The 201,874-nt window shown below is 40.3% G+C and overlaps 1 protein-coding gene across 9 annotated transcripts; it reads right to left on the bottom strand.

Moving 5' to 3' along the window:
* Positions 1 to 7,133: 7,133 nt before the first annotated feature.
* tlk2 (tousled-like kinase 2) lies at positions 7,134 to 167,243 on the bottom strand. Of its 9 annotated transcripts, XM_059955733.1 has the most exons (22): positions 166,833 to 167,112; positions 165,629 to 165,664; positions 126,036 to 126,121; positions 112,101 to 112,169; positions 107,798 to 107,870; positions 104,802 to 104,845; positions 99,261 to 99,359; positions 98,370 to 98,465; positions 89,263 to 89,355; positions 60,576 to 60,686; positions 55,116 to 55,252; positions 52,727 to 52,879; positions 49,675 to 49,741; positions 48,544 to 48,641; positions 47,218 to 47,299; positions 43,172 to 43,263; positions 32,212 to 32,301; positions 27,838 to 28,007; positions 25,746 to 25,884; positions 23,305 to 23,416; positions 21,788 to 21,895; positions 7,134 to 13,694 (listed from the first exon to the last, which is right to left on the bottom strand). In XM_059955733.1, the coding sequence occupies exons 3-22, from the start codon at positions 126,114 to 126,116 to the stop codon at positions 13,527 to 13,529; spliced, it is 2,082 nt and encodes a 693-aa protein (XP_059811716.1). In that variant the 5' UTR covers positions 126,117 to 126,121; positions 165,629 to 165,664; positions 166,833 to 167,112; the 3' UTR covers positions 7,134 to 13,526. The 9 variants fall into 9 exon arrangements, with proteins under 9 accessions (XP_059811716.1, XP_059811712.1, XP_059811713.1 ...); XM_059955729.1 differs by lacking the exons at positions 165,629 to 165,664; positions 166,833 to 167,112 and adding an exon at positions 167,202 to 167,243; XM_059955730.1 differs by lacking the exons at positions 165,629 to 165,664; positions 166,833 to 167,112 and adding an exon at positions 167,202 to 167,226 and having other exon boundaries at positions 126,036 to 126,118.
* Between the last annotated feature and the right edge of the window lie 34,631 nt (positions 167,244 to 201,874).

The raw sequence follows: 201,874 nt of genomic DNA, 5'->3' as shown, positions 1-201,874 counted from the left end.
GAAGGTAGAATCACTTGGTATTCAAGATGAGGTCGTAAATTGGATTAGATATTGGAATCATGGGAGAAGCCAGAGAGTGGTGATAGATGGTTGCTTCTTTGACTGGAGGCCTGTGGCTTGTGGAGTGCCACAGTGATCAGTGCTGGATCCATTGTCATCCCTATTAATGACCTGGTGAACTGGATCAACAAACTTGCAGATGATACCAAGATCAGGAGTGTAGTGGACATTGAGGAAGGCCAAAGCTTGAAGTGGAATCTGAACCAGCTGGAAAAATGGGCTGAAAAATGGCAGATGGAATTTAATTCAGACAAGTGTGAGGTGTTGCACTTTGGGAGGAGCAAATTATGAATTGCAATAAGTACGTGCAAAAAATGAATAGTCCAAAATCATAAAGTTGTAGAACACAACAGCACAAGAACTTGACATACCATTAATTTTCCTGCTCCCATTGACCTGCATCAGGACCATAGACCTCCATACCACTATCATTCATGTATCTATCTAAATTTCTCTTAAACATTGAAATTGAGCTCACATGCACCACTTGCACTGGCATGGCAAACCTGTTCTACACTCTCATGACCCTCTGAGTGAAAAGGGTTCCCTTTGAACATTTCACCTTTCACCCTTAACCCATGACCTCTAGTTGTAGTCCTACCCAACCTCAATGGAAAAAGGCTGCTTGCATTTACCTCCTCTACACCCCTTATAATTTCGTACACCTCTATCAAATTTTCCCTCAATCTTCTACGTTCCAGGGAATAAAGTCCTGACTTATTCAATCTTTCCCTATCTTTTCTCATTTCATTTTTTCCATCAATTACTCTGATGTAGGACATCAGGAGCTTTGCACTGGGGATGTTTTAATTCTTTTTCTTCTTAAAGATCAAAGGTCAGAAATATTATTGCACTCTTCTAACTTGACCCACAGGTGTCCTTTGGTCAGTTTTGATACAGGCAGATGACAACAGTTGTGCATAGAGTGGTTACACAGCTTTTCCACTATAGGTACAATCTATAGGAATGTGGAGAAAGGTTTCAAGCATGCAACAGGGATCTTCTGTCTCAGATACAACTGGAGATTCCTAGGGAGGCAAATTATTGTAAGAATGTGAATCAAATTTCAGAAGTTTAAAGTAAAATTTGTTATCGGAGTACATACATATCACCACATACAACCCTGAGATTCTTTATCCTGTGGGTATACTCAGCAAATCCATAGACCAGTAACTGTAAACAGGATCGATGAACAACCAACTCTGCAAATGCAAGTAAATAGCAATAAATAACGAGAGCATAAAATAACTAGATAAAGAGTCCTTAAAGTGAGAGCACTGGTTGTGGGAACATCAGAAATAGAAGGCAGAATAAAAACAGGACACAGCAGGGTGGCAAGATAAACAACTTCATTGTTATGAAGGAGATCATCTTTCTCTTAAGGAGATCATCAGTTGGGCTGGGTTACCAGTAAGAACACATCTAGCCAGGACTCGATGACTCATAAATGCAAAGCTAATGGTTGTTCAATTCATGGAAAGGAAATAGAGAATGAGCCGGAAGACATAATGTAAGACAGATTTCAGCTGTGACCGATGTGTGAACTACGACTTTCACTGGAGGTCTTCTGAGGTCTCGGCATTACAAAAGGCCAGAAAGTTGGCTCCAGTGTATATATTGGAATAGAGAAGGATACAAAAAGAAGCAAACATAAACTAGGGGATAGAAGTCAGTCAGGATGTGTGAGACAGCACGAGATTGCATTTGCTTCACGTGCAGTGGGATACTAACTTGTTGTAACCTGGTATTTATTAATAGACAATGAAAACACACACACCAAGTTAGTTTCGTAATGTTTATAGCATCTGCAAACAATGCTGGAGTTAATTAAGTTATTACCAAAACATAAATGTTCAACTCGATAGTTCCGATTCAAGAAGTCACTGCATGTAAAGCTGAAAAAAATTAAGATAGAAAAGTTTAGTTGAGGAAATCAATTTTTTAAAAAATCTGATAATAATGTTTCTTTATTACACATCAGAAAATAAACACCAAAGTTCATGTCATCTTTGCCTTTGTATGGATCCTCTGGTTTCTTGCCAATTAAGCCATTACACATCTTAAATCTAAACAATTGAATGGACTTGCAGATCCAATTTAAAGAAAAAGATTAGGGACAGAAGTTGTAGATACTTGATATTACTCAAATAGATAACTAAATCTTTTGTCTTTCAAAAGCCCATTGAGGCTTACCACTTAGCCTTGGGACAAATGTACAAAATTCAAATCCATCCCATCACTTCTCAGAATAGTGACATCAACAGAATCTGATGTCATTGCTTTGGAACTTCAGCCTGAAATTTTTTATTGTTAGCTATTATTAAATATTACGATTTTATTAAACCACATTCCAGGCTTCGAAGGCCAAACCATCAAGCCAAGTAAGGTGCCGACTACAAAGTTTACAGCAGGGGTAACTACACCTATCAAAAGCAAACTTTAAAAAAAAATCACTTTTAAGTTGGAAACATGGGTTGAAGTTGAAACATGATAACCTGTCCAAATGACTACCACCCAGTGGCACTTACATCCACAACGATGAAGTATTTTGAAAGGCTGGTGTTGAAACATATCAGCTCTTGGCTGAGTGGCAGTGGCACATCTAAGGTATGGCAGGTATGGCACGTGCCCTGGGCGCCTCTTGAAGGGGGGTGCCACTGAGCAGTTTCGATGAAAGTCAGACAAGCCATCCTCAGATAGTGAAAAAAGAATTTTCTTCAGATGTATGATCTGTCTTTGATTATCATGGGTGAGAAGCACTAGGATGGCCTTATTTTAGAGCATTGCGTAAGAAGACCGTGAAATGTTCCTTCATGAAGGAGGAAAGTGAAGCTGAAGGACAGAAGAGACAGAAGTTGGAGGCAGAGGAAGCCAAGAAGTCAAGTAAGTTCTTCATGCCCTTCTTTGAAAAGCCCGGAACAAGTAGTTTGACACGTTCCATGGAGTTGCCTGCACCTGCTACAAGCTTGTTAGAATCTGAACGTGGCTCAAGTACAAATGCGTCACAAGTCAAGGAGGAAGTCAATTCAGATAAATCCGAGTATGACGAGATTAAGAGTGAGGCTGCCACAGAGAACGTGGACATGACAGGAGGGGAAGACAATGGTGGCAGTGATGTTGAGTTTATTGACGAGATTGAATCTGACGACACTGAACCTAATGAACTGGATGGTGTCAAAGAGCCTCGAACTGTCTTGCACAAGTGATTGAACAGGATGACATTAGACTTCTTAAGTTTGACAAGGATACTGGAAAAGCAACTCTGCCTGACGCATTGAGAACAGAAATAATAAAGCTGGGTTTGAAGTATTTCCAGAACAGTGAGAGGCCTTTCCTACCAACAAATAACTGCTCAATGAACAAAATCTGGTTCAAGAGAAAATTGGGAAAAGGTCATGGTGAGGAAGTGACTCGCTCATGGCTGGTCTATTCCCCTTCTAAAAAGTCTGCATTTTGTATCTGTTGTCTTCTCTATTCCCAGTCAGATCATCAATCCTCATTGGAGCAGGAAAGTGGACTCAATCAGTGGAAAGCACCTGAAAGGATTAGTGCTCATGAAAATGCCAAGAATCTTCGGGAAAGCTTTACACAGTGGAAAGAAATTTAGCTGGAAACATAGGAATTATTAACACAGTATTTCAGTCACAGATTGAGAAGGAAAAGCAGAAGTAGTGTGATAACTTGACGAGAATCCTTCACTGCATAAAATTCCTTGCGACTCAGAACCCGGCTTTGCTAGGGCACAGGGAGTCACTTCGGCTCTAGACAATGACTCCAATGTGGGAAATTTCCTTGGCTTACTGAAACTACTGGCCATCTTTGACCCCGTCATAAAAGAACACCTTTTGACGAATGACTCATTTGGGAAGTCATTTGGAACACCTCACCCATTTGACAAATTGTACAGCTCTGATGTTGATGGACAGCAGCTATATGAAGAAATTTTGGATTGCAGAATGTTGCTATCAAGGTGGGTCAACATGAAAATATCAAGACTTGAAGAGTTTCTTGAATTTATTGTTCAGTATGGAGATGAGAGCGTCTTCGCCAATCTTCGCATTGCTATTCAGATAATGCTAACCATCGCAGTTTCCATCGCCAGCTGTGAGAGCTCATTCAGCAAGTTAAAACTAATACTTTCATATTTGAGAGCCTCCATGGGTCAAGGCAGACTCTGTGATCTTGCTCTGCTGAGTGTAGAAAGAGAAGAAACTGAAAAAACTGACTTTGATCACATCATAGACCAATTTGCATCAGTAAAAGCAAGGAAGGTGCAGTTATAATTTTCATGTAATGCAATAATTTGTTAATTGAAAGATTAATGAGCTTGACTTGTATTTTTGAGCTGATATTATGGTAAAGTCATCTAAAAGATGGGTGTCAGATGTTTGGACAGGGGCACAATTTCAGTGCTTGCCAGAGGCGCTATTTTCTGTAGATACAGCCCTGCTGTGTGGTGACTTGGGTCTGCTCCAATTCGCCTATCGAAGCAACGGATCTACAGTAAATGCCATCTCGTTGGCTCTTCACACAATCCTGGAATTTTTGGACAGCAAAGATACACGTCAGGATGCTCTTCATCAAATACAGCTCAGCATTTAAGGCCATCATACCCGCAAAGTGAATCAGTAGACGTCAAGACCTGGACCTCAATAACCCCTTGTGCAAATGGATCCTGGATTTCCTCACTTGTAGATCCCAATTAGCTTGGATTGGCAAAAACATCTTCACAACTGCCATCAGCACAGGAACACAGCAGGGATGTGTACTTTGCTCCCTGCTCTACTTACTTTACACCCATGACTGTGTGGCTAAGTACAGCTCCAACACTATATACAAGTTTGCTGAAAACACCACTATTATGGGCTATCAAAGGTGGTGATGAATCAACATACAGGAGGGAAATTGAAAATTTGGCTGAGTGGTGTCATAACAATAACCTTTCACTCAATGTCAGCAAGACCAAGGAATTGATTGTAAACTTTAGGACAGGGAAACAGAGGTCCAGTAATCATTGGAGGACCAGTAACCTTAAATTATTGGGTGTCACCATCTCAGAGGACCTGTCCTGGACCCATCATATAAATATTATTGTGAAGAAAGCACAACAGTGCCTCTACTTCCTCAGGAGTGTGTGGAGGTTTGGCATGTCATCAAAAACCTTGCCAAACCGCTATAGATGTGGAAAGTGTGCTGACTGGCTGCATCACTGCCTGATATGGGAACACCAATGCCTTTGTGTAGAAAATCCTACAAAAGGTAAGTGTATTCGGCCCAGTACATCACAGGTAAAAAAAACCCTCCCAACCTTTGAGCACATCTAAATGAAACATTGCCGTAGAAAAGCAGCATCCATCAAAGATCCTCACCATCCAAGCTATGCTCTTTTCTCACTGCTGCCATCAGGTAGAAGGTACAGAAGCCTCGGGACTCGCACCACCAGGTTCAAGAACCATTACTACCACATGAACAGTTATTCATTTAAGGACTCTTATCTTGTTATTTTATGCTCATTATTTATTTACATCTGCATTTACACATTTTGTTGTTTATTGATCCTGTTTACCAAGTATGCCCGTAGAAAAAGAATCTTAGGTTTGTACATGGTGACATGTATGTACTCTGATAAAAAATTTTACTTTGAGCTTTGAATGCAGTTGTTACTGATGGATGGAAGGAAGCTGTCTTTGTTGCAATTGGATTGTGATTGTCTCAGTCCAATTCTAACTGGCATGGGTTCAGCAAAGATATCCCTAGTTCCGCACTCATTGCGAAACACTGAAGAGGCCACAGGATGGCAAGTATAGGACATTTCAAATCCACATTGATAGACTTCTGGATATTAAGGGAACCAATGGATATGTGTGGTGTTAGCACAAAAATTGCTTTGAGGCAAAAGACCAGCCATAATCATTACTTCTGAAAACATTCATTCAAGAAACGTGGGCTTTGCAGGCTGAATCAGAATTTAGCTGCCCATTCCTAGTTGTCCTTGTGAAGGTGGTAAGCTGTATTCTTGAACTATAGCAGTCCTCTAGGTCTGGATATATCCTTGATACTGTTAGGGAGAGTGTTTCAGGAAATTGACCTAGCAATGGAATCTTTCCCAAGTCAGGATTGTGTGCAGCTTGGAATACAACCTCCAGGTGGTGACATTCCCTATGCTTTTGCTGCCCTTGTCCTTCTAACTGATGAAGATTATGTTTTTGGAAGGAGCCAAGACTCTTAGGTAAGTTATTGCAGTGTATCCTGTAGATGACACAAACTGTTGCTACTGTACATGTGGTAGAGCAAGTAAATGGTTGTGAAGTGAATATTGAATAGTCAAGCAGGAGCAGACGGCCAAATGGCCACCTCTTGATCCTTTCTCTTTTGCTCTTGGTGGAGTTAAACATGAAACAAATTGCAGGGACAGGGGAGCTCTAATATTCCAGTAGGCCATACCCAGCCCTGATGTTCCCACTGGAACGTGAAATGGAATCAGACTCATGTTAGTTGAAAACAAATCCATGTCAAGTAACTTCTTGGCTTCATTTTTACAAGTCTCAGTCATAAGATTGGTTGTGCGCACCTTGGCTGATATTCATTGCTCCAGCATGATAAACAGATTATTTGGCTATTGTTGTTGATCAGACTCTGCTGTACACAGACTCTCCTTCAATAGACTAAGCAAGAGAAAGCACCACAGGCCATAAAGTCTTTTGGGATTTCAAGGTCAAGAAAGATGTGAGGTGTTGTGGGGCGATCTAAATTCACAATCCTTAAAAAAAAAATGGTTTTCTTCACAACCACCTGCCTGCGACATTTTTGAACCAGTTTTTTTGTTGTATTGTACTTAACTAGCAAGTGAGCCTCAAGTTACTTACTTGCGTAGATGACACACGATGCAAGGAGCACATGGCAAGTCCATCCATAAACAGCTTGGTTTACATTCCCCAATAACTACATTGGAATATTTAGGCTTTGCTTGGACGAGTACCCAGAACTGTCACATTTCAACAGCGGTGTTACCCAAAGGACACAAAACAAATTGTACACCAGACAAGAGAAAATAATGTTTTCAAGGACTTAAACATTTTTATGAGATTCAATTTATTAGCAGATGAATAAAAGGAACAATTTCTACATTTCAGCAGCTATCAATGGACATCTAGCAGTTTGGTATCTGCACAAAGCAATACAATTTATTGAAATATACACAGCAACCCTCGTCAACAGACTGGGTTATTAGCCAAGCATGTATTTCACAGTGACACATACTCACAGGGGCTCCACGGTACCTTCCTTTTGATTCAAAAGAAAATATCTGTACCGGTTTAACTTCACCCCTTCATTTTTTTTTATTTCTTTTGTACATTAAAGTAAAGCTGTTGTCTAGGAGAGGCTCGCACAGTTGAAATCAGATGTCAAACCACTACAGTATACAGTTAAATAGAGGCATTTGTACACATTTCTTAAAAACAAAAGGAACTGTTAGAAAGAGGAACCACAGGGAGAAATAAGCTGGTCTGAATGTTTACAAACCAGGAGTTATTCACAGTGTTTTAATTAGCTGCAATAAAAGAAAATGAAAGGAACACTAAAAACTGAAATTCCTGCACGTCTAATTGCAGAGTGACACTCAGCCACAGAGCAATACTGCTGATATTTTTTGCTGTCAGATGTAGTGGCTGGGGGGGTGGGGGGGGGGGAGAGGAGCAACATGAAAAGGAGAAATTGTCCAAAGATTGCTTGTATACAATGTACAACTGGGATAAACAAAATTTCAATTGGAAAAACAAACTCACACAAGTAAAGGAATTAACCAAACAGGTTTTCCCATTAATTGACATAGGAAAACTATGGGACTCTAAAACTAATTTATCAGAATGCACACTGGGTCACCTCTTCTTTTTATAAAATACTTCAAGGGGAAAAAAAATTTGAAACCCACCAAAAACTCAATGTATTTAGGTTTTTTTTTGCAATGAGCTGTTGCAGAGCACAGCTAATCCAAATACCACAGTTGATATATGAAATGGATCAACTTTTCCAACCTGCCAAGAAGTTCTCATGCTGCAATGGAATTCACTACAAAAGTCAGGAATTGAAAGAACATTTAACATTTTTAATATTTATTAGCATATGAACAGAGAACTGTTGTTACTATGGAGATCTCCTCCCTTTGAAAATAAACTCCATTATGCACATTCAAAAAGGAACAAGATCACTTTTTTTTACCCTGAAGATTTGTTTAACTGAATGACAGCAAATGGATTTTAAGGATTCATCTGAAAAATACTAAATAGCAACTTTCTACAATGTTCAGGTGAGCCGCGATTTCAAGGCTAGGAATGGATTACATACCTGTATACTTTGGGGCGGGTTTGGAAAGGAAAATCCAACTCAAGGTAAAATATGAAACCTGGGCTGGCAAGGTGGTTGCTGCGCTGTTGATCACTCCCAGAGCAAGATTTATCTGATTAAACTGCAAAGCTGACAAAGATCACTGAACAAACTATGAACATTTCTATACAGTTAACTAACCTGCATTTATTATGTATGCAGATTTCTCAGTGACTGCACATGACACCCAACTCTTTAATGCTATTGCACAACATCAACTGTTCCCTCCTTTCCCCAGGTCAACTTCAGAACTTGGGCCATTTTCCCCATTTCTGATGCTCGTATTAACTGCCATCTATATTGATGATCAAAGCTATTACTTGCTTGGTTAAAATGTTGACACAAATGTTCAAAGCGGGAAAAAAACGGCAAGTGTGTAATATAGACATTACTTCCAGTCAGACCTCTGCAGAGGCAACTCTCTCCTTTAGAGCAGGTGATAGGTGAGACCACATTAATGGAAAGTTGGACAACTGCCAGTGCTCATACTGCCAAAACCTGCATTGTCTATTGTAGCAGCCATCAGGCAAACTTATCCAAGCAGGTCATCAACAGGCTAAAGTAACCACCTCTTCCAGTTTGCACTGCACTCTCTTCATCTTCAGACAAGCAGTCAAGGGCAGTGGTCCCCAACCTCCGGGCCGTGAAGCATGCAGGGGATGCAGCAGTAGGTGGAACGCACACAGCACATCGTTCAGAAAAAAGCTGAAATAAACAAGCTAATTAATTAGGTGCCGCCCGGCACATAAATGTTGTCCCAATCAGAGGCAATTGCTGATTGCGTAGAGAAAGTGAAATCAGCAATCGCCTCTGATCTGGGCCACTGGAGGTTGAGGACCACTGGTCAAGGGAACACACCTTCACTCAGTCTTTTGACAAAAGATCAGTATATATCAATCTTCAAAAATGCCCCTTTCTTAATAGGCAGAACTACTTCTAAACTTGAGAAAGTAAAATGCAGCCCTATTAGAATCAGATTGATGATTTATGAATTACTCCTGGAAGAGGTTGCTGTTTCATCAAGACACTACTGTCAAGTGCAAACTCTGTTTTCTGTGTAAAAGTAGTTCCTCTGGCTGCATAGTACCAAACTTACTATGGTTTTTCACAGCCTCTTCTTTAGGGTAATAATATTCCTGACCATAACATACCCCACATGTGCATTGATACTAGAAATAAAAGCAGAAAATACTGGAGTCAATTGACAAAACACTGCATTTTCTGCAATTCTGAGTTTCATTATTCATTATTTCATTCTACTGTATTAAGTAAACTCATACAACCATTTAGAAAAGGAAACCTGACTAATTTAATCAGTTATTTAAAATAATTAAAGTAGCTCACTAAATTGCATACTACTGGCACTGAAATACAAGACTTGCAACAACACTTCAACAAAACAGTAGAAAAGACAAATTTAAGAAAGCACACACAAGGTGCTATTAATTCATGATATTTTGAAGTTTGTTGCAAACTTTGGGCAGGTTTCTGCACAACAACTGATTGCATGTTCCATTCCATTCACAGACCTAAAAAATGCTTGTGCACAAGAATGCTGCCTTTAATCTGAGGCACGCTTTAGACTTACTGATACTGTTTGCTATTTTGTTTTACTTGGCCAATCTGTAGGTAACACTTTAATCCCAATTGCTTTCCTTATCCTTAATGTTATGGGATTATTGATTTTGAACCAACAAAATATCCTAATTTCTAGAGAGATTAAAAAAAAAAGTTCTGTGCTATTAAAACTTTTGGGGAGAGGAGGCACAGAAATAGCAGCATATTTCATTAATTGATCCAAATTAATCTAATTCCACAGGCTACATAAAGACTTTTCAATAATTCAACAACTGTTAGGGTTACTATTCTAAGAATTGCCTTGAAGTCAAGAGGATGCCCTTATATCTCAACTTTATTTTCCAGGGAAGATGAACCCTCGATATTCAAGCAACTACTTCCTATTTTTGAAGAAAAGTGCCTATGAGATGAATCCATAAATGGCATTGATCAGTTCCAATTTCTGATCATTTGCAACAATTAATGTTCTGTTTTCTTTTCAGGGTTTTTCCAATGGGAGAAAGTATCACTTGCTGCGAAATGCTTTCACACAACTACTGGGCTACTCTGCAAAGTTCTTGAAAATTTGCACTTCCCCTGCTCCTATAAACACAAAACAGGTCTTAATCCTTTATCATTTTGGTCAAATCTACCATAAGCTTGGTTGGAAATGGGAGGGGAAAGAGCAAAATAATACCAGGCAATGGAGACATCTTGTGCTTGATGCCACTTGATGTCCATAAGCACCACAAATTTGTTCAAAGCTTTAGTGGGAGTACGGGATAAACATTACTTAAGAGGGGCAAATAGCACATTGCAAGCAAATTGCAAATTATAGAAAGGACAGGCACAACAAAAGAGCTAGAGATAAGGTTAGAGAATGATGAAGCAAAGGAGTGTGAGAGTGAGCAAGGAAACGAACAAGAGGAAGTGGTGAGGGAGGGGAGGGAGGGAGTGGAATAGCTCTCCCCACAACCAGAGTCACAACTTTTCAATATAAATGCACAATTTGCTCACTGCTGTACAACGTTTACTTATGATTAGTGTATTTTGCAAACATATGCACTCTACCCAGATAGGGGCAGAAATACTTAGATGCAAAGATCAACACTTAGATCAGACATTCTGAGCAGCACTGGATTAATAAGATCGGTGTAGGCACAAAATTTTATGAAGGAAAAAAATCAAAGTCTATTCAAAAACTAGATACTTGCACAATGCTTGCAATCCCTCACTTTTAATGCAGCCTCCCAAAACACCTTCAAGATGGATGAAATCAAAACAGTGTGAGTTGATTTTTAAACATTCTTTGTGCTGTGTTAATAACAGGAATTTTTATGCAAGGGTGCTGGATGGAGGTCATGGAGGACCCAAGTTGGAAATTTAGATCCCCTTCTCCATGATTAAGTTGAAGGAGACTTTAAAAGGATCAGTGACAAGCTAGTCACCTTAGCTTTTGGTTATACCGGACTCAGGTCTAGGAGGTTTAATTTTATTTTTAAAGAAATACAGCACAAAAGCAGGCCCTTCTAGCCCAATGACACCCATGTAACCAATTAACCTACTAACCCATATACTTTTGGAATGTGGGAGGAAACCAGAGCACCCGTAGGAAACCCACAAGATCATGGGGAGAACGTACAAATTCCTTACAGACAGCAAAAGAATTGAACCCAGGTCGCTGGCACTGTAATAACATTATGCTAAGCTGTTACGCCTCCATGCCACCTCCAATTTTTTTTTTTGGTTGTTAAATAGAGGAAAATGAAATGTCTTCAAGCCAAGCTCAATGGTGAAAAGGATTGTGAGTATAGGTAATCGGTGGGGCACTAAGTTTGTACCCTGGGCTCCTTTGCCCTATCAGTATTTTGTTGTATATTTTACATGGACATCTTGATTGTGATTATAGTTCAATGAAGTATACTTCAATAAAAGCAATTTTTTTAAAATTTAGAAACTATTCAAATAAAAGATCGGGTATCACAAAACAATAAGACAAACACATGCTCTCTAAGCTGTAACATTGAGAGTAGCTTTTGTCACATTATACTTTTAAGTTGCAAGTTAAAATTTTTCATGATCAGAGATTCATGTTTGGTTCTAACTTCTCAAGTTCAGAGTATAAAAAAAGAAAAACAGCTATTGTGGAATACTCGGAAATGTATTGCCAGACTTATCATGGCTAGGAGGCAGGGATTTTCAATACATCTGACCAACTGCTTTTAACCATTGCCCCAGGATGGGGTTTGGTAGCATTTCACTCAGCTCTGACCTAGAACTCAGAGCTGTGTAATTATCAGCTTAACTGGTTCTTTGGCTGCTAAGAATTGGTCACTGCATTAATGGGAAGGGGTATGATGCTGCCAATTAATAAACTAGCATTTGTTGTCCAGAGTTAGACCACTCGGCATTTTATTGAAAAAATCCACTCATCTTGAACCATTAACAAACAAACCCTGAAAGGCTTACTATTTAAAAAGATAATAGAAGTCAACTTATCAAAAGTCAGATATCTGCTTTTTCCTCAGTTGAATATTTTCAGTTATATTTCGACCTCTCCCCCCATAAAAATATTCCGGTGTAAACCGATGCTTGATTGCAAAGTGTTCCTCTCATGTACTCAATACACCAAATTGATAACTAACGTTTACATGCATCTTCCGAGAGAAAGGTAACCAAAAGCTGGAGAAGGGCATGGGTGAACAAGACTGATATTAAAAAAAAATTTGCCAAGGTGAATAAAACTGAAAAAACATATCTATGTGGCAAAGTAGCTTTTGTACTGCAGATTGTTCGAAGTTTTAGTGTTGTCTCTGTCTAATCCACATTCACCCAAGCAAAATAAAGTACTGCAGGAACAGTGAAAGAAAACACAACATTGAAAAAGCATCAGAAACCACAGCTGAGAAGTGAAGTGAGTTGAGACGCGTGAGGCAGTAGGCATGGGAGAAAGAGAAAAAGGTCTAATTTTCTTTAAAAGACAATTAGAGTTGCATTCATAACAAACTCAAAGAACACCACTGCCACCAACAGGCAGTTTTAAAAACTTGAACAATTCAATCCCCGGTGTGTCATTTATTCTCAACCTGAAGTTCCCATTCCCAATTTGTAATACTTGAAATGGGGAATTGGACAGCTGATGAGTGGATGTGGGGAATGGGATGGGAGTGGGTAGAGGAAGGCAATTTAAAAAGTGAACTCCCATCTTGTTCACTCTCTACCGGCACAAAACCCTTTCAGTTCAAGGCTGAGCTGCTGCCAAGGTACATGGGAGCAGGATGCAGATTCTCATCATTGTCCTTTTCGTTAGCAGCCATCAGTCATGGTCAATAATTCATAGCCTCTGACATCATGTCCTTACTTTCTGCCTGGAGCAACACAGTCTCTGTCCATCTCTCTTAGGAGAATCCGTGAGGACGTTCCTCCCCACATTCATATGGAGAAAACACCTGGTACAAATCATAACCAGCACGGATTCTGTACTCCTTTTCTTTAACATACCATCATGTGGATATTCTGCATGCTCAGTTTGAGGTGCTGTTACTTGATGATCCAGACGTTGATGCGACCACACCTGGACCGGTACTAGACACTGACTTCCTAATATGAGGCATCAAGTACGGGTCACTGGCAAGTTGTTGAACATCTATCCGGTCCTCTTTACGATATGCCAGACACCGGCGGATAAATGCCTACAGCAGAATAAGGGAAAGATTAATTTATGCATATACAATAAAAGTACTGAATTCTCTCTAAATACCTGATGTATGCAATACTGGCAGGAATGAAAGCTAAATATATGTAACAATATGGGATTACAAAATCACTTTATAAACAGGTGATATTAAATCTGATTCTGAAATCTGTCCTAAATTGCAGTTCCTTCAATGTGTTGTGTTTTTTTTTTAAAATAAAAGTAGATCTCCCATATTGCTCACAGCAATTAGGCAATGAAATGTATTACAGAAATCTGGAACTTTTTAAAATCGAATTTTGAAATTGGCAAAACCTGAAATGCAGGGCTGAAAGATAAAGACAGTGGGATTATGAGAAGAGGAAGAACAAAGGTAATTATAAGATACAAGAATATTGTCTGCAAATAAGAAGGCATATGGAGCCCAGAAGCCAATAGGAACATTTATAAAATTATATAGTTCTTTTACTTGTACCTCCACATTATACATTTCTAAAAAATTCTATATTGTGATTTTCCGTGATAAACCCTTGACAACAAACTGTGGTGATGTGAGGTATACTGTACTAAAGATAGAGCAAGTATGTATGCAGAGCTCAAGGGAAGAGTAGGGGGAAAGGAGTGGGCAAACACAGTTGGAGAGGGAGTTTTCATGTGCAGGGCTTGAACAGAGAAAGAATGCAGATATATGAGCTACAATCAAGGCCAAGGAGAGTGCAATTGAGCATCAAATAGAGGCTGCAAAGGAGAATTTGGAGGCAAGGAACTGTGGCAGGTAACAAGAGGTAGGGGTGAAATGGTTACACAGAAATGAATGTAGATTTAACACTAGTTCTTGGATGGCTGTAACTGTTTTTTGCCTCATGTCTCCTCACACCATGAAAGACTGCCTGCTGAGTGACTATTCTATTGCAGGTCAAAATATGCAAAATTATTGTTCAAGGGTCTGGAAAATGAAATAGCTTTACAGAAGCTAGGTCTGGACATCAAGGACAGACAGTTATACTAGTCACTAAAGGTACTCTACAGCAAAGGGACTGTGTGAGAAGACAGGTTTAAACTTTTGAAAATAGTGAATGTCCTATTTTGTCACTGTAAAAACTGCCAAATTCTTTACTAGCAGCAGATTACATTGACAGGAAACATTCAAGATATTTAATAAATAATATTAAAAACAATTTTAATGGCTAATTTATTTTACAAAAAAGTTGATTGTCCATTGTTTATAATTACAATTTGAAAATCATGCATTTAACAAAACAGCATAGAACAGGCCCTTTGACCCACAATGTTGCACTGAACTAATTATTCATTAAAAGCCTACTGAACTAGTCCCTTCTAACTACATAAAGTCGACATCCCTCCATTCTCTGCATACTCATGTGCCAGTGTAAGAACCTCTTAAACACCTTTATTGTACTTGCCTCTACTACCACACCGGTAGTACATTCCAGGGTACCCAAAAGTATGTTTTAAAAAATTGCTCCAGATACCTTTCAACTTTCCCCCCTCTCACTTTAAATGCATGGCCTCTGGTATTAGACATTTTAATCCTGATATGAATACCTTGGTCAAGGCCCTTGCAATTTTATTGCTTACCTCTCTCAATAATCTGGGGTATATTTCATTAGGTCTTGGGGACTTGTCTGCTTTAAGGTTCTTCAAGTGACCACACCCCAACTCTTCCTTAATCTCAAATTGCCCTAGGATATTCGCGTGCTCCACTCTGATCTCACTATCCCCTTTCTTTTCCTTTGTAAATACTACAGCAGTATTTAGAGGATACTCATTTAAGACCATGCCACATCCTCCACCTCCAGTCATATGTTCCCTCCTTTATCTTGAATGATCCTATCCCTACCTGACAAAGATGAAAATAAACAATTTTATCTTGCAACTATTCATTTATGGGTATTGTATTTCCTTAATTACTTTTCAATTTTCTTTACTGTCTAATTATCAATTAGTTCATTACAATTCGAGTACGTTTTAGAAAATTATTAATTTACATATTTAGAAAAAATACAAAGCTCACTTTCCAGCAGTTATGTCAACCACTCTCCCTTCAGTACTGATACATTCCTTTAAAACAATTTCATTCACAAGACCTATTTTGAAAGTGCCAGGTAGCCAATGCTTGCACTATCACACATGAACTTGACTTTATGGCCAGTAAAGATTTTGCTGGGCAGCCTGTGAATGGAAACTGGACAACCAGCTGATCTAAAGAGAACAAGTGAGGTTAGATCCACTATTAGCAATGATGTTTCTGCTATAGATACCTCCAAGATTCAGCTTAATCAGTTGCTTTCTGGAAGTTGGCGTAGCCATTTGTTTCAGAAATAATACTGACTCCTACTGCCGTGTACTCCACCCTGCCAGTGCAAAACTGCCTCATGACTTTCAGTTCTACAGTACATGTACTCATTTAATTTTGCCCAAAACATGTCAGGTCTTGGCAAGACATCCTTTCGTTCAGTTCTTTAAACTATTTATTCCACAAGAGATAAAATTTTACTATTCCACTGAAGTTGAACTACTACCATGGTCCTTTATTTATACAAAACAACAGGACATGCATCCCAACCAATTTATGCTATTGTGATAATGTGGAGATAAGAATAGCCATTCTACATGCAGCACATATGCCAATGATCTGTAGGTTTTGTGGGTCAAAGCAATGCTAACCTCACCAAGTTCAAGTAAGGCACCAAGCTACCATTGCTCAGATCTAAAGGACATAATTTATTGCATCTGATATGCCATAACAATAATTGCTGGTGCCAGCACCAATTTTGAAAATGCCCTTCTCTGGAAACCTTTGTCAATATCAAGGAGCAAAGTTCCAAATAAATTTATTATCAAAGTATATATATGTCACCATATACTACCCTGAAATTCATTTTCTTATGGGCATTCACAGTAAATGCAAAGAAACACAATAGAGCACAACCCTGTTATTACTGCACCGTTCCAGAATCTGCCTCCCTATCTGCTCCTCGGTCCCTGTTACGATTGGGTGGCCTATAAAAAACATCCAGTAGAGCTAGTGACCCCTTCCTGTTTCTAACTTCCACCCATAGACACTCAGTGGACAACCCTTCCATGACTTCCTCCTTTTCTGCAGCCATGACACTATCTCTGATCAGCAGTGCCATGCCTCCACCTCTTTTGCCTCCCTCCCTGTCCTTTCTGAAACATCTAGAGCCTGGCACTCTAAGTACCTAATCCTGCCCCCGAACCATCCAAGTCTCTGTAACTGCCACAACATCATAGGTCCAATTGCTGATCCACGCTCTAAGCTCATCCGCTTTGTTTGTGATGCTTCTTGTGTTAAAATAGACACATCTCAAACCATTGGTCTTGAGCCATCCAAGATTTAATTCCCAAAGAATTAAAGTGCCTGGATTAAATACATCTGGGTTCCAAAGAATAATGCATCAAAATGGTAAAGAGTTAACTTCACTCTGCAGAAATGTTGGCAATCATGTATGCAGTAAAATTGTGCAGAAATCTATATAATTTCAGATGTGGCTATTTAAACTACCTGACCAGGGTGTATATTTAGAATAAAGCAGTTGTGCAGATGATATAACACCATGTGACAAACTAACCCAGAATTAATCTTCAAGCAGACAATCTTTAAAAAGTGCCTATTTAGAAAATAATGAAATGGCAGTAGGCCTTGTGACCTTGCAGTCTGCTCTGCCAATGTCAGGACTGATCCTGCATCTCAAATTCATCTGCCGCAAAATAACACATCATTTCGTCTTTATTTACAAAACTCTTTTGATCATTGAATATACTTAACAACTGAGATCCAGAAAATTCCAAAAACCTAATGAGTGGAAAAAAATCTTTTCATCTCATCCTAAATCTGAATACTTATCCTGAGATACAGCTCCCTCATTCAAGACTGAGAAAAGAGTCTGCCAAAACTTTATTCATCTTAAATGAGATCTCCCACATGTTGTAACTCCAATGAGTAAAAGGCAATATTACTTAATTGCTCCTCAGAGTAACAAATTCATTTTAGGATCCAATGCTGTATTTAATTAATACTGTACCAGATCCAAGTATCCTCCAAGAGGACCGCAACCTAGTCGTGGTTTGGAGGCTTGCGTGCCTCAGTAACCCAGGAGAGCTACATTGGCTGGAGACAGTGCTTTATGCTTTGGCTCTTGGTAGGGTCACTCATCGCAAACAGGTCAAAGGGTAGACAACAAACTAAAAGTGGCCCACTGATCCTCTAGATTTGAGGGTTCAGAATTGTTACAGATGCAGCAATGAAGAATCCTTCTACATCTGAGTGCAATGGTTTTTCTGAGTCTCCACCCAGGACTTGCACTACTGACAGTAGTGAAAACAGAGGAAGCTACGGAGACGAGGAAGGAAGCCATGAACAACACTAGAGATGAAGGACCTTTATTGTTGCCCTAAACTCTAGTGGCGTAACGGATAAAAGAGGGACATCCAAGTATAACCTTCCTTTGCCTACAAGACTCCAGATATGGTTATAAAGTCCTATGCAAATGTGCAAGACTTGAAGAGTACTTCAACCCATTTATAATCAAGGCCAACAGAACATTTACCTTCTAAAATGGCAAGTACAGCTTTACTCTAATTATATACATATTAAACCACTGAAAAGTGATCATTTTTATTTTTAATACTTGTGTCACACTAATTTGTATCCGCCCTTTTAACTTAATGTTTGGTCATTCATCGTTTCTTCCCAAAACTGTTCTCAATTGTTGGGTTTACTATACATTATTGGCATTTAGGTCAGAGCTGCACGGCAGAGAGGGAGGCTCTTTTATTCAACTCACTCATGCCAATCTTGATGCCTGTTTACACCAATCCCATACGTTCACATTAGGCCAGGGGTGGGCAAACTTTTTGACTTGAGGGCCACAAAGGGTTCTAAAATTTGACAGGGGGGCTGGACCAGGAGCAGATGGACGGAGTGTTTTGGTAATACACCTCATAAGAGAAAATAAAATATCATGGGATATGTAGAAAACATGTGCTTTAATTTCAATTGAAAATGAACAAATGCATTACAACAAAATATCTGTCTTTGAAGTCCCATGGTATTTAGCTATTTAATGAAATGTCTTTTAAAACACTGAAAATTAAATGAATAAAATACAGCTTTTTTTTAATAGTAACAGTTATTATTTTAAAGCACTGAAAATTCTGTTATCCTTCAAGATATTATCATCATCACTCTCCTCCTGACTGTCTTTATTTCAAAAACGGTAGGAGATGCAGGTCTACTTGTCCTGCTCCTTCTTATTCAATTGTCCCCTGTGCCAAAACTCAACAACGACCCGCACAATGACAAAGCAGTGAGAGCGCGCCAATATGCGGAGCTCTGTGCTCACAAATCCCCGCAGGCTATCTCCCTTAGCCGGAACGCTGGCTAATTGTGAGCCGGTTCGGATGTGCCAGGAAATGGGTCGCCACAAGGTCACAAAGTAAAGCGCAAATGTGGAGTAATACGCTGCACCTCAACAAAGGTCAATGTATATAGAGTGCGTCATCTATTGGGAAGACGCTAGAATTGTGGGGAAAAAAACGTTAACAAGGTTTATTAATATAATTTCATCAAGTTCTGCGGGCCGGATTAAAAAGCTTAACGGGCCGCATATGGCCCGCGGGCCGTAGTTTGCCCATGCCTGCATTAGGCCCATATCGCTCTACTTTTTTCCCTTCCAAGTACCTGTTCAAATGCCTTTTAAATCTTGAAGTCAGTGTAAAGGGGGTTTCTTCTTTTTTCTTTGTTACTGTGTATGTAATCAAAAGGGCTTCTTTTGTTTTGTTAAAAGCAGGAATGTTTCTTTGTTGCGAGAGAGTGCTGGGAGAATTGTATTCCTTTGTAAACCAAATGGTGATTAATGTTCTTTCTTCTGAGTATGTAATCTTTTGTTGACGGGCTTTTGGAGAGATCGGCGCGAGGGGGTCGAGAGAGAGGACACAATGCTGTAAGCGGGGCGAGGATTGGACCCCAAGCGGGGGTCCAAGGCCGGGAGGTACTCCGAGGAGGGGGGCATGAAGCTAGATATGCTTGGTTGACCACTCGGAGGGTCCTGAGCTGCGAGTCGAGGAGTTCGGAGGGTCCTGAGCTGCGAGTCGAGGAGTTCAGAGGGGATCGAATTGAGCTGCAATGGTTGTGCACGAAGTGGTTTGGACTTTGATAAGTTTGGCGCCTTTTCTTTATTTTTTCTCTTCATATATACTGTATCGTTATTAATCACTTAGTTATAGTAACCTTTATAAATTGTACTCATTTAATCGCATATGGTGTACTGTCTGTTTTTGGGTGAGGCGGGGACATCACACAGCATCCACACCAGCTGATTACCCAGTTTGGCGGGGCCGAAGGCTGCTCCCCCTAGAAGAGAATAAGCTGAGCGAGCCTGAGGCGACCCAGGGGGTTACATCAGTTACATTGATCCCAAATAATCTTGGATTCATTCCTCACTATTCCACCAGAGGAGGAATTTGAACCATGCCTAAATGACATCTTTGCCCCTTGCTAACTGATGTCTCCAGCAGAAGGATAAGATTGTCTGGACTAAGTGCATATAAGTGGCTACCTACAGGATTTTCCCTCCTCCCCTTTCAACTGAAATGAAATCAGATTGTTCAGTAACATTTATCAGTTAAGGTAAAATTGGAAATAGCAAGCAAAAATATATAAACACTTCATTAGTGATTACACCTTTGAAGCTGACAAAATGGGGGAAAACATTATAGATATTTCACTCACGCCATAGATTCCTCAATGACCTAGCAGACATACTCAACAAAAAACTACAAAGTGTCACCTCTTCAAGTCTCTTTACCTACTACTCCATCCCGATTGAATTATTATTCAGTGCTCCATTCTGGAAATGAATATGCTCGGGTGTCAATAAAAAAAGCTCTACATGAAAGATGATGCCTCTAACTGAATAATCACAACTTGCACTAAAATATTTAAGAAAATTACAATTGACATTTCTTAAATTTATCTCGGAGAAAAATTACAAGTTTATCCTGGCATGGCTGCCTTTTATTGGCCATTTCCAACTGCCATTGTGTTGCTGCTGGGCCCATTTGAATTGCTTGCAGTCCATAAGGCAAATTAATGATTTCAATATGGACTTTAAGGAATATGAACCCAGAAATGAAGCAGTTACTGAATTCAAGATAGATTTGCAGTTTCAATTATTCAAAAGTTGAATGGCGCATTAACTACTTGGCCTTGCACAAGAGCTAGGAACAGAGCATTTTTCCTCAGGCAAATTCAAAGCCATTACAGTGAAACTTTCTCTTTGTTCTGCAGCAGTTATTTCCCTCTCTCCCCTCATTAGGGAAGAAACAGTACTTAAAAAAGTTATTTCTGCATCCAGCTATTGAGGTGTGCGCAGGAGATGCACTCAATGGATTCTCTTTTGCAGGACAAAAAAAGGCCATCATCTAGAAGGTCACAAGCACACACATCCCATTACATCAAGGCTAAAGATACTTCGACCATAAGACATAGCATCAGAATTGGTCCATTTGCCCCATCAACTCTGCTCCGCCATTCCATCATGACTGATTTATTATCTCCCTCAACCCTATTCTCCTACCTTCTCACCATAGCTTTTGACTTCCTTGCTAATAAAGAACCTATTAACCTCCACTTCAAATATACCCAATGACTTGGCCTCCACTGCCATCTATGACAATGAATTCCACAGATTCACCACCCTCTGGCTAAAGAAATTCCTCCTCTTCTGTTTTAAAGGGACGTGCTCGTCTTCTGAGGTTGTCCTTCTGGTGCTCCCCCACAATCAGAAACAGCCTCTCCACTCCATCTACTGTATGTTTTTCAATAAGACCCCACTCATTCTTCTAAACTACAGCAAGTACAGGCCCAGAGCCATTAAATGCTCCTCATGTTAACCTTTTCATTCCCAGGATCATTCTTGCAATTGCAACAAAACTGCTGGCTAAATTTTAAATTGGTTATTCAGTAAATAATAAAATGCAAGAAACAAGGGACCTGAAACCAATGTTGTTAATGGTTGTTGCACGCCTTTGGCTGTATAATCTCACCTTCGCTTCTGCACTGTTCACTGGCTTCTGAGGGAACTGCACCTCTGTGGCTTTCAAAATCGTGTTTTCCTGTAGAATGTCCTGTTGGGACTGGTTGTGACCAAATGGCTGTGGAACAGAGAGGGAGAGGTGAACATCAGAGATTAAAACTGCAAGTCTGAATATTAAATTATCATTCTGAGGGCTGTGTTTTTGGGACTCAGTACATCTCAATACAACGCACCTTGCAGTCTTGTAGTACGTTAACAATCAGAGATAAATGAAGGGTCCACAATGAAATTTGTCACTGATATTAAAATTGCCAGTATGACTAAGGAAGAAAATTCTGGCTTCCAGGCAGATCAATGGACTGGTTCAGCAGGTACCAAAGTGTCAACAAGAATTTAATTGGGAAAAGTAAGCTAGCACCAAAGGAGTGTGATACGTAGTAGGACAAAGGGAACCTAGGACCTACTGAGAGTTGGGTGCCACAGCAGCATAGCAGTCATCACAACATTATTACAACTCAGTGTAATAGTGTTCATTTCCGGTGTCATCTGTAAGGGGTCTGCACGTCCTCCCCATGAATCACACGGGTTTTCTCCGGGTGCTCTGGTTTCCACCCAAAGTCCAAAACTGTATGAGTTAGTAGATTAACTGGTCATTGTAAATTGTCCTGTGATTAGGTTAGGGTTAAATTGGGTGTTGCAGGGTGGCATGAAGGGCTGGAAGGGCCTATTCCACTCTGCATCTCAATAAATAAATTTAAAGCCAACAACAATTCTGAATAGCATGGGACTTCCTTCATTTAAGTAGAAAAAAAAATCAACTGGACAAACAAACTTTAACACAAAGTAGCAAACTTCCTGCAAAATGAATCCCCAGGAAGGCAGTGACACCCTAAGGAATGGCTGATAACATCGCTAGGCAGATTCCAGGGAATGGAAGTGCAAGTGACCAGAAGCACCAAGGCAGTTAAAGCGTGATCTGACCTTCACCCTAAATCCTCTTACCATAACCCTGGCATCCACCACTGCCCAAAGTCCAACAAATTTTGACCTGGCACCAAGTCCTCTGGGATCAAGGACCAATTCCAGGGCCACATCAACACTAGGCAATAGAAACTCTACTGGCAGTCACAATGCCATTGTATTGTTAAGATCAGGCACACTACTTGTAGATACTGGCTTTGCTGTGTATTACACTGATACAATATTCTTGGGCACAGGTGTGCGTTTAACAAAGGGCACATGCTGGCACATGTCCATCATATGGTAAGGTACTGGGGAGGCAAAGGCAGGGAAGGAATGAAGGAAAGGAAAAGGAGGAAAAGAATAAAGATTGTATTTATGTAATGCGTCTTCAGGTTTTAGCCATGTTACATTTCACATATGCAAAGAATCCTTTTCATTATTAATGTATAAAGAACTAGTTTGTGATAACAGTCCCAGAACTCAAAGTCAGTTTTTATCTTGACTCATAAGATACCAAGTACTTTCTGTGTAACATTTAACATTTTAAAAAAAACTAGACGTTACCTTGCGCCCATATAGACATTGATAGAATATAACTCCCACAGACCAAACATCGACCTTATTGGATATCTTAGGAGGCTCTTTCCCAACCACGAAGCATTCAGGAGGCAAGTACCTAACAGAAGAAATGTTAGTGCACAATAAGCTACAATTTCTGTTTCAATTATATCAACATTAGACAGGCTCAATGTACTAAATGACTACTATGGAAGAACACAAAGAATACAGGAGAATAGACTTTAAATACCAAGAGACAATAGTTTTTCATCTAAAGAGCAAATGGGATCAAAACATGACTTTGGTGTGTTAGGGGAAGCAGCCAAAAGCTAAGTTCATTGTGTCCCAACTTTTAGCCAGCTTCATACTATTCCATCCTCAAAAAATCATTAAAGCTCAGTAATTGCTGGTGACAAATGTCTAACTGTCCCAGACTCATTACTATTCATACAAAGACAAAATTAAAAATAAAAGCACCTTTATTGAACATTTTACATAAATTGCTCATTGTACGTACAATGTAGGTACAAAGTGGTCAATGCACTAACACACATACCAACCCTCATTTCCAAATACACTCCTACACTTACAAACTATATACACATTGCCTGTTACACACCTATTTGAAAGCCACCTATTAACTGCACTTCTGCTTATATTGCACATACAGTACAAAGTATATATCCTATGCAAAGTAATGTACAACTGCATTGTCCTAAATTGTGTACACACACTTACACAATGTCCACTTTACCTAGACACGTACACATCTATTTAAATCCTACACATTGCTCAAAATTTGATAACTATCATGAGCATCCAGTGCTGAATGTTTGCTCAACTAAGTCTGATAGGGTAGAGACTGAGACTGGCCATATGTCGATTGTTTTTGGCACAGTCTAGCAGAGGGAAATGATGCTCATTAAACCACAGCTGATCTGTCAAAGGAGTGTAAAGAGAGGAAGATGAATGAGAGCAGGTGGGAGAAAAATGCTGGAACCGTGGGAGCAGGATACAGTCACAGCTACAAATACCAAATTTAAGAGAATGCTGAAACAAAACTCAGCTGAGAGACATGATGAGTGAGAGAGTAAAACTGAGGAAACTGGATGCAACATGGCTCTTTCAACCATGAGGTGCTAGTATTCAGGAGGTGAGACGCTCACCGCAGGATACTAAGGCACTAACCTCTGAAGCCTACTTGCTTGACAACCTATTCACTATTCTCACAATTCAACCCTACCACTGAAACAAAAGAAGTTTTCTGCTAAATGTTTAACAAAGTTTATTGCTCATAAACACAAGAGATTCTGCAGATGCTGGAAATCCAGAGCAACACACAAATGCTGAAGGAACTCAGCATTTCAACATACTTCCTCTGGGTAGCCTCCAACCTTATGACATGAACATCGAATTCATTAACCTCTGGTAATCGCTCCTCCACATTTCTTTTTTGATTTCCTATTCTGGCTCCCCTCTTATCCCTTATTCTCACCTGCCATCACCTCCCTCCATTTCTCCCATGGTTCACTGCCCTCTCCAATCAGATTCCTCCTTCTTCAGCCCTTTTTAAACTTTCCATCCATCACCTCCAAGCTTCTCACTAAATGCTCCTCTATCCCCCATCCACCTTACCCGATTTCAGCTATGACCTGCCAGCTTGTACACCCTGCACTCCCCCATCTTTTTATTGTGGCTTGTTCCCCCTTTCATTCCTGTCCTGATGAAGAGTCTCAGCCCAAAACATTGACTGTTTATTCCCCTCCTCGGATGCTGCCTGACCTGCTGAATTTCTCCAGCATTTGTGTGTTGCCCAAGGTTTACTGATGAAGCCCAGGATTTAAGATTCAAAACACTCCTCCTTTGAGTTTGCCCAAGAGTTACTTCTCTGAAGTACACTTTATACAATGAGGGCCCAAGCTCAAAAATTTGACTTAGTTTTCAGCTATTCCTTTGCGTGCCTTCAGTAGCCCATGTTCAGCTCTTCTGAAGTACCTGGCACCAAATGAACACAGAAGTCAAATGTGAGAAGTGTCCAGTCTAAGATGGAGTCACATGTATCTTGTGTTTAAAATCACAGTCCAGATAGGTACTGAGCACCTCATCTCAAATCAAGTCAAATCAAATGCTTACAACATTTTTCAAGTTTTTTTTAAAGACGACAAAAAGAGAAGGCCAACATGAAGTCAATTAATCCTCAACAACAATTTAGTTTGATTTATTTGGGCTTTAACTTGGCATAGCACAAGCTTTGATGTCTAATGCCAATGGTTCTTGTTGGAACAGACTGTCACGTGAAGGGTGATTGCAACATGCAAGTGATATTTCATGCTCAACAAAAAACAAAAATCACAACTATTTACATTATATTTCAACCTCATAGGCCTCTGCCAGAAACACTTGAGTTTATGTGAAAAAAGCCAGTTAGTACACCCGTGGAATCTCACCAATATGTGCCTGCTCCCTGTGACGTGAGTTCCATTCCATCCACTGAATTGTAGCTATCATCATCCATAATTTTAGATAATCCAAAATCTGTGATTTTTATTTCTCCACATGCTGTTCCATTCACCAGCAGAATGTTACCTGTGAAAGCATGAAATCCCACACATGATCACAAATTGTTTCTCCAAGTCCTAACAAAGCTGCAGCATCATGCTAAGACAGTATACATTTAAAATTCAAAAACACCCTATTTATTGTGCATTGAGTACAGCCATTGAAAACTGGCTCGCAATACTTTACAAGAGACATAATGTATAACCACAATGACATTCTCCATTCACACATTCCACAAACCCATTCCTTCTGAAATTAATTTTAAACCTTTTTAAATATAATACCTGCAACATAATCTGAAAAATGACAAATACGCTTCAGAAGCCAAAGATTAAATTTAAATTTCAAACTCTGTAAAATCAGTCATAGGTGTTCAAATTCATAAGATGACTCACAACTTTTCTCTACACATTAAATACAAATGTGTCCGTGTTATGAAATTCTAATTTGTAAAGGTTCAATGATCCTTCCCACAGAGTTTGTTTCTGTTCATATTTTATAGGGTAAAGGCCCTCGAACTGTGAAGTGGCAAGGAAAATCTTTAGTCACATATGCACGTTACATTTGGACCATTGTTTTGGTGTGGGTACAAATTCATGGTTAAGGCAGGTGATTGGGGATTGGATTCTGTAGTACATTTCAAATTATTTATTCATCTGAATTTCAACACAGCACATGAATCATAGATAGCCACAATGTAGGTACATCAAATAACTAGAAAGATGTCATTAATTAAGTTGACAGGAATGAAATATACAGGATAAATGGCACATTTTTGTCATAAGTTTATAGGGTACTTGGTGAGACCATACTGCAGTTGATTTTGGAAGGACAGATTTATATTGGACACAATTTAGAAAAGATTCATTAAGTAGATTCCAATAATGAAAGCTTAATGAACAAGAGACAACCTCAGGACTTTATGAACATACAAATGAGCAGGAGGTGGTCCCTTGGCTCAAACCTATCCCCAATTTAATAAAACCTTTTACAACTTTAACTCTGCATTCCTGTCTGTTCACTTCTCATCCATAACCTTAAACCTAACCTTAAGAATCTACCTCTGCCTTATAAATATTCAATATCTTTCTTCCACCTTAAAGATTTACAACTGTGTGGAAAATAAAATTGCCTCAAATGGGCCACCTCTTATATGCAAACAAAAGATCCCAGTTTCACAGCCTTTTATAAGAGAAAGCATCTTTTCTATATGTATCGAGACTCCCCAGGATCTTGCACCTCCTCTCACCCAATTCAATCACCATGGGCTATGTTCTCTTCCAACTTTTCTCAATAGAACTTTCTGAATCATAAATCTTGCTCCTTTATTTGTATGTTCATAAACCAACAACATTTCAATAAGGTTATCTCTTGTTCTGAATTCTAATGATTTCAGGCCCACCCTTTTCAGTTTTTCTTTACATCTCCATCATGGGAACAAGCAAATTCCAACACATTACCAGAAACATCACAACCCACTCCATTAAAGTTATCAGCATAAGACAGCTCAAATGTCCATCAGAAATGGCTCTAGGCCATCTGAGTTATAAGGATAGGAATAAACTGACTTTGAAATAAAACCTCACCCCATTAACTTCCCTCACCACCATCACCCTCGTCTTTCACGAGTCTTGCAATTATTACAATACTAGAACAGTTCCAGTTGAAGCCTTTTATAATCATTTGCATTGGACATCAAGGAGTACAAAATATTGCAGAATTGTACAACTTGGGCTTATTTTAGAAATTACATCAGCAGGGAACCTCAAGAAAGTTATTATAGAAAGCAATCATAAAAAGTATTAACTTTTGCCAACATTTATTTCTATAAAGCTCAACAAAAAGTTTTCTTCAAATATTAGGAACCCTTTATAATTATACAACTCGCTGCAATACTGCCATTTAAATAGAACAAACAGCTAATCTCCCCAGTTACATTCTGCTACTATGCCAATATTAACCTTCAGCAGAAATACACACCTGGCTTGAGGTCATAGTGGATGATGGGGGGCTTGATCTCATTCAGATATTTCAGAGCATTGACTACCTGCATGATAATGGAGCGGCCCTCTTTTTCGGACATTAACTTGTGTTGTTTTAGGTAGAAATCTAAGTCGTTGCCTTCACAGTACTCCAACACAGTACAAAACCTGAGGAATGAGATCAGTACATCATTTCATCACAAGTCTTCCTTTTTAAACACAATGAAAATATTTTATCTATTTGCATTTTCCACTTGGAATTAGTTGGATCCAACTCAGTATAGAAGATGAGGCATTATTTGGCATGGGAAATCACAAAAAATTTTCCATTATTTCTCATTCCCTTATATCTGAGCATTATCCACAAGGATAACACATCTATCGAACTGCTCATTTTCTACTGTGATCAATGAGAGATGCATTCAATGTTTGAACTCATTAAACATATAAGAGTCTGGATAATGCTTGAAAAAACACTCAGCAAACAGTACAGCTATGGAATTACAAGACCTTCAATCTGTTTCCTCTCTCCTCGCACAAGCGTTACCTCTCAGCTGAAATGAATGATCATGTGCCTGGCTTGGTTATCTTTGAAATATCTCTGGGGAGTAAGAAACTTCGCAAACTTCAGCAAAATTGGGAAGGCACATTTATCAAGGCTGAAAATAATGGTGTTGGTGGAGTTTTCCCATAGAAATTAAACTACTTCAATGTTATTAAGCAGAAGACTACAGGACAGAAACAGGCCTTTCTGCCCATCTCGCCCAGCAAAACTATTAATCTGCTTAGGCCCATTGACCTGCACCTGGCCCATAGCCCTCCATGCCTCTCCTATCCATGTATTTATCCAAATTTCTCTTGAATGTTGAAATCAAACCCTCAACCCAGCACTTGCACTAGCAGCTCATGACACACGCTCACCACCCTCAGTGTGAGGTACATCCCCCACAGGTTCCTCTTAAATAAACCACTTTTCACCCTTAACCCATGACCTCTAGTTTTCACCCAACCTCAGTGGAAAAAGACTGTTTGTATTTACCCTATCTATATTATTCATAATTTTTTGTACCTCTGTCAAATCTCCCCTTGTTCTCCTTTGCTCTACAAAATACAGTCCTAACATATTCAATCTTTCCCTATAATTCGGGTCCTCAAGTCCTGGGAACATCCTTGTAAATTTTCTCTGCACTCTTTCAATCGTATTGATATCTTTCCTGAATTGTACACTCCAACTTCTTATCCAACTCCAACATCTAATACAATTTCAACATCCCACCTCCTGTACTCAATACATTGATTTATGAAGGCCCAATTGGCTCTTTGCCACTCTATCTACCTGTGACACCACTTTCAAGAAATTATATATCTGTACTCTCACATCCCTTTGTTCTACCACAGAACTGGAAGCTGTCCTAAGCCCCCTTTTCAGGAAATGCTTAATATACAATAACTACGGCACCTCTGAAATTCAACAAATTTTGCAATTTTTGCCAATTTGACAAAGAACCTTAAAGCAGATAGCTTAAACTTCAACAAATAACATGGCAATTTGTCCTTTTACAGCTGTCAGTAACCAAGTCAATGGAGACTTAGCAGATGTTTAAACAATAATGTCAGTACAATGTTTTTTCATATGCTCTCATCATCTATATTTTTCAGAGTAATGTGTTAAACATCATGGAACTCTAAACCAATTTGGAATACTTGATGGAGACAAGAGACTGCAGATGTTGGAATCAATCCAACAGATTCCACAACAGTAAGTTTCCTTCAACGATCTGTTATGAGTGATGAACAGACCTGATGGAAATGGGGTGCAGAGTTAACCATTCCCCCCCCACTCCTGAGAACCACAAACTATTACTGTTGCTATGCTGCTCATGAGAGAGAGATATGAAACACAAGCAAGAACATCTGCTACAGATAAGAGGGGGAGAGAGACTATTGATTTACTGTATTATGACTCTTCCTGGATTATTTACTTTCCACTGTACTTTGCTCGTTAACATTCCTCAGGAGATAGCAGGAGTGGCCTGATTTGATGGACACGGTCATTCAGAGTTGATGGATAGCTGAGACCCGGTGAGAGGGGATAAAAGACAGGTCTGGAGAGACACCCTTCAGACACACCAGTGGACACTGACTGAGTGTTGGAAACCCACAGAAAGGTGGGGGCTTCGGAGAGCGAACCAGGAGATCGGTCAGTAAAGCTCACAGTGTTACAGCAGGGCCAGTGGGGACTTGTGTGTGTGTGTGTACACTCATGCCAGAGTGACGTGTCCACCACAGAAGAACGGTCTAGCTGAAGACCAGAGGGGTCATAACTGAACGACCATAACGATACAACGGATTAAGAAAGCCACAAAAAAGTTTGCCTGCCGCAGCTGTTGCTGTTACATCTCGCTCGCCCTCTCTCTCCCCAATGATTTCAATACAACAACCATAACTACTTCAGCATTTATGAACTGAACTCTATACTTACCTATGACAATTCATTTACCCCTTGACATCGATAGAGCTTGTTTATTATTGATTATTATTATTCCTACACTTTTAGGTTTATTACTGCTAACTTGTTTTATACGTATATTTGCATTTTTGATACTGTATTGTGTAGTTTACTAATAAACACCTTTAGTTTGGTACCACCAGACTCCAACGGATTCTTCTTTCTCTGCTGGTCAGACACCCAGTTACGGGGTACGTAACAGATCCATTAAGGAGCCAGCAGGTTAATCAAATCTCAGGCAAGTATCATTTCAAAATTCAAAGTAAATTTATTATTGAAGTACAAATATGACACCATATACAACCTTGAGATTCATTTGCTTGGGGGCATACTCAATAAATCTATAAAAGAATAACCATAATAGAATCAATGAGAGACCGCACCAACTTGGGTGTTCAACCAATGTGCAAAAGACAATAAACTGCAAACAAAAAGATTTTTAAAAAATAATAATAAATAAGCAATAAATATTGAGAACATGAGATGAAAAGTCCTCAAAAGTGAGTCCATTGGTTGTAGGAACAGTTCAATGACGGAGCAAGTGAAGTTGAGTGAAGCTATCTCCTCTGGTTCAAGAGTCAGATTGTTGAGGGGTAATAACTGTTCCTGAACCTGGTGGTATGAGTCCTGAAGCTCTTGTACCTTATTCCTGAGGTTAAGGAATGTTTTTAACCCAATTGCATATCTGATTGCAAGGCAATAAACTAACTTGATTTCAAGACATCTGAAATGCCACCATTGATGACATCATCAAAATATCTACTGGATCAAAGAGCCTTGTCAAAAAATGTCTGACTGAATAATTTTTTTTTAAGAAAAGGTGCAACTTTCCTGATTTTATTCAAGAGATTTTATTTCTACTGCAAGTCTGCTTCATGCACATACTTTAACTTTTTATGCCAAGAAATAACACAGGCCATCATTCAACACACACAAAATGCTAGAGGAACTCTGCAGACCAGGCAACATTGATGGAAAAAAATAAACAGTCAACTTTTCAGGCCGAGACCTTTCATCAGGACTGGAAAGAAAGTTAAAATATCAGAGCGAGGTGCTGGGGGAAGAGAAGGAAGTACAAGGTGGTAGGTGATAGGTGAAGCCAGGAAAAGTGGAGGGGCGAAGTAAAGAGTTGGGAAGTTGAATGGTGAAAGAGATAAAGATCTGAAGAAGGGAGGAATCTGATAGGAGAGGGTCAAAACCATGGAAGACAGTGAAGGGGAGGAGCATCAGCAGGAGGTGGTGGACAAGTAAGGAGATAAGTTGAGAGGGAGAAAACAGGAATGGGAAATGAAGGGGGGCATCACTCAGCCAACTAAGTTCACACCAACCCCCAAAAGACCAATTCCTGCAGCTCCTATTCCTCCCTTGCCCCCATCTCACCTCTCTATCGGCCCCCTTTTGATTCTTATTAACAGACACCAAGGAATAATTTGCAGTTGCCATTTACATACTAGCACATCTTTGGGATGTTGAAGGAAACCAGAGCAGCTACAGTAAACTCGTGCTCATGGAGAGAACGTTCAGCACCTGACGTCAAGATCAAGCCTACAATGAAGCTGGGAGCTAGCAACACTAACTGTTACAGGAAGCAAATTTCCTTCTCTCATATTGACAGAACATAATTGTTTTTACAAGTAGAGAATGAGGCCATTCTTGAACATTCCTAGTAAATCATGCCAACAGGACAATTCAACAGGGGAATTATTCATATCTTTCTGTTTAAAAAGGTATGTATAACATTCCAAAAAATTGACATTGCTACTGTCTTAAGTGGAAGGGGTAATAACAACATTCAGTAAGTGCAACACCCTTACCCAACTGCAGCTCTATTAAATCTCAGTTTAAATGAAAGTAAAAACTTACGAGTCTGTATCTAACGAGAAATAATCGTAGAGTCGGACTATCCTGGGGTGATCCAACTCCTTGTGAATCCTATATTCTCTGCAAGCATGTCTGCAAACCAAATCAGTAACATTAGACAATGTGCAATCTGCTCTGAATGCTGTTATAAAATGAAATCGATCCAATCGATCCAATGTGACAAATAACTTTGCAGAACTGCATTGTTAGAGATCGTTATGCATCAAGAAACAGGAAGTAAACTCTATAATATCATCCCTCTATGAGCTAAACTGACAAACCAAAAGAAATGTAACAAAAAGAAATTCAGAGATATGGGAAAGTAATGTAAATTGTGTAGTTTCATCATTGCTTAAATTTACTAAAAGAATCAATGGTTCAGTTGCTTATTTTTTTAAAAAAGGTGCAAAATAATTTTCTGGAAAAAACTAGCACACATAAATTTGACAACGTTTTCTGAACCATTGGAGCATATACATTTATGACAAACATCCACTGAAGTATATACTACACGATGAGAGTTGGCATCCATCAGCATTCCAGATTGTGAACAGCTGTGGTATTTAGATCAAAGAAATGTGTAGCATGTCCTTTTGACCTGGCTTAAGAAGTCTCGTGCGAGAATCCCTACAATAATTCTGCAATACACAACTGGAGATAGGTTTCTTTTCAAACAGTTTATAGATTATTGTCCAAACAGCTTACAATTCAAACAAGCTAAATTCAGGACAGTTCAAAAAGTCTCAATTTTTTCTGAAGGAATTACCACCAATATGGGCATAATGCAGAAAACAGAAAACAAGCTCTACCACCATTTTTTGATTGTGTAGTTGGAATCTGTGTGGATAAAGGCACTTTGCTTAATCATGATCCCTTATACAATAGAACAGTTGAAAAGGCAGTACAGAAATGCGGGAAGAGGTGGGAAAAACAAAATATCACAAAATCACAGAACGTTAGTAACAAAATCTTCTGTTCAGGATCTACACTCAGTGGCAACTTTATTAGATACACCTATTTGTTAATACAAACACCTAGTCAGCCAAATCATGTGGCAACAACTCAGTACATAAAAAAGCATGCAGACATGGTCAAGAGGCTCAGTTTTTGTCCAGACCAAACATCAAAGAAATACTATCCAAGTGATTTTTACTAAGGAGTGATTGTTGGTGTCAGATGGATGGCTTGTATATCTTAGAATCGGCTGATTTTCTGGGATTTTCACACACAAGTCTGTAGAGTTTACAGAGAATGGTGTGAGAAACAAAAAATTATCCAGGGAGCGGCAATTCTCTGGGTGAAAACTCCTTGTTAATAAGAGAGGTCAGAGGAGAATGGCCAGATTGGATCAAGCTGACAGGAAGACGTCAATAACTCAAATAACCACATGTTACAACAGAGGGGTGCACTAGAGCATCTCTGAATGTGCAACACATCAAACCTTGAAATAGATGGGCTACAGCAGAAGACCACATCTGGTTTCACACCTGTACCTTACAAAGTGACCAGTGAGTGTAGATGAAAGCCATGAATGTACCATAGTACATATTACAGGACCACTAATTACAGGACTCCCTAATCTCAGGGAGATTAAACTTGTGGGCAAATGTCTGAGATCTAAACAAGGCCATAATTGTGGGCGATTTTAGTTACATAAACATCAATGGTGGCTGAGACAATACTAAATGTTTAAGAGTCATTTTTAACCCTACAACTATCAGGCTCCTGAACCGGCTTGGATAACTTCATTCACTACCAGTATGTTCTACAAGCTCACTTACAAGAACAGTTTATAACTCATGTTCTCAGTATTACTTTTATTTGCATAGTTCGTCTTCTTTGCCTATGTATAGTAGTGGTAAAATTCTATTCCATTTTTATTTCCTGTAGATGCCTGCCAGAAAATGAATCTCAAGGTAGCATATGGTAATATACATCACTTTAACTTTATTTATTAACTTTAATAATAAATTTACTTGGAACTTTAAACTATATTCAAGAACTTAATTATATAACAAAGCCAACATGAAGTTGACATCAAAAGATTTAGAGTGTGGATGAGTTAAAAGTGTGGATACGAGACAGCAAATTGAAAGCAGTAACCATAGTTTGGCTAGATTCAGCAAATTTATGGCAAAGGGCATTGCCATACCAGTACTAACAGTTTTATATCAGGCTACAGCCAACTTCACTAGGTTGCAGTGTGATTTAGCAAAAGTGCACTGAAGCAGATGGATGAAGTGTCAGTGTCAGAGGCATGTAAGTATCCAAGGAGGAGAAAGTATCTTTCAAAAAGGAGCATTCCCAATCTAATTAAGGAACACAAGGGTCAGGTAAGCCTTTTCCCTTCTGTTTGCCTTATGTAGATAGCTTATGTTGCAAGATAAAATTATTAAGATATTTAAAGGCAAAGAGGGTGCATGAAAAATTACTGGCAAAAAAGAAAAGCTCAAAACTGTTTTACAAATGTGTGATAAGACCAAAACAGGAACAGAGCAATGCCTTTTCATTTGGCTATATTCATGGGTACTCATGTATGGTTAAATGACAATTCAACTTGAAATTGAACTAATCAGACTGTGGGGTTTTGGAAAATGTGAGAAACAATAATGGAGGAATGGGAACAATCAGTAGCACCAATTAGAAGGCATCTCATGTAGGGAAACAGTGGTCAAAAGCTTATGCAAATTATGAACAAGATAACAGGAAGCAGATCTCATGAACACACGACTTTTAAAAAAAGACTGAACATGGGTTAGAAATGGCATCAAAGACAGGGTTGTGCATGGTCACCGCTACTCTTTGCATTATATGTGGAATCATTAGCTCAATACATCAGACAAAATGAAGATATCAGGGGAATTACTATTAAATGGACAGAACATAAATTAGCCTGTTATGCGGATGACATTTTGACCTATCTGGGGCAACCAACATACTCTTTACCTAAATTAATGCAATCCTTTGAACAATATGGTCAATTATCAGGATACAAGATCAACATAGATAAAACCCAATTACTTTCATATAACTATAGCTCACCAAGAGAAATTGGAAGTAGTTATTCCTGGGCATGGCAAACAGAGTCTTCCAAATATTTGGGCATCATTATGCCAAAAGATTTAGCAAAATTATCAGAATGCAATTATCAGCCTATTATCAACCTAAAATTAAGGAAGATATAACAAGATGGAACCTAATTCCTTTTTTTGTCATCTCAGTTCAAGGATTGAATCCATTAAAATGAATATACTGCCCAGACTATTATATCTCTTTCAAACCCTACCAATAGAGATTAAACAAAATCAATTCAATGAATGGAACAAAATGTTATCAAGATATATTTGGCAAGGTAAAAGGCCTAGAGTTCGTCTCAAAGCTTTGCAATTAGCCAAGGAAAGGGAGGGGATTGGGGGTGGGGTTGGGTCTTCTCTTAGAGATTATTATTTTGCAGCACAGTTGAGAACTGTGATATGTTGGTGCAACCCATCATATGATGCTCAATGGGAAAACATTGAGGGGATACTTCCCATCCCCATACAGGCAATTTTGGCTGACAACAACCTACAAAGGTACATAAATACTATTGATAACCCATGGGTGAAATATGGAAAACTATTATAAAAGAATAAACTAGAGGGAAATATTGCAATTCTCAAATGGTGTGCATATGACTCGGATTTTACGCCGAACAAACCGGATGCTAGATTTAAGGTCTGGACAGCTAAAGGAATAACAGTTCTTTGCAACATAATGAAAGAAGGAACACTGTTCAGTTTTGAAATGCTTAAAGAGAAACACTCATTAGAAAATCAAGACTTTTATCGGTATTTACAGATGCGACAATATGTTAATAGGACGGTTAAAAATGTAACCAAGGCAAGAACATGTTTGATAGAGCTATTTAGAAAAACATATAATTCAGATAACAGTAGTAGAATCATTTCAAGCATGTTTAAGGGTTTGTCAAATCTTAAACACATTCGACTTAATACATTAAAACAAAATGGGAGAAAGGAGGGATAATTATATCTGAGGAAGAATGAACAATAATATTGAGCTATCAATGGAAGTGTACCAGTTCACAGAAATGGAGGGAGCTCAGATGGAAAAACTTGATATTTTATTACACCCTCTCAGAAATCCCATTATGATAGTAACCTCCCTGTTTGCTGGAGAAATTGTGGAGATCAAAATGCAAACCATTATCATATTTTCTGGGAATGCCCCATTATCAAAGACTATTGGAGTGGGATACACAATGTCCTACAAGACATCTTTAAGTGTGATATACCCTTCGAAAGTAAGACCATATATTTTGGGTATGTACCTCAAGAATGTTTGAAAAGAGATAAATATTTAACGAATATACTGTTGGTGGATGGTAAAAAGACTCTTACTAGGGAATGGTTATCACAGGAGAGCCCAACTTTAAATGCATGGATGGAAATTACAATGGACATTTACAAAATGGAGAAGATAACAGCATCTGTTAATCATAAGGTGGAACAATTTGATCTATACTAGGAAAATGGTTTAACTACATAACACCTCATAGGCCTGATTTTATTCTCACAGATCAATGAATATGTTGTAAAAAAAATCACTCCCTACTTGCACATAGTTCTTTCTTTCCTCTCTTTTCCATAAGTGTATACCTCAGATAAATCTTATGTGGAGATTTGTGAATATACGACTATGATATATATATGTACAATATCTGAAATACATCTTATGGAAATGTTTGTTTGATGATGAACTTCAATAAAAAATAAATTACAAAAAAGAAATGGCATCAAGGTTGAACTGGATAAAGATTGCTTTCAGAACCACAGGGCAGCAGGAAAGATAGGAATGTGATAGAGGCATTAAAGGAGAGGGTGTGATTTAACAGTTAGCTTAAAAAATGACAATGAATATTAGATCAGAAACAGGAGAGTTAGAACCATGAACATGTTGGTAATAAAGATTTAAGAGGTCACATTTTTATGGGGATCGATTTTAGAAGGGATAGCAAAACAAGAAAATAGAAAACTCAAAGTATTGGTCTAATACCCAACTGTATGTAGCCTTATTTTTATAAGGCTCTCACAAAATGCTGGAGGAACTCAGCAGGCCAGGCAGCATCCATGGAAAAGAGCAAATAGTCAATATTTCAGGCTGAGACCTTTCATCAGGACCTGAAAGAAAGTACGGTGGAGGGAAGGGTAGAAGTAGTACAAGATGGTAGGTAACAGTGAAACCGGGAAGTGGAGATGTGGGGGGGGGGGGGGGGGGGAAGAAGAGACTGAAGAGCTGGGAAGTTCATTAATGAAAAAGATAATGGGATGGAGGAGAGGAATCTGATAGGAGAGGACAGAAGACCATGGAAGAAAGGGAAGTGGGAGGAGCACCAGAGGGAGGTGATTTGCAGGCAAGGAGATAAGGTGAGGGGGAAAACAACTAATGGAAGTTGGAGAAATCGATATTCATGCCATCAGGCTGGAGGCTAACCAGATGGAATACAAGGTGCTGCTCCTCCAACCTGACTGTGACCTCATCGCGGCCTACTGAGTTCCTCCAGCATTTTGTGCGCTACTTTGGATTTCCATCATCTGCAGATTTTCTCATGTATTATAAGGCTCTGCTAGTTCACACATCAGAATTCATTAAATGAAAAACAAAAATGTAGTTGCTCAGATCTGTAATAAAACAGGTATACTGGGAGTACTCAGCCAGTAAAGCAGCATCTGTGGGAAGACAAGCCAGTCAATGCTTCCGGTCGGGGTCCTTCCTCAGATAAGACCATAAGATATAGGAGCAGAAGTAGGCCATTTGGCCCATCGAGTCTACTCCACCATTCAATCATGGGCTGATCCAATTCTTCCAGTCATCTGCACTCCCTGCCTTCACCCCATACACTTTGATGCCCAAGAACCTATCTCTGCTTTAAATGCACCCAATGACTTGGCCTCCACAGCCACTAGTGGCAACAAATTCCACAGATTTACCACATTCCAACTAAAGTAATTTCTTTGCATCTCAGTTCTGAAAGGGCATCCTTCAATCCTGAAATTGTGCTGTCTTGTCCTAGACTCCCCTACCATGGAAAATAATTTTACCATATCTACTCTGTTCAGGCCTTTTAACATTCAGAATGTTTCTATGAGATCCCCTCCCCCCATTTTCATGAACTCCAGGGAATACAGCCCAAGAGCCACCAGACGTTCTTTATACGGTAACCCTTTCATTCCTGGAATCATTCTCATGAATCTTCTCTGAACTCTCTCCAATGTCAGTATATCCTTTCTAACTCAAGGAGCCCAAAACTGCACACAATACTCCAAGTGTGGTCTCACGAGTACCTTATAGAGCCTCAACATCACATCCCTGCTCTTGTATTCTATACCTCTAGAAATGAATGTTAACATTGCACTCACCTTCTTCACCACCAACACAACCCGGAGGTTAACCTTTAGGGTATCTTGCACAAGGACTCCCAAGTCCCTTTGCATCTCTGCATTTTGAATTCTCTCCCTATCTGAATAATAGTCTGTCCATTTATTTTTTTCCACCAAAGTGCATGACCATACACTTTCCAACACTATTTCATTTGCCACTTTGCCCATTCCCCTAAACTATCTAAGCCTCTCTGTTTCCTCAACGCTACCCACTCCTCCACACATCTTTGTATCATCTGCAAATTTAGCCACAAATTCTTTACAGGATTCCCCCCGCTATCCAAAAGTAGAGCATTCCTATAAAACCTTTCGTAAGCTGAAATGGCATAAAGTGCAGAAGCAATTACCATTAATTTATATGGGAAAATTTTTTGAGTGTTCCCAGACCCAAAAAATAACCAAATAATACCAAATAGCACATAAAACGTTAAAAAAAAGGCACATACACACATGTGCATGCACCTGCCAGCGCAAGGCTTCATGGTCATGGTAGTCTTTCTCGGGGTAAACACAAGTTTAAAGTGGGTGCTTTATTCGTAAAAGGGAAAATCCTCTTCAGATTTCTTTTGGTTAACGAAAACAGGTTACTAATTTAGGTCTTTCATAAAAGCAAAGCGATGTAAAGCGAACTTTCGTAAAGCGGGAGACACCTGTAATCCCATAGTTCAAATTATTGACATACATGTTAAAAAGCAGCGGTCCCAACACTGACCTCAGTGGAACTCCACTGGTAACCGGCAGCCAGCCAGAATAGGATCCCTTTATTCCCACTCTGTTTTCTGCCGATCAGTCAATGCTCCACCCATGCTAGTAACTCCCCTGTAATTCCATGGGCTCTTATCTTGCTAAGTAGCCTCATGTGTGGCACCTTTTCAAGGGCCTTCTGAAAATCCAAGAACACCATATCTACTACATCTTCTTTGTCTACCCTGCTTGTAATTTCCTCAAAAAAATTGCAGTAGGTTAGTCAGGCAGGATTTTCCTTTTAGGAAACCATGCTGACTTTGGCCTATCTTGTCATGTGCCTCCAGGTACTCCGTAATCTCATCCCTAACAATCGATTCCATCAACTTCCCAGCCACTGATGTCAGGCTAAGAGGTCTATATAGTTTCCTTTCTGCTGCCTCCCACCCTTCTTAAATAGCAGAGTAACATTTGCAATTTTCCAGTTGTCCAGTACAATGCCAGAATCTATCTATTCTTGAAAGATCATTGGCTGAGTTCTTACATCATTTCTGATTTTGTTTTAGAATTGCCATTTTAAAAAAAAGTATATTAATGATAACATTTTTGCAAATCTGTGCAGTAATTTTATGCATATTTAAATGAAGAGATTTACCAGGATGTTGAATGGTCTAGAGGGCATGTCTTATGAAGACAGGTTGAGTGAACTAGGGTTTTTCTCTTTAAAGTGAAGAAAGATGAGAGGTGACAATAGAGATCTACAAGATGATGAGAGGCATAGATACAGTGGATAGCCAGAGCCTCTTTAGAAGGGAAGTAGCAGCTAATACAAAGGGGCATAATTTTAAGGTGATTGGAGGAAACTTTGGGAGAGGGGGAATGTTAGAAGTTCTTTAAACAGACTGGTGAGTACATGGAACACCTTGCTGGGGTGGCGGCAGAGTTAGGGGCATTTAAGAAACTCAGCTAGGCACATGGATGATAGAAAAATGGAGGGTTATATAGGAGGGAAAGGTTAGTTGGATCTTACAGTGTGTTCAAAAGTCAGCACAACATTGTGTACCAAAGGACCTGTATTGTACTGTAATTTTCCATGTAATACGAGCTCAATCAGTCCTCAGAAGTACGCCATCATTATCTATCCCAGCTCCTCGCTGTTGGCAATTCCCCGATCTTCGAAAAAATGTATCCACTTCTCCAAATACCCCCAACGATCTCATCTTTACAACCCTTAAGGGCAGAAGATTCCCAAGAGTCACCACTTTCTGCAAGAGCATCTTGCACATCACTTTTAAATAACCAATGGCCACCCATTTGAGGTTTCCACCAGTGGGATGACATCTCAACGTTTGCCTTGTCAAGACCACTTATGTACTTTGTATGTTTCAATAAGAAATATAATAGTCAGTCTTCTTCTGCAAGTTGGGGAGTTCAAAACTAGAGAGCATTGGCATAAGGTGGGAAGGGTATATTTAACAAGGGTCTGAGAGACAACTTTTTCCATGAACAGGGCCCTGCAGATATAGAACGAGCTGCCATTGGAAGCTGGAGAGGCCGGTACAATTATGCTTGATCAGGTACATGGATAGGAGGTGTTTCTAATGGGACTAGCTCAGTGAGGCAACTTGGTTGGCATAGAAACTTGCCCAAAGGGCCTGTCTTCCAATTTGTGTAGGACTATGGTACAAAATTAACCCTCCTTCTTTGAAACTCCAAAGAACATGGATCTAATTTCTTTAGCTGCTCAGGATAGGTTAACAGCTGGTGATTGGAAATAATTCAAGAACTTCAAGTGCCTCTTAGTTTTTAACTAAAAAAACTTTTTGTGCAATTATAAACCAATGCAGAATTGAAGAGACCATAAATCTTAGTAAATATTTGGAAATAAAGATACATTTTGCTCGAGCAACAGATAAGAAGGTACACCTTAGGAATTATTCCATCCTTTAGAAGCTGCCAATTCACAAAACATAACAGCTTTGAATTTAGTTGCTTGTGCCTAGAGGAATACAGCTATGCTGTAGAAGTTAAATTTAGTATATCATAACAAACCAGACACATGCTAAAATGTAAACACAAGGAAATCTGCAGATGCTGGAAATTCAAGCAACACACACAAAATGCTGGTGGAATGCAGCAAGCCACGCAGTACTATAGGGAGAAGCACTGTCGACATTTCGGGCCGAGACCCTGCATCAGGTGAGTCCTGACGCAGGGTCTCGGCCCGAAACATCAACAGTGCTTCAACCTATAGATGCTGCTTGGCCTGCTGCGTTCCGCCAGCACTTTGTGTGTGTTGCATGCCAAAATGTCTGAATTTGCTATAATACACTCATTTTCTGGAAGCCATTAGTTGATCACATGCAATCGTCTCATTATGGCGGGGGTGGGGGGGGGAAGAACTGTTTTCATTCCTACAAAACAGTTCACACTTCAATTTTTTGTGACGTGAAGCTGTGTCATCTGCATATACAAAGAATCAGAATTGCAAAAATAGTTTACTTTCTAAAAAATCACATACAATAATTGCCATCAGCACAAAGTCCATCTCAAATTTTAAGGTAGTAATTTTTGAATTTTCCTAGGGGTTGTTCCCATCACCCAAACAGCAGGGATTGCCTATACCAAAATCAACTCCCACTTTGATTGAGAATAAACCAATGCATTCAAAATGTTAAAAGTCCAAATTTCTTTCCAGCCAGCATAATGTAATCTTACAAATTTTTTGAAAAAAAGAATACAAAAGGAGTACAATAAAATATCCAAAAATCAAAAAACTCATACAATATAATGGTGGGTATTCTTCAATAAATGTGATTGACTTTGGAACCTCCTGAGATAGCGAAAGGCATTCTAGATCTGAAAGTCTAACTCTTGCATCCTTCCTTCTAAACAGTGGGAAGAACAAAGCGAGTCTGTCACCAAGCAATTCCACGGAATTGTCAGGGATAATTTAGAACTATAATTGGTTATAATACAATTTGGGCACCCTGAGGAAGTAACAAGGAGTCAATTGTATAAAGAACTCCAATGTTTTTCAAAATCTCTTATTAGATTTAGAGGCAAAAAGTTAACATTTCAAGGATCTTTGGTTGTAAATACATAGCAAATGACAGGACTGCAATCAAAATCATAACCTGTAACTTTTAAATAGGACGCTCAGTAGCAACATTCATGCCGCAGTGAGATTGTGAGTTCCAGCTCCCACTTCAGAAAGATGAGCACATACAGTAACTGGAGATAATCCAATGTAATACTGATACTGCTATACATTCAGAAATGGTGGTTTTCAGATGAGACATGAAACTAGTCACTCTCTCGTGAGTATGAATGACTTATTGTACACAGCAGTCTCCTCAGTGTTCTCAAAACTGTTCAGCCATCAATCTAAAACAAAGGACCTACCTGCATCATATTGCTGCTTGTTGAAGCTTTATGAATCAATGTTGTGAACTTAAAGCACAACAGATTCAACAAGGTCTACTGATGAGAAAAACTGGGGGGGGGGGGGGGGGGGAGAAAATCGCACAACTCCAACTTAACATAGTAGCAGGCCCTTCACCAAGTTCACACTGTCCATTAATCCTACTTTATTCTTCCCACATTTCCATTAACTCCCTTTAGTTTCCACCAACCAACTATTCTTTTACTATATATACTTTTACAGTGCCCAGTTAACCTGTTGACTACATCTTTAGGATCAACAAACATGTCACCAAATAAGCCTATATACTGCAGCCCTTGGCAGAGTATAATTAAAAAGACACTATTTTACATCTGATTAAGTTAGAATACTATCAGAATTCACACATACACTCAGACAGAAATCTTGTACTTACTTGTGGTAATTTTCTTTCTTTTCCTCCCTCCAGGTTTTATTTAACTGATGTATTTTCACTGCTACGTATCTCTGTTCTTGCAAGTCGAATGCCTATTGGAGAGGTTTAAAGCAGAAAACTTGAACAAATTAAATCAAAAATAGCAAACATTGTTTGATGGTACATAAGACACTTAATTCTCATTACATGGTCAATGCACATGTCTATGCAAGGACTTCGTAGAAACATAGAAAACCTGTAGCACAATACAGGCCCTTCGGCCCACAATGCTGTGCCGAACATATACTTACTTTAGAAATTAACTAGGCTTTACTCATAGCCCTCTATTTTTCTGAGCTCCATGTACCTATCCAGGAGTCTCTTATAAGACCCTACTGTATCCACCTCAACACTGTTGCCAGCAGCCCATTCCATGCACTCACCACTCTGCGAAAAAAAAAACTTACCCCTGACATCTCCCCTGTACCTACTTCCAAGCACCTTAAAATTGTGACCTCTCACGTTAGCCATTTCAGTCCTGGGAAAAAGCCTCTGACTATCCACATGATCAATGCTTCTCAACATTTTATACACCTCTTTCAGGTCACCTCTCATCCTCCACCGCTCCAAGGAGAAAAGGTCAAGGTCACTCAACCTATTGTCATAAGGCATACTCCCCAATCCAGGCAACATTTCCTCTGCACCCTTTCTATGGTTTCCACATCCTTCCTGTCATGAGGTGACCAGAACTGAGCACAGTACTCCAACTGGGGTCTGACCAGGGTCCTATATAGCTGTAACATTACCTCTCAGCTTTTGAAGTCAATCCAACGGTTGTTGAAGGCGAATGCACCATATGCCTTCTTAACCACAGAGTCAACCTGCACAGCAGCTTTGAGTGTTCTATGGACTTGGACCCCAAGATCCCTCTGATCCTCCACACTGCCAAGAGTCTTACCATTAATACTATATTCTGCCATCATATTTGACCTATCAAAATGAACCACCTCACACTTATCTGGGTTGAACTCCATCTGCCTCTTCTCAGCCCAGTTTTGCATCCTATCAATGTCCCGCTATAACCTCTGACAGCCCTCCACACTATCCACAACACCTCCAACCTTTGTGGCATCAGCAAATTTACTAACTCATCTCTCCACTTCCTCATCCAGGTCATTTATAAAAATCACGAAGAGAAGGGGTCCCAGAGTAGATCTTTGAGGCACACTGCTGCTCACCAACCTCTATGGAGAATATGACCCATCTACAACCACTCTTGCCTTCTGTGGGCAAGCCAATTCTGGATCCACAAAGCAAGATCCCCTTGGATCCCATGCCTCCTTCCTTTCTCAATAAGCCGTGCATGGGGTATCTTATCAAATGTCTTCCTGAAATCCATATACACTACATCTACTGCTCTACCTTCATCAATGTGTTTAGTCACATCCTCAAAAAATTCAATCAGGCTCGTAAGGCATGACCTGCCTTTGACAAAGCCATGCTGACTATTCCTAATCATTTTATGCCTCTCCAAATATTCATAAATCCTGCCTCTCAAGATCTTCTCGATCAACTTAGCAAACACTGAATTAAGACTCACTGGTCTATAATTTCCTGGGTTATCTCTACTCCCTCTCGAATAAGGGAACAACATCTGCAACCCTTCAATACTCCAGAACCTCTCCTATCGATTGAAGAAGCAAAGATCATTGCCAGAGACTTAGCAATCTCCTCCCTTGCCTCCTATGGTAGCCTAGGGTATACCTCATCTTGTCCTGGTGATTTATCCAACTTGATGCCTTCCAAAAGCACCAGCACATCCTCTTTCTTAATGTCTACATGATCAAGCTTTTCAGTCCACGGCAAGTCATCCCCACAACTGCCAAGGTCCTTTTCTGCAGAGAATACTGAAGCAAAGTACTCATTAAGCACCTCCAGTACCTCCTCCGGATCCATATACACTTTTCCACTGTTACACTTGATTGGTCCTATTCTCTCACGTCTTATCCTCTTGCTCTTCTCATACTTGTAGAATGCCTTGGGATTTTCCTTAATCCTGCTCACCAAAACCTTCTCATGGCCCCTTCTGGGTCTCCTAATTTCATTCTTAAGCTCCTTCCTGCTAGTTTATAATCTTCTAGATTTCTATCATTATCTAGTTTTTTGAACCTTTCATAAGTTTTTTTTTCTTCTTGACTAGATTTTCAACAGCCTTTGTACACCATGATTCCTGTACCCTACCATCCTTTCCCTATCCCATTGGAACATACCTATGCAGAACGCCACACAAATATCAATCGAACATTTGCTACATTTCTGCCATACATTTCCCTGAGAACATCTGCTCCCAATTTATGCTTCCAAATTCCTGCCTGATGGCTTCATATTTCCCCTTACTCTAATTAAACAATTTCCTAACTTGTCTGTTCTTATCTCTTTCCAACGCTATGGTAGTGATAGTGATAGTAGTGAATTGTGATAGTGATCACAATTCTATCTCCAAAATGCTCTCCCACTGAGAGACCTGACACCTGACCAGGTTCATTTCCCAATACCAGATCAAGTACAGCCTCTCCTCTTGTAGGCTTATCTACATATTGTGTCAGGAAACCTTCCTGAACACACCTAACAAACTCCACCCCATCTAAACCCCTTGCTCTAGGGAGATGCCAATCGATATTTGGGAAATTAAACTCTCCCACCACGACAACCCTGTTATTATTACATCTTTCCAGAATCTGTCTCCCCATCTGTTCCTCGATGCCCCTGTTACTATTGGGAGGTCTGTATAAAAAAAAACAGCCAGTAGAGTTATTGACCCCGTTCCTATTTCTAATTTCCACCCACAGAGACTCAGTGGACAAACCTTCCATGACTTCCTCCTTTTCTGCAACCACGACACTATCTCTGATCAGTAGTGCCACGTCCCCCACCTCTTTTGCCTCCCTCCCTGTCCTTTCTGAAACATCTAAAGCCTGGCACTTGAAGTAACCATTCCTGCCTCTGAGCCATCCAAGTCTCTGTAATGGCCACAACATCATAGCTCCAAGTACTGATCCAGACTCTAAGCTCATCCACTTTGTTCACGATACTCCTTGTATTAAAATAGACACAACTCAAACTATCAGTCTGAGCACATCCCTTCTCTATCATCCTCTCACACTGCCTACAAGCTTTCTCTATTTGTGAGCTAACCACCCATTCCTCCATCTCTTCAGTTCGGTTCCCACCCCCCAGCAATTCTAGTTTAAACTCTCCCCAATAGCTTATTAGGACAATTCTTTGTTTATGTATCTGTTCTAAATAGAGGTAAGGATTAGGAAACTGATTTCTATCACCATTTACTTCTCCTTTAAAATAGATTTAAAGGATTGAAATGATTAAAATTAACCCCTTAACATTATAAAACTAAAAAATCACCAATTTAGCACTCATTTGAACACCAGTGATGCAGAATAAAATTCATTCAATAATCCCTCGATCTAATATTGACACGTTACTGGAAACTGCTATTTTATGTTTATTGTTATGGAGCATGACTACCATCACTGGAATAAGTTACTAGTTTGTAAGCTTAATTTGGTAAAAACGCATAGATCTCAATTGCCTTATCTCCCAACTTAAAGTAAAACCAGTGGCACTGGGGCAGTGATAACTTATTCTGCTTTCCAACACGCTACAAATCTATTCTCAAAATGAAACTAGCACTGAGCTATCTATGAAAGGAGGAAAGTAGCTGTAGCAGTCATAATTGTATTAAAACAGTTAAATCACATAAAATAAATATGACATGGATACAAAAACTCCAGCCAAGAATGAAGGAATGCAGTTTTCTTCCCTGCTAGCTAAAGTAACATATGAAATGTGTTTGACTGATCTCAGTCAAGTCTGTAGTTGAGTAAGACAATGGCAGAAATCTGCTTCCAAATTGAAATTCCCATGTAAAGAATTCAACATTTGTTACACAGCTGTCTCAAATTGAAAGCATTTTTCCCATCACTCCACATCAATATTCCACACTTCATACGTTTTTGCTGAATCTTACTTTAATTATTGAAATAACATACCTTGTACACTTCACTAAAACCTCCTCTTCCCAAAAGGTATAATAGCAAATATCTGTCATTTAATGTGGGGTGGTCTTTAAATCTGCAAAGAGAACATTTTCATTTAGCTGAAAGATGTTTGAATATGAAGTCACATGAACAAATATTTTCTTAGCCATAAGGCATGCTTACTATTTTTTCTTATTTTACGTATATTAAAGGCAGAGGTTGATAGATTCTTGTTTGGTCAGGGCAAGGAGGGATATGGGGAGAAGGCTGGAAACTTGGGTTAAGAGGAAAATAGATTAGCCACAATAAAACAGCAGAGTAGATTCGATGGGCCAAATAGCCTGGTTCTGCTCCAATATATTACGGTCTTATATGCATTCAGCAATGCCTAAATGGCTGCTGGTTTAGTAATCTGGAGTTAATATGAACTTTTTTCTTTGGTTAACAAATAGGCCATCATGGTTTTAAACACCTGACACTGGTGAACTGATTTATTATTATCATACGTACTGAGGAAGTTAACTTGCATACAGTTCATGAAGGAATTCATTATAACAGTGCATTTCATGGAGTGCATGGTAAAACAACAACAGTGTAGTTACAGAGAAAGTGCAGTGTAGGGAGACAATAAAGTGCAAGGTTTACTAAGGTCATCGAGCATCAACTTCTCAGAAAAGCTTTCTGGGTTTAAAGTTGCTTGAATGAAACTTCTAACAGAAGCCAATATACTGGCTATGATCCAAGACCAACTGGCCATCATCTGTCACATTCACATGGCTAGTGTGGGATTTGACTATGCAGTAAATGCATGGGCTCTAATTACACACTTCATTTGTGGAGATTACATACTGATTTCCCAGCAGCTAATTATAATCCTCAATCTTCACACAACAGGGCTAGATCCTCATAAGTGACCAGTTCTGAAGGGCAAGGATGGCATTTTGATGCTTTACTTTTAAAAATATATATTTGAGGTGGGAGATAATTTTGTATGCAAGATATAGGTTAGACAAAATTTTAACTTGTATTTTAAATATGTCAATGTAAAGACACACAATTCTTGCCAACCTATTCAGTGTATTTCTCACAACTTGACTCAAGTTGTACTTTATGGAAAGACAAATATAGTAACCGGTAAAAAAAAAACACAAAAATACAACTACAGATGCTGTGGATCAAAGAATACGTACACAACGCTGTAAGAACTCAGCAGGTCAGGCAGCATCCGTGAGAAAAGAGTAGCCAACGTTTCGGGCCAAGACCCTTTATCAGGAAAGGATGCTGCCTGACCTGCTGAGTTCTTCCAGCGTTGTGTACGTATAGTAACTGGTAACTTACTGTGAATTGTCTTCATTGTGTATCCTTTTCAGTTCCCTAATGTGTAAATTCCGCACTCTTTCTAATCGCTCTAGCTCTGCCTGTATCTCTGCCTCTTCCTATAGAAAGGAAAAATTCGGTAAATGATAAATGCAAATTATGCAACAACTGAATGCTTTTTGAACAGCAAAAACTGGACAATGCAAAAAAAAAGCCTGTATAAGGCAACAACAAGTATTTTAAAATTCACTAATTTGAACAAGATTATAGATTCTTTTCTTGAAATGACAGATAAACATTTTATAAATCAATGATGGCAAATCACTCAAAGGCAACCAATTCCAATACAATTTAGTATAAATTGGCATCAAGGTCAAACTGGGGACTGAGGCTTGGGCCTGCGGCTGCTCTGGGAGCAGATCTGGGATTCAGTCTGGTTCAGAATTTGCTTCTACTGTTTGCATGATGTTTTCTTTCCTCTCTCTTTCTCTGCGCAAAATAATAGGGTTATTTGAGTTTGTTGCTTTGTGACTGTCTATAAGCATAAATTTCAAGGTGTATAATTTATGCATTCTTTGATAATAAATGTGCTTTGAATCTTTGGAAAGATCAACAAGCCTCTCTCAGATCACAAAGGCTGCCGATCACCCATTTTAAGGTGAAACACAACACTGACATAAACAGATCTATGCATTCCCTTACTTCCTCTCGCCCGATGTCAGCATGAGCTCTCAAGCATAATTTGGCAATTGTCAGGTGCTTTGGAAAATGAACACGACTCACACCCTTTACATTCATCATTTAAGATCAAGTGCCAGAGGGACTGTCAATGGAGACAGATCTCTACTCCAGGTGGGTTTGCACCTTTAGCAGAGAATGAGAATGAATTCACTATAAAAAGGTTAAGAAATAATAATGGCTGAAAAGCAAGATGCAGCAGCTGCTGGAAACCCAAATAAAACAGAAAATGCTAGAAATGCTCAGTCAGGCAGCAACTGTGGAGACAGGAACAGTGTTAACGGTGAAAGGTCATTAACCTTGTTTGTCTCTCCACAAATAACTGCCTGAATCCAACTTAGAAGCACAGATTCCATTATGTATTCTGGCTTGGGACATCATGAACCTCCGGCACAGGACAATGGCTAAACAAACCTTTTTTAAATGTCCTAATCTTAGTTTGAAGATTTCTTCTTGTTCATGATATTCTGCTAAAGTTAACCTGCAGAAAGAAAACAGATGGTCACATTTCTGCTAAGATAAACTATGCATCAGTGATTTGGACACAACCTTGAATCAAATGTTTAATTCATCTGCTAGCTCAAGTATTAAAAACACTCAGAGGTATCCATTTCATGACTTTCACAGTCTCAGTGATGCGCATTGCAACTTTGTCATGGATCCATTAAAAATAAACTAACAGATGGAAGAGCTCAATAAAAGCATACAGAAGTTGTTAAAATATCAGTTATTGTAGATGGAAAAAGATTGTTTAATCCCAATTATAAAATTACATAGGAAAACATCATTTTAAAAATGATTCACAGTCCATATGTCTATTTTCCAAATAAATACTATTTTATTTAAACTTAGAACATTCTTATATAAATTAAAGACAAGTTCAAGCAAGGCCCAAACTAGAGAATGCTGTTATTTTTGGTGAGGCAAATACCTTTCCTTAGACATTAACAGAAAATACAAATGTGTATGATTTTTCCAACTTACTATTCAATGCACAATTACATTTAGAAAGAACAAAGTGAACTGAGAATAGGTGTAACAGCAAAACGAACAAATTCAAATGTTGAAATAATTGTTGTAGCTTTTAAATTCCATTAATAATTTTGAGGGAAATCAATACCTGGAGCAAAGAATCCATTGTAAAGAGGATTGCTTGGGAAAAGGGAAGGGGGGTGGGGGTTGGACGGTTGTTACTGAGGCCAAATGGTTTGTGGTATGTACACAGATAACCACCAACATGAGCAGTAAATAGCAGAACGCTCAGGAGCACTGATGTACGGAGACAGGGTGGTGCCAAATTTATAGTTCCTTAAAAATGGATAGGCTAGTGAAGACATCATCTGGCATACTTGGCTTTATAATGAGACACTGAGTCTAGTCTGAGTGAAGTCATATGGTGGCTGTACAAAACTCTGGCCAGGACATACTTGGAGTACCAAGTACAGTTTCAATTGCCACACTATAGGAAATATGTAGTAGCAATAGAGGAGAATGCAGAAGAGATTCACCAGGAGGTGGTCTAGAATAGAGGGCTTTACTTCGAAGGATAAATTGGATAGGCTGGGTTTATTCTCAATGGAGGCTGAGGTTTGACCTTATAGAGTGGCATTGATAGGATAGATAGAAACTTTGCCCTAGGTTGGGGGATATCTAAAACTAGATTTAAGGTGAGAGGCGAGAAACTTAAATGACTGAGGGGTAGGTCTTTTCACACATGGCTGAGAGCATATAGAACATGCCGCAGTGGTAGAGACAAATACAACTAACATCTAAAAGACATTTGAGCAGGTACTTGGACAGAAAAGGGGTAGTGCAATATCGGTCTAATACAGGCCAATGGGATTAAACATTACAGCTGGCATGGATGAGTTGCAATGAAAGGCCCAAATCAATGCTATGCAATTCCTTCTGAGAGAGCCAGAGCTCTATCACAATGGACCATCCTTTCTTCACATATAGACTGTAACAGTTTTGAGGCAAAAGTCAGCTTAATTTCACAAACATTTTAAGTGCTGTTATTTTTGTTCCACTTCAAGGAAAGAAAGTCTAATTGATTTAGTGAGGAAAATACCCCAGAAGATGCTGTGACTTAATATTCCAATGGAAATTACTGCTCTTAGGATTTAGTTCTTTACATCACAGGCTCAGCCAATCAAATAAAAGCACGACTGCACCTCCAGATGGAGAAGCACAAGAGTGCTTAATCAATACCTTAATTCTCTTAGTCGTCTAAATTATCTTTTTAATCTAACTTAGTACATGCCCCTTTCCATTATCAATATCTTAGGGGTGGGAGGCAGAGTGGTGTGTGGAGGGTCTAACCAGATGAAACAATTTATTAAATGCATTTGCTCACTGGATGGGTAATGCCTGCATTTAATATAATTGCACCCATCAAGGACCCCCAACCATCCAAGCCATGCTCTCTTCTCTCTGCTGCCATCATGGTGGTGGTACGGGAACCTCAGCACTCATGCCACAACGTTCAGTAACAGTTATTAACCCTTCAACCATCAGGCTCTTGAACCAAAGGGGATAACTTCACTCGCCCTGTCACTGAACTGTTCCCACAAGCTATAAATTCACTTTCAAGGACTCTTCATCTCATATTCTCGATATTTGTTGCTTATTTATTCATTATTATTTTTCTTTACTTGTATTTGCAAAGTTTGTTGTCTTTTGCACATGGCTGTTTGTCCGTCCTGTTGGGTGCAATCTTTCATTGATTCTATTTTGTCTCTTGGCTTTTCTATGATTGCCCGCAAGAAAATGAATCTCAGGGTTGCGTATGGTGACATATGCACTTCAATAATAAATTTACTTTGAACTTTGAAATTCCTGACTGCTCCTGAACAGATACTGCAGGTAAGAGACAGATAGCAGTATGTTGGAGCTACCTTTGTAAGCAAGGGCATTGGTGAGTCAGATGGATCTTTAACAGGAATACTATTGTCCAATCAGCCATGGATTTTGCAGCTGCAGGAAAAAGGCCCAGACTCTGGGTTTCCCCTCCACTTGCGACTCCTGACTCCTCAAAGCCTTTTTATCAGTTGAGTAATGGAATACCCTACACTTGCCTGGATGAACAAAGTTTCAGCAACACTCAAGCTTGACACCATTCATTGTAAGGCAGCTTTCTGAACTGGAATCCATGTGCAAACCTCTAACCATTTAGAAAAAGGAAAATTGACATCCTTACCTGTTCCAGCCTAAATGCCACTCTAGATCCATTAAAATGGCCAATTCTTAACTGTCCTGTGAAATGACTTACTGAGCTCTCAATTCAAGGGCTGGGCAATAAATATGGTCATGCCAATGATGGTAACATCCAATGAATTAATATTAATAGGCAAATGAAGCAGTGCTAACACTAAGAGAAGGTCAGTAAAAATACAAAGATTGGAATCAATAGACCGCACAGCTGAAAAGTCATTTTAAATCTCAGTTTGCTCGCAACCTGACTCACGTTTCATTTTCTGCTCCATTTGCTTTGTTTTTCCTCTGTTTCTGTTCAGTACTTGTAGGTGGCATCTGACACATGGCTGCTGGCTTTCGTTTTGCTAGTAGCTTTCTCTGTCGCTCAATTTCCTCACGCTGTGTATTTATTCGCTCTTGCTGTCTGTTCAAAAGTTACAAAGCTTTTAAAAAAGGGGTGCGTTTGATACTGTGGGAGTACTCCATGGGAGAATAAGAATGTGTGTGAGGGTTACTGAACAAATCCAACTGTGTTAATAAGTTAGAATGAAACAGGTACACAAAAGAGCATGCACTGTACGTCTCAAGAACAGACACAAAGTATAACATACCATATACACAGGACTACAAGTAACTCCCACACAATGACAGTACACACCTCCACTAGTGAAAAACAATACAGTATACCACACCACCCCTCTTCTTCCTTCTCTCAACCCCATCGTTTGCACATATCACTGTCACACAGGCTCAACTCTTCCTATTTGAAAATCCACATTATATTAAAGCAGCAGAGGATATTTCTTTATCTAACTGATAACTACAAGGTGGGGCAGGAACCCAGTTTTGCCCTATTATTGTCCTTTCAGATTTTCACTCCCTGAAAGGCTCTCCATCATCTCTTCAGACTTACTTTATCATTCTGCCATTAACCAAATTCTTATTTTATTGAATTATAATTTAAGACTTCCTACTTTCTCCTAAAATCTATAACTTCTGTAACTTGTCTCCCATAGTTTGGTGTTTTCCCCACTAGACTATTATTAGCAATTGATTTTAATTTAGCGAGTAACAGATAAAGTGCAAAACAAACTATATGGAACAAATTTTTAAATCAATAAAACCGTGACAATAAACCAAACAGAATGTACAATTTGCTTTCTGAATTCTGCATGCAGTCATGAGACTAATGACATCTAACACCATTTGTCTGCTGATTACTATCAGGCTAAAGATCAATGCATTGAAAAAAAGCTCAACAGCAAAAGCACTGGATGAAATGTGACATGAAGCAAATTTAAAAGAAAATAATGATCACTTTGCCAAAGCAATAATTAAGAGAAAGCAGACTATGGTCTGCAACTTATTTCCTTACTTACTTCGATAGGTGGTGGTCACTTGGTCCATACAAGTTTACAGCAGAGCAACACCTTTCTGCTTTCCTTATCCCTTGTATCCATCCCTTCAACTTATTCTCTTACTTTCCAGTCCGTTGACTTCTGACACTTACACACACCAAGGGGAAGTATACAGTAGCCAATTAACCTACCAGCATGTCTTTGAAATGGGGGTAAAAAGTGCGAACTGCACACAAAACAGCACCCAAAAAACAAACCTGAACTAGAAATGAGAGGCAGCTGCTATACCATTCTGCCATCCTGTTGAATTTTCTATCAGTGATTAACACTAAACCAAGTTTTGACAGTTTGCGCACTGCGAACTGCGAATCTAAAAATCCTGTCCGAACTTTTGGTGCAGCTTAAAAGTTACAGACAGAAACTAAGTGAGATAAAAGCAGGAGGTATATGATGTCACTGGTGAATTGGTTCAGGCAATAGTGCTATTAAGGATCATACTGAATCAAGTTGATAAAGCCAATAGTAAACTGCTTTACAGAAGCTCCTACACGCATCTCCTGTCACGTATCTCAGTTTCACAGCATGCACTTGAGAGGTTACTGAAAAGCATTATTAATAAAGTATCACAAGCACGGCAAGTAACTAAATAATCATTAAACTTGATGACAGCCCAAGACACATGTCAATCAAGCTACAAGTACTATAAGTAAATGAAAAAGGGAGGAATGCTGGAACAGCTAAAATTTAAGTTGTTACTGTATCCTTTCTTGCAACATTGCTTGGAAAAGTCAAATTCCAAGTCACATTCAGTATTTTACACTAGAGACAGTAGTATTTAAAATAACCTAGATTAACTGGATCTACTAAATCTCAAAATTTCCTGTCCCAAAGATAAACTAAATGGAACCAAAAGAAATGAAGCCCTTTTCATCATTCATGCAGAAACTACAGAAGTATCTTTTATTCATTTGTTACCTGTTAATTATTACATTTCTTTAGGGACTCTGTTCAATCATCAGTTCAAGTTGGAACCCACAACCCAGTAAAGAAATTTATTAGGTGCGATCTTCTCTACTACAGTTTAGAAAATAGCTTCAGGTGTAATAAAGCTTCACTGATGGGGCAGTAACCTGCTTATTATTGATCATGTCTGATGTTCATATCAGTTTAATCAACATGATTAAAATTGGGGAAGCCACCTACTCTAGGTTTTTAAAAATGAATCTACTGTTGTGCTACATGAACAGCTTTGATTTTATTCACACTATTCATTGGTCATAACTCTCAAAAGCTAAAACTTACTTAATAAGATTCTGAAACGCATAACCATCTGTCCATTGCTCAGTGAAGGAAGCTCCGTGCCGGACCGTAGTGAAGTGACCTAGTCGCAGTCGGTCCTGCATACTTTTGTCTCGACAGGCAAGCTTCTCTTGTTTAGACTGAGTGGGAATAAACAGGAAATAACAAAAATATTAACCATTTAAGTTTCCCATTCCTTGTAAATTTAGTCTTCAGTATGACTTACATCCCTGGGCTACAAAGCAGAAAAAAAAATGATGAACTCAAGTTCTAAATACCTGCTAATTATTTCCATTTCTTCCCTTTCCCTCCAAACCTACCCCAAGGTTTGTCGACTTTCTGTAATTCTGTCATTGTCTACTAGGAGATGCAGAAAGCACCTTTTCAGGAGCAGTGTTTCCAGATTCCCTCCCCTCCATTCCAGAAGGACATGAGAGGCATGTTCTTTTTTTGAGAAAAATAATTCGATGACTTTGTTTAACTGATTTTTGGGTCAGTATGATGGTACACACCGTCAGAGATCACTCAGCCACGCTTTCTTCCTCCAGAACAAATTGGGAGTACCTCATGGGTCTTGTACAACTCCTTGGAGAATGAGTTCAAAACATACAACTGTAAAAATGCTCAAACTTGGAGCACTAGGTGGCCACTTACCCCTCTCAAATCTGCTCCACCATTGAATAAGAGCTTGGACAATCTGATTGCAACTTTAGCTCTACATTTTAATCTACCTGTGGCATCCTTTCAACCCCTTCCATATACAGGATTTCTCTCCACCTTAAAAATACAGACTTTGGTTTCACTGACATTGGATCAGTGTCCCAAAGTCCAACAATTCTCAGAAATTTTGCCCACATTTCTACCTTAAATGACTTTCTTTAAGAAGCAATTCCCAGTCCTAGATTCCTCCACAAGATGAGGGATCTTGGAAACAAGGACGTAGATGTCTTATTCTTCTAAACTCTAGGAAATACAAGATAACCAACCAAACCCATCTTCATGAAACAACCCTCCCAATCTAGCTATGAATCCATAAACATTCTTTGAATTGCTTCCAATACATTAACATCAGTTTAATTAAGACCAATACTGTACAGTTCTCCAGAGGTAGCCCTGCCAATACCCTATATAACTGAAGTATAAACTTTGTAATTTTTGTATACAATTCCTGCATCAACAAACAGCAAGATTGCTAGTTTTCCTAATTTTTTGATGCACCTGTATTCTGGCCTTCTGTAAAATTATGACTAGAACACACAGATTTCAGTTGCTCAGAGATGTGCAATTTCTCACCATTTAGATTGTGCTACTTTACTTTTCCTGCAAAAATGAACTGATTCACATCTTCCCATATTATTTAGTTATTCCCTTCACCTATCTATATCCATTTGTCCATATATCCTTTTCACAACTGACTTTTCTACCCACCTTTGTCTTCAGAAAATTTAAACAACTTATAGTTTCTGTCCCTTCATTCAAGTCATTTATATAAACTGTAACAAGTTGAGGTCCTAGCACACAGATTACATTTCAATATCAAGGTATCTATACCATATACGATTCTAGAAATTCATTATCTTTGTTTTGGCAGCCACAAAACAAAGAGACAACAGAATTCAAACCCCACAAACATCCAATGTGAAAGAAAATAAGATCAAATCGTGCAAACAATTAAAAAAAAATGCACAAGACATGAACCGCAGAATCCCCAAAAGTGAGTCCACAGCCATGGAGCCAGTTCAGTGCTGCAGCCTGTCAGGGAGCCAGGTGGCTGCATGCCACAGCCGCGGAGCTAGGTTTAGCGCAGAAGCAAGTGCCGATAGTTGCAGAGTCATTTTAGCGCTGAGGCGAGTAAAGCCTCGCAGAGTAGTGAGCTGAACAACAATTTGTTCTTCACCTTTGGCCTTGACACCTTATTTTTAATCTAGCTTGGCGCTCAAATCAGCCGAACGTGGTTTGTTATCAGCTCTCAAGCATGGGCACCACCACTTCAATCCTGCCCGAGTTCAGTCAAGCCCCAATCTGTTCCAGTAATGGCTGCTGCAGCCATTTCTGCATTCTCAAGAATCCAGTTCTCCAAAACTTCAGGATACCAAAAATCGCCAGGTTGTACAGACAGTTTAAAAGCACAACTGCCAACGGGAAACTACAAGCTGCGGATTGCAATGATCGCAGCCCCGAAAAAGTATATTTAATAGAATTGTTAGTAGTTTTGCTAGAGGCCCGCAAAATGTCGCCGTGTCTCACCAATGCCATCTTCTTTTGGGCTTCATAGTTGGCACAACACTTCCTATCTTTCCAACTATTTCTATGCCCACTATTTCCTGGTAACCAGCCAATCTGCACTATCAGCTTCTAATTTCTTTAAAAACTTTTAATATGGCATTTTATCAAATAACTTCTGAAGTCTTAGTATATCCTTTAGCTACAAGTTACTTTTCAGAACTCCAATGAATTGATCAAACACAAGCCCCCTTTCACAAAACCTCATTGACATTGTCCAATTACTTTGAAATTTATTTATTTTTTAAAAACTGCCCTCCTATCATCTCAAAAAAAATAGCTTTAACATTTGCTTAATGGCCAATGTTAAGCTAACTATCCTGTAGATTCTTGCCCTCCAAGTTCCCTACCATTTTCAATTGAGAAGTATTTGTTTTTTCCCCAAACTAATGATACCTTCCCCTGTATCTTAGGAATTTTGGGAAATTAAAAACCATACATCTGTTCCCACTAGCCACTTTCTTTGATCCCTAGAATAAAGGCAATCAAGATCCTGAGACTTGTGATCCCACAAGTTTCGTATTTGCTCTGTACTACTTTCTCTTTTGATTTCACTTTTCTCCAGTACTTTTCTCCCTTTCAATTCTACATTTGCAGCTATTGATTGGATGTTGCTTATAAGAACAGAAGCTCCTGTACCTAACAAAATGGCCAGTGAGTGTATATTTGTGATCTTCCACTGCTGTAGCCCACCCTTTTCAAATTTCAACTTGTTATGTGTTCAGAGATGCTCTTCTGCAAACCAGTTATAACGCATGACTATTTGAGTTACTGTCACCTTCCTGTCAGATGTGAGAGGATTGTACTATCAAGGGAGGCAAGACAACAGGGCACAAGAAAACAGGGACAATAGGTCACTTAGCCCGCCATTCCAATATGATCATAACTGACCTATGCTGGAACCAACTCCCTTTCTTTGCCGGTTTCCCCCATAATTATTAATTCCTTAATCTTTCAAACATTAATTCATCTCCATCTTAAATATATCTGATGATCTGGTCTCAGCCAGATTTGGGGTAGGCTCTGGGAGATACAGAGCATTCCTCATCAACACCTTGCACAACTGAACAAAATCTCTCATCCTTTCATAATATATTGCTTGCTCCCATAACTACTTGTTCGACCTGCCTGCTGGTTTTATAGGCTTCATTCACTAGAACACCTAATTCCCTATGAACTTCACTCACTCTCCATTTTAGATGATCTGCCTTTCAATTCCTCTTACAGAAATTCATGATATCACACTTCTCAACTCCATTAGCCATATTTTCACTCCAAGCTATCATTATCCCATTACAGTAATACAATCCTCATTGTAACATGCCTTTTAACCTCTTTTTTTAAATAACTGGCAAACTTGGAGATATTTCATTTCCTTTTCTCCAGCAGATCATCAATATAAATGGTAACCAGTTGAGAGCCAAAACCAATCTCCGGGCACTCCACCAGTTACGTCCCTCCAAATGGAAAATGACCCACTTAGTTCAAGCTCTGTTTTTTATTTGACAGCCAGTCTTCACTCTGTGCTAACATACTTCCTCTAATACCTTAAGCTCTTAACTTATGCACTAGACCCTCATGTGGCACCTTGTCATATGCCTTTTGGAAATATAAATAAATGCACTATATATATATAAATATATATCAACTAATCTTGTCACATCTGCAAAAAAATCAGTCTAATTTGTCAAACATAGCTTATCTTTCATAAAACTATGTTAACCAATATTGCTTTCATACAGTTCATGAAATTATATGGCATGGAAAGAGGCTCTTCAGCCCCACTGATTCTAAATGATTAATCACATCTTCATTGATTACTGACTGACTCTTGGATCTGCCAATAATAGTTGTTAAACTAATTTGCTTATGGATCCCTACTTTGTACCTTTTTGAACAAGTCACATTGGCCATTTCCCGATTTTCTAGTATCCAGGTTGAATGTAGCAAGTTTTGAAAAATTCTACAATGGGCCCACTATTTCTGCAGCCACTTCATTTTAAAAACCCTTGGGTACAGGTTATAATGCTGTGATTTTTTTCACACTTCACCTTGTGAGCTTCTCTACTTTATCCTTGTGACTGTTATTTTTACAAGTTGCATACTTTTGTTCAAATAAGCTCATCTGTTATATTGGAGATATTTACAATGTTCTCAACAATGAAGACTGATGCAAAAGATTAATTTACATATCTGCTGCTTCCTTTTATTAATTTCCCAGCCTTGTTCTCTGGAGGTCCCAGAGCTACATTACAAATGGTTGAGACGGCTTTAGTTGGAGAGTTATGAACAAGGAGATATAGCTACAAAGTAAGGGGGTAGTTATTTAAAATGAGTTATGAAGAAAATTCAATCAGAGACTCTGAATCTGTTCTTCTCAGCTTCCCGCAGGTGATGGAGGCCAGGTACACGTGTGCTAGTAATCCAAATACTTAATCAGCCAATCACGTGGCAGCAACTGAATGCATAAAAGCATGCAGATGTGGTCAGATGGTTCAGTTGTTGTTCAAACCAAACGTCAGAATGGGGAAGAAATTAGATCTAAGTGACTTTTGACTGTGGAAGCTGGTGCTAGACAGGGTGGCTTGATTATCATACTGTTGCTCATAGGACACTGATGCTACAAATTCTTTATTACAATAACCACTGATGCAAAGTATTAATTGATAAAGCACTTCAATACGCTTGGGGGTAGAAGACACTGTACAAGTGCAAATCTGAAGATATACTTGTATTTACATATCATCTTCCACAATCATTTATTCCCAAAGCACTTTGCAGCCAAGTGTTATTGAAACGAGAGCACTATTACAAAGCTCCATAAACATTAACAGTCCAAAAATCACTTTTCGATGAGTGATAGTAATTCCTAGGACATCAGGTTGATCTACCCAGCTTGCATCTTAACTCACCACTACCCATTTTCTGAGAGGAGAGAGAGACTGCTGGTTTAATGCAAATATATTATGCCACATGCCCAGTGTGTCCCAACACAATCTCCGTACTGGTAGGAAAACAGATGATTCACCTAAAACAAAAAATTCTCCCTGTTTTGCTATTTTTACTCATTTAAATAGGAAATATAAAAATAAAAGTCTAGGACAGTTGTAAATCTTAATGAATAATTGTCCTCAATTAATCCCTTATAGACCAGTACTTTCTATAAAAGGCTCATCGTACCTTTTCTATTAGCAGTTTTTTACTCATTGTCACACACTTATTTAACCGTTCTTTGTATCTTTCAAGCATTTTCTGTTGTTCATCTATTTGTCTTCTTAAGTCACAATTTGCCTGAAACACAAAGAAAATCAATGAGCCACTGCTACATTTACAAAGAAAACTGCAATAACACCAGCCGCTAACCTGGTATTAAAGTTAATGAGAAAATAATAGCAAAACCATTATGATTCACTGCATTAAAGGAACAACATCTTGTTACTGAAAAGGCAGGAAGAAAAATTGTTGCTTTTCAATATCGCTGGCTGAGATTGTGGTGGCCCCTAACCCTTCGGTAGGCTCAACTTCTAAAAAGGACTTAGAAATGTAGACAAAATTTAAGTTAAATAAGGAGTACTTTTACTTTAAATCCAGTCCTAGTCAATTTTTAATACATTAGTTAATATCCAAATAAAATACAAAAGGGAGAAGAGATTGGCAATGGGGCAAAAAAAAGTGCTAAAAATTGATTGGTTTATTATTGTCATGTGTGCCAAGATACAGCAAAAAGTTTGTCTGGTGTAATGTTCATACAGATCAAATCATTACACAGTGCAATGAAGTAGAACAAGTAAAATACAGAATAAAGTGTAACTGTTATAGAGAAAGTGCAGTACAGGTAAACAAAATGCAAGATCATAATGAGGTCGATTGTACAGTCAAGAGTCCATTTTATTGTACAGCAGTTTATTCAAGAGTTTGATAACTGCGGGATAGAAGCTGTCCTTGAACCTGGTGGTAGACGCTTTCAATCATTTATCTTCTGCCCAATGGGAAAAGGGAGAAGAGAGAATGCCTGGGGTGGGGAGGGTCTTTGACTATGTTGGTTATTTCACTTAAACAGCAATAAGTATAGAGATGTGCTACATTGTGTCCATAACTCTGCAGTTTCTTGTGGTCTTGTGGAAGCAGTTGCCATAACCAAGCTGTTATGCATCTAGATAGAATGTCTTCTATGGTACAGCATAAAAAATTGGCGAGTGTTGACAGAGATATGCTAAATTTCTTTCTTTTCTTTTTAAATCTTTTTATTAATTTTCAAATAATCATAGTAAGAAAACATCAAATACAGAGAGCTTGAGAGTACATAATTGATAGGTTAAAGTACAAATACAATTAATAATCTATATGATAGCCTCACAAACTCATAGTAAGTTACATAAAATGGGGAAAAAAACCCAAAAAAGAAAAAACTAAAAACCTAACCATCATGGGCTAATATATTAAATACACACAGTAGTGTCAATAACTCTGCACCTCTATCCAAATAAGATAGCAAGAATCAGGTTTGGGAAAGGTCAGCCTAACTCATAAGAAAATGTTGAATAAATGGTCTCCAGCTTTCTTCAAATTTAACTGACGGATCAAAAATGACACTTCTAATTTTTTCTAAACTCAAGCAAGAAATAGTTTGAGAAAACCACTGAAATGTGGTTGGAAGATTAATTTCTTTCCATTTCAATAGGATAGATCTTCTAGCCATTAATGTAGCAAATGCAATCATCCGCCCGGCTGCAGGGGACAATTGACCATTGTGCGCCACTGGCAAGCCAAAAATTGCAGTAATAGGATGAGGTTGTAACTTGATATTCAGAACTGTTGAGATAATACCAAAAATATCTTTCCAATAATTTTGCAAGCGGGGCAAGACCAAAACATGTGTGTCAATGAGGCAATTTCAGAGTGACATCTGTCACAGATAGGGTTAACATGAGAGTAAAATCGAGCAAGTTTGTCCTTAGACATATGAGCCCTATGTAAAACCTTAAATTGTATTAGGGCATGTTTGGCACAAATAGAAGAGGAATTAACTAACTAAAATTTTCTCCCACTGCTCTGCAGATAAGAGACAATGAAGTTCTTTTTCCCATTCTTTCTTAATTTTGTCTGATATCTCTGGTTGTGTTTTCGTAATCATATTATATATGACAGCTACTAAACCCTTCTGACAGGGATTCAGAGCTAAAATTTTTTCCGTAATGTCCGTTGGACATAAATTCGGAAAGGATGATAGCACATTATTTAAAACATTTCTAATTTGTAAGTATCTAAAAAAATGGGTTTTAGGCAAATTATATTTATTGGACAACTGTTCAAAGGACATAAAACTATTATCAAAAAATAGATCACGAAAACATGTTATGCCTTTTGTTTTCCACAACACAAAGGCTTGGTCTATAAGAGAGGGCTGAAAAAAAAGTTAGATATAACAGGGCTTGATAAGATAAACTTATTTAAGCCAAGAAATTTACGGAATTGAAACCAAATTCGTAGTGTATATTTCACTATAGGATTAGTTATTTGTTTATTTAATTTAGATAAGACAAAGTGAAGCGAAGATCCTAAAATAGAAAACAATGAGAAGTCTTGTACAGATTTGCACTCCAGGTTTATCCATTAGGGGCTTGATAATGTAACCAATTCTTGCATCCAGAATATTAAATTTCAAATGTTAGCTGCCCAATAGTAAAATCTTAGGTTAGACAAAGCCAAACCACCTTCCTTCTTAGGCTTCTGTAAATATTTTTTCCTTAATCTCGGATTTTTATTCTGCCCTATATACAAAGATATTTTGGAGTCAAGAATGTCAAAAAAGGATTTAGGAATAAAAATTGGTAATGCTTGGAATAGGTATAAAAACTTAGGTAAGACCATCATCTTAATAGCATTAATTCGACCAACCAATGACAAAGATAATGGGGACCATCTATTAATAAGTTGTTTAATTTGGTCAATTAAAGGTAAGAAGTTAACTTTAAGTAAGTCCTTATATTTCTTAGTGATTTTAATACCCAAATAAGTAAAGTTATCTGTGACAACTTTAAATGGTAAGTGTTTATAGATTGGGATTTGCATATTTAATGGGGATAATTCACTTTTATTAAGATTTAGTTTATAACCAGAAAAGCTGCTAAACTGAGCAACCAAGGATAGAATAGCAGGAATGGATCTCTCTGGGCCGGAGATGTACAGCAATAAGTCATCAGCATATAATGATAGCTTATACGTCCCCTCCCCACGGGTGATACCAAAAATATTGGGTGAGTCACAAATAGCAATGGCTAAGGGTTCCAGAGCAATATCAAATAGTAGAGGACTTAAAGGACAGCCTTGCCTCGTGCCACGGAACAACTGAAAAAAGGGAGATCTTTGATTATTAGTAAATACCGAAGCCAACGGCTTATAATATATTAATTTAATCCATGATATAAATTTCGGGCTGAAATTAAAATTCTGCAGCGTATTAAATAAGTATGGCCATTCTACTCTATCAAATGCTTTTTCAGCATCTAAGGAGATGACACATTCTGGAATTTTTGATGCTAAATTTCTTTAGCCTCCTGAGGAAGTGGAAGTGTTGGTGAGCTCTCTTGCCCATGACATCAACAAGGCAAATAGACAAAATACTATGTTGCATCCAGAGGGTTGTAAAGTGCTTGGCTCACTGGCAAGTTGATGTTTGCTGAACTTGTGCTGAGATTCACTGGTGTAAGATTGGAGGCAGGCAATAAAGTCTGAAAGAGGCAAGAAATTGAAGGGACTGGTAGGAAAAAGGTAGAAGTCACATTTACTACACTGATTCCCAGTAATGAATTCCCATTCTCCCTCTTATTTCCCTTTGGCTCTGCAGCTCGTTCTCTCCCAATCCCTCAACATAACCGTCAACTCCCCATTGAGATAATACACAATGATCAAACAGCTCATCTTTGAGACATTGCAGGAAATCAGACCACCCAGCAAAAATCCACACAATCACTGGGAGAAAATCTAAATGAACCTGGGTCCCATGCCAATGTGACTGGGCCACCAAAGTGTCCTGCCAATCTAACAATGATGCTACACCATAGTCTGGTTCTGCACAACTGTGTCTGCAGTATATTGTAAGTCCAAAAATTATTGCAGCTTTTTACACAAACCCATGACTTGTGCACAGGATTAGCCCCGTTCATCAGAAAAGCTGTCAATCACTGACACAGCGAGAGTTGACAAACATTAGATGCCACTTGTGGAAGACTTCCAGCCAAAATGCACGCTTACTGAGAAAGTAACAGTCTGTACTTCATAAATGTCTTTACATTTAGGAAGTAGCCATGTAGTCACACTAGATCCTGCATGGTGGATGTTCATTTATTACAAAGTGATTGAACTAGCAAAGGTTAGTTGATTGAGAATGATAATTAATGAGATAAACATTATTTATATTCAAGTATTAACATTTCTTGCTTTAAGGAAGATAAAATTTATTATAAAGCATTGGCAAATATTAAATGTTTAATAAAAATGAAAACATTTCCTAATTCTCCCAAAAGAGGAAACAAAGAATGAGATGTTCCAAATGTGAACAGTGACCATTATAATAAAGTACTTTCTAACAAACATCCATTAAATCCCTTCCCAACTGCAACTTTTTAAACAACAGACTTCAATACCATGCATCACTGACAGAGCAGTAACAAGCATACAGATATTCCCACACTGTAGTTTGCAACATAATACTCAAGGCATTTTAACTAGAAAAATATGGCCAAAGGATTCATGCCAAAAAAGATGAACACTTCAACAGACTAAATGAAACAGAGTTCACAGTTTACTTAAAGCAGATAACCAACACTAGCGTTTTTACAGGAACAGTATATACTGTACACTGGTGGTACTGAGATTGTAACAGGATTACAACTATAAAGATCATGTCTCAGTTACTCAGGCGGAACAGTTCATGGTCAGAGTGCAAGTTGCTCTGAACAGTTGGGCTGTTCATAACTCATCCACACATTCAATTCTCCAACTGTTATGTGCCTTGCATCTGCCCAAATGTCATATTGTTCCATTTTCATAGGTTAGTACATACACTGATGTGGTTGTCAGGATTATGCATCACTCAAGTGAGGCTCTAGGAAGTGCATTTGTAATCCTGCATCCCTAGTGGAACTTTACATATATTCCTGGCTACTGCTTTTCATTGCACAACAAATCACCCTTTGATTTGAATGCAGTTCTTATTCCATGTTTAAAAGGACTCCTTTCAAAAGTACAACATATCAAGTTTAGGCTGCACAACAAACTTGCTTCTGTTTCTGAACTGCTGTGACTGTTATGACACCACCATTTTCATGTTTGTACCCATTGATTGCTGGCACACAGGTTGATAGCTCTGTAAAGTTTAGCTTGCTTGATAAACTTTGTCCACCAATTCCAGCTGCAACAGACTTCAAATCCTAGACCCAGAATGAAAGCCACAAAGCCAAATTAAGACTTCAGTGATGTTACAACTAGATCAACTCATCCTTCAAAGCTTTCACCTTAGTCCATACAAAGCTGCCTTCCCTACACATTTGCGACAACCATTCCACCTTAATTCAAGGTCTGCCACATGTACTGAGAGGCCTTTGAAATAGACAAGTACATTTACAGATGCAACAGCAGAAACCAATACCACTATTCAAGTATTCTGTGGACAGGATTGCTTCCTTAATTATCCATCCTTGAACTGCCAATTGTTGTTGTTCAACACAAATCATAGCACCCCAAAGTTTTGCCTACTGTCCATGGTTTAGACCAGCCAGTCAGATAGTGTTGACAATTATTCTACTCAGGCACCATAGCTAAACTCACGACACCCTTAAAGACAGCCCGCACTAGCAAAGACAGCTTTTCACTCAACCATCGGTACAGGAATTCTTGTTTGATTTCATTCCCCCCACCCCCAATTCATACACACTGAATGACCATGTTAACTGAAATGGGAAAACAGCAACACACCAAATGAAGACTGGATCAGACACCACAGAACCAGACAGTGGCACAGGCTCAAGGACCACAGTTCCTGCTTGGCCATACTTAATTTTCCAGGTGTAAAGGTCTAATAAAATCCACACTGGGGAAAAGTCTTAGAGGCATTATTTTCCAAGATACAGTCACCAGAACCCTTGAAAGAATAGTACAGCACTGTAAAGGCTGCTTGGCCCACTATGTTGTGCCAATAGTGCACACAGTTAAAAAAAGCTGAAATAAAATGCCCTTTCCATAGAATCATAGTGATAGAAAAATACAGCACAAAAACAAACCCTTCAGCCCATCTAGTCAGTTCCAAAGCCATTTAAACAGCCTGCTCCAGGACCAGAGCCCTCAATACCCCTAACATCCATGCACCACTTGTGCTGGAAGCTTGTTCCACACTCTCTTGACCCTCTGAGTGAAGAAGTTTCCCCTCATGATCGCTTAAACTTTTCACCTTTCACCCTTAATCCATGTCCTCTAGTTATAGTCCCACTAAATCTCAGCGGGAAAAACCCGTTTACGTTTACCCCATCTAAAACTATCATAATTTTGTATACTTTATCAAATTTTCTCTCAATATTTCCTTATAACTCAGATCCTCCAGTCCATTTTTCAAATGACACTAAAGAGCAGAATGTAAAGTGCATCCACAATCTTTTAACGTCACCAGGCTGGCAGTGATTTTGGACATGTGCTTGACCATATACATATGAAAATTTGAGATTCTAAGGCATAAATAGCTGGTAGCTCTCCCTGTAACCAAAAACTACCAGTAAGTCCAATTGACTCACCGCTTCCCTACCAATTTACTGAAAAGGAAGAGGCAGGAGGCCACTGCTTGCTGCTGGCTTCTAATTCAAACGAAAGCACAACAGTATGGTCAAAGCAATTGCTAAAAAGTAATAAAAAAGGAAACAGATGCTGGAAATCTAGCTTAAAAAGAATGCTTCAAATATTCAGTGTTCGGGCAGCATCTGTTGAGGTTGAAAAGAAAGAGGATGATTGGGGGGATGGGGAAGAGAGAGAAAAGAGAAAATAGAATTAAGGCCTCAGACAGAGAAGGAGATTGTGGAAGAGGACAGAGAAACTCAATGACAATTCATGTTGGTACCAGGTTAGAAAGGGTGATAAAGGCTTACTAATCACAAGTGATTTCTCTAGAGAGATGTAAACAGGAAATGAATGAGGACAAGGAAGATAGAAAAAATACTACTGGAACTGAGAGATACATGCAATGAAGTTGTTGGAAATCTGCAACAAAATACAGGAGAAAATACTCTCTGGATTGTTGCCTGTGTCATGCACCAGTGAGCAAGAGTATGATGATTTGGCAGATGAATGTATGGCTGAAAAATTGGTGCAAGGGACAGGGTTTCAGATTTCTGGATCACTGGGATCTCTTCTGGGGGAGGTATGACCTGTACAAAAAGGACAGATTACACCTGAACCCAAGGGACACTGAAGTTGTTGGGGAGGGTTTAAACTAATTTCTAACTAATTTAAACAGGGATTGGAACCGGAGTGATAGGGGTAAGGATGGGGCAGTTGGTGTATAAGCAATTACAGTGTGTAGTGAGACTGTGAGTAAGGACAAGCAGATGATGGGGCAAAATTACAGTCACTGGGATGAGTTCAGTGTAACAATGGGAAAATTGAAAAAGGTAATGAATACAGGATTGAATGTACTATATTTAAATGCACACAGTATTTAGAATAATGTAGATGATCCTGTAGCACAGTTAGAGATTGGCAGGTATCACATTGTGGCCATCACTGATTCATGGCTAAGAGGAATCATAGTTGGGAGCTTAACATCTGAGGGTATGCATTGTATTTATTGAAAGGACAGGAGGGTAGGCAGAGGGGTTGGGGTGGCTCTGTTGGTAAATAATGAAGTCAAATCTTTAGAAAGAGGTGACATAGGATCGAAAGATGTACAATCTTTGTGGGTAGAGTTTTTAAAAAACCGCAAGGCTAAAAAGATCCTGATGGGAGTTATTTACAGGCCCCTGATGTACAATAGGAAATAAACATGTGAAAAGTGCAATGTTACAATAGTTATAGGGGATTACAATATGCAAGTAGATTGGGAAAATCAGGGTGGTGCTGAATCCCACAACAGGGAATTTGTGGCATGCCTACAATATGGCTTTTTAGAGCAGCTTGTGGTTGAGACACTAAGGGAAAAGCAATTCTGGGTTGGGTGTTGAGTAATGAGCCAGATTTAATTAGGGTCCTGACAAAGGGTCTCGGCCCGAAAAGTCGACACCGCTTCTCCCTATAGATGCTGCCTGGCCTGCTGCATTCCACCAATATTTTGTGTGTGTTGCTTAATTAGGGAGATTAAGGTAAAGGAACCCTTAGGAGACAGGGATCATAATATGATAAAATTCACCCTGCAGTGAGAGAGAGGTTAAAGTGAGATGTATAACAATGGATTAAAGGTAATTACAGAGGCTTGAGAGAGGAGCTAGTCAAAGCTGGTTGGAAGGGGACATTAGCAGAAATGACAGCAGAACAGCAATGGCTGGAATTTCTGGGAGCAATTCAGAAAGCGCAGGATAGATACATCCCAAAAGATGAAAAGGGGAGGATGATGTAACCACGGCTGACAAAGGAAGTCAAAGATAGCACAAAAGCAAAAGAGGGAGCATATAATATAGCAAAAAATCAGTAGGAATTAAGATGATTGGGAAGCTTTTGAAAGCACCAACTAAAAAGCCGTAAGGAGAGAAAAGATGAAATATGAAGGTAAATATCATACTTTGCTATCAGGAGTGGTTAGCATGCCCAACGAGGGTCACCAGTTAAAAAAACAAATGGTAAGACGCAAAAGCACGTTAGTGCAAGGCGATTGATTTAGTGCCAGGTGGAAGAAATGAAAAAGTAATCCAAAAGTTGTGAAGAGGAAAAAAAGTAGTTACAAATAGGCAAATGAAAACAAACATGCATGTAGAAAAATTTACAAATATACAGAGGCTTTATCCATGATAAACTTGGTCTTATCCTTCCATATAACTATTCACCAACCATCAAACCCAACATCCACAACTCCATAGCAAAGCCAGTCTGAGGGTTTAAATTTGCCTCCGCCTGGCCTAGATGGAACAGGAAATTCTACTTTAGTCACTGGGTGGGGGAGAATCATGTGACAAGAGCATAATTATTATTTCAGATGCAGAATTGGAACATTATGAACAGGGATTCCACAAAAAATGCCTCTGTTAAACCCATAGATCACTGTCCACATGCTCAGATGAATATCTGAGTTTTGCTTATGTAAGGTGTAGAGTGTCTGCTCCTGCTAACTCAGGCATTATTTTAGGACGGCCCAAACTGTCCCTCAGGTCTTTTGGGGCCATTCTGCATGCTACAAACTGATGCAACAGTGCGAGTGAAAATAAATGAAACTGTTTGGAATGCTTATGTCTAGAATCCTTATTTTTAACGAGTTATAAATCAGTAAAGCACGTGAACTCAAGGGATTGTTTTGATTAGCCATGCTGGCCATTGTTTTACTGTAGGGTTGTGTAAATGGTGAACTCCCAAGAACTACAGAATGGGAGGGCAAAGTGTGTGATGTACTCAGGAAATAGACCAGGGACAGAACAAGGAGAAGTGACTAACCAGGCAAAGGGGCAAGGTTAGTGGGAGAATTAGCATTGCCAATCTGTTCTGTTACAGTAAGATAGCCAATAATATCAAAGAGGATACCAAAAGATCCCCCCCCCCCCAATATATAAAGAGTAAAACAGAGGTGAGAGTTGATATCGGACCACTGGAAAATGACACTGGAGAGGTGGTAATGGGGGACAAAGAAATGGTGGATGAACTTAATAACTTTGTGTCAGCTGTTACTGTGGAAAACAGTGGCAATTATCCAGAAATTTGAGTGTCATGGGGCAGAAGTGAGTACAGCAGGTTTTACCAAAGAGAAGGTGCTTGGAAAGCCAAAAGCTCTGAAGGTAGATTAGTCACCTGTATCAGATGGACTACACCCCAGGGTTCTGAATGAGGTAGCTGAGGTGATTGTGGAGGCATTAGTAATGATCTTTCAAGAATCACTAGATTCTGGAGGACTGGACGATTCCAAATGTCACTCTACTCTTTAAGAAGGGAGGGAGGCAGAAGAAAGGAAATTATAGCCAGTTAGCCTGACTTGAATGGTTCAGAAGCTGTTAAGAGTCCATAATCAAGGATGAGGTTTCAACATACTTGGGGGCACATGATAAAATAGGCCAAAGTCATCATGGCTCCCTTAAGGAGAAATCATGCCCGACAAATCTGTTGGAATTCTTTGAAGAAATAACAAGCAGGATAGACAAAGGAGAATCAGTGGGTGTTGTGTACTTGGCTTTTTAGAAGTCATTTGACAAGGTGCCACACATGAGGCTGCAACAAGTTAAGAGGCCATAGTATTGCAGGAAAGATACTAGCATGGTTAGAAGATTTGGTGACAATAAAAGGCAAAAAGTGGAAATAAAAGGAGCCTGTTCTGATTGGCTGCCAATGACAAGTGGTCTCCTGCAGTGGTCGGTGTTGGGACTGCTTCTTCTCATGTGATATGTCAATTACTTGGACGACGGAATTGATAGCTTTGTAGCCACTTGGCAGAGGATACAAAGATAATTGGAGTGGCAGAAGCTGGGGGTCTGCAGAAAGATTTCGACAGATTAGGAAAATGGGCAAAGAAGTGGCAGATGGAATATAGTGTTGAGAAGTGTATGGTCATGCACATTGCTATAATGAATAAAAGGCATTGACTATTTTCTAAATGGGGAGAAAATACAAAAATCACAGTTCAAAGGGACTTTGGAGTACTTATGCAGAACTCGCTAAAGGTTAACTTGCAATGTTAGCATTCATTTCCAGAGGGCTAGAATATGAGGCTAGAACAGGGGTGGGCAAACTTTTTGACTTGTGGGCCACAAAGGGTTCTAAAATTTGACAGGGGGGCCGGACCAGGAGCAGATGGACGGAGTGTTTTAGTAATACACCTCGTAAGAGAAAATAAAATACCATGGGATATGTAGAAAACATGTGCTTTAATTTCAATTGAAAATGAACAAATGCATTACAACAAAATATCTGTCTTTGAAGTCCCATGGTATTTAGCTATTTATTGAAATGACTTTTAAAACACTGAAAATTCTGTTATCCTTCAAGATATTATCATCATCACTCTCCTCCTGCCCGTCTTTATTTCAAAAACGGTAGGAGATGCAGGTCTACTTGTCCTGCTCCTTCTTATTCAATTGTCCCCTGTGCCAAAACTCAACAACGACCAGCACAAGGACAGAACAGTGACAGCGTGCCAGTATGCGGAGCACGTTATTTGATCTGGAGCGCATTTTTTATTTTGAGAACGTACGTGCACCTGCGCACTACTCATGTCCATCACTTAACAGAAATGACATGTAACATGTAAGGCTTATTGAAAAAAATATTTTCAAACGCATTTTTTACATAACACAACGAAGAAACTTATTTTTAATTTCAGTGGGAAAAGTGTTGTTGGTCTCCCTTTTTAGCCAGCGCATCAAATTCTGGATTTAGTTTTGTTGTGGCGATTCTGAGGATGGATCTGAGGTGTTGATCAGTTAACTTGGATCTGTGGCTGGCTTTGTTGATGTTCATGACGCTGAACGCCTGTTCACACAAATAGGTCGAGCCGAACAAAGAGTAAAGCGCAAATGTGGAGTAATACGCTGCACCTCAACAAATGTCAATGTGTAGCGGTGTGCTACATGCAGCGCTAAAATTACGACACTGAGTCGGTAACTGCAGTCGAAGAAAAAAAACTTTATTCGAAATCCCCAGCCTCACTCTTAAGCCTCCCTCAACCTGCCCCCCGTGGCACAGAGGCTCCAAAGCTCTGTGCTCGCAAATCCCCGCAGGCTATCTCCCTTAGTCGGAACGCTGGCTAATTTTGAGCCGGTTCGGATGTGCCAGGAAATGGGTCGCCACAAATGTATATAGAGTGCGTCATCTATTGGGAAAACGCCAGAATTGCGGGGAAAAAACATTAACAAGGTTTATTAATATAATTTCATCAAGTTCTGTGGGCCGGATTAAAAAGCTTAACGGGCTGCATATGGCCCCCGGGCCGTAGTTTGCCCATGCCTGGGCTAGAATATACAGCTCCAGTACCATACTTAAGTTTGCTGACGACACTACTGTCATTGGCCGAATCAAAGGTGGTGATGGAATCAGCATATAGGAGAGAGATTGAAAATCTGGCTGAGTGGTGTTTTAACAATGACTTCTCACTTAATGTCAGCAAGACCAGGGAGCTGATTATTGACTTCAGGAGGAGAAAGCCGGAGGTCCATGAGCCAGTCCTCATCAGAGAAGCAAAGATGGAGCGGGTCAGCAACTTTAAATTCCTTGATATCATTATTTCAGAAGATCTGTCCTGGGTCCAGTGCATAAATGCCATTATGAAGAAAGCACGACAGCACCTTCACTTTCTTGGAAGTTTGCAAAGATTCTGCATGCAATTTAAAACTTTATAAACTCTAAAACTTAAAACTCTATAGATGTGTGGTGGAGTATATAGATGAGTTGCATTGTGGCCTGGGATGGAAACAATGTCCTCAAATGGAAAAACCCACAAAAAGTGGTGAATATGGGTAAAGCCCTCCCCCACCATTGAGCACATCTACACGGACTGCTGTCACAGGAAAGCAGCATCCATTATCAAGGATTCCCACTACTCAAGGTATTGCTTTCTTCTCACTGCTGCCAGGAGGAAGGTGGCACAGAAGTCCCAGGACCCAAACCACCAGTTTCAGGAACAGTTATTACCCCTCAACCATCAGGCTCTTGACACAGAGGAAATCACTTCACTTGCCCCATCATTGAACTGGTCCCACTAAGCATGGGCACTTCATCATGTTCTCGTTATACTTTTTTCTTTTGTACTTGCAGTTTGTTGTCCTTCGCACATTGATTGTCCAACCTGTTGGGTGTGGTCTTTTATTAATTCTATTGTTTCTTTGTATTAACTGTGAATGCCCGCAAGAAATCTCAGCATTGTATATGGTGATGTATATGTATGTACTTTCATCATGTATTTACTTTGAAAGCAACTATGTTAAGCTGAGTCTTCACAAGGCCTTGGTCAGACCGCACTTGGACTATTGTGAGCAGTTTTGGGCCCCTTATCTAAAAGATGTGCTGACATCAGAGCAAGTCCAGAGGAGGGTCATGAGAATAATTCCAAAAATGAAAAGATTAACATTTGAGGGACACTTGATGGCTCTGGGCCTGTACTCACTTGAGTTTAGCAAAAAGAGGGAGGACCTCATTGAAACCTATTGAATAATGAAAAGCCTAGATAGAGTGGATGTGGAGAAACTGTTTCCTATGGTGGGAAAGTCTTATAATTCATTGACATAGATGGCTGAGGAGACTAAGTCATTGAGTATATTTAAAACAGAGGAGACAGGCATTTGATTAGGTTAAGGGGAGAAGGCAGGAGAATGGGGTTGAGGGGGATCATTTAAATGCCACGATGGAATGGCAGAGCAGACTCAATGGGCTGAATGGCCTAATTCTGCTCCAATAAAGGCCTGATGCCCCAAATGTTATGTCAGATGGTAGACAAAAGTCTTAACCTTCTGTAGTTGCACAGTAAAATTTCACAGTGATGCAAATAGAAGAGCAAATCAGGGAACACCAGATAAAACAGCCCCTTTGAAAGGAAGGGCAAATCTGGTGGTGGCAATTTTGAAGTTGACAGAAATTAAGGGGCTGATGTGCTTAATGCAGATGGAAAGGCGAGATCAGGGGGAAGGAAAGGGGATGAGTACAGAAGAGAACAGACAGTTAAAAACTGTCAACTGGGGTGGAGGGAATACCATTATTGAAGAAAAAGGAGGACACCTCAGAACACTCATGGGGAAAGACTTCATCATTAGAGCAGATTCCCCAGAGGCAGAGAAACTGGGAAGATAAAGCCCATTTATGAAACAAAGTAAAGGGTGACGTGATCAACAGTGGATAGAGAGTTTTAAGGGATAGTGATTAGCAGTCAATCCTAGAGGTACAGGAGTGAAACAGCACAAAATTGGTAGCAAAGAACAGCTAGAAGCTGCACCAAGTTATTAACCTAGATCCACAGCTATTTTGACAGTGAAATGTATTCCAATGATTCACCAACAGATGAGCTTGAATGTTTCTTCCAAAAATTAACTACTTGCTCACTTTTTTTAAAAAATTAAGTGAAATGTCTTCTACTTCATGAGAATGAATCCTGGATCCTTTCCAAAGACATTCAAGGCACAGCAATTACTGTTGTCTATATATTGCTTGTACACTTTCCACAAATGGGTAGGCTTATCTTGGTTCTTTCATTTCCTCTCAATTCCAAAGACATACTGTTTGGTTAACAGGCAGTGAGAGAGACAGAAGCAAGGATAAAGGAAAATGAGGGGGAATGGGAGTAATCACTTTCCTGCAAGCTGACATAAAACTGTGGGGCCAAGTAGCTTCCTTCTGTTATGCTGTTAAAACAAATTGTCTATAGACCTGGTTAACTAACTTGTAAGAAATGTGTTTATTGATTCAGGTTTCATTCAAATAGAATATGGAAAATATCATCCGATTATGAAACAGACAAATATTGCCACTCCAACAAAATTCTTGTATCTGTTGCCAAATTTCATAAAACATTCTACCAAAGTAATGATTTTAATGGCACTCAAACTGGTGAATAGCCCAAACTCTAGTGCCATCTGATGGAAATAATGAAAACAACAACCCAAAAGCCAAATGCTGCAGATGCTTGAAACCTTAAATCAGAAAATACTGCTAACACTGGACAACAAAGATCTTGCTTTCTGACTACTTGAGTGAATTTTGGACTGCTGATCATAAAATCAGCAATACAAAGGGATACAGGGAGAAGGCAAGTGATTGAGCCGTGTGGAAAATTGGATCATCCATGATTAAATGGTAGAACAGACTCGATGGGCCAAATAGCCTAATTCTGCTTAGGAAAGCAAAGAAAAAAGTCACCTGGAAATGTCCCTATCATGCAACTTTAAAAATAAATAAATAGCCTTTACTTGTTTCAATTCATAATTCAAGTCAATTAAAATGTTGCTCACAATGTAAGCTGTAAAGTTTTCTATCTTGTCAAGGCATACCTGGGCAGGTTTAGGCAGGGCAGGGCAGATGCTGCATGGCAGGACAGGTTTTAGAAAGGCTATAATATAGAATTTCAGAATTTAGAATTTTTTTAAAATCTTACATCCATCTCACAACATGAGAGAGTAAAAATCTGTGTACTATGACTCCGTTGCAATGTACTGACATGTGAATTTAAATGTCCAATGGCTTGAAGAAAGAAGCTGTCCCATAGCCTGTTGATCCTTGCTTTAATGCTGTGGTAGAGTTTGCCAGACTGAAGCAGCTGAAAGAGCTCATGGCCGGGGCGACCAGTGTCTCTGATGATCTTCCAGGTCTTCATTCTGTACCCGCTGCTATAAATGTCCGCAAAGGAGGGAAGTTTGCGTCCACAGATGCGCTGGGCTGTCTGACTTTGCAGTGCCCAGCGATGAAAGTCGGTGCAGTTCCCATACCAGACGTTGACACAGCCAGTCAGCATGCTCTCAATGGTGCCCCTGCAGAAGATCTTGAGGATTTCGGGGCCCATGTCAAACTTCTTCAGTCACCTGAGGTGGAAGAGTCATTCCAGCCTTGGCCATCAAACTTTACAACTCCTCCCTCGGAGTGTCAGACACCCTGAGCCAATAGGCTGAGCCTGGACTAATTTCCACTTGGCATTATTTACTTATTATTTAATTATTTATGGCTTTATATTGCTATATTTCTACACTATTCTTGGTTGGTGTGACTGTAACAAAACCCAATTTCCCTTGGGATCAATAAAATATGCATGTCTGTCTTGTGCTTTTTTTAGCCCCTGGCCTGGTGTGGGCAGTCCAGGTGATGTCATCAGTAATGTGCATACTGAGGAACTTGAAACTGCTCACCCTCTTAACTACAGACCCATTGATGTTGCTCGGGGCAAGCTCGTCTCCATTCCTCCTGTAATCCACAATCAGCAGTTTTGATTTTTGGCCATTGAAGGAGAGGTTATTATCCTGACACCACTGTGTCAGGGTGTCAACCTCTCCTCTGTAGGACGTCTCATCACCAGTAGAAGCAAGGCCGATCAAAGTTGTCATCTGGGAAGTTGATCAGGAGATTGGAGCCGAGTGTGACAGTACAGTTGTGGGTGTAAAGGGAGTAGAGAAGGGGACTCAGAACATAACCCTGGGGGGCACCTGTGTTGAGGGACAGAGGTGAGGAAGTCCATCCTTACCACCTGTCGGCGATCCGAGAGGAAGTCTAAGATCCAGCTGCACAAGCTGGGGTGCAGACCAAGGTCTCTGGGCTTCAAGTCTGCAGGGAATGATGGTATTGAATGTTGAACTGTAGTCCAGGAACAGCATTCTAACGTGTGCATCCCTCTTCTCCAGGTGAGTGAGGACTGTGTGTAGTGCAGTGTCTATCACGTCATTGGTAGACTAGTTCCATCGGTAGGTGAATTGTAGGGGGTCTAGTGTGGGTGGTAGCATACTGCAGATGCAGTCTTTAACCAGCTTCTCACACACCGTTTTGGACATTGCGTTTACACGTATATCAGTTTATGATCACGTTGATACACATGCTCCACTTGCATAGCATCCTGTGCGCACTCCTTATAATAAAGCAACTGTATTTTCAGCAGTATTTGTGATAGCAAAATGTCTCGCTAATGTTGCAACAGCTGTGATATTTGCGGTGAGAATGGGCTTGAACCTCAAGGACAGACCATAACTCCTTTTATTAAAAAAGCCTATGAGCTCTACTTTAGGTGTAAGATTGGCAACAAGTCAAAACCTGGGCTCCTCACATTTGTGCAACGTGTGCTGTCGATCTCAGAGCTTGGCTCAGAGTCCTCTGAAGACAATGCCGTTCACTGCCCCAATGATATGGCGAGAGAAGGATCATGTGACAGGCTGCTACTTCTATCTGATCAGTGTGTCTGGTTTATCTGCTAAAAACAAGAAGTCCATTGAATACCCCAATCTTCCTTCAGCCATGAGACCTGTGCCACATGACAATAGTCTTCCAGTACTGAAGCCACCAGAGACATGGAGTCTACAGGAACAAAGGTGACGTGATGCACAAGCCAGGAATGGAAAATGACACTGATACAGATTTTGAGCCCTTTATTGTGAAGTAAGTCTCACCTGATAACAAAATCTGAGTTAAACAACCTGGTCAGAGACTTGAGTTTGTCAAAGGCAAAAGCAGAATTACTGGTTTCAAGGCTGCTGTCACCTTACTAAAGAATCTCAACATTAAAAGGATTGACCACTCCACAAGCAGTTGGCTCCAGCATAGCAAAGTGTGGCACATAAGCCACTTGTTGACCCAGCAAAGATATTTTTGCCTCTTCTTTATATAAGCCTAGGGCTCATGAAAAATTTTGTGAAAGTGATGAACAAGGTGAATGATTTCTACTTCTGAGACAGATGTTTTCCAGAATAACTGATGTCAAGATTAAGGCAGGCATTTTTTGTTAGTCCACAAATCAAACAGGCAATTTGAAGAACTTCCAGTGGGACTGGAGAGAGAGAGGAAAAAAAAAGGGGAAAAATATCAAATCACATGGAAGGCATTCAAGGGCGTTGTTGAAATTTTTCTTGGCACTTACAGAGTACTAATCTACATGTTGACAATGTGCTTCAAGCATACAAAACCATGAAGTGCAACATGGCACTAAAGATTCATTTTCTGCATTCCCATTTTGACTTCTTCCCTGCAAATCTTGACGCTGTCAGCGACGAGCATGATGAAAGGTTTCACCAGAACATTGCAGTCATGGAGAAACGGTATCAGGGCAACTGGAATCTTCAATGCTGGCTGATTATTGTTAAGACACTTAGGTGAGAAACCTCACATACAGAGTACAAAAGGAAATCATCAAAACATAGCTTAGTTGAACTATTGCAAAGCATTAGTACTGTTATGTAATTATACACATTATTTTCTATTGAAGTTAATTTCTTGTTTCACCAAATTCCGATGCAGACTAGGACAGAATGACAGAAAGGACGTCAATACTGGCAGAAAGAGGGTAGTAATGTTTTGGCCAAGAAAAAGCCATTGAAACAAATTAAATGTTAAGGAAAGTGAAAAGATGATTGATTTTAGAAATGTGGAATATGAACTATGGACACCTGAAAGTGCTGGATTCAAAACTTTAGAAAGGCAAAGTTAGGAGACCACATACTAGATCTCAAATGTTGGATCAGAGGCAGAAAGAATAAGCAGCTTCAAATTCCTGGATGCTAACATCACAGATGACCTGTCCTGGGCAGAGCACAAAATGTAATCACAACGTAGGCAAAACAGTGCCTCTTCTTCCAAAGGAGACATGGCATGTAACCAAAGCTCTGCAGTTACACTGTTGAAAGTCCATTCCAGTTAATTAGGGCAGCCATTTATTTAGGAGAACTCTTAACAAACAAAAATTGAGAAAATAGCCAAGATTCCTTTTGCTCATTTGGGACACTATGCTGCTTAATAGGGTTGAGAGACCGATGCCAAACAGTTTCTAACTAGTGTCAGTTGCGTGCGCTTGTGAGGTCATTAGACACTACACCACGCTTAAACAATAACTTTTAAATCACATCAGTTGCGTGTGTTTGTGTTCAAAAAGCAATAGTTTTTGTCACTGACAGTTGGTGAGAAATATGCAATAAGACAATTCAAATCTGTTTTGTTCACTACAGTTCCAAGCATTCAGGCTTGGAGATGCCAGAAAAAGCTGGGAGTGAAAATGAAACTATTTCACTACTTCAACAAGTTGGGACCTACAAAGAATCAAGTTATCAACAATAAAATGAAGTTCTGGAGGATGCAATTGTTGAAAACATTGTATGAAGGCAGTCCATTACACTAGGTGTCTGCACTGATTTTGTTCACGTACAGTCAATCAAAACAACACAGCAGTGTATAATGAACAAATTCCTCCGTCGATAACTATTATTAGGAACTACAGTTTTTTTTTTAGTACTGTGGAGGTATTGGTAGAGCTCCAAACAAGAAAAAAATCTGCAGGTGCTGGAAATCTGAGCAACATACACAAAATGCTGGAGAAACTCAGCAGGCCAGGCAGCATCTATGGAAAAAAAGTACTGTGGACGTTTTGGCAACATCAACTGTACTTTTCCATAGATGTTGTCTGACCTGTTGAGTTCCTCCAGCATTTTGGGTGTGTTGGTAGTGTTCTAATTTGTTCTGCAATTCATTTAAATACATTCATTGTTACTCAGTTAATGGTAGTGTCTTTTATATTGTACCTTTTTAACTATTTCCATGAAACTTTGGCTAATTGAGGCAACCATCTTATTGCGCCAAAAAATGTGCTGCATCCTGATGTGCCCCAATTAATAATTCAAAGTATTCTGATTATAACATTATGGCCTGTTATAGCACTCCAACACACAAAAGGCTACAAGAGAAATGGACACAGCCCTCCTCACCAAAGACAGCATCCATCAAGGATCCCCACCATCTGTCATGTGCTCTTCTCATTGCTTTTGTCAGGCAGGAGGTTCAGAAATCAAGTTCAAATTTATTGTCCTTCAGCTGTATACTTCCAAACAAGACTATGTTCTTCCAGACCAAGGTGCATAACAGTACATGTAACTCACACACAAAACAATATTACCACAAATAAACTAACAAATAAAGTGCACTTACGACACAATTAAAAAGTAAACCACACAATGCTTCTGCCATTTCATCTGTGGAAGAGATCTGGCTAGTGACAGGGAGTTTAGTAGTCTCATGGACTAGGAGAAGAAGCTGTTTCCTATCCTAACCATCCTTGTCCTAAGTAACACACCCCCAGGCATGGGAACAGCGACTTTCCTACAAACATCATGTTCTTTAACTTACCCGAACAACCCTAACCCTACCTCAGCAACCATCAATTACAATACCATGAACATAGAAAATAGGTGCAGGAGTAGGCCATTCGGCCCTTTGAGCCTGCACCGCCATTCAGTATGATCATGGCTGATCATCCAACTCAGAACCCTGTAACTGCTTTCTCTCCATACTCCCCGATCCCTTTAGCCACAAGGGCCATATCTAATTTCCTCTTAAATATAGCCAATGAACCGGTTTCAACTGTTTCCTGTGGCAGAGAATTCCACAGATTCACCACTCTGTGTGAAGAAGTTTTTCCTCATCTTGGTCCTGAAAGGCTTCCCCTTTATCTTTAAACTGTGACCCCTCGTTCTGGACTTCCCCAACATCGGAAACAATCTTCCTGCATCTAGCCTGTCCAATCCCTTTAGAATTTTATACGTTTCAATAAGATCCCCCCTCAATCTTCTAAATTCCAGTGAGTATAAGCCTAGACGATCCAGTCTTTCTTCATATGGAAGTCCTGTCATCCCAGGAATCAATCTGGTGAACCTTCCCTGTACTCCCTCTATGGCAAGAATGTCTTTCCTCAGATTAGGGGACCAAAACTGCACACAATATTCTAGGTGCTATCTCACCAAGGCCTTGTACAACTGCAGTAGAACCTCCCTGCTCCCGTACTCAAATCCTTTTGCTATGAATGCCAACATACCATTTGCCTTTTTCACCGCCTGCTGTACCTGCATGCCCACCTTCAACGATTGGTGTACAAATGACACTCAGGTTTTGTTGCATCTCCCCTTTTCCTAATCGGCCACCGTTCAGATAATAATCTGTTGTCCTGTTCTTGCAACCAAAGTGGATAACCTCACATTTATCCACATTAAATTGCATCTGCCATGAATTTGCCCACTCACCTAACCTATCCATGTCACCCTGCATCCTCTTAGCATCCTCGTCACAGCTAACACCGCCGCCCAGCTTTGTGTCATCCGCAAACTTGGAGATGCTGCATTTAATTCCCTCGTCTAAATCATTAATATATATTGTAAACAACTGGGGTCCCAGCACTGAGCCTTGCGGTACCCCACTAGTCACTGCCTGCCATTCTGAAAAGGTCCCATTCACTCCCACTCTTTGCTTCCTGTCTGCCAACCAATTCTCTATCCACATCAATACCATACCCCCAATACCATGTGCTTTAAGTCTGCACACTAATCTCCTGTGTGGGACCTTGTCAAAAGCCTTTTGAAAATCTAAATATACCACATCCACTGGCTCTCCCCTATCCACTCTACTAGTTACATCTTCAAAAAATTCTATAAGATTCGTCAGACATGATTTTCCTTTCACAAATCCATGCTGACTTTGTCCGATGATTTCACCTCTTTCCAAATGTGCTGTTATCACATCTTTGATAACTGACTCTAGCATTTTCCCCACCACCGATGTCAGACTAACTGGTCTATAATTCCCCAGTTTCTCTCTCCCTCCTTTTTTAAAAAGTGGGGTTACATTAGCCACCCTCCAATCCTCAGGAACTAATCCAGAATCTAAGGAGTTTTGAAAAGTTATCACTAATGCATCCACTATTTCTTGGGCTACTTCCTTAAGCACTCTGGGATGCAGACCATCTGGCCCTGGGGATTTATCTGCCTTTAATCCCTTCAATTTACCTAACACCACTTCCCTACTAACATGTATTTCCCTCAGTTCCTCCATCTCACTAGACCCTCGGTCCCTTACTATTTCCGGAAGATTATTTATGCCCTCCTTAGTGAAGACAGAACCAAAGTAGTTATTCAATTGGTCTGCCATGTCTTTGTTCCCTATGATCAATTCACCTGTTTCTGACTGTAAAGGACCTACATTTGTCTTGACCAATCTTTTTCTCTTCACGTATCTATAAAAGCTTTTACAGTCAGTTTTTATGTTCCTTGCCAGCTTTCTCTCAATCTTTTTTCCCTTTCCTAATTAAGCCCTTTGTCCTCCTCTGCTGGTCTCTGAATTTCTCCCAGTCCTCAGGTGTGCCGCTTTTTTTTGCTAATTTATGTGTTTCTTCTTTGGACTTGATACTATCCCTAATTTCCCTTGTCAGCCACGGGTGCACTACCTTCCCTGGTTTATTCTTTTGCCAAACTGGGATGAACAATTGTTGTAGTTCATCCATGCGATCTTTAAATGCTTGCCATTGCATACCCACCATCAACCCTTTAAGTACCATTTGCCAGTCTATCTTAGCTAATTCACGTCTCATGCCTTCAAAGTTACCCTTCTTTAAGTTCAGAACCTTTGTTTCTGAATTAACTATGTCACTCTTCATCTTAATGAAGAATTCCACCATATTATGGTCACTCTTACCCAAGGGGCCTCGCACGACACGATTGCTAACTAACCCTTCCTCATTGCCCATTATCCAATCTAGAATGGCCTGCTCTCTAGTTGGTTCCTCAACATGTTGGTTCAGAAAACCATCCCACATACATTCCAAGAAATCCTCTTCCTCAGCACCCTTACCAATTTGGTTAACCCAATCTATATGTAGATTGAAGTCACCCATTATAACTACTGTTCCTTTATTGCACGCATTTCTAATTTCCTGTTTAATGCCATCCCCAACCTCACTACTATTGTTAGTTATTAACTACTGTTATTACTATTACTGTTCATTAAACACGTCTGTACATTTTTTGCACAAATATTTTCTCTTTACAATCTTGTATAACTTCCTTCCTGCCGTCTGGGAAAAGGCTCCGAAGCATTCAGGCTCTCACGGCCAGACTATGTAACAGTTTCTTCCCCCAAGCTATCAGACTCCTCAATACCCGAAGCCTGGACTGACACCTTGCCCTATTGTCCTGTTTTTTACTGTAATGCCTGCACTGTTTTTGTGCACTTCATGTAGTCCTGTGTATGTCTGTAGTCTAGTGTAGCTTTCTCTGTGTTGTTTTTTTTTTAACGTAGTTCAGTATAGTTTTTGTATTGTGTCATGTAACACCATGGTCCTGAAAAAAGTTGTTTCATTTTTACTGTGTACTGTACCAGCAGTTATGGTCAAAATGACAATAAAAGTGACTTGACTTGACTTGCATACAATTTATATTCACTGCATGTCTGGACCCATATGCCTATGACACTGTTTTATTATACCTGTGCCTCATGGTTCTTGTGCATAGGACAATAACTCAATCTGACAATACCAAGACCAGAAAGATGTAATGCAGTAATTCAGAAGATAAGCTTCATTGGAAAGTAAATAAGCCTAAAGGCACAGAAGAGGAAGAGAACATTGCAGTAACTGCAAGGTCTGCATCGCCCTTATCGGTTGCAAACAGATGTGGAAAAAAATGTGGTCACCTAATCCACATTGAATATCTGGATGTAAGTAAATTATTTACACGAGGAAGTCTGCAGATGCTGGAAATTTTGAGCAACACACACAAAATGCTGGAGTGACTCAGCAGGTCAGGCAGCATCTATGGAAATAAATCATTCATTCATCTGGAAGGATTCCTTGGGTCCATGATGAGAGTTTTTCCTCCCTTCTCATTCTTTCCAAAGTATCCTGCTTTCAATGATCATGATCTAGTCTCCACTATACTTGAATGATTCTGTACATTTTTGGATGATCACTTAGCAAAACATCTTCATTCAGTCAACAAAAGTGACCTTGAACTTCCAGATGACTGACACTTTAATTTTTCATCAATGTCCATTGGTTCCAAGAAAGCCTAATGCAATCTTGAGGAACAGCACCTATTTTCCAACTAGACATTGTAGCCTTTTGACTTCAAAATCAAATGCAACAATTTCAGATTACTCCCCTCAACTGGTATTTCAGATTTCATTTGTCTCCTTCACCACCCATAGCATGCTCTTCAAGATAAATGCAGCCCCAATGTTGCAACTTTACCCTTGTTGCTCTTTGGCATGTTCTTATGTACTCACTGTATCATTCCAGGTGAAGTATCCTGATTCAGAGAATATGGCAACTTTCCAACTAGCACTACCTCCACTTGTATCATTCAATCCCACTCAGAACCACCTCCCCCCTTCCCTCCCAGTTTTCTTTGCAACTTAATTTATTTCCAACTTTTTTTGGTTCTGATTGAAGGACTTAGACCCAATATGTTAAGTCTTCTCTCTTCTCCTCCCACCCCTAGTGCTACTTAATTTGCTCAATATTTCTAAGATTTTCTGTTTTATTAATAACACATTTTAAAAGGGAACAATCCAGACTGCGCTAAATATAATGAGGCCTATTTATGATACTACAAACCACATCACAAATCAATTTTACCCTCCACATATGGACAAACACTGAATAGCTCCACCATTTTTTGATTTTAACTTATGGTTTGTCACAGTGGTTAAAATCTGAATTACACTTGTGATTCAGAGGTCTGAACCACTAAGCCACAGATAACAGAACAGCAAAGGAACAGGCCCTTTGGCTCACAATATTAAACCCAACTAATAACACTGACACCTAACCCCTTCTGCCTGCACGTTCCACATCCCTCCATTCTCTGCACATTCATGTGCCAAAGAGCCTCTTAAACCTCTATCATATCTGCCTCCACCATCCCTGGCATCTCATTCCAGGATCACTGTAATAATAATAAAAAAAAAACAATTGTTCCACACATCTCCTTTGAAATTCCACCCTCTGACCTTAAATGAATGCCCTCTAGTGTTAAGCATTTCAATCCTGAGGAAATGATCATCAGGTCTCCTCTAAGCCTCCTCAGAATCTCAAGCAAGTCAAATAAAGCAGAACTCTGGAATAAAATCTAGAATCAATAATAAACAATTACTGGATTATTGTCACCTGATATGCAAATTAATATACAAGACTTACTTCCTTGCGATACTATGCCAACAGCAATGTGATTCATTTCTATCCATCCTTCAAAATTACTTGTAAACTGTTACACTACAAAAATTGATAGATCACCCAGCATCAAACTAGAACTGAGAAAAACAACAATCACAGCCAAGCCCTCTTTACAATCATCTGAGGTACAGTTGATCTTCTGGTAAGATGGTGTCTCACTCTGATGCAGTGGCTTCTACGGGGCCAACCAAAGGTGTTAAAAATTATCGCCAGACCCTGCTGGACATTAAGAGCTTCAAAGTATTGTAGGCCTACCCCATCAGCGAGTTGCTGGTTGGTGGAGAAACTGAAGGAGCTGGACTTGGTGTGGCTTGTGCTGCTGCCTGTGTCAGAAAGACATCAGAGGAGACAGTGCACGAAGACTGTGTGCAGTCCAACAGCAAGCGATCATCTTAGTCACCTTCCTTGTAATCACAGGATCCTGTTGGATATTATTAATGAGGAATGCTGCAAGTCTGATTCACTGATTTATTATCAAACAGCTAGGGTGGATAGTGGGGGAGTTGAATGGCCTCAGTTATAGCAAGAACTAGGTGTCAAGCAAAAATGTTGCCTGGTTACAGCTGCCCAAGAGGAAGGCATTGAAGTCTGTGTACTCCAAGCTGAGGCTCCCATCAGACTCTGCCATTCCAAGAAAAGAAAACAGCCTACCCAGTACTCCCTGCAAGTGAAATACTCAATCTCAGGCACTATCTTGGTAGGTTTCCTCTGCCAGTTCAATCACATTCTCCCATTAGTGTAATGACCAGAACTGTAAGTAGTACTTCAGCTATGGCCTGACCAATATTCTATGAAATGGTACCATAACCTGGTTGTTATTACATTTAATTCCCTGCCATATTTGTTAATAATATGACCATGATAGATTGATGCAAGAACACAACCAAATTCAATAATTCCCTTAAAAGGTCACTGCTGCCTCAAGTAGAGCCAGAATTTTGAGCTGGCCATCACAGATACCAAATTGGATAATGAATGACTAAGTACAAGGTCAAATCAGTTTCCCAGCATCAAGGTTCTTGTGCAATTCTTACATTTTCAATTGTGGAAAATCATATAAGAGGTTAAAAGAGATTTTGTTAGTGTGTTTACCTTTAACATAGTCAGGTCAATTTGCCTCCAGTGGCAGAAAATAGGCAACACGAAAGCAATCTCTCCAAGAAACTTCAGAGGACTAAGTGGACTTAATTCTACCAATCAACATAATTAGGCAGTCAGCAACAAAATCATAATTGCCCTGTCTGTCACCTTTATGATAGAATATCAAAATTCACCCAAAATGTGGTTTGGATCACTGCAGTAGTCCAGAGATGAGACTGGAAGCCTGCAACCAGTGGTGTATCACGGGGATAAGTGCTGAGACCTTTGCTGTGTAAAGACCTTATACATGTTATCCAACTGGATGAGAATGTAGAAGTCATGATTAGCAAGTTCAGAGAGGGTACTAAGACTGGCCTTGTTTTTAATACTGAGCTGGGTAGACTGTCTGCAAAATGATATCAGTTGCTCATAAAAGAATGGCAGAATGGAATTTAATTCTAAAAAGTTTGAGGTAATATTTTTTAAATAAAGCTAGGATAAACACAACAAATAGTAGTACTCCAGGTACCACCAAGAAACAGGAGGAACCATTGTGTACACAGCCAAGGATCCCCAATGACAGCGGCAGATAGATAAAGTGAATACAGCATTTGGGATAAGCATTCATTAGCCATGATAGAAGTCGAGAGCAAAAGGTTATGTTACAACACAGCACAGATTCCATGTAGAGGGCGGCTCGCTGTGCTTTTGGAAGGATGTGACTACACTGTAGGGCATGCAACAGTATTCTGATTTGTTACAAATATGCCACAACTCTGAGGGGCCGAAAGGTACAAAGTAGCCCCCTCCTTTTTGAGAATCGCAAGATCGCTACTAATTCGGGTCTGGGACCCAGGAAATGAGAGAGACACACGCAGAATCCTCAAGGTTTGGAATGTGTCCTGGGCCTCCGAAAGACAAAGCCACGGATAACGGCCATTGTCTCTTAGAGACGGAATTGTGTATTGAATACTGTACTATTCATTGAAGCCCTCAGGGAATGAACAGAGTGGGCTGGTTGAGGGATTGCATCATCCCAACCTGACTGACATCTGAGAACCCGTGAGTAAGGATCAAAGAGGGTCTGGGGAACAATCCCTTTAGACGCACCAGGAGAAACGCTAGAAATCCCGTGACAGCATTTACTAGTGACAGCCGGTGGGGCTCGCATGCGTCCTTTTCCTTTGCCTAGGAATTGGCAGGCTTCCACAGAACGGCTTAGCTAAAGGACCAACTACAAAAACGGAACTCTGGAAGGATCGACATCATAAAAAGGAAAAGCTGGCAAGTTTAAAAGTCTCTCTCTTGACTCCAACCAAAAACTGCCGCCCGAATGAACTAAGTGACTTTGATACTTCCATCGGACAATACATTATCCCCTAGACAACGATAGAGCTATTTCTTATTGATTATTATTATACCTGCACTTTTAGATTTAGTATTGACAAAGTTTATTATCTGTATGTTTGCATTGATATTATTTTTGTGTATTTTTACCAATAAATACTGTTAAAAATAGTACCATCAGACTTCAACGGACCTCTCTATCTTTGCTGGTAAGTGACCCAGTTACGGGGTTCGTAACAGATTAATCTGTACAATGAACAGGAGGCGCTGAATAGGCTGTGTTTATCTCTTTTGGAGTGAAGGAGGAAGTACTAAAAGGTACGAAGGCCTTAGGGTAGATATAGAGATGCTGTTTCCCTTAGCAGAGGGTTCTATCGTCAAGAAGGGAAGGGGTGGGTAGGAGATTTAGAAGTGATGAGGAAAATATCCAGAGGATGGTTGAAATATGGAAGGTATTCGAGGTGGTGAAAGCAATATGCACTCACACACATTTATTATTTCGATGAGCATGTGAAACGGTACACATAATTCTGTTTGCATAGAATGGAGTTAAAAACTTTGTGGGGGTGGGGGGGAAGCATCTCCATCAAAAACAAAAAAATACCAGGCACCCTACTTGTAAAATTCGTACTTAGCCCAATGATAGTTCTGTAAAGTAAGTGGCACAAATCAGTAATTGCTGTTGGTGGAAGCTTGTGTCACAATGATTAAATTAACCAGATCTAGTTTGATTTTTAAGCATTATTTCAAATAAAGTGAATTATTTTGACATTACATTCACTCCATTAGTTACACAACCTTTATATTTCTCTGTTGGCCTGTATTTCCAACTGTGCTCAGGCCAAGTATGGATTCAGGATCAATTCTAAATGTGGCTGGTACATGAGGGCCAATGGTACATCATCTGAGCATTTAAATAAATGAATTTGATTTCTAAAGTTGTATTAGGGCACAAAGTGCAATCTAGACAATATATACACATACACACAAACAAACGTACTACACCTCAAGACAGAACATGTTTCATTTCTAAGTTGCTCTCACTCTACAGGCAGATCTCAGGATCTATGCTTTACCTTGCACCCTAAAACAGATTTAGAAATTAAATTGTTACATTCTAAATATGTCCCATTTGGCACATGATTAGACATATAAACCATGCAGATTCCAGATCCAATCCAGAGTCCATGCTTGGGATGAGAGTGTCTGAAATACAATAAAATAGAGGAATGCAGAAAAGAATCAAAAGGAGGCTCGTATTTTGTACAGAACTTTTTTTTTTGCGCAGTTTCATGTGAGCTTCCATAACACCTGGGGGATTACCCACAGGTGTATTGACTTCAAATGCTCAAGCCTATTATACCAGTGCTAGTAATTCAGCAGAATTACTAACTTGATGTAATCCCTTAAATGATGCCCTTCTTAAGGAGTGAATCCCATACACACTTTGCAGAAGAGCTGTAATAAGGAGACCTAGATTAGGTTAAATGCAGCCACCATCTCCTTTCTGTTACCTGTGGCAACTGTGCTCAAAGGTTGCATGTTATTAAACTGCACCTTTGCATCTTGGTACATCAGAAAATGCAGACTTAGTTGAAATAAAAGATTTACCCGGAGTAAATCATCAATCCGGCCTTCCTTTTTTTCCAGGTCAGAATTTTTGTTGCTTTCCAAGGCAGTGAGCTTCTCCAGTGTGAAGTCTGTCTGCAAACACACCAAACCATTTCTTTTAATAAAGATTTTATACTTTAGTAATCAAAAATCTATTTATGACCCAAGTATCAACTGCTTTTTGTCACAGTTCAAAATTTTATCTGTGTAGAAATGTTCCATAATTTTCTTCCGACAATATCTGGCTACTTTTTTTTGTAAGACTATGGGCAACACGATAGTGTAGCAGTTGGCGTGACATTATTACAGCTTGGACAGAGTTCGGAGTTTAATCCTGGTGTCTCTGTAAGGAATCTATACATCCTCCCCATGAAGGCATGGGTTTTCTCTGAGTACTCTGGTTTCCTTCCACAGTTCAAAGACATAATTGACCATTGTAAATTGTCTGGTGATTAGGCTAGGGTTACACTGGGGGTTGCTGGGTGATGCAGCTTGAGGGGCAGAAGGGCCTGTATTTCTTAAATAAACCCTCCTGGTGGCAATTCAATCTGTCCTATCAGTTTCCCCACATTACCTTGGGAACTTCAACCAAAGCACTCCTCCAACTTGTAAATTCCAATAAATACAACTGTATTCTGTGTAATATTTCTTTGTAATCTGATGCTCCACATTTTACTAACATTATGCAATCGCTCCAAGATTAAGCCATTTTGTTCCCCAAGTCACGGTACTCAGAAATCTTTGTGGTATTCCATATCTGGTTTAGCTGTAACAATTTCAATGTCCCTACACTCACATTCTTTTGATAAAAGCATTCCAAAAGACTGCTTAAATACTTTCATGACATTTGCTGATCATGTTGACATTCACTTCCTAGCAATGTACCCACCACCTCACCACCTCTTTGGACTTCTAAAGATTCTACCTTCAGAAGGCTAGAGTTCTCTGTCTAGTCAGGGCTTTCACTTATCACCTTCTAGCTATTCCCCCCCTCCCCCCCAACCTTTGCATTCTGACATCTTCCCCCTTCCTTTCCAGTCTTGATGAAGGGTCTCAGTCTAACACAATGACTGTTTATTCTTTTTTATAAATGCTGCCTGACCCGCATTTCCCCAACATCAGAAGAATCTCTCGTCTATAGGACCTTGTATTGTTTATGTGGAAATCAATTTGCCCAGTTTGTACTGTTCAGTTTAACCTCTCAACTCTCCTTAGCATTGGAATATTTCCATCCTTACTCCTCACAATTAACCCATCTCTGTATCATAAGCAAACGTTGATACCTAGTTTCATAATCCCTTACACCTGCAGCATTAGCAAACACAACATTTGCATCTACAAAAAGATACTTACTGACCAACTCTGGTCACATGCTGCCCTCTAAAAGCCTGAGTACTATCCTGGTTTGGATAGTCTATCATTTGGCATGGCTCCAACTTTCTAGATTTCTTTCAATTCATTCTTAATTTTCTTAATTTAATCTTGCTTTGAAATCATTTTGTTTTATTACACAATTTTGACCATGCTCATTAGAAGGCCATACAAATAACATTTACCACTTTAGTCAATTCTTCAAAAGCAGTCATCAGAAATTACCTCATCATTCATTATGCACCACTGTTGGCTCTCCCAATTTCTGAAAAGTGACTTAATACCTTGAAACTTTATTTTTAATTACAAACCACAGTAATCTTTCGACAATAGACATTTAGTGCCATTATTTTAGTTAATAGTATTACTATATGCATGTTTCAGAGAGCTTTTGAGTATCAATGAATAGTTCCTTAAGATGGCTTGGATGCCAATATACAGTGCATATAAAAAATACACCCCCCCCTTGGAAGTTTTCATATTTTATTGTTTTACAACATTCAATCACAGTGGAATTAATTTGGCTTTTGTTAAAACACTGATCAACAGTACAAGACTCTTTTATGTCAAAATGAAAACAGATCTCCACAAAGTGATCTAAATTAATTACAAATATAAAACAAAGTGAATTGCATAAGAATTCACCGCCTCCCCTTTTAATATGACACACCAAATTATCAGTGGTGCAGCCAACTGGTTTTAGAAGTCACATAATTAGTTAAATGGAGATCTGTGTTTTGCAGACCTGTGTGCAGTCAAGGTGTTTCAATTGATCGTAGTTAAAAATACACCTGGATCTGGAAGGCCCAATTGCTGGTGAGTCAGTCTCCTGGCAAAATCTACACCATGAAGACAAAAGAACACCTAAAGGAACTCCGCAAAAATGTTGAAAAGCGCGAGTCAGGAAATGGATACAAGAAAATTTCTAAGCCAATGAATATCCCTTGGAGTACAGTTAAGTCAATCATCAAGAAATAGAAAGAATATGGCACAGCTGTAAATCTGCCTCGAGCAGGCCATCCTCAAAAACTGAGAGACCATGCAAGAAGGGGACTAGTGAGGGAGGCCATCAACAGACCCTTGACAACTCTGGAGGAGTTACAAGCTTCAGTGGCTGAGATGGGAGAGACTGTACCGAGAACAACTGTTACCCAGGTGCTTCACCAGTCACAGCTTTATGGGAGAGTGGCAAAGAGAAAGCCACTGTTATAAAAAAACCTCATGAAATCTTGGCTGGAGTTTGCCAAAAGTCATGTGGGAGACTGAAGTCAACTGGAAGAAGGTTCTATGGTCTGATGAAACCAAAATTAAGCTTTTTGGTCATCAGACTAAACACTATGTCTGGCATAAGCCAATTACCGCACAGCATTAAAAATTCATCATCCCTACCATGAAACATGGTGGTGGCTGCATCATGCTGTGGGGATGCTTCACTGCAGCAGGCCCTGGAAGGCTTGTGAAGGTAGAGGGGAAAACGAATGCAACAAAATTCAGGGAAATCCCGGAGGAAAACCTGATGCAGTCTGCAAGAGAACTGCGACTTGAGAGATTTGTTTTTCAGCAAGACAATGACCCCAAGCATGAAGCCCAAGCTACACTGGAATTGCTTAAAAACATTGAAGTTAATGTCCAGGAGTGGTCAAGTCAGAGTCCAGACCTCAATCCAACTGAGAACTTGTGGCTGATCTTGAAAAGGCTGTTCACTCACAGTCCCCATGCAATCTGACTGAGTTTGAGCAATTTTGTAAAAAGGAATGGGGAAAAATTGCAGAGACCAGATGAGTAAAGCTGAAAGAGACCTATCCACACAGACTCAAGACTGTAATTGCTGCCAAATATGCCTCTACTAAATACTGACTTGAAGGGGGCAAATACTTATACAATCAATTATTTTGTGTTTTACATTTTACATGGGGGAGGAATACTTTTTATAGGCACTGTATTTTTCTAGTATAAATGTTACTGCAAAGTAACAACTGAACAAGTGAAACATTATGTCCACATTTCAGTGAATTCTGAGCTCAACATACCACTCTTTGGCTCAGTGTTCATTTCTTCATGCCCTTAACTCCAAAAGGTGACCACTTTCACTCATTTTCTGTACTCTTGATCCACTTGGACACTTCCCACTGGCCATTTACCCTATTCATTGCTACATGCTGACGTGACATACAGCATCTCAACTATTCTACTTTCCTCTTGCAACCAAACCTACCCTCCTCTGAACCAAGAGCCAACCTTATCATCCAACTTGCTGACAAGGAGGGTGCTATTGTGTTTAGTGAATTAACCTAGTCACAGAGGGCAGACATCAGTGCCCAGACACCTCTTCATACTTCCCTTTGGAACCTTCCAAATATTACATGGTCTCCCAGACAGGAATGGGCCTCATTTCCACAGGAGACATTCTTTCTGCAGCTTACAGTTGCCCAGCCTAATATAGCCACTTCTATCTCTTGCCCAAAATCCATAAGCAGGACTGTCCTGTCAGACCCATGCTTCTGTTTTCTCTTGCCTCAGTGAACTCATTTGTTTCTACCTCGACTAAACTACTTTCTCCTCTGGACTAGTCCATTCCCATTTACAGTACATCCATGACATCTCTTGACACCCTGCAGCACTGTTGCCATGCCATACCATGATAGTGTGAGGGCCCTCTGCTTCTTCCCGGACAGGGACGTAATCAGCTTCCCTGCACCAAAGCACCCATTTGCCCTCTGACGTTGTTCTCCCGTTGAGTAACTTTTCTTCAAGTTAACTTTCTTTGGGTCAAAACTGTAGATATGGACTCAAGTCATGCTCATATTTGTAGGATGTGTGTGTGTGGAAGTTGCAGTAAATCAAAGGTTAAAGCAAGGGTAGCTTGGAGCAGTTGTAATCTAGTGAGACCACCGGACACACCTCTGCTTACTACTAACGAGACAGGCTGGGCAGGTTGTGACAGTGTACTCAAGCCAGAGGAGTGAGGCCTCTGTAGTGAGACTTTTCCAAAAAGAAAGCATCGTGTTCCTGTACTCAACAGGGGGCGGGGGAAGCACCGAGACAGACAAGATAAGAGTTTAAAACATACCCAACAACCAAGGCCCTATTGTGTTTATTAACTTCAAAATATCATCAGCTGTCTGCTTGAAGTTTTGATTAACTTTAGTTTCTATTGTGAATGATGATCGATCTTGTGAGTAAGGAATTCAAACCATACAATTCACAACAATCAATATCTGTAACTGATAAGCTGATTTCTGTATAAAAATAGCAGTTTCCTGTTCAGATTTCAGAATTGTGTGAATGATGAGCCCGTGTTGTTCTCCTTGTGTACTAATAAAATCAAAGGAATTTTTGAGTTGCAAGGGTCTGTGTGTTTTGAGCCCAGATATTTCAATTATTTTGTTTTATTTTATTACTCGCAACAAGTTATTTCGACCTTTTGAACAGTCTTTGTTTCAGGCCTACCCAGACCCACTCCATCACCTCTTTTTGTGGTACACTGATGACAGCTACAATTCCAAGCAAACTTTCCCAAACTCTGGACCCTGGGAGTCAATGCATCCCTCTACAACAAGATCCTTGACTCTCTGACCGAACAGACCACAATTAGTAAAGATAGCCAGAATTACCTCTTTCACAACTATTTCTAAATACACCTGCCCTCCACAAGGTTGTGTGTCCTTAGCCCTCCACAAGGTTGTGTGTCCTTAGCCCTCTACTTTACTCCCTCTACACTCATGGTTGTGTGATCAAATTCTTCTCTAGCGCCACAAGTTTGCAGATGACACCACTGTAGTAAGCCACATCTCAAATAACAGTAAGTCGGGGTACAGGAAGGAGATAGAGCATTTAGTGACATGTTCTCACGGCATCACCTTTCTCTCAATGTCAACAAAACAAGAGCTGGTTATTGACTTTGGTAGGGTGGGGGGGGGGGGGGGGATCAGTGCGCGTGCTCCTGTCTACATCAATGGTGCTTTGAAGTTGAGAGCTTCAAGTTCCAAGATGCAAACATCACCAATAGCCTGTACTGGTCCAACCATAGTAATGTCATTGGCAAGAAAGCTCACTAACACCTCTACCTCCTCAGGACACTAAAGGAATCTGGCATGTCCCCATCAACCCTTACCAATTTTTTTTCAATGCACCACAGAAAGCACTCCAGCTGGATGCAAAGTGTTTTGTTATGGCAACTGCTCTGCACATAACTGCAAGAAACAGTTGTGGAAACAGCTCAACACATCCCAGGAAACGAACTTTCTTCTATGGACTGTCTATACTTCTTGCTACCTCAGAAGCCAGCATAATCAAAAACCCCACCAACCTTAGACCTTCTCTCTCCTCCTCTCTCCCATCAGGCAGAAGATACAAAAGTCTGAAAGCACTATCACCAGGCTTGTCTATCTAACTCAAGGGTCGGCAACCCGCGGCTCCGGAGCCGCATGCGGCTCTTTCATCTCTGTGCTGCGGCTCCCCGTAGTTTGTTAGTTTTTGAAATGTAATTCGAAATTTGAAGATTATGGTGATCTTGTACAATCTAAAAACGTTGTGGAGACCCCATTTCCTGGCACATCCGAAACGGCTCACAATTAGCCACCGTTCCGGCTAAGGGAGATAGCCTACGGGGGTTTGTGAGTACGTGTCTTTTGGAGCATCCGCGCCCACGGGGACGGGTTGAGGGAGGCTTTAAATCAAGGCTGTTTAGTTTGAATAAAGTTACCTTTGACTGCAGTGTATTTTAGCGCTGCGTGTAGCGCTACACCGCTACAACGTGTTTTTTTTTTAAATCGCTATTAATATACATCACCACTGCCAATGCCTGACACCCACCAGTGCGCACTTTCTTTTAATTCTTCAATCCAAGGTAGGCTACCTATGGAGTAACCTTCAACCCAACATCTTTTTTTTTTTCGGAGTTCAAAATGTTTTTGTTGCATGCAGAAATGTAATTTCGTTTTCTCTGCAGGAATTCATCAATTTCATAAATGCAACACATTATAGTTTATACATAGCATAAAGTCAAAAAAAACCGTTGTATGCAGTATTATTTCATTTTAAATATCAAACGGGTTTTGTGGCTCCCAGTGTTTTCTTTTCTGTGGGAAATGGGTCCATATTGGCTCTTTCAGTGGTAAACGTTGCCGACCCCTGAAAACTGTTATCAGACTCTTGAACAAATATTTTGGCTTCACAATCTATCCCATTTATGATCTTGCGCTTTATTGTTTACCTGCATTGTACTCTCTGTAGCTGTTACACTTTATTCTGTGTTATTATTTTGTTTTACTCCAACTCAATGTACCATGTAATGATCTGATCTGTATGAACAGAATGCAAGACAAGCTTTTCACTGTATCTTGGTAAATGTGTAAATAATAAACCCATATCAATGGTGCTCTCTCTTGTACTCATGCAGAACTCAATCTCATTTTTACAACTTTTTTTTGTATCTATCTTTATCTCTGCAAATAGGTTACCCACTAACATTGATTACAAACCTACCTCCTCCTACAGCTATCTCAATTACACTTTGTTTTACCCAGTTTCCTAAAAACTTCATTTCATTCTTTGTTCCTTCATTGCATTCATCTGTTATGTTTTCTCTGATGAAACTTACCACACAAGGTGACTTCAAGATACCTTTCTTTCTGAAATAAGACTTCCCCTCCCCGGTACTATTCTTTGAGAAAATCTCACCCATGTGGCAGCAAGTCAATGCAGAAAAGTATGCAGACATGGTCAAGAAGTTCAATTGTTGCTCAGACCAAACATCAGAATGGAGAAGAAATATGATCTAAGTGACTTTGACCATGGAATAATTGTTGATGCCAACAGGGCAGTTTGAGTATCTCAAAAACTGATCTCCTGAGCTTGTCACAGACAAGTCTCTGGAGTTTACAGAGAACAGCGTGAGAAACAATGGTAAAAAACATCCAGTGAGCAGCAGTTCTGTGGGCTAAGACACCTTGTTAATGGGGGAAGTCAGGAGAATGGCCAGACTGGTTGAAGCTGACAAGAGGGCAACAGTAACTCATATAACCACTCGTTACAACTGTGGTGTGCAGAAAAGCATCTCTGATTGTACAACATGAACCTTGAAGTGGTGAATGGGCTACAGCAGCAGAAGACAGTGAGCATACACTCAGTGGCTGCTTTATTATGTAGAGTAGGTACATAATAGAGTGTACAATATCACTTAATTAGTTCTCAGAACCTCACATTGCTAGTGGTCATATTCTTCCAAAATGTCTTTCTAGAGCTGTGAGCTAATTTTATTGTGCCCTTAAGATTGCTTCCAATAGTCGGTAAGATTGTCAAATAAGATTCTTTTGCATCTCTCCCAGCTATCAGAATCTGAATAAAATTTTGCTTTTCATAACTTTCCAATTCTTTGCATCCACTTCCACCATATGCCCTCCTGCCCCCAGTGACATCACTGAACCAGATAGACTTAAATGACAATCTGGTAGCTCTGTTAACATCATCAATAAGATCTGTGTGTTTCTTAGAACTACTGATTATTAACTGAATTAAGTTCCAGATCTATCATGACAACACTTTAATTAGAATTTTTGAATTATGGATCTAGTAATTTGTACTAATCCTATAATTAATCTAATCATGGTTATTGAGTTGGGCATTCTTGTGCTCTCCAGCAAACATCTTTACAAAAACTAAAGATGGATTAAATTTTTTTCTCAGTTCCCTTCTATTCTTCTCAGCATTCACAAATTAATCCAGTCAGATTCTGGCAATTTGCCTGCCTTTCGTCTAGCCAATTTTCAATACTTATCTTGCTCTGGCATTCTGCTCAGTTGAAAATCAAAATCCAAATCCATTTCCTCTCCAATAACCCTGGTTCTCATAAAAATTGAGATGATGTATTAAAGCTAAAAACAAATTGCTGGTAGAATTCAATGAGCCATGTAGCACCTTTTGGAGGCAAAACGATGGCCAACATTTCATTCAGGTCAAGATCTAGCATCAGAACTGAGCCCAAGGGAAGACAGTTAGGATACAGAAATGAAAATGAAGGGTGAAATGGAGACTGGCAAGTGATAGGTGGAACCACAGATGCGTGTGGAGAGGGAGAATAGTGGGCTGGAGCTGACCCAAACTGAATTAACCCCTTCCTTTTTAGTCCCATTCCAACTCTGACATTATTTTACCATACAATTGACCTAAGTGGTGGTGTAGAGATACACTTTACCAAAGGAGGTGTAAAGTGCTCCTTCCCTCCACTAGCCTGCAGTTCACCCTTGGGCAAGGTGCATCACCTGCTTGACGCCCTCTCTCCCCCCCAGATCAGGGTCACGTGAAACCATGGGAGCAGGAGGTGGATGGTCGTAGGAGCAGCTGATGCATATCACAAGTCCTGGTTATGTGACCACTGACGCCAGGCAAACAATCTCTGAAGAGTATTGATAATGGCTGGACTCACCCGTCTTGTAAAGACACTGTTCAGAAGTCTATGGCAAACCACCTCTGTTGAAACATTTGGTAAGAACAATCATGGTCATGGAAAGACCATGATTACCCACGTCATACAACATGGCACATGATGACGGTGATACAACTGATAAGCTTAAAGCTGAAATTGAATTGAGCAATACACAAAATACTAAAGGAACTCAGTAGTCAGGTATCATCTATGAGGGGAATAAATAGTCCACATTCCAGGCCAAAACCCTTAATCAGAATCACTCGTTTTTGAAATTGAGCTCTGATTTGTACTTTTATGCAAATCATACCTGCGATTGCTTATGTTGTACATTAATTATCTTTTGTGAATTACAGGAATGCTCTGTGTTGGCTGACCCCACTGATGACGGACTGCCATGCTGAACCTCGGATTTAAAACAAAGAACATGCATCATTTCAAATCTCAAACCATTTTAGCTTCAATATAGATACTGCTCATAAATTGATAGTGACTCGTTTTGCACTTTGGCCTAAAGTAACTTCCCTTGTGAATCCCACCCTTCTAGCAAGTGAATACTCAATCACATACCCAAGAATCTGAAGTCTGATGATCAATAATCCTTCAGCAAGTGTTTGCCACATGCTAACCTTCACAATGCTACCCAAAATTGTAAGGTATTTCCCAAGTATATTTACTTCTCCATAAAAGCTCTACCTAAGCACCTCTACTTTGCTCAGCAGCAACTCTTCTCTCTTACTCCATTCTCCTTTGACACACAACTCTCCCCCCACCCAACCCTTTGTTGCTTACTTTTTCCTATCCTCGGTAATAATTGTTCTCTCTCAGTTCTCCTGTCAATACTTTCTCTCTGATATCAGAGCACAAATCTGTGAACTAGAATACCTACAACACTCTTTCAAAGATGAAATCACATAAACCACTGTTTCATCAAACCAGTGACCTTATGTGAATCGGGCACCTGATTGCTCCTTCAAGCATCTTCTCTTGGATTATTTCCTTGGCACTCCAGCCAGTTTAGACACAGCTCTTTATTTCAATTTCTTGATGTGAATATTTCATTAGTAGTAAAATAATATACAAGACTTGGATGCCCAGTAAGTAATTTCTAATTGGTGTTGGAATAATGTTTTTCATTAAATTAGTAGAGGGGCAGCATTGTAACTTAAAAGATATATCCCATAAAATACATAATACTCACAGAAGGTGACGAATATGACAGGGAATGTTGTGGCGATGAGCGAGCTACAGGTGGCACACTCCGGCCTGGACTTGTGCCTGTGACATTCCCACCAGCAAACTGAAACACAGATAATAGTTGGGTAGGACATTACACAACAACATAACAGAAGCTAGCTCAGAGTGACCAAAATAACAGCCATTGCTTTCCATGCAAATTAACAAATGATGGGATGAACAAACTATGGTCCAGTATTTTCTACTACCTGTATAAATTAAAATCTGACTCAATAAGTGTAGAACATTCTGATCTTTCAACTTTAAGTGATGTTGGACCACATTACACTCTAATCTCAGCTTAACTGATACATCTTAACATATACATACCAATGTGCTATACTAAAATATTGCATTAAGTAGTTCCATTACATAAAAGGCCGCCACTCCAACTAAACCGAATATCTGAAGCCTAACTCAGCATTGCCAAGGGAACCAGTAAAATCCATTGTTCACTGCTGAGTTCAATCACATTAAAAATTTGATCTGAATATGCAGCCAGTTACAAACGCCCTTTGCTCCCCATCTTTAGCTGTGTTTGTAGCAATGATGTGCTGCCATTCAGAATCATGTACATTCTAGAACAATCTCCCATTCTTTTAAATTTTATATGCCCAACCTTCCTTCATAAAGTAATTCATTCATCGCAACAACCTACTTTCTAAAAATGTTCCAAAAATGTTTCCAGGCAAGTGCTTGAGGGATACAAGGAGACCACCAGTGCACACAGAATCTAGGTGTGGTTACAAACCCTGCAGTCACTGCAAGACTTGCATGCTTTGATATTTCACACTCTATAATAAGGCCAACATCCAATTTGCCCTCCTTATTACTTACTATACCTGCATGCTATGCGTTTTTGGGTGGGGATAATCAATGACCGTTCAAACAAACACTTTTCAATTCTTTCTCCAAAATTTGATCACCTTACATCAAATTTTTGCCCACTCAATTAACTATACGGTATTTCTATCCAGCCTTTGTGTCCTTCTCACAATTTACTTTCCCACATGTCTTTATATCATTAATATATCAGGGTGCAATGCACTTAGCCCCTTTATCCACGACAAACTGTTATGTCCTCACTTCTCACTGCGTAGAGGAGACATTTGAAGTTCATGTTCCTTTTAGGTCAAATAAACCAGCTTGCATTCGAAAAAAAGTCGACTGTACCAGAAACACATGAGATTCTGTAGTTGCTAGAAATCCAGAGCCCCACACACGCACACACAATGCTGGAGGTACTCAGCAAATCAGGCAGCATTTAAGGAGAGAAACAGTTGATACTTCAGGCAGAGACCCAAAGGGGGAAAGACTCCAGAATAGGAAAGTGGGGCAAGGGTAAGGAGGAATAGCTAAAATAGGTGAAGGCAGCTGGGTGGGAAAGGTAAAGGGCTGGAGAAGAAGGAATCTGATAAGAGAGGAGAGTGGACCAAAGGAGAAAGGGAGGACTGGCACCAGGGGAGGTGATAAGCAGATGAGTTAAGAGGCCAGAATGGGAAATACAAGAGGGAATGGAGAGGGAAATTTTACCAGAAGGAGAAATTGATATTCATGCCATCAGGTTGGAAGCTACCTAGACGTTATGAGGTGTTGCATCTTCACCCTGAGAGTGACTTCATTGTGGCACAATAGGTGGTCATGAACCAATATGTCGGAATGGGAATAGAAACAAGAATTAAATAGTTGGCCAACAGGAAATTCCGCTCTTAGTGGATAGAGCAGAGGTGGTCCACAAAACGGTCCCACAACTTACATCTGGTTTCACCAACGTAGAGGAGGCCACATCAGGAGTGCTAGATACAACAGACAACCCTAAGAGATTCACAGGTGAAGTGTTGCCTCACTTGGAAGGACTGTTTATGGCTCTGAATGGAAGTGAGGGAGGAGATAAATGGGCAGGTGTAGAATTTTGGTTGCTTGCAGAGGTATATGCCAGAGGGCAGATTAGTGCGGAGGGATGAATGGACAAGGCAATCGTGGAATGAGTGATCCCAGTGGAAAGCAGAAGGTGGGGTGGGTGAAGACGCATTTGGTGGTATGATCCTACTGAAGATGGCAGAAGTTACAGAGAATAATGTGTTGAATAATGCAGTGGCTCATGGGGTGGTAGGTGAGGACAAGTGGAACTCTATTCCTGTTAAGGCAGTGGGAAGATGCAATGAACACGGAAGTCTGGGAAACGGAGGAGATTCGTATGAAGGCAGCGTCAATGGTGGATGAAGGAAAACCTCGTTCTTTGAAGAAAGTCATCTCTGATGTCCTGGAAAGGAAAGCCTCATTCTGGAAACAGATGTGGCAGAGACGAAGAAACTGAGAAAAGGGAACAGCATTTTTACATTTACCCTCCACCACCATGTGTGGTGAATCTTCTGGGTCATCTATTGTATCCAGTGTCCCCAATGCAGCCTTAACCACAATGAAGAAATGAAATGCAAATTATGGAATCGCTTTGTTGAGTGCCTCCGCTCCATCCGCAGGAAGTGGAATTTCTCAGTGGCCAACCATTTTAATTCCTTTCCACATTCCCATATGTCAGTGCATGGCCTCCTCTTTTGCCACGAGACCACACTCAGAGTGGAAGAGCAATACCTTGTATTCCATCTGGGCAGCCTCCAACCTGATGGCATCAATTTTGATTCCCCCTTCTGGTAAAATATTTCCCTCCCCCTTCCCTCTTCTTCTGTTCCCCACTCTGGCCTTTTACCTCTTCTCGTCTGCCCATCATGTTCCCCCAGTGCCCCTCCTTCCCTTTCTCCAGTAGTCTACTTTCCTCTCCCATCAAATTCCTTCTTCCCCAGCCACTTGGCTTCACCTATCATCGTCTAGCTAATCTCCTTCCCCACTCCCACCTTTTCTATTCTAAAATCTTCCCCCTTCCTTTCCAGACCTGAAGAAGGGCCTCAGCCCAAAACATCGACTGCTTATTTATTTCCATAGATGCTGCCTGACCTGCTAAATTCCACCAGTATTTTTTTTGTGCGCAGCCCACTTTTTTTCCTTAAGGATGAGCTTCAACTCTTTGGAAAATGACTCAAGTTACTTTTAAATCCCAGTGTATTAAGGTTAATGTGATAGTTAATGAGTTAATTACCAAGTGTCAACACCTGAGCATCAGATAATACAAAACAAGACAAAGGATGACCTTGGATAAAACTAGTAGAAAAGCCCAAAACTTTTTTCAGAAATCCTGTTGTGGAGGGAAAAATCTCTTACGGGCTTCAAATGCAAAATCTCAACCGATTGTATGCAGAGTTCAGGTAAACAATTTTTGCTCAATAAAGAATAGAGGTGATAGACTAAATTAGCTAAATACTGATTTGGACAAATGAGGGTAGTTAGCTGTATGAGGTACTTACAGACACACTATTCAAATGCAAGAACCAACTTTAAAACAACCACAAATAACACTGGACAACCAAGATTTTGTTTCCTGAATACCTTTGGGTGCATCTTAAAGATTCAGGGCTGCTTTCATGCAAATTGCCATGAAATTTCCCCATCATGTACGATTTTTGTTTTAAACCACCCATATTTGTCATTTCAATTCATAATTCAAGTCAATTAAAATGTTGTTGACAATGTAAGCTGAAAGGTTTTCTCTTTAAGGCATGCCTGTACATGCTTAGGCAGGCTGCAGGGCAGGGCAGGTTTTTAGAAAGGCTATACATCGCACATACATCATACTTTGCACTGCGTTTGCATGTATATTGATTTGCGATCACATTGATGCGCATGCTTTACTTGCGCAGCAGAGGTCAGGTAAACAGTTTTTGCATAGCATATTGTGTACTCTGTATAATAAAGTAATTATATTTTCAGCAGCAAAATAACTTGCTAATTTTGCAACAGCCGCGATACTCTGTTATATTTGTGGCGAGTATATGCTTAGATCTCAAGGATGGAGTACAACTTCTCGTATTAAGTCTATGAGCTCTAATTTGGCTGTAAAATTGGCGACAAGACAAAGCCTGGGCTATTCATATTTGCTGCGCAATAGGCGCTGTTGATCTTGGAGCTTAGCTCAGAGGTACTTGGAAGTCAATGCTATTCACTGTCCCAATAATACGGCAAGAACAGAAAGGTCATGTGACAGACTATTACTTCCGTCTGACCAGTGTGTCTGGTTTCTCTGCTAAAAACAAGAAACCCATTGAATACCCAATCTCCCTTCAGCCATGAGACCTGTGCTGCATGACGATAGTCTTCCAGTACTGAAGCCACCAGAGACATGGAGTCTGGAAGAGGCAGATGAAGACACCGTGATGCACAAGCCAGGAATGGAAATAGACACTGATACAGATTATAAACCCTTTATATCGAGTGAGTCTCATCTGATAACTCAGAGTTAAATGACCAGGTCAGAAACCTGGGTTCGTCAAAGGCAAAAGCAGAATTACTGGGTTCAAGACTGCAAGGATGGAATCTGCTGTCACCAGGCACAAAAAATTTCCGTGAAGGATTTTGATATTTGAGACAGATGTTTCCAAGAATAACTGTTGCCAAGATTAAGGTAGGCATTTTTGTTGGCCCACAAACTGCACAGGTCATCAATGACAGGCAATCTACAGAACTTCTAGGAGGACCAGAGAAAAATCACATGGAAGGCATTCAAGGATGCTGTTGAAAATTTTCTCGGCAACTACAGAGCACCAAACTACATGCTGCTGGTTGACAACATGCTTCAAGCATACAAAACCATGAAGTGCAACATGTCAAAGATTCATTTTTTGTTTTCCCATAGAGACTTCTTTCCTGCAACTCTTGGCACTGTCAGTGATGAACAAGGTGAAAGGTTTCACCAGGACATTGCAGTCATGGAGAAACCATACCAGGGCAACTGGAATCCATCAATGCTGCCCGATTATTGTTGGACACTTAAGTGAGAGCCTCAGACACAGACTACAAGTGAAAATCAACTAAACATTTTTAACTTAGCTGAACTATTGCACAGCGTCAGCACAGTTATGCAATTAAATGCATTATATTTAAAGTTAAATTCTTGTTTCTCCAAATTCAGGTGATACTAGTCTGAAATTATATTTCTGTTCAGCTTCAAGTGGTCCATCATAAACAAAAAAATTTTTGAAGAAGCAACATTTTTTTTTAAAAATTGCTGTCTAATGTAATCAGTCAAGTATAACAAGAGGTCTTAATACATGACACACAGGTAGTGTACAAGTTAATAACTAATCTGGACAGAAAATCTCCTTATACCCATCAACAGCACAAGGGTTAGCATTTTGCATTGAATTTTAAAATATATTGTTAATGTTAATTAAACACTAACACACAATGAAAACCTTCACATTGTTCCACCGCTTCCATCTGCCTTAAAACTGGGTATGTGCTGAATGTCCTACCTCTACATACAATGCCTAATTTAAGTTACAGGAAATAATTGAGCTTTTTGCTCATAACAGTTGATAACTTGAAACTGACAAGTGAACAATACAGCATTGAGTGTAATACAAGGACATGCCTGGTGTAATACTCTGCAGCTTACCTCAAAGTAATCACTAATTTTATGTCCCCTTGGATTGCCTTTGCCTACAATGAAACAATGAAGTATTAGCAACAAGATAAAAGAATTCTTTGAAGTTGAGAGTTGAAGATCTATTTCCCCACTCTTCTGAATATGAAACAGCAAAAAAATCTGTACAAATGTGCTACAACTTGAACTTCTCCAATAATCCAAGATCCAACAATTTGGAAATGTGAATGGTTCAGCATCTGACTCATTATGTCATATTTGTTGCACTTCCTTTCTACTCACTCAATCATGATCCTCTGGAAAATTTATTGCAATATTGTCTAGCATCTAGAAAAAAACTAATTAAAATTGAATTTGGGTAAAAGTCTAAAAAAGATGGTGGTCTAGCTTTACCTAACTTTAGATTTTATTATTGGGCGAATAATATTCGTAACCTAATGTACTGGAAACTAGATTTGGATTCACCTGTGTGCCCACAGTGGGTAAATTTGGAATGTAGTGAGGTTAAGGGATATTCTATATTTTCCGTTCTTGGTTCTTTTCTTCCTATTGATTTAGCCAAATTCAATAAACAGATATCTAACCCTGTTGTTAAACATACACTACGAATTTGGTTTCAATTTCGCAAATTCTTTAATCTGAAAAACTTTGCTTTGGACAGCCCTATTTTATGTAATTTTTTTTTTAAACCTTCATTGACAGATCAAGCTTTTAGTATATGGAAAAGGAAAGGTATAAAATGTTTTCGTGATCTTTTTTTTGAAGGTACTTTGATGTCCTTTGATCAACTATCCAACAAATTTGAATTACCTAAATCTAATTTTTTTAGATACTTACAAATTAGAAATTTCTTACATAAAATTCTTCCATCTTTTCCTAATTCAACTCCATCGGATTTTTCAGATTTGATTTTTACTTTTAATCCTTGTCAGAAGGGATTAGTAGCTTTTATTTATAACATGATTATGAAGATACAGCCAGAAATATCGGATAGAATTAGACAAGAATGGGAAAAAGAACTTCGATGTAATATATCAACAGATAAATGGGAAAAAATTTTACAAATGGTTAATTCCTCCTCTATTTGTGCTAAACATGCTTTAATACAATTTAAAATTGTACATAGAGCTTATATGTCTAAAGATAAACTTGCCCGATTTTATTCGCATATCAATCCTCAATGTGACAGATGTCACTTAGAAGTGGCTTCATTGACTCACATGTTTTGGACATGTCCCACTTTACATAACTATTGGAAGGACATTTTTGATGTCATTTCCTCAGTATGGAATATCGATTTACAACCCCATTTTATTACTGCAATTTTCGGTATACCAAATGAAGATGGCAATCAACTTTCCCCTTCAATCAGACGAATGATTGCCTTTGTAACATTAATTGCCAGAAGGTCTATATTACAAAACTGGAAAGAAGTAAATCCTCCTACTACATTTCAGTGGCTCTCCCAAACTATTTCTTATTTGAGTTTGGAAAAAATCAGAAGCACTATCTTTGATTCTTCAATTAAATTTGAAGAAACCTGGGGACCATTTATTCGACACTTTCATATGAATTAATTTGGCTTATTTCAGATCCTTTTCTCTACTTATACTTGTTCAGGTATGGAGTTCTGGAGTTCTTTTCTTGACACCTTTATATATTTATAAAGTGTTATTATTGCCCATGTTAGTGTTAGTTTAGTATTTTTTTTCATTATATATTTTTTCTCATATATAATTTCAATTTTTTTTTTCTCTTTTTTCGACGATTATTTTTGTTTTTCATATATATTTACATAGACTTGATTGATTTATGCACCTTTTGTTGATGGATGTTTTAATAGGATATTATTATCCTATTACTAATGTAATCTCAAGTTTATTGAATCTGTAATCTATTCATTATTTTGTGTTGTTTTTTTTTTATATATGAAATTTAATAAAAAGATTGAAAAAGAAAGAAAAGAAAGAATTTGGGTATAAAGCAAAATCATATCCAATAGGCTGGAAAATTTATCAGTCCAGTAGCAAAGTCCCAAATGTGCCAGATAATCAAGAGTTTATTATGGGGTGTATGTGGTGTCCAGGGAGGGGTGTCACCTCTGGTGAAGGGGGCTTGTCACTCGCCTTTAGGCCACACCGGACACTCCGCTCTCACCTGTGGCATAAGCAGCTGTTTGCAAGCGGCAGCAACCACATCTTGGTACACCACTTTGAAAAGGCGGGCTAACCAAGGTGAGGGCAGCCGGTGGTCTCATGTGATGTCAGCTCCAGCGGACTGGGCAGATGAGAGCAACAAGGAGATCCAACAGCCAGGAAGGCAGTTCATGAGGAGCGAAGCGCATGACAAGGCACAGACTTAGTCACAGGCATCCACTGCAACCAAGGAAGACCCCAGTTGTGACAACTAGACCCAGATTTTCAAACCCTAAGAGATTATGCAGGAACTGGGTTTTGGTGCTAAATGGAGATTTTGGCCGCAGGAAGGGATAGTGGAAACATGAAGAATCTCAACAACTGAGATTTCTGTATATTGTTGATGTTTTAAGATTTAAGATTTTTTAAAAAAGGCAACAGCATAACACTAGATTAATTGATTAGCTCCATTCAGCAACTGAGGGACAATTGCCTGAATAACCGCCTTCCCTGTATTCAAATAGCCACTTGTATTTAAAAAGCTGTTTTGAACATGGCAGTACCCTAAATATTTGTTTCACAGTTCTGTAAAACACATTTGGACTTCCTTTACAAAGTTAAAAAGGTAGTAAGTATGAATTATGTAAACAAGCAGCAGCTGAAGAAAATATTCCAATTAAACAATCAGAAATTGAAATGACTTAAATGCAAACAGAAGGCTGCATTAGGGTAACCCACTGCAAACACATCTCCAAAACAATTGTCTTTTTCACAGGAAGCACACTGGTTTCCAAATATAGCACATTCTCTGAACTCCAACAGTAACAGTACTGTCAAATCTAAAGGAATATTTCCAGCAGAAAAATAACTGACCTTGATTGGCATCATTGTAAGAATCTGCCTTTCTCTTCCTTCCCCGTTGCTCATTTTGTTTCTTCTCTGGTGTCTAGATATGAGAAAAAAAAATACTCAAAACAAAAATTCCTGGTCTGTAAAATTCAATGAGCAACACAAGTTTTTAAATAACCATCCCATGTGCTCTTGGAGAATGGAGAAGAGGGTTAAGGGGAGACATGACCAGAGATAAATTAGCTTACAATCTAATTCCTTTCCACATAAAAGTTGAAAGGAGCTCCAAAATAAAAGGTGTTTCTAAAAGTTGTCAACTGATCAATAATTAAGAAAAAAAACCACACACACACTTCTAGGATGAAACTTGCTCTCAAATCAGCATCAGCTAGTGCTACTGCAACACAGCTTCATTCTGATAAAGGTAAATCATTAAACAAAATAAACTTTATTCATAAAGAAAAATTATTTACAAGAACAAACCATGCGCTGCCTTTTTATTTGTATATTCGTAGACAAGACGTTATTTAGTATTCAATTACATTTCTTTAAACCAATAGTACTAGTCACACATGTGGCCCCCTGGAGTGGTACAGTACACTACAATAGTTGAGGGACTTCCTCAGCCAACCCAGCCCTTCTCTCTCTGATACTGTGGTCCTCCCCCACCAAGACCTTGCAGTGGCTGCACCAAGCTTCAATGCATCCCACAGCATGTAATCCTGCAGCCTGGAACATGCCAGTCGGCAGCAGTCCTACACAGACACCTGGATATACTGGCAGACCAAGCTGTGTCCTTCAGCAAGTTGATGTTTGCTCACAGTACTTGACGTTAGTCTCTGTGTCCCTGGGAACAACCCATAGATCAGAGTCCTCTGTTACTCAGCTGCTCATGATGAAGCACAATGTAGACCTTTGCATCCTTCTCCACACCCTCTTTGCAAACCCAAAGTCCGCAAAGAGGTGAGTGACTGTCTAGTCCTTACTACTAATCTTTCAGGAGCACGGTGTGGTGGGAGTGATGTTTTAGCATGGAGAAAGGATCTGACTGGGAGGGTCCTTCTCACCACCAGCCAAGCAGGACCTTGGTGCCTGCTGGTGAGATCTGGCAATGAGGCATTCTGTCAGATGGTGTGGACAGTCTTGTTCAGGGAACCACCTCACTGTATCTATCGAGTCCTTTGCCTGTGTTTGCAAGATGTTGCATGCTGACCATTGCCTGATGGACTTGTGGTCAAAGTTGGTGATCTGCAAGAACTTTTCCATGAAGGGTAGTTAGTGTGCCGGCTGGTGGCGCAGTGGCATCAGCGCTGGACTCCAGAGTTCGAATCTAGCCGGCTCTCTTGCTGGGTAGAGCGTCATGCTAGCAACTCAGCCTCATAAAAACAAGAAAGCCTGCTAAGAAATGACCCCACTCGGAGTTAAGGGCTTTCTTCTTCTACTATAGTTAGTGTGGCAGCACCCTTTGCAACACCAGGGACAAGAAGAACCACAGCATGTAGTGGTTTTTGGTGTCAACTTAATTAGGTTGTACAAAAAGCCTGATGCAGCCATACATGAAGATGAACATCAAGATGACAGTGAAATTAGATAAGATTTTGTCTCCACTGTCCAGTAACTTGTACATCTTGACCCATCTGACTCACTATCTTAGATCACCAGATGAACAGAATTCCCCTTCTCCTTATACAGCTCAGACAGCAAGCAATCACTTCCAGGTGTTTTATTAGAGTCAAAGGAATGGATAGAGCCATTCAGGTCCACCAGGAATCACATTTCCATGATACAGGACAGGAAGTTCTGGGAAGCTGTGCTGTCTGTGGCCTTTCTGTTGTACAGACCAGCATAGAAGGATCTGCAGATCCTTAATACGTCTGTGAGGGATGCAACTGAATGGTCATCTTCCTTAAGGCTGTGGATCACAGTGCTCTTGCTGTGAACCTTTAGAAAGAATTGCAAGTATATCTCATCCTGTGTCATGGTGCAAATGCTAGAATGTAAGATGAACCTGGAGGATACAGCGGTGAAGAACTGGGCTTGCTGGACTTTCACCTCTCGTAGTTCCTCCTTCACATATACACTCCCTTGACTCCAGAAGTTGCTGCAACTCCCTCTGGAATTTGTACAGCTCTGTCTGATCCTACCTTGCTTTCTGAACCCCTCTGTGGATAGAAAACCTCAATGTCTCCTTGGTCACTTCCCACCTGTGCACAGGGTAATTAAAGAGGGACTTCATGTCCCCCTGCCAACCTTCTGGTCCTCCTGTAGGTGACAGAAGGCAGTGATCAGGGAAGAACACTAGCTTGATGGTGATCTGACCATGACTGGCTTCAAAATGAAGAGGAAGTCAATCCAGGACCAGGCCAAGATGTACAGTTATGACCAGGTGGGTTGTAGCTGCGCTCCACCTGCAGAGGTATTAAAGACATTGTGCAGCTTGGCTATTTTAGTATATTATGTCTGCCATGAGGAGACTCACCACAACCACCTCTGACTAGGGTGATTGAGAACTTGCCTCCCTGCAGCAGAATCACCAGGCCAGAAGCAAGACAGTTACTGCCCCCTCCCCCCCACCAACAACCACACAAACTGTGGAAACTACATCACGACCACCTCCGTTAGTTGCAAAGATGTGGTAGCTTGCACTTCTGTAAGTTCACATCAGCCTTGACCTCAGTAAGGTACTTGCAAGGCATTGCACAGTGCCCTTCATACTGCTCATGTTTAAGAATGCTAGTTTTATCACCTTAATTGACTTCTGCAATCAATGTTCTTGTCCACTGTCACTCAGTCTGATGTGTTCATGCCTATAGCCTTGATAAACTGCCTCGCTGTTTGTGGGCTCGGGTACTGAGAATGGTCCTTCCCCAGTCGTGGCAATGCTAGAGGTGTGCCTGGAGACAAGTTGGTCTGTGGTCCTGTTACAATATATCACTCTGGTTGACCGGCACCATCCACCTCTCTAAGCTGGGGTGCATCAGGTGCAGTTCTCCCAAAGCCAGAGGTGACAGCTCCTGCTCTGCTCTCGGTCCCCCAGAGCAGGGAGCCAGAGGCTTCTGTACAATTCCCAGACTCCAGAGCTGGTATGCATTAGACTGTGTTGATCCTAGTCTCCTGGAGCTGGGGGCTGATAGCCTGTGTTGCTCCTGATCTCCCTTATCCATATTTGGTTGTTGACTCCCTTGGTTGGGTGCTTCCTCTACCCACATCATCAGCTTCCTGTATTTGCTTCATCTTCTGACAATTAGAGGCTGCTGGCTTCTATCTGCTGTCCTATCCTTTTTCTTTTCATTCCTTTTACTCTCAAGAGCCCATTGTCTCTTGGATGGTGTCTTCTGGGACTTCCTTTTCACCACCCATCATTGTTCTCGTCTCTCTGCCCTTCCCCCCTTCATTGATTCCTCCTTGTCTAGGGTGATTGAGAAGTGCTTGGTCTGATGGCCTTTCTGATTGCACTGAAGATTACACTGCACTGGACAACCAGATGTTCAGATTGGGGCTTACCGACAATCCTGCACCAACTTCTGCCATCCCACCGTGTTCCTGAAGACAACGTTAAAGAAGCTGTTACTGCTGAAGTCTTAGACTCAGAAGATGTCCTTCATTTTGAACTCTCAACACTCCAAGCAGGACCATGCCAATGAAACAGTCCCTGACAAAGGGATTCTCCTCACTGAGGTCCTTCACTGCCAACCTGACAGTGTTTCGGATCCCAATCCTCCTGCTGATGCACGCGTAGCTGCAGCGATCCAGAATGAACTTGAACATTGAATACCGAAAAGGGATGTTAGGTTAGTTTCCCCAATCAGCATGAGGATCCAACTCTATGTCAGAAGAGCTGGATTGCAAAAGAGTCCCTCATGTCTTCCATCTTTAGTGTCCAGAGATCTACAAATTAGTCCGACAGAAACTACACTTGATCTTAGCCAAAAGGTTTACTCCATTACTGGAAGAAGCTAGACATCTTGTGTTTTTCACTCTGGCACCAACTCCCCTTTCAGATAATGGCTCCAGTGAGCCATTACGTGAAAGTGACCAATCAGATTTCAAAAGAAGCCACACACCAAAAAGAAAAAGGTAAAGCTCACAGCCAATATATGTTTATACTTAAGAAGATTTGACTGTACTCATGCAAGATTCTTTTAATTTTTAGGACCAGGTGATTTTAGTCTTACACTGGACTAGTTTCTTGGCAATATGATAAATCAATGTGTGATCTTAAGAGTCTGTTGAACACCAAAGGCCCAAAAATTAAACACCTTTTACTTTTCTATGCAAGAAAGAATCAATGTATCAAACAAAGCACCCATGGTACACAAATACTAACCTCTGATTCCTTGTCACTCAGCGATCCCAAGCTACACAAGCTCTGGTTGGACGACTCGTTGACTGGCATCTACAAAAAGAAGAGTGGTGATTTCTTTACCTCCTTTAATAACCATTATTACAGAGTCCATCCAACACCAACATTTTACAAGGATTATATGCTGCAAATGTACCTCATTAAGAAAATTAATAGCCAGCACAAACAACTATTCAATACACTACTTCTAAAAAGGCAGAAGAACCTGCCAAGTGGTTCCAGTATTTACCTCAAGGGATTGGCCACTTAGGTCAAAGACAACGAGGAACTACTTGACTTGGAAGTAGTGAGTTTTTGAAATTTTCTACCCCAGAGTACTGCAGAGGCCCAGCTGCTGAGTATACTTTGATAGAATTTTAGATATTAAAAGGTATCAAGGGATAAGGGGTCAGTGCAGGAAAGGGATATGGTGATATGGAGCCAAAAGATCAAATGAATGATGCAGCAGGTACAGAAGGACCAGTGGCCTGTACTGCTCCCTTTGGTCCTTATGCACACACTGTACAACCAGATCAAAAATGGAAAACAGGAACCCACGAGTCAACTCATGAATAAAAAGTCTGCTATTCTCTGCCCACAGCTGGTCTCCACAAGAAAAAATAATACCACATGACATGATCAAATGAAAAGGCTATTATAAAATTAATCAACAGCATCCCTGCATCTAATGCACATGAAAGCTTTCATCTTACCTGGTTTTACATTTTAAAGAAAACGGCAGATTCATAACAATTGACTTGCAACTGCACTTCACAATGTTCTAGCATTTCAGTCAAACCGTAAAGACCTGAGTTAAGTGTATTGTAAGAGAATAACCAGGCAGGCTCCAGGTGCAACAAATAATCCTTTGGGTCAATACGGCCCAGGCTTCCAGACATACATCTCAGGACATATGCCAAGAATCTGGGAGAAATGACACACAATTAGCCTGGTAAAGGCCTCTCAAGCATACTGATAGGATTGTACCCCTCAGTTAATATCCCATAGCAATACAGTATTATCATGGCCAAGTTATCATGTGGCACTAGAGGTGGAGACCAACAAGATACTGTTCAGGGGAATTGGTCTTGATATTCCAAGTATCATTTCCTTGATCTCATGGCAACATGTCAAAGTGCAGTAAACATCCTACTCATTATGATACACCTTCACCTGATGAGCCAGTATTCCTCCACATTGAGCATAGTCTGAAAGAGGCAGTTGCAAAGCAGCAGTTTTCCAACAAGATATCACAATAATTGAATAAGCTGATCAAGTTCTGAACAGAACCACCTGACCAGGCCTACAGCATGTGCTGAGAACTAACCCAAGAAGAAAACCCTACTTGAAGTGACCTCAAGATACACATCACAGCATATCATTTCAATGTAATATCGACATAACGACCTTTACTTAGTGCATGTGGAGAGAAAAACCCACATCTTCACACGTAGGAGACTCTCTAGAGAGTTCATAGCACTATCTCCCCCCACCAAGGAGCAATACCAGACATTGCTCATAAAACCATTAAACCATGAACTAACTCAACCTGTGCACATAAGAGTATGCCAGAAGCAACATGAATAATTAGAATTAAGAATTTTAGTGTCTGGAGACAAACCTAGCACAAAAAGATGGTTGAAATTTTTGAGAGTCTAATCATCCTTCCACGAATTCCTAAATACAACCAATTACCTTTGTTCATCAATGGCCTTTGCTCCAAAATAAAGTCAGACCTGATAAATTTATTGACATCTGCAGACTTCAGTTCAGAGCTACTCAAGCTGATGAAGCAAACTATTCAACAACACACAAACAACATGTTGTGGTGAGTTGTACTTATACTGTTCAATCTGAAGGCTGTGGGTTAAGGTTTCAGGCCAAGGATTTAAACACAAATCTTGGCTTCTGTGCAATAATAAGGCAGAATAAAGGTCTCATTTTTCAATCACGGCTTTCTTGAGTGGATGTAAAAGATTAATTGGCACAAATTTCAAAGAATATCAAGCAAGCTGGCTGTTAGTTTTATCCACCAATCAACACCATTAAAACAGCTTATTTAGTTATTAACAGATTGTTTATCAGAGCTTGCTATGTTTCTTACATTACCTCACTGACTATGCTATAACATATGCTTCATTGGTTGCAATCACAATGGGATTACCAATTGAACTTAATACTCCACTATTATTCCTTTTGGGGAATTGTGTGGAGAAGTGTTGCTATTATCACCACCAACCAGAAAGTTAATTACAGTAATCATGTAAAAGGTGTAATGCCCTGGTTCATATTTTTTTTACTGTTATGCTGTATGTATTTCATTTAGCAGTTCTATAAGAGCAGTCTGTTCTGCTTTCAGCTTATTGTTGAAGATGAGAGTTGAGGAGAAATGTGTGTCATCCAATTAGGATAGTCAAATTAAGGGGAGATTTCTCTAGTGAAAGACAATAAGGTTAGTCTTGGGCTTGCACTCAGCAGGAGATGGAGAGAGAAGACACTGGGGAGAACCAGTCGTAGCATATGATCTGGTGGGGAAACCCATTTGTTCAAGGTGTATTGCGAACAGTGTTCTGAAGGTGCTGTGTGCTTTCATGTTGACTGAAGGCCCAACATGCGAGTGACAGAAGTTCAAGATGAGCTCCAATGTGTACACATTTGACTGTTTAGTTAGAATGGGCCCTTTTCTTTTTGTTATTCTTCATTTATTCTTTAGTTAACATTCATAAATATAATTCCTCTAATCCTATGCAGTGTACTGTCTGTTATTTTGTGGCACTAACTTTTAAAACAGGGTAGCAAATTACACAACATCCACACAAACTGGGGTTTGGGGTGATACGATCTATCTCAATCTCACAAATTTGGCACAGACAAGGAAACCAGGGTGTTTCAAAGGTAAAGTGACAAGAACAGGACAAAGGATGTGTATTAGCAGTATATTATTATCTCAACTCCATCATCTACAAGGATGCAGCTCCAACGATATTCAAAGTTATCCAATCAAGGAACCCTGCTTGATTAGCATAGTACACACAAAATGCTGGAGGATCTCAGCAGGTCAGGCAGCATTGATGGAGAGGAATAGAGTTGATGTTTTGAGTCAAGCCCCTTCATTAGGGCTACATAATTAGTACCTCATCTATCACCTTAACAATGCAATGCCACCACCCTGTAAACCATGACTATACTGTATACCACTGACAAGATGGCATGCTTACTGCAGTGCAAGGCTTCATCAGTACTTCCAAGTCATGAAATGCCTACAAGATATGTACAGTAAACATATGGAAATACTGCCATCTGTAAACTCCCTTAAAAATTCTACGTCTTGACATAGTATAATCACCAGCTGGATCAAATTTCTGGCACTGGGCAATGGTGGTCTTTCCAGTGCTGGTCAAAGCCCATGAATAAAATTCCATTAAGGCTGCATTCATAGCAAACAGAATGTCATTCAGACCTTACATTTTCCAACATTAAGATTATTACTGATTTCTTACCTCTTCCAGTACTATCCATAACTCTCAACTCCCTTGGCATCTGCACATTCAAAACACAGATTTATGGACAATATCCACAGCCCTCTGTTAAAAGAAATTTCATAAGATTCACCTCCAAAGGGGAGAAATTTCTCCCATCTCAGTCTAAATTACCTATCCTTCATTTTGAAACTGAGGCTCACGGTACTAGACTCCTTGCCCTTAGGAAAATGTCTTTCCAATATCTACACTAACACATCCTTTAGGATTTTGGTATGTTCTGATGAGATCTTTCCTCTTTTTTCTGCAAAGAGTCACTGGCTGCATCCTGACATGAACCATTAGTAATTTTCACATTAACCATCATGATCACACACTACTGCTTCAATCCCATGCTGAATTATGCACAGATTGGACCCATAAATTCTGATAAAGAAATGTAGAAAACCTACAGGACAATATACACAATGCTGTGCCAAACATGTACTTTAGAAATTACCAAAGGTTTCCCAAAGCCTTCTATTTTTCTAAGTTCCATGTACCTGTCCAGGAGCCCCTTAAAAGATCCTATCGTATCCGCCTCCACCACCGCCATCAGCAGCCCATTCTACGAACTCATTCCTCTCTGCGCAAAACAAAAAAAAACTTACCCCTAACATCCCCTCTGTAACTACTTCCAAGCACCTTAAACCTGTGCCCTCTCATGTTAGCCATTTCAGCCCTGGGAAAAAGCCTCTGACTATCCACACAATCAATGCTTCTCATCATCTTGTACATCTCTATCAGGTCACCTCTCATCCTCCGTCACTCCAAGGAGAAAAGGCCAAGTTCACTCAACCTATTTTCATAAGGCATGCTCCCCAAACCAGGCAACATCCTTGTAAATCTGCTCTGCACCCTTTCTATAGTTTCCACATCCTTCCTGCAGTGAGGTGACCAGAACTGGGTACAGTACTCCAAGTGGGGTCTGACCAGGGTCCGATATAGCTGCAACATTACTCTTGGCTCTTAAACTCAATCCCACGGTTGAAGGCCAATGCACCGTATGCCTTAACCACAGAGTCAACCTGCGCAGTAGCTCTGAGTGTCCTATGGACTCGGACCCCAAGATCCCTCGATTCCTCCACACTGCCAAGAGTCTTACCATTAATACTATATTTTGCCATCATAACTGACCTACCAAAATGAACCACCTCACACTTATCTGGGTTGAACTCCATCTGCCACTTCAACCCAGTTTTACATCCTACCGATGTTCCGCTGTAACCTCTGACAGCCCTGCACGCTATCCACAACATCCTCATCCTTTGTGTCATCAGCAAATTCACTAACCCAGTTAAACACATTGATGAAGGAAAAGCAGTAGATGTAGTGTATACAACTTAAGAGGTGGGGCGTGGCACTGTTGATCAGAGATAGTGTCACAGCTGCAGAAAAGGTGGACGCCATGAAGGGATTGTCTACGGAATCTCTGTGGGTGGAGGTTAGGGACAGGAAGGGGTTAATAACCTTACTGAGTGTTTTTTTTTTATATAGGCCGTCCAATAGTCACAAGGATATCAAGGAGCAGATAGGGAAACAGATCCTGGAAAGGTGTAATAATAACAACAGAGTTGTCGTGATGGGAGATTTCTATTTCCCAAATATCGATCGGCATCACCCTAGAGTAAGGGGTTCAGATGGGGTGGAGTTTGTTAGGTGTGTGTTCAGGAAGGGTTTTGACACAGTATGTAGATAAAGCCTACAAGGGGAGAGGCTGTACTTGATTTGGTATTGGGAAACGAACCTGGTCAGGTGTCAGATCTCTTAGTGGGAGAGCATTTTGGAGATGGTGATCATAATTCTGTCTCCTTTACAATAGCATTGGAGAGAGATAGGAACAGACAAGTTAGAAAAGCATTTAATTGGAGTAAGGGGAATTATGAGGCTATCAGGCAGGAAATTGGAGGCTTAAATTGGAAACAGATGTTCTCAGGGTAAAGTACAGAAGAAATGTGGCAAATGTTCAGGGGATATTTGTGTGGAGTTCTGCATAGGTACGTTCCAATGAGACAGGGGAGTTATAGTAGGGTACAGGAACTGTGGTGTACAAAGGCTGTAATAAATCTAGTCAAGAAGAAAAGAAAAGCTTACAAAAGGTTCAGAGAGCTAGGTAATGTTAGAGATCTAGAAGATTATAAGGCTAATAGGAAGGAGCTTAAGAATGAAATTCAGAGAGCCAGAAGGGGCCATGAGAAGGCTTTGGCAGGCAGGATTAAGGAAAACCCCAAGGCATTCTACAAGTGTGTGAAGAGCAAGAGGATAAGACGTGAAAGAATCAGACCTATCAAGTGTGACAGTGGGAAAGTGTGTATGGAACCGGAGGAAATAGCAGAGGTATCTAATGAATACTTTGCTTCAGTATGTATTTACTATGGAAAAGGGAAGTTATGGTAGGGTACAGGAACCGTGTATAAAGGCTGTAATAAATGTAGTCAAAAAAAAGCTTACAAAAGGTTCAGAGAGCTAGGTAATGTTAGCCTTATAATCTTCTAGATCTCTAACAGGAAGGAGCTAACAGGATGACACCTCCAACCTTTGTGTCATCAGCAAACTTACCAACCCATCCTTCCACTTCCTCATGCAGGTCATTTACAAAAATCACAGAGAGAAGGACTCCCAGAACAGATCCCTGAGGCACACCAGAGGACACTGACCTCCTTGTAGAAAATGACGTCTACAACCACTCTTTGCCTTCTGTGGGCAAGCCAATTCTGGATCCACAAAGCAAGGTCCCCTTGGATCCCGTGCCTCCCCAATTTCTCAATAAGCCTTGCATGGGGTACCTTATCAAATGCCTTGTAAGTATTGCCTTGCTATACATTACATTTACTGCTCTACTTTCATCAATGTGTTCAGACACATCCTCAAAAAATTCACTCAGGCTCGTAAGGCATGACCTGTTTTTGACAAGGCCATGCTGACTATTCCTAAACATATTATGCCTCCCCAAATGTTCATAAATCATGCCTCTCAGGACCTTTTCCATAAACTTACCAACCACTGAGGTAAGACTCACAGTTCTACAATTTCCTGGGCTATCTTTTCTCCCTTTCTCAAACAAGGGAACAACATTCGCAACCCTCCAAAACCTCTCCCGTCCTCATTGATGATTCAACAACCATTGCCAGAGGCCCAGCAATCTCCTTCCTCGCCTCCCACAGTAGCCTGGGGTACATCTTGTCTGGTCCTGGATACTTATCCAACTTGATGCTTTCCAAAAGCTCCAGCACATCCTCTTTCTTAATATCTACATGCTCAAGCCTTTCAATCCACTGCAAGTCATCACTACAATTGCCAAGATCCTTTTCTGTAGTGAATACTGGAGCAAAGTATTCATTAAGTACCTCTGCTATCTCCTCTGGTTCCATACACACTTTTCCACTGTCACACTTGATTGGTCCTATTCTGTCACATCTTATTCTCTTGCTCTTCACATAGACTGCCTTGGGGTTTTCCTTAATCCTGCTCGCCAAGGACTTCTCATGGCCCCTTTCGGCTCTCCCAATTTCTTAAGCTCCTTCCTGCTAGCCTTATAACCTTCTAGATGTGTATCATTACCTAGTTTTTTTGAACCTTTCGTAAGCTTTTCTTTTCTTCTTGAAGAGATTTTCAACAGCCTTTGTACACCATGGTTCCTGTATCCTACCATCCTTTCCCTGCCTCATTGGAACATACCTACGCAGAATGCCACACAAATATTCCCTGAATATTGGTCACATTTCTGCCGTACATTTCCCTGAGAACATTTGTCCCCAATTTATGCTTCCAAATTCCTGCCTGATAACTTCCTATTTCTCCTTACTCCAATTAAACACTTTCCTAACTTGTCTGTTCCTATCCCTCTCCAGTGCTGTGGTAAAGGAGATAGAATTGTGATCACCATCGCCAATATACTCTCCTACTGGAGACCTTGACACCCGACCTGGTTCATTTCCCAACACCAGATCAAGTACAGCATCTCCTCTTGTAAGCTTATCTACATATTGTGTCAGGAATTTTTCCCCTTCTAAACCCACCCCATCTAAACCCCTTACTCTTGGGAGACGCCAATCAATATTTGGGGAATTAAAATCTCCCACCAGGACAACCCTGTTGTTTTCCACCTTTCCAGAATCTGTCTCCCCATCAGCTCCTTGATGCCCCTGTTACTATTGGGTGGTCTATATATAAAAAAAAACACCCAGTAGAGTTTTTTTTTTAAGACCCCTTCCTACCCTGGTCTACCCCAGTAGACCCCTTCCTGTTCCTAACTTCCACCCACAGAGACTCAGTAGACAAGCCCTCCATGACTTCCTCCTTTTCTGCAGCCGTGACACTATCTCTGATCAACGGTGCCTCCCTCCCTGTCCTTTCTGAAATATCTAAAACCTGGCACTCTCAGTAACCATTCCTGCCTGAGCCATCAAAGTCTCTGTAATGGCCACAACATCATAGCTCCAAGTTCTGACCCAGGCTCTAAGCTCATCCACTTTGTTCAGGATACTCCTTGCATTAAAATAGACACATCTCAAACCATCGGTCTGAGCGCATCACTTCTCTATCACCTGCCTATCCTTCCTTTCACACTGTCTCCAAGCTTTCTCTATTTGTGAGCCAACCACCCCTTCCATTTCTTCAGTTCGGTTCCCACCCCCCCAGAAGAAATTATCTGAGCTCAAAATGAATACAGGATGGAAAGTGGAATTCAGGAGAAAATTCAGAAGGTGCCTGCAGTGAAGAAGACACTATTCAAAACTGGACATTTCCCCAAAATTGAATGCCATGGTAATAGACTAATATAGTCTTGCACCAATCTGACCACCTTGCCCCCACAATTGCTAGTTACTTGCCTCTTCTCTGTGCAGACCACCCACTGCCTTATCCAGCCACGCGGACAAAGAAAAACACACCAGCTCAATATAATAAAATAACCTTATTGAGGCAGACTTTTCTGACAAATTCCATCAATTTACCGTAAGGCTATTTTTGGACTGAGATGGAAATGTGCCATGTTGGTTCAGGTGTTGCAATTTCTCTCAACAAGAAACTCTGATTCACAGGCTTGTGCACTGAATAACATGAACTTGAGTTGATGTATAAAGTTCCCCTTGGTACATTCCAAAGTGGCACTGCAGATAGAGCTGCTGGCTCACAGAACCAGAGACCCAGCTTCCATCCTGACCTCAGCTGCTAAGTGAATTTGCACATTTTCCGTATGACCATCTGAATTTTCTTCCAGATGCTTCAAGTATTCTCCCACATCACAAGTGTGCGCTTGTAAGTAAATTGCCATTAATGTGTAGGTGAGTAGCAGAATCATAGGGTGGAGTTGATGAGAACATGGGTGACTGATGGCCAGCACAGACAGTGGACTGAAGGGCCTGTTACTGTGAGGTATCACTATACAACTCATTTCATAAACACTCAATGCCAAGGAAACAATTTTAAAATGCAAATGGTTTTAAGAAAATTACAATTTATTAACAATGCAGTATTAGGTTGCCCATCATGTGCTGCAAACTAATTGTATCTGCACTAACCTACAAAGATTATAGGCTATCGGAATCACATTTCTATTTACTCAAGATTTGTAAGGTTCCATACCGTTCTGATTTAAAGGATCAGGTGTCTTTTTGTGATTTACATAAAATAGAATCTTTGGCATCACTCTACCCACAAAAACAAGGTACAATTTCCATTCAGAGATCATTAAACATTTATAACTGGGATTCCCAGACAATCCTTCCTCATTGACAGAACCAACAGCTGTTTTATGATGGGAACCTCCAAAATCTTTTGGAAAGGCATGCACCTCCTTGTTCTGCCCTGACAAGACTGTGGGGCGATGAGTTTGTGCAGAGCACTGAAAACATTTCAAAAGCCTGCAGAAAGATCTTGCAGATTCCTATACCTCCATACCATGGAGGTATGCAGTTCTCCACACCAGGACCAGTGGAACACAAGATCTCCATTTCCCTCACAGAAGAGGTTGCTAAAGTACTGAAGTGCTAGGCCAGCTCACTCTTGATGCCAGATCCTAGTCTATAAAGATCACAATCTTACTCTGGTTTGCTCCCCCTGGAGCTGGAGTCCACCATGCTGTTCCTTGAATTGGACATCTTATGCTCATCACACCTCACCTCAGGGCAACAATTTAAAACAAAAGAATCTAAATTCCTAGGTTATGGAGCAATGGTCAGGTCTGTTTCTGTTGGGGCTGTCCACGAGTCATGACATTTCCCACTGAGTGGAAGTTCCTTGCATGTGTGAGACTTCTTTTAACATGGGATATCTGTTACTGACAAATGATGAGGAGTTTGATGGACTTAAGAGACACAATTGGTTATATCTAATCCTCAACATCTTTCCATAACTCCTTCAGATAAGGGTGGGTGGGGGAACAGGACACTGCTACATTTCATATGAACACTAGTAAGTGGATACAAGCACAGAGCCATAGCTTAGAGCAATTAAATGAAAAGCAAAAAGCAATCTACGACTTCCTTACTACTGAGTAATCACCTCCTGAAGCATTTCCCACCAAACTACAAGCAGAAACATTCAAAATAACAAGAGCTTTGTGACAGTAATTAGGAATCGCCTGATAACAGTGTCAGCAGCACAGTGCATCAGAAACTACTGCTTGGAAAAGGCATAGTTCCCAGTCACGTGCATAATTGGTGTTAGAAAACGTAACCAGCTGCACTGCCAGGTACTGTATCCGATATGCACAAAGTTCCTTGTTCAAAAGCACAATTTTACCAACACAAACATATGAATTCAGAACACTGCCCCACAAGCATGTTCCACAATTTATTAAAATCATGGCCGTTTTCAACGCAAATTCAGATTCTACTCTAAGTAACCTTTCACCCCTTTTTCTGATCTTCTGCCTTAAAAATATTCAAACACTCAGCAGTACATGCATATTTAAACAGATACTACCTACAATGCCGGATGACACGTAGTCATTGATTTTGGCATGGACAAATTTAACATTATTTGCTCATTAGTATTGTTATTGCCAACTGCAGCCTCAGGCTACAAGTTACCAGATTGAACAGAGGAATTTGTATCACCAAGTAGTTCTGTGGAACTTCTTGACTCAGATGCTAGCTTCCTATTGCACAAGTTAGGAGTCTGGGGGAAAGCTCTTATGAATGCAGTTCAACAGCCCACTAGAAGCTTGGCAACAACCTAGATTGCAGTGAGAGACAGATTTCTGAATGACGAGAGGTCAGAGAATAGCTGGGTGCATGATGTTAGTGATAGACCCGATGTTGACAACCCAACCCGATCACGAGATGTGATTCTTTATCAGTTGCTAAAAACCCACCGTGCACATTAGGATAAAGTAGTCAGCTGAATTAGAACATCACCCTAAACATTCATATTTCCCATCAGCACAATATGCCACAATCTACAAAATGCAAACTGCAGCTCACTGAAATACCTTCATCTCACCAAAAAACTTCCAAGACCTCCCAATCAGTCTGCAAGTCCCATGGTGGCTTAGAAACAAGCCGTCATTTCATTGTTGCCCTAAACCTACCTGAAGAACAGCATTTATTGAAAGAGGGACACCACACGAGGGAGAGAGGCATACCCGCCTGCCACAGTGAGCCACACAGCGATAAGCTGCTCACAGACTCCTTCTCTGGCAGTGATTAAAGGCGGGCAGTCTCACTCACCCTCTGCATTCACCTTGACATCTGTCTTCCTCTGCGCTTTAATCAGTGATTAATGAACACTTTAAATGGCAAAACGGAGTCTAATTTCAGCTCATCGTGCCCTTATTCACCCAAGTCTGACTTCTCAACCCAATGCCTCTGCCCTATGTTGTCAATGCCTCAGCTTTAAAACTCCTATCCTAATATTCAGGTCCCAATTTCCTATCCTATACCCTTGGGATAAGTAGTCTGGCTTCTTAAATATCCTAAGAATGGAAACCAAAATTACAGTATTTCAGGCGTGGTCTCACCAAGGCCAGATATACTTGTGATAAGGCATCCTTGCTCCTATACTTAACCCTTTGCAGTGAAGGTTAGCATACCATTTGTGTTGAAACTTCTGTTTGCTTTCTCTGGCTATGCATTAGGACCCCAGCTCCATACTTAACCTTTTTGCCTTAAAGTTCAATATTTCCTAACCTAACATAATTTAAGCACACACCCTGTTTTTTTGCTTACCTACTCAAGTAAATAACATCACATCTGTCGAGTAGCACTGCATCTACCCACTCGCTCCCTTTGTTTAAATTACCTTTGAAGCCTTCTTCCATTCCCCTTGCAACTCAATCCCATTATGTCTCATTAAGGAAAATGAAATTTTTAATTTTCCAATTGGGTCATAACTATTGTGAATAGTGAGTCCACTTTGTATTATTCCCATGATATTTAAGTGTCCTTTTCACATTTCCTTCTTGTATTACTCTGGCAGTTTCCCTATTATTGATAGGCCGACTGATCTGTCCGTCTGTTTTCTTTCACTTTTTCAAATTGTAGGGTGATGGTCTTAATATCCAGCAGCGACTAAAGGGCATCAGCACTATTAAATTGTTCACCCCTTCAGTTTCTTAGGGTCCAGAAGTGTGCTAATTGAGAAAGTTGCCAGTAAATCTGCACCCATTTTTTATTTATTTGTGGGGGGGGGGGTGGGGAGGAGATCTAATTTTGTACTTTGTGATCTGGTTAGTCTGGGTGAGCATTGTTTACATTGTTTTTCTGTGCTTCCAAGAGGGTGAACTGTTGTGCTGTGGCTTGGTGCTGCAATTGATGAGGTGTTTTGGTTTATTGTGAGGGAATGTTGGTGATATTGGAGGATGGAATCGTGGTTCTGCATTTATGGATTGGACTATTGTGTTTATGGACTCTGGACTCCCCCCACCCCCCCAAGACTTAAGGTTTTTATATTTTGTCTTTTAAAGGGAAAAAAAAATGCCCACTCCTTTTCAGTTTTGTTGTGCAAGGGGAGGGCGTTTATTTTTTTTTGTGCAGGTGGGGGGGGGGGGGGGGAAAGAGGTTGATGATCGGAATGCTATTCTTTTTGTAAGGGGGGACGGGAGTTAATGTTTCTCTTTAAGTGACTTTCATGCTGTGTTTTGTGGCTATCTGGATAAATACAAATTTCAGAGTTGTACATGGACACATGCTTTGATAATAAATGAACATTTGACCTTTGAAGAGCGTTTTAGATGACCAAGGTTATAGTGAGAGGCCCAACCAGAAGTATTTTTATGGTAATAAAGTCAATGAATGTGGCTCACAAACAACAGATGGGCTAAGACACAAAAACTATACGCGATTTAGACAATGCCGAAACATGCAAATGAAATATAGGAGGGGGTCAAGGACAGATTTATGAGGGAATGCCACAAAATATTGTGCAGTACCTAGAAGCCATCCCTAGTCATTCTTTGGATATACCACTAGTAGTCGTAGTCTTCTTTCCAGGCAGTGCACCTCAGAGCCCTGGCTTTCACAAGGTACAAATGGTGTGCAGCCTTCAAATCCAGGCTACTTTATCCAGCTATTAGTCTCACCTCAACATGAAACCAGCTTCTTAATGCCAGCTTTGCCAATGTTAATTTAGGAATTGGAAATTTTGCAGAGTATGCAGTAAGAAAACTCTGACATCTGCTGTGTATTGGAGACTATAATGAAGCTCTGTACTGAAAATTCTGTTCTGAGAAGCAGAATCTTTCAGGAGGTAGAGGAACCGCCCTTGCAGGTGAAGAAAAAGGAACCATGGCATTACCTTGGTGGAGTCTTAAAAATAATTTATCTACCTCCATCATTGAAGCAACAATGGGCATTTTATTTGTTGCCAACAGAGTCCAGATGTGCCAAAGCATTCCATTTCCTTTATTAAAGACCAATTCAACTTCAAGAGTACTTAACTGATTTTTGATATATCTGTATGTTGTAAATGGCATTAGGGTAAAATGCATTCCCTTTACTTCAGATAAAAATGCTGATTTTGGTTGTTGATGACAAATGACAACTCTCTCAAAGTCAGTTCTGAGCAGATATTGAAAGAAAACAGCTAGGAACACAAACTCAACCAGTCTTTCCAGAACCAAGGGAGAAGAAATAGCATTAATCTTGCTCTCATGACTGACAGGCTACAACAGTGCAACCTCAAGTCAATATGGCTAAGCCAAAAAGCATACATAAGGGAGCAATGGTATTGGAATCTTGCATATTGTTTTAGCTTTTGAGAAGAGCAATAAACAAGACAACCAGCAGGTGTAAATGAGATAGCATTTCAACAGGAGATGAGTATTACGAGAACTCAGCAGTTGCTCTAGGTTCGCTGTGCTATCTAGTGGTTGAGGAAATTCAACCCCATTTTCTAAACTGCTCTTTAAGATAAATACAACATTTAACCAAAATCTCAAATGGTGGCAACTGTCTCTTACCTTGGTGACTCCCATCCCAGTAAACCTTGCTTCAAGGAGCTCCTGCCGCCTTGGATCAAGACTGTGCAGTTCTTCCATCATTTCTACTGAAAAGGAGTAAACATGGAATTTTAGTTGATATCCACTCAATGTCATAAGGAAAATGGCTACAATAACAGGGATGAACATTAACATGGGCTAACCGTGTAGTATTCATTATCAGAACTTAGTTCCTGCAGTCAGCTCCCTTCATCACATTTGCAACAAAATGGAAATTGCCTATGCAAACATGTCATAAGACCATAAAACATGGGAACAGAATTAGGCCACTCAACCCATTGAGTCTGCTCTTCCATTTCATCATGGCTGATTTATTATCCCTCTTAATTGTATTTTCTTGCCTTCTCAGAACCATTAGATCACCTTAGTAAAACAGCCAACACAGCGCACGCTAAATGCTGAAAGAACTCAGCTGGACAGGTAGCAGTCTGCCATCAAGGACATAAATATCATAAGTGAACCCACCCAACCTGCTCATGGACTGTTTAAGACCATAAGGCAGAGGAGCAGAATCAGGCCATTCAATCCATTGAGTCTGCTCTGCCATTCCATCATAGCTGATTTATTATCCCACTCAACCCCATTACCTTTGATACCCTTATTAATCAAGAAACTATGATTAAGGAATACACTACTACAGTAATGTGGAAGGAAATCCTGAAAGGCTCTTTAAATGAGGCTATCTGGGTAGAATTAATGATGAAAAAGGAGGCCATCATTTTTGTTTGGGATATATTGCAGGCCTCTTAACAGTCAGCAGAATGTAGACAAGTCACAGAGTTGTATGAGCAATAGCTTTATAAGCAGTAGGGGATTTCAGCTTCCCCAATACTTGTGTGAAAGAGGTTGAATTATTTAAGGCATTAACATGGCCCTACTAGAGAAGTGACGATATTGGATCTAACCTTAAGAAAAATAATCAGTCAAATGGATGAAGACAAGTTGGTCAAATGGTGGGAGAGCACATTGTCCCACTGCCATCAGGGAAGAAGCTATGCAGCATCCACCAGCCGGGGTCACCAGATTCAAAAACAACTACCTCCCCCAAGCCATCAGGTTCAACATATTCAAACACGTTAACACCTCATAGCATCTCACCTTTCTGCAGAAAAAAGTGAAGAAACTATCAGCAACTTGTATTATTTGCAGATTTCCCAACTTCAAAGTAAAACATCAAAATAAATTCAAAATAAGGCCAGTGATCAAACTACTGAATTATCCCCAGAGTTCAAATCTCATCACAACAGCTGGGTCATTTAAATACATATAATTAAGCAATCTAAAATGCAAGCCACAATCAGTAAAAGCAACAATAAAATTACTAAATAATCAAAGGACAGTAGTGAACCAGATGGGTTCTTAAATGAAAGAGAACTTGCCCCCTTAATCAGCCTAACCTATATGCATCCAAATTCAGTAATACCCTGAAGTGACTTTTCAAACTACTTAAGATTTAAAATCTATTGACAAAACAGATCAGTAGATTAAGGTAGACCACCCAACATCAACCCAAGTATAACAGAGTACATGCTGCAAGTTTCTCCTCATGGAAGCATCTAAATGGAATAGCTGACCTACAGGTCCAGTCAACAATAGCCTGGACCTGGTGTTCTCACAGAATGATAGCTTTTAGCCAATGCCCCAGACTCTTTCATCACCATTCTATACCAGCAGTATATCCAAGGTTATCTAAGACCTACATCAACTGAGAAAGTAGACCAAGGAATGACAGTTGGAATTTAACTGACAGGTGTGAAATGTTGCATTTGAGTTAGTAAAACTAGTGTAGAACAGACAGACCTAGGGATATAAGTACATGGTTTATTGAAAATAGTGGCACATGTACAGAGAGTGGTGAACAAAGTACATTTGCCTTCATTAGTCAGCAGACTGAATACAAGAGCTAGGAAGTCACATTACAACTGTGCAAGTCATTGGAAGGACCTCTCTTGGGAGGTATTCTATGCAGTTCAGATCACCTAGCTGTAGGAAGGATATCATTAAGCTAGAGATACTGCAGAAACAACCACAAGGATGTTGCCAAGACTAGAGGGCTTGAGTAATAGGGAGAGACTGAGTAGGCCAGAGCGAAGGCCAAGGATAACTTTACAAGATCATCAGGGGCACAGATAAGAAAGATCAGTGTTTTTGCCAGGATAGGAAGTCTAGAACTGGAGGACAAAGGCTTAAGATGAGTGCAAAGATATAAAAGGGAACGGAGGAGTACATTTTTCTATATTGAGGGTGGCAGACATTTAGAACAGGTATGTGGACAGGAAGACTTAGACAGAAATAAGAGAAGCTCAGGGAGGCACCACAGTTGGCAAGGACAAGTTGGACCTGAAGGCTGGTTTCTGTGCTATATCGCTCTATGAGCCTAGAACTATTCAAGTAGGGGCATTGATTAGTGTCTTGACAAACATTTATACTTCAACTAGAGAGAATACAGATTGAAGCATTCACACACTGCTACAGTGCATCTCGTATTTGGTACACAATGCAGCTACGTTGCAAGAGTACAGAAGTAAGTACAAGTGTAAGGTTCTGGGTGCACAGCCAGTCACCTGGGCTATTTTGTCCTGGAGGGTACTCATTTTCATTAATCATACTAGAGCTGTATTTGTCCTGGCAAATAGAAAACATTCCATCAGACTCTTACAAGGCGCTGTAAAATTAGGATGCAAGTCACACCCATTCTCTGACATGCTCTCGTAACCACGGTATCAGCATATGTATGTGCGGCTGACCCATTCAAGTTTCGGAAGAGTACTGACCACCAGGATTTTGATGGTAAAAGTCATTGAATGGCACAAAGAGATAACTTGAGATGGAGATATGGTAGATGGTTATGCCTAGTGGGCCTAACCCAAATGTACTGTATTTTATTAGGGATTGCAACAAGACTCAATGCTACAAGTAGTGAACAACATTGTTGATCTTGGACAATTAGACGTAGGGCAGGGATTTCCCACCTTTTTTGTTGCCGTGGACCCTTGCCATTAACCAAGGGGTTTGTGGACCCTAGGTTAGGAACTCTAGACTTGAAGCATCGTTTATGGAATTTCTGCATTATTGCTCAGGATTGAATTGACTTGCCTTGAACAACTACATAACCCTCTGTTAGGGTATGACTCAAGATACTGAAAAGCTTTCAATTTCACTGGGACTCTATATCATGATTTCAAATGCTGCCTTGATGTTAAAGAAAGTTGTTCTTGATAATTCATAATAAAGTATCTCGTGGTAATTCAACTCTCAAAGCTGTGTTCACAGCAAAGTTTTAGTGATGTATGTGGTCAAGAGATTTCACAGGGCCAGAAATGAAAAGGGCTACTGGTTTCATACCAAAGTACTAAAATGTGTCCTCATCTGTCCATGCAACAAATGAAATACAGTATCAGAGACAAATCCAGAGAGCTTCCAGTGAAAACTACACTATTCTCAAATTGACATGGAAAATCAAGAAATTCAAGTACATGTAGTGGTTAGCAGAACACTTTACAGTACAGGTGACCCAAGTTCAATTCCTGTTACTATCTGTAAGGTGTTTATATGTTCTTTCCATGAACACGCGAGTTTCCTCGCACAGTCCAAAGGCATACAATTGGTCATTGTAAATTGTGCCATAATTAGGCTAGGATTAAATCTGGTGTTACAGGGCAGCGTGGCTCAAAAGGCCAGAAGGGCCTATGCTGCAATACATCTCAATAAATAAATAACATTCCCACAAAATAATTGCAATTAATGCAAATTTTTTGGGTAAACTAATATTCAAGCAGCAGTGATTCCTAGGGGTTTCCTCTTAAATATCAATTTTTTCACAATTTTATAAGCTGAATAGATCTTGACACACTAAAACTATCTGGAAAGCTCTCTGGAAATATGTCACTATAGAATGGAAACTGTATGCAGCCTCAAAGGGCATCATCAAATATTCCCTTTTATGACTACTACAGCTGAAATTTACAGTCACAGTCATGGGTACTAGTAAGCAACTGTTTCAATATCTTTACAAAATCTATTGATATTCACAAGTAACAGACTCCAGACTGCATATCACCTAAGCAGTGAGTGCAGTCTCACTTAATGGAAGTGCAGCAAATATACTGGCCCCCCACTCCTGACCATCCTCCTGGCTAATGTACAGTCTCTGTAATATAATACTGAAGACCTCAGAGCAAGATTGTAGCAGTTTGTCTCACCCCTGCCCTCCCAACCTGTAACATCTGGCAGTCAAGTGTGGTCCATTCTATGTGCCAAGGGAGTTTTCTGGCATTCCTGGTAGCAGTTAACATCAGGCTGGCACTGGAAGAGCTATGCATTGTGATTAACAGTCATGAATCAGTGCACCCCGATGCCTTCCCAATCATTGCAGGGGATTTCAACCAGGTCAGCTTGAAGAAGTCTCTGACCAACTACCACCAACTTATCACCTGTGGAATCAGTGGCCAACACACTTGACCACTGTCACACCACCATCAAGAACACTTACCATGCCATCCCACACCTTAGCAAGTCCGATCACCTATCTGTACTTCTACTCCTCGCACACATACAGAGAACTGCATTGAATCGGTGTACTAGAGAATATTCCAGTCATATGCCGCAGAAGAACCAGGGGATTCATAGTCTGCTGAGTGTTTGATTTGTGATGTTCAAGGTCGGCAATCCAGAACGCTACAAGAATTCCAGGTACGACCTACAGAAAGCTATCTCAAGAGCAAAAAAGCTTTTCCAAGTTAGAGACAAAATTGGATGCACACCAGTTATGGTAGGGTTTGCATACTATTAGTTTTACAAGGCAAAACCTATCATAAACAGCTGTGATGCTTCGCTTCTCCAATGAGTTGAATGCATTTACGCATGCTTTGAAAGGCAGAATAAAACTATACCTGTGCGAATCCCTGTAGTGTCCAGTGACCCTGTGATTTCTGTCTTGGAGGCTGACTGCAGAACAAGAGGGTGAAACCTTGCAAGGCATCAGGGCCTAACGGTGTACCTGGTAGGGCACTGAAAACCTATGCCAACCAATAGGTTGGAACATTTAAGGACATCTTCAATCTCTCACTGGTGCAGTCAGAGGTTCCCACCTGCTTCAAGTGGGCAACAATCACACCAGTGCCCAAGAAGAGCAGGATGAGCTGTCTCAACGACTATCGCCCAGCTGCACTCACATCTACTGTGATAAAGTGCTTTGAGAGGTTGGTCGTGCTGAGCAAGGCCCTAGACCCGCTGCAATTTGCCTCCTGCCACAATAGGTCTACAGCGGGTGCAATCTTGCATGCTCTCTACTAAGACTTGGACCACTTGAACAACAGCAATACCTATGCCAGGCTGCTGTTTACAACATTCAACACCATGATCCATCCCTTTCAGTACCATTCAACAAGTTTCAAAACCTTGGCCTCTATACCTCCCTTTGCAACTGAATCCTTGACTTACTCTTCGGGAGACCATAGTCATTGTCTGCGAAGATGAGATGTTATTTTCAATCCACAATCAACACCGATGTATCTCAAGGGCATGTGCTTAGCCCACTGCTCTACTCTCTATACACCCATGACTGTGCGGCCAGGCACAGTTCAAATACCATCAATAAATTTGTCAATGATATGTATTGTTAACAGAATCTCAAGATCAGAGAACATACAGTAGTGAGATAGATCAGCTGGTTGAGTCATGTTGCAACAACCACCATGCACTTTATATCAGTAAAACCAAGGAATTGATTGTGGACTTCAGGAAAGGGAAAAGTTGGGAGAAGACACAGCAGTTCTCATCTGGAGGTCAAAAGAAGTGGAAAGGGTGAGCAGCTTGAAGTTCCTGAGTGTCAACATCTTTGAAGATCTATCCTGTGCCCAACAGGTTGATACAATTATAAAGGAGGAAAGGCAGCAGCTGTATTTCGTTAGGAGTTTGAGGAGATTTGGTATGTCAAAGACTTGAAAATTTCTACAAATGTGCCATGGAGAGCATTCTGACTAGTTACATCACTATCTGGTATGGGGGTACCAATGCGCACGATTGGAAAAAGCTGCAGAGGGTTGCAAACTCCACAAGCTCCATCATGGGCACTAACCTCCCCAAGGACATCTTTAAAAGGTGACACTTCAAGGTGGTGAGCGCCTTCATTGAGGACCATCTAAGTCATGTCCTCCTCTCATTGCTACCATCAATTTGGTGGTACAGGAGCCTGGATTCAATATTCAATGTCTTAGGAACAGCTTCTTCTGCTGTACCATCAGATTTCTGAACAATGAACCCATGAACACTACCTTACTATATTATGCTCTCTTTATACATTTATTGTAATAATAATTTATGTACTATACTGTTGCCATAAAACAAGCTTCATGATATATCAGTGGTAATAAACCTGATTTTGATTCTTATTGTTCCTTTGCCTTTTTTTGCTTCTTTGCTATTTCTCCGAAATGACTAGTACCTATCCAAGCATCATTAGTTTTTCTTCAATCTTCACACACCAAAAAAATAAAAATCACTGGGTCCAGGTTCAATGCCATTTTTAAACTGATTCCTCTTTTCAACTCATTTTGATCTACTTAGACCAGGGGTTTCAACTTTTATAATGTCATAGATCCCTACCATTAGCTGAAGGGTCCAAGGATCCAGGTTAGGAACACCTGATTTAGAGGCTTGGGAATGGAGGCACAAAGGAAACCCTTGCCAAGTTAAGCCTGTGTTCATTGAAGCTCCATTCAGATTGCTTACATGGAATGTAATAATGGAGGAGACAATAGTAGATTGGTTCTTACAGAACACAAAGATAGAAAGCAAAAGAAGCAGTAAGTATCAAATTAAGCACATCGAGGAATACTTAACAGCACCACCCAACCAAAAATACTGAAGCACAACTACTTGTCCATTCTTTTTTTAATTTACAGGTGAAATGGGTGATTGGACTTTTCCTATAATTTGCAACCCATCCAATACTGTTTGCCAGTGTTCATGCTAATTGACTGTTTTTTAATATTTCATGTTTCTAAGTGTATCAATATTCCAGGAGAAAGGTGGCTTGTGTTCCTTCCTTACTTTTGTGACCCATATTTTGCAACAGATCTCAGCTTCAACTTTTATAATCACTGGTTGTTCATGCCATTCAAACTTCCCATACCAAAAAAAATGTCCTAGTCGAAATTGGTAAAGAAGTTCTATTAATCCATCCACAGGAGTTTTAATACTCCTTATTTTCCAACATGGTCATTAGTTGTCATCCCCAACACACACTTACCATCCCTGGCACAGAAAAATATTGCCTGGGAGTTCCTGAAAATGCTGTAAAGCTATCATACTTGTGTAGATAGAAGCTCGTGTGGGAAAAAAAACTAATCATTAACCCGCAATCTGAAACTTATAGTTTAAAAATCCCCGCTGTCAGACTTCGGGATTTGACAGGCAGGTGTGAGACTGCAAGCATGTCTAATGGCAATACTCTAAGGAATTATATCAATTGTGACTTTAAAAAAGATCTAATATCAGTTAAACCACAAGTGTGCTGTAAGCAGCTCATCTACATTGTTAAAGCATATTCATTTCTGCAGTCAAAACATCTTCAGGTGATAGCTGAACAGATCAGTAAAAGATTTGGATGAAGCCAACACCAACCAACATTCCGACAACCACACAGAAGGACCTCATGCACACAACAGATGCAATTTTGATCTGATCTTGGAAACTTGATTGCTACTGGGAAAAGTTACACCCTCAAGAGACATTTCTACTTCTGGCAATAATTGATTTCAAAAATCATAGAATCATATTTGCACTGAAAACAGTGAAATTGAATGAAATGGCAATTACAAAAACAAAAACTCAAATAAACCCAAAATCTGCCCAGCTTCAAACACAAAAGTTATTGATCATTGCCTAATTATCTGAAGTTATTAATCTCACATGGCAGATAACATATTCCTTTTCAAAAAATCCTAAAATCCTACCGCAAATAACGATCATTGATTTGAAAGAATTGCTGAAAAACAGTACTCCTGCATATTGACTAAAGTGCAGTTCTGAAATCTGATGAAGTCCAATAACTAAACTTCTCTAAATTGCAGTTCATTTACTAATTTAGTAACCCCATGCACCATAATCTACTTAAATGCCAACCTGGCAATTGCAGAAGCTCTCATTTTAAACTCACATGTCAGTCTAGATTTTTATTTCTAGCAAAATCTGAATGTTTTTGTCTTTTTTAAAAAAAAGGTGAAGATTGGGATCTTAGAGCCAGTGTGGGCTGTAGTGCAGAAACATGCTTCACAGAAAACAATTGAATTCCCCAATCAGCATTCAATTTGGCTTTTCTTGTCCCCATATAAAAGATTCAAGACTAAAATTACCTTACAGGAATACATTTCATGGGAGTATTAACATTGCCCAGAAAGGACCATTAAATTAATCACATCTTTTATTCGCTCCTTTAATTTGATTGTGGACTTTATCTTTGTTCTGGCTAAATTAGCTGCTTACTTACAATTCCACTTAATAAGGTCATGAACTTGAATACATCAAGCTTTTTTGATATCTGAAAGCCTTTCAGACTGAACATTTCCAATACTTGAGGTACATGTATATTACTGTACAATTTTTACAGAAGTTATTTTGATCTCAGCACCAAAATAATCAGGAAAAAGTATAAACTAGAGGTCTAATAAGAGTGAAATTAATTATTAGCCCAACTTAGATCACATCAGCTGCCGTGCTGACCAGGAATGAACGATGACTCAGAATTGTGCTTAGTAAATTCATGTAACAGTGGCAAACCCAGATACAAATCTCAAGTGGATAGGATGCAATACTACATCAAGCCGAAGTCAGGCAAACAAAAAGCTAGCCATGATTTCTATTGTGACTCCTCCTACTAAAAATGCATTGCAAATGTATCACATTTCCGCTGTACTGTAGTATTTCCACACCCAAACAGATGGTCAGTAGTAGTTAAGGCTCAAGATGAAAGATTTTTTTTAAAAAAAGTTTAATAATACCCAGTAGAGGTCAAAAGCCCGGTATCTGCAAGTATGGGGCCAGTGTCTTGAGGTTAGAGGGGCCTGGAGGCAGTCTGTCCTGAGGTTGGAGGCCTGGTTGTGGTTGGTGGTGGAACGGGGGGCAGGGGCGGGGATGAGAAAGGGGTTTGATTGGTTGTTTGTTGCATGGTGTTCTGTTGAACGTTGTGGATATGCTCCATTGTTGATAGTGTTACGCCTGTGGCCCCCTCCTTTTTGAGAATCGCAGGATCGCTATTGATTCAGGTCAGGAGACCCAGGAAATGAGAGAGAGAGACATGCAGATTCTTCAATGTTTGGAATGTGTCCTGGGCCTCAGAGACCAAGCCACGGGAAGCGGCCATTGTCTCTTGGAGACGGAGTTGTGTATTGAGTACTGTATGATTCATCGAAGCCCCCAGGCAATGAACAGAGGGGGGTTGGTGGAGGGATTGCATCATCCCAACCTGACTGACATCTGAGACCCTGTGAGTCAGGATAAAAGAGGGTCTGAGGAACAGCCCCTTTAGACGCACCAGAAGAAACACTAGAACTCCTGTAACAGCATAAATAACGAAAGCCGGTGGAAAAGCACACGTGCGTCCTTTTCCATTTGCCTCGGAATTGGTGGGTCTTGCCACGGAAGAACGGCTTTAGCTAACAAAGGAGAAACCAGCCTCAACGACTCTCGAAGAATCAACATCATAAAAGGAATGGGCAAGTTTTAATCCGTCTCTCTCCAACCAAAAGCTGCAGCTTGAATGAACTTGAGTGACTTTTATATTTCCATCGGACAATACATTATCCCCTAGACAATGATAGAGCTATTGCTTATTATTATTATACCCGCGCTTTTAGATTTAGTATTGGTGACATATATTATCTGTATGTTTGCATTGATATTATTTTTGTGTATTTTTAATCAATAAATACTGTTAAAAATAGTACCATCAGACTTCAACGGACCTATCTTTGCTGGTAAGTGACCCAGTTACAGAGTACGTAACAATAGAATGTCATAGAATTCAGAATTATAGAACAGGCCCTTTGACCCATCTAGGCCATGCCAAACTGTTAATCTGAGTACTTCCATTGATCTGCCCCATATCCCTCCCTATCCATGTCCATACCCAAATTTCTCCAGAAGTTGAAATTGACTTCGCATGTAGCACTTGCACTGGCAGCTTATTACACTCTCACGACCCTCTGAGTGAAGAAGCTTTCCCTCTGTTCCCCTTATACCTTTCACCCTTAACCCATGATCTCTAGTTACATTCCACCCAACCTCAGTGGATAAAAGCCTGTTTGGACTTGCCCATCTATGCCCCTCATAATTTTGTATACCTCTATCCAATCTCCTCTCAATCTGCAATGTTCCAGGGAAAAAAGTCCTAAACTATTCAAACTTTCCCTATAACCCAGGTCCTTAAAATCCCAGCAACATCCTTGTCAATTTTCTCTACACTCTTTCAATATTAATTACATCTTTTCCTGTAGGTAGGTGACCAAAACGGCACAGAATACCCCAAATTTGGCCACACTACTATCTTATACAACTTCAACATACCATTCCATCTCCTGTACTCAATACATTGATTTACGAAGGTCAATGTGCCACAAGCTTTCTTTACAACCCTATCTACCCGTGACACCACTTTATGTCCCTGTACTTCCAGATCCCTTTGCTCTGCCAGACTCCTGTGCCTGACGGTTCTTACTGTATAAGACATACCCTGGCTGCCCCCCTACCAAGTACAACACCTCATACTTGTCCATATTAAATTCCATCTGTAATTTTCCCACCCATTTTCTCAGATCCTGCTGCAAGCCATGAGAGCCTTCTATGCTGTCCCCTACACCCGCAACCTTGACGTCATCTGCAAATGTTCTGATCCAGTTTACCACATCATCCAAATCACTCATATAGCTGATAAGCAGCAAGAGACCCAGCACTGATCCCTGCAGCACTCTGCTAGTCACAAGCCTCCAGTCAGAGAGGCAACCACTCTCTGGCTTCTTCCACGAAACCAATATCTAATCAAATTTACGGACCATCTTGAATGCAAAGTGACTGAACCTTCTTGTCCAACATGTCAGACCTTGTCAAATGCCTTGCTTAAGTTTATGTAGACAACATCCACTGCCCTGCCTTCAAATTTCCTAGCAACTTCCTCAAAAAAACTAAGATTGGTTAGACTTGACCCAACACATACAAAGCCATGTAGACCATCCCTCATCAGTTCCTGTCTCTTAGAATACCTTCCAATAACTTTTTCATCAGCCTACAATTTCTTAGTTTACTCTTAGAGCCTTTCTTAAACAGAACATTAGCTATCCTTCAATCCTCTGTCATTTCACCCGTGGCCAAAGATGTTTTAAATATCTCCAAGGGCCTGGTAATTTCTGCAGTAGCCTCCCACAGGGTCCGAGGGAACACACTGTCAGACCCTGGAGACTTAGCCACCCAATTTGCCTGATGACAGCAAACACCTCCTCCTCTGTAATGTTTCTGGTATCCCTACATCCCACAAGGAGCATTCCACTATCCTGTCTCTCATCCTCACTGCTCTAAATGTGCAATAAGAAATAAAGAATAAATGATAAAAGACCTACATACAGTCTAGCCTCAATGAACCAAAGCCCTCAATTGCTCACTCTAACACTTGGCCCACTTACACAATGGCTGCTCCGCATAAACTTAGCTTTTCTTTATAAATAGGTCCTTGCCAAGTGCTTAATCATGCACAATTCAATGTCTCCTTGGGTCTGACATGCAAAAATGTGCTAACTGCACCTGCTTGCTTTTTTTTATCCAAGAAATCAAGTGTGGTGATTGACACTTGCTGGCTGCCCCAGTATCTACTCAGATTGCATTGGTTGTAATGCAAATGACACATTGTACTGCATGTTTTGATGTACAGTACAAGTGATTAATAAATTTAATATTTAGTTCTTTGAGCCTACAATTCAGAGCTACAATGCCAATGAATAAAAATCCAAAAGCTTTATTAATAACATTGTGTTACAAACTGAGATATTACAGAAACATGGCCAAAGAAGGTTCGGAAATATTTTAAAGTAGGAAAACGGAGAGGATTTGAAAGCTTACACCTTCAGTTTATTTTTTTTTAAATCATGTAAGAGACAAAAAGACTGAATAAAAAAAACAAATTCCAAACTATAGAATTGCAATTAAATCAGAGGATTCTGGGACTAGAAATGATTACAGAGTCAGGTCAAAGTACTGGAGGAATCTGAAAATAGTGTAAGACTGGGAATGCGTTTAATCCGAAGCCAAATGAAGTCAGTAAACAACTGTCATAGGTGAACAAGATACCATCTTGCACAATGTTAATCCACATCAGAAACCAGCAAAAATGGACTCTATAGAATTCATCATTTAATGATGTTTCCAATACACAAGTTTAAAGAACACAATAATTGTTACTCCAGATAAGATGCAGTACAAAAAAAATAGGAACACAATAAAAAGAAATACCCAAGATAGCTTATATACATAGATTGATTGTATGATTGTATGCCCACAAAATGATGCTGGAGTCAGGAGTTTCTGTGCATAAGGTAGCTGACAGGAAATGCTAAAGTAGTGGCAGTTGGGGGTGTGGAGGGGTGGGTTAGTGGGTGGAGGTGTTGATCAGCCTTACTGCTTGGGGAAGTAACTGTTTTTGAGTCTGGGGGTCCTGGTGTGGATGCTTATGTAGCCTCTTCCCTGATGGGAGTGGAACAAACTGTTCATGACGAGGGTGGGTGGGTGGCATCCTTCATGATGTTACTGGCCCTTTCCCGACACCTTTCTGTATATGTATCCTTGATGGTGGACAGGCTGGTGCCAATGATGTGTTGGGTAGTTTTGACTACCCATTGTAGAGTCCCGTGGTGTAATGCAGCTTGTTAGGATGCTCTCTACTGCACATTTGTAGAACTACATGACTACAGATGTGCATAGTCCAGCTCTGACTAGCTTCCTCTGAAAGGAAAGGCATTGGTGAGCTTTCCTGATTCTGTAGGATGTGGTCTGAGATGATGAGAGGTTGTGCGAGATGTGCACCATCAGGAGTTTGAAACTGCTCGCAGTTTCCACTGCTGTGCCAACATAAAGAGGGGTGTGAGTGGGCGAGATCTTCTGGTTGACAACCATCTCCTTTGTCTTGTTGACATTGAGGAAGAGATTATTTGCCTGGTACAGGTTTCAACTGAATACCAGAATAGTTAAGGCATTCACTTTTATTTTCCCCATGTTTCAATTTTAGCATGTACAGTGCCTATAAAAAGTATTTACTCCCTTTAGAGGTTTTCATTTTTTTTTGTTTTATAACATTCAGTGGCTTTGTTTTTAACACTGATCAACAGAAACAGACTTTTGTGTCAAAGAAATCAGATCTCTACAAAGTTATTTAATTACAAATACAAAACAATAATTGATTGCATCAGTATTCACCCCCTTTAATATGACACACCAAATTATCACTGGTACAGACAATTGGCTTTAGAAGTCACATAATTAGTTAAATGGAGATCACCTGTGTGCAGTCAAGGTGTTTCAATTGATTGTAGTAAAAATATACCTGTATCTGGAAGGTCCAACTGTTGGTGAGTCAGTATCCTGGCAAAAACTGCATCATGAAGACAAAAGAACACTCCAAGGAACTCCTCGAAAATGTTGTTGAAAGGCATGAGTCAGGAAATGGATACAAGAAAATTTCTAAGTCACTGAACATCCCTTTAAGTACAGTTAAGTCAATTATCAAGAAATGGAAAGAATATGGCACAGTTGTAAATCTGCCTAGAGCAGGCCATCCTCAAAGACTGAGCGACCGTGCAAGACGGGGGACTAGTGAGGGAGGCCACCAAGAGACCTACAACAACACTGGAGGAGTTACAAGCTTCAACAGCCAAAATGGGAGAGACTGTTGCCCAGGTGCCTCACCAGTCATAGCTTTATGGGAGAGTGGCAAAGAGAAAGCCACTGTTATATATAAAAAACTCACCATGAAATCTCGACTAGAGGTTTGCCAGAAGGCATATGGAAGACTCTAAAATCAGTTGGAGGAAGTTTCTATGGTCTAGTGAAACCAAAATTGAACTTTTTGGCCAACAGACTAAATAAACACTATGTTTGGCATAAGCCAAACACCACAACATCAAAAACACACCATCCCTACCATGAAGCATGGTGGTGGCTGCATCATGCTGTGGGAATGCTTCACTGCAGCAGGCCCCGGAAGGCTTATGTAGAGGGTAAAATGATTGCAGCAAAACACAGGGAAATCCTAGAGAAAAACCTGATGCAGTCTGCAAAAGAACTGTGACTTGGAAAAAGATTTGATTTCCAGCAAAGCAATGACCAAAGCACAAAGCCAAAGCTATACAAGAATCACTTAAAAACAAAGTTAATGCCCTGGAGTGGTCAAGTCAGAGCCCAGATCTCAATCCAATTGAGGGTTTCTGGCTGGTTTTGAAAAGGGTTGTTCACTCACGATCCCCATGAAATCTGACAGAGCTTGAGCAGTTTTGTAAAGAATAGGGAAAAATTCTTTTCTGTTGACCAGTGTCAGAAAAGCAAATTAAATCCACTGTGATTCAATAATTGTAAAACAATAAAACATGAAAACTTCTCAGGGGGGGGGGGGGGGTGTATACCATCCGAGTAGCCTCCAACCCAATGGCATGAATATAGATTTCTCCCTCTGGTTTAAAAAAAATTCCCTCTCCCTCCCCCCTTCTTTTATTCCTCACTCTGGCCTCTTCCAGTCAAGATGGTGCTAACAAAATAATTCTTTGGGCAACATCTTCCAGGTAGTTAATTATTTCACTTTTTCTAAGCCTTTTACTTCCTCTATTCTTTTCAGAAAGAGTTGGAGCCTGTGACATACAGTTTGGGGTTCACAAGGGGAGGGGGGAATGCAGCACATGTTGAGCAGGAGGCTTTTGTGTTCTTTTGTGTGGGAGGGGTTTGAAGAGTTTGACGTTTTCGCTGCTATGCCCGGGTGGTCAATCTGTTGGTTTCTGTGCGAGGGAGGCATTCAGGGAGTTTGGAGTTTGAGAGTTTTGTTCCTTTTCAGTACAGAAGGGGAATTGATATTTTTTCATACAAAGACCTCCATGATGTTTCTGTATTTCATGGTTATCTGAAGACGACGAATCTCAGTTGTATTCTGCATACATACTTGATAATAAAATGAACTACTGAATCCTTGGACCATCACCTCTTCCCTCCCACTGGGTCCCCTCCTCCTTCTCTTTCTCCTATGGTCCACTCTCCTCTCCTAACAGAATCCTCTTTCTCCAGCCTTTTACCTTTCCTACTTACCTGGCTTCACACATCACCTTCTAACCTTTCCCCTTACCCCACCTTTTTAATCTGCTGTCTTCCCCCTTCCTTTCCAGTCCTGAAGGGGGGTCTTGGCCCAAAATATCGACCATTTATTTCTCTCCATTCATACTACCTGACCTGTTGAGTTCCTCCAGTATTTTGTGGCTTTTGATTTGGATTTCCAGCACATCACTTTTTATTGCCATTTGGGCACCTCCCCTCTCCCTAGATATTCTGAGCCAACCACAATCAAAATAGTAGTGAAAAGTTCTGTAACATCTTTATTTCTTACAACTTTTGAGGTTGGGACAAATGCAAGGTGCAGTGGCAAATTCATTTGAATAGATTGGAAGTTCTTCCTGCAGCAGAAACATCTTGGTTCACATACTTGCTCTCAATGCATTTGAAACAATATTAGTCAAGCCAAGTTAGGAACTTTGTGGCTTTTATAAGTGTATGATTTCCTTTTACAGCCATAGATTTTGGAAAATTTCTCAGTAGTTTTGTGGCAAATTCCCCACATCATACCCTTACATTTTTACATCAGAGTTCTTTACAGTGAACTGTAGGGGAACATCCATCACTTTCAAATGGGTACAAAAGTACTTAAAGCTGCAAGTGGAGCTAAGTCATTCATTTCATCCATACACTACATTTTGGGAGTGGTGGGGAACAGGCAGAAATGTACCTACTGTCCTCTATACAAAGATGCATATTGTATATAGCCTCCAAAAGAAAACAGTACATTCCGACAGCACAAAGTTGATTCTATCACTGCATCTCATCCAGCAAATAATAGATGTGGTCTCCTGGTTTGTTATCAGTTCAGCAGACAACTACTGGTTAAACTTGGAGAGCAACCTTTCTTTAAAAATAAAAGCAAAAAAAAAAGGATGGCTGGAATTACCAAAGCTTTTTGCAAACAGTCCATACACATAACAGGGATTTGATCGGAGTAAGGGGGAAAAAACATGGGCCTGATATTTCGAGCAACTCTGTGGTATGTGGAACAGTTTACTTTTATTTGTGACTATGCACATTTCAGTACCCTTGGTACAAATTAAAACACCATACTTCATACAACTGACTGTCTTAATTCCCAATTTCTCTCCACTGATGCTGCCTGACCTGTTGAGTTTAGTGTCATGTTAAGCAGCACAAACTTCCACAAATATCCTAGCACTTAAAATGGGTAATTAGTTTTTGATCTGGCACAGAAACAGGCAGCCAATCCACTCATCTAAATGGAGATGAATGCCAGGTTTTTTTTGGGGGGGGGGGGGGAGAGGAGAGAAGAGAGAGAGAGGAGAGACAATTTGCTTTCTTTTGAAAGATGTGTTAATTTTACCATTTCACCAATTTGATTGAAACGTAAGATTATTAAGGGATTGGACACACTGGAGGCGGGAAGCATGTTCCCACTGATGGGTGAGTCCAGAACTAGAGGCCACAGTTTAAGAATAAGGGGTAGGCCATCTAGAACAGAAATGCGGAAAAACTTTTTCCACCCAGAGAGTGGTGGGTATGTGGAATGCTCTGCTCCAGAAGGCAGTGGAGGCCAAGTCTCTGGATGCATTCAAGAGAGTTAGATAGAGCTGTTATAGATAGCGGGGTCAAGGGACATGGGGAGAGGGCAGGAACGGAGTACTGATTGTGTATGATCAGCCATGATCACAGTGAATGGCGGTGCTGGCTAGAAGGGCCGAATGGCCTACACCTGCACCTACTGTCTATTGTCCTTTAAAGCATAAAGACGAGAAAAGACTTTTTTTTCATATTTTTTAAATAGCATATTTAACCTTTAATAAACAAGAGATTCTGTAGATGCTGGAATTCTAGAGCAACAAACACAAAATGCTGGAGGAACTCAGCAGCTCAAGCAGCATCTATGGAAATGAACAAACAGTTGACATTCTGGCCAAGACACTCCATTCCTCCAGTATTTTGTGTGATTTGCTCCTAAACTTTCAATAATGCTTCACAATTAAACAAACTATTTAAATAATTTAATTATTGGTTTAAACTTTGACATAGTTCTCTAAACATCTCACTGGGACTAACAACAGATGATGATCAGGACCTAGTCAATCAATCTGGTACCAGCTTCCTTGCAGAGACACAGCTCCAGGTGAGAATGGATTTGGTAACCCACAAATTTGGTATCCTTAATCAGATCACTAAAAACTATTTAATACAGTAATTCTTACAAGTTAGCATTTCCACATGGAACAGTTAACTTACTTATGATTGTGCACATATTATATTCAAGCCCTTGATTTTTTAAAAAAATCCTCAAGTTTATTCCTTATTATCTTGGCCCCTCAAAACTTTCCAGGATTTCTGACAATGTGGATCTGAAAATTAACACCTCACTACAGATCAGTAGAAACTTCTATTCTTGGTAATCTAGTCAATTTTTAAGTAGACTTTAGTTTCCAGTTTACTAATGCCACAAGAAACTGACATTTTACACCATTACCAGGCAACTTTAATACTCAAGATATGAAACTCTGTCAGCTCAGCGCTCGTGGAAGACTTGTTTGAAAGTACAAATATGATGTGCAAATCGATAACTTTCTAACACTCCCTGCCCAAGCTTATAGGTGAAGAATGATCCAATTGTTAGTTTCTTACTGGTACACCTGGAACGTTATTAAATGGCAATTGACTACACCAGAGGGAGGTTGACGATGAAAGTTCATGAAAAAGACCCTGGACTGTAGATCACTACCTCATTCTTAAGAACAATGAAGAAATTCACCATTGCATTCAATATGACAGCACAGCCTTTGATCAATTGAAGGAAAGGGCATTTGAAGATCAAATCCTGAGATCTGCTACAAACTCATGATCTACCTGGAAATAATTATCCCTGCCCCTTCTACAAACCCACAGAGACCTGGATTACCCACAGCAGACATTGCAAAACATTGAAAAATACAACTAACACTATCTGCAAAAATCCTCCAAATTTACTGAAAGGATAAGTAAACTAGCATCAGCATCCCCCGACCCCCCCCCCCCCCCAGTCCCAGTAACTCAGCCATCTAGGTTGCACAAGCCACAACAATTGATAACTCCTCAATCAGACACTATTCTGGCTTGTTATGGGAGATCATCAGGTTTATGAATAAATGACTTAAGGATATGCTCAAAGCTTCCTTGAAGTGCCCAACTTCTCTATCATGAGACAACTTAGAGAAGGATCAGTCAGGATAGTTTTGTGATCTAGTGGCTATGCATCAAGAGCACACAGAAGCCCTCCATAAGCAGAAGGAATGGGACATGCACAAAATTTGAATGGAGGCATCATTTAAGGATACATGGCAGGACAGGCCCTTCCGGCCTTTCAAGCTGCACCATCCCAGCAACTCCCGACAGCCCCGATTTAACCCTAGTCTATTCACAGCACAATTTACAATGACCAATTAACTTCCCAGTACATCTTTAGACTGGGAGGAAACTGGAGCACCCAAGGAAAATCCATGCATTCCACAGGGAGGATGTACATAGGCTCCTTAGAGGATACCAGAATTTAATTCCAAGGCCCCAAGCTGTAATAACCTCTACGCTCCATCAAGAGACCTCTTGAAAAACCAAAACACATGAACTGTACTCCAAGTTACCAAAGAGAAAATTTGGAAAGAATAAGAAAAGTCTGAATTTGGATAATCAAATCAATAGTCATTTTGGCAGCTTTGTTTCCAGGAAATTTGATTAAAATTCTCCAATCATGGCTAGACCTACAATGCAATACCAAGGAAGAACTGTATTACCTTAATACCTTCCGACAATGCGTCAAACAAGAACTGAGCCAACAGGTAGCATAGGGCATCAAAAGAAAAAGGAGTGACTCCAATGGGCAGAGAGAAGTGGAGGTCCATGAGAAGCTCATAAGCATGGAACCTTTCACAGTTGAAGGTGTGGCTGCCAGTGAAAGACAAAAGGAATAAAATGCATAACTGGCAGAAACCAGAGGACTGGCAAGTTCAGGGTACAGGAAGAGACATAGGGAGGAGCTTAAATAGGTTATATAGATGAACTACAGACCAACAATCTGAGATACAGTGGATTAGAATGTAATGTGGGTCTTCAATGGCAAGCCTGACAAGATGCAAGGCATTTTACAGGCAAAGGTTTGCATAAACTTGTGTTCATCTAGATTGAAATCTGTGCAAGGGAACACAAAGGATAAGTATAGATAAGGTTTGGATGTAGATAATATTTTATTTGCACTGAAGACAAGATCAGTTCTGCCTCAAACATAACATGCATGAAGCAACAAACAATCTGCTAGAAAGGCTCCGCAAGTCAAGCGGCATGTAAAACCCTGTATCAGCTTCAATCAAAAATATTGACAGTTCCTTTCCTCCAAGATACTGCTTGACCCAAAGTCATTCTGGCAGATTGTTAGATTGTTGCTCTAGTTTCCAGTATCTGCAGTCTCGTGTTGTCGTAACATCCATGAAGCCATTTAAATAATTATAACTACAGTTCGCCCTCCTTATCCGCGAATTCCGCATGTGCGAATTCAACCAACTGCAAATCGTGAAAACCCAGAAGTGCTCTTCCAGCACTTGTTGTTCGAGCATGTACACTTTTTTTCTTGTCATTATTCCCTAAACAGTGCAGTATAACAACTATATTACATAGCATTTACATTGTATTGGATATTATAAGTAATCTAGAGATGATTTAAAGCATACGGGAGGATATGCGTAGGTTATCATGGATTGGGATCGAAAAAAAATCGGAAATTCTCTTACTAAGTCGGAACAGGTACATCCAGTACAATTTAGCGTCAGTTAGTCAAACGTTTGTCTTAGTATATAGTATATATTTACCTTTCTACGTAGATAAAACACTTAAGAATGTATGTTTCCGCGCCGGGCTCAGGAACAGAAGTTCCTGAGTTCGATCTAGTGACAGACCACTTCCAAGCGCACTCTCCACCGTGTGGGGTTGATGTGGAGGATCAAAAACCCAAAACCCAATAATTAAACCACTGCGTTGCTTAGTAATAATTGTAGCTTTCATCGGGGCACAGCCTTTCTCACTTTATCCTTTAAAATTGTTCCGATTGTTGACCGATGCTTTTCCAATGACCGATGGCGTTTCACCTCTTTCCGATCATTTATTATTTCCACTTTATTTTCAATCGTTATCGTGAATATTTTCGTGAACAGAAACACTGTGGATTCAGATCTCTGCCACTGGGTCCTAATGTCCACCGCACTGAGACTGGTTGAATAAGGGACTTGAGCATCTGCGAAGGGTCCCGGAACCAATCCCTCACAGATAAGGAGGGCCGACTGTATTGAGCAACAGATACAAAATGCTGAAGAAACTCAGCAAGTCAGGCAGCATCTATTTTGAGCATTTTGGGCCAAGACCCTTTATCAGCACTATAAAGGAAGGAGATAGAAGTCAGAATAAGGTGGGGGGGGGGGGTGTTAAGAGAAAGAAAATAGGATAAGTAGATCATGAAGCCAAGTACTGGAACTAGTACTGGAACTAATACTGGGCAATGAACTTTGTCAAGTGACAGATCTCTCAGTGGACAATCATTTAGGACATTTACCAATGCTAGCATTGCCAAAGACAAGTAAACAATCATTTAGGACACAATTACTACAACTCCCTAACCTTTAGCTTAGCCATGGACAATTGGACAATCATTTAGGACACATTACCACCCCTTCCTAACCTTTAGCAATGCCAGGACACAGTATGGGAAAGTAATTTGGGGAGGGCTAATTATGATGGTATTGGTCAGGAACTTGGGAGTGTAAATTGGAACAGATGTTCTCAGGGAAATGCACAACAGGAAGTGTGGAGGTTGTTTAGGAAGCACTTAAAATGGGGTTCTGGATAGGCTTGTCCCACTAAGGGAAAGAATAATAGTGTTAAGGAAACATGGTTAACAAGGTGAAAAATTTAGTCAAGAAGGAAGCATACTTAAGGTTTAGGAAACAAAAGTTAGACAAGGCTCAAGAACTAGATAGGAAAGAATATGGGGAATTATTGACCAGCAAGTCTTAGTTGAGTGGCAGACAAACTAATGGAGAGGATTCTTAGGAGCATTTTATGAAGCATATTCTTATCAGGAAGTGAGAATGGCTTTGAGAGGCAGGTCATACTTCATGGACTGAGTTTTTCCAAAGAGATGAAAAAAAAACAAATTGATCAAGGTAGAGCAGTAGAACTGGTGTATATGGATTTTAGTAAGGTATTTGAGATTCCTTAAGGTGGTTATAGCCAGGGGTGGTGATGGTGAATAAGCTCTCATGACCTATTAAATGCGCCCAATGATGTGCATCTCAAATAGCCTCTGACAACCAAGTCCAGCTCCTAATCTTCACATGTGGTTTAGCTACTAAGCACAGTGGAAGCGTTTCTACTGACAGGAGAAAGGGCAAAGGTGGGTTACTAGTGTGTTAGAACTAGTAGTTTCAGGCAGATGGTGATCGTCAGCTGTGGTTGGCAACTCATCTCAGAAGGAAAACTGATCTCATTTAGGGGAGATGTCAGAGGTAGGATAGAGTGTGTGATAAATACCTGGAACACATTACTGGTAGAGACATTAATGAGACTGTTATATAGGCACAAGGGCGAAAAATAAAAAGGTTTATGCCACATTTATATAGATCAGCACAATGCTTAGGCTGAAGGGCCTGTGCTGTTTTATACAATCCAGATTCCCATATCCCTCAGTCTGTAAAAATTTCTTATCCTGAATGTACTCAATGATTGAGCATCCATAGAAAACCAAAAACCTGGTTCTAGATTCCGCAACTGAGGAATACCGTCCAAACCAACCCCCCCCCCCCATGTAAATTGTTTGTTTCAGCTCTCATTCTTCAAAATTCCAGTTAATGTTGCCCAAATTTTATTCCCAAGTCACAAAGCAATGCAGCACAGATGCACATCTTCAGCCCAACAAATACACACCAAACAATAGCGCCTACCCCAGCCCATTCCAATTTCCTGCATTTGACTCTTATCCCTCCGTTCCTTAAGTGTTATTTTTCTTGCCTCAGCCACTTCCTCTGGTAGCTCAATCCATATACTCACTACCCCTTGCATGAAAAACCTGCATCTCAGGTTCCTTTTAAAATTTCAACCCCCTCCCCCCCACCCCACATCTCTGCCCCTAATTTGGGACTCCTATATCCTAGGGAAAATATAGTTAGCTTTCACTTTATCTATGTCACTCAATTCTAAACATAGTCACCTCTCATTCTCCTACGTTCCAAGGAATGAAGACCTAGCCTGACCAACCTCTCCCTATAACACAAGACCTTAAGAGGACCCCCTCATCTCTGGAATCATTGTACAACTGCATCAAAGCCATAATTCCTGGCTCCTGAACACTGGCCAAGCTAGTTTTGAAGCACTTTTTTTTTTGCTCTCAATAGCTGCCAAAGTGCAATTTTGAGATAATTATCCAAGTAGCAAGTGAAACACTTTAGAATAGCATAATCTTGCTCTTCCTGTTTGGGGGAGGGAAGTCAGAAAAGTACATCTAATCTTCAACACAAGAGATTCTGCAAATGCTTTTAATCCAAAGCAACACACACAAAAAAATGCTGGAGGAACTCAGATCAGGCAGCATTCATGGAGAGGAATAAAAAGTTGACAGTTCAGGCCAAGACCCTTCATCAGGACACATTTTATAATCAGGGCAATCTCATCTTCATTCAGAACAGCGGTACAATAGAACCAAGAACTTACTATGCAAAGAGATCAGCTACGCTTCCAAGATAGGAGCTCAAGTAGGATGCTGTGCTTGAGATCTCAAACAATTAATCCAAAGCATGAACACATCTTTGAGTGGTGTCTGGAAAAGTTATTCTGTTCTACGGAACATTAGGGTGATTTGCTGCTGTTGGCAATGTAAATTAATGATGCCACACTAATAACTCAAATTGCCACAGACAAGGTTCTTGCACATTGCCTTACCTACTATAATTCTCTCAACTACCCATCCTTAACAATAGATTTCTGGAGAGTTAAGGCATCACCAGACAAATTTCCTTTCTCATGTCATCCTTCACCTTCTTACACTAGGAAATATAAATGATGTAAAGAGAAAAACAAGACTAGGGAAAATGTTATGTAGGTTGACAAATATTGCAAGACCTTTATGAACTCAACAGTCAAATGCTTACTAGCACATAATCCTTTTTTTAAAAAAAAAGGATAAGAAGGGCTACTAAAGGCAGTCAGTCTCTGAAGTAGAGGAATAAGCACCTACACGTCAGAGTGATGACTATATAGTTTCAAAATTAGCAACAAAGAATTTCAGAATTAAATATCACTGTTTACTTGTTGCATTCAGCAATTAAAATTACTCAAAATCATTTCATCCAAATTTTGATGACAGCGCAAAAAATCTGTAGCACCTTGAAATAGATCTCTTAATTATGTTTAGCAATATACAAAACAAAGAAAGCGTCTTTCTTAAAAACTATCTTTTCAACATTTCAAGAGTGCATCACATTTACTTCCCAGAATTTCACTAATATCACGCAGTTGCCACTCAACAAGAACTATACCCAGCACAATGGCAAGTGCGAATTAGGTGGAAACCTAAGTAACACAAGTCACATTTGGATAGAAATCCACACATTGCAATCAAAAATACTATATTTGCAAATTATGGATGTACTGTGAAAAGACATTATAACCACGTCCAACCCTTTTACAATAGACTTAGAACTGTCAGCAATACTGACAGCAGGCCTTAATGATTTTTCAGACAGAAAATATGACTTTGCTTTCTTGGTTTTGATGTGAGGGTTTAAGCTGCAACCACAATAGAAAAAAATAACTAGCTTAACATAAAAATACTAATGTATTTGCTAAAAAGAGATTGAGTTTGCATGCTTTTTTTTTGAAAGAACAATCATCTCTGCCCAGGGTTTCCAATGATATCCTGCACCTCATATCACAAGTTAAAAGTTCAAACCAGATTGAATGAGTATATGTAAATGCCAGCAGCTATATAAAGAAAGCCTAAAAGTACACTCCAGCCGAGAGAAACAGTACCATAGGAATACATGTGAGCTAAATAGCATACTATACATCCAGCTAGGTGATCCAAAGATGAGCAAAGTCCTTCTGCCCTGTCACAACCATTCTGTAGAGGTGTTGCCAATAAACTAAACACGAGATGAAGGCAGCTTCATCAGGGACATTTCTATCTTCAACAATTGCAGAGCAACCCAAAGATGTAGCATTTGAAGTAAACTACAACCAGAAATTTCAAGTACATGATCCATCTCAGCAGCTTCATGAACTCCTGTTATTACAGAAACCATCCATGAAACTTAATTCACTTAAAAAAAATGGCACAAAGCCTAGAGACTACATACTTCAGGACCTTGGCTATAGTACAGAAGACTTGCACTCCTTAGTTATCTGCACCTGTCCATACTGTTCCAGTTTGGTTTCAACACTGGCATCTAACAGTACAATACAAAATTTTCAAGTACATTATGTCCATAAAAGCCTGAACAATCCAATTATTGCCATACCAATCCAAGTGTTACAAAACAATTTGCTGATTTGTACCTACCATTGATTTCATTAGGGCCATTCAAGCTACAAATCTTATCATAGATTTGATTCAAACATGGGCAAAGGATTGAATTCTAGAGGGGAAGCAAGAGAAAAAGGCTGATGTGACATTATGGTAGTATTTGGTTGAGTGTGGTAACAAAGCGACCTGGTCAAACTGAAAATAATGGAAATTCAGGGGAAAACCATTAGCTGGCAGCATAATTCGCACAAATGTTGAATGTTTGAAGCTATTGGTGGTCAGTTATCATGGGCACAAAGATGACAGGAATAAAACAACCCCTTGACTGGCACCCCACTTACCACTTTAATTATTTATTCTCTACCATTAAATGCATCATTTCTGTAGAGTGCATCAGCTACAGAGTGCTGCACAATTACCCATCAGGTGGAACCCAAAGGCAGCAAGTTCCAGACTAAAGAGCAAGTTAATCAAGAAAGAGAACCCAGATGTGAAAATATATTGATCATCCTTCATATATTGATAAGCTTTTTTTTTAAAGTATATAAAGGGTAAAAGAGGGTTGAGAGTAGATATAGGACCAATAGAAAATGATGTTGTAATGAGAGATACAGAGATGGCAGAGGAACTGATTGCATATTTTGCATCAGCCTTCACAGTGGAAGTTATCTGCATATACTGGACACTCAAGAGTGTCAGGGAAGTGAAGTATGTGCAGTTAAAATTACAACTGAGAAGGTACTCAGGAAGCTTAATAGTCTGAGGGTGGATAAATCTCCTGGACCTGATGGAATGCACCCTTGGGTTCTGAAGGAAGTAGCTGGAGAGATTGCGGAGGCATTAACAATGATCTTTCAAGAATTGATAGATTCTGGCATTGTACCGGATGACTAGAAAATTGCAAATGTTACTCCACTATTTAAGAAGGGTGGGAGGCAGCCAAAGGAAACTATAGACTGGTTAGCCTGACATCAGTGGTTGGGAAGTTGTTGGAATCGATTGTTAAGGATGAGATTACAGAGTACCTGGAGGCACATAGGCCAAAGCCAGCATGGTTTCCTGAAGGGAAAATTCTGCCTGACAAACCTACAGCAATTTTTTTTTTTTTTTTTGAGGAAATTACAAGCAGGGTTAACAAAAGAGATGCAGTAGATGTGGTGTACTTGGATTTTCAGAAGGCCTTTGACAAAGGGCCGCACACGCAGCTGCTTAGCAAGATAAGAGCCTATGGAATTACAGGGGAGTTACTAGCATGGGTGGAGCATTAACTGATCGGCAGAAAACAGAGTGGGACTAAAGGGATCCTATTCTGGCTGGCTACTAGTTACCAGTGGAGTCCCACAGGGGTCAATGTTGGGACCGCTGCTTTTTACAATGTATGTCAATGATTTGGACTATGGGATTAATGGATTTGTGGCTAAGTATGCTGATGATACAAAGATAGGCAGAGGAATGGGGAGTGTTGAGGAAACAGAAAGCCTGCAAAGAGGCTTAGATAGTTTAGGGGAATGGGCAAAGAAGTGGCAAATGAAATACAATGTTGGAAAGTGTATGGTCATGCACTTTGGTGGAAGAAAAAAATGGGCAGACTATTATTCAGATGGGGAGAGAATTCAAAATGCAGAGCTGCAAAGGGACTTAGGAGTCCTTGTGCAAGATACCCTAAAGGTTAATCTCCAAGTTGAGTCGGTTGTGAAGAAGGTGAATGCAATGTTGAAATTCATTTCTAGAGGTATAGAATACAAGAGCAGGGATGTGATGTTGAGGCTCTATCAGGCACTCGTGAGACCACACTTGGAGTATTGTGTGCATTTTTAGGTTCCTTATTTTAGAAAGGATATACTGACATTGGAGAGGGTTCAGAGAAGATTCACGAGAAAGATTCCAGGAATGAAAGGGTTACCATATGAGAAACGTTGAGCAGCTCTTCCGCTGTATTCTCTGGAGTTCAGGAGAATGGGGGGGGGGGGGGGGCGGGGGGGGGGGGGAAGAGAAGATCTCAGAAATCTTCTGAAAGTTAAAAGGCCTGAACAGATTAGATATAGCAAAGTTATTTCCGATGGTAGGGGAGTCCAGAAGAAGAGGGCACAACTTCAGGATTGAAGGACGCCCATTTAGAACAGAGATGGGAAGAAATTACTTTACTCAGTGGTAAATCTGTAGAATTTGTTGCCATGAGCAGCCAGGTCATTGGGTGCATTTAAGGCAGAGATAGATAGGTTCTTGATTAGCCAGGGCATCAAAGGGTATGGGGAGAAGACAGGGGAGTGGGGATGACTGGAAGAATTGGATCAGCCCAAAATTGAAAGACAGAGCAGACTCGATGGGCCAAATGGCCCACTTCTGCTTCTACATCTTATGGTCTTTATCGTTCTCTGCAGTTGGGTCAGAACCTGGACAGTTGATGCATGGAAACTGTTTTAAGTGGCAGTTAATCATTTGTGCAAGGACAGTAAATGCTGTCCTCTCCAAATAAACTCTCATTCCATAAAATTAAATGTAAAAACATAGAAACCCTACAACACGTTACAGGCCCTTCAGCCCACAATGCTGTGACAAACATGTCCTTACCTTAGAAATTACCTAGGGTTACCCATAGCCCTCTATTTTTCTAAGCTCCGTGTATCTATCTAAAAGTCTCTTAAAAGACCCTATCGTATCCATCTCCACAACCGTTGCCAGCAGCCCATTCCACGCACTCACCACTCTGAGTAAAAAACTTACCCCTGACATCACCTCTGTACCTACTCCCCAGAACCTTAAACCTGTGTCCTCTTGTGGCAACCATTTCAGCCTTGGGAAAAAGCCTCTGACTATCCACACGATCAATGCCTCTCATCATCTTATACACCTCTATCAGGTCACCTCTCATCTTCTGTTGCTCCAAGGAGAAAAGGCAGAGTTCACTCAACCTATTCTCAGAAGGCATGCTCCCCAATCCAGGCAACATCCTTGTAAATTTTCTCTGCACCCTTTCTATGGTTTCCACATCCTGCCTGTAGTGAGGCGGCCAGAACTGAGCACAGTACTTCAAGTGGAGTCTGACCAGGGTCCTATCTAGCTGCAACATTACCTCTCGGCTCCTAAACTCAATCCCACGATTGATGAAGACCAATACACCATTTGCCTTCTTAACCACAGAGTCAACCTGCACAGCAGCTTTGAGTGTCACCACAGTCAACCTATGCAGCAGCTTTGAGCTTTAAATATTAAGAAATATTTCACCATGATTAAACTATCCAGAAGGAAAACAGGTCTCAGATTATGACAAATGGAATTTAATTTCATGACTCCAGAATACCCTGAAGTACTTTAACAACTAATCAGGTACAGGTGGGCCCCGTTTTTCAAACGTTCGCTTTACGACAAATCGCTGTTACGAAAGACCTAAATTAGTACCCGTTTTCACTAACCAAAGAGGATTTTTGCTTTTACGAAAAAAAGATGCCCACTTTATACATGTGCTTACCCCGAGAAAGACTACCATGACCGTGAAGCCTTGTGCAGGCAGTTGTGTGTGCATGCGTGTACATGCCAATTTTTTTTTCTCCAGGTCAATTTTGGATTGCTGTCTTCCTGATTTTGATGTGAAACTATACCGTACATACAATATTCCTACTTTACATAGGCTGCATATTTGTCAAATCATTCCTGCTTTTACTACATGTTCGTGTTATTTTAGGTTTTATGTGTTATTTGGTTTGATTTGGTAGGTTTTTTTTGGGGTCTGGCAATGTTCAAAGATTTTCCCATATAAATTAATGGCAATTGCTTCTTCGCTTTATGACATTTCGGCTTACAAACGGTTTCATAGAAATGCTCTACCTTCGGATAGCAGGGGGAAACCTGTACTTTAAAAATTTGCTAACAGCAATGTGGAAAAGTTGGCAAATAAATGGAACAAGGGAAGCTGAATAATAAAATAACCATAAGGATAAATACAAGCCAGGACACAAGGAGAACATCTTTGCTCCTCTGCAAAATAATCCCATATGATTTTTTTTTAAAATATTTACCATAAGGCACTCAATAGAATCGCATGAACAGGAAGAATATTAATATGACAGCAATCTATTGCAGAGTCAAAAGGTTGCAGTTTGAAACAGCGAGAAACTGCCAATAAAGTACCTAGGATTTACAAATTTTGACAATAAAACAGGTACCTGTCATTGATTAATGGAGTTTTCTTTGCAATCACAATTGACAATCCCCATTCATACTGCATTTTGCAATTCCTTTCAAGCCATTTTACCTTTGAGTTTGCAGCGTTCTACTGCATCTCTAATAAATTACAGCAAACTACAACCATTAATAACTAAGCAGGATATGATTAACTATGACCATTAACACTAAGCTAGTTAGGTAGCAGTTCGCTCGACACTATTACAGCTTGGTGTGTAGGAATTTGGAGTTCAATTCCAATGTCATCTGTAAGGAGTCTGTATGTCCTCCCTGTGGAATGTGTGGGTTTCCTGAGTGCTCTGGTTTCCTCCCACAGTCCAAAGACATACGAGTTGGTAGGTTAATTGGTCATTGTGAATCATCCTGTCATTAGACTAGGCTTAAATTGGGATTGCTCTGCAGTGTGGCTCAAAGGGCCAAAAGGCCTGTTCCGCACTGTATCTCAAAGAAAAAAAGATGAATGTTAGTGTACATTTACCATTTTCTAAATCTGGTAGTGCAAACAATTCTTAACATTGCCGATAAAATAACAGTATCACAACAGTGACGTGAAGGGCATTAGTGTTTCAAGGTAGGCATCTGTTAATTGAGATTGGAAAAAAAGGATCAAAATTTGTCAGTTAGAATTTCAAAGTCAATGACATTCTCTCAACCTTATGATCTAGGAAAAAGCAAAATGCTATGGCAGGATGACAAAGAACATGAAGCAGAACATTCTTCCCAATATACTAATACCTTCATGATTTGAACATTTCAAGAATAAGGCAGACATGCTTAATTTTGTTTGGGGATAGACAGCACAAGTAGATAATGTGGCAGCTGAAAGCTTTCCAGAGGCATCAACACAGAAGATAGCTATCCAGTTACATCCAGGTAACATTTCTGCTGCCTAATACCAATTCATTGTTATCCAAATGTTATTGTTATGCTCAAAGCTTTCTATCTTCAGTACAACATTTCAAAGGTTAATAGCAATGATAAACCCAGCATTCATTGCAGAAGATGGCTACTCTCCTAAACAAGTATTTTATGCAGATGACACTGGTCTTTTTCCCACCCTGAAGGATGTTGCCCCCATCCACCTTTATCAAGGGATGAGCAAGCAGTTCCAGGTTTCAAGATGATAACCTTAATTTTCTCTGTGCTTCTTTCAGAGGGCTTTGAAAGGGATTTCTTAAGGTCCATCTCCAGTGGTGGTATAATTTAATAAAAAAAAAGCTTGAATGATAACATTGCTCTTTCAAGATTATGCCACATCTTTTCTCTCCCCATTCATTGAATATTCATAAGCGCAGTCCCTCAGTGAATCACTGGATTGCCAGCATTGTTTATGCAAGGACATCCGAGAGCTTGGTTTTTAAATCTTAAAAAAAAAGACAATGAATCATCCAAAATATTTAGTGTAAAATGAGGAAGACTGTAGAATTATTCAGCTGATGTCACTATCCTGCAAAGGTTTCTCATTTCTATGAAATATAGACATTGTCACAAGGGAGAGGAAATCATGTGTAATACAAATAAATTAACCTCCAACTAAGATTCTGTATTTTAAAAAAAGAAACAAAATAATTGCTTTTGGTGCACATTTGCTTGGTTGAGAGGACTCAAGGCTTTTCTAACAGATTTTTTCCTGCAAGTGTGCTCAGGAAGGAGTACGAGGAAAAGTGAGAACAAGTGTAAATGAGATATACTGCATGTACACAGAGAACACACAGAACAAGATGCAGTAACATTTGAGATACTGGATTATAGTATTAACTCAAAAATTAATTGGCAGAATACTAAAACAGCATCTTAATTTTGGCAATGAGCAAATGTATTACATTACAGTTAACATAATGCACATGTACTGCATGCTGAGTGGAACAGAATTTCATTCTGTCCTAACATTTGGACTCAATTATATTTTTAAACATTTGCTATAGATTACATTCATCCTACAATTAGGCCTTTTATTCTTGATTTCTCACCACACCCCAATACAAGCCACTTCAGATCTCTGAAGCTAGACTGTTTGCTTTTCCTCCAGCTCCTTTTGCAGTTTTCCAAAAAAATAAAATAAATCTGCTCAGGTTGTATTTCTAGAACTACTTTCTTCAGCTGGGCTAGGTCATTCACTCAAATCGAAAGTGTGCTCTGTTTATCAAAGACAACATGCCTTTTGTCATGATTTAAAGTATACATACAAGTTAAAGATGTTACTTTCTCAAACCACACCAAGCTTGGCAGCCTTCTATTGGATTAAATCTAAAGAATTCCTGCATCTGGTTTGTTTTCTGGTCAGAAATTAAAGAGCCGAATCAGAAACTGCATTCACAGGAACGGCTTTAACCCAGCCTAACCGCAGTGTATCAAACATAATTAGTAAAATAAAAACTCTACAAACTAAAGAGCATCAAGATGCAATGGTGACAGGCAATTTCAGTCCAGGTTTATTTTATCCCCAATGGACTCTTCGAGCGTCAACAAAAATCCCAGTTTTATCCTCAAATCCTTAATTCCCGTACCGTTCATACCCAGGAAGCTCATCCTTCCAGAAGACCCCTACCATCCACCCTTTCCAAATAGTAAAAAAAGTGTGATCAATGCAGCAAATCACAAGTCCAGATAAAGAAGCTGTTGATTTAAACAACTGAACAAAAGTGAAACAAAATTAGATGCACAAAGTGCAGCATTTGAGTAAGATTCAAGAAGATACATTAACTGAAAAAGCCCACTGTTTGGGGTGATTGCAATTTAAAACTTGCGCAGATCTAATGTTAGAATTAAGGCTTGATAAAGCTGCAGTTAAGCATACATGCAAGCACACAGATAGGAATAAATTTCACTCTAACACACACACACACACTAGAGACTGGCATTATGGGAAAGAGAACAAGGACATTTGCATCACTGTCAGAATCATTAAAAAAAAGAAATCAGCTAAGAGCACAAAAGTTTAGATTAAATTTTATTCCAAGAGTCAAGTGGAGTTTGGGTTCAAAGATAAAACAATGCAAATCACCAAAATTAATTAAATACACATGGGATTTTACCACAAGGGAGTAACTAAAATGTACTTACACCAGTGCACAAGCTGAAAGCTAGGTTCTCATTTTAGTTACTCAAGATTGCCAGTTACATTGGACAAAGGTGGAACAAAGAAAGGCATCAATTTAAAGGTTGCAGGCAAAACGCAAAAGCAAGAAAATAATAAATTTCAAATAGGCAAACTTTAATTAAAAAAAAACACAAGATACTGATTATTTGTTACTCAATACCTGATAACTGGGAGCTTCAAACAACAATTAAACTTTGGAAAATCTGTGGCTTCAAACAAAAGTAACCAAACACACAAATTTGAAGCAGAGACATTTCAAAGAAATAAGGTGCAATAAATATTGCATGTCAGCTTGGAAATGGTAGTACAGAATTACAAACAGAACTTGCAGGTATCAAGCATATGAAGTACCAGACTGAGCAGATTGGCTTCTAATGATCTATGGAATGTACTTCTCTACATTCACAGCAAATAGTTCTTTTAATATACACATTAGAAATGCATATAGCCATGAAAAGTATCTAATCCTTTATATACACTATTAAATAGACCTTCAACTTTAACCAAAATGGAGACTTTAGAAATGACAAGTACAGTTTTCAGAAGAGTAGAGCTCAGAATTATGAACCAAAAACAGGCTCACCTTAGAATGAACAGGCTCTTCAGCCTTACTCCCAAGTAGCATTTTATAAAAGGTGATGTGGATCTGCCTTTATCAGAATATATTCTGTCCAAGGACAATCATTCAAAAGATCAGATACATTTTAAGCACTGATATTTAAAAAAAAACAAAAACTCATTTCCCACCGGGTTTATAAAAAGATGTGAGGAAGAGATTCATCTTAGATGGGTTTACGTTCCATGTATGTACACAAAAATCTGGTTCAAAGCACTATTCAAAGCATTAAGGATGGGTGGGGGAGGGGAAGTGGAAAGGGGAGGAAAAAGAAACATTGTTCAAACTGCAGGTCAGCACTGATTGATTCAACCTCAGGGCTGAGGGAGACAAAGACATCTTAAAAGTTAAGGATAATCTAAAATAAATTGGGACTGAATAATACCTCATGCCCTGGTCTAACCATCTTTTACTGTCGAGCCCTACTTCATCTTAAGACGACACACACTTCCTGTCTGCACTGTCATATAGAACATTCCCAAGGAGAATCACAGAATCTTACAGCAGAGAACGAAGCTGTTGGGCCTACAAAGAAAGAGCAGTCCACTAAATCCTGTCTTTTGATCTTTTCTCCTCTTCAAATTTTTTCTTTTATTAAATATTTACCTACCACTCTAAAAAGAGATGTTATAAATCCTGCTTGTTCCAAGTTAATCATTCTGCACCTTGGCAAAACATTTAAACAAAAATAAAAAATCTCCTATACCCCCTTTGTTCTTACAATATTAAATCTATTGCATTCAGTTACCAATTGTTAAACAGTGGAAACTTTTTTTTACAAAAAAGATTATCGCTACAAGAGAACCTTCAAAATGGAATATTCACCTCACATCTCTGGTAATCAACGTTCTCTTTTCATACAGCAAACTCCTCATTCCTGCTGACATATAGAACATCTCCTCTGTATTCCCTGCAAACCACCCCCCCCCCCCACAAGGTCTTGACACAATTCCTGTTACAATGTGCACAAAACTAGACATCACATTCTATCTGTGGCCCAACCAGTAATTTGGATTGATCCATCACTACTCTTTTCACTCAAAAATGCAATTAACAGTAACCCAAAATGCTTAACTCTTTTAAGCATATGTTTTATGTCCCTGAGCTCCATAATATCTTTTTAATTTAAAATTGTGTAATTTGGGGCAAATGTCTCTACATTTATCATCTCCAAGCTTTTCATCAGATAATTCTTCAGTACCCAAGTTTTTCTGCATCATCTGTGTAGTTTGATTTTTATATCCTTAATTAAGTGCAGATTATTGTGATGAACAATGTAACTGACGTCTGTACCTCCCCTCTGTAATGTTTTTAACCATTATTCTGTCCTCTATTCCAACCTGCTTGCCATTCCTTGGTGGCAATATATCATGGAATATCTATACCCGCACATACATTTCCTTTGTCAATATACTGTACACAATCTGCTTTTGGTCTTGGTCTCTAGGAATGATATTCAGGCCAGTCTATTACTACAATGACATTCCCTCTCCCAGAATAGATACCTTCTAGTCAACTTCAAAATCTGACATCTTCTGTCACATTTTAGAGATTTAAGGTATTTTGTCCTTTTATATTTCCATAAGGCTGTGAAGTGGGTGATTCTCAAAGCTGGTAGGATTTTAAAAAAAATATATATATATATTTATTTAAGAAGTGGAATAATTCCAGATGTCTCATTGTCTAATTTTTGACTGGACACAGAATAGTGACCAGGATACCTTGCCCAAATGCAGGACTAATTCCTAATACACTTTCATTCACACTTCATTTAAGAACATTAAGCAATTACAACCCACTCATCCTGTCCCATTCATGGTAATTTGGTCAAGAGCAACACTTTCCCCTCCACCTGATCCATTACAGGAAGGAACATTATATTCCTTCTATCTGGTCTCTCCATTATCTTGAGCAGCAAGCTTTGGCCCTTCACTGAAGTCTCTAACATGAGTAAATTACAGCCTTTAAAAGCTACATTTGCAAAAAGGCCATACTAGCCTGAATTTCAAAATATTTAACCTGCATATAACAGAAACTCCAAGGCTACAAGCTTCAAGTTTGACATGCAATATTGCTGAAAATTCAGTTATGTAGCTTTACAGGACAACAAAAGTTCAAAACACTTCATACATTTAATTCAAGCCTACAAGGCTTGATTGAGCTTCCTGTCTGATCACATGATTCATGTAAGTTTTGACAAGGTTTATTCTAACATTTATCACATCATCTCATCTGAGAGCAGCAGGATTGCAGAAATTAAGTAATAATATGATGGGATTTCATGCAATTAAAACACATCTTCCGACCCCTGAAGATAATATTTGCAAATAAGTTGGATTAAGAGTGTCTAGGAACATGATCTGGTGTCCTGAAACCACCTTCGGCAAACCCCAGAAAGAGTGTAATGATGAAATAAAGTGCAGTTAATTGGGGCAGCCGCTTATTTGGGACAACCCTTTAAAAAAAAACAAAAACTAATCGAGAAACTAGCCAGGATTCCCTTTATTTGGGAAACCTTGCTTCACCTTGGGACAGGAGACTAGTTAAACAGTTTCTAACTAGTGTCAGTTGCGTGCACTTGTTTGGTCATAAGTCACTATATCATGCTTAAAGCAATCTGTTTTTAAATAGCGCCAGTTGCGTGTGTTTGCGTTCAAAAAGCAGCAATTTTTAAATCACTGATAGTTGATGAGAAATAAGCAGTAAGACAATTCAAAGCTATTTTGCTCACTGTGGTTTCAAGTATTCAGGCTTGAAGATGCCAGAAACAATTTTACTACTTCAACAACTTAAGAACTATGAAGAATTCAAATGTATGGACAATCATTTTCAATGTTGCAATGAAAATGAAGATTTGGAAGATGCAATTATCAAAAGCATCATATGAAGACAGGCCATTGTCTGCACTTGGTGTTTGCGCTGATTTTGTTCATTTATAGTCAAAACAACAGAGCAGCATACACTGGATGAATTTCTCAGTCAATAACTATTAGGAGCCAACACATATTTACAATTCCGTAGACATACTGGTAATGTTTTAATTTATTCTGTAATTCATTTAAATATGTTAATTACTTGGTTAAACAGTAGTTTGTTTTTTAAAAAACATTTCAACTATTTCCTAATTGGGACAGCTGCTTAATTGGGCCAAAATGCACTGGCCTCGAAATGTCACAATTAACCGGAATCCACTGTATATACATCAAAACATTAGCTCCTTAGTGCACCTGAAACAACAAGGGGCCAAATTCACTTTCCAACTATACTGCTGGTGAAACACAGCGACACCTTACTAGCAGCAAACAACACTAAATATTTTAATACTCACACTTTTGCTGGTAAACCATCACTGCAATCAATAGCCTGCAACTTCCCTTTCAGAGTTGAGCTTTCATAAGACCTGGCATTTTTGCAGTGTGAACTGAAGTCTCCAAGGTGCAGGGCAGTTGTGGCGTGATGAATACAGACCGAATTTAATAAAAAGATTTAGAAAGAAAAGAAAGAAAGAAAGAAAGAATCGAGGCAGCAGGGCACAGGCCCAAGTGTGAAGAATGAGCCAATGTTTGACCTTTGCTGGACCAGACTTGGAGCCAATTCAAAGCGAAAGATCCAAGGTGAGGCCCAGGCGTATATTGAAGCAGCAGGGCCCAGGTCTGAGAATGAAGAACAAGCCAATGTTTGGCCAGTTTAAGAATTGGGCCAGTTTGAAAAGTTCAGGTCGCTGGGGCTGGAGATACTGAAATGACGGGCTCCTGAACTGGCTGCAGCAAAGAACTGGCTTTGCAGCTGTGGACTCACTTTCATAAACCTTGGTTCTGAAATGCTATTTGCTTACTTTTGTTTGCATGATTTGTGGTTTTTTTGCTTTGGGTGTTTGGTAGTCTTTTTTTAAAAAATGGGTTTTATTGAGTTTGTTTTGTGGCTCCTTGTAAGGAGACAAATCAAGGTTGCATAGTGTACAGTGGTGCTATATTTTTAGAACCTTTTAGACCATAAGACATAGGAGCTATTCAGCCCACTGAGTCTGCTCTGCCACTCAATCATGACTGATCCTGGATCCCACTCAGCCCCATACACCTGCCTTCGTGCCATATCCTTTGATACCCTGACCAATCAGGAAACTATCAACTTCCACCTTAAATATACCCAGATTTGGCCTCCACTCAGTCAGTGGCAAAGTTATGGTATAATTTTTATCTTTTCCTACATAACTACAAACTAAAATGTGATCAGATCTTCATACAAGTCCTAAAATTAGATAAAGAGAACTCAATTAAATAACACAAAAACATAACTGTTCATTTATTTATTGCCAAAAGTGATCCAATAATGAATGTATCTTTTGGAAAAAGTATGTGAACCTCTGGGATAATGCCTTCTACAAAAGCTATTTGGAGTCAAGTGTTCCAATCAATGAGATGAGATTGGAGGTGTGGGTTGTAGAGGTGCCCTGCTCTATGAAAAAGACACACAAAGTCAGGTTACTATCAGAGTCTGCTCTGCTCAAGAAAGATCTGTTTATGTACACCATGTCTTGATCAAAACAACTTTCAGGAGGACCTTAGAAGAATTGTAGAGATGCGTGAAGTTGGAAAAGGCTACAAAAGTGCTTCTAAAGGCCTGAGTACTCATCAGTCTGCAGTAAGAGACTTTGTGTACAAATGGAGGAAACTCAGCACTGTTGCTACTCTCCCTAGGAGTGGGCATCCTGCAAAGATCACACCCGGATCACACTGTGCAATGCTGTAGGTGAAAAAGAACCCAAGAGTAACAGCAAAAGACCTGCAGAAATCTCTGGAACCTGCTAAAGTCTGTGTTCATGTGTCCACTATAAGAAAAACACTTAACAAGAACGGTATTCATGGAAGCACAACACAGAGGAAACCACTGCTCTCCAAAAAAAAAAATCATTTCTGCACATCTAAAGTTTGCAAAAGACCACCTGGATGTTCTACAATGCTTCTGAGACAAGGTTCTCTGAACAAATGAGACAAACATTGAACATTTTGGCAGAAATGCACATTGCTATGCTTAGAGTAAAAAGGGCACTGCACACCAACACCAAAACCTCTTTCCAACTGTGAAGCACGGTGGAAGGAGCATCATGGTTTGGTGCTGCTTTCCTGCCTCAGGGCCTAGACAGCTTGCAATCATTGAGGGAACAATAAATTCAAAATTGTATCAAGACATTTTACAGAAGAACGTCAGGATAGCAGTCCGTTGCCTGAAGCTTAATAGAAGATGGATAATGCAACAAGACAATTATCCAAAAAGCAAGAGTAAATCAACAGAATGGTTTAAAAAAAAATATCCATGTTTTGGAATGCCCAAGTCAAAGTCCTGATCTTAATCCTATAGAAATGTAGTGGAAGGACCTGAAGCAGTTTATTCAAGGAAGCCCAGCAACACCCTGGAGTTGAAGCAGTTTTATAAGGAAGAATGACCTAAAATTCCTCCAAGCCAGCATGCAGGAGTGATCGAGTTACCGGAAACATTTGGTTTAAGTTATTGTTGTACAAGGCAGTCACACCAGTTACTGAAAGCAAAGGTTCACATGCTTTTTCCAACAAATACATGTAATATTGGACCATTTTTCTCAATAAATAAATGAACAAGTATAATGTTTTTGTGTTATTTATTTAATTGGGTTCTCTATCTAGTTTTGGGACTTTTGTGAAGATCTGATTATATTTTAGGTTATTTATGCAAAAATAGAGAAAATACAAATTTTCTAGTACCACTGTACATACTTTGAACTTTGACTAACCTCAATACAATAATCTAAGATATCAATCAACACCAGCAAATACATCCCAAAGTACTTGGTTTAAAAAATTATAGATGAGACTTATACAAGAGTTTTGGTGCAGAATGTATCTAGATTATGGATTCAATATATTTCCAATAAATTAGGAAGCATACTTTCAAGATCAAAATTCTCTTTGGTCCATTGACATCTATTTAATAAAACTACTTCGTCATAAATACTAGGAAAAATTTGACAAGAGACAAAACAATAGAAGCTGTTCCTTCAAATAACAAGCTTAAATCACATGACAATATAATGTTCCAAATGTCATTCATATTCAACCAAAAAAAGCCATAGTAAAAAAAAATTTTTATACCACTTTAAGTTTAATTAACAGCCATAAATGAATATCCATGAATACACCATTCCTCTGAGGTCACGGTGCAAAGCAGTTCCAATAGTCATACACAGCACAAGGCACGCATAGCACATACAAGAGCAGTAAACATACAGTCACACAAAAGAAATTGCCAAAGTCCCTGAGTGACATGTTTTAAACTGATGGTGCATCGGTTGTCCGCAAGAACAAGCAGTTCTCAGCAGTCTGCAGAATGACTTATGAAAAATAATTTTATTCCTCACATTATGTAAAAAAAAATCCAGACATTAAACTTCAGTGAATAGTATTCAGCAGTTCAAAGAAACTTAACATAAAAATAACAGGATTCTTCATAGACAAAGTAATTAAACGATAGCTGCTTATATTCAGTTATTCTACATTGTAAAAGGTATGCAGAACACATTATACCTCAGGTAAACACAAGATCTAATACAAGTTAAGTTAATGAGGCAACAAGGGTTAGAGAAATATACCAGTATATTGACTCCCAGGTAAATTGAATTAAGTTCCTCTGTTCCAATTGCACATCAAAATAATTTCACATTCATTCAACCAAAGACAATGCTAAATAAATCTACAAATTAGACTGTTGGATTAATTCCCTATAAAGTAATTTACTGGACTAATTACCTCAAAATGCATAGATTCATTATTCACTTCCACTTTCTGAAAAAGTGAGTATAAAAGCTGTTAATATTTTCTCCATCATCTTTTATACTAATAAAAATGCAGTCACAACTCACCATGTAACTGATAAGCAGTTGGTGAACCTTTCATAAACGCATAAGATTCATCTCAAGGTATGACTCAGTGAAATCAGCCAATACAAATAATTTACAATCAGCAACTCCAGATTTAAAAGATGGCAAAGGATTTTTAAATATACATATAGATCAAATGCTCTACCTTAGCAATAATGAAAACAGAATTTATACTTACATCTAATTACTACAGAAAATTTATATGCTTCAATTTATTAAAGACATTTAATCAGCAAACTAAATAGGCGTACAGAGATAGTATGTCTTGAAAGGTCAGCAAAGCTTCCATCATTTAATTCCTTTGTAAAAATAAACAAAGCTGTCATAATGTGTAGTGCACTTTAAACAAACTGGACATCTCCAGCATCCCTATTCAAACGCAGTACAGATGCAAAAAAAAATTTCAAACGATACACAAGTCAGACGTCATGAAAGAAAAATGCAAAGGTAGGGTTGGGACAGACAGATGGGGGGCACAGAAAGTGTGATAAGTTTAAGGGACGGTTTGGAAAGAAACCCTCTGTCACCGACATCAAAGGCTTTTACCTCCACTCCCACCCCAGCAGCAGGTCCCATTGAACTCACTATTTTACAAGGGTTTATGCCACTGCGACTCCTGCGCAGGCGCAGACCCTACGCCAACAGCTGCGCATGCGCCAAGCGGTCAGCTTTCGGCCAGACGGCGATGCGCAGGTGCAGTTCCCGGGAATCCCGGCCGTCCAATGGCCGCGCATGCTCAGTGCCACGGTCGGCGGACGCTATTTGGCAGAGGAGGGAGGGGGTGTTAAATTACACCGAATCTCTGGGGTAAAGCAGGGAAGCCAAAATAAAACACTCCCCAACCAGCCCCCACCATCGTCTTCTTCTCACCCCTACCCACCCGCAATTCCCGTTCGCCACTTCAACTAAGCCACCCCTTTCCCAAATCAGGCCTCGGGCCTGGAGCTGAAGGCTACCTCAGAGAGGCAGCGGTGTTTCCAGTTAGAATCCAGGAACCCGGTCCAATTGGGCCCGGCGGCGGACACCTGCTGCCATTCCACGGCTTGCTCGTCGCCTACAGCCACAACGCTTACCTAGTGTTGGCGGCCTGGGTGAAGAGAGCAGGCGGGCCCGACCCCGACAGTTGTCCCGGCCAACAGATCGAGCGACAGGCGAAGGAATGGCGGGAGGGCAGGGATTTATCGGGCCTGTTGGCGGCCTGAATTACACCACATCGGCCCTGAACCTACCCTCGCCACAGTCTCCGAGCGGCTGGGCCCCAAAATCCCCCTCCAATCCCTGGATCTTAAAGCGAGGATGTCCCGGCTCGGGGAAAAAGGGGGCCCGCCGAACCGATTAAAAGTTAATCAACAATAAAACAGAGTATGTCCTCTCGCGAGATTATGGGCAGGAGCCCCCTCCCCTCTGCAGGGAGTCCTGACCCGGGGAACCGATCCACTCACCTACACACTGTTCAGCCATCCGCTCGCCCACCTCTGCACGGCCGTTTCTAGTCTACAAAAAAAAACTTAATTGCAATTGATTTCATCTGCCACCAGGGAAGTGAGATTGTCCAATTATTGTTTTCAGATCGTTTGGGCTAAATAAACAACTAAATTAATATTGCAACCAAAAAGCAACTACAGAAGAATTCAGACTTGGTATAAGGACTGCCACCCAAAATTTTAACACAGTTAACTTTTCATTTGGGATGTAATGTACAAAACAGAAGCTATTTTTTTTTCAGCATTTCCCTCCAATTACCACTCCAACTTAAAAGGGAAGTCTTGATTTATACAAAGATTCGAAGAACATTTATGTGTGCAGCATACAACTCAAATTAATCTTACCCACAGACAGCCCTTTCCATGAAGGCCAAGCAGCCATTAAAATGCTTTTTTTAGAGCTTGAATGCAGAAATCACATTGCCAATTCTATACACTAAGGTCTGTAAAAAAAGATCAGATTGTGTTCTTCACTGATAAACGTTGAAGGACAAATACCGGGCAGAAATCTACTTTCAAGTATTCCCATGGGATATTTATATCAGGATGTAAATTTTAAATTTGTGGGATGAATGATGGCTGAAGAACTCAATGAATCTTTATCAAGAGCAAACATAGTTCTATAGCACCTTTCTCATTGATGAAATTTGTGACAGGAAATTGAAACACTTGCAGTGTTCTCAGTAGGAGGCTTAATGAAGAGTTTGCAATATAAACGGCTTAAAGTAATACATCAGAAGATATAGGAGCAAAATTAGGCCATTCAGCTCATTGAGTATGGTTCACCATTCAATCATGACTGCTTTTTTCAACTCCATTTGCCTGCCTTGTCTTTAATCCTTAATTCTTTTACCAATCAAGAGCCTATCGATCTCTGCCTTAAATATACCCCAAAGAACTAATTTCATTGCACATGTGAGTGATGATAAACCTGATTCTGATATGGGTCTCTATTGTGAACTGAGAGTGGGAAGGGAACAGGAAGAGGGGAACCATAGATGGGAAAAGGGGATGGGAGAGGGTTGAAAGAAATGGGAAGCACAGCGAGACATTCTGTAATGATCAATAAACCAATTGTTTGGAATGTGTGTGCACACGCGCCTAAGACTTTTGCACAGTACTGTATGAGGAGTGATTGATGACTGTGGGCCTGTGCTTGATGGAGTTCAGTAGGATGGGGTGGGTGGGGGGGGGGGATCTCACTGAAATATACGGAATACTCAGAGGCCTGGACAGAGTGAACATGGAAAGAATGTTTCCATTAGTAGCAGAGTCTTGGACCTGAGCATAGCCTGAATAAAGGGACTCTTTGTTAGCTTTGTTAGGCCTGCTAAACTAGTTGTGTGTGAATATGCTTAACAGCTAGTGGACTAAAGACAAATGATCATAACATATGCTGTACTGTTATTGGCTGAGTGCAAATGTTGGTTTGAACATAAGGAAGAAAATAGAATCAGGTTTAATTTCATTGTCCTATGTCATGAAATGTGTTGTTTTGCAGCAGCAGTACATTGCAATACATAATAAAACCTATAATTTACAATAAGTATATATAAAAAAGAAAATTAAGTACAGAAAGGGAGAGAAAAATACTGAGATAGTGTTCATGGGTTCATTATCCATTCTGAAATCTGATGGCAGAAGGGAAGAGGCTGTTCCTGAAACATTGAGTGTGTGACTTCAGGCTCCTGTACCTCCTCCTTGATGGTAGCAATAAGAAGAGGGCATGTCCTGGGTGATGGGGTCCTTAATGATGGAACCAAGGCCCTATTTATTGAAGATACTCAAGAAAGATATCATGATCAGTCATCTTCAACCCTGTGGAGATGACAGGAAGAGGATTGCATTGTAAAGGACTGTTGTCATTGAAGATGCCATTCATGGACTGCAACAGATTTCAGGTCTGCGCGGGTGTATTTACAGGAATTTAAGTTTGACTACTTTCAGAAGAACATTTGAAATATTACAATTAAGTAATCAGATGTGTGTGTCCTCCATGTGGAAGTGCCTCAGCCCCTCTTGGTATCCACCCTGTGTATATTCATTGAATCTGCCTTAGATATTTGTGGTAGTTTTCATCTCACTATCATATCAAGAGGAAATCAGACTGAAAAATTCCTTGTAGAAAGGAAGATGATTGTGCATGTTGGAGGTGAAGTATCCTAATTCTAGGATATTGCAACAGGGATTTCTTAGGATGATGTCCTGGACTCAGTGATTCTAAACTGATTCATCATTGACTTTTCTCCTCTTGTAAGGTAAGGTCAGAAGCAGATATGTTCGCTGTTGAACACATAGTGATTAATTGTCCTTGTAATTCCTAAGGAAATGAACCAATCCATTCACACATTCAGCAGGATATAGAAACCACACAGACATGAGTCAATAAGTATCAAGTAAATAATGCCACAAAAGTGTCAGACAATGACCATTTCCAATTTATCCTTGACATTGAATGGATTGGATTTACCAAGTCCACCACTATCAACATTCTGGGGCCACCATTTATCAGAAAACAACCAAGACCAACCACATAAATATTGGGGCCAGTAGAGATGGTCAAATGTTGGGCATCTCAATGGGTAGTGATTTACCATAGACTTTCCACCATTTACAAGACACAAGCGAGGTATGTGATGGAATAGTCTCCACTTGCCTGAATGAATTCAGCTCCAACACTTCAAGAAGGCCAAGGAGTAGGTATCACCTGATTGTTGCACCATCCACCAGATTAAACATTCATTCTCTCTACCATGGGAGCATAGAGGTTGCAGTGCATACTACCCACAAAATGTACTGCAGTTCTTCACCCAGGCAACTGCAACAGCACCTCCCAAATCCACAACTTCTACCACCAAGAAAGAAAATGGCAGCAGGTGCTTGGAAATATCACCCTTTGTAGGTTCCTCTCCACGTCAACTATTATCCTGATTTGGAATTATATTGCCAGTTCTCATACGGCTGGACCTAAACCCTACAACTCTCTACCCAGCTGTGCTGTGGGAGTACCTTCACCAGAAGGACTGCAATGGTTCAAGAGGGCAGCTCACACCACTTTCTCAAGGACAATTAGGGATGGATAGTAAATGCTGGCCTTGGCAATGATGCCGAGGTCCTGAAAAAATAGATAGGAGAATAATTTAAAAATATCTCATTGTATATCTCAGGATTCAATTTTCCCTCTATCCTCTAACCTTGTTTGACTTGAATGTAGCAATCAGTCATTACTCCTTTGGTACACTGCAGATTCACTAATGACAAATTTTCTCCTATCCTCTCTGAACAAATCTTGTCTTTGAAACTCATTTTACACTTTGATCCTATTCCCACCAAGCCTCTGACCACCACTCAACTTCCTTTCTTTCAATTCCATAAGATATTCCACCTTAAGTGTCACTCATCTTCCCTTAACATCTCACCATTGCGCTCTCAAAGTAGTTCTGAAAAAGAATCTTCAACCTGAAGTGTAACTCTGTTTTATTTTCCACAAATGATGTATAACTTACTGAGTACATACATTTTCCGTTTCATCTAAAATAAAACAAATCTTGACCAAGAAAATTACTACAACAATAATAACCTCCCTTTCTTATACAATGTCCTTAAATGTGCTTTTGCCTCTCAAAACATTGTCCATTGTTCATTGTTCATCTTCTCAAGAATGCCAACTCCACTGCACGAGAAAATCTGCAGATGCTGGAAATCAAGTTAACAGATACAAGATGCTGGAGGGCCTCAGCAGGCCAGACAGCGTCTAAGGAAAAGAGTAACAGTCGATGTTTCAGGCTGAGACCCTTCGTCACAACTGGAAAAAAAAGATGACCAAGTCAGAGTAAAAACATGAGGGGAGGGGAGGAAGAAACATAGAAACATAGAAAACCTATAGCATAATACAGGACCTTTGGTGCACAATGCTGTCCTTACCTTAGAAATTACCTAGGGTTACCCATAGCCCTCTATTTTTCTAAGCTCCATGTACCTATCCAGGAGTCGCTTAAAAGATCCTATCGTATCCGCCTCCACCACCGTCACCGGCAGCCCATTCCATGCACTCACCACTCTCTGCATAAAAAACTTACCCCTAACATCTCCTCTGTACCTACTCCCACCTCTACTGATACACCTCTATCAGGTCACCTCTCATCTGCTGTCACTCCAAGGAAAAAAGGCCGAGTTCACTCAACCTATTTTCATAAGCCATGCTCCCCATTCCAGGCAACAACCTTGTAAATCTCCTCTGCACCCTTTCTATAGTTTCCACATCCTTTCTGTAGTGAGGTGACCAGAAATGAATACAGGACTCCAAGTGGGGTCTGACCAGGGTCCTATATAGCTGCAACATTACCACTCAGCTCCTAAACTCAATCCCATGATTGATGAAGGCCAATGCACTGTATTCTTTTTAAACCACAGAGTCAACCTGCGCAGCAGCTTTGAGTGTCCTATGGACTTCGACTCCAAGATCCCTCTGATCCTCCACACTGCCAAGAGTCTTACCATTAATACTATATTCTGTCATCATATTTGACCTACCAAAATGAACAACCTCACACTTATCTGGGTTGAACTCCATCTGCCACTTCTCAGCCCAGTTTTGCATCCTATCAATGTCCCGTTGTAATCTCTGACAGACCTCCACACTATCCAAAACACCTCCAACCTTTGTGTCATCAGCAAATTTACTAACCCATCCCTCCACTTCTTCATCCAGGTGACTTATAAAAATCATGAAGAGTAAGAGTCCCAGAACAGATCCCTAAGGCACACCACTGGTCACCAACCTCCATGCAGAATATGACCCGTCTACAACCACTCTTTGCCTTCTGTGGGCAAGCCAGTTCTGGATCCACAAAGCAAGGTCCCCTTGTATCCCATGCCTCCTTACTTTCTCAATAAGCCTTACATGGGGTACCTTATCAAATGCTTTGCTGAAATCCATATACACTATATCTACTACTCTACTTTCATCAATATGTTTAGTGATCTCTTACCTGCCCATCACCTCCCTCTGGTGCTCCTCCCACTTCCCTTTCTTCCATGGTCTTCTGTCCTCTCCTATCAGATTTCCCCTTTCTCCAGCCCTTTATCTCTTTCACAAATCAACTTCCCAGCTCTTTACTTCACCCTCCCCCTCCCAGTTTCACCTACCACCTTGTACTTCTTCCTTCCTTCTCCCCACCTTCTTGCTCTGACTTCTCATCTTTTTTTCCAGTCCTACCGAAGGGTTTTGGCACAAAACATTGACTGTACTCTTTTCCTAGTTACTGTCTGGGTGGCTGAGTTCCTCCACCATTTTGTGTGTGCTGTTGAATTCAAGTTTTTACCCTAGCCAATGAGTCAAAATAACTTTGTGCAAGTCACTAATTCCATCCTCTATGACTCCGAGAGTGGTAACGAATCCATCAGCCACCCAATTACTCTAATCCTTCATTAATTCCACTTTTTATTTTTGTTATTTTTCCAGACTCTTCCACTTATCAACACACTAGATGCAATTTACTCTTCAGTGGGGTCAACCAGAGTAGGTCTTACACGGTGAACGGTAGGGCACTGAGGTGTGCCGTAGAACTGAGGGATTTGGGAAGACAGGGCCATAATTCATTGAAGGTGGTGTCACAGGTAAATAGAGTCATAAAGAATTTTTTTCACACATTGGCCTTTATAAATCAAATGATTTGAGTACAGGAGATGGGATGTTATGTTGAAATCATATAAGACATTGGTGAGGCCTAATTTGGAGTATTATGTGCAGTTCTGGTCACCTACCGACAGGAAAGATGTCAACAAATTGAAAGAGTAGAAAGGAAATTTGCAAGGATGTTGCTGGGTCTGGAGGACTTGGATTATGTGGAAAGATTAAATAGGTTAGGACTTTATTCCTTGGAACATAGAAGATTGAGAAGAGATTAGATGGAGGTATACAAAATGATAAGGGGTATAGATAGGGTAAGTGCAAGCAGGCTTGTCCACTGTAGTTGGGTGGGACTAAACCAGAGGACATGGCTTAAGGGTGAAAAGTAAGAAGTTTAAGGGGAACATGAGGGGAAATTCCTTCATTTAGAGGGTTGTGGGAGTGTGGAATGAGCTGCCAGCACAAGTGATGCACACAAGCTTGATTTCAACATTAAAGAGAAGTTTGAATAGCTACCTGGATGGTAGGGGTATGGAGGGCTATGGTCCTGGTGCAGATTGATGAGAGTAGGCAGTTTAAATGGTTAAGCATGGACCAGATTGGCCGAAGGGCTTGTATCTGTGTTGTATTTTTCTCTGACTCTGTAGTATGTAGGAGGAAACCAGAACACCCTGAGAAAATCCATGTCATCAACAGGAAGAACATGCAAGCTCCATGCAGACAACCCCCGAGTTCCGGGTTGAATACAGATCATAGGGTCTGCCAGGCAGCAGCTCTACTACAGTAGCTGTGTCACTGTGCAGCCTATTCTCATTCAGCTGAGTGGGACTCCAGTCATCTGGAGGCATTCTTATTGACCTGGTTATTAGTCAGAGCTGGAGAATCTTCTGGAATGAGTTCCCTTCCTGTACCTGCCCATTTTCCTCAGTTAGATCTTTCCTTGGGATCTTCCATCTCTCATCTAAACAGTTCCTCTTGGTTGGTATCTGTCTGTCTCGAAGGTCACTGGGTGATTATCATCACCATCACAAGGAAGGTATGGAAATCCTGAGATGCCCAGGCATCAAGATGCTCCTCTCAGCCTCACCAGTGTAGTCCAAATGAAAGCTTATGAAGCAACACGTTTATCACCAGCTTGACTGCAGGAGCTGCTGGAAGGATGTTCAATAACATCCAGCTGCCTTAGGGGCCCCACTCCGGATTTGCTGACTGAGTTTACTCTCATACCCTTCGTCTCTCCCGAGGCTGCCCACAGGCAGTGGGGCTATTCACCCATAGTTCTGGTTCATGAGCAACAGGACGGATCCACACACCGGTGGGCCTGTGTGCTACATGTACAGGAACCAGACCTCCTCCCCGTACTCTGTCGTTCAGCCTGAGTCTGAAAGGAGTTCAGTTTCCATGTGTCGCCAGCGAGGAGGCTTGCTATACTGGCAGGGAGAGACTTACACATTCAGCTCTCCTTTTCACAAGACTGCTAGCCAACAGTGGAAGCTGAAAGTGGGAGCAACAAGCACGACCCACTACACTACCACAGTAGACACATCACAGTAGACCATTTTGACACTACTTTTAATGACATTTCCTCTTAATGACAAATAAATCTACAACTAGTTCCATCCAGTTCTACCTCATCACTGCCTCTCTCAATATTTCCACCTTTCCACTGGAAATATTGAGTGACTTTGTCTGACATCCAATGCTGGATGAGCAGAGATTTAGTAATTTAGTATTTAATTTAGAGATCTAGTAATTAACTATTTTCAATCCCTGACATTAACTGGTTTTTTTTTGTCCACCAACCAACCTATCCCTATCCCTGGCTGAACCAGGGCATCTGCAGTCTAAAGTTTGCCCCTGTAATGAGTTTCTGACTCATGAGTTTCCTATTGCCGACTTCATCCACCTATAGAACAAACTACAATTCAGCTCATTTACCTCTAAAACTGCTCATCCATGCATGTGGAAAACTAATAATGATAACACATGAAGAATCCTGATCTAAAATGCTGACTGTCTATATCCCCTTATAGATGATACCTGGCTCGCTGAGTTCCTCCAGCATCTTGTTTATTGATAACTCGGACACCCAGCTTCCAAGCATTTGACCATTCAACACTACTGTTCACCACGTATGTTTTCCATTGTACCCTACTGTCAAACACAGCTACAGTTTTAAGATTTAGTCCTGTGTTTTCAAAGTCCTTTGTGATCCCACCTCTCCCTTTCTCCATCCTCCTCCAGCACTGCAGCCTTCTGACATTAGTCTGCCAGCAATTACAAACTTCAGCTATTAAGTTCTTACAATTTGGTGTTCCCTCTCTAAACTATCTTATCTCCTATATTTATTTATTTATCTATCTATTTATTTATTACAGTATGGCATGAAATATGCTCTCTTTTACCCCTTTGAGCTGTGCCACCCAGCAATCCCCCAGTTTAATCATAGACTAATCACGGGACAATTTACCACTGACCAATTAACCTACTAACTGGTACATCTTTGGACTGTGGGAGAAAACCAGAGCATCAGGAGAAAACCCACTCATTCCACAGGGAAGACGTACAGACTCCTTACAGATGATGTTGACATTGAACTCTGAACTCCAACATTACGAGCTGTAATAGCAGTGTGCTAGCTGCTACGCTACAGTGGTGCCTGAAGGACTCCTTAAAATCTGCTACCTTGGTAAAGCCTATAGATACCTAGGGGTGCACCTGGATGACAGACTTGAGTGGAGCACCAACACAGAAGCTGTGTACAAGAAGGGCTAGAGTCCCCTCTATTTCCTGAGGAGACTGAGGTCCTTTGGAATATGCAGGCCTCTCCTTCACATGTTCTACCAGTCTGTTGTCGCCAGTACAATCTTCTATGCGGTGGTGTGCTGGGGCAATGGCACCAACATGGGTGATGTCAACAGGCTCAATAAACTGTTAGAAAGACTGGCTCTGTTACAGGAGTCAAACTGGACACACTGCAGGCTGTGGTAGGACAAAGGACCCTCTGGAAAATCCTGGCAATTCTGGACACTGTTTCTTGCCCTCTGCATGCCATCTTGGCTGAACAGAGGAGCACTTTTAGTAATAGACTAAGACAACTGCGCTGTTCCAAAGAGTGCTTTACGAGGTCATTGTTACCCTCGGCCATTACGTTCTTTAACTAATCAACCTAGAGCCAGGGAAGTGATTTCTCACTCCTGTTAAGATTGTTTGAGGTATCTGATTTTTTAATTTTTCTAAATTCTCTTCTAATGTTTGTATATCTAGCACTCGTAATGGCACTGTAATTTAATTTGAGATCAGTAAAGTATCTACCTATCTATCCTTTAAGTGGTTCAATGTTATGAGTGTGAAAAGATTCCTTTTGAAGCCCCTTTGGATGTTTTATTAAACCGGCAAGTACCAGAGACATGCATTGAAACTACTGCAGCCACTCCAGAGGCATATTGTACGTTATTGTATGTGGTTGTACTGAGTTGTGCACCTTGGTCTGGAGGACATTGTTGTGTACAGTTCAATAACAATAAACTGAACTTGAACTTCAGAAGGTAAACATTATCATTATGATTTGGGTATTGTGGTCCTTTTGTAAAATTCATCTTTTACTTGTAGTTAGTGTCATTGTTAAGCAACTTATGATGGATTTAGATAATCAAGACTACTATAATGTTAAGTTTTATTTTCATGGCAATGGCACCAAAACATTGTTCTCAGAAGTTAATGAAGCAATCATAATTATAAGCCACCCAGTCTATCCTTCACTCATCCAAGTCTAAAACCCTTGAGCTCCCTTATACCCACTCACAGCTCATAAAAATCTACTTGCATGAAACATCTGATTAGGGAGGGAGAGTTACAGACTGAAAAGTTGAGCAAGCTAGGGTTTTCCTCTTTGGAGTGAAGGAGGATGAGAGGTGACTTAACAGAGATGATCAAGAGGTGTAGATAGAGTGGACAGCCAGTGCCTTTTTCCCAGGACAGTGACAGATAGTGTTAAAAAAAAACTGACCTCTAACACCTTCCCTGAACTTACACAGCGAGTGGTAAGTAGCTAGGATACACAAGCAGGCGTGGTGGTTAAGGTTGACACATTAGGGATATTTAAGACACTCCTGGATAGGCACAATGATAAAAGAAAAAATGGAGGGTTGTGGGCTATGTAGGATTAGGTTGATCTGAAAAGTTGGCACAACATCATTGGCCCAAGGGCCTGTACTCTTCAATGTTCTGTGTTCTACTTTTATAATCCTTCTTGTAAAATGTTGCATCCTGATTTTGCTTATGATTTATACCTCTCATTTTTTTTTAACTTCATTGTTACACTCTTTGTCAATTCTGTCAGGAAATGTAAAGGAGGCTTAACCCAAAAGTGGAGTGGTAGAGACAATTGAGCAGTAAAGGATATTTTACTATTAATGATCAAAATAACAAGCCACAAGGAACCACAAGACAAGAGAGAACAGATACACAACATACCAAGGTGACTGAAGGCTAGGAGCAATGGGTTGAGGTTGGCTGGTTTGATAAGTGATAAGGGCTGTGGATGAGGATGGGTTTAAATGGGTTACAGGTGATGAGTTGGCAGGTGACTCCTGTAACTAGGTGGAGACTGAGAGAATTCTCCTCTAAAATCAGGCCTGACAAATTCCTCTTAATATTTTAAATGCCTTGATCAGATTTCCAAATGCATGCAATCTGGACTAATAAATTAACCATTTTAACTCTGATAAATCACAGTGGTGCAGCTATAAAGCTACTGCCTCACCAAAGTACAGATATGTCACCAGATGCAAGACAATGAATCTTAGGGTTGTATATGGTGACACATATGTACTTTGATAATAAGTTTACTGTGAAGTTTGAACTATGAACTCCAGCAACTTAACCCCTGGTGCTGTCTGTGTGGAGTCTCCTTGTGAATGCAGGGCTTTGCCTGGGTATTCTAGTTTCCTCCAACATCCCAAAGTTGTGCAGGTTGGTGGCCACAGTAAACTAATACTAGTGTGTAGGTGAGTGGCAGAGCATGGGGGGATTAAAATGGGAGTAATTAGGATTTATGCAACTGAGTACAACATGAATGAATAGGCTCATTGGACTCATTGAGCCAATGGACCTGTTTCTGTGCAGTGGTTAAACCCAAACCATATTTATCTCTGTTGAGATTTGATGGACAAAATGTACTGCTTACCATTGGAGTGATTATGGTGATTTGGTATAACAATGTGAACTGGTTTCACATGAAAAGTATGCTCTTCCATTGGAGTGGAGGTACACAATTTTTGATGTCTTCAAAACATCTTAGAACTAGTATTTATTTCACTGTTTCCTTGATTGTTATAAGACCATAACACATAGAAGCAGGATTATGCCATTTGGCCCATCGTGTCTACTCTGTCATTCCATTGTGACAGATATATTATCCCTCTCAACCCCATTCTCCTGCCTTCTCCCTGGAATCTTTGATGCCCTGACTAATCAAGAACCTATCAACCTCCATTTTAAATATACCCAACGAGCTGACTTCCACAGCCGTCTAAGACGATAAATTTCACAGATTCACTACCTTCTGGCTAAAGAAATTCCTCCTAATCTCTGTTCTGAGGTGGTGCCCTCTGGTCCTAGTCTCCCCTATTATAGGGTTTCTACTATAGGAAATATCTGCTTCACATCCATTCTGTCTAGGCCTTTCAATATTCAGTAGGTTTCAATGACATTCCCCTCCATTCTTCTAAACTCCAGTGAGTACAGGCCCAGAGCCATCAAATGCTCCTCTTATGTTAACCCTTTCATCCCTGGGATCATTTATGTGAACCTCCTCGGGACCATCTCCAATGCCTTTTCTTAGGTAAAGGGCCCAAACCTGCTCACAGTACTCCAAGTACAGTCTGACCAATGCCTCATAAAGCCTCATCATTACGTCCTTGCTTTAAAATCTGCATTATATCCAGCTACATCTTAACCACAAATCATAAACTGTCAATGATCCTTTCAAAACCTATCGAATTGAAAGGTCTTGACTCACACCATCAACTCTCTATTTCCCTCCACAGATGCTGCCTAACCCACTGAGATTCTCCAGCATCTTGTTTCTTGCATATCAGCATCCGCATTCTTTTGTACCTTTAAGAATCCTGTTTCCTTATCGTATCTGCCTTCAGTCTAGTATTAAGATCTCCTGTGACATTTTTTGAAAATAAGCAAGAGAATTCTCCTCTAAAGTCAGCATTTGTCCCTGAACTAATAACAATAAAACCATATTATCTACATAGCTATGTAGAATATTGCTCTGAACATATCTTGGGTCAAACCGATGAAAAGGCCCAGTCCATCATAGGTAAAGCCCTCCCAACCATTGAGCACATCTACATGAAACATAGGAAGGCAGCATCCATCAACAGGGACCCCACCATCTAAGACATGCTCTCTTCTTGCAGCTGTCATCAGGAAGAAGGTACAGGAGTTTCAGGAATCACACGGCCAGGTTCAGGAACAGGTATTACTCCTTGACCATCAGGCTCTTGAACTAAAGGGGATAACTTCACTCAACTTCACTCGCCCCATCATTGATCTGTTCCCACAGCCTATGGAATCACTTTCAAAGACTCTTCATCTCATGTTCTTAATATTTATTGCTTATTTATTTATTATTATTATTATTTTTTCTATTTGCACAATTTGTTGTCTTCTGCACTCTGGTTGAAGGCCCTAGTTGGGCAGTCGTTCATTGATTCTGTTATGCTTACTATTCTATAGACTTATTGAGTATGCCCACAAGAAAATGAATCTTGGGGTCATTTATGTACTTTAAACTTTGAACTTTGAAGTCTTTGACCTGAAATGTTAAATCAGTGTATTTTCCACAGACTCTGCCCGACCTGCTGAGTATTTCCAGCATTTTCTGGTTTTATTTCTGATTTATGGAAGACTCTTTTTACAACCATGTAGGAGTCCAAACAGAATCTGCATGGTTGATTTGTAAATGTAAAACCAGCGGCAGTTCTCAGGAAGCAGGCTGTAACTAGTAGAAAACAGCAGATGCGTTGGCAGCTGTCTTCTGCAGAGCTAGTTTTGGCTGAGCAATAGCAATAATGTCTTTAAAAATTTTGATATTCTCAGTTTAAGAAATCATTGCCTAGAAAATCCTATGTCAAAACTAAATAATTGTGTATTCCTCCACACTGAATGTACCATGATTGTTGTATAAATGTACAATATGTTTCATCAAAGCAACACGTCCCAGTAGAGCAAAACACACACAAAATGCTGGAGGAACTCAGCAAGGTCAGGCAACATCTATGGGGGACAACTTTGTCAAGTGCACCTGCTCCATTTGGCAAAAATAGAATTTCCCTGAGGCCAATCATTTTAATTCCTATCCCAATTCCTGTTCCAACATATTGGTCCATGGTCTCCTCTTTTGCCACAACGAGGCCACTGGAGGAGCAACACCTCATATTCTGCCTGGATCACCTCCAACCTGATGGCATGAACATCAATTTCTCCTTCCTGTTATTTTTTTCTCCTCCCTGTTTGATTCCCTGCTCTGGCCTCTTACCTCTTCTCCTCACTATCACCGCCCCCAGGGCCCCCCCTTCTTCCCTTTCTCCTATGATCCATTATCCTGCACTATCCAATTTCTTCTTCCCCATCCCTTTATTTTTTCCACCCACTTGGCTTCATCTATCACCTTCTAGCTTGTCCTCCTTCCCCTCCCTTCGCCTTTTTTATTCTGGCATCTTCCCCCTTCCTTGCCAGTCCTGAAAAAGGGTCTTGGCCTGAAAGATCGGCTGTTTATTCATTTCCATAGACACTGCCTGACCTGCTGAGTTCCTCCAGCATTTTGTGTATGTTACTCTAGATTTCCAGGATCTCTCGTGTTTACATCCAGGCAAAGCAGTACAAGGTGTTAACACTGATATTCTAGCTACTGGCAGTGGTTAACCAAGCTATAAACATATCAGGCTTCAGACCTTAAAAGGACATACTTGCCAGCAGTATCAACATCTGATAGAGATGGGAGAGAGGCAGGGCTGCTTCCGGTACAGCCCTCCTGAACCGTCCCTGCATTATGGACAGAGGTGGGGAGACATTAATAGATGAGATCCACAGTAGGAGGGGGTCTTTGTGGGACCCTCATTGGCAGTCTTCAAGGAGCTAGCTGGCTGAACATATTTATTGATTTACTGAGATACAGTGTGGAACAGGCCATTCCGGTCCTTTGAGCTGCAACACCCAGCAACCCATGATTTAATCTTAGCCTAATCATGGGACAATTTACCATGATCAATTAACCCATCAACCAGTATGTCTTTGGACTGTGGGAGGAAACAGAAGCATTTGGAGGAAACCCACGCAGTCACAGGCCCTGCTGGGAATTGAACCCAGGTGACCTGCACTGTAAAGCATTGTGCTAACTTCTAAGCTCCAGAAGTGATAGGACAAGGAGTCAGGAGAAATGTTGGAGGTTCAACACTGCCTCCTCAAAGATGTGGCTTCCAGCATCTTCCCTTCCCCTACACACCTCCACCCCTATCTACAACACCCACCAAATCATTCCTCATGGTTACTGACCCATGAGTCCTCTTAGTCACCCATATACCCCACTTATCACCCCACAACTACTGTAGGTCCCACCTACAGCCACTTACCCTCCAAAGTTACTGACTTCAAGCAACACCACTCCTCTTCCCACCAGACCCCATCACACAAACTACAGAGGACATCCTCATCTTTACAGATCGAAGTTCAGCCCATGCCAAAGTTGAGGAGGCTACAAAACTCTCCAGTAAAAGAAGTCTTCTATATTCCTTCTTCATAGGACAGTCTCCAATCATTGCATGTGTTATGCTTTCCTCTTGCAGATGCACAACTAACTGCAGGTTGGAGGAGCAATACCTCATATTCCATCAGGGTTATCTCCAACCTGATGGTATGAACGTCAATTTTTCCAAATTCTGGTAACCACGCTCCTCTGCTTCCTCACCCTTCCTTTTTGTTTTCCCTCATTCTGGTGGCCCTCTCAGCCCCTCTCTTCCCTTTCCCTGCCCATCACCTCCCTCTGGTTCCCCACTTTCTTCCTTGTCTTCAATTGCCCACTCTCCGCTCCTATCAGACTCCTTCTTCTTCAGCCCTTTACCTCTTCCACTTATCATCTCCTAGCTTCTTACTTCATTCCCCCCCTCCCCACCGACATACTTTCCCCCTCACCTGATTTCATCTATCACCTACCAGCTTGTACTCCTCCCTTTCCCTCACAACTTATTATTCTTCTTTCTACTCCTTCCTTTCCAGTCCTGAAGAAGGGCCTTGGCCCAAATTATTGACTGTTTATTCTCCTCCATAGATGCTTGACCCGCTAAGTTCCTCCAGCATTTTATGTGTGTTGCGTCTACATTACTTCTGCCCTCAAGTTATTTTTCAATTTCAGTTTATTCTAAGTTCTCCATCCTGTCCCGCACACCAAGTCCACCTACTGGGGCAGGAGTAGGGGCAGAAGGAATAGGAACAACATAATAATGCTGCCATGGACAGTCCCAAAGGAGGAACGTTGGGCAATGGGGCTAGCATCGCAACACGTAAAAACCCAGTGCTACAGAAATGGCAACTGAAGGTTGCAAGGCTTCACCCTTGGGAGAGGGAAGATACACTAGTAGATGGAATATACATGGAAACAACATGAAAGTCTGGCTCAGGATGGAGGAAAGACGCGATCTACTGTCGGCGTCTTACGCCCCAGTAGGGATGATAGGCTTCAGAAGAAAATGGTGAAAGAGTACATTGTTGTACAATCCTGATGACTGGGGTGTTGCTACAAGTCAGGTTTTCACAGTGCCTGTACCTCACAATACTGTACACAGCACAATAGAGTTAACTTGTGTCATACACCTGTTGTCAATCATCACCACTTTGTGGTGCTGGCCTAAAAGCCATAAATACTGGAAATGTTCAGCAACTTGGGAAGCATCTAGGGGAGAAAAAGAGTTATTGTTTCAGGTTAATTATTTTTCATCAGAACGAGAAAAATATTTGAAAGAAGATATGAGGAAGAACAGCTTAGTTTAGGGGGTGTGATGGAAAGCGGGAAATGGCTCCAGTGGGTGTCTCTCAGTGAATCTGATGTGGTCATTCTGCAGAGTAGTGTACACCTCTCTGCTGCCTGACAGGAGTTAGAAAAGGACGGCAAAAGGGAGGCACAAGAGACTGCAGACACTGGAATCTGGAGTGGCAAACAATATGGTGAACAAACAATGGTTCCAACTGCATCCATGGGGGAATGGGAGGGTGTCAAGACCCTTCATATGAACTGAACAATAAAAGGCGACAGTAGGTATAAAGAAATGTATTGGTATTGGTTTATTATTGCCACATGGTACAAAGACAGTGAAAAGCTTGTCTTACATATTGTTTATACAGATCAAATCATCACACAGTACATTGAGATAGAACAATGCAGAATAAATTGTAGCAGCCACAAAGAAAGTGAAGGTAGAAAATAAGGTATAAGATCAGAATGAGGCAGATCGTGAGGTCAAGAGTCCATCTTATTATTTTTTATTTATTTAGAGATACAGCACAGAACAGGCCCTTCCAGCCTTTTGAGTCACTCTGCCCAGCAACCCCCGATTTAACCCTAGCCTGATCACAGGACAATTTACAATGATCAATTAACCTAATAACCAGTACATCTTTGGATTGTGTGAGGAAACTGGAGCACCTGGAGGAAACCCATGCAGTTCACAGAGAGGACGTACAGACAACATTGGAACTGAACTCTGACACGCTGAACTGTAATACACTGTGTGGTGCCCAATCTTATTGTACAAGAGGTCCATTCAATAATCCTCATTAAGAGTGGGATAGAAGCTGTTCTTGAGCCTGGTAGTAGGTGAGGAGAAGTGGTGGAGCAAGACATGACAAGTGGTAGGTAGGTCCAGGTGAGGGGGGGTTGTAGGCAAGTGGAGGTTGGGAAGAGTGAAAATAGTGAGAGAGGCTCTCTAGATGAAAACAAATAAGGGCATTTATGAGGAGCCTCCTAGAGTTATGGTCTGATGTGGTCAATGCCTTGACAGTCCCGCCTGACTGTCTATAGAAGATGGCAAGGAGTATAGGGGAATCCGCCTCCCACCTCTCAGAGCTATGGAGTAGTCTTCCACTCGGGAGGTGATATACCCTTACTTGCAAAGATCTGGTAGTTATCCCACTTTGTGGTAAGAAGGCCCTGGGTGTGGCTGGTCTCCATCAGAAGCGAAGTTCAGTCAAAGCAGGGAGCTGACTCACAGAAGTATTCTGAATAAAGGATCAGACAGGAGACAGCTGGGACGTGGATTTGTTAGTCAGACCTGGCAGAGGCTGGAGGGTGAAACGATCAGTGTGTTTTCTGGATCAGAGCAGATCAGAACAAAATTGTCTGGGCAATTCCCTGAGACGTCTGTTGGCATTGTGAAGCCTGACAACTCTCTCATCCCTCAGGAATTTAGATTTGCTCCTCCTTCCACTGGCTCTCAGGCTATATGCACACTCCGGGGATGAAAATAACATAAATTTCAAACCGGTACAGTCATATCACTTAATGCATTTCTACTGAATGCTCCTATCCTTTTTAAATGGTGACACTCATTACAGTTCACTTACACTCTTAGTTTTCAAGTTCCGCGGTGTTGACATCTCTGACGATCTGTTCTGGGCCCAGCATATTGATGAGGGCACGACGGTGGCTATATTTCTTTAGGAGTTTGAGGAGAATTGGTCAGTCACCAAAGACACTCTCAGATTTCTACAGACATACCGTGGAGAATATTCTAACTGGTTGCATCACCTTCTGGTGTGGAGAGGTCACTGCTCAGGTCAGAAAAAGCTGCAGAAATTTGGAAGCTCTGCCAGCTCCATCATGGGCACTAGCCTCCCCAGCATCAAGAACATCTTCAAATGGTGAAGACTCAAAAAGGAGGCATCGATCATTAAGGATCCCCATCGCTCAGGACATGCCCTCTTCTCATTGCTACCATCAGGGAGGAGGTACAGGAGCCTGAAGAAACACACTCAGTGTTTCAGGAACAGCTTCTTTCCCTCCACCATCAGATTTCTGAATGGACAATACACACATGAGCAATACTTCACTATTTTTCCCTCTGGTTTTGCACTACTTATTTAATTAAATTTTATTATACATACTTCTTATCATAATTTATAGTATTTTATGTATTACATTGTACTGGTGCTGCAAAACAACAAATTTCACGACATATGCCAATGATATTAAACCTCATTCTGTTTCTGATTCTGAGAGCTGCTTTGCAATGAGTCCAGTAATCAAAATAACAAAAAAAAAATGGTAGCCTAGTGATTAGCACAGCGCTTTACAGTACAGGCAACTTGGGTTCAATTCCTGCTACTGCCTGTATGTTCTCCCCGCGACCATGTGGGTTTCCTCCGGGTGCTCCATTTCCTCCCACAGTCTAAAGACGTACCAATTGGTAGGTTATTTGGTCATTGTAAATTGTCCCATGATTAGACTCGGACTAAATAGGAGGATTGCTGGACAGCGTGCATCGAAATGCTGGAAGGGCCTATTCCATGCTGTATCTCAGTAAATAAATTTCACTAAGGAATCATTGCATGACTTTTTGATTGGTAGGAAAATGTAATCATTGCCAAGAAAGAAGAGGATTGATCAATTGCTTCACAATTATGCTGTCAGATAGCATTAAATATGGGATTTACTTCTTAAGAATCATCACGTGATGAACCTCTTTCTAATCTCTTATCCAAAAGATAGCACCTGCCACAAGGGTAGGGCACCCACAGGAATTAGCCCAGTACTGAGTGCAGATTACTGGCTTTGTGTTGAGTGAGACCACCATCCCAAGAGATTAATAACCACTGAATATTTCCTACAATGCTGAACATGACAGGACATCATCAGTGGAATTGATATTGAACAAGAGATGATAGAGAGTGAAGTAAAAACAACAGTTGTATTTATTCTAAGGATGTCTTATCAAGGATAAACGAGGGGAACTTATCAACAGAATAAAGAGTTTTCATTTCATAAACTCACTCTATTTAATTTATTATATGATTTTTTACAAAATAAATTTTCACTTATTTTTATTGACTTTGACTTTGACTTTCAATTGCAGATTGAAAGTAAAAGTCAAGGTCAACAGCTGCATAGCGGCTGCTGGTTGCAGGCATCTGTCCAGTTCCTCATCTGATCTGTGATCTAAGATCGTGAACACCCACAGGCTTTGCGGCCATGGTAACACACAGTGGGCACAATCTGTCTTCACAAACACCCACTGGATTGGCATACGGATGAAGAATTCTGGTAGGATTTCACCATTCCTACCTCATCAGTCTTGTGCATTGGTGGGCTGTGAGCTCACGGTTAAATAATCCTACCCTCAGACACATCATATCGATGAGCTGCTCACTGCGCTGCCCTGCGGCTTTTACTCTCATCACACAGGCCGTTGAAATCTCGTGCGTGTTGGCCAATGCTTCTGGGTCCCCGCACATAACTCCCCTGTAGACACGTACTCCTCTCGCTCCAGACTGACCAATTCTACAGCCCTATAGCAGTTCAAGAAGGCAGCTCACCACCACCTTCTCCAGGACAACTAGGGATGAGCAACTCAATGCTGGATCATCTATATTCTTGAATGAATATATCAAAGAAATCTCGAAGCAGCGCGGTAACCAGGTAACCTTCCCACTCCCCAATGCAGTGCCTGAAACTTAGACTCAAGGTTATAACTGTAAGATTAAGTTCCTTGAGCTGCAGAGCTTCAAAATAAAAGTTTTTCTTTAATCTTCCCAGCTAAGGGCAGCATTTAATGCATATCCTTAATGGCTTGCCAAACTGCTTCATGGGATACTGAGGGTCAAACAGATTGTCATGTGTCTGGAGTCACGTATCGGACAGTGTGGGCAAATTGGGCCTCTTTCTCAAGGACGTAAAACAAACAAATGAATGTTGAAATAAACTTTGGGATAAATCTTCTGGATATTCCATCTTTTTTCAATTGATGCAAAAGATTTTGGCACAAAATAAAGATAACTATAAAATCAATACACAAAAAGCAACATTGAAGGGCACAAACAGGGTATTTTTTGTTGTATGACAACAAGCTGTCTCTTAGGCACCAGAACTCCAGATGATGCAAGAAAGAAAAAGAAATTAGTTGAAGCAAGAGAAATGAAACCTCCAGGGAGAGGAAGACAAAGATAGAAAGAATTAAAACAAACAGCTCATCTCTCAGGATCATTTCCCATGTGATTACATTTCTACCTTTTGCTGAGATTGCTCACCGAGGGAGTTGGAAATAAGATTTTAAAATAAGATAATTAGAATTATTTTTGTACATCCAGGGAATGGATATGGAGAGGGTATGCTTCAGTTGAGGCCATGCAGTGCACAAGGATGAAGAACTCTGGTAGGGTTTCACCATTCCTACCTCATCAGTCTTGTGCACTGGTGGGCTGTGAGCTCACGGTTAAATAATCCAGCCCTCAGACACATCAACACACACAAAATGCTGGTGGAACGCAGCAGGCCAGGCAGCATCTGTAGGGAGAAGCGCTGTCGACGTTTCGGGCCGAGACCCTTCTCAGCATTTTGTGTGTGTTGTTGTTTGAATTTCCAGCATCTGCAGATTCCCTCGTGTTCGCTCAGACACATCATATCGATGAGCTGCTCACTGCGCTGCCCTGCGGTTTTTACTCTCACCACACAGGCCGTTGAAATCTCGTGCGTGTTGGCCAATGCTTCTGGGTCCCCGCACATAACTCCCCTGTAGACACGTACTCCTCTCGCTCCAGACTGACCAATTCTACAGCCCTATAGCAGTTCAAGAAGGCACTTCACCACCACCTTCTCCAGGACAACTAGGGATGAGCAACTCAATGCTGGATCATCTATATTCTTGAATGAATATATCAAAGAAATCAAAGGGATGTGATGATTCATAGCGATAAAGCAACCATGTCCTTGGGGCCAGATTCTCACTATTGTCATCCACAGCTATCTGCTCCCACTGCCTTTGGAGCATGTGTCTCAAGGGTTTACTGGTCAACTTCTGTTACTTTCCACCTCCAGGTCTCCATAGGGCTATATTACAACTTGAGATTTCACAAATTTATGCCTGAATAGATTAACTTAATAGAATGTGAGGAAGTGATTTTATGAACATTTTCACTGTCTTAAGGGGAACTGATAGTTTCATTTCATCTACCCTATTCATGAGCAATGAGTTTGTGTTATCGTTTGTGATGAGCTAGGCAGCCTGCAAATGTATGCCAACATGGCATGCCCACAACTCACTAACTCTAACAGCAAACAAGAGAAAATGTGCAGATGCTGGAAATCCGAACAACACACACAAAATGCTGGAGGAACTCAGCAGGCCAGGGAGCATCTAGGAAAAGAGTACAGTCGACGTTTTGGGCCTGCTGAGTTCCTCCAGCATTTTGTGTGTGTTGCACTAACCCTAACCGTATGTCTTTGGCATGTGGGAAGAAACTGGATCACTTAGAGGAAAGCTATGCGGATACATGGAGTACGTACAAACTCCCTATGGACAGCAGTGGGAATCAAACCCCGATTAGTGATCGGTGGCGCTGTAAAGCAATTGAGCTAACTGCTTTGCTACCTTGATGTTGTGTTGGCGCTGAATGATGATGCAGATGACACATCTCACTGTATGTCTTGATGTTTGGATGTACATGTAATAAAATAAAGCTAGACTTTAATCTGGTGAACAGGCTCAGTGGAGATGAGGAGTTGATGGTTAACATAGAGATGGTGGGCAGAAGGGTCTGTGCCTGTACTGTATGGCATTATCGTTCTATGATAACCTGCACTAAATGAAAAGTAAATCCAAACGTGTTCTTCCAAATGATCTTGCAACAAATCCAATGTAGATAGATATATAAAAACACACTGATTGCTCAGCATTATGTGCCATGTTGTATGATGTGGGCGATCAGGATCTCATGAAAATAATTATTCTTGTCAAATTTTTCTACAGAAGTGGTTTGCCATTGCCTTCTTCCGGGCAGGGTCTTTACAAGATGGGTGACCTCAGCCATTATCAATACTCTTCAGAGATTGTCTGTCTGGTGTCAGTGATCACATAACCAGGACTTGTGATGTGCACCGGCTGCTCATACGACCATCCACCACCTGCTCCCATGGATTCACGTGACTCTGATTGGGGGCTAAGCAGATGCTACACCTTGCCCAAGGGTGACCTGCAGACTAGCAGAGGGAAGGAGCATCTTACACCTCTCTGGTGGAGATGTATCTCCACTCCACCACCCCTATTGACCTGTAATGATAACTCTGTTTCTGCCTTCAGAGGTACTGATTGATAATCACTTACTGCCTTATTCCAATTGGCAAAAGCATTGTCTCATAAAGTCGCTGGCTTGCTCTATTACTGTACATGTGATGTCTTCTACACACATACATTACTTATTTTGCCCACTGGCTTTGTGACCCATGTTGGCAGTGAATAACCCCAGGTGAATGATCTTTAATTTGTTATGGTTTAAAGGTAGAATGCAGTAGAATGGAGGCATGGAGACTACGTGTTAACATGCACCATTTATGGTATAATACACATGGATTTGGAAGGATAGAATCCTTTTTGGGCTGTGGTACATCTCAGAGTTGACTGCAATGCATGTGTACAGTCAATGGCACCCTGGAGAAGTTTGTGTTCTTGACTTCATTTTGATCCCCCAACGTGCAGAAGAGAGTCTTTGGAGTCTGTAGATACTCTGATCATCCACAAATGATGTCAAGTCAAGTTAAATCACTTTTTATTGTCATTTTGACCATAAACTGTTGGTACAGTACACAGTAAAAATGAAATTACATTTCTCCAGGACCCTGGTGCTATATGAAACTACACAAAACTACACTAGCCTACGTAAAAACAACACAAAACTACACTAGACTATGTAAAAACAACACAAAACTACACTAGACTACGTAAAAACAACACAAAACTACACTAGACTACGTAAAAACAACACAAAACTACACTAGACTATGTAAAAACAACACAAAAACTACACTAGACTACAGACCTACACAGGACTACATAAAGTGCACAAAACAGTGCAAAGCAGTACAATAATTAATTAATAGATAAATAAGTAATTAATAAACAAGACAATGGGCACAGTAGAGGACAAATCTCAATATAATAATAAATGATGTAGATGTCAGACTAGACTTTGGGTATTGAGGAGTCTGATGGCTTGGGGGAAGAAACTGTTACATAGTCTGGTCGTGAGAGTCTGAATGCTTCAGTAACTTTTGCCAGACGGCAGGAGGGAGAAGAGATTGTATGAGGGGTGCATGGGGTCCTTCATAATGCTGTTTGCTTTGTGGGTGCAGTGTGTGGTGTAAATGTCTGTGATGGCGGGAAGAGAGACCCCGATGATCTTCTCAGCTGACCTCACTATCCGCTGCAGGGTCTTGCGATCCGAGACGGTGCAATTTCCAAACCAGGCAGTGATGCAGCTGCTTCAGGATGCTCTCAATACAAAGCCTGTAGAATGTGGTGAGGATGGGGGGTGGTCGATGGACTCTCCTCAGCCTTCACAGAAAGTAGAGATGCTGCTGAGCTTTCTTGGCTATGGAGCTGGTGTTGAGGGACCAGGTGAGACCCTCCTCCAGGGAACACCAAGAAATTTTGTGCTTTTAATGATCTCTACCGAGAAGCCGTCAATGTTCAGCTGGGAGTGGTCGCTCCGTGCCCTCCTGAAGACAATAACCATCTCTTTTGTTTACAGTCAGAGACAGGTTGTTGGCTCTGCACCAGTCCGTTAGCCGCTGCCCCTCCTCTCTGTATGCTGACTCATCAATCTTGCTGATGAAACTCACCACAGTCACGTCATCGGTGAACTTGATGATGTGGTTCGAGCTGTGTGTTGCAGCACAGTCGTGGGTCAGCAGAGTGAACAGCAGTGGACTGAGCACACAGCCCCATGGGGCCCCCATGCTCAGTGTGATGGTGTTGGAGAGGCTGCTCCTGATCCAAACTGACTGAGGTCTCCCAGTCAGGAAGTCTAGGATCCAGTTGCAGAGGGAGGTGTTCAGGCCCAGTAGGCTCAGCTTTCCAATCAGGTGCTGAGGGTTGATTGTGTTGAATGCCACTAAATAGAAGAAAGTCTTATATTTTTGTTGTGCCTTTCATGAGCTCACACTGCTTCAAAACACCTTTGTAAAGTCCAGAATGCACGAACCAGAGTGTACTGTAAAGATCCACAACTAGACGGCCAAGATGGTTGTGACATGGGATCTTCTAAATCCAGCTCAGAGGCAGATATACTTCAGTTCAATATTCCTTTCAAAAATATTTCCAGGAAAAGAGCACTGTGTCAGTCTGAGAAACTTGTTTGTCTCCTATGGGGTGAAAGTGTTTCTCTGAGACATGACTTACAGTATTTCTATACACACTTAAGTACTATCATACTTGTTCAAAATATTCTGCTCTACTCACCCACACAGCCAGACAGTTCTCTGGAAACTGTCTAATAAGAGTTGAAAAGATGTGAACCATGTTCCATACACTGCTGGACTGATAGGTATACTCAAAACAGATCCATTAGATGACCTTATTAACTTTTTATTCTCTGTGTTTCACTCTTAATATTTATCTAGTTTTGATCCATTGAATAATTATTTTTTTATTAATCTCTCTCTCTATCTCTTTCTCTACATTCTTGCTATCTCTTCAGATGCTCCCTGACCTGTTGAGTAATTCTAGCACACTCTGCCTTTAGTTAAGGCTGCAAATTCTCGCAGTTCAAAATGGATGTTGCAGTAACCAGCCAACTTAATGGGCAGAAAAAGATGTCTGGGTAGTACAGTAATTGTTACAGGATAGGGCATACTGCACAGCATGCAAGTCCCTAAGGAATGTAATTGTTAGCAAAAGCAACAGTCCCAGTTTACCTTGAGCTCAAGGATAGAAAGAGGTGGAACGGTCCCATGGCAAACCATATAACTCTTGGTATCAGATGAAGAGTTTATTGCACACAAGATGAGGAAGATAATGGCAATATGTTCAAGGAAGCTGCGTGCATTCAAGGTAGGGATCAATAGATCTTAGATACTGAGTGAGTCAAGGTATATGATCAGAATATTGGCGCTGAGTCTAAGGTCAACCAAAATAGTATTGGGAGCAACATCTAATCTTCTGTTTGAACTCATTAGGTCAAGCAGCATTGGAGCAGCAATATTAGTAAAAGGCAGGTCAGACATGAGGGGCCAACTGGCCTACTGTGATTTCTTTTTCTTATGTTTGAAAGCTTCCTGTGAAAATAACGCACAAGCCCAGTACACAGTTCACTGAGAGTGGAGTCACAGGTAGACAGAGTGGTGAAGAAGGCCTTTGGCACGCTGGCCTTCGTCAGTCAGGGCATTGAGTATAAAAGTGGCAGGTGATGGTGTGGTTATACAAGATGCTGGCGAGGCTGCATTTGGAGAATAGTGTTCAGTTCTGGTCACCTTGCAATAGGAAAGATTCTATTAAACTGGAAAAGGTGCAGAAAAGATTTACAAGAATGTTGTCCGGACTTGGGGGAATGAGGTTGGACAGGCTAATACTTTATTCCTTCGAGTGTATGGGACTGAGTGGTGACATAACCATCAATGTCATAGATAGAATGAATCCACTCAGTCTTTTTTCCAGGATTGGAGAATCAAGAACTCAAGGCATAGGTTTAAGATGAGAGAGGAGGCAGGTATAATTACAGCTTTTAAAAGACAGGCAGATTTAGAAAGTTATAGGCCAGGACTAGCTTGGATGGGTCATTTTGGCCTGCATGGATCAGTTGGGCTGGAGGGCACATTTCCATGCTGAATAATTCCAAGTCCACCCTCAGCTTATCCCCTGCTGGGGCCCTCTCATCATCTCTGTTAGGTGCAGACTTGACAATCAGAACTCGCTGGTGGTTGGCTCTCCTCCTGCCTTCCAGAAACTTGAGATCACCCAAAACTTGCTGCCCATGTCTGAACTACACTGCTCTTTTACACATTGCGCTGTGTCTACTCTCCTGGACTGATTCCAGATTACTGATGGAGTAGGAATCCTTAATGTCAAATATTGCTTTTCTGAGACATCATCTCTTGTAGATGTTCTCAATGGTGAGACCACCACTCCCTGAAACCTCTTGAATCCCATGCATTGGAGTTCCCATTTTAAAACCCTCTCCTTCCTTCCCATTGTTTCAAATTTGCCCCCAACCCTTAGAGATAGCCACCATCCTCCATTTCCTCTTCTTAACCACTCTTCAATGAACAAATCCACCCCTGGTGTCACGATCTAAGCTTTGAGATTCCCTGTCTGAGCCTACCTGCCTTCCTACCTCACGCTCTTTTCATTTAAGATCCTCCTTAAAACTTTTCTTAATATCTCCTTAAATGATTGGATATCAATATCTTGTTTATTAATACTTTTGTGAAGCTACTTTACATTTTTCTACATGAAAGGCACTTTATAAATAGAAATGGCAGTTGTTATTGCAACTTGAATAGCTGCAATACGGATCTGTCTCATAATTACCTTCCTCTGTCTAACAATATATACTCAGAGGAGGAACCTTCCTTCTCAAAGCTCCTGAGGCCAACACATGCTAAACAAAACCACCTAAAAGGCACAGGCGCTATCAGGAATGGAATGGAAGTTTCTATATTTGCCCCACACATTCTCTAAAATTCTTTTATGAGGATGTTGCTAATGAAAAGTATATTTCGATTTCCAGGAGGCTGTTAATAGGAAATTAACTGGGGAATCAATTGACATTGACTTAGTCTGCCACAAAACATCTGCATTATATTATTGACCATAGCCCATCTAGCTTATCTCCCAAGGGAGAGTTCTGCATTATATTCCCCAATGCACAGAGGTAATTAGGCAAAACTCCAGAAGGTTCATCCATTTCCACCAGTGAACGCAAGCCAGCCTGCATACAGCCACAATACCTGCCCCACCTCGTTTCTCATCTATTGTCAAATGAAAGTTCAAGCTGAGCAATTTGGTACCATGTATTGGAAAGTGAAGAAATACAAATGAGAGGGCATAGTTCTGAATGGGGTACAGGGGCTCCCTGAATTACATATGATCTGGCTTCATGTAAGTTCTCCCACACATTAATGCATTTTATAAGTGAGTAGCAATATTAATCAACTGTTCATGATATTCCTTAATGATTGGAACAGTGTATATTTCAATAGTTTAATTATGGGTAGTGTTAGGGTGATTATTCAATGAAATGAAAGAATTTTATAGGAAGGGTATGTAGAGCGATATGAGATGAGTGGCTGTAGAAAATGGACATTTCTGACTTGTGGAGAAATTGAATCACGCAGTTCTCAGGGGCAGAGTGAGTGATGGAGAGCACAGAGATCATGAACAATCCTGGAACTTGTTGTTCATTTCATTACTCTGAATAGCTGAGCCATCCACATTGACCAGCACATGACAATGGCCAGTGGATTCACTCACACCAACTGCTCCATGGTACAACCCATTCCACATTGTCTGGTCTATTCCTCTTCACATTTGTACAGAACTGGGTTTAAAAATGGTGCAAATTCAAAAGAAAGACCTTAATAATCCATCTGGTCATGTGGAAACTATGTAGTTGATGTCAAAACTATTCTCACTTCAGTTGGTAGTTCTTCGCTGGGCGGTCCCTGAGTAACGTTCAAGTGACCATTTGTAGTTGGTCACTCTGAAATAAACTGACTTGGCACAGACTTGGGATTGAACTTAATATATCCCATCTCTGATCGTCTCAGTAGCACTTTGGGAGGCCACTGTAGTAATGAGCCAACAAGGGAGGCATGAATGTTGAGGGGTTGGGTGGGCATATGTATCTGGATCATAAATTTCCTTGCAGTCCCATAAGCAAGTACATCCGCATCTCATATATAGAGTCCAAAATATGGATAAAATTATCAGACAAGGCTTTGCAGTCAAACGTAATCACACAGGAGTTAGCCAACAAAATGGGAAGCTGGCCAACTGGCTGTAGATGTGGGATTTGGGGAAAAATAACTCTACAACATGGCATTAGATGAAGACTCGTACAAGTGTACTTAATGCAATCCACATGTAGACTTCACACTATCAAACTGGAATCTAGATTTGGTTGACATGTGTGTTCAATTAAGTGTAATGCTCAGTATAGGGGACTGGGATTTGTGGAGAGGTTATCTAACTCCTGTTGCTCATAGCTTTTGGCATTTGTTCTCTTTGTCAGTGGCCCTTAATCTCTTGGATCTTTCTGGTAAGCTGCATCGAGGAAACACACTGGATGAAATGTTAACCCTTTCACATGCAATAAGTAGGAGGAACTGGAAATGATAAACTTACAGCTTAATTTCATAGAGGAAGCCACAGTATCTCACTCTGTAAAGAAAAATATGCAATTAGATATGAAGGGACTATGCAGAAAAATGTTTTGGCACATCCAAGAAGGGCCAAAAGGCCTGTTTCTGTTCTGTAATGTTCTATGGTTCTATGGTTACGTTCAGTTCTAGGCTGTCATTGTCCTACGTGAACTTTCCAGTGATTGCTATTGGTTTATTATTGTCACATGTATCAAAATACAGTGAAAAGCTTTTATTTGAATGCCACCCAAACAGATTATTCTATACACAAGTATACTAGGCAGTGAAAAGGGAAACAGAATCCAGGATCAAGTTTACATTTACAGAAAGAAAGAAAGAAGAAGGAAGCTCATTCAAGTGGATATTTTTAGACCATTCCTTGCACTGGGAGATCCAGCCTAAAGCATTGGTCTAAGATGATTTAAAAAGCTTCCCCAATTAATCAAAGTAAAACTCATTGCTTGATCTCTCTCCCCGTTCCCACTTTGTTCCCAGACACTCCCCAGTGGCAACCTCCACCATCTCTGTCTGGTGAAATGTTCCGTGCTCCCTGCAACAATATTCTGTAAAAGGTGTCTTCTGTCTCAAAGCATTTCTTCCAACAATTAAAAGAAATAGCAAATCAATGAAAAAAGTTCTAACAGAGCCACAAGTCAAATATGCACAAATCTTTGGTTAATTCACTGAGACAGACGAATGCCTACTTTTGTACCTACTGACATTTATCGCAGCTCTAGTGTTCTTCATTGCTGTAGGATGGTAATTGCATGGGTAAAGCCTTTCCCACCATTGAGTACATCTACATGTTGTGTTGTTGCAGGAAAGCAGCATCCATCATCAGGGACCCCCACCATCCAGGCTATGCTCTCTTCTCACTGCTGCCATCAGGGAAGTGGTACAGGAGCCTCAGGACTTGCACCACCACGGTCAGGAACAGTTATTACCCCTCAACCATCAGGCTCTTGAACCAAAGGGGATAACTTCACTCGCTAAATGTTCCCACAACCTATGGACTCATTTTCAAGGACTCTTCATCCTATTTTCTCAATATTTATTGCTTATTTATTCTTTTAGTTTCTTTTTATATTTGCACAGGTTATTCTCTTTTGCATATTGGTTGTTGCCTGTCCTGTTGAGCACAGTCTTTCATTGATTCTATTGTGTTTCTTGTACTTACTGTGAACTACCGCAAGAAAATGAATCTCAAGGACTATATATGGTGACAAATATGAACTTTGATAATGTTGACTATGAACTTTGAACTTACTGAGTGCATCAAAAGTTCCTGCACCTGATCACCATGCAGTGACTGGTAATGATACTTATATGGAGTAGAGCAAGCATCCTATCCGGGTGCATCATGGCTTGGTAATGGCAGATGTTCTGCCTGACACTGAAAGAGTGTGCTCACAGCTGAGCCCTTCATGAAAACCAACTTCCTTTCCACGGGCTCTGACTACGCCACTCGCTGCCTCGGACGAGCAGCCACCATGATCAAAGACCCCTCATAACCCTTCCCATCCTTCCTAATAGTTGTAAGACTATTAAATGGACATCTTGTAGAACAAAATGGATTCTTGACCTCACAGTCTACACCATTATGACCTTGCACTTTATAGTGTGCCTGCACTGCACTTCCTCCATTACTCTATCTCTGTATTCGGCATTGGCTTTCCCTTCATGATCTCAATGTACTGATGCAATGAAATTATTTGCAGGGATGCCAGGCAAAACAAAGTTTTTTACTGTATCTCAGTACGTACTGTATGACAATAATAAACCAATGCACTATTTTAACTTGGACTTTGGGCAAATGGATGGCGTTGATCAATTTGTCCTTCCACATCTCCTCCAGTGTCATCATCGATGGATATGATTGTTGGAAGAGAGTTCCTGGTAGTTTATCCAACTTGGGCCCTCTTCAGCGGGTCACCATGGTTACAACCACTGGGTTGACTTTGCTGCTGCTTCGGATGGTAGTCACTGTCCTGTTTCTAATGCATTTGCCTCCCAATGAAGGACACTCAGGAAAAAGAATTTGCTTCTCACAATGTTCCAAATGGCACACAGCTAAGGAAGTATTTCAAGGCATTGTCACTGTTATAATGGGAACTCAAATTACGCTTATTTTCAAGTTCAACTATCATTCAACCATACACGAATACAGCCAAACAAAACAATGTTCCTTCAGGGCCACAATATCAACGCGTTACCAACAGTACACAACACATAGCATAAATAGCACACATGGTTACAATATCAGAAAACACAGTCACAGAGAAGAGAAAATAATACAGCCCCAAGTCCCTGAGTGGCATGATTTAAACTGATGGTAAGCTGTCCTTGTCCACTTTGTTCTTCCACCAAGTTAACACTAGAGGGCAGTGCTGAGCAAACAATGGAGTGCTCACAAACATCAATGAAATGAGTGGCTGGGTGACGCATTCTGGTGATTTACATTGACCAAAGTGTCAATGTTGGTTGGGATACCAGGAGAACACACTGCCTCGACTTTTAAGTTCTGCACCAAGTGCTTTTGAATTCACCTAAAAGGGCAGATGGGGTGATAGTTTAGGACGCTTACGTAACATGGTATTTCTGATGATGCTGCTCTCCTTAGTACTGTCATAGATCCCAACTGGAGCTACACTGAATGTAATTCCAGCTGATAAAACTGAGTATTCTGTAATCAGCTCTGTTCTGGAAAGCCTTCATAGTAGAAACATAGAACATAGGTGCAGGAGTAGGCCATTCGGCCCTTCGAGCCTGCACAGCCATTCAGTATGATCATGGCTGATCATCCAACTCAGAACCCTGTACCTGCTTTCTCTCCATACTCCCCGATCCCTTTAGCCACAAGGGCCATATCTAACTCCCTCTTAAATATAGCCAATGAACCGGTTTCAACTGTTTCCTGTGGCAGAGAATTCCACAGATTCACCACTCTCTGTGTGAAGAAGTTTTTCCTCATCTCGGTTCTAAAAGGCTTCCCCTTTATCCTTAAACTGTGACCCCTTGTTCTGGACTTCTCCAACATCGAAAACAATCTTCCCGCATCTAGCCTGTCCAATCCCTTTAGAATTTTATACGTTTCAATAAGATCCCCCCTCAATCTTCTAAATTCCGGCGAGTCGAAGCCTAGTCGATCCAGTATTTCTTCATATGAAAGTCCTGCCATCCCAGGAATCAACCTGGTGAACCTTCTCTGTACTCCCTCTATGGCAATAATGTCTTTCCTCAGATTAGGGGACCAAAACTACACACAATACTCTAGGTGTGGTCTCACCAAGGCCTTGTACAACTGCAGTAGAACCTCCCTGCTCCTGTACTCAAATCCTTTTGCTATGAACGCCAACATACCATTTTCCTTTTTCACCGACTGCTGTACCTGCATGCCCACCTTCAATGACTGATGTACAATGACACCCAGGTCTCGTTGCATCTCCCCTTTTCCTAATCGGCCACCATTCAGATAATAATCTGTTTTCCTGTTCTTGCAACCAAAGTGGATAACCTCACATTTATCCACATTAAATTGCATCTGCCATGAATTTGCCCACTCACCTAACCTATCCAAGTCACCCTGCATCCTCTTAGCATCCTCCTCACAGCTAACACCGCCGCCCAGCTTCGTGTCATCCGCAAACTTGGAGATGCTGCATTTAATTCCCTCGTCTAAATCATTAATATATATTGTAAACAACTGGGGTCCCAGCACTGAGCCTTGCGGTACCCCACTAGTCACTGCCTGCCATTCTGAAAAGGTCCCGTTTACTCCCACTCTTTGCTTCCTGTCTGCCAACCAATTCTCTATCCATATCAATACCATACCCCCAAGACCGTGTGCTTTAAATTTGTACACTAATCTCCTGTGTGGGACCTTGTCAAAAGCCTTTTGAAAATCTAAATATACCACATCCACTGGCTCTCCCCTATCCACTCTACTATTAACATCTTCAAAAAATTCTGTAAGATTCGTCAGACATGATTTTCCTTTCACAAATCCATGCTGACTTTGTCCGATGATTTCACCTCTTTCCAAATGTGCTGTTATCACATCTTTGATAACCGACTCTAGCATTTTCCCCACCACCGATGTCAGACTAACTGGTCTATAATTCCTCGGATTTTCTCTCCCTCCTTTTTTAAAAAGTGGGGTTACATTAGCCACCCTCCAATCCTCAGGAACTAATCCAGAATCTAGGGAGTTTTGAAAAATTTTCACTAATTCATCCACTATTTCTTGAGCTACTTCCTTAAGCACTCTGGGATGCAGACCATCTGGCCCTGGGGATTTATCTGCCTTTAATCCCTTCAATTTACCTAACACCACTTCCCTAAAACATGTATTTCCCTCAGTTCCTCCATCTCACTAGACCCTTGGTCCCCTACTATTTCCAGAAGATTATTTATGTCTTCTTTATTGAAGACAGAACCAAAGTAGTTATTCAATTGGTCTGCCATGTCGTTGTTCCCCATGATCAATTCACCTGTTTCTGACTGTGAGGGACCTACATTTGTCTTAACCAATCTTTTTCTTTTCACGTATCTATAAAAGCTTTTACAGTCAGTTTTTATGTTCCCTGCCAGCTTTCTCTCATAATCTTTTTTCCCTTTCCTAATTAAGCCCTTTGTCCTCCTCTGCTGGACTCCGAATTTCTCCCAGTCCTCAGGTGTGCTGCTTTTTCTGGCTAATTTGTATGTTTCTTCTTTGGACTTGATACTATCCCTAATTTCCCTTGTCAGCCACGGGTGCACTACCTTCCTTGGTTTATTCTTTTGCCAAACTGGGATGACCAATTGTTGTAGTTCATCCATGCGATCTTTAAATGCTTGCCATTGCATATCCACCGTCAACCCTTTAAGTATCATTTGCCAGTCTATCTTAGCTAATTCATGCCTCATACCTTCAAAGTTACCCTTCTTTAAGTTCAGAACCTTTGTTTCTGAATTAACTATGTCACTCCCCATCTTAATGAAGAATTCGACCATATTATGGTCACTCTTACCCAAGGGGCCTCGCACGACAAGATTGCTAACTAACCATTGCTCAATACCCAGTCTAGAATGGCCTGCTCTCTAGTTGGTTCCTTGACATGTTGGTTCAGAAAACCATCCCACATACATTCCAAGAAACCCTCGTCCTCAGCACCCTTACCAATTTGGGTCATCCAATCTATATGTACATTGAAGTCACCCATTATAACTACTGTTCCTTTATTGCACGCATTTCTTATTTCCTGTTTAATGCCATTCCCAACCTCACTACTACTGTTAGGTGCCCTGTACACAACTCACACCAGCGTTTTCTGCCCCTTAGTGTTATGCAGCTCTACCCATATTGATTCCACATCCTCCATGCTGTTAACCCATCCATGGAAGATTGATGTCCTCATTCACTATCTCCATCTAAAGTCGAAGTTTAAGTTTAATTATCATTCAACCATACAGGAATACAGCCAAATGAAACAGCATTACTCTGGGGCCAAGGTGCAAAACACATCACCAATAACACACAGCACACAGCACAAATAGCACGGGTAGTTACAATTTCAGAAAAAAAGCATAGTCACAAAGAGAAAAAAATAATATAGCCCCAAGCCCTTGTGTAGTTAAATCAGGTCATGTTTCATAATCAAAAGTGTAATTTTGTGAGCATCAGACCAATACCATATCCTACAACCTCCTTCATTTTCAATTCAATTCAAGTTTAATTGTCATTTAATCATACATGAATACAGCTAAATGCAACAGAGTTAGTATGGGGTTAAGGTGCAAAGGCACATTACCAACAGTCACACACAGTAAATACAGTTTTACTACAGGAGCAAGAGACAGAGGAAGCAAATATGTAGTCAAGCATATTTCTGATGTAATGACATCTGTGTGATATTAGTCTGCCATTATATGAGTTGCACAGATATGTGTGGCAGTTGTTGCTTTTTTTTATTCATTTATTTTATTTTTTGAGATACGGTGTGAAGTAGGCCCTTCTGACCTTTCGAGCCACACTGCTCAGCAATCTCCCGATTTTAACCCCAGTCTAATCATGGGACAATTTACAGTGACCAATTGACCTACCAATTGGTATGACTTTGGGCTGTGGGAGGAAACTGGAGCACCCGGAGGAAACCCACGCAGTTACAGGGAGGACGTACAAGCTCCTTACAGTCAGCAGCGGGAATTGAAACTGGATTGCCTGTACTGTAAAACATTGTGCTAACCACTTTGCCGCTATGTACCAATTCCTGGTATCTCCTGAGACTGGGTGTCACTGTAATGTAGTGGTTCACGCAATGTTATTAGAGCTCAAGGTGTTGGAGTTCAGAGCTCAATTCTGACATCATCTGTAAAGAATTTCCCCATGAAGTGTGTGGGTTTCCTCCAGGTGCTCTGGTTTCCTCCCACAGTCCAAATGTGTACCAGTTAATAGGCTAATTGGACATTGTAAATTGTCTCTTGATTAGTCTAGGGTTAAATTGGTGGGTTGGTGGGTTGCTGGGCAGCATGACTCAAAGGGCTGGAAGGGCCTATTCTGTGGTGTATCCCGATAAATAAAAAAAAGTTCAAGGCATTACTCAGCAA

Source organism: Hypanus sabinus, chromosome X1, assembly GCF_030144855.1.
Source record: "Hypanus sabinus isolate sHypSab1 chromosome X1, sHypSab1.hap1, whole genome shotgun sequence".
Lineage (NCBI taxonomy): Eukaryota > Metazoa > Chordata > Chondrichthyes > Myliobatiformes > Dasyatidae > Hypanus > Hypanus sabinus.
The sequence above is the reverse complement of the archived record's forward strand: the minus strand, read 5'-3'. Positions and strand labels throughout refer to the sequence as shown.

Excerpts from the sequence above, each read along its gene's own strand:
- tlk2 (XM_059955729.1), bottom strand. Across the intron at positions 104,846-107,797 it reads TTACAATGATGCCAATCAAG|GCAAAGGCAATCCAAGGGGA; the intron begins GTCAGTTATTTT and ends GTTTCATTGTAG. Across the intron at positions 52,880-55,115 it reads GCGTTTCAGAATCTTATTAA|ACAGCAAGAGCGAATAAATA; the intron begins GTAAGTTTTAGC and ends ACTTTTGAACAG.